Raw genomic sequence first — 217056 nt, forward strand, 5'->3', positions numbered from 1 at the left:
CTACCTTCCTTTATATGATTTTTGTGCGATCTAATAACTTTAATAATGAATTTTAATAATTATTTGAATATCCCATGATCTCGAGTAGTCAAAAAGCCCTTTACATAATAACTAACATTATAATGGAATTGAATTCAATTAATTTTAAGTGCTTAAAAGTCCACTTCAGCTGCAGAATTAAGGAATGCCAAATGTAAAACTGGTATAAGTTCCTAGCAGCAGTGATAATTTAGGTAAATTTCGCCTTATAGGGACATTATAAAATATTATAATAATTATTATCTTGTATTATAATAATTACAAGAGATTTAAGGGGCTCAAAGGCTAGGCAAAGCAAGCTATTTTGTAAGAAAGCTACCTTATATCTCCAGGGGAAATTCTCGTACCCCCTCGATACGCAATCAGTAGTAATAATTCTGACAAATTCCGAGTAACAGAGACCCTTTAAATCCCCCCCCCCCCAATCACCGCTGCAAAGCGGTGGCAACAATGCACATCACGCATCCGCAACGTTGGCCGGCTGGCATTGAAACTGCATCCTGCATTCGCATCCTGCATTCGCATTCGCATTCGCATATTCGCGGCACACGGTGCGCATGCCAGGGAAATTTTAACAGCGGGGAAATTCTTGTGCCGCAGCAGGCGCACTTAACAGCGGTCGAACAGCAGAGGCTGTGGGAAATGCTGGGCGAACGGGACTTTGGCTTCGATGGCAGGATGCAAGGATGGCCCCAAATAGTATGAAACAGGACTCAGCGCTGACGGCACGCGTTTCGCTTCGAGAAGGAAAGAGAGTTCCCAAATCACCAGGAAAACAGCACAAAAAACGCGCTAAAGTCGCAAGTTGTCGTTGTCGTCGTGGAAAGTCGAAAGTTGTTGTCGTCGTCGTCGTTGTCGTCGGTTGTTGTCGTTTGTTGTTGGTTTCTTATACCTTTCTTTTTTTTGTTGTTGTCGTTGTCGTTGTTGTTGCTGCCGCCGCCGCCGTCGTCCCGCCGCCGCCGCCGCCTCTGCCGCCCCGCCCCCTTTTCGTCTGTCTGTCTGCGTGAGCGTGTGTTGGTGTGTTGTGTCTGTGTCGCGCATGTGACCGCCTCAGCTGTAGGTTTTTATTTTGTTTTTAAACTTTATTTTTTCGTTATTTATTCAACAAACTAGCTTCGCTTATTTTTTATTAACCATTTGAGTGCCAAAAAAATGATCAGAAAATGCAGGGGGAAAGCGGAAAGTAAAATAGCCAGCAAACCACAACAAACAAAACAGCTGGGCAAACAAGTTGCAGACTTTTTTTCCATTTCCATCCTTTGGGGTTAACAAATTTTTAGTTGCAACTTTGTGGCGTGGGCGGAAAAAGCAGCGCCCGAAACGCGTGCAAAACGCGCACAAAACGCTTACATAAGTTGGCCATTTGTAAGCGCAGCTGTGTGTGTGTGTGTGTTGCTATTTTAAGGCTAGAAAATTACCTAACCAAGTGCTTAATGCAACTAACTGAAATTTGGCAAATTTCGGAAATATTATATTTCCCCATAAGCAAAAACCAAAAACGCGCGCTCTCTGAATTTTCGCCTGCTGCGCGCGTCTTCTTGGCAACCAAAAAAAAAGTAGTAAAAAAAATAGTTTGAAAATAAGAAAATGGGGTGGGGAAAATGCAACAACAAAAAAAAGGGGGGGGAGGGCAAAGAAAACCGAAATTGTTACACGGTCATTGCGGAGGTCGCGCCAAACTAAAAGAGAGATTTTATTTGCGAGCTGCCAAGGCAACAACAGCCAAGGGGAATTAGAAATCAATTGACATGCAATGTTTCGTAATAATAAATTGAAAAGGGGAATCCCCGTCAAATTTACAACTTGTTGATTGCCAGCTAAAAGTATTTATTACTTTTCAAATTGTAACCATACCAAATGGGGTCTTTCTTGTAATGAAAACTTATGCGAAAGCTTGGGAATTGGCAAGATAAACTTATAAGTAGAAAATACGTAGGGTTCTTGGACTGGACTATTCATGTTTATTATACCCGTTACTCGTAGAGTAAAAGGGTATACTAGATTCGTCGGAAAGTATGTAACAGGCAGAAGGAAGCGTTTCCGACCCCATAAAGTATATATATTCTTGATCAGGATCACTAGCCGAGTCGATCTAGCCATGTCCGTCTGTCCGTCTGTCCGTCTGTCCGTCTGTCCGTCTGTCCGTCTGTCCGTCTGTCCGTCTGTCCGTATGAACGCTGAGATCTTGGAAACTATAAGAGTTACAATACTGGGATTAGGCATGCAGATTCCTGAGATTCCTGCGCAGCGCAAGTTTGTTTCAAAAGAGTGCCACGCCCACTCTAACGCCCACAAACCGCCCAAAACTGTGGCTCCTACAGTTTTGATGCTAGAACAAAAATTTTAACTGAAATGTATTGTTCTCATCAATACCTACCGACTGACCTAAAAAAAGTTTGCCACGCCCACTTTAACGCCCACAAACCGCCCACAAACTTCAAAAAATCGTAAATATGAACGCGGATATCTCGGAAAATATCAAAGATAGAGAAACGAGATTTCAGATTTAGATTCCGTAGGCTTGAGCGCAGCGCAAGTTTATTACGCGAATATGCCACGCCCACTCCAACGCCCACAAACCGCCCAAGTCTGTGGCGCCCACAATTTTCATGGTAGATAAAAAATTTAAACTGAAATGTATTGGTCTCGTCAATACCTATCGATTGATTTAAAAAAAACTTTGCCACGCCCACTCTAACGCCCACAACGCTTAAATCTGTCTACCGCCGGTAGGTGGCGCATTTGCTGCTTGCATATCTCCATTTTCCTTTGGTCCCTTTAGCTGAGTAACGGGTATCTGATAGTCGAGGTACTCGACTATAGCGTTCTTCCTTGTTTTTAAATTGTTATTAATGGGTATTACTTTTTAAAAATTTGATAATATAAGATATTGAATAGGGCGAGTTTTTTCTCTGACAAAATAAACTTGAAACGAACTTAGGTTAAAACTTTCAAAAAAGATTCTGATGATTTTTTAATACAGTTTCGTTAATTTAAGCAAGACTTCAATGTGTCTTAACCCTTTTTGTGTTGGAATTATGTGGTTATTAGTACTTTAAAAATTTTAATTTCATAACATTTTTTATTTAAAATGACGTCTAGATATTTATGAATAATAATGACTATTGGAAAAATGTACTTTGAATTTGTATTTAAAAATCTTTCCCATTTTAAGTTCAGCTGAGCGAGACCAACCAAATTTTTTTTCTCTTTTTTTAATGTTCTAAACCAAACAACTTAACCCAAAAAAATATAAAAAAGAAACAAGGCTGAAACTTCAAAACAAATATTGGAAAATTCGTAATGAAAAAGGTGGGCTTGTAAGCCGAAGGAACCGAATGCAAATTGAAAACTAAAGTTCGAGGAAACCAGAAACCAAAACAAGGAAGCCAGCCCCTGTCCGTGTGAAGGACCACGTGGGCCTGTGTGCGTGTGTGTGGGTGCGGGGACACCACTACAGCGGCAGGCGAAATACTTTTTGTGCCAAGGTAAGATTAGCATTAGGACCAAAGTTAATGTTTTGTTTCTTGGGTAGGCAAATATGTGCCTTCGAATCGAGGCGCCCCAATGTGGGTTAAGCCGTGTTGGAAACGGGCAAATATGGGTTAGCTTTAAGGCAAAAAAAATCAAGAAATAATAATGAATTCCCTTTAAAGAGTTCAGATTATCTATTTGATGTCGCCTCAAAACTATGCAATTTGAAACCCCATTGAGTTATTTAACCATCAAGAGTGCCACAGAAATCGCAAAGTTGTGGCATCCCCGCATATATATTTCAGACATATGGCTAAGTTAAAAGTTTATGGGTCCAGAAAAGTTGTTATATTATTATTCCCATGATCATAGAGTAAAAGGGTATATTGGATTTATCGAAAAGTATGTAACAGGTAGAAGGAAGCGCTTCCGATCCTATAAAGTATATATATATTCTTGATCGGTTGCCATATATGTCATATATAAAAGCTGAGATCTCGGAAACTATAAAAGCTAGAAAGTTGGTATTAAGCATGCAGATTCTAGAGATTCCTGCGCCACACAAGTTTAAAATCCCGATGTGCCTCGCCCACCCTATCGTCTGTAAGATAAGATTTTTAAAAAGTCTAAATTGGATTTTGTTCAATTGTTTGTTTCAATATGCGGTAGGTGCATATTGGTGCATCCTTTAATTAAAAAGTTATAAACAATGAAAGTTAGGTGGTGCACACATTTTCAACAGTTAGATAGTTTTTATTATGTTAGATAGTTTACACTTTGCATGTAGATTCTATTAGTTCCTACGAAGCCCATGTTTGCCACGCCCACTTTTAATTAGAAACCCCCTTGATTTTAAATGGTTTCATTGGTTGAAATGGCTTAAAAAAATTGTATTTCTTAAATTTATTAATAATAACATTAAGTTTAAATAGCTAGGAATTTTTATAAGCAATACCTAGTATCTTTTAAAGCGAATGACCACGCCCAGACTTTGATATTAAATCGGCCAGAACAAGCGTTTCCTTATTTTCAGTTTTTTGGGCAACTTTTGAGAATTGCCCCTGTGCGTATGCAATAGAAAATGTTTAAAATGTTTGCCAAACAATTTTGAGCGATTACGAAACGTGTGTGAGTGTGCGTGTTTACGCGCTTGTGTGTGACTTGAATGGCTCCAGTGGGAGTGGAAATGCCATTGTTGCTGCCAACGCTTGTTGTTATTGCTACACGTAGAAAAATATATAAATATGAAAATGTAAAATATAGAAATTGGCAACTGTGCAATTTATGTTTTTCGATTGGATTTAGATTTTTACAAAATCCTGCCTTAACCAGGAATACAAGTCAAAGAAATACAGAGAAATAAAATAAATATATTTTAAATAGTATTAAAAAGGATCTGGCTATTCCTTATAAAAGGAAGATATTTCGATAAATAGGAAACTGTTTAAAAAATATGTTTTTTTTAGATTTAAAACACAAACTAACATATTTCTCAGTGTTTCCGCTGTTGCGGTTGTCAAAATAGCAAACGCGCCTCTATTTATTCATTTTAGCCAGCATGTAGCTATTGTTAGCCATTCTCCATTCTCCACTCGCCACTGTTCCCCCCGAAATCTCCAATCTCCACTTTGCCCTCTCCACTTTGGCCATCTTCAATCTGCATTCGGGGCTTTTAATTAAATGCAACAACAATAACGATGGCAATGCCAACAGAATCAAACAAAAGCGATTCGCACACTAAAACATGGCGTCGTGGGAAAATCGTGGGAAAGCGGGTAAAATCCGGGCAAATGGGAAAAGTCAAGGGCCAAATGGAAGCCCCCGAACTGTGACCGAACAACAACAAATAGCGATTTGTGCATGGAAATTAAACGAACTGATTAAATGTTGAATTAGAGCCCAAGCGCCAAAATCCTCCGCCACTTTTGGCACCCTTCATTTGACATGGAAACTAAATTGATGTTTATTATTCGTTTGGCAAGATGGAATAGCTTGGCGAAAAGTAATTAAGCCAAGTTTACTTAAGAGAGTGGAGTGGTTTTTTTTGGGCGGGGGGCTTTTTGGGTGACTATTTGCCAACTGGTGAATAAAGGCCCAACGATTTGGTCTATCTGATCACATGTAAATGTAATTACCACAATTTATCAACGAATGAAAAGGGGTTTAATTTTTATTGCCAGATGTTCTTTTCAATGTAATTGATTTGATTTTATTGAATTGTTAGAGATAGAAATACTTTGTGTTTATTGGCAGTGCCATTATGTGTTAATGCGATTAAAAATATTATCATAATTCACCTATTCGTACCTACTCCATTTTATTGAGTACACTGCTTGCGATTGTCTAATAAAATTTGCCACATAAATATATGTTTGGCATTGTTTCATTGAATGCATGCCGCATTCTAATCTACCGAGATGCATTTCGATGCATTTTCCATGCTGGCTTAACTGTATTAGCCAGTTGACTTTTGTGCCTCGGCCATTCCTTTTCGGCCATATCGGGGGCAATCGGGGCGATCCAGAAATTGGCTAATACAGTGTCGGCCAGCAGATGACCCACTTGGGGCTGTGCTCTTCTGGCGTTGACTGTTTTGCATTTAAATCGTTTTAATTGTTGCCGAAAAACAAGCAAATGTCTGTGTGCATCTGTGTGTTTCTCTGTTTCCCTGTGTTTTCTGTGCAGAATGAATGAATGAATGAACTTAGCATTTAGAATGTGGCTCTCGTTTCGCCATTGTTATGGCTTTGGGTCCGAATTTCTGCACAATGGGGCGTATGAGCAACGTGGCTGGGCGATGTGCTCGAGCCACGTTGCTCATACGCCCCATTGTGCAGGCAAATAAAATGTTAACATGGAAAAAATCATTGTGGCCCCGGCCAAATGAAGAGATTATTGAAATGGCCAGGAGCAAGACCCTTCCCTGACAGTCGCTGAAAATTCAGCTCGAAAACAAAGCCCAAGGGTGGCCTAGAAATGCCAAAAGGCCAGGCCATCAAACAGCCAGGGTGCACTGTAAAAAAAAGAGAATGCCAGGCAAATTAAATTAGCAGCAATTATGTGCATGCCCCGTGAATTGTTGCTCAATTTGCCAAAGCCACACAAAAATATTTAACCAGATGAGAGTAAAAATTGTGTAAAAAGATTTAATTAAAAGTTTCTTAATTAATTGCATAAAGTTGTTTAATTAATTGGTAGTAAATTCCTTTTTGTTAGCAGAAAAAGTTAACATCTGCAAATAAAACCAGAAATGTGAAATGTACGAATGTGAAATTTACAGAAATTATCTTTGTTCGACGGAATTCAGGGAAACAAATGCTGTAGTTTGTTGTAAACCACAAAAAAGGGCAAAATATGCAAATTAAGCATGCTTAATTTTATTAATTAGGTTTTGAAACCATGCTCAAATGTAATTTTCAGATGCCTAATAGTATGCAGTGGATGAAGAATATTCTCCCATCTATACTACCGAGTTTCAAAAATATTGCTGCATACTTTTAGACACCTAAAAATTACTTTTAAAGGTGATTTCGAGTCCCAAGTGATTTTTTTCGATGTACCACCCACATTCGCTCAGTGTGGCGACCTGGGCGAGTGGTCTAATGTCCTTCTTCTTCGGCCCGCTCCTTGTGCTATCTCCATCTCACCGTTATCCTTGTCGTCGTCGTTTGCCTCGTTGCTTTTTATGGCCCATGTCAAACATTGCAAATCAGTTTAAACTAACAAGCGCCACTTGGATCTGGATCTGGATCGGGGGTTCTGCCAGTGGGCGTGGCCCTGTTTTGTCTGCATTGCAGCTGACGCCTTTCAAACGCAAAAAAGGATTAAGCAACAAAAAAATATACACATATAAAAAATAGAACAAAAAAGAACGAATACAAAATCGAGAGAGATACAAAAAGCGACAACTTTAAAGTGTAGACAAATTTGCTTAAATGCCCATTGAGATGGCTCGGTATTTTTTTATTGTTCCCTTTTGTGCGGAGGTCAATTTAAGGACCTAAATTATTGAGCGGGAAACGGAAACTCACACACACACCCACGCACACACACGCACGAGCAGAGAGACACGGCACGAATACAGGTGCACCGGTTCTCCTCGCTCACACACACAATTAACCAATTAGCACTTTTTCGCTTGTTTCTTGTTTTCTGGCGCCGGCCATTTTATGATTTTTTATTACCGCTTTATTGTTGTTTGTTGTAAACAAAATTTTTTGTTTGCTCATAAAAAAAACAATTTTTAATTGCTGCCGCACAAAACAATGCAAAAAAATAGAAAAAATCAAAAAAAAAAAATAGAAATAAAACAAGGCAAACGTAAAAGGAGCGAAATGAAAAATGTGTGAAAACTGTGAAAAACTGTGAAAACTGTGCGAAGGCAAAACAAAGAGTGGCTGGCCGGTGCGCAGAGGAACGGCAGCTAATAAAAATAAATATAAAGGCCTAGAACCAGAGATACGGAGTGAAGGCAGGAGGCCTATTTGTTACCCCAATTAGCTTACAGAGAGGGTCACCCCAGCAGTTTCATGATTAGAATGCGATTAGAAATATGTTTTACATTTCTTCTTACAAAAAAAAACTTTCGTGTCTAGAAAAATATTTTAAAATAATTTAAGCAATTTTCTATATGTTTAATTGATTATTTAATTTTTGATGTTTAGAATGTGATTATAAATGTATTTTACATTTAAAAAAAAAAAAAAAAAACAAACACGTATTGGGAAACATTTTTTAAAATAAATTAAGGGATTCTTTTATATATCTTATAACTATTTTTTGATGGTTAGAATATGTTTTAAAATATACATTACATTTGTTCTTACAGAAATTTAACTTGCGTAACAGGAATATTATTTTAAAATAGATTAAAGGATTTCTCTCTATGTTTTACAATTATTTTTGTATGATTAGAATGTGATTGGAATATATTTTACATTTGTTCTTACAAATATACGCCTTTCGTAACAGGAAATATGGGTACTTTAAAATAAATTAAGTTACTTGTGCTATATTTGTTACCATTATTTTTAGAAACTTCAGATACTGTTCATTTTAGCTTTTTGTTTTACAATTTTTACTTTGTTACTTTAGAGATTGCTAATTCACTAATTAAAATGTTTAAAACTAAATTTAATCTGTTTGTAAGTACATTTGTTATGTTTGTTTTCTGAGTGCTTATGTTTTTAACAGCTTTTAAGTATGAATTTTATTATCTGCATTTTTCCCGCACCTTTATTTTAATCCCTTATATTTTCAGACTTTTTTTCATACCAATTTGCACCTTCACTTCTACTTAAAGTTTAAACTTTTCAATCGACCCCTGCCACTTCGTCCTTGTCTTGCTTCCGCTTTTCCTGCTTTACCCGCTCCGCTTCTTCCCCCTCATATTTCGCACTTTCCGTGCGGTTTTCAATGTGTTTTCCTCATTTTTTTCCTGCTCGCTGAGGGCGATATTTTCCCTTCTTTTTGGTGGGCCGCAGTCAACGCACAAAATGCGTAAAATAAAAAATTATAATAAATATATATAATTTCGTTTTTTCGTTACTTCCTGCCTGGCTGGCCCCGCCCCCTTTTCGCTGGCATTTTCACTTCCCTTTTGCTGCTTCGGTGGCCGTTTTTCCTGATTCGCGTAAACTTTTTAATAGCACTGGAAATTCCTCAAAAAAAAAAAAGCCGCAGGAAGCATTTTGAGATTTGCGATGATGAGGATGGTCTTCCCCTTAGTCTGTATGTGTGTGTGTGTGTTTTTGCGAGGAGTGTGCGTGTGTACTTCCTTTTTTTTGAGGGGGAAAATTTTAAATAATAAGCTCGGCGCATTTTCCACTTGCGTAAGTTGCTTCTTTACAAAAGCAAAAAATCGTGGAGAACCCGTTGAAAAAGCTAATTTAACTCAACGGATTAAGTATTTCCATGGGATAAGGACGGTGGAAATTAAACATTAAGTTTAAGCCTAAGTGGTGGGCTTCATTTTTTTTTAGAAAATCTGTTTAAAATTCATTATTTATTATTATTCTTTATATATAAATAAATATATTTTACTGCTGTATATTTTTGCCATGTGGAATGACTTCCACTTGTTTCATGCAAATTTAAAAAATAATATTTCAAAATATTTGCCCAATTTGCACAGTTCACAAAGCCGAAAATATCCACAAATATTTGTGCATTTGTTTGTCACCGGTGTTTAATCAGTTTCGGTTCGAACATTTTTCTTAATTTGCTTTTTGCTCTCGTCTTGATATTCCCTCGATATTTTATTTTATTTGTTCTGCCTTTCGGACATTCATTTGTGTGTAAATTTGTCATTTTATCTGCTTGTGCACACACATATATTTCCCATTTGTCACAAGTGTCTAACTGTGATTTTTCCGCTTTTTTGACTTTCATTTGTTTAATTTGCTCCCAAGAACTATTTAAGTTCGAGAAATATACGAATGAGTACATTTCTTTAATTTTCAAAGACTTTTTGTTCGTAGACAATTATACATAACAATCAAATACATTTGAAAATCATAGGCAAATTGAAAATATCTTTTTTATTCTTCTGTTTTAGTAAGTGCTTGTTTGATTGCATTTATTGCTTTTAAAGAATGTTTGTGAGAGGATTTTATAAAGTCACAGCTTTATATGTGCTTATTTCGGTCTCGGAAAATTCACCCCCCCCCATGCGATTTTTCCGTACTGCTCTTTCCCCATTCGATTCCCCGGGCTGCGGCAAAAGTTAACAATGTGCCACACAATAAGGCGACTTTGTCCTCACTCTTTTGCCAGCCCCGCCCACTTGGGTTGCCGCCCGCTTTCATTACCATTTCCTCTTCAATTACCAATGCAGTCAAATGCTCCCTCCCCTTTTTTTTTTGCATTTTTTTTATTATGGTCAACAGAGTTGCACTAAAAAGTGGTGCTACCCATTTCTTTTTTGGACTATTTTTTGTGTGCATATATGCTCGGGACCTTTGACTTTGTTGTCTCCTCAACAGCTTTATCCTCTCAACCGTTAATTGAGTTTTGTTTGGGCCCAAAAACTGGGCGTGGCAATTGTGATTTACCCGCCATCGATTCAATCTGCCAGCTGTCACGCTGCAAGGCAAAAAAAAAATGAAAGAAAATAAAGAAATAGCATAGCCGTAGCCACGGGGGGGCGCATTTTCACCCCAGGGGGGCATACGCTGCGTATACGCAATGAAAACTGAAGATGAGACGAGATGAGCTAATGCCTGCCACTGACAAGCGACGATTTATATAGGCATGTTTGCGGGTAGCATATGTAAGAAGCCGCCGAGCTCCTTTAATGTGATTAAGGTTCATTTTCCCCGCCACCTGGGGCAGGTGGAAAATTGGCTGAACGCATTTGCAACATCCTTGTTATTTATTTACTCATTTACCAGCCAATCCTGCATGTAAATCAAACTGACAATGCGAATATTTCTACTTTTATGTATTTACATTATCCAAAGATTGGCTTGATATAAGACCTTTTTTTTTGATGGAGATTTATTATTTATGCAGTTTTAAATTTATATTAATTGATATGTCGCTTTGGAGGGGTATTATATTGATTTTGTAGCCATAGCCATAAATAAGGCTTACTTTTAAAAACGCCTCTTATCACATAATAATAATTAATTCAGAATAGAATATAGACAATTATATTTGCAGTAATAAAAAACATTTTCGTTTTATTTGTTCTATGCATTTCTGCTCTTCATTTATCACTTCCTGTCCCCCATTTATTAATGGCGGCCTATTTTATTAATAATTCGTTAGTTTAACAATCATAAATTTGTAACGTATGTCCACACTCACGAATTAAAACAGCTCACCCATAAACTAAGAACAGTAGTTCGGGCAAATAAATTCTATGCACATTGAAGTCGAAATATAGTTTTATTCATTTGAAAATTATCTGCCAGCTGCATTTGAGTTGCAATAAATGGGTTTAAATCTGTCGGAAATAAGCTAAATGCAAGAACAAACTCATTTTTTCGGCTTACAAATGTTCACATTAGGACTGGGGAATGAATTGTGCACGAATTTGTCGATTAAACAAATTCTGGGTAGCCTCTTAAGACCCAGGAAAAGGACAAAGGAAAGTGAAAACAAACATTTGCACATCGACACAACAAAAGGAGCTAGGGAACTATGAAATATGCATAAGGATTGTGCCATTTACAGTCATTTGAATTTGAGTTTCTCCGAAAAGGATTTTCCTCGCCACACACACACACACATTCACAAAGTCCAATGTCCAAAGTCCAATGTCCGATGTCCAGAACAATTATTCAAAATGTATTTACCAAGGCTAAGGATGAGCGACTGGCGCTGAGACGGTGCCTAAGTCTAATACCCGGAATCTCAGCTCGGTTAGGGGTAAGAAGCATATGCAAAAATGAATCCTTAGCATAACAAATGCGCCCACTGGCCAAGGATTAAGCAGATACCAAATAAATGTATGTACATAAATGTATACGTACAGCAGTGCTCGAAATAATAGAGTTTGCATATGGTTTTAAAATGGCAAATGCAAAAATGGTATTAAAAAAGAATTGTTTTCTAAATTTTTTTAGATCTAACTACTTTTAAAACTTTAAAAACATTTTAATTGGATTTAAAATGTTCAAAAGCTTTGATTAAATGTTGAAAATAATACAGTTTGTGTACGGTTTTAAACGTGCAAAAGCAAAATGCTGTTAAAAAGGAATTATTTTTTTAAACCGTTTAAACTACTTTTAAAAAACAAAAACATTTCAATTATATTTACAATATTCCGATACAGCTGTGTTCAAAATAATAGAATCTCTGCATGCTTTTAAAACAAAAAATAATATTTTTTAAATTTATCTAACTACTTTTAAAAAATATTAATAATTTTTCAATTCGATTTAAAATATTTCACTTAAATACAGAAGTATTAAAAATAATAAAGTTTCTATATGGTTTTAAAAGTAAAAAACAAAATTTGTATTAAATGAAGAAATATTTTTAGATTTATTAAACTACTTTTAAAAAATAAAAACATTTTTTTACTTGATAGCGCTCTAATCATAGATCATAAATAAATAAATAAAAACATTTTGATTAGATTTACAATATTTCGATAAAATACAGCTATGTTCAATATAATAGTGCTTCTTCATGCCTTTTAAAAGTACAAGACAAGTGCTTCCAAAAAACATTAAAATTTTCCAATTAAATGTGTTGCCAAAAAAGAACATAAATGTACCATTCTATGTGACTGCTTATAGGTATCTTTTGGGGCTTTTAGATGCAAAATGAGTTCTGGGCATTTGGGGGAATGACTTTCGACTTTTCTGGTGACTATCCTTGAAAGCGGAGCCCGATGACTGGTAGACAAAAGTGCGGCGAACAATGGCAACTCTCTCTTTCCATTTGTTGTGCGCCATCTCTTTTCCCGTCCACCCAACTGCCCGATTTTTTGGCAACATTAATCGAAGTTGAAATGCTGAATGGCCTCCGCAAGACGGCGACTGAAGGAAGGAAGTCAGGGAAGGAAGCACTGTGTGAACCCTGGCCAGGGATATGGGGAAAATGAAAAACGAGGTCAGCGGATGACACGGAGAAAAGCACACCAATTTTGTATTAGTATTATAAAAAAGCAGGAAGAAAAATGTCACATTAAAAATATATTAAAAACCAATAGAGCTTAGGCTACAGATTTATTAAGGCCTCAAACTTGGTCAATTCAGTGAGGCATCAAATAGCTATCATAAGCAGTAAAAAAACATTTTAATAACAAACAAATTTATTGTATAGCTATATCTCGGTTAAGATCATATAACTAATAAAGTTACACACATAAAAATGGGTCAACAAATTGACCAACATTGAAATGGAAAAATGTTTAGATTATTAGATTACGTGTTTGTTTTTCTCTGTGCTGATAGCAAAGATGAAGGCCTCCAGGAAGTCTTATGATTTATTTGCCTAAACAATTGATATGACTATTTTCCTTTCGGCCCCGCCCCCTCTTCTTCTTCTTCCATTTTGGGTGGGGGCGTGGCCAAGACATATTCACGCAACTCTTTTTGAGCCGCAGCAGATGAAAATATGTAAATAGGATTTATGGCAAACTTTTAACAGGATTTTCCTGACATATCCCGGAACGGGCGCCAAAGGATGTTGAACCAAACACACACTCACACACACGCGTTCGAAAATAAAAACAAATAAACAAACACTCGCACACACACACACACACAAACATACAGCGAAAGCTATCTGCAGTTGTAGACACATTTATCCAAGTGAGTGAGTCCTGCCTGTGTGCGTGTGAGTGAATGTGCTCGAGTGAGAGTGTATTTGCCTAAATGCGGGCCGAGGGGCTATCGAAAAGTTATTGGTTTTCAGATTTCAGTTTTTAAAGCTTGGAACTTTAGAAAAATAGTTTTTTGAGATTTTAAATACTTGGTAAGATTTCCTAAGAATGTAGGAGCTCATATAAGTGTTATAAGGCAAAAAACCTTGGTAATTATGATATTATCTTAAATTTCAGTTAACTGTGAAATTCTTCAAGTATTTATATTGTGATACGTTTTTACACTTGCATAGTTATCTAAATTTAACTTGGAAATAATATTTTTGGAATGTATAAAATTTACTTAATGGCACAAAGTCCTTAAATTAAACTGTTCAAATGTTTTTTCTCTCATTAATTTGACTTTTAAATTATTAAAGTAGCTATATTTTGATAATATTTCTTTAAAATATTGGTAAGGATAACTAAAATATTTTCCTAGCCTCGGTGGGACCCTCGTTGACTCGATTCAATTGTGTTGTCTTAGGCGCTTTGCTTAACTGCTCGTCCAACATTCTACGCATCATCGCACCTCATCACTTACCCGCTTCTGTCACTGGGCTCTCGTTTTGGTCCACCCTACCGACCCATACTCCCCCCTTAGCCATTCAACCCACTTTAGAATCCGCACTCAACCTGTTTCTGTTTCTCATTTCTGTTGTTTTTGCTTTTTTTTTGAAATTTTTTCTCTTATTTAGCTTGTGTGCCATTCAAAATGTCTCCACTCGGCCTGTCTTTTTTTGTTTGTCATGTGAAAATTAAGCCGTCGTCTGGCTGAGTTTTCCCCCAACCTCGGCTATAACTTACTCTACACATCGTCATCATTATAATCATTATCAGCATCCCTAAAAAGCCACTCTCGAGGAACTTCTGTCGCATTGTTGTCCCCATCTCTTGTCAGTTTTGTTGGCTTGTTTGTGCCTTCTCCTTCGACTGTCGACTGTCGACTGTCGGCCGTGTTTTGGTATTTACGCTTTCAATAATTCATGCTTAAGGGATAATCAGGATATGGGTGTATGTAAATTTTGATATTGCCATTTTCGAATGCCAAAGGACATTCCATTCCACTATCTCTTTTGCACGCACGCACATAACCATCGAGAGATGTGTTTTCCCTGAATTTTCACACCTTTTTTTCCGATTCTCCCTTTGTTTTTGCACACCCCATTTGCTTGGGGTCCTTTTTCTTTTCTTTCACCCAGGGATATTAGTTTTATTCTGGGATCAGCTGAATTGCCGGATTAGACTGGTTAGTGTGGAAGAATCTCTGATTTATTAAGATGATATTCGATGGGGGGTTTTCGGGAGAGCTAGGGTTTTCAGTTTGTTGATTCGAACTCTCATTTGATGGGGCACTAAAATACTGCAGGCATTTAAATTGCCATTGGAAATGATTTGCAAAGCGGTTTTTCAAAGCTACTTGGAATACCCCATATAAACTAAATACTTCTGGGATGAACAGGAATATGTTTATTTATTACTTTGAATTTTTTATTTATTAGATATAATACTATATGATAGAGCCCTGTTTCTCTGGGTGTATCTACAACGCCAATCCACTAAAGTTTCAATCAATTTCGCACACAACTATAAAAATGCTTTTACATTCAGCCATAAATTGTTGGCCATCTCTCGGTTTAGACCCTTTCGCAGGGTAGCCAACTCTTCCAGAGCCCCAATTATTCCTCGTACATACATCTGGCTTTATCTTCATCTGGGCTGTTGGGCTGTCGACAGCATCGCATCGTCTTGGTAATTTAGCAAATCGAGAAAATGCCGCCCAACTCGTGGGATAACAATGATGGGGGAAAGTATGGTGAAAGTTAGGGGCTTGGGTGTTGAATGGGATGGGATGGAAAATGTCTTGAGCGAAAATGCCGCGCAGTTAGTCATTCGAGCTATTTACTCATTCATTTCATGCATTTATTCACACTGACTTTCCTCGCCGCTTTCCCCCATTTCCCAGGTGCGACTCATTTGCCGCTCACGCATTTCTCTTGTTGAATTTTTAAGCGCCCACCCACTTACTATCGCTTTCTCCAGGGAAACTGTCAGCGCGGACCGAAAAATGAAAAATGGCTAAGAAAAAAAATGGCTGCAAAAAAAAATGGCTAACAAAAAAATGAAGCGGAACTCTTCCCTTTCACTGGGCGCCATTTATCCAGAGCAAATTGCTTTTGCCATGGCCAAGTTGTGTGGCCATCCTTGGAAATGGTGTACTACTGACCGAGCCAAAGCAAGCCGAATTTGCATGGGAAATATGCAATCGAGGGGAGCCTTTCAAGCTGCTGCCTCGCTTTCAGTTGCAGTTGCAGATTTTCATATGCTGATAAATTAAAAGGAAAGAACAGCAACAACAATGGCCCGTTGTGGTATCATCTGGGCGTGGCATGTTGCAGTGGCAGAGGGCACTGGCAAAAACTTCTTTAAAATCATTGGAATATAAAAAAAAACTAGAACGAAGCCAAAAATAGTCGTATCATATTGAATACTAGAAAATATGGAACTACAAGTTTAAAATAGTCTAAATACTAGAAAACAATATTCAAAAATACTACTATACCAAAACACTAGAAAAAAATGGAACTAAGTTATAAAAGTCTTTCAAGCTTTAATCGCAGTTATTAAAAACAACATTTTATTAAATTACTAAAAAAACTGATCTTGCAAATAGAAAAAATATTCCTTTGAATACATATATTTCCGTAGAAAAAATATATTTCTCTCAGAATTTGGAGTCCCTAGAAATCACTTTTATAAATTGTACAAGGTATAGATTAATATATTTCGTGTTTTTGATCGTTTATAGGTAAAACAGATTGTAAAGAACCTTTTCTAAATTTTTTTTTAAGTCCAAACTTTTTCGAGTGCATGCAAAAAATTCAATTTAGTTTGGATTTTTATTTACTTTGGCATTGTGTCTTGCCTGCACCTCCGCGCAGGTGACACTAACAGGTGGACATATATCACTCACGGTGCAACTAGCCACGCCCCTCCGCCCCACCGCCCTTTGTGTTGTCACAGCTGCAGACACAAAAATGTATTGCATACTGCAGGGCGCACACCTGGACACGCTGGCATTCCTTTGAGCAGGACCAAATGATTGGGATCTTTTGCAGCTCTCTACTTGCAGCTTTCTACTCCCAGGTGCGTCCGTCCGCCTGGCAGGTTTCTACAATGCTCCGGAGCCACTGAATTGGATTTCCTTTGGTATTTCTGGTTTTTGCTTTATTGCATTTTGAACTTTTGTTAGTTGACTCAATCAGTTGCTATAGTTATATATATAGTTTGATATATCCTCGGCATTTGCTTGTTTTGATTATGACATTTTTCGCAGCTGTTCTGATATTCCTTTGTAGATATTGTAAGGGAAAAGGAGAATATTCAGTGTTTTGGCAGGCAAAATGCTTGTAAAGATAAGAATGGGGAATGCCATACCTCGATGAGCTCGTAGTTCACTTTTCAGTTTATTGGCATTCAAATCTAGAACCATTTACATTATGTAATATTTAAAAAAAAAAACCTGATTACCCCCTTATGAAAAAAGCGAATATTGGACAAAAAATTATTTTTCCTCAAGGCGATTGAACGTTAGCATTGGTTTTAAGCTGCTCAAAACAGTCGGTCTTTTAGCTGTACGCCTTGATTTGGCTAAACTACGATTGAAAACCCGGAAAAGAAAAGTCGTATTTTCGACTAAAACCTGAATATCGCATTTTTGAGAAAAACTCTGTATCCTATTATTTCGCCATAAGAATGCAGTTTTTTGGCTGCCAAAATAAAAATATAAGTCAGAATGAGGAATGTCATACCTCGTTGAGCTCGTTGTTTAATTTCCAATCGATTGGCATTCCAACCTGAAAAATGTCCATTTTTGCCAATTTTCGCAAAAAAAATGCGAAAACTGGTCAAAAAATAAATTTTCATTAAAATGATAGGAATCGTTAGCGTATTTAGCAAGCTGCTCAAAACAGTCGGTCTTTTAGCTGTACGCCTTGATTTGGCTAAACTACGATTGAAAAACCGGAAAGAAAAATCGCATTTTTGACTGAAATCTGAATATGGTATTTTTGAGAAAAAATCTGGACCCTATTTTTTCGCCATAAAAATGGAGTTTTTTGGCTGCCAAAATAAAAATAAAAAGCAGAATGAGGAATGTCATACCTCGTTGAGCTCGTTGTTTAATTTCCAATCGATTGCCATTCAAACCTGAAAAATTTCCATTTTTGCCAATTTTTGCAAAAAAAGTGATGTAACCCCTTACAAAAAATGCGAAAATTGGTCAAAAAATAAATTTTCCTTAAAGTGATAGGAATCGTTAGCATATTTAGCAAGCTGCTCAAAACAGTCGGTCTTTTAGCTGTACGCCTTGATTTGGCTAAACTACGATTGAAAAACCGGAAAGAAAAATCGAATTTTTGACTGAAATCCGAATATCGTATTTTTGACAAGAATTTGACCCCTATTGTTTCGCCATAAAAATTCAGTTTTTTGGCTGCGAAAAATAAAAATAAAAGTCAGAATGAGGAATGTCATACCTCATTGAGCTCGTTGTTTAATTTCCAATCGATTGGCATTCAAATCTGAAAAATTTCAATTTTTGCCAATTTTCGCAAAAAAAAAACCCCTTACAAAAAATGCAAAAACTGGTCAAAAAATAAATTTTCATTAAAATGATAGGAATCGTTAGCGTATTTAGCAAGCTGCTCAAAACAGTCGGTCTTTAAGCTGTACGCCTTGATTTGGCTAAGGTTCGATTGAAAAACAACAAAAAAAAGGAGGGATTTTTTGACTAAAATCTGAATCCCATTTTTCCGCCGGAAATCGGATGTTAAGGAAATAATTTTATGGACATACATATGTAATAATATAGTATTATAATATTGTTATTTGAATAAAATAAAAAATATAATATATAAATGCATATTGGGAACAATCCATTGCTGTTTAATCTGATTTTTTCCACATTTAGTCCTCTCCACTTTGCCCTCAATTCCAGTGCCAGTCCCCTTTTTTTTTATTCCGACCCCCCTTTGGCACCGCCTTTGTGCGCTGATGCACGAAATTCCGAGGCATGTTTAGTGCAGCTCCCCCTTTTCCCCTTTTTGCCTGCAGTTTACTGCTTAACTGAACATATTTCAGCGTTTTTGCTGTGTGTTCGTGTGCCTTTGCGCGACAATAATTAAAATAGTTGCTGCCTATCGTCGCATTACGCATACGCCGTGTTGCCCCCCTTCCCGCACCAGTTTTTCCAGCAATAGCAATATGTAATTCATAATGCGACAGCGACTTCCGCTTCTTGTCTCCCTCCCACCAGGCACTTATGAATATTTCTGCCCCCATATATTTCTACTTCCTGCTGCAGCCTTTGTCTCGTTGTTTTTGTTGTTGATGCCGGCTAAAAGCGCGCAATTTGCATAGTTGTAAGTTGCATGTTTGTTGTCATAAGTTTCTCGCTATTCTATGTTTTTACCCCATACCTCTTTTTTTCGGGGGTAGGGGTGGTATTATAATTTTCAACACAAGTTTGTCTCCCTAAAAAGTTTGTTAGTTTCTTTAAAAGGGGAAAAAATAAAGAGGCAGAAGACACATCTTATCTTTAACAGCATCCTAAGACTTTGAAATACATAGTTTGTTTGTCGGCTGCACAGTTTCAGGGAATTCATATATTAAAATGCTAGGTATAAAAAGTTTAAATTAACTTTATGGAGTATATAAACTGTTCTGAGTTCCCTTCTATTTATATTTACATATTTTTTATTTCTCATAAATTTATTTATTTTGTTTTGCTAGGTATTTCCAACTTCGAGCTCCCAATAGCTAGACATTCTTTCATGACTTTTTCGTCTCGTTTCTTTTTTTTTGCACCGGCCATGTTTTATGCATGCGTTGACATCATTCACAAATGATGTGGGGACCAGGTTTCTCTGGGCTGGTGGGGGATTTCAGGTGCTTCCCAGGGCTCGCTTTTAATGCAGTTCTTACCCCCGAAAAGCAGGAGACTGGCCAAGCGGCTGTCTGACTTGTCATAAATCAAAAATAATTACTTTTTCCGCACGGCGACAAGAACTTAGCATACTTGCGAGCACTCGTCCTCGTATTTGGCCCCAAATACCAGGCAAGGACTCGGTTCTGGCCAGGATTAGCCTTCAAAAAAAAAAAAAAAAAAAGAGGATGGCAGCTGCAGCTGTCGGCAACTCTGACCTCCCTTAGCTAAAAATCAATCAATTTGCACTGCGCACCTCCGCACATTTAATTGATAGAAATGAAATTCATTTTTGGACAGGTGAAAATAAATTGAAAAATCTAGCTGAGGGTCCTGTCAATTTTTCCTGGAGTTTTTTGGCCTTAAATATATTCAAAAATTTCCCTTTTACATGAATATGGATTTCATTCTTTTTCATTGACCTTAGTAACTCGTTACACTATTATTTACTTAATATTTTATGATCACCAATATTTACTGTTTGTTTTGCTAAATTCTAAACTAGCAAAAGCATTTAAAGTCACACGTATTTTATGCATTTTAAAACTTTATTCCCTGAACAAATACAATTGTCTGGCACTCTTGTGTTATCATTTTCCACCACTTCTTTATTATTTTTTTGATATTTTTGCATTGTTAGTCAGTGCGCTAGCTTTTAATTGATTTCAATTTTTTATTCTTGCCCCTCTTTTGTTGTTGTTTGCAATTCCAAATTCAATTTGTCGCAATCGTGCAGTGAAAGCAACACGGCTAGATGGAATAACGCGGACGAAGGCGATGCAGAGCTTAAAATAATGAAAATAAATACAATTATAAAGCGAGCGAAAAGCGAATTAAGCGCAGAGGGCCTTCAATTGCACTCGGGGATCGGCACGTACGGAAAAATCCCCAAAATACTTAACCTGACACCCCCTCTGCCGCAGCTCGTTGAAAACTTTAAGACACTTTTAAAATAATTTACACAAAAGGCGGGGGCCCAAGTGCCGGAAAGGGGGCAGATGGGCCAAACGTTGAGTGACTTTTGATGGCAGAATTGTCTCGCAGATAAGGAAGAATAAGGGGTGCACTGGGAGAAAAGGGGGGCTTGATTAAGATATTTCAAAAATAATTTAATAAGTTACTATATAACATATCTGAAACACCTATGTATTTGCTAAGAACATTTGGTATTCTATAGAAAAACGGGGCTTTTCAAAAAAGAGTTAATTTCTTAAAAACATTTTAATTCATTCAATACATTCTTTAAAATGGTATACCACCAAAAACTATTACAATATGGTATAATTTAAAATTAATTAAATTGAAACTTAGTAATATTAAGTATTTAAGTACTTGTATTAAAAATGAAAGTGCACTTTAGAAAAATAAAATGTTTTACATAAGTACTTACCCAAATGGAAAACACTTTCATTTCACATACATTTTAACATATTTCCCATATTTGCCATAAAAATCAAATGAATATACATATGTTGCTAAATTTAAAAATGGGAACTAAATTAATTGCCCTCCATTTCTCTCCGTGTGTCAGTTAAAAGTTTCGTTGTCTCTGCCTTATCAGCAAATTGCAACCAGAATGTCGACGCACTGAACACAAAACTGTATACCCTTCAGCCAGTCAAATCTCTTTGGCAGACACCACCCCCTGAGGACTTTTCCCTCGCCAACCCCCCTCCGCACCCAGTGGCCAGTTGCCAGTTGCCAGTGGCTAATGCTAATGCAGCCGGCAAGGACCAAGGACCAAGGACAACGCTGGGGAACGCCAACGGCTTAGAGGGCGATGAGCACTGCTTAAATGCTTTGTCCTCTCCCCAGGACTTTCCTACACCTTTCCCCAGCCACCCATCCTCCCGTCCACCCATCCATTCACCATTCACCATTCGCCATTCGCCCCATGTACTGCTCTCTGGCGTCTCCAACTTGTCTCTGGTTGCAACTTCTGACGTCTGGGACATGGGCAGCCACCCACTCAACCACCCAACCACCCAACCACCCAACCACCTGGGAAACCACCCACATACCAGCCGTAAGCGGCTCGGAAAACTTGTGCGTAAAGTTTTCCCAAAAATAGATGAATGAATGAAGGGTCGGTTTGATGAAAATGAATAAAAAATACCTGACTAAGTCCTTCCATACATCAAAACAAACCATTTTGAAATTAGAAAGATTGTAAATTATTTTATAGTTATCATATGATTTTTCTGATTTTTAAAATTACAAATACATATTTTATTACAATACCAAAAATTCTAAAAATATCATTTGTGATATTTGAGAAATTGTATTTTAAAGCCACACCAATTTTAATTGCTTCATATATTATAAATAAATAATACTAGATAGCAGAATACCATAAAAATAACAAAAAATTCTAAAGATATCTTTTGTGAAAATTGAGAAAAAGTATTTTAGTATAACCAACCAACAATTGTCAACCTAAAGATTTCCCCTATACAAATATTGAACTTGTAAAATGACTGTGCTAATTTTTGCCACCTTGCACCTTGCACCGCACTGGGCCAAAGTCGTGTACCCAATTTATAGCCTGTTGTTTTTCAAAATCCAGAGATTATCTTTAATGGAAACTAACTGGGAGACCAAACTGTGCGTTGTTTTGTATGCATATAGTATATGGGATATATAAAGTTTTGCGGGCTGAGGAACATTTCCCAGCCGTGTGTTTCAAACTTGTGTTCTGTTCGAAATTTATAACGCCCCCGGCTAGGGTAAAGTCTCCGCCGCTGTTGCACCTGTCAGGTGAGGAAACTTCAACTTCAACTTCCACCCACTGGAATACACCCACTGAACCACCCACTGCACCACCCACTGCACCACCCGCCAGCTGGCAAGTTGGTGTTGCATTGTTTTGTGGCTTTCTGTGAGCTTTTGTGAGCGTAAAGGCGAAACAATTTCGGAATTTGTTTACGGTATTTTGTTTTGCTATTTATTTATTTAAGTTTGTTTTCCTTGGTCGCCTTTCTTTTCTTTCTTTTCTTTCACCAGTGCGTATTCAAGCAGAAAGTTTGCAACTTGTTGTTGAATGAGTTAAGCTCTCTGCGGTTCCTTGCTGCGGCATTTAGCTTAATAATTAGTTTCGATATGCCACGTTGGGTTTTTCATAACTGCAGCTAAATGGTTAAATTTGTAGGTATACTCTATCAATCACTTGATATAATAAATTAGTCGGTTTCGAGGGCTTGGCAAAAATAATTTTGGTTTAATTATCTGGCCTAGCGCACTTGTATTATTTTCAGCATGGCTGTAAATGTGAGGTTTTTGGTTGTTTTTGGCAGTTTTACTGACTAATGGTTTATTTTTAGAGTGTGCCAGTCGGTTTTCAGGCCTTTTCCATGGCGGCGCGTGATTTTGACGGCGATTGCTTAATAGCCGGCAGGCATTGCTGGCACTTTGGGTCCATTGAAATGGCTCATTTTGCGGCATTTGCGTGGGGAAAGTGCTTTTCCGCGCTGAGAACTCGCCCGGGCAATTTGTGGCACTTTAAGCGTAACAGATGTAGATCCATTTCCCCGCTCTCTTTTTCTGCCTTTGTAAAAAGTGCAAACTTAAAATCGGGCGAAAGAAAGGGGGTTTTTGATAGCCCATGATTAAGCCATTTGAGGCAAATCGGAATTCCGAATGAAAAATCCATGTCTATGGCAGGCACCCCACTCATATTTCTTCGCTTCATTCTGTCCAATGCAGCTGACAGTCGAGGGGAAGTGCGATTAATATACACTCGTATGCATAGCCCTTTCTCTTTCATTCTCGACTACCCGTCTCTTTCTCTGTCTTTCATTTTTATCGCATTCGGCTAAACGAAACAAAAAGCGAAAGTTTTGCGCTTTGGCGTTTCATTAAAGTTTTTGGCTCACAAAAGTATGCTACAAAATATACGAGTATCAGGCCCACGTGCGTGTTTGGGTGTGTGTGTGCGCGCGTTTCTGTGTATGTGTGAGTAGCAAAAAGTTGTAACTGCTATCAGTTACTTTCTGCAATGAGAGACAGAGACAGCGACAGCGACGGCGACATTCACATTATGAAGATAAGCCATAGAAAACAAAAGCCAACCATCCTGGGGAAAAGCCTGCCTCACACACATACGGGTTGTGTGTATTTGTGTGTCTGTGTGTGTGTGTGTGTATATGTATTGCCTGTGTCCGTGCCAGCGCAAAACGTTTTGACTTGCCCTCGGTGTGCGTGCTTGTTGCTATTAGGATTAGAAATGCTAAATGAGATTTTTCTTCTCCAACTGACCCCAGAGAACTTGGCTTGGGCATGAGCTAGACGCGTGAAAATTGGTATGCGGGCATTTCTTACTATATGTAACTAAAAAGTAAAACAGTTGTTTGACTACCTTGTAGGGAAAGTAAATTTGTAACCATAAAATCAAAATAAACTGAAGCAAAAGCATTACTTATGTTGCCTCAAATCATATTTATGACTTAGCAACATTTCCAAATTATAATGCACTGCTTAATAAATCTTAAAACCATACCAGAGTAAAATGAATGGTTCTTTCCACTCGAAAATCAACTTGCGTCTCCCTTTCGCCATTCTCATTATAGTTTTGCCTTTTAGTGGGCAGCATAAACTGATTCGGCACCCAGTTTTGCCCCCTCCACCAATCCCCTAGAAACGAAACGAAATGAAAGTTGTAACTTTCACTGGGCCAGGCGCGTGTTTCTGTATCTATGTATATATCTCGATCCCAGTCTGTGTGCTCTACACACAAATCAAAAACTTTTACTGCCTGCCCGGCCCACTTCCATAACTATGGGCCACGCCCCCATGTAGGAACCCCCACCTAAAACATTGCCATTTCCGTTTCCATTCCCACTCGACCCAAAACTAAGTTCATTTGTCTGCCCGCTATTTTTCGTCTATTCCGCCATTGTCTTTGCGACTCATTTTCACTAGGGCTTTTGTGAGGGAATTTAAAACAATATTTACGCATTGCAAGTGGCAACGGCAATAGCAACAAAAGCCCAGCCACATGCCAAACAAAAAAAATAATGGAAAAATAAGAAAAAAATCAACAAACAGGCGCGACATTAAGCCCAACACCGAGAACACTGAGTTGGCCAATGAGGAAGCTGTCAACCAAGGCGATGTCAAGTGGCAATGATGCCTGTGCTGGAGAGCTGGCGACAAGTCGGTGGTTCAGTGGTTCCGAAAAGCGGTAGAGGTCCTGGCTTTTAAATACCCTCATTCGAGTATTATTTTGAAATGTGTAGATATAAATATATATTTTTATACAAATATTAGAAGACCCCATTGTTAGAACATCGTATGTTGACTAAATAAGGTTCAGATCATTAAGTTATTTTATATTGCATATATATCTTAATGGATCACTTTTTAGATCTTTTTTTTAATCATAAAAAATTGTATAATGTTTTCAACTAGAAATTAGACTATAAATACAAGAATTGAATGCAGTTTCTGGTTTGAAAAAAGGGTACCATCTAGAGAATCTAACACTCGAAAAATCTAACCAACTTTGAAATGATCCATTTGATTTAAAATCTTTATTGAAAATAAAACCAACAGCCTTTAGAGGTGCATATACCATAATTAAGAGAATTTTAATATTTCTTTATATATATGGTATTAAATAAAATATATACCTAAACTTTTTATAGTACTTACCTTGCTTTTGCTGCACTAACCTAGTCAACATTTTAAATACTCCCTCCTCTTAAGTTGTTAAATCCACAAAAACTAGTTCATTTTGTGGAATAATCTTTCAGCCCTGAGAGCATTTTTTCGTTCGCCATTTGAGCTTTGTGCTGTTTGCAATTTGCTCCCTGCTTTCTTTTCGCTTTCACTTATCGGGAGCAGACATTTTTGGCTGAGTGCCGAGGATGTGGGTGTGTGTGTGTACTGTGCTGTGTGTGAGTATGGGTGAGTGAGTGTTTGCTCGTCTTTATTGCTTTAAGTAAGCAATTTGAAATTTGAGCTGCTAAAACAGGCAGCGACAAAGACGTCCTCCGAAATTGTTGTGAGTTAATTTTCTTTCACATTGTTTGACGGGACAGACAGGACCTCCTCACACACTCACATGATTTAAGGGTTAATTTAACATCAAATTGAATTTTCTTAAAGCCGCCTGACGAATGGCCAGAAAGTAAAAGCATTTCTCTTTCCTTTACATATTTTTTTGTTTTGCGCCACGAGGCGCTTTGGAGAGCCTGAGAAATTTCTAATTACAATAATTAATGCGTCGCGTTGAGTGTTCTGTTGCTTGGAATTTTTTTCCAAGGCTGGCTGAGTGCCAGAACAATTTCGCAGGCCTCGTCCTGGCGGCTGGCATCTTTATCATGACAATGCCAACATGTCGTATACTCAATTTTCAGGCATCATGTCTCCTTCGAATGTCGACGTGAGCTCACGTACCAAACGGGATAAAGGAAAGGAAGTCGAACGAGTAGCAGCCACGCCCACTAAAAGAAAGGAAAAGCAAAAAAAAAAAAACCCGGAATAAAATAAAACAAATTCCAAATGAAATAAAAAAAGAATGAAGGAAATGGCGCTACCTTATGCGCATATTCCCAAATAAGACTCACGACTTCGAATTTCTGCAGGAGATGCATTAGCATATCATAATATACCAAAGGTACGGGGCTAAACAAGTAACTTGACTTGTGAATAAATTCGGAAATGGCAGTCTGCTCCTTAGCCAAGACAAAGAGTCCAATATTTGTTGGGGATTAAATAATAAAATGCAAATTTTAACCTTGCTCTGAATTTTATAATATACAAAGACGGTTTTTTGAGCCAAATAATATACAGTTATAAATATAATTAAGGTAAATTCTCAAATTTGAACTATAAATGAAAGCCAATTTCAAGGCATATTCTTATTTAAAGTGATTTATAATTTAAAATTTGACAAACTACTTAGACAAATAGCAATTTAGCTCAAGTTGGGCAATCTACTGGAAGTTCATAACCAATCCACTTCATCGCCAGTCGACTGGCACACACATGCCAGCGTTTATTCGACAACTCCTCGAATCCTGAGTCTCGAGTCTTGAGCCTTGAGCCTTTGGCCGAGTCCTTGGCCAGATTCTAGTGGTGGCTCAGTCGCAGGCTTAGACTTCGGGTCCAGAAATCTGTGCCACCGCCTCGTGGACGGCATGCAAATGGCTGCCGGAAGTGGGAGAGGACAGGAAACGGATGGAGGAAATGCCAGAGTGCTGCAAAGAGAATGCATGAGCAGGCGTAATAGAAAATGTATGTAAGAAAAACTACTCAGGAATTTGTTTTCGCCATTCACTGCTCGCAATTCACCATCCTCCATTCGGCACTTGGCATTTGGCATGTGCAAATGACACGTACATCTGCTAATCCAAACACTCGCTGGCACATACATATGTGAATTATTCTCCTGAACGGCGCACTGCCGCACATTGCGCATACGACGCGTTGCACATATCAAATTATCATGACTTATTATTATTAATATAAATTGGAATGGGTTGCGAAAACTTTCACGGCTCTGCCAGCCTTTTATTTTGGTCTACATGGGGGGGGCTTTTCCAGATGGGGGTTTCCATGTGGGCTTCCATGGGGTTTACGGGGGGCTTTCGGTTGATGCGGTCTGTGCGGCAATTAAGCCGAGTGCACACGCATGCAATACGTGTGTCTGCACGCCTGTGTGCGTGTCTCCCTGCCAGTGTGTGTGTGTGTGTGAGTGTGCCACTGCCAAATGCGACTTGCGGTTGGGTCAAGAGCAAGGCGTGGTAATGGTGGTATTTGCGAATTATCCTGTGAACGGGTTCCTTCGGCCACTCATTTTCTATCTCTTAATGCTTAACAGTTTTCGAAGGCTTTTAGTTAATCAAATATATTAACAAATTAATAACAACAAATTTTTTTAAAAATAAAAAATAACTATATCTTTGTATTTACTGTACTTACTTCTTTTAGAGATTTTCGATAAGCAAAATGTATAACAAAATAAATAACAATATCTTCGGAAATAAGAAACAATATATTCTTTCATTCTGCTTCTTAAAAAATTATTTTAGTAGTTAGATTGTCCTAAACTGTCTAAAAATAAAAATTTGTATTCAATGTATTTAATATCTATAGCTATAAATTCAATGATTTGCATAATATTCATTTTTATAAGATCATGTTTATTGGTACCTGTAATATTCGTTTAAACAAAAAAGGTATAACTGACTTTACAAATGATTGTGTTCAGTTGCCTTAAGAAATAAATGATGATTAATGTTAACTAACAATTAAACAGCTAGTCCACAGAAATTATATCTCTTATTGCTAATATTTATATTTGGCTAAGCTATATTTATATTCGAAATATTTATTCTCCTGCCAAGAAAAAACACCAGGCAATTATAGAGACAAACTTTCTTAATTATAAACTGCGGAATATTCGAATAATTTAAGTTAGGAACTAATTTGAAAGTTCTCAACACCAGCTCTTTGCATATCCTCGGCGCAGACTGGCAAAGCATTTTGGTAATTTAATTTAACCACTCGATCACACCGCATGCATTCACGAGTGCACTCACTCACTGTCATTATTCATCGCTCTGCCGCTCACTGCAAATACTCGGGGGCCATCTCCCATATGCCACATTCATTTTGCTGGCCCTGGCCCTAGAAATTTCTTAGGATTTTCGTAGCGTAAACTTTTTGGCCAAAAGTTTTCCTAAGGTAAAACCGAGCCAAAGCCAAGAAGGGAAAATGCGAGAATAGGGCCAAAATGGAAGGTTGGTCTGCTGGCTTTAGATCAACAGAAGTAGCCGGGATACTCCAAAACAATGAACTTTTAAAGCGCCTCCTGTGGCTAGGCAGCACATTCACTCACTCGCACACGTACACTGGGCGAAATTACGTGATTGTTCTACTGGAGATAATAAGATTGCTTTATGGAGGTTACCCCCTCTCAAAGAATACTAAAAACTATTATTTTAAATTCCTATATTAACTATTTTGGCTCAGAAAATAAATTCTAAGTATAAGAAATATCATTTATTCTATACACATATTTTCTCTGTGTGTACTAGTGTATTTTTGCTGCCAAGTGTTCTGTTATAAAAAGGCAATCGAGCGTCAGGACCACTGCGCCTTATGTCCTTAATGCGTAAATGTGTGTGTGTGTTTTTCGACTTGATGTTTTTGTGCTTCTCAGATCCATGGAGCATTTCACTGTTTTAATTTTCGTTTCGTTTCATTTGCTCTTTTATAACCAATAACCATAAACGGGCATATCGGTTTCTTGGCCAGAAAGCCCGCCAGCTATTTAACAACTATATTTTCTGCGATTTATTTCAGCTGATTTTATGTATTTAGCTTGGGGTGGAACATTTTTATGTTACTATTATGTTCAGAGATCAAAATAATAATAGATTTTGCTTTTATTTTAATAAATTTAATTACTTATCATTTTAATTTTCTAATTTCTTAAAGCAAATAAGGTACATATATCTACAAAGGGGCTAAATTTTAAAGGGCATGAAAAAAATGATTTTCTTATTAAATCAAATCTTATAATAAAATATTTATTTTTGTTGCTAAGATGTCCGCTTGAATCATGCTAAGCTTTTTCGTGACACACTTATGAGAGTATACATTGTTCCGTAATTAAAAATATATGTGCTAGAAAATGCCAGAGTCTCGATCCAAATGTTTGCCCACTAACCATTTTTTGGAGATTTGTTTTTTTTCTCGTTTAGACTTGTATTTTCTTTTTTTTTTGGTTTTTACTTGGGTAGAAGGCCGACTGCAAATTGCGTTCTCGGCCATATAGACAAATACATAATAACAATGCCCGAGCAGCAGCACGCACACACACGCTCTCTCACACACACACACACACAAATATTATGGCCAAAACAATCAAAAGTGGCAACCACAAGGCAAATAAAGAGGGGCGAAACACAAAGCCAGGCAAAACAAAACAAAACGAAACGAAACGTTGGCCGGCAGCTAAAAGGCAATACAAAATGCGGAAAACAAAGTGCAGAATGGGAACAGCTACTTGGCCATCTGGAACTGGAAGCTGAATGCTGAAAACTGAAAAACTGGACTGTCTGGGCCAAATAATTTGGCCATTTTCGAGCCCACAAATACAAACACAAGCACACACACACACACACACACACACACACACAATAAATAACTCAATTGCAAGCTATTTGCTGGAAAAGTTTCCTACGCCCTCAGGCTGCCTGCTGACTTATGAAAGTAGCCAACACCCCTTTCCCTTCAAAAACGTAACACTTTTCCCCCTTTTTTCCCCCATTTCCCAATTTCCCACCCCATTTTTCTTCGTTCTTGGGCAAGCAAAATAGTTGTAAAAATGTAAATAACCAAAGGAACGAGCTGGGCAAAATAATTCATTAAAAGAATATCAAGTGTTAAAATTCACACAATTTACAAAAACACAAAAGAAAATTGTGCCATTGGCAATTTTCCACCCGCCTTTGCGTGCGAGTGTGTGTGTGGGTGAATGTGCATGAGTATGAGTGGGTGAGGGGGAAGGGAGTGGGAATTTTAACCACAGGATAATGGGTTGCCCGGGGCTTGGGCACAACAATTTCGATAGTTATCGCAGCTTTCGAGGCGGCAAATTAAGTTCCAGGAAAATGTACGCAAGTGGCTAGGAGGTAAGCTACATAATTGCCAATTGTTTGGGCCAGCAAATTGATAGTAAACTCATTCTAAGAGCTCAGTTAGGATCTCAGGGTTTCCAATTTGGATTATTAAAAGGTATATTGAATCAATTTCCTACAGTTTTTGTGTTTTATGAATAGGAGAGGGCTCAAAAATGATGGCAACGATGACAGTCTGTTCCATCTATAAGCTATAAGCCTAAAAGCTCTATGACGCCTAAGTTTGACGTATTGATTGGACTTATTTACAGAAGTCAAGGCAACCTATAGAATTTGGGTATTTGAGTTAATTAGAGTTGTTGCTTAGCTGTCAGACCCTTAATTGAATAATTTATTTGAATAAGTTCACCAAGCTAGTCGAAAATCAAGCAAGTGTCATAAGGCCGCAGGCAAAACCTGAATGATACACATTGAAAAACCGGCCATATATTGGTTTATAAGTTCAATAAAGATGTTGTTTAGCTGTCAGCCCGTCCATTTAACAATTTATTAAAATAAACCCACCAAGTTTGTCGAAAATCAAGCAAGTGTTATAAGGCCGCAAGCAAAACCTAGATGGTAAACATTGAAGCACCTGCTCATTGCCAATTTAAGTCAAGTGAGATCCAAAAACAACTGTTTTGCCAGAAGCTTAAAACTCATTATTATGATTGCTGTTATTTTTGACAGCACTTTGGTTGGGCGTATCAAAGCCATTAATGCGAATAATCGATAAGTTATCGTTATTGCTCAGCACCGAGCGATGCTGTTTATGTTGGGGCTTAGTGAATCGAACAAAGCCGAAATGAATGCATAATGAATCGCCGGAATGGCTCAGCCTGAGTTCCCCCCCCCACCACCACTCTCCTGGCCCAAAACCCAAGTAAATGAATAAATACAGAGCAATGGCCATGGCAGCCATATGGCTTTGAGGACATTTCTTGAGCCGGTTTCGGCAAGTCAACGAAATGTTAAATAAGCAAAACGTGACTTTATTCGCAAAATTATCAGGCCGTGGTTTGGGTGGGATTTGGGGGTTGATTCTACGAAATCTGTGAGGGGCAACTACGGGAAAATCAACTAAACACCTTTGCTAGTCATTGAAGGCTTGCCCTATTAAATGGAAGTATATGGCATTTAAGGTTTTGAATATTTGAAAAAATATAAATTTATATATCAAGATACATTTTTATTACAATTTTTATAAAATACCACTTGAAGTTTAAATAGTAAAAGGCTTTTATTTTGAAAGACAATTAAAAAGAACATTATTTAAAAACCATAGATTATTATAAATATAACATTATACATATTTAAAAGGTCCTAAACAAAATACTCAATGTTCTTCATTGTTTAAAGATGAAACAATGTTAAATTATATATCCAGATAAATTCTAAGTAAAATTCTAGAAACTTCGACTCTTAGTTTGAATACTAGACAATATTATTTTGTATGACAAAAGTGGATAAGAATGTATGTATTTCCTAGTTTATAAGGTAGTAGTCCTTAACAAAATACCTATTTCGATGTTTATTTTTTTGTTTTGTTTCATATTAAAGAAATATCGCTGTGTTGAAGGATCGAAAACCTTCGTTCGGCACATAACTACGTATGTAATATATAGGGATATAAGGTATGTACATAGGGCTGTGTTTTCGTGTCCTGTTCGTCCTGTTGTTGTGGCTCCTGTTGGCTTTAAGTGCTGCTGGCAGCTGACGACGGCCGAACAAAACAAAGAGCAGCAGAAAAACAAAAAATAGTCGAAGCCAAAAATTGCTGACAGCATTTTTGGAAATTGGCGTCGAAGGCTGAGCAAGGATTCTGGATGGGAGGATGGGTGAAAGGAGAAAAGAGAAAGGAGAAAGCAGAGAGAGAGGGGCGACAAGTGCGTCTGACAGGCGTGGCATTAAAGCCGCCATAAAGCTCACATCGATGGTTTTTGCCTACCATGTTGTGCTTTTAATGTGGCCATTGCTGTTGTGCCGTGGCCAAAACCAAAGTTTGTCATAAAGTGTCAAAGTGAATTGAAAATTTCCATTAAGCGCTGCAAATCTGCAGGATTCGCGCTTACCGCAGAAACCGCGCTCACAAAACCGCACCCAAATACATTGTTGCACAAAAAATGGGTCGAGAAAAACTAGCTACAAAAAAATAATCACAATAATTGAAACATCCTCGCTGACAAAGGCGCTTGTAAACCGATTCGAATAATATCAATTATGGACCATCAGCGAGTTGTAAAGGCGGAATGCGTGATTTGGTTTTTAGTCGATTCAATTCGATTCGCCAGTGTTGTCATCTCGATTTAATGAGCTTAATAAATGATGGAATTTTCCCCGATTTCATGCTAATGGGTGGAAAATGTGTAATTTTATTAATAAGCAAATGTTGTGTGGCGAAAAAACATTTAAACTTTTTGCGGGCACCAGCTATTAAGTAAACAATTAATACATTTTTGATAGATTTTAATCATTTGATTGGTATTGATTTTATTCTATTAGGAAATCATTTTGATTATGAATTATGAAGTTTTCAACTATTAATTAAGCAATTAATAAATACTTTATACATTTTAATCATTTGATTGATAGTAATATTTATTTATTAGGACATAGTTATGATTATGAGTTATGCTACCCTTTCTCTAAGTATTTGTTCCCTTTTTCCTTGCATTTTCTAAATTTATAGCCTTAAGTGCTGAAGAAGGGTTTAGGTTGCTCTCACACATTTTTGACCCTCACATATTTCCCTTCCATTGAAATTCGCCTGAACGAACCTACACTTCAGCCAGTTCAAAGTGGCATTTTCCATATTCGTTTTGGGCGCTTTGTGCCTTTGACTTGGCCCGTCGGCCATTGTTAAGCTGCTCCTTCAGTGGCCAAAAAAAAAGGCCCTGCCAGGGTTGCCACTCCCACGTTTGCCAAGAAGGCGATGGATCCTTTGGCGAATCCTCTTTTGTATGCACTGTATGGTGTGGATCTGGATGGGAGTGCTGCTGGTACCGAATATTGGGACACTTGGCGAAATAATGCCATCGGAAATTCGTAGTAAAATCAATGAATTTATATCTAAGCTTATTCCAGAAAAAAAATATTTTTTTTTAATATTTAATCAACATGTATTGAGAATATCAAGAAATATTTAAAGAAATGCGCGTTTTATGAAAATTTTTTTGAACTTAAAACAAAGAACTTACCATATATTTTCTCCCAGTGTAACGTCGTGTGTTCCGCGTCATGATTGATGCCCAGTTTGCGCGAGATTTCGTTTTAATGCCTTTGACAAATCCGTTGGCACAAACGGGAGGAGCGTGAAGGGCCGCAGGACCTTATCCCACGTTATTTGGAAGGACAACTGGAGGATCTGGAGGCAGGGCAAACGAAACGAGGCAAAGTCTTAATGACAAAAACATTGGAGCGTCAATTTTTTTTTAAGCATTCTTCTCCTTGTCGTCAACGCTATGTCCTTGTGGCCCTAGACGTGTGAAGAAAAGGAAGGGAAATTAAAGAAAAGGACACTTTAAGCTTTCTGTCCAAAAACAAGAGTTTTAAATATTTGTACTTTTCTACAAAACTATTAATAAAATTAAGAATATGAAATTAAAAGAAATTAGTTTGTAAAAAACTAAGAATAACATAAATTAAATGCTTTTATAAGCAATTCTTTATCCTCTTTTGTCTTAGCTAATTTGCATTAAGGAGGTTAATAGTTCAAGCTCCTTATAGAACATAATGAAGAACTATGTGTGTGTGTGTGACTTAAACAGGACCTTTGCCCCAAAACCTCGAACCCACTTCCACTTCCACACCTCCCCCAAAAGGCAATCTGCTAAAAGAAGACAAAATATTTGCTGAAATTTTAAGCATTGAAAGGTTGAAAGGTTCGACACTTTGAGGGCGTGTCAAGGGGAGAGGGCAAACAAAGGCGAGGCTTAGAAGCCATGGACCAGATGAAGATGAATGGACGTTAAGCGCGGCGTTGAGGAATTAGGAGGAGACAGGCCGAAGGATCCCCCCGGATGACAAAAGACGATGACAACGAGGCGTGCGATGATGAGTCGGTTATAGAGCCAAATAGTTAGAACACTCGCGAAAAAGTACCCAAAGTTAAACAGAAATTGTATAACTAGTTCTTAGTTAGGTAACAACCGGAAAAAAAACAAGGAAGGTTGGTCTTAAAATGCTTTATAAAGTAGCGATCTTACAAAATGTATTTATGTTTTTCATGTAAAATCAATCATTCTGAAAACAGATTATATTCTTTTAAAATGCCTAATATATTTATTTTATTTATTTATTTTATTTTATATTTATATCACTTTGTGCAATAAGCGAGGCGTTATTCGCTTCAGTGCTAGACAAGACAGTAAGGCAATTAAAATCCAAATTAAATTAAATTGCGCCTTTTGACAACGTTTCACTGATTCGGAATTTTGTTTATTAATTTCGTGTGATTTCATTTTCGAAAATTGTTAAATGAAATTAACTTTAAATTTTGACTGAGGACAGGGGGTTTTAGGGGAATTCTGATGGGGTTTTTTGTGCCTGTTGTTGATGGTAATGTTTTGTGCCGCTTACAGTCACGCCCCCTTTTCCACTGCCCCCCTTTTGGATCATTCTCTCATGGCGTTTGACATAAAAAGCATAATTGATTACACACACACAGAGAACCACAGGCCGCGCCCCCCATTCCATAGCCGCCCCCTTTTTGCGACCGTGTTAGAGGCAGCTTATGACGTTATTCAATTATGGCTTACTTAATGCGGAAAATTTGCTTTCATTTTGAACCGAAAAAATTGCATTTGCCTGCGGGCCAAATGCCATTAGAGGCAGGGTCATAATCGCGCTGTGTGGGTGGCTTAGCCAAGTTTAAATGGCCAGAAACGAGCTCAAGAGCCAAAAGTGTGGGGCAAATGGGTGGTGGTTTGGTGGGTCACACGTTAATGTGTTCGAATGGGGACTGAGTGCAGAGTGAGTGGACTCACAGACTCGCCTTTGGATACCTTCGTAAATGAATGAACAAATACTTTATAGTTTTATTTTTCGCTGCACTTGATAAATAGTTCTTGGACTAGAGAGTTTTCTTTTAAAGCGAAAATGTTCCATTGATCAATTTGAATTGATCTTTAATCTTTGAATTTTTAAAAGGTTATTCCTATTTTATCTGCAATCGAATAATAGAAAAATACCATTTATAAAGATTTTTAAATGTGATTTAAAATAACATATTTTAATTTGTTGGATATACTTTATTACAGACATAATATCATAGGTTTGAAAACTAATTTTGAGTGAATATTTTAGTTTTTTGCAATGCTTGCCATTTTAAAGTTTTAATTCATTCAAACGTAGGAACTTTAGTACATTTAAATTTTAATAGCTTACGTTTACTTTAATTAAAACACAATCAAAAGCCTTTTTGCACTGCGCGTTCAAAGTTAATTTAAAATGGCCAAAACTTCGTGATGGTGGAATACCCAAGGTATTCACATGCTCCATTCAAATATATATTCCCCAGACCGGCTGAAAGCTCATGCATAGTTTAGGCGACGTCAAAGGATCCCGCAGAGCGTTGGGTGGATTTAGCAGGGGAGGGGTGGAGGAAAGGGTGCGGGGCTGGTAGGGCAGGCCGGACCGGAAGTCGAGCGCCAGGAACCGGAAGTGACCCGCCTGTGTGTGAGCGCGTTTTTGTTTTTTTTTTTGGCCCAGCCTTTTGGTGCTTAGTAAAATGTTTTAATTATAATAAAATTTCGCAAAGCAATTTGTTGTTTCAAGGTTGTGGGCGCGGCCCAAAAAAACCGGCAACATTAATGCGAAACAAAAAACTTTTTGCCTTCTAGTTGAAAAACTGCCTTCCAACGAGCGTGTGCCATTATATATTGTCATTTAGTGCACTCGGAAAAATTACACTGGTGATTCCCATTCAGTAGATAAGTCCACTGGATGTTTTACTATTTTATATCTCTCGGTGTGTGGGCTAGAGTGGGCGTGGCCCTTGTTAAACAACAGCAACCCACACAACTTCAGGGAAAGGACACACGCTCACACACACGCCCACATAGATGAGTTGACAATACGAGTGGCAATTATTTAACTTGATTTATTTGCTTCAGTCAACATGTGAAGAGGCGGTAGCCGGGGGGCGTGGCCCTCAGGGGCGGCATAATGAAGCGGCCGGGCAAATTTAATTAGAGCATCCTCCACAGCTCGCTGGCCACTTCACCTGGCCAGCTGAAACAGAAAGGGAAACTGAAACTGAAGCAGCATCAGAGCCATCAACATCAACGGAAAACCCAACTTTAATGACAAAGCAAACCATTCAGAGCAACTCTCCAGGGTCGGGCTAAAACATCAGCCAACAACTGCAGCCACCGCTTATTCAGCATGGAAGCTCTGAATATCCTGTACAATTTTGGGACTAAGATGGTCTCATCAAAAATTAAGCTTCAGAAGATGGCAAAAATTTAATATTTGATATTCATAAAGGCAACTACGCAGAGATTAAAAACGCGAGTTCTTGAGAACCTTAATTTTTAAATTGTGTCTACATATTATGTTCTCAATAAAATGATTTAGTGGTCAGGTGAACCTATGTATTTTCCTGTTACATTTAAGGGATATTTAAACGAGTTATATTTACTACCCACGATTAAAAAATATTTTGACGATAAAAAATATATCCTCTTTCAAATATTATTTTTGATATCATAATATGCCAAAATATTATAAAAGTATTATTTTAAATACTTATATTTCTGGACCAGCCCTTTCGAATACCGTCCTTATCGAGGGTATCAAGCCAACGAGTACGACAACGTGGCCATTGCCTTGACAACCATTTGGTCAAGTGTCTCATTTTGTGTATGAGGCAAACAAGCTGGGACAAGCTGCATCGTCTTCTTTTCAACTTTCTGTCAATAAAAAAAAAACACAGAACTTGAGCTGCAAAAAATGTGCAAGGATCCCCCGGTAACCCCATTTATTAAGGGGGTGGGGGCTCATAGCAGCGATAACAAGTTCCACGCGAACGGATCCTGTCCAAGCGGAAACGAGTAAAACTGCGCCTCATCATAACAAGCCTTTGCGGAAAAAAAGCAACGAAGAAATTGCAGTTCGCATTAAAATGAAAAAATATTGTAAGCAATCCTACTAGTGGTGGGGCCGTCGAGGGTTAAGGGGCTAGACGGGTTAAAGGGTTGCCTGAAGTGGATATCAAATGGCCCTGGCATTAAATCATTAATGTCAACATCAAGTTGTTCAAAGTCTGTTTAAGCAAGGCCTTCTGATGATTACTTGAAAACTAAAGAGTACAAGTTATTAATTTATTAATTTAATTTATAAATTTAAAATACATTTTACGATTAAAATAGCAACTTTGTTTTTAAAGAACTTAATAGTTGACAGGACTTGATGTATAAACATGACATGATTTTAACTGTCTAACTCCGGTCAACTGATTTCAGACTGCCGAAGCAGCTAGGTCATGAATTATAGCTAGAACTAATTGGGAATTATAAGTACCCAGTGCGGAAATATTTTTAAAATGAGCGTTATAAATGACGTGGCCAATTGTAAAAATTTTAGTTTATCCTAGTGTTGTATTTCTATTTTATCAAGAATATATATACCTTATAAAGTGAAAAATTTCTCCATCACTGCGTTGCAAGCCTCCCACTAAAATCATAATACCTATTGCAAGGGTATACAAATAAAAGATATTTTTTCCACTTTTCCTTGTACTTATTCCCACACCGAACCTATATATTTTTTTAGACATATATGATGCCATGTGGATGTGTCGCCATGAACTCGTATAATTCATGGCGGCTTAGTCGAACCGCATCGAATGGGGCAATAACCCGTCACATAGACACTTGGGATAATCTCGAACAAGATAATCAATTCTCCAGCTCGTAATTTGTCACTCGAACTCGAGCGGGCCGCAGCCTGCTGGCAGCGCTTTAAACAGCTTATAAATACAAAAGAAATGAAACATGGTCGGCGCACAGTGCGTATGAGCAATAAATCTTTTGGCGAATGCCAAAAGGAAAAATCCAAAGTAAGTAGGCAGTAAGCAAAGACAAAGGGGAAAATGGGCAATGGAAATGGTTATTGGGGAATGGAAAATGGGCGAGAGAGAGAGAGAGGTAAAAAGCACAAATCACAGACGGCAGCTGTGTGACAGAAATCAACTGCCAAGGCGAAGGCGAACTGGGGGGGATATTGGGGTCTGGGGAAAACTCGTTTGGCTGGCAGGCCGAGGCCCCTTTTAGAAAGACAAAAAGAAAAATCCAAAAAAAAACAAAAAATAAAGGAAAATAGAGGGGAGAACCTGCAAGGGCACTGTGCAGGTTGACGACTGTCACCTGCGAGTGTAAGTGTGCGAATTGCAGGCCACCGAAATGCAAAACCAGCGACAAGGACACCCAAGTGGGCGGGAAAACCCAAGGCAAGCCAAAGGACACCCGGCCATAAGTAGACAATGAGTTAAAAGGGAAAATCTAGCATCGGGTGGCGGGCAACCCCTCCAGTGATCCTAACCCGCAGATATATATGCGCACATATATCCTGGCCACAAGCACACACAAACCAAAAAAAAAAAAACAGAGCGCAAAAAAGTAGGCAACATTAAAGATGCCAACGCAAGGACAAAGCTCAGCTGGTGGGCGTTTTTGAGGGGGCGGCGGAAGGGGTGGAGGCGTGGTTTAAGGAAAGTGGCCATAAAAAAAGGGCCCCAGAAATGTGTGCGGCTGAGAGCGATTGAAATGGATGAAATGCGACTGCAAATCGCACATTTACACTTGTAAAAACATTAAGGGAATACATTCTATAAATATCCGAGTTCAAGGGGATTAGTTAAGAGGTTTTTAAAATTTTATGTTTACTTAAAACAAATCATTTTTAAGTTTTTAAATCCCATTTATATGTAGTTAAAGGTGTCTAAAATATGCAGTAAACTAAGAAAAGTCGCTTTTCTGTTTAAAATATTCTGTTGCATACTTTTAGCCACCTAAAAATTATTTAAAAGCCCTATTGATTTCTGTGGCACTTCTGCATGAAATTAACTGCTAAAAATATTAGTTATCTGTAAAATTAAAAAAGAAAATTTAAAATACCAATGAAATTTGTATAAATAAAGCCACATACTATGTATATTTGTATAGAAAGGTACATATAATGCACATACCCATTTTTTTGTTATTAGATTTTCAGTACGAACATAAAGAATTATGAATTGCCATACATTCCTGATGGCGCCTAGTGTAATTAACTCTCGAAATCAGCCATTGCTCGCAGTGTTGTGAATTCATAAATATGCTTGGCAATTGATCAAATGCAGTGACTGTTTATGGGTGGCATGTGTGGCTATATGTATACATGGATATCGGGGCGAACGAGTATATAGCTTTATGTGCCGTCGGGCCAATAATGCCGCTCAATTTGATATGTTGATGCCCGATGATTATGTTGATGACGCAGTATCATTTGGAGCATCGAGTGAGAGATTTCTGGCTGGGATCTTGGTGGCAACAGCCGTATTCGACTGTCAGTGGATGAAAGTCGGTGGAAAGCGGGAGAAAGTGCTGGAGAGTGGGCGAACCAACTAGAAATGCAAGGCACATTGCTAACCCCACTTCATTGAAAATGCTAATCGCACTCATTACACGAAATATGCATGTAATAATAGCAAAATCAGCAACAACCAGACAACGAGCGTTGCGACAGAGACGGGGATAGAGAAACGAAAGAGACGGCGATAGCCAATGGAAAGAGACAGCTGCTGCTGAGCATGCGAATGAGTAGCCTAGATGGTAATGATGATGTTGATGTAAATAAAATTGTTGCCTTAGCCTTTGTTATGCCACTTCAGGCTTTTGACGAATACCATATTATAAATGCCAGAAATATTACGAAATTATGGGGGGGAATCATTTTGAGGGCTTCATTTGAATGACAACAAATAGTCAAGAGTGCCATAAGTGTGTTAATTAAAATGGAAATCAATTCTTAACTTTAAATTTGATATATACCCTGGTTAAATATAAAAAATGTTACAGATATTCATACAAATGTCTTTAAAAATGTTGAATATAAGTAAATTTGTATATTTATATAAAAATTTATTTTATTTTACTGATTTCTACACTTGGCCAAAAAATGTAAAATCTTGGCACTGGTTTGGCTTAATTCCAGACTTTGCCACTGGTTGTGGTGGGGAAATAACTTAGTCAGACTGCATAATATAGTTATTACGCCCCTTATCCTCGTACGCTGCTCTGCATGATTAGGGGTTAAGGGTCAGGGGTCAGGGGCTCACCCCATTTTTTTCTCTTCATTTTTTTTTTGCCCCGCCCTTCTTCTTCTTCTTGCAGACTTGACATGCCGCTAGCGCCGCCTAATGAGCGCCCATAATGAGCGACAAATGTGGTGCGGGTGGTTTGACTTTTCGGGAGTGGGGGGGGGTGGGGTTCCTCAAGAGGGGGCGGGTCGGAGGCCAAAGGCCATGGCAGTGGCAACTATAGCGTGATGACGGGGCAAATTGGGCGGGCAGACAAACGGAAGTTGACGGCGAAAAATCGAATTTCTCTCGCGCTTTTTGACTTAAGTCCCTTCATTTACCCTCGCTAAGGGTATTACAATTTTAATCACTTGAGAAATTTTTACTTGCCAAGATGGTTAGTTATTATTATTATTTTAAATACTCTTACAAAAATATTTCCTTAAATAAAGTTCAAAGAAAAGGCATTTTAAAGCTGTGTATCCCAAAGAACAAGAAGTAGGTATAATTATTTTTTCAACAATTTCATAAAAGTTTCCTTTAGTATTCTCAGCAAACGCTGTTTGTAACAGAGAGAAAAATGCTAGAAGTAGAAAAAAGAATGGCAAGCAATTTTGATACTGGAATTAAGCCATTTTGCTGTAGATATAAAATGTAAATATAATTATTTTTAAGTCCAGTATGCACACAGTTTCGATGTACAGTAATGCACTCCCTTTCGCTCTTGTCGGGCTGTCGTTTCTCTGGTATTCTTTTTTTTTTTTTGTACATTTCGCCATGCATTTAATATGAAAAGACAACAGGCGAGGACAGGCAGGTCCTGGCAGGACGAAGAGGAGGCTGCCAGGAGGACGGCGTTGCCTTGCCCTGTCAAACCATCAAGGCGCTGGCAAGGACAATGGGGAAAGTCTTAAACGCTGTCAACGTTGGCTTTTTCAAGCTTCAAGTGGCAGGACGAAAAGAGTGCGAGTGCAAGTGCGAGTGCGATGGAACGATGCCCCTGGCACATTTTTTGGGAGACTGAGACAAGAGTCCCCTTGCCTCAACTCGTGCGGCTGTTTAAATTGACACTTGGCATCTTTTGTTGCATCAAAAACGTGTCGTCCTCGAGTCAGCCATCCTTCCATCCTGCCATCCCAGCCATCTAGCCACCCAGCCCAACCACCCATCGCTATATCCTGCCACATGCCGCATGCCACCTGGCACACCTGCAGGCAACCCTTAACCCTCTAATTAAGATTCACTCGATTCATTACCCCAATTTAAAATGGAAATTTCCACAAAGATTTCCTCAAGAGTGGAGGAAAACACATGAAGGAGTTTGTGGAAAGCTAGAAAGTTATTTGAAAGTGTTCGCAGTTCAATGAAAATTTCAAAGTGACAAGTTTTAGAAAATCACATACATATTTTTTAATTTTATAAAATAACACCAACATTAAGCATAAGTATCTTCACTTTCGTTAAAAAATGCATATATATTTCTATCTTTAAACTTATGACTTACATGTAATTTTCTAGAATATCACAGATATGTCACTGGGGTGTTAAGAGGGTTAAATATTTGACAGCGTCAGATGGGAAAATATGCTTTGTGGTGAGGGGGTGATGGGGGCAAGGTGGGAAGGTCATGCACACTCTTATGACATTTTCTTAAATTACTTCCGAAAACCTTTTCACGCCCTCGCTGAATTGCTCATTCATGCCACTCCCCCACCTGCCACCACCGCCCCCTTTCACATATTTCCCACGCCCCCCTCCCTTTCACCCCCTTTCACATTTTCCCACGGCCCCCCCCTTCACATTTTTCACACGTTCCTCACCTTTGCAACCCCTCATTTCGTTCAAGTGGCGACTTAAAGTCGCCCTAATTGAATTGCGCAATAATGTAGCAACTTTTCAGGAGCACTTTTTTTTTTTTAATTCGCCATAACTTTGGAGTACATTTTTCCATGAATTATATTAGGAAAATGGCTCTGGTAACGATTTAAAGGACAGATTTTCTTAAATGGTGGAAAATGTAACACAATTGCGTGTACTTTAAGAGGCATTGTACGCCATCAATGTCATGTCATGTTTATTTATTCCAAGCACCGCATGACAACTTTGCTCCTGGGAGATAAATCAAGTTCAAAGGTGACAGCAGGAAATTTCAAGGATAACCTATCGATTTTCATGGGCAATAATTTTGATTAAAACGTATATAATGAGGAAGCAATCGTTATGTCACTACATTGTATTTAAGTCTTAAATATTTAATTTTACTAAACAAAATGGGACCAATTAAAATGCATTTAAAGGACCTTACAAATTGAAGTTGGGCCATCACTCAGCCACTCAAAGGACTTTTTGAGATTATCCCAACTCATAAAAAAAAGGGACACTCGCTCGTCAAGTCCCTTGCACAGTTATTAATTAAATTAACAGACCCCAAGGAGGCTCCTTCGAAGTACAAAAACTTTGGGCGAAAATGCCACGGGTTACCTTTTGGATCCGGGGTAAATGAATTACGCAAAATTAGCAATTAAAATTCACAAAATGTTTGCGGCCCGCGACTCGAGAAATTCTCCATTCTAATGTATACAGATATAAGCATTTCAAACAATCCAATTTTGGTCAGCGGCAAGAGCAGAAAATTAGAATTAAAATCAATTTGCATAAACAGAAAAATAAGGAAAGTCCTGAGAGGGAACATTTATCAGGGACTCGCTGCTGGGATTGAAAACTTTATTGTACTTCGAACGCAAAGCGGATGAGCTGGGCTAAGAAAATGTCCAAGAAAAAATAAATGAAGGTCTAAGCCTAATAAATCACAAGCAAATTTTCTTATGTCACTTGGTTTTTTCTAAATACAAAATATTTTGAGAAATTACAATAGCTTGAAAAAGTTTTTAGCAGTATTTTCTCTGTTCTGGCTTACAGAACTCTCCATCTTTTATACCAAGAAAGTATGTACGTTCTTGAATTACTTTTAGGGTGTGAAAGTTTCCCCGTCCTTTGATAAATTCTCACACATACATTGCCCCAACGAAATGAAAAGAATTTTTTTGTTTTTTAATGAAAACACTAATTAAATGTGTCCTTTCTTCCAGGACTTTCTTCGCTCTACCTATCCCTCTTCCCTTCCACCCTTCGAGGAACAAAGAACAGATGGAGGAGGAGCGCAGGAATGAGGCGATGTGAAGCGAAAGGACAACGAGGACAACAAGGAGCAAAGCCAAGGCAAAACCGGGAGGAGGCCACCAAAAAGGGAGAACATACATTTGAAGAATTTTAATCGAAAACTGCCAAGAAACAAATATATTTACAAATATATTTATATACCTAGTAAACCAAAAACGAACATACATTAATAGATATATAGATATATATATATAGAGAAGAAATATGTTATATTTACTATGAAATCGAGGGGCATGGAAGCGATACCCAGAATAATAATCGATGTAAATAAATGCTGCCAATTCGAGGACACTGCGAATTAAAACCGCAACTGAGATGCATAAAACGCACAACAACAATAATAACAAACCGCAACACATGAAGAAAAAGTTCACTTTACCCGCGACAGCTGCGCCTGCGCCCTAAAAACCACAAAACCTATCGGTCCGGGATATATATATCAGCGAATAGGAGAGAGATTGGAGCCGCCAGAAGGGGATTATATATAGGGCAGATCCACCACCGCAGCACAGGCAGAAAAAGCGTGCAGAGGGAAATGAGATGAAGTGGTTTCAAGTGACCATAGATATGATTCTTGTGCTTTCATTTATATCAAGTAAGTGGCTCGTATTTATTAGCCTCGACCCAATCTTGTTTGGCCTACCCACTCATCTAGCATCCCCTAGCATCCCCCATCCCAAAACTCGATCCCGAATCCGAATCCGAAACCGAGTCCTGTGCCCCGCCACCGAATCCCCTCGATTCGAGTGCCATTCAAACAAAGCCCGTCGACGGCAAGGACTCGCAACACAGCGCAACACAACACAGCCCAGCACACAAAACAATCGCATGACATTCGCCCAACATCCTCTCAACACTCAAAACATTCTCCAAGTTCCGCCGGCTTTGGACCCCTCGAAGCGCCACCCATGAACCCCCCCTCGAAAACCCCCTCGATTCTGCGTATCCGTGTGTCCATTGAGGCGCTCGAGTGTTCTGAGTTAGTTATGGGGGCGGACTAACGTGCACTCGGAAAATAGTTGGCCTAATGTAAGCGTAAATTAAAAAAAGAAAGACAAGCAGCCACAGAGAAAAAAAATTATCAGATTTGAAGATCATTTTGATGAAATTCGGTTACAGTTATATCTATAAAGGGGGCATATCACTTTTATATGTTCGCTACCTTGTTTTTGGCTCTCTTTTTCTATTTCAGAGAGTATCGAATACTGCTGCCTTGCTCTCACCCAGAGTAATTTTAGGCACTATCTCTATCTTATCTCACTTTTTTCAAAGAGTAAAAAATGTATTCTTCTGGGTTTTTTACTGTGTAGCTTTGATTGATGTAGCCCATTAGCAAAATTCTTTCCTTACGATCATCTCTAGGTTTTCTTTTAATATATTTACTTTTTTGTATTACCAAAACGAAGTAGAATTTAAATTTAATAGACTAGTATTGAAATAAAAGGTAAGTATATTAAAAGAAAAAAGAGATATGATCCTAAATACATTTTTTATATATTGTATATAAATATCTATCTGTATCTGTATTAATAGATAGAGATATGATCCTAAATAAATGTTTTACATAATATATATTAATATCTATCTATAATAATCTAATCTATAATAATAAAACATTTATTTAGGATCATAAATCTATCTATTAATATAGATAGATATTAATATATATTATGTTATATTAATACATATTAATACCTATCTAATACGCATTTTTTTTCTGCCTGTTTTGGGCAAGTGGGGCAGCCAAACAATCGGTGGCCAGGAATGCTGGGATGATGAGGATCCTGCTGGGGATTTCCAGGACCGAGGTTAGCTGTTATTGTCCGTGCCAGGCTTTATTGCCAAAGCTTAATTTGGATTTTGGCAATTGCCACAGAAAGAACACAAAACAGTCACACTGACGGCTACAGGAAAAAAGAAGGAATAACAAATGAAACAAAAAAAAATTACTCGATATAAACGATTGGGAACTGGGATTAATGCAATCGCTTGAGAGCATAGTCGAAAATGTTGCTACCCTTCATATATAATTAATTTAGAATTTCAAAAAAGGCAAAAAAATGCAGAAAAAATAAAGAAATAAAAACAAATCAACCATTTCTATGTTTAAAAATATTAAATAAATATTACTTTATATATTTTGGCTTACCCAAACAAGTAACCCTAAATTGACCGTTTTTTGCGAAGGTCGATTGGTGAGTTTCGGAAAGTTGCTATTGTCGAAAGGTGGGCGGACATTTGGTTGGCTTGGAATGGAAAGTGGCTAGGACGTAACAGGATGAGTTGGCTAATGCAGCCGAAAAAGGACGAAGGACAATGGTCCGGCTGCCCCTTCGTTTTCAGCACTGGCTTCGGGTTTTTGGTCTCAGTTTCAGATTCAGTTTCAGTTTTAGTTCTATTTGGCGTCCGCAAAATGAGGCCGCAGCTTTGTATCTGTATCTGTGCCCCCGTATCTGTATCTGTCTGCGTATCCAGCCATGTACGTGTGTGTGTGTGGCTGCATAGCCGAAACTGGCACAAGGCAGTGCCACGCCCACAATCAAAGCAGCCGCCCCCCACTTCTTGGCCACCAACGCATTGATTGCGAACTGAGCCTGCCCTTTTTCCCACCATATCCTTCTTGGATTTTTTCTATATAGTTTTTCCCCAACCCACCACCCACTTTTGGGCCGGCCAACGCCTTTTGTGCGTGTTTTTCCGATTTGATTTTCCATTTTTTATGCGCATCGCGTCGCGACGCGTCACCAAGGCCAGCCTTTAAGCCAGCATTTAATGGGTCCACCCACCATTTATTCACTGAATTCACTTTCACCGCCTGCCTTTCCCCAATTCCGAATCGAAGGCTCGCAAAGAAAGCGTTCCGTTTTTTTTTTGCCACAGCAATTTGGTAGTTTTTTCAAGCACCACCGAGATCCTTGACAGCAACATATGTGCTGTGCGACAACTATTTGTAAAATAAAATAAATAGAACACGCATTAATCACCATTGAAACATTTTATACGAAATGGAAGCAAGTCTAGAGTAAATCAAGTTGGTAAATAACAAGTGCACAAAACCATTTCGTTAGTTACAAAAAAAAAATAATCAAATAGCATATAATATATTGTGAGGGGTTTTTTTTATCAATTTTTGATTTGCAGTCTTGTAGCTGAGGAATAAGTACGATATTTGCGTTGGACAATTAGGGCTACTTACCATGTTCCAAACATCCTTGGCTGAACTGTGAGAGAGAACAAACAAAAAAATAATAGATGGAACAAGGGCGAAGTACAAAATAAGCACTGCGAGGGTAAACATAAATCTCGAAATTTGTTTTGGGGCGCACTCTTCGTTCATTCTTCTTAAACAAGCATTGAATTTCTTTCGATTTAAAAAGCCATAAATTGCGCTCGAAAAGCTTCCTGGCTGTCTGCTGACTGGCCTTAGGGCCGCAACCGAGGAGTTTGGCAGTGTGGGGATCCCCGGAACCGCCAAAGACCTCCGACAGACCCCCGAAAACCCCCAAAAAAAACCCCAAGCGAAACCGAATCAGAGAGCAGCGCCCAAAAGCGGGCAACACAATTTTTCATGTCATCATTTTTCGGGGGGCCAAGGCATCGGGCAAACATAAATATAAATGGCAGTAAAGCACGCCCAAAGCGAGAAAGAGAGGGCCAGACAGAGACAGAGAGACAGAGAGAGAGAGAGAGAGACGGCAGAGCCACCAACACATATGCACTGCCATCAATGGCCGCTGCAAATGGCTGCTAATGCAGCTGCATCAGCCGAAGACGAAGAAGCAGCCACGCTCCAGTTTCCGCTTTGTGGCCATTAAACGGGCCACACACACACACTCACACTCACACACTTACACGCACTCACACTCACACAGCCGCACTCACACGTACACCGAGAAATATCAATTTCAAAATAAATAGTAGCAAGGCACGGGAATATATAAAGATTAAAATATAATACGATCACACTGGAAGAAATATAATAATATATATTATATTTGGAATAATATCAGTAAAATTGTTTTTCATATTATTAGCATTCACAATACACAACTTCCAAAACAGGTGATTAGATTAGTTTAACTTAATTTAATATTCGATGGCTCAAAAACTACTTAAATATTACAATGGATTAGTTTATACAAAAGTTCAACTTCTTTTTAAAAATAGATCAATTCAGTAGTATTTTTATTGGGTCGTTTAAATTTTAAATAAACATTTTTTTTAGCAGGTGATTTAAATCATTAAATTAAATTTAATTTAAATGATCGCTGGCTCAACAAATATTTAAATATCACACTGGAACAATTGATACAAAATATCAAGACACAATTAGAAATATATCACTAAAGTACCTTTTTTTATTGGATCATTTATATATTAAATAATTATTGATTTAAATCAATTAAAGTTAAAGGTTTAATATCTCAAAAAATATATAATAACGAAACATTCCCCCAGATTGCAATGGTTATATGTGTGCACTTTCCCTCTTTGTCCTATTAAAATGCCTAGGTAATTTTTCTCAGTGCAATAGAAGAAGCCTGGCCAGGAGAGTGCATCTAACGCCCTCTTTTTCTCTTAGCCTCAAACGACAGACGACATCAGGCCCATTTCCACAGCTTCGTCTTCGTTTTCCACTGCCCCCTCCTTGGGTCCACTACTTACTTATTCCATGACTTCTTATTTCAAACGGCGGGTCAAAGGGCAAACTATAACTTTGCGGCATATATTACACACAAAATGTGTCTTGGCCTCCAACGGTATACTTCATTGGGTTGATAAATTCATTGCATGTTTTTATAAAGAATTTCGCAAATGATGTACAATAAATTGCACTTTGAGTTTGTTTTGCGACCATGAGGATTTTATTTACTAGTTGTGGACCTCAAAGAAATGAGTTGAATCTATTGGAAAATGTAAACCATAAAAATTGTAACGTTATTTATTTGACATACTTATGAGAAAAGATGTAACGTAAGTGTAAATTTAAAGTTTGTTTTTATTAAACTAATTTAATTTGTAGACGATAACTAAACTCTATATAGAAAGCATTCTCAGGAAAATATACTCCGTAAAAAGGAAATATTAAAAAAAAAACAACTTGAAAATGTTGCAGACAAGTTAGTAATCGAAGTATTTATATTATTTTTTGATGACTCCGCAAAAAGGGTATTAAAATATCGCCATTGTTCGTCCGTTAACATTGTAGCTTCGTATAATTTTTCACTTCCAACCACTTTATCTACTGCGATACTAATGTCCTCCAACGCCCATTATCCCCTTGCCCCCCTCGCGTCCTTCGCTAATGCAATTGCCACGCCCCTGCGGCTGCACTTACGTGGCGCTAATATAGAAAAGTGAAGTGCCACCGACAACGTTGACGATGGGAACGATGACGACAACTACAACAACAGCGACAACTGCAACAACAACGACGATGGCACTTGCAAAAATGGGGCGTGTCGACGCCCTACTCGAGTCACTATGCACTGAGAGAAAAATTTAAGTCTTACTAAAAAGGGGTTTACATTTTACATTTACTTTTAATGGACTTTGAAGGCTCCTAGATACCTACATTAATACTTTCTAAATAATAATTTTGTAATCCTTTGAAACTTAAATCAATGTCTTGCTTTGGCAGTGATCGCTAACCAGCTTTAAATTCCTAAGGGTAAAAAAACTTTTTTCTATAAAAATCTGACAATTCTTTAAAATATCTATATATAATGTCTTGCACTTGCATTTTTATAGAGATCATTTTACAAGAATTTTTTAACACCGAAAGTTTTTTGAAAATACATTGACTTTTTAAGTGAGCAATATCTTTATTAATCCGCCAATCCATTTTTTCATATTCATATTACATTAATATGATAATGAATTATTTAAAAAAAATATACAATTAACGTAGAACTAAGTAGAAATAATTTAATTGAACACATGGCCTGGGGAAAAATCTGTTCATAATATTTTTCTGTCAATCTGAGATTTCTCTCAGTGCATCAGTAAGTGAGTGAGCTGCAGAACGCCCACTTTTTGCTGAGGCAGTGCGGCAAATTCACTGCAGCGGCGTCGGGAGAAGTGGCAGCTGTGGGAACAGGAGCGTTTGGTCTGTCGTCGTCTCCATGGCCACGGCGTCCATCGTTTGTCCTTCGTTCGACGTCTGGGTTGCTGGGCTGCTGGGCTGATGGGTTGCCTCAAGTGGAGCCACCACTGCCATCCAGTTACCCAGTATCTAGCCGCCACAATCCGAGAATCCGAGAATCGGAGAACCCAAGGGTCTGGCCGGCAAGGAGACAAGGAGTGGGAGCGGGAGCGGGAGCGGGAATTTGGGTCACCATCCTCGACGGTGACTGCAATTTTTTGGCATGATTCATGACCGCACCATGGCAATGTCGTCCTCGTCGTCTACGCGCGACTTAACACACACAAAAAGTGCCACAGACACATGCACCAAGCACTGAGAGAAATCTAGCAAGCTTAATAATAATATTATAATTATTATTTGATTTTATCATGAGTGGAATTTTTATCTTAAATATTTAAAAATGTATGAATAATGTTTTTTTTATGAACATGTTCCATCTGTATTATTTATTTTTCTAAAGCTTATAGATATACCATTTTTGATTTTATCAGCTGTGATATTTTCCATTAGGCTTTTTTTAGTGTGATGGACTACTTTTACAATTAATTAAAACATATTTGAGGGCTAAGAAATACAAAGCAGCTGTAGACTTTATCATGATTTTTCAAAATGATATAATAGATAATAGCAATTTTCCTCAGTGACAATCTGAAGTGGAGTCTGGGGAGAGACAGACGCTCGGAAGCCTGCGGCATCCTTCGGTCGGTCAATGTGTTTGGGTGCTCGCCACAATGGGCGTCCTCTCCACTTGCGAAGGAGTTAAGGAGCGGAGGATATATGTAGGCACCTACATATATACGGATGTAGAGAGTTGCTCAAACAGCGATAACTCCGTGTCGCACACGGCATTCAACGCACTCGGTACTCGGCAAAACCAACCCTCCCCACCCACCATCTTTCCAGTTTATTCCTTATCCCAGAATCCGGCGACATAAATCCTTTTCAGGCCAGATCAGCGGAATGATACTGATCGTTTGTAAGAGTCTCTCCATAAATAATGAAACTATTTCATTCACTTAAGGCCCTACGACACTTGCTTAAGATTCAACTAAATTGGGGGACCTATTTTAAAATTTATATAGGATTTTATAGTACTAATGATATCCGATTATTAGAGATCCTTATAGATATAGATACGTATTTTTTTACACAAAACCAAAATTAAAGTCTAATTATAATTTTATAAAAACACTTTTAACCAATACAAAGTGGCTAAAAATCGCATTTAAAGAAAACTATTCCACAATAAGTTTAGATGTCAAACAATTGTAACATACAAGTAAAAAGATATACTATAGGTTCCCAAGAATTTTTCAAATAAATCCTATAAGTAAGTCCAAGCAACCAGGATAGCAACAATGTTAATAATAATAAACATTTAAGGAATGACATGAAAGTGATTCAATTATGTAATACCCCTAGTCCCTTGGCCTTCATTAATATTAATTTCCCCGATTTAAAATTTAGCTTTCAATCAAGATCAAATCATATTTCAGAGGAGAAACAAATAAAGCGATGGAAGGCAAATAGCATCGATTGCTTATCAGTCGGCGATTATCAAACTCTATTCTTCGCTCGTTTATCCTTTGTTTATCGCTCTGGTTATTGACTGAAAGTATTGCATTACCCGTCCCCTTACCACATCGCCCATCGCCCATCTCCCATCGCTTTATATCATTTGCAATTTATTGAAATTGCTCGAAGCCAGCGGACTCGGGACTTTTCCCATTTTCTTTTTTTTCTTTCTTGCTTTCTTTATTTTTCTGTGCAGATTTTGCATCGTAAATTCGCCACGTGCTGCCATTGTCTGGAGCCCGATTTTCCACCACCCCATCCTTCCACATTCCCCTTGTGCATTTTCCTTTTGGCTCCCATTGTTATTGAAAATTGATGAACACCCCCGTACTTATATTGCAAGGATATCGGCAGAGATTAGCGGGTCGGGGGTGGCCGCTCTCTCTCGGAGTGAAAGTACTGGCAAAATTATTGCCGACTGCATCTTCGGGCTGTAAATCAAGCGAAAGTGAAAATCGCCAGCGAAAAAAAAACTTTTCCCCCCCCTCTGCCAAACGAAAATGCAAAGTGGGAAAAAGTGCAGAAACCAGCTGGATTTGCCTTCCATTTGCATTTCGCCAGAGAAATTTTCTTGCCTATTTGCCTCATTGAAATGCGATCACACTTTCACGGTCAAAATTTAAATAGACACTCGGCGCTGCTGGGAAATCGAGCTGGAAAAGTGGGCGTGACAAAGGTAAAAGCGAGAGAAAGGCTCGGAAAAGTTGCCAGAGATTATGGCCTGAGTTCATGATTAATTCATGGTAAGCGTTATTGGTGGACTTTCTGCTCTGCTCACTGCAAACTTTAAGTTCCCGAACATCGATAAATAATTTGCTAGCTAATATAGGGGCCGCAAAGTTTAAGTAAAGTCTGAGAATAATAACTACCAATCTGGGGTTGGTTCAATTAAGGCGATCAATTTACTACATTACTATTTCTTATTACTGTTTAAGTACTATATACCTAAAATGACGTCTCAAATTTGATCATATTTCTGGAAAATAATTTGATATATTTTTTTAATTTTTAATTTAGTTGTATTTCTATAACACAGACTGTACAGACAAAAATATGTAGTGGGTAAAATGTACCAATACGGATAGTTACGTAATTGTAAAAAAAGTTTAAAACCTATTAAAATTATTTTTTGCTTACTATTCAAAGTAAAATTACTATAAAATGGTAAGTTGGGAGAGGGTTGGGAACTATTTTATTGGTGAATTTTATATAAAAGTTTTTTTTTGTACAATGTGCATATGTCAAATATTTTTTAATCATTTTTCATAACTTTTAAAAAATCCTAAAATTAGTTTCCTAATTCTTAACATTAAACTAATGGATTAAAGACAATTTATATCCTTTTAAAAAGTGCAAAACTGTAAATATAACATTCTTCATTGCCTTCTAACCAAGATGATGAAAAAGCAAGCTATTGGTTACTTTTAATTGAACTGATTGATGCATGAAAATCAGTGGAGAGTAAAAACTTTGACAAGTTCGCAGGGCTTATCGATCGTATTGTCCATCAGCAAGTGCATATCTCTAGTGCAACTTTGGACCTTGGTTGATGGTGTCCCAAAGTCCCGATGTCCTGATGTCCCGATGTCCTGGTGTCCCAGTTCTTCGCCTGCTGCTCCTTTGCAAGCGCAAAAAGCCATTGAAAAGTTTCCAGCTCTTAAGTACACTTGCCCTTTGCCACCAGGCATCTCTCAACCAGGAACCCGTAACCCTTGGAACCCCCTGTATCCTCCTGAAACCTCCTGGAACCCCGCACACCCCATCTACAGCCCCTGTGTGTGGGCCTTAATAAACTTTTCAAATGCATGATTGATGATGTTGCCTCTTGCCGCGGCAACATGAAAGTTTTTGATGGCATTCTGTAAACGAGTCGCGTCCGCGAACGCGGCGCTAATTGTTGTTTTGCGAAATGCGCCAAATGTAATTACACAAATGAGAATGCAGATCGGGCAAATGGAAAATGGGGAAATGGGGAAATGGTTGCACTCCGAATGTGTTGACAAATTTTTGATTGGAGATTTTCGTTGGGTGTGTGGGGGGGGGGGGGGGGGGGGGGGAAATCGGGGGAAATGCTCATTTAATAGATAATGCCCGTGATTGATGTCGCAGGCCTTAACCCCATTTGGTTGCCAACAAAGTTGATGGCTTGTGGATGGGCCACAGAGATTGGATTAGGGATCATCGGTTGCGAATCCCATAGAGACTGATTACCGGCCGACAAACAATGACTATAATTTGGCCCACAATCGTTTGTTCCGACACAAAGTTAATTGGGACTGGCATGCACGAGATGTCAATCGATTTACTTGAATCGCTTTCGATTATGACGATAAATAAATGAAATGACGCTAAATGGAAATGGTAGGCCATGTTTCTGGGCCACAAGCTGCATATTTACACGAATTTTTCTGATAAAATGTAGATTTAATGGAATTTTTTTAAACATTTTTCTAAAAACCACTATTTCATTTTTTTATGCACAACAAAACTTTTGAAAAAAAATTCCTGAGATCAAAATATATCTATACAAATATAGTATATAATTTTCTAACTAACTTTTTTTTAGCTTACCGTTGAATTTGGATATAGCCCTGATTATACCCGTTACTCGTAGAGTAAAAGGGTATACTAGATTCGTCGGAAAGTATGTAACAGGCAGAAGGAAGCGTTTCCGACCCCATAAAGTATATATATTCTTGATCAGGATCACTAGCCGAGTCGATCTAGCCATGTCCGTCTGTCCGTCTGTCCGTCTGTCCGTCTGTCCGTCTGTCCGTCTGTCCGTCTGTCCGTCTGTCCGTCTGTCCGGATGAACGCTGAGATCTTGGAAACTATGAGAGCTAGGCTATTGAGATTTGGCGAGCAGATTCCTGAGCTTCTTACGCAGCGCAAGTTTGTTTCAGTAGAGTGCCACGCCCACTCTAACGCCCACAAACCGCCCAAAACTGTGGCTTCTACAGTTTTGATGCTAGAGTAAAAATTTAAACTGAAATGAATTGTTCTCATCAATACCTATCGATTGACCCAAAAAAAAGTTTGCCACGCCCACTTTACCGCCCACAAACCGCCTACAAACTTCAAAAAATCGTAAATATGAACGCGGATATCTCGGAAACTATCAAAGATAGAGTATTGGGATTTCAGATTTAGATTCCGTAGCCTTGTACGCAGCGCAAGTTTGTTATGCGAATATGCCACGCCCACTCTAACGCCCACAAACCGCCCAAGCCTGTGGCGCCCACAATTTTTATGCTAGATTAAAAATTTTAACTGAAATGTATTGGTCTCGTCAATGCCTATCGATTGATCCAAAAAAAAATTTGCCACGCCTACCCTAACGCCCACAATGCTTAAATCTGTCTTCCGCCGGTAGGTGGCGCATTTAAATCTCGCTTTGCTGCTTGCATATCTCCATTTCCCTTTGGTCCCTTTAGCTGAGTAACGGGTATCTGATAGTCGAGGTACTCGACTATAGCGTTCTTCCTTGTTTTCTTTTAAATTTTGATACAAAAGTCTTTAGATTATTTGTTTTCGATTATCGAAAAGTAAAATACACATATGTATCTTTTTTAAATCACCAGAGATTTTGTAGCCCTTTTTATAATCTCCCCCACATGTAAGTGACACTTTCTGCCCGATTAAGAAGTGGGCGTGGCACTGCCAAAATGCCATTTGGCCGAGAATTGGGTTAGTTGGCTCTTTGACTTCAATGGCCAGTGGGTGGTGGGTGCATATTTGTGGGAGGATGTGGGTGGAAGTGGCTGGACGACAGCGAGTGTTTTGATAAATGAAGTTGTTGTCGCTATTTCAGTTGCAGTTGCTGTTTCCATTTTCCCCGCTCTGCCCCGGCACTTTTCCACCAGTTTTCCTGGCCAACATTAATGTTGGCCAGTTTGCCAAATGAGCCTGGGGGGTGGTGAAAAATGGCCAGGATGAGGCGGAGGACACTTGAAAATTTTTAAGCTGCGACAAAAGAATTTTCGCAAGGCAACCCAAGGAAGTATGACAACAAACCGCAACAAACACCAACCCAAAAAAAGGGGGAAACCTGCAAAACGAGGCGAATAAGAAGGAGCACAACTGACTTTGGCGGAAATGGCAGAGCTTTCTTCCTCTTTTCCATCATTTGTACTCCATTTTGCTTCATTTTTTTTTGGCTGCCGTTGTCCTTCCTGCTGCAGCTGAAAATTGCATTTATCTTGAAGTTTGAGTTTCCTTCTTGGTTATTTATTTACTTACTTTTTTCGCTATTCGCAATTCCTTCTGTGGCACACACATACTCAGCCGCCCACAAGGGAAAATAAAAATTGCATGTTGCCTTCTCTTAGGCTGATTTTATGCAATTTGCAGCCAAGCGACATTTGAGAAAGCTTTACGAAAGACAATCCCAGCATGGAGTACAGTGCGTTGCAGGACGATAAGCCTAAAAAAAGCTGGTAAAATTACATTGGTATTATAGATTATACAGGGCAAAAAATAAAAAATTAGAAGTGAAAAATTTAAAAAAATATTTATTTAGAGAAAGGGGTTCAATTAAATTATTTAATTCCACTTTAATCAATATATTATTTTTATGACTCTCTATTTTCTTAGGTTGATTTTAATTATTTTTATTCAAATAATATTTTTATAGGTGCTTGGTTGATGAAGATTTTGATGATCCCCCAGATAGATTACACTTTCGAGTCGCACTGTACTTTCCCCTGACTTTGCCAACTTTCCGCCCCTTTTCCGCCGGCAGGTCATGCATTTTTCATATCTGTTGTGCATATGTGTGAATATATATTCGAGTAATCCTCTCGGGAATCGCTGGCGGTGCCTGGAATGCCCCACCTGAGCCACCTGCTGCCTTTTGTTGCATTAACCTTTGCATAATTTGATGGCTTCACTTCGGCTGCACTCGCATCTGCCATGAAAGAGCCAGCCAAAGGCAAGTGAATGAATTCAAACGCACTGAAGACGCACAAAGTTGTCCAAAGTTTTCGACCCCCGAGCAAGTGCCCGAATACAGGGATTACTCTATAGTCTGATAAGATCATGAGGATTTGTAGCTCATTCCAAGTTTATTTCGCTCTGGGTGAGAAACTTGCGTGCAAAGTGAATTTGCAGCTCTACGGTTCCCCAACTAACAGTTCGCTTAAATATTTCCCATAATTTCCCCAGGCCAAGTTTAGCACTTTAATTTAATTTCAACTCATTTCGTTTGCTGGACGGGCGACGATGAGAATGAAACTAAACATACACAGGGAGAAATGGTGCTCCAAGAATTTAAGTTAAAAAGAAAAACATTTTTTATGATTTTCACTAAACTCAAGAAATTTTAATAAACATATTTTCTAAATAATGTGGACACATAAACCTTAATATATGTGAAATATATGTATTTATTTTGCAAATTAATTTTAATATTAACCGATAAATCCCTCCTAAGATCCACTAATTTTTGCCAGTGCTTCTAACGAAGAGTGAAAAAAAGTGTTGCCTACATTCGCGGGCCGTGGCCAAAATCACCGCCAAAGCAGGCCAAATCCTGGCACAGGAGCCAAGGAGCGGAGGAGCTGGCGAGCTGCGAGATGCCGGAGGAGCAGCACTCAACGCTCCTTGGGGCCTCATGCATATTCAAAGAGCATTTCATGAACTCATAAGCACGCCACTCACACTTCCCAACCTCACACTAAAGCCAAACGCCCGGAGGTCCTGCAGCACGAGTCCTTCCACCCGTCACCACCATTCCACCAACTCACCAAGCCCCACACCGCATCAAGGTGTCCGTGTCAATGGTAGTGGGCCAGCCAGGATCTGAGGTTACAGTGATGCCTGGAAGGTGGACGCGTGGGTGGTACTTTCGGTGGGAGGGATTACCACTGCTCTGGGGGTCATTGGTCAGCTTCCAGTTTCAGTTAAGTGGTTCGTCCGCCCAGCAGCAACACCCCCGGGCTCCTGGGGATTTTTGACACTCTCTATATGTATGTGTATATCCTGCGAAACGAGCTGCAATGATCGGTGCAAGTTAATGGAATATTTCACTTAAGGGGTATTTCCCTGGCAAAACTTTATGTGAATACCATGCTATCAGCTTTAAAGGTATAGTATTCACTAGAATACTGTTTCGTCTCAAGATTGAATTATACCCATGGTCATTTACAGGTTGCATTCCCCACTTGTGTACTATTCTCTAGCTCACTATTTTAAAGGCTTCAAGCAACCCTGTTATAATATAGATATGATGGCTGCCATAAGCTCACTCACCACTCAGATATGATAATAGTGTGTCATAAATATGGCCATTCTATGTTTAACATTATTGGTCCGATTTGTGGCTACTCAAGGAAACGTAGAAGAAATGGTCGAGTGTATGTGGGGAATTTATTAGCCACTAACCGCTGCACTTAGGATCTGGCCACATCCAAGGACTTGTGCTCCCTCAGCTCCTTTGGCTCCTCGGTCCGGTGCAAATGAAATATGAATAACGCAATAAAAACGTCTTACCAATGTGACAGTGAGAGTGTGTGTGTGTGTGGCCCAAGAAGTTGTGACATCCGGATACAATTTGCATTCCAACTGCACTCCCCCTTCCACAACCCCTTCCACAACCGCTTCCAAACCCCTTCCCACTTCCACACATGAATGGCTGCGCATAAAGTGACAGTTACATTTGTCGTTCGCTGCGTGCCCAGTAAACCAAGCAACTGTGGCAGTAACCAGTTGCCAGTAACCATTTGCCATTTACCAGTTACCAGTAAGCCAGTCAGCACACAGAAAGAAAATTTGCAAAGTACCCAAGTCAAGATCTGAAAACTGTAAGCTGATATAACAAAAAAATCATAAGATCTTCAAGATCTTCAACTGGTTTTTCCAGGATTTTTCTAACTAAGGAAGTCAAGGTTTCTAAAGGCATATTTTTTCTTAAAAAATTCCAATAATGTTTTTAATACAAAATTAAAAAATAAAAAAAAATATTTAAAAATCCATTATATAAAACCTAAATTTAAACTCAAGTATCTAATAAAACATGAGCTTGACTCATTTCTTCGTGATACACCTTAATATAACATATTTTTTCTTGGTGTAAAAGTTTTAGCTGCAAATGCATCTGCCAGATACTCAGATACTTTGCTCCTGATACATCCACCATATAGTTTCTCTCCCTGCATTTCAGTTTCAGCCAGAGATAAGGATTGGGCCATGACGTTGATGGTTTTGCATACGCTTAATGCAAAGTGGTGGGGGGGAGGGGGTGACACAGGGGGGGCCAGGGGCGGCGCTAAGTAGTAAAAAGGGGGGCATGTTAGTGGATTGTCGGTTTCTGCGACGGGTTACGGACTTTACCTTCCACCATTTGTATTTGTTTATCAAAGCGCGAACTTTTTGCAGCGCCCCCCACTTCCGAATTCTGTACAAATTTGTTACCAGCTGCACTTGAGAGCTCGTATGCATCCGTATCTCTATCTGTATCTGTAGCTCTGTCTGCCTTTGTATCTGTGTAGCTTGCAGTTCAATCTTCAGCTCTGTGACGCATTGCATTTTACGGCTCTCAAACTCGTACACCCCCATCTCCCCAGAGTCTGTATGTTATTACTACATTTTCCGCATTTTCTTTTTTTTTTTTAACTTTTTTTGTGCTTTCCTTGTTGTATTTTTCCAATGTCAGCAGAAACTGTCAACCGTTGGAAAATTTCTAGAGTGCTGCAGCAGCCAGCCTTTGTTTGCGTTGGGGATTATGGGTGCCGTATGGGTTATAGCTTCCTGTTCGCTGGGGTGATCTTTAATTACACAGAAAACGGGTCTGCATATATGCTGATGAAGATGGAAAAAATGCAAGAAAAAATACCAGTTCACTTTTTGTCAACTTTATGCAGCGTATGTAAAACAATAAAAAAAAAAGGTTCTTTAAGGGAGGATTCTCATCCAGCAGCCAAAAAACGGATTTTTCTAGGTTTGAATGTCAGTGGATTCAAAACTAAGCTACGAGCTCAGCAAGGTATGACATTCCTCTTTCTGTAATAGTATTTTTTCAACCAAGACACTAATTTTTTAGGGCGGAAAAATGGGACTCCGATTTTTTTCAAAAATACTCTTTTTTTTTGCGGTTTTTCAATCGTAGTTTGGCCAAAAAAAGGCGTACAACGAAAAGACCGACTGTTTTGAGCAGCTTGCTACCTATGCAAATGATTCCTATCATTTTCAAGAAAATTTATTTTATGACCAATTTTTGCATTTTTTGTAAGGGGGTACATCACTTTTTTTGCAAAAATTGGCAAAAATGGAAATTATTCAGGTTTGAATGCCAATCGATTGGAAATTAAACAACGAGCTCAACGAGGTATGACATTCCCCATTCTGACATTTATTTTTATTTTGGCAGCCAAAAAACAAAATTTTTTGGCGAAAAAATAGGGTCCAGATTTTTCTCAAAAATACCATATTCAGATTTCACTCAAAAATGCGATTTTTCTTTCCGGTTTTTCAATCGTAGTTTAGACAAATCAAGAGCAAAAAGACCGACGGTTTTGAGCAGCTTGCTAAATATGCTAACGATTCCTGTCACTTTAAGAAGAATTTATTTTTTGACCAATTCTCGCATTTTTTGTAAAATGAAAAAAATGGAAAAAGTTAAAAATTTCCAAGCTTGAATGCCAATTTATTGGAAATCAAGCCACGAGCTCAACGAGGTATGAAATTCACCGTACTGACCCTTATTACCAATTTGCCAGCCAAAACACTGATTGAAGGAGAAAAAATGGGATTCAGATTTGAGTCTAAAATACTATTTTTCCTTGCGGTTTTTCAATTGCAGCTTAAAAACAATTAAAATTGTAACAAAAGTTCGCATTATTCATGACGCTTTCTTAATCGTTCGAACAACTAAGATATCGACTGTCCTGAACAGTTTAAGTCCCAAGATTACAATTTACATCCTTTTCCAGATTTTAAAATTGTTGACCAATTTTGGCATTTTCTCATGCACATTTTTATACATCTTACAATACACTTTACTACTATGTTGTTTATTATACAGCCATTAAAACGAGAGGTAAAGAAGAACTTAAGTTAAATGGAATCAAATACAATTTAACCCAGTCAGTTTTATGGCATTGCTGCCCTTGCATATTTATAGCTCCTTCCTGAGTCTCTGCCCATTCCAATCGCTTGCCGTTTTCCTGTCATCAATGGCAGTTGCCTTTTCATTGGGGCTTGAGCACTGACAGTTAACCAATCGCAATCTGAACTTGAGGATCCCCACGTCCTTTTGCCGCCGATTGTTAACCGCCAATTGCTCATTTGTCTTCCGGTTGTTCCTGCTCGCGAATGTGTGCGTGTGGCGTCATTTAAAAGCCACAAAGTGCGGGGCAAACAAATCAATTTGCCATAATCATCAAGTAACGGGAGAAGCGGATGGCAGTGAAAGTGAGAGCCGCCAGTAAATGACCCCCTGAACCCGCCAAAACCTTTGAACCCCTGTCCAACCGGCTGAAAAAGGCGCTGAGTGACAAGCTGGATGCGTTCGCCAATTTCAGTAGCTGCCTCAATGCAATTACACCCTTAAATGCACTGTGAAAAAATAGGTTGAATAAAAACCTTCCAAAGATCGAATAAAAAGGCCAAAAATTCTGAAGCAATGTTTTTTCAAAACTGAAATATGTAAATATGTAAACTTTTAGAATGTAAGACGTCCAAGCAAATGATGTTATTTTACAGAATTTATATATTCTAAGACTACAAAACATCACAAATTGATATTTTTGCACATTATAGATTTCGGGGAGCTGTCTTAAAAACTACAAATATTTTTTCAGTGTACCAGTGGCGCCTCAGATGTGGGCCACGTGAATTGGCCGCTTCCCTTTTGTAAAAGGGAGAGGGCAATGTAAAGGGAAAGGGATGGAGAGACACGAATTCGCAATTAAGTGATTTTATGGTCGCGTATTTCAATTTATTGCCAATCGAGCGTTGCCAATCTGCCACCCTCGAAAACTCCGCTCTTCGAGAGAGATTTTCCCCCGCTTTTTCCCCACATGGCTGTGTTGACACTGACATGGTTGTGTGTGTGTGTGGGGAGAGGGGAGAAAAACGAAAAGCTAGAGCAAGAGAAGGAAAACCGGAATGAGCCGAGGGAAAGCCAGAGGAAAGCGGACTCCAGCGCAAAGCTTTCTTTCAACATTAAGCGATATTAGATTTATAGCACACACACACACACGCACAGATATCGCGTCATCATCATCGCCATCTTTTTACTGCTGTCGCTGCCGCTGTCAATGGCTGCACTTCCGTTTCCGTTTCGGGACTGCCTCTGTGTGCGTGTGCCTCTGCCTGTGCCCGTGCGTTTGTGTATTTTATCTTGTCAGCGAAAGCGAGGCGACTTGATTACGCTGCCATTTGCTTGGAATACACTCGGAACACACGCACACCCACTTGCAGTTGGTGCAGATGGGATCACAGGGATATACTTGTATGTTATATCAATGTGCATTGCAGCTGCACAGAACTTTTGATTATTTTCACAAAGGAATTTCAGTAGGAGAAGGGGAAAATTAAAAACACATGCAAATTTTATAATACATTTACATTTAACTAACTTAAAGGATTATATAAAAATATTAAATATTTAATTTATAAATTCCAAAAACAATAGCACACTTTTCATATAGTTTGTATGCCACTGTATGGCATAATAGTGTATATGTATATATAAGTTCGCACTCTTGTATTCCCCAGTGAATCCAACTGAGCCCTGTAAAACTTTCGACATAACACATGCTCCCCCAAGCCCCTCTTTTTCCCCACCCTCAAGTTCCTTTCTGTATTGAAGTGGATGCAATCGGATTATTATATCACAAAGGATGGAGCAAGTATGCAGACCCCAGGGCCAAATGAGACCTCATTAAAAACTAACCTCAAGAATATTAGCACAGCTTAGTGCAGCTAATGCGAAAGTTTTGTCAATATTTTTACTAACCAATTATGTAGCTTCTGATAAATGAATAGAAATGTTTGTGATAAAAATAAAAAACTACTTTAAGACCTTAAACATGAGGAAATTTAGCTTATTGCTAGATAGCTTTTATAGGGCCTTTATATTGCTATCAAAAATTTGAAAGCTTTTATTTGCTGCTCGAACTCATTAAACCTTTATAAAGAATATCATTTCTTAAACATTAATTTGGGACCTCAATTCAGGTCCTTCGCATTGTTCTCCGCGGCTGCCTGCTATGGCATTCCTTTGTGCCAAAGTAATCAGCTTTCGTTTGCCTTCCAGCTAAGTGAGCTAGAAATGCGAAAACAAAAGTGGAGGTGGTGGGCCAAAGGTTAGGTTTTCACATAAATGCTGAAAATGTTTCATGCTTTTCGCGTGTCAATGATGCCAAACGCACACAGTCACATGGCGAGTCCTGCCGGAGGCGGAGTGGGAAGGGGCGTGGCCGACTCCCACAATTCCAATAAGGCCAAAGACTAGCGGATTTTGTTTGCGTATACCCTAGCTTACGGTCTGAATACTTTTATTCCACGGCAAACAAAGGAACATCATCAAAACATTAAATTGGAAAATATATTTCTAGAATAAAATATTTACTTAATCATCCCATTAAAACAAGACTTTAAACTGTTATTGGATAGTTGTTAAAAATAAAAACATATAATATTAAGTTTAAAGTGCCATAAGAACACACTTGCATTTTAAAGATCATACTTATAATACTATTTTCGTGATGATCTGAACTCTGATTGAACTTCAAAGCAAGCAAGCTAATTCCTATATCTAAACATAGATTTAATTAAATACCATTACTAAATTGTGACAAATGTAGTTAAGAAGTTATTTAATTTTTTTTATATATAGTACTTTGAAGTTTTTATATATGATTTTAGTTTTCCAAAGAGCATATGCCATCTGTGTTGTTGTGTACATATTTAAAGCACTTTTGCTGGCTTTGCTCGTTAGAAATGCGTTAGCTGTGCCCTCTGCCCCCCTTTTTCCGTTTTCCCGTCCCCATCCCCATCCCCATTCCCATTTTCCCGATCCCATTTTTCCGTTCACCATTTTCCGTTTCGAGTGTGCGTGTCGGCGACATTTCCTACTTCCGTTTTCCGTCGCTCTTCAAGTTCCTTACACTGAAATCCGATCTACCCCGCGGCTCCTCGAACTTTCGGCATTTTTTTTGGCCATCCTAGGGAACTCCCGATTCGTTTTGACACATTGACAGAGGAGCCAGATGGTATTTAAGGTTTGGGGGGCCCTGCCTTCTGGTAATTCCTGTTCGTTTTTTGACGCATGGCCATAAAAAATGATGATGGGGATCATGCACGTGCTCTACGCTCAATTCATCAGGTTGCAACACCTACAAAACGAATGAAATTTGGTATTTCAAATGGGATGAGTTGGTATGGGGTGGTATGGGTGGTATAGGGGGGTATTTGGTATTGGGTGTTGGATACTGGGTGTTTTTGGTATCCCAAGTGTGGGGGCTAGTTGATGGGCATCGTCTGACACTTGGCAAAAATATTGCCATTTAAGCTTCGGACGCAGCGTTTACGCCCCTGACAGGGGCAGCATGGATATGACGATGACGATGGCGGAGGAAAAGCTTGGAAAATGGTGTGGAAAGTGGGGGCGGGAGGGGCAGGTTGGGAAATTGGGGGGACCGAGGAAACTGGCACAGGGTGTCAGTTAGTGAATGATTGCATTCGTTTGCATTTGATGGCCATGTAATTGTTCATATCACCGGGAATATATCAAACTGGATGCCCCAATTTCCACACAGAATGCAAAGGGGCATTGGAAAAGTGGTTAAAGCTATTGGAAAAACGAGTGGCCCACTGAAAATTAATCACACATTTTAACCCATTCTAATAATTTATCAATACCACTATTTTGATAGGCACTATATTTTTTGATAGGTCTTTTTTATTTGATATTTAAAAAAATACTGCATACTTTTTTTTCAATTAGACTTATAAGATATTTGGATATTTTGTGGCATCCTAGAAAAAACTTGCAAAAATTCCAGCTATTACAGGCATTTTAATTTAACTTTCTGAAAGCCTTTAAATATAACCATTTTTTATTTTTCTCGCCTTTATCTGCCTGCCAAAACCGAGAAGCCTCCTGGAATACCAAAAGGCACACACATGTGGCTTGGTCAGCACTTTCTCTTGGGTATTCACCCAGTTTTCTGCTGTGGCATCTTCGTGGGTCACTTGCTCCGCCCCCAAAAAACCAAAAAAAAAATAGAAGAAAACCCCGAGAAACAACTAACAAAATTATTCATATTATATTTACACAGTAGCTGTCTACTTCGCGTTTCCCCGGTTTTCCTGCGTATTTTCATCTGCAATTTGTTCCTTTCTTTTGCTGTTTTTTCTCCCCCTTTTTTATTGTTACTGTTTTATTGGTGGAATGTGTGGAACGTGTTTGTGTTGCCCAATGTGCGTGCCACCTGCCTTTGCACCTGCAGACGCCTCTGGCCAAAAAAGGGGGGGCGACTGCTGCAGAGGTTCGAGGGTTAACAAAACGCGGCCAGTTTGTCACCCACATTCGAAATTCCCACATTGACCGTTCACATTGTTTGGCCGCAACCCCCTTAACCCTTGGCAGCCCCCCCGTTTGGCTGGCAGCATTTCATTATTCATACGCCCCGTTGGCCTGCCACTGCAGTTGCAGTTGCACCAAAAGCCGGGACTGCTCTCTTTTTTCCCATTTTGCTGCACTGCAAGTTCAGCCAGCCGAAAAACACGATCAGATCGGACCCGAATCAACCCAGTTTATCAGAAGCAATAGAATGCCAGACCTTAAATAATATCTGATATAATATTTGATTTTATGTGATATCTTTAAATGTTTAATATCCCTGAAGGCTTGTAGTAAATTCAGCCTGATGAAAGCTGCGGCATTACGTATACGCAGCGTGGGCTTAGGGCTCTAACTCTCTAATTACGCGACTTAGCCGCCGCCTTTAATTAGCCGCTGTCAGTGGGCGTGGCAGGGTATATACATATACACACATACAAAGAAGCCTCATAACGAGGGAAATTCGCAAGTGGCTGTGATGGAATGGGAAAAGTTTCCTAGCAACGGGCGAAAAGGGCGAAATTTCACTCAAAAATATTTATATATATATTCCAGAAAACTCCGCTGAAGCAGCTGCATCACTGCCACCCACCGGGATTCACCTGTTTTTCCGCTTTTCCCTCAATTCTTTTTCAACTTCGCCTTGCCCTTTTTTAACCCTCCCCTGCCTTTTTTTATTTTGCTTACTCAACTGCAAAAGGCGAATGCAATTTTTGTGTAAACAACGCCATAAATTCCAATGGAACTAAACAACAAAACGTTTGGCATTGGCAGACAAGGCCAAAGCCAAAGGCGCGGGGGGCGGGAGCGGGCGGTGTAGAAAGGAAAAGCGAGTGGAAAAGCGGAAAAGCAGGGCGGCTTCAATAGCCCAAGAAAGAGCTGAAATTATCATGAAAATGCTGCTTCGGTTATTCGCTTATTCTTTGTTGAAGTTGGTTTTGGTTGAGCGCTGCAAATTTACACGCAATTATTGTGAATGAATGCACAGCCAAAGGGAAATGCCCACTGGAAAATTTAAGGTGGAAAAAAAGTAGGAAAAGTCCTTTGTCATCTGAGAGTTAAGATGCCTTTTATGCGCTTAAAAGGTTGGAAAAAAATTGTATTTGCAAAATAAATATTAATAAAGAAGTCTTAAGTCTGTACAACCTCCCTTTCTTTTGGTGATTTCTCCTTGGTTACACACAACAAATTGACAACAATTCTCGAACTGTTGCCCAACTCATTTAGGGATTTTTCCACAGCCGACTTACAGCTGCGAAACGCACTGTCCACATGCTCTCTTATTCATTAATACTGTCGCCACAGGAATGAAAGGAACAAAAGGATCGGGAGTAAACTAATCAGAAGTTCATGGCACATTTGGAAAACCCCAAATGTGTGTGGATGGCCCAGTGTTATAACAACCGGATAGAACAGAACAGAGTAGAGCTAAAATAATTATTTAGGAGTCTGAAACAGGATCTGAAAATGTGGAAATGAAAGTGGGGAAAAACAAAGGGGGAAAATACAGGAGAGTACAGGAAAATTGCATTTGGTCGGCAGCCAAAAGCACTGTGCTTTAATTAGAAGTCGAGGTCAGTCCAGAGACACTGAATCCCCATCCCCATTAATGTTTTGAATTCCAAACCGAATGGCACATAGTATTCGAATTGAAGTCGATCCATTCGAATGCAAATTTAATTGCCATTGGTCTTGTCAATCGACAGGCAAGAGGCCAAAGAAATGTATTTGCTATCTTTAAGAGAACAAAACACAGCAGACTAAATACAAAACGGATTTATTGACATATGTTTTGATGGGGAAAATTATTATCAAAGATTAATTTTATTATTTCTTGAATATCATTCTAAAAAATGGCACAAAAGATATACAAAATGCTGCAGGCCAGTGTAGACATGGCCATGAACACTTGTTTATGCGTGTTCATTTTTGTGTGTGCTTTTGACAATAAACACATTTACAAGTGCGGGGCTTGGTGGGGGAAAAACACGCAAAGCAATCATAAAATGTGCTTTTTTGGCTACCTTAATGTGATTGTCATGCACACACATACACCGGCAGTCGATTAACACCAACACACAGGCAAACAGCCGGCACACACATGTTTTTTGGGCAATATAAAGCATACGCCGCGTATGACGGGCCCAAGTCGAGCCCAACAAAAGCGGTCGCCGCAAAGGTCCGTTTAACTTAACGTTTCCCACGCGAGCCACAATCTGTGTGTATGAGTGTGGCACACACACTGCCACACCCGCACACCCACACAGTGTCGCATAAAAGTTTTACACCTTGCCAAATGAATAAGCGGGTGCAAGTACACTCTGGAAAAAATTAAGTCTAAAACAAAAAAAATTTTGTTTATCTTAAGGTGTTTCTTAAATAGTTAAAATATTATTTAAGTGTTTAAGACATTTTTTACTTAGTTATTCTTTTAAGAAGATATATCTTATAAACATATTTATAATAATAATAATTAAACATAGCTTCATAGTTCTTGGAAAATGATTTTCAACAATATAAGAAATATTTTATTTACATTTTTATTAGTTATTATAATTATTATTTTTATAAATTATAACTATTTTTGTGAGTGTAGCCGGAATTCAGCTTCCACCATCCAGAATCCGCAGCCATGTGCTGCTCAAATTACTCGACGCCGTCTAACGGCCTCAAGGCTCGTTTAAGATGTTTAGGCCAGCCGCAAGATGTGGCCAAAAGTGAGTACACCAGATGGTAATGTCACTGGGTTTGGTTGGCCCAAAGAGGGGTAGGTCAATGCTAGTTAAGCAGGCCCAAGTACAAGGAATTTAGATAAGGGTTAGGCTTTCCCGGCCTTTGCTTACTGATTTCCCTAAAAAAGATTCCTTATTTTATTTGAAGGCAAGTATTACTTATAAAAAAATTAATAAGCAGTTCCATAAATCATTAAAAAATTACCTTATGAAAACATGTATTAATTACTCCTAAGGTTTTTAAATTGTTCACATTATTTCTCAAATTAGATATTAAATACCGCATTTCGTATCCATTATTTCCCCATTATGAATTTCATATTGGCTGTTGTGCAATTAAGGCATCACAGATTAAGTTGATAATTTATATTTATTTGTTTGTTGTCAACTGACCGAAATTAGCAGCACCTAAACCCTAAAATCGGCCGCAATGATGCCCGGCTGGCAGCATAACCATTCGGGATTAGCCATTGCCATTAACATGGTTCGATTCTCCGAATACCCGAATTCCCATTTCCCGTTTCCCAGTTTCCCAATTCCCCGACTCCCGGGAGACACACCATACAGCATTATATATGCTCGCATTATGGTCATTGTGCTGCCCATCGTCTCCCTCCGACAAAGTCAATTAATGTGCGGGACATTAAATTAATGATATACGCCGATAGCCACGCCCCCCACCGCCCCCCTCCCCCTTGTGGCGCTAATCTGGCTGGGTCGCTCTGCTAATTAGCTTTCCGCCCGGGACCTTGGCAAAAAGAATAAACAGAACCACCAACATACTATATCATTATATGGGTGAAAACATCATGCAGAGAGTAAGAGGATAATGGGGATGGGAAATCTTTTAATTGATTTATTTTCGCTTTGTCTGCGACTTTCGACAACATCTCCATTTCAATCCGGGCCCAGTAACTATTTTAATGCGCTTATATCCCAGCGACAGGCATTTTTATGCCCCATGTTATATAGTAATGATAAGCTGATTAGCGCAAGCCTCGCATAATGACATTGGCGACATTTTACAGCTGCCCCCTTTCTGCCCACCACCCACTAAGTATATCCATTTCCATCTACATCTTCGTCTCCAGCTCCGGCTCCCTTTCATTCCCATTCAAAATCAGATGCAGACTGGTGCCGATCCGAGCCGGGCTAAGCCAACCCCGCGGGCGGATGGCTGTCGCCCCCAGGCGAGGATGCCAATCAGGCTCTCGTTCTGATGCTCCTCGCTTTGCTTTGCATGTCAAACTACACGGCAAGAAATCATGGGGGGATAAAAAAAATTAAAAAATATTATTCATATTTAAATCTTTATGGAACTTAAAAAGGAGAAGTGTATATACAAAGTATTCAGTGTTTACCAACATCTATAGGGAAAGCAATTGATTCCCAGGAAGGTGTCATATTTATAAATATTATAGAATTTAAAAAAAAATGTATTTCAAATAAAACTATTTATAACATTTTTTCATGAGGTTCTTAACATAATTAGGATTATGTTACATTTTAAAAGAGATATCTTTTTAATTTGCATTATTTTAAATTGTGTTCTTTAACTTTGAAAGCATTGACAACACATAAACATTTATTTAAAGCTAAGTATTGAACAGAATAGAGAAGAACCGACAAGTTTAGAAAGTTACGAAAAATATTATTTGAGTTTAAATATGGGCTTAGTATTTTAATAATAATAAATATATAAAATGTACCTGATTTTCGGCTTCGATTTCTTCGAGTGCAGTGGCAGGACTTAGTGGAGCGGAGCGGAGGAGCAGGAACAATGGAGGCGAACGCTTGACTGAGCCATTGGCCTCCCGCCTGGCTGACTGCTGTCGCTCGGCGAGTCCTTCTGCCCCCCCCCCCGACCTCTGACCTCTGCCCACCGGCCACTGTCCGCTCCCCAAGGCCCACTGCCCCCTGGCCCAGTGGCTGTTGTCCTGGCAGCCCTTTGCCCATTTGCTCTTTGCTGGTTGTTGCTGGTGTTGCTGGTGTCGCTGGCATTGACGGCGCATTAACTCATTTCCTGCATCATTAAGGGGCACCTGCAATTTTCGCACATTTACGCCACAGACGTGTCCAGGACGTAGGCAGCTCCCCCCTCCCCCTTAATCAATTTAGCTTCAGGACTCCACTTAAATACGCTTTGAATGACAGAGGAGCTGGAATTGATCTCGGGGAATTTCTGAGGAGATTTATCAGCCAGGATGTGCACTAAAATATGGCATTAGGATAGGCAGGAATTATCGTTTTAAGTTATATGTGTCTACTTAATTTTATTTCCCATGTATAGCCACTTTCTAATACAAAGTACAAAACAAAAAACTGTTTAATGATTAAAATACTACGATGGATTTATGTGTATATTTAAAAAGGTATTCGCCAATTATTTTCGAATGGCATGAGTCAAAAGATTTTTATTATTTTTATGTAAGAAATAGTGCCTTTCAATTGAAAACATTTTCTTTTAAAGAATAGATAGATGTCATTGACTCCAAATTTTTACAATTCAGGGCTAACACTTTTTCGAGCGTATAGATACAATAAATACCAAGAGTAAAAACTATTCTCTGTAGAGTTTCCGGGGCCATTGTGCACACTACACACAAAAAGTGTAGTTATCAAAAGCGTTTAATAAACTTGGCCAAACCGAAAGCCCCCCGGGCGTTTTGAGCTTACATTGAGAAAGTTTTGAACCACTCCGATACAAACACATGTTCACATATAAATCATACCCCCCTTATTTGATGACCCACTTTAGCACCGCTTATCCATTGTGTGGCAATATCTAATGTCCGTGTATTATCCACTCCGCAGGCAGCACAGCGAATCCGGATGCCAAACGATTGTACGACGATTTGCTGAGCAACTACAACAAACTGGTCCGCCCGGTGGTCAATGTGACGGACGCCCTCACCGTTCGCATCAAGCTGAAGCTGTCCCAACTGATCGATGTCAACCTGAAGAACCAGATCATGACCACCAACCTGTGGGTGGAGCAGTCCTGGTACGACTACAAGCTCAAGTGGGAGCCCAAGGAGTACGGCGGCGTCGAGATGCTCCACGTGCCCTCCGATCACATTTGGCGTCCGGACATCGTCCTCTACAACAAGTGAGTTCAGATGGTGTACATGGGGTATACGAGTAGATATCGATCATTTGGTATATTTAAAAAATATGATGTGATATGGTTTCTATTAAATTCTTGAATATAAATTAATCAGGTCTATTCTTACTTTTAAAATGTTGCCTCCTATTGTTCTAAAGAATTCGCGGTCATATATATCAGGTGGTAAATATTAGTTGCTCTTGGTCTGAAGAATTCGCGGTATCACTTTTTTTAGAATTCATGTATGTTTTCTAATGGAATTAAATTGAATTGGATAAGAATATGTAACCAACAAAGTTTCCCTCGAAATCAAACTTCTTACCAAATGATATTGTGTGGTCTTAAATTCTTTAACATAAGTAATATTTTAAAATCCAAATGGACAGTGTGGTCTTGTTAGTTTGCTTTTTATTATCCATTAAATTGTTTTCATCTTGAAGTAGCTTATTATATAATATCCTGATGAACATTCCAGCGCCGACGGCAACTTTGAGGTGACCTTGGCCACCAAGGCCACGCTGAATTACACGGGACGCGTCGAGTGGCGACCGCCGGCCATTTACAAGAGCTCCTGCGAGATCGACGTGGAGTACTTTCCCTTCGACGAGCAGACCTGCGTGATGAAGTTCGGCAGCTGGACCTACGACGGCTTTCAGGTGGGTCAAAACTCTAAGGAAAGAAAGTGGCAAGATTTTATTCACAATTAAATGAGTCGAAATAAGGGTGAAACCAAGAGCACATTATTTCTGGATACTAAATTACCTAAAATAGACATAAAGTCCCATGTCCTTGGCAAATCCATTTCAATGGATCCATTCCAATGGAATTGCCGGCAAACAAGATTTCAATTTCCCATTTGGAAGCAAATCTTTGATGTCCCTTTTATGTGGACCGCAAATTTGGCTGGCGGCTGCTTGAGAGATCCCTTCGCATCCCCCAGCATACCCACACGTGATCCAATTTAAACCACACAAATGAAAGTTTCTCGGCCGTCTGGCCTGGCCTTTGGCTAATTGGTTTATAAATCTGTGGCAAGTGTTCGAGTCGGAGCAGCAAATATATCAGCTAGATGGGTCTGTGCATATGTATGTATAGTATGTTGCCATTAAAGGACCAAAAGCTCCTTATCTCATTCCCATTCCCCATTCCCCATACCCCATTCCCTGGTGACTATCTCATTTACACATTTACAAATTGCTCACCTGGCGCTCCTTTTTCGGGTGTCTCTGAGCCCGGTTTAGTGGTCATAAACCGAAATACGGTCATAATTCCTTTTTGGAATACTGGCCTGGAATTTCTCACGTTTTATGGCCACAAAACACAGGGCAACAAAGAAGGAGACGGCAGGCAAATGGGTTTGGAATAGACAGGCCGACAGACAGACAGTCAGACAGACAGTCGACCGCAGGGAGGCTTCATAAAAACGTCTCCAGTGGTTTTGGCCATCGGGTTGAGGTGGACCAGGCAGCAGGGTGGACCAGCAGGAACTGGGGAACTGGGGAACTGGGAAACCAGAATTCAGAGCACAGGACACTAAGCCAGCTTGACACCTGCCCGGCAAATGTCGGCGACTAGCGGTCGGAGGCCGCGTAACCTCGTAAAATTCCCTGCACCACACAAAAATGCAATCCAAGGCAGGGATACACTCGAAAAAATGCAAATCAAAGAGATTAAAAATCATTCTGAAAATTCAAACAAACATAAAATAGTACAAGTAACTTTCAACAATTATATTTGCTTTTTTAATATCAGTCAGTAATAACCGAATAAAGACTTTTATTTGTGATCTATATAATTCTGTAATAAAATACAACAAAAAAGTAAATCACATATAAAATAAAATCATTTCTGCTATATCAAATATAGCTTAAAGTTAAAATATTCAAATTTCAAATCTTTTTTTAGATAAACAATAACGATAAATCTCTATTCATATGATAGTTATTTTTATTTTAATGCTTAAGTGGTATATTTAATAAATATTTTAAACTAAAATTTACATGTTAGAGTTGGGATATAATCAAATAAATGCTCAACAAATATGAAAATATTTTTTAAGGCAAACAAATTAGTAATTAAATATATTTTTTGCAAGTGCAAAAGATAGGAACGGATGGAGAACCTCGATGGATGCTCTGTGGCTTCGTCCTGCGGTTGGGAGCTTGCCAGCTAATAATGAACCGGCATTAGGCGGGGATCTAAGTCAGCTTGCAGCATTCGGTGCCCCATCCGCTTAACCCTCCATTCAGGCGGAACAGGCAAAATAGGCACAGACGGGTTAACCACATGCATCTACTGAGCTGCATTAGCCAGGCCATAAAATCGCGCTCGAGTTGGAAAAGTGTTCGGTTTTCGATGGCGGTAGAAAGCCAAAAATGGTTTGAGGTTTTTCACAGGATTTCTTGCAGCATTTCAAGCTTTCTTGGCTTAACTAACAGTTGTTAAAGAACACAATACCTTACCAAACAGTAACAAAACGAAATTGGAAGATACATCTTACAATATTCAATTACAATTTACAAATTGTGTACAATTTTGATCTGCAACTTCTGCTTTAATAAAGATACAATATTGCATTACTAAGAAAGTTAAAATTAAATCTATAAATAAATCCCGAATATCGAGTTTACCAAACAGAAGCCAAATGATGATTAACTCAATTTCAGGCTTATTAAACACATTGACCATCTAATATCAAATTAAGCGCCTTATAACTTTGTGTGAATAATGTATTAACTTGGCCACCCACTCCGCCCACAGCCGATGGATATTATATTGCAAAATGCGGAGAATTTAATGGCAAGCATAAAGGCCTATTTAAAGGCGAAATTACCCCGGGGGTTATTGTGGGGGGAATTTGTGTATTTTGTTTCAATCACTCAATTAGCACAGCTGATAAAATATCTCCATCTGTCTTTATCTTGACTTGCTGCCTTAGTTTAATTGTCGAGACAATTAGCAAAATTTAGGCACTTTCTTCTGTGCGTTTGTGTGTGTAAGCCATCTCTTTCTGGCCCACACATATGCATTTACACCTGCTCACACAGACGGCTGACTAATTTGCTAAAAAGCTAAGTGCTCATTTACTATTAAAAAGGCAAGGCGCTAACAAGCATTTGACACGACACGAAATGAGGGGCGGGGAAAGGAAAGGTGATGGGGGATGGCATTGTCTCAAATGTTACCTACACTGAGCAAAATCAGTGCCTAAATGAAAATTATCATTGTTATTATGCTTGAAAAAATGTGATAAAATCGATAGTTAGCTAAGAAGAAATACTACTATGTATACCCTCGTAATATCGTTTATTTTTAAAATATATTTAGTATTTCTAATATAACTATTAATATTCCATTTTGAATATACCCTCTTAATTTTGTTTATTATAATTATGTTTTAATATTGTCATTATATATTATATTATGCTTCTAATATCATAACAGATACTTTTTAAAGATAAATGTAATCATCAGCATATTTTAAAATACTACAAAATTAAAAAACATTATTATTATTATTTTTAACATATTTTTTTTTACCAAGTAAAATGTAATATTCTAATATTTAAACACTTCCTATTTGCTGATAAATTTCATCCGCGTGTCAGCATATTTTGTGGCATAAATTGTAGCATGTTGTGTTCAACTTCACGCATAAATCAACCTCAAAATGAGCGATATCCTACATAGTAGCAGCAAATTATTTATGAAGTCTTCGAAGGGAATGGAATGGAATGGCACTTTCGTTCGCAGTTTCTGGTTCCTCGTGTCTCGTTTCTAGTTCTTCGTGGCATCAGTCCGCTCGACAGCGGAAGTATTTCATTAAATCATCACTTCCTTATAGTGAAATTTCCGCAACCACTTAAAATAACAATTTCCGCATCGGCAATTCCAGCAGCCAGGAATCCATTGCACCTGCCGAGGTCCTTGGGAAGCCGCATCCTGTCTGATTATTTTCCCTTTCGGCCAACTTGCGCCACAGCTGCATCTTCGCAGCCTGTTTTTCATTCATGTTCAGCCAGCGTCGATTTCCTAATTTCGTGTCAATGAGCCAAACTTGAGGGGAAAATCAGGGGGAAAAGGTCTAAAATGGGGAAAATTGTGAAGTCTGTATGGCGCCGAACAAAAGGCAAGGGCAAGTTCATAGGCTCAATTTTCACACTTGATTTTGCACAGGATACGCCCACACACAGTTTCCAACCTTCTGGATAAAAAAGCGGTTATAAAGTGGATGGGACACTTGTCAAATTTGGGAAAGGATTTCTTAATTTTCTTAAGTGGAATGAACCCATCTTTATTATTTTCCATAGTGTTCAAGTGTAAAAATATTTGTAAAAAAATTTTATTTTTTCCTTCATATTTTAAAATTTATTTATATTTTAGTAAATTGTTATTAAAAATTAATTTAAAGGAATAACTAAATACATACATATTCTGTGTTTTTTGTGCATTTCCTTACTTAAACAACACGTTTTTAAGGGATGTAGTTTTGAAAAGGTAAAATAAGGTAACTTAATATGGTTCTCATGTTGTCTATAATTTATAGAGCTTTTTTTGCTCAATGTGGGTTATTTTTTCAAGTGCATATTGCCAGAAGAACAGAGTTTAGCAAAAATAGAAAGTGAGCATGGAAACGAGAAATCGTATTAACGTCACTTTTCAAATTTCACGCTTTTCCACCACCCACCGCCCAACAATGTCAACTGGCACCTGCAGCAGCCTCCTTTTCAATCCCCACCCCCCTCACCTTAAGCCCCTCGCCCTGGGAAACCATGGAAAATCGTTGAGGCGTAAATTGGCAGACAAAATGCTTTAGGAAATTCAGTCGAAGAAAGGAAGGAATTAAAAATTGCTGATGGGATGAATGCACTTCCGGGTTAATATTCAAACAGCTAGTGCACACAGAAAAGCTGAGCCAGCTGGGCAAAAACTAGATAATGCAGTTGTGGAAAAGCTTTATTTGCGACATGGGCAAAAGAACAAGGGAAAATGGAAATTGAATTTGTGGAAAAGTAGCCTTAAGGGGATCATACGAATTTTCCAATTTTTCAAAGGATTTAAAATACAAAAGAATTAGGAAATGAAATATTTTTAGCCTAATCTAATCGACAACTAAAAAAACAAAGCATTTTTGAATTAATCACATCAATTAAGAATTTCCCATAAAATATCACCTTTGAAAATACAATTTTATAATTAATATCATCAACATATATCGGTTAAGTTGCCATAACTTGAGGCCCCAAATTCTTGCATTCCATCTTGAAAGCCAAGAGTCAGATTCTATAGAGTGTTGCCGTTGCATGTCAAATACTTTATCCGGAACTGTTCGACCCCGGACTTTCGAAGGGGAGGCGAGGCGAAGGAATGCTGCCAATACACCTTCCTGTGGGCCAGGTGGTGTCCTGTCGATGTCCATGTCCTGTCAGCTGCACTCGTGCCGAACTAAGCAAAACTGAGCACTGGAATTGAAGTGCGGCCTTCGCATGTTTGTCCATTTCGGTATCGATGCAGCCGGCATTCCATTCCATTCCTCCACCTGGCCATCTGAAAACCTGAAAGCCTGAAAACCCGACCTCCTGGCCACCCGCTCTGCTCCAGAGCACTCTTGGATTCGGATCCTTCGCCTCTGGATGGCAGCAAGGATCCCAGTTTCGAGGAAGCTGGCGGAGCTGCCACTGAGTTTGACAGTCAAATCGGAATGGCAGACGTGTCAGGATAGAATGGGATGGGATGGTATGGTATGGTATGGCATCTTATACCAGATGGGATGGGATGGGATGTTATAAGGTGTGGCCGGGATGAAATGCAGTCGAGGGCAGAAACATAGACATCTGGCAGGGAGTGCAGTCCAATTATGTTCGCTGTCAGCGCAACGCAGTATTTGTCTAATCACTGGGCAACTGGAAGAAAACTAAGGATGTGTATTATCTGCAACCAAATGTTGGTTACTTTTTTATACCGAATTTCGATTTTAGTGAGATATACTTCTATACATAACCCAATGTTCCATATTATTCTAAGATAATGTAATTTGCCTAATAACAAACAATTGATTTGATTCAATAACTCGATTTAATAATTCAAGGATTCGACTCTATGATTTGGCTCTATGATTCGACTCTAAGAATTAACTCTATGATTCGAATCTATGATGCGACTCTATAATTTGAATCTATGATTCGATCCTATGATTCGACTCTATGATTCGACTCTATGATTCGAATCTATGATCCACTCTTTGATTCGACTCTATGATTCGACTCTATGATTTGAATCTATGATTCCACTCTATGATTTGACTCTATGATTAGACTCTATGATTTGACTCTATGGTTCGATTCTATGATTCGATTAATCTTTTCATATCCCCCCACAACCAAATTCTGGATCCACCTCTGCTATAAGAGTTCCATGTATCTCAGTGTACGAATAACTGTAAACTAACCACTCTGCATCCACTTTCAGGTGGATCTGCGGCACATTGACGAGCTGAACGGCACCAATGTCGTGGAGGTGGGCGTGGATCTGTCCGAGTTCTACACATCCGTCGAATGGGATATCCTCGAAGTTCCTGCAGTGCGGTAAGTGCCAGCAAGCCACCCAATTGAAAACCACCCAGCCGGTGGAACCACCCACCGACAAAGGCGGCAACAACAATTATTTTTGGCAGAAACTCCTTTGGCAAGTTCCTTGGTAGCTTTGGACGCTGTCACAAAACACAAACACAAATCTTTCAGGATGTCAGAACGCACACACACACCACACGCAGGTCAAGGATGCAAGTGAGAGAGATGGATATATGCTGGTAGAAAGAGAGGGTCTGACCTGAGTTGTCGATGCTGATGATGATCTTCGGGCATGGGCGTGGGCGTGGTCCTTATTTACACTTTTCACCCTTTATTCCTCCGGCTCTCAATATTTTTCCCTTGAAGTTTTTAAATTAAAAAACTTTGCCAAAAGCAACTGCCAAAGGAACAAAAATAAAAAACAACACAAAATTATACATATAAATAAATAGGAAGGTCTTGCTTCTTATGTTTCTTCCTTCTGCCCATCTGGTCAGGCATATGTGTGCCTACAGCAGCGGTCAGAAAACTAGTTTTAGGAAAGATAGCTATTGAAAAATAACCCATTCGGTTAACCACATCTTTACAGAAGTAATTTTATTTTTAGTAGTTTTATTTTTATTTTAAAATGTTATGGTACACCCCTAGAAAAAACGAAAGCCTACAATACAGACAAATATTTTTAGCTCAATTTAATGATTTGGTTTGATTTGGTTATAAAATAAATTTAAAGTATTTAAAAAATACGATTGTTTCTCTATTTTAATCAAGTTTTTGTGTGATTTTTAAATGACTTATTGTTTTGCCCCCAATTGTCGACTGATGTGCGACTTTCGCTCTGCGAGAGAAAGTGAAAGCTGAATTTGTTTCCTTTTCTTGGGCGGAGGCGCTTGTTAATTGCCACGCCCCCTTGGTGGAACGAGTGGGATGGCACGCTTGTGTGCACACCAGTTTGAGCGAGCGAGAGGTGTTATATGGGGGGCTTTGGTGGGAAGTTCCTCTACCAGAACCCCGTCTTTAATGCATTAAGCCCCAGACAAAAGGCAACAAGAAATTTTTGTTTCACTTAGCGCAACTTTGTTTGGAATCTTGGGATTGTTGGAAGCCGGCAGGTGAGTTTGTGGGCGGTCATGGGTTAAAAGGGGTCTATAGGGGACTTGAGGGGCCTGAGATGGGGTTGCTGCGAAAAGGAGTGTTAAGAACGGGGTGGCAATACTGTTGAGTGCTATTAATTAGTTGATGACACGTGCTAGATGAACTGAGAAAATTCAGTTTGAAAATACTTTTCATTAGGCTAATTTGGTTGCTCAAATTGCTTGGTTTTTTACTTTGATCTTGCTTTCTTTTGTCTCGAAGTTGTATATACTTATTTGTACATTAATCTGCACCTTTCTTTTTTGATAAAAAGATTTTAATGCTTTCTACGAGGTACAATTTGATTAACAATCTTAGATATTTTTAGGGTGTTTTGTCTATAAACCCTACAATTTCCTTCCTTAATAAATCTTTGTTTCAACACTTTTTGTAGCAATTGTATTTCTACTTTATTGCCCAACACCCAAAGGTAGCCAAAGTTAAATAAGTTGATTTTCCTGTTAGTTTTAGTAGCAAGCTGTATGCTTTTATTTATATTTTTTCCTTGGCATTTACTGTAGCTATTTTTTTGTTGTCATTGCCACGCGTGGAAGCCACAAACAAGTCGCGACTCCCGTCTCCAAAAGTCATTTTATTTTTATATGAGTATTACGAGCCAGGGGATAAATGGGTGGATTTTTTTCGATGGGTTTTTTCGTAGGAAGGTGGTGAGGTGGAGATTTGTCCGTGAATTTCATAAAAGTGTTGTTTATGTATCCCCACCAAAATGGAGGACAAAAAGCAGTAAACTCTTCAGGTGTATGTGTGTTAGAATGGCGAAAAAGGGGGCGGCGGGGTCGGTGGAAATGAAAGGGAAAAGAGAAAGTAAAATGGCTGCAGGGCAATAATTTCCTTGAACTATTTTGAAGTTGCGTGTGGGGCAAGAAATTGTCAATAAATCAGTGGCAAGAGTTTGTTTTCTTTTTTTTTACTTTTCCCATTTCGCTAACTTATTTACCTGCTCTTTAAATTTTTTCCATACCCTAATCTCAATTAATATATTAATACGTAATATAAAATACAAAAATATTTGCCCACTTTGAAAACAATGCGCAAACAAAGAAATTATTTCAAGAACACTTCCATTTTGATGGCACCTATGAATGTTTCAAGTGGTTATAACTCGAACAGCTTAATTCGTTTGCCCTTTGACCTTCTGCCTCACCCACTGAATAAACCCCCACCACACCCACCATATTTCATAAGCGGCACGTGACAGACGGAAATGACAAGGCTCAACTACAGTGCGCAGTAAATAAATAAAACAAGGCAGGAAAAAATATATATATGAAGTCATTGAAGTCGAGAATACCCTAGAAAGTGAAGTTAACTCATTTTATTGAAACCGAAATTAGAGAAAGGTCAATATAAGATCAAAATATATTATACTTAAATAATGAAAACACTTTTAAATGTTATTTAAGGTGCCTAAAAGTATGCAACAATAAATTAAAAACTCAGTTATACAATGAATTCATTGAGATAGACGACAATCCTTTACTTATTGCATACTTTTAGACACATATGTACAATAAACAATCTATAAGACTTACCCATTTTCTAAGGAAAACACCCTTAAATGATAGAAAACTAAATAGCCTGGTATTTTTTTTGTGTGTGACAAAGTTTCTGGCTGAGTTATAATACCCTAAAGCCAGGGTATCAACGGCATGTTAAGACCTTTTGCCAACTGCGAGCTGAAACCACTGAAAACGGGGCTCAAGTCATTGACGGGAATTAAAAAGTTGACAGCGCCAGTTACGTGTGTGTGTGTGTTTGTTGGCCCCAACAAATATAAGAGTGTGTGTGCTGCCCATGTGTGTGTGTTGAAGTGCATGAGTGTGAGTGTGAGTGTTCGTTGGTTTATTTGGCGTGGCATTGGCAGTAAATTATGCCACAAGTGCGTGACACACTCACAAAAGAGGCCGCCGGCTGTGAATCTCTAAACCTTCCACCCACCACCCACCATTTTCGCCACCTAACCATCGTCCTTCCAAACCCCCAAAGTCCCCTAAAATCCCCGTACACCCCCGCCCCTGGAAAAGCCCCTTCTGACTTACTCCCTTGGCAGCTTTTATTGTCTGCAGGCTGCTGCTTCTGCTTTTGCTGCTGCTGCTGCTGCGCCTAAAATGCTGCAACACAATTCACAGCACGTAGAGCAATTTTCCCATGAAGCCGAGTCCTCTGGCCGCCGCGCTCCTTTTCCAAAAACTTGTGCAGAGCCTCCGACAGGATTCAGTTTTAATGCGCATCGACAGTTAAATTAACTGAGGGCGGGAGGGGCGCAGAAGGGGCGTGGCAAGCCGCAGCACGTACAGGTGGGAAAATAGGGTGTTGGGGGGGGGGGGGGGGGTTGGGCTTAGCCCTACATATAAGCGAAAGAGACAGCGGCAGACAATCAGGCATTGATTGACAGGCGGACAGGTGGGCAGTAGCAGCAGCAGCAGCAGCAGTTGGCCAGAACTGAGTTGGCCAGAACTGAGTTGCCCAGAACTGAGACAAAGGGGCCAAATCGAAAGTCGGGCCAATCACGAACCCATAAAATTAAGCCTGCTTATTCCCGTCCAAAACCCTTTTCTTCCGATCCGATTGGGAACATAATGCCAGTGCGCCGGCCTGGCAATTTGCAGTTTATAGTTTTCGCTTGGAAAAGTGCCGTGAAAAGCTGGATAATATAAATTGGAGGAAGCCTCCAGAAACAAAGACGAAAGCCTCTAATGGGTTTTTAGATTGCCTACAGGTGCTCGTTATTAAACCTCTTCTTTAATCATTCAATTTATCTTGCTTTTTGTATTGTTTCACTACTCCTTCTTTGAGTTCCTCGTTATTAAATCTCTTTTTTAATCATTCAATTTATCTTGAATTTTGTATTGTTTTACTAATTCTTCATTGAGTTTCTGTCATTTTCTCTTTATATTTGCTAGTATTTACTTGTCACCTTTTCGTGTTTTAAATCAATTAATCATTTAGATTCCTTTATTATAGCCATGCTTTTATATACTATCTAGTTGATATGAGAATATTTTGACAATTCATTTTCCTATATATCATTTTTATCTATATTTTTTACTTGCTATCATTTCTGTTTTTTCAGTCTGAAAACCATGTTTATTATTTTATTACCATACTTTAAGATGCTTTCCATCCGATAGCTTCCAATTAACTCTTTGCCATTAAAGCCTGAAAGCTCCTTTCTAATAAACTGTATGTTTGCACGATTTCTTTGACTTTGCCTTCATCTTTTTGTATCCGCTTATTGAGTTGTCTTTCCTTGTCGTGCTCGTACTGCCATTTCCTATTTCCATTCCCCCGGGGGCTGTATTTTGTTTAATTGCCGCAATGGGTCTTACAACATCAAATCAACACGCCGGGCACATACACCACGAAAGCCCAGCCACTCACCCACTTTCCACCCACCACCCCACCTCCCACTCTTTTCCACTTTCTTTGCCAACTTTCCCCCATTCCACCTAGCCACCTTGCCTCGACTGGAGCCTGATTACGAGGCACAAATTTGGGTTGTGTTTGAGGCTTTCTGCTCCCTAGACTCGTTCCGTTCCCGTTGCTTTATCACAGATCGATTAAAATCATAATTAGCAAACTTTCCAGAGAATCCTCTGGCTTCTTGCCTTTTCCGCTTGCGGTCACACCTCAATGGCCACGCCCATAAAGTCCTTCACCCAGCCAGTCCTTCGAGTCCTTCGAGTCCTTCTTTTTTCAAGTCATGCAACGAAGCGTGTTTATGTTAGTTATTAAAATTCTATTACTTACTTTGATTTCTGGTTGGCCCAAATTCGAGTGTCTTGAGGGAATGAGAGATAGTTGCACAGAGAAAAAAATATGTATATACATAACTGCCATAAATGCAAAACAGAAATGAAGCTTAACATTTCCACCTTTCTTCATAAGCCCCCCTTTTTTTTTGCTAGTTGCAGTTTATAAATATTCAAAAATATATATATTTTTGTTTGAATATTTTTGTATATTTTTCAAAGTGCATAGGAAATGCCAGAAATCGAGGCATAGAAAACACTCGAAAGCTCATAGAGAACTTTTGGCTAAAAGTTGTTGAAATCAATCAAGCGTTGAGACCTATCCTCCCCCGAATTTTCCTCGAATTTCCCCCGATTTCCCATCGACTTCTAGGTGGCAATGGTAGGGCTTTTCCTCTCCTCCGCTTTCTTTATGTCTTCGTTTCTTTTTTTATGTTGCCAATCATTTCGTATTTATGCGTTTGTTCTTTGACTCCAATCAGCAAGCTGTTTCCCCTTCAATCCTCCTCGGAATTCCCCGTTGTCAATCAGCGATTTGACCATTTTCGGTCACTTTAGTGCGGTAACCCCAGCCGCCCCCAAAAAAAAAAACCAGGAAAACCTCTCATTTCCCAAATACGTGCCGAGCTCTCCATTCAATTTCGCTGGAATTTCACTTTCCTTTTTTTTTTTGGCCACCCAAACGCAGTGGAGGATGAGCCGGTTGGAAATCTAAATAACATTTGATTTAAAATCTGTTTCACTTGAAAATCATTCACCAAACGCACACACAAAGGCTGGGAATGAGGGAAAGTGGAAAATTTGTTTGGCTACTGTCGACTTTCTTTGGCTTTGAGCATTTTCTATGTACTTTCACTTTGGTTGGCATCGAAACTTAAGATACATTGTACCATTTTCAAGCACAATATAAATTTCAATTTAATTTGAATTTCCTGATAGTCTGGCATTTTTTTTGTCCTCCCTAAGTTTTAAAAACATTTGGTATCCTATGCGTATACTTAATATTACGCATACGCCTCGTGGGCCAAATATGAAAAGGATTAATATTACGCATACGCCTAGTGGGTCAAGTTTTAAAGTGATTGAAACCCACATTTGCAATATAAAGATAGAAACAGGGTATCAAAGACTTCGCCTACTTTTTTTCTGGTTCTGTACACATTTCCATTTCGGTTTCCTTATCCTTTATTACGCATTCGCCGCGTGGCCCAGCGCATTGATGAATTGTTGCCAATTTCGGAATTTCTGGAAGAGGGATGTGTTTGTGTAGGGGGTTGGGGGGTTTCTTTGGTGGGGTGTGGAAATATGGGAGTGCCATGTGCCATCGAGTCAAATCAAACTGAAGTTTTGCTGGTCTTAGCTGGTGTTTGTTGTTGTTAGCGTTCCGGTCTTTTCTCTATTTGGATCTTTTTTCTTCTTTTTTTTTTGCCTATGTGGCGCCATCTTCCGGCGCCGTGCGTCTGTGTGAGTGTGTGTGGAGGCACGCGTGTTCTATTACGATGTATGTGTGTGTTTTCTTGCCTATTTTATGATTTATTGTGTGTTTTCCCATCGTGGTTGCTAACCAAGTAACCAACTAGCCAACCGAACCCACCAAGTCACCGAGCTTATTACACTGACCTTTACACGTACTAAACCACCCACTCAACGCCGCCCCCCATTTGCCAACTTAAGGGTCTTCTTTCGAAGTTTTCTGTTTTTTCTGTGCGCTTCTTTCTTTTTCGGGGGCAAGTGTCTCTGTCAGAACTCGTGTGTCTCTGTCTGCAGGGACTTATCTTTAAGAAGTGAAGTGGCGGTGGGGACGGAGCGGGAATTCCCCGTTTTCGGACACTCCATGGCCTGTTGACCAAAGCTCACTTCAGCAGACTTAATCTGTGGCCATATTACATTTTTCGCATTCGATCGGAGGACTTTTGGGAAGCCAAGTGAGCTGAAGGATATTGGGTATTAGGTTTTTCGCCCACTTGTGTTTTGTCCAATTTAAATGTCCTTTTAATGGACAAAGGCCATCGAATCGTTGGGTCTAGGTGTTTGCCTGATGTTTTTAAATATTTTATAAATGCAATTAAATTAAATAGAGTATTTCTAATAACCTAGTATATTACTTATTGTTTAGTATTTTTTCTGATTATATATACCCAAATAAAATTACATTTAGAGGAATTTTATAAGCTGCATGGTTTTGCTTTAACAATATATAGATATTGTATGATGTTAAGAAAATGTTACCAATTTGGTATCATTGGTGAGCACCTCTTCAAACAATAACTTAATTATATCATGGTATAGTATTTTATAGTATTTTTTGTATTTATCCCTTTTACCACAATAAAATCACATTTAAAGGAATTTTTAGGCTATATGGATTTGTTTAAGCAATATTTAGATGTACATAGTGTTATAAAGAAGTAACCAATTCGGTATCATTTATGAGCATCCCTTTACAAATTAATTTTATATCTTGCTGTAGTATTTGTAGTACTTTTTAGTTTATTTCCCATTTAACACAATAGATAGATAGATATTTGCTTAGATGTAGAATTCTGTTAGGAAGTAGTGACCAATATGGTATTATTTATGAGCACCCCTTTAAACAATAACTTTATTATAACTGCTATCTTATTTCCTCCCTTTGCACCCCCAACTTTCGATCCCTTTCGAGTGACTGACACTTGGAATTGCCTTGGCAAATTATATTTTATTGCTGCAGCCATCAAAACTAACCCACAAGATGTTGGCCTTCAATCCCGGAATCCCTGGCCCACACACACATCCTCGATCCTTCTGACATTCTGTGTGCCTATTGCCACATACTTCATTTCTATTTGGAGGGAAGTCAACTGCCACAAACAGTTAGTTGCCCGCCGGCCACATCCTTGTCGTTATTGTTGTCCTTGTCGATGTCGCTGTTGGTATTGGTGTCCTTCCCCCCGGCTCACCGCCATTTCCCACGCTTTATCCCTGCTCCTTGCCATGTTTATTATTTATTTACAATATTTTCTTATTCAAAATGAAGCCGCAAGCCTCTCGGAATTATTGATGGCCCGGCAATATACCACAGCGAAATGTTGAGAGGGGGGGGTTACCCTTTTTTTCCCGTCAGTAACATTTTATTTTTTTCGTGTCCTTCCACTGGCAGCTTCTGTTCCAAGAGTTTTTCAAGTGAGACGAGGGGGGAAAAACACAACCAAAAGTCCACTCGACTCAATTTACAAAAATTTTCTTTCTTTTTCTTTATTACTTTTTCATATTCTTCTGGTTTTTTTCGAGGGGCAGCCGTAGTCAGAGATTATTAACTTTTAAATTATGCATTGGTCCCAAAGAAGGAAAGAGGGCAAAAATATAAGAAAAGCTCAAAGACTGAGTTACTGTCGAACTGATTAACGCAAATGGATTAAAGTTTCAAAGGATTAGTTCAAGGGGGAACTTTTTCAGTGGATTTCTTTTTAAAAGAAACACACAATGTTTCACTCATATTTTTTGAAAATGTATTCACTAGCCACCTTTAAATTTAAATAATATTTGTTAATGCCGGTAATATTTTAGCACTGAAACTACACTTAACTTGTGTATCTAACAAATATTTCTCGCATATTTAAGAGTGTTCAAGTCACTCCCTGTCGATTCGCAGCTACGCAAAAATACACAGAACCATTTTGACACTCAGTTAGCAGTTAGGCCAATATTTTTTCAGCATTTTACAATATTTATCATGCGGCCGATGATTTATGTGATTGGAGAGCCATATATCTGCGGATATATGTGTGTTTATGTAAATAAATATAGGTTTTGGGTGCCACACACTGCGGATGCTGCAGCGGCAGCACCACAAAACAAAAAAGAAAGAATACCATCCAAATAAATATCCCCAGCCTGAATGAACCTTAATAAATATTTACGCGCTGCGTAACAATTTGCCTAGCTCATACTCCATTTGCCGCCGTTTTAATTTATTCGCAGGAATGAGAAGTTCTATACGTGCTGCGATGAGCCATATCTGGACATCACCTTCAACATCACGATGCGCCGCAAGACCCTTTTCTACACGGTCAACCTGATCATCCCCTGCATGGGCATCAGCTTCCTCACCATCCTCGTGTTCTACCTGCCATCGGATAGTGGCGAAAAGGTGAGTCCGGGGGTATCCAAAGGTCGGGAGAAATATCCGAGGTCGGAAATCGAACTACTGACTTTATTATCCCCAACTTTTTCCTTGGTGGGATTATGTTTTGGGAACATATGCAGCTTTTCTGGGATACCTATACTTAAGAACCCGTCTTTAATATACATTTAATATTTTATGCCTTATAATTCCCAACTCCTTTTTCTGGCCTAATCAAAAATTATATACTCTTGAGACTTAACTTATAAATAGACAGTCCAAAGTTTTAAGAAGTTAGATTATATTACTAAAACCAGCTCTTAATCCATTTAAATAAATGCTCTATTTTTTGGCCTTATAATTCCCAATTCTTTTTTCTGGCCAACAAAAATTATACTCTCTGGAGATTTATATGTTATTCCAAGCAAATCCCAACCTTTCCTTCGGATAATCTTGAGCTTATAATAATCTTAATAAAGAGACAATCCCAAAAATTTATGAATTTAAACCCTTTCATTCAAGTTATTTAAAGGCTGATTTTAAAAGCAACCATAAATCCTTATGCGTTGTAATATATGATATGTAAACACTTAATTAGTAATGTAGAAAAAATAGCTAATTGGTATTTGACAAAACAAATATAGAACTCTTTTCCATTTATTTGCTACAGTTTTTATTGAGCATTGCGATTGATAAACGGGTTCAATTAATGAGCTAAAGTTTAATTAAATCAGTCGCAATTGTTGCGGCCCGGCCGTCTAAAAGCTTTATCTTCTGCCAATGGATTTATGCTAATGATACACATGTTATTGCATTTATTCATAGTGAAATTAACCATTAGAATCAAGTTCATCCGCAGCTGAAATGCATTAGCTTGAATATAGCATTTACCACTTTTGTTCGCATCTGCAGCCATTTTCCCCGCGCTTTTCACCATGCTGACTTTTTTGCATTAAACCAATTGCCATAATTTATTATCAGCTCAGCCCCGCGACCATCCGCTCAAAATGTGCTTTTAATTAAAAAGCAAAGAAAAAAAAAGAATAATAATTTCACACTCAAATGAAAATGAAAATGCATTTTAACATTTTATTCGTTTTGATTTCAATTTTTTTTTTCATTTTCGGGTGTTCTGTTTGCTCTTTGTTTTGTGTATGTGTATGGATGATGTTTTGTGTGGGTCTTTTTTTCGCCCAGTTTGCCATCATTTAAGTTTGAGTAAATAAAATTACACGATGTATTCAATTTAATGCGAACAAAAGGCCGGCGCATTTTTTTGCGGTTCTTTGGCGATTCTTTGAGGGAAAAGGCCAAACGAAAATGAAAACACGAAATGGCATAATGCATAAATATAAACATTTACATGCTGCCTGGGACTTATGAATAAATTACGGCCAATTTTCAAAATAAATAAAATGCAAAAATAATTTGTGTGCGCAAGCGGTTTGTGGATTACTGATGCTGATGCTGATGTTGATGCCATCCGACATTTCCACATCGCTCACGGAGCATAATTTATGTTATAAATATTGACAGCGCCGGACATTTGATGGGCCATCCCAGCAGGCATTATGTAAATTCCCGATTCGCGTGTGCATTATCGAGTTAAGAGCGACCGATTCGACGAGTACTCATCGAATAATACACGCATTAAAACGAGCTGTCACGTGAAAACGACGTATTTCAACGATATATTTCAGTTGGTTGTTATCTAAACCGTTTTAATTGCTGTCGGTTTAGTTGAAAAGGTGTAGATTCGAAATAATTAAAAGAGAAAAATATCTTTAAATTATGGAACAGGTAATACAATTTTTAAAAGTTGGTAATGTCAGGCACCAAAAAATATTTATTATTTTTTATAGAATTAAAGGGAGGTTAATAAATATTTAAGCAAAGTTAGAATATTTCAAGAAAAATAACACTACCGAGAGTAGATACCCATAGCAGTACTACCAAAAAAATGGACGGATGTGAAGTAAAAGGAAAATTAAGAACAACTTATTCTCAAAAAAATAAGGTACAGATTGCTTAAAATTTAATTAAGATCTATATCTTAAAAAAATAGATCTGTCTAGAAAAAGGGCTAAATATATGGAAAAGTTTTTGGAAACTTATATTTACATTTTTATATTTAATAACATAAACTATTATATTTTGTAATCTTTGTCAGTTTGAATTTCTATCAATACTTAAGCAATTAAGTTTGCACCTGCATTTACCAATATTTATTTTCTAGAACCTAAACTTTCCTGGTTCAATAAAAATAATCAATTCAAGCGTTATTATTTTGCCAGGAGATTTCCCCCTCTTTGTTTTGGGTATTGCCGTGCTTTTTTTGTTTATTCTTGTTTGACTTTTACGATTTGTGCCGAGTGGGCACATTTCATTGCACTGTTGTCCCTTTTATGGCCATGCACGCACACTCACCCGGACACACACACACACTTAAACACTGACACACGGAACTGGCAAATATTTACGCCTAAAAGCAGGCAGCGAAATAAAACAGGACACAAACTGCGGAACTGCGGAACTGCGAACTGCGCCCGAAATTCCCGCCACTGGCCAGTCTGCAGTTAACTGTGGCAACTCTGGCACGTCCATCCCCATCCCTTGGTCCTGTTGGTCCTTTTGGAACCCCGTGGCCGAAGTTCCAGCCCCGCGATGGCATCGGAATTGGAATTGGAATTGCCAATTTACATGCATATGCGCCACAACGCACTTCATTCATGCAATTGCCGATTGCGGCAGTGTGGAAAGGAGGTGGTCAAAAACGGTTGACGCACACTCGCAAAAAATACACCCGCCCCTTCGATTATCAATCGGGATTGGTTTTATTTAACCAGATTTAATTTATAAGTCAAACGTAGCAAAAGTAGAGAGAAAAGGACCAAAATAAAGCGGAAATAGTACTCAGTGATATGAAACAGAACCGATAAAGCTTAATCTCTATATGGTATATAGATATTTTGTTACTGTTGGGTTACTATATATTCCGATAAATATCAACATTTTGACAGATTTATTTGTAAAAGTATAACTAAGAACTAAATACACCCTTCTATATTTTCAATATCTTTTAATGTTTGAAAAAATAATACTGATATTATTTCCTAACAAATAGTTTCAATAAAAATTTTATTTTATTAAAAAGCCATTACAGCATTTGTTTGCTAAAAGCCATTTTAGAGGTTTTGGTGGCATTTCTTTTTATGGCCAACACTTTCGTTTTTCTGTGCAGGAAACGAAGGGCTACTTTTCCAATACTAAGTAGCCGCACTATTCCCAATTTCCCTCCGTTTATTTGCATCGTATTTTTATGGACGAAACAATTACGTTTTACGAACAGAGTCCAGATTGAAACTGGCCCATCAGTTGGTATATCCGAACCATCCAGTTCGGATCGAACCCAACCCAGCAGAACCGAAATCGTAACCGAAATGCATTTGGCCACCTTAATTACACCGAGCATTTGCATAAATAATGAGCAGGTCGCCAGTGATGGCAGCGTGAGGCGATTGCCTATGGATTCCCCTATATTCGCCATTTGTAGCATCTCTAACACTTCCAGCCAATGGCAGTACCACACTGAAAAAAATAAAGCTTAAAAAAAATTATTTTTTATTTTAAGGTTTTAGTTGTATCCGTTTTTATAACTACCCATTATTAAAGAGAAATATTTTTTAAATACATTTTTTTAAACATTTTGTATTGATAATACATTAATGGGAATATATTTTTTGGTCTTATTATTTTGTGAGCTGGAATATAAATACTTTGATATTTTTTTGGCGTTCTTCCATCTTATTATCTCAGTGTATTTTTAGTGGAAAGGTCGTGGATGCTGGCAATGGATTTGCTTGGCAACTTGTAACCTTAATTAGGCAACGTCACTAATCGCTTTACAAGCGCTGGCCCCAAACTAAGGCTAATTATCATAAAATCATTAAGCATCGAAAATTTATGCCGCACACAGACGCACTCACACACACAATCGCATTAAGAGAGACACACACACACACACAGGCAGACAGAAGAGAGGCTCAAATCGAGCGTCTCATTTTCGACATTTAATTACTTTCTAGAGGCACACACACACACTCATGCACATCGAACCCATACAAACACACTTCATTACAAGCAGCTTAGGCATAAATAAGGTGAGCTGCCACGCCCACTTCCCCACCCACCGCCTCCTTCCACAAATCATTTTTCGCCTTATTGAGCGCCCTAAAAAGTATGCCGCGTTTTCGTTTTCATTTCCATTTCCACGGGGGGGTTTTCATTACCCCCACCCCCACCCCAAAACCCCCATTTTTTCTTTGGCATTTTCGGCATTTTCCATTGCCTTTGCATATGATTTGTTGGCCAGCTTTTGGCAAGGCCGCAATTGCCGGCTGACAAACCGCTTTTCATACGCCCATTGCCCCGGCTCATTATTTGCTTGCGATGCCCGCTTAGGCATTCTAAATCAATTTTGATTTGTGGCTCCAGTTGCCGGCCAAGCGAGCGGAATCTTGGCGATTGTCTGCCACTGGAATACAAATACGGGAATACAGTTCAAAACAAATTAATTAATACTACATAGTAACATACCTTTATTTAAATAATTTAAAGTAATTACATCAGTGCCAATTTGAATTTTAGGGCTTTGATTTTTTTAAAAACATGGGAAAATATATATAAGTTTGTAAAGCTAAAAAGTAATACATATGTTCCAACCGAAAATAGTTATTTATTATTCATAATTAACAAATGGTAGTTAATTGGCTAACCAACAAAGTCGATTAGCCACCCATCTAAACCAGAAAAGGTTTAGTCGATTTTGCCCATTAATTAACTATGTCAAACGTAACTTTTTTCTATTAATGAACTAAGCGATAAGCCAGCTTAACTTTTATATATTTATTAATTAATTCAACCGGCTTAAATGTGCTCCCTGTTACTACAAATTAATTGTAATAGCTTTTGTAACTAATTCATGTAAGTTAATAAGGCCAAACTGCTTATGATGTAGGTGTTTCTACGTTAATTACTTAATCCTAACTACTTATCGTTTTTATTATTTCATACTTCATTTATTCAATGTCCGTTGTAATTAATTTTGAGATAACTATTTAATAGGAAACTTAGCAAAAATATTTTGAACTTACCTTCATACATAATATTATATTTATTAAAAAATATATAATGACCAATGATAGGTATCACAAAAATAATTTAAGTTCAGTTTATCGAGAATAATAAAAACCAAATTGATACATGTTTTTAATAGGTGACAATGTATTCGATTTTGGAAGTTCCAATTATTTATTTCTTGATCTAATTCCATCTATAATCGATGTATATACCCCTAATTTTGATACTATTAAAGCCAAGCGGGGCAGCTAGAAAAGGATCCATCGGTGAAAAGAACTTAAGCTGCGTCTGAGCAATATTTATGCATTATAAATGAGAAACCTTATCGGGCCGGGAGTTTCCCGTTGTTGTTCGCAGTTCGCAATTGTCGCTTCTTTATGGCGCTTTAGATTTTCCGCTCGACGTGCAGCTCAATTTGCCACGCCCCTGGCCGCCCACCTACTTCCTGACCCACCCCGCCCTTTGTAATATATATATATATATTTATAAGTATCTACGTATACTTGCAGGTCTCATTAAGCATATCCATTCTGCTGTCGCTCACTGTGTTCTTCCTGCTCCTGGCGGAAATCATTCCGCCCACATCGCTGGTGGTGCCGCTGCTGGGAAAGTTCGTGCTCTTCACCATGATACTGGATACGTTCAGGTGAGTCCCCTCCGAATTTTCCACGATTTCCCCATCGATCCGCAGAGCCAAATATGCCACTAATGTGGTTAAAGTATGCTACGTTACTCAATGCAGTTCTAACAATTTAAAAAAAAATTGTAAACTAAAACAATAGTTTAATCTCCAGAAAGATTATATAAGCTTTTACTATATATACTAAATTTAATACAAAATAATTATTCAGGGAAGTACTTTTGAAAAAATACTTTAAGAAATTGGTATTTTATTTTTATCTTACATAATAAATTTAAAACATACTGGAAGTGTACCAAAAAAATTAAATAAATTATCACAAAGAAAAATGAAGTAAGATGTTAATAAATTACTGCAATTCAAAATCATATCTATTTTTAAGAATCTAAAATGCACATAAATACGTTTTGCGAATCTTTGAAAACTTCCAAATATGTAGTTAAAAAAGTTTTTCAAAACTTTGACCGGTGTTTTGGAAAGTTTTGCAAACGGTGGAGGAAAATAAAACTCGATTCGGCAGCCGTTCGACTTTGCTTGGCTCAGTGCCACGCCCACTTCCACCGCCACCGCCCCCCGCTGGGGCCCCATTAAATGGCTGCGGCAATTTACAGTCATTTGCCACGCCCACAAGGCGGCTGGCCGGCACACCAAATGATGGCCGCCTAATTGTTGGTAAACAAAAGTCGACTGAGACCGAGAGTCGGAGTCTGCCAACAATGGAATCGCCAGTGGCGCAACAGGACCTCGCCTCAAATGATGTAATTAAGCCAGGCAGGACACCCCCTCCCCTGGTCCTTATCCCCCCCCCCCCCCCCACACCCCCTCATATTCTTTTCCAACGCCTTGGCCAGCTGCTAATTAGACGTGGGCGTCGAAAGTTAATTACCCAGACTAAGAGAGCAACTCACTTAAGTCCTTTCTGCATGTTTTCTCACCACCACCACCCACGCATTTTATCCTTGGACAACTCTTCTGCAGAGGGTACATAATATAGTGACACTTTATCATACACTTTCACATAATAATGTTGGCTAAATGGATGATACAGTGGGAAAATCAATTCTTGTACTTCTATAATATAATATATTTTATAATATTTGCTTCTTTTAAAAAATCAATTAAATGTAAAGAAGTATTATACTTATAAGATTTTTTCTACATCTGATTTTTACACTAAACCCCTAATTTCTCTCCGTGCAGCATCTGTGTGACGGTATTGGTGCTGAACATCCACTTCCGGTCGCCACAGACCCACACGATGGCTCCTTGGGTGCGGACCGTGTTCATCAACCAACTGCCCCGCTTCCTGGTCATGCGGCGTCCGCTGTACCCGATCAGCGAGATGATGTGAGTGTCCCCGAATAGATATAGATATAGGGTAGCTAACCCCCAATGTCCCCTCCTCTCATCTGCAGAAAATCCTCGCGCCGCCTGATGGTGCGCACCTGCAACGGACTCGAACTGAGGGATCAAATACCACCGCTGCCACCGCCGGTGGCCTTGTCTCGGTAAGTTTAAAGGTGGCTTAAATTCGAACGACCTTGGGGAATCTGAATAATATAGTCTTTCCATACGGGCATTGAAGAACACGGTCACAAATTATACACAGCAGCACTAATCTATTAGGTTGGCCAAAAAAATGTTCTTCTAAGTTACAGGTATCGTTAGCATAGATAGCTGCTCAAAACAGTCGGTATTTTTGCTGTACGCTTTGATTTGGATAAACCACGATCGAAAAACCTCAAAGAAAAAGAGCATTTTTGACTAAAATCTGAATCCCATTTGTCCGCTCTAAAAAATCAGTGTTTTGACTGGCAAAATGCTAGTAAGGGTCAGAATGAGAAATGTTATACCTTCTTGAGCTCGTGGCTTCATTTCAAGGAAATTGGCATTCAAACCTGAAAATGTTTAATTTTTGCCACTTTTTGCAAAAAATTGTAATGTAAAAAACTTACAAAAAATGCGAAAATTGGATAAAAAAGAAATTTTCCTTAAAGTGATGGAGATCGTTAGCATAAATAGCAAGCTGCTCAAGACAGTCGGTCTTTTTGCTGTACGTCTTGATTTGGCTAAACTACGATTAAAAAACCACAAAAAAAAAAGTATTTTTGACTAAAATTTGAATCCCATTTTTCCGACATAAAAAGTCAGTGTTTTGGATGTCATAACAAAAATAAAGGTCCAAATGAGGAATGTCATACCTCGTTGGACTCGTAGTTTAATTTCCAATCCATTGGCGTTCAAGCCTGGAATTTTTTAATTTTTGCCATTTTTCGCAAAAAAAAGTGATGTAACGCCTTACAAAAAATGCAAAAATTGGTCAACAAATTAATTTTCCTTAAAGTGATAGGAATCGTTAGCATATTTAGCAAGATGCTCAAAACAGTCGGTCATTTCGCTGTACGCCTTGATTTGGCTAAACTACGATTGAAAAACCGGAAAGAAAAATCGCATTTTTGACTGAAATCTGAATGTGGTATTTTTGAGAAAAATCTGGACCCTATTTTTCGCCATAAAAATGTTGTTTTTTGGCTGCCAAAATAAAAATAAAATTCGGAATGCGGAACGTCATACCTCGATGAGCTCGTTGTTTAATTTCCAATCGATTGGCATTCAAACCTAAAAAATTTCCATTTCTGCCAATTTTCGAAAAAAAAAAGTGATGTAACAACCCCTTACAAAAAATGCGAAAAGTGATCAAAAAATTAATTTTTCTTAAAATGGTAGATATCGTTTGGAAATTTATCAAGCTGCTCAAAACAGTCGGTCTTTTTGCTGTACGTCTTGATTTGGCTAAATTACGATTAAAAAACCGGAAAGAAAAGCCGTATTTTTGACTAAAAATGTGAATATCGTATTTTTCACAAAAATCTGATCCCTATTTTTTCTCCATAAATATTCAGTTTTTTGTCTGCCATAATAAAAATAAAACTCAGAATGAGGAATGTTATACCTCGATGAACTCGTGGTTTAATTTCCAATATTTTGGCATTCAAACCAGAAAATTTTTCATTTTGGCAAATTTTTGCAAAAAAAGTGATGTAGCCCCTTAACAAATTGAAAAAATTGGTCAAAAAATAAATTTTCTTGAAAGTTACACGGATCGTTAGGATAGGTAGCAAGCTGCTCAAGACAGTTGGTCTTTTTGGTGTACGCCTTGATTTGGCCAAACTACGATTGATAAACCGCAATGAAAAAGAGTATTTTTGACTTTAATTTTTTTAATTAGTAAATATTAATTAGTATTATTATCAGCACTGTATAAGAATGCTTTTCAATGTTTCTTTATGTTTTCAGCATGCACCACAGCCCGAAGACGACATCGCGGAGCACCTCGCCCCACCTGCAGCACCGCGTGCAGACCTACAACCTGATGGACGAGTGCAGCATTGGCATGGGCGGCGGCATGGGGGGAGGAGGAGGTGCCTCGACCATCACCGGCCACCTGAGCTCCCTTTATCCGCCGACCATGTCGACGGCCAACCAGCAGACCTCGACCACATCCTCGCTGATCGATGCCCAGTACCACAATCAGTACCAGCAGACGGGTGGCTCGCTGCTGGACCACCCCCTAACGCCCACCAAATTCCGCCAGATGACCTCGACCTCCAGCCAGACGGGTCAGAATGGTAATGGCAGCGGGAATGGCGGCGGGTACGGGGGTCATAACCAGAGTGGGGGCGGGGCTGGGGGTCACCTGTACCGACAGCAGTCGAGCTGCTCGGCAAACTTCTCGCCACTGCCGCAGCACGCCCACCAGGCGCACGCCTCCACCACCACCAGCGATCTGGGCATGGCCAATCCGAATGTGATAAAGTCCACGACGACGGTTAACTCGGTGGCCACCGCCTCGACGCTGGCGGAGTCCTGCTGCAGCGGCACCATCCAGATCCACCAGGGCATGGGCGCCGGGGCCGCTTGCCAGTCGTCGGAGCTGCTGCACCACCAGCAGTTGCACCACCAGCAGATGCACCACCAGCAGCAGCAGCAGCCGCACCACCAGCGACCCACCACCTCGGCAGCGGCGGCAGCAGCAGCAGCGGCAGCCGCCGGCGGACCCAGCACCTCGGCAGCGGCAGCAGCTGCGGCGGCGGCAGCGGCGGCCGGAACGCCACCCCCACCGCCGCCGCCGGCCTGTGATATACTGCCCGCCTGCCAGCGCGAGGGCGGGCCGCACTGCTGCTCGGGGCGTGGCAATGTGCGCCAGCGGTGGCACACCTGCCCGGAACTCCACAAGGCCATGGACGGGGTCACCTACATCGCGGATCAGACGCGCAAGGAGGAGGAGAGCACAAGGGTGAGTAACGCCGATAAAAGATCACATAAGATAAAACCCACCCCGAAACCGACGAGCTTTTGCCGGCAAAAACCAGCGGTCCATAAAGTTAAGGCACCATTAACTAAATAAGAAAAAGGAACAATATTAAAGGAAGACTTGTTTTACAATTAATCTCAAAGAAATATATGTACAGTGTTCATTTTACAGACAAAAAAAAGTACTAAGATATGATAGTCTATTTGATAAAATGTAGTAAAGTTGCCATATTACTTTTTGTTCTCTTTTTTCTATTTGGGAGAGTTTCAACTATTGCTGTCTTGCTCTAACCGAGAGTAATTTTAATTTCTCTCTTTTTCGATTTGAGAGAATTTTAAAAGTAAAAATTAAACAAATTTACCATGCAAAAATTAAATTTTATTTTAAGATGGGCACTTAAAAGTAAATAATAATAATAGTCAATAATGTTACATATAAATTAATCTTACTACGTATTTTAAAAAGAATTTGTCTCAGCATCCACAGTTGTATTCCACTTTTTCGTATTTATGCCTTAGCCAATTTAATATGGTTTCTTGGAAACTCCTATAATACCACCAATAACTTAAGTACATTTGAACATTTCGATGATTTGGCCAATTTTCTGGGGAATTCGCTTTAAAGGAACATTTTTTATTTTTCGACTCCCAATGGAGAAATTATTTTTCTTGCTCTTCAGGAAGGCCGCAAGTGCAGCAAGCCAGTGAAAATAAAGAAAAGGAAACTGAAAAGCCGGAAGAAAAAAACAAATGGCCCCAAAGCCGCTTAACGTTTGGCTGCGACAGAGAGGAAAACACCTGAGAACGAGACGGAAACTGACACCGAGAAAGAGACAGAAACTGACACCGGGAAAGAGACAGACAGTGTGGGTTTTGATGTTAATAAGCCTGGCGCAATAAATTAGAGCGGCCTAAGGCGGGATTTATTGGCATGTCGATAATCGATGGCCAGAACTCAACCTCAAACTCGAACTGGAGGCTCTAGATAGTCGAGATACCTTGGCCAGGGCCCAGTTGTTGATGATGTCCGACTGTCACTGGCTCTGCCCTTTCGTTGACCTTTCCCGCCCGATGTCCTGGTGTCCTAGTGTCCCGATGTCCCGATGTCCCGGTGTCCTGGTGTCCATATATGTGTCCGTGGGGCATCCTCTCTATGGGCGGACTTATGCCGGCTGCGCCAAAAGTTTTAATGACTTTTCATGTGCCTTATTGAGCAGCGACTACGGCCATGTCCTGCCATCGTACACTCAAGAAAATTCCATGGTGCTTTCGGAATTTTAGACAATTTTCTTATATATTTTTATAATAGGGTTATAAAATTATTTTTTCTCTTTTTCAGTTTTGGTCACATATTTGACTGTTTACTTAATGTTTTATGTGACTTTCCTTCCGTAAGTTTGTTAAATAATCTAGAAATGTTTTTAAATGAGGAAAGCTTATTTTTTTTAAATTAAACACTGGTTAATATTATTTGAAAACAGCTGACTAAATTTGCTGGCGATGACCCTTAACACTTTCAAGAATTTAAATATTCATTAAACTAACATAATTTAGATCTGAGTAGTAGACAAACTTATTTCTTTAAGTGCAGCCTTGTAAGCCTGGTTGTTCGCGTAGTTGCGAGCATTGCTGTTGCTGCTGTCCTCTCATCATAATGAATGTTTTCTTGTGGCATCGAACAAAATGCCAATAAAAGTATTTTATTAAAATTACGCACACATTCAATCATTATTGGAATGTCCTGCCGGGCTTAGCGGTGGAGGCGTGGGACTGGGACTGCGACTGCGACTTGGACTGGGACACTTGGACAGAACTAGGGCACCTCCGGACGGGAATCGTAGGACGAAGGACACGGGACACAGGACTCAGAACCCAGTGGCAGTGTTGTCAATAGCAGACTTCCAAAAGTAGCTACAATAAGCAGTCACAAAGTATGGAGCTTACTTTATTTTCCAAAATATTTTTTTTAAAGAGGTGTAAGAAATCTTTTTTAGATTTGTATTTTTATCAACACTTTATAATGACTATATATAAAGTTATTACTAATAATATATTTAGTTCAAAAAAATGTTAGAAAATATTTTTTGAATGCCAGAATTTTTTACAAGTATTAAAAAATAGTTTAAAGTAATTAAAAATGGTCAACATTCATCATTTTCATAATTTCATTTGTTAAGTCCTCTACAATACTTGAAAATATTGTTGATTTTAAGATACAAGAAAATATTTGAGAGGAAATAGAAAATATTTTTAAGTAATTGAAAACATTTTAACATTTGAACTCTCTTATTTGGCTATAAAGTAGCTAAGTTGGCTGCACTGCGGGATCGAATGCTGAGAAATGCGAGACAGCTTTGGCGGCATTTACATTGAGTGCGTGTCATTTGCGCCACGCCCCCTGGGCGTTGGAAGGCGGCAGGATGGGAGGCGTGGCAGCGGACTGACGAGGGAATTAGTCGCAAGACGCGTGGACAAAGTTGAACATATTGCCTGGCTTATGAACTTCAGGCCCAGCGAATGAATATCGAATGAATGCCAATTGAAAGGGGGAAATCTTGTTGGCTTAAAAAGGGAATGGTGTTTAAGGACGCCACACTTGTAGCATAATGTCTCGAATATAAAAATACTAAGTAATAACAAACTAAAAGGGTATTTAAAACTTATAATAAATATAAAGGTTTTAATACGAAGTCTATATAATAAGATTATATAACACAACCCAAAATGATTTACAAATTATTTAAATGACCATTTTTAGTACTTTAGTATTTTTAAAGGTATTTAAGATCTACGGTCATACTTATAATGCTTAAACTAATTTCCTCAACAGGTGAAAGAGGACTGGAAGTACGTGGCCATGGTGCTCGACCGCCTGTTCCTGTGGATCTTCACAATAGCCGTGGTCGTCGGCACCGCCGGCATTATCCTGCAGGCTCCGACGCTCTACGACACCCGGATGCCCATCGACATAAAGCTATCGGAGATCGCCTCGACGACGGCCAAGCCCAATGTGGCCAGGCCCGTGTTGTAAGCGGATCGATAAGTATCGATCTATCGCTCGATCGATATCCAGTATTCCGGCGAACACACACCACACACAGTCTGAAGAAGCCAACAAAAGCAAAACACAAGTAATGAATGAAATTCGCATTTGTTTTTTCTTTAACCAGAGAGAGAGGGGATACAACAAAATAAAAAACAAACAAAAAAAAATAACCACAAAAACTTGTTCCAAAAATAACAGAAGCGACGAGGAGAATCCAAGTAACTATAACTATAATAAATTGTATTTGTTGTATACATAAATGGTATGACTAACTATAAATAATTTGTACACTAATGTTTAAACAGGCAAACGATGCTAAACAAAACGGTTTTTTTTCTAGGCAACGTAAATGAACAGAGACAAAAGTGACGAAACAAAAATAAAAACAAAATAATTAAGTAAACCAATTCAACTGAAATGAAGCGCAAAATAGTATGCAACAGATAAATAAATACAATTTATGGTAATAATTGAGAGCGAAATTAAATTAGTGAAATTAAACTAGCCTAGCCAAACATCAAGAATAACGAAAAAAATAAGAAAAAAAAGAAAGTGTATTTGTTGAACAAGAAAACCAAGAGAAGGAGAACAACATTAGTTAGCTAAGCGAACCAAAATAAAGGAACAGGAAAAAAGCCAACAAAAAAGGCATATGTATGTATTAGTATGTATGAGTGCACCGAGAGAAAAGCGGGTGAAAGAAAAGGAAAATTTGTGATTTAAGAAAGTTGTCTTCTGGAAGTTTTTAGACCAGGAAATGGTATTTCTTTTGCAGATTTAGTTCAACATTACTTACTTTTGGAAACATAAAATAATTTCTTAAAGGAAAGTCTTACAAAATATTAATTATGTTTTTAGTTTTCCTTGAAAATATCAAGCTATATTGAAGTTAACAAAAATCGTAACCTATTTTTAAATTTATAATAAATCATTTTTTGTTTGAACAACATATAATAGTAGGATTCTTGCCGAGAAGAAAGCCTTCCTAAATTATGAATTCTTCAACTGGATTCTTTTTCTCCGCGTGCATGAGTGTGTGTTGCCGTATGTGTGTGACTGCAAATGAGGCATGCAAATTAGTGCAAATAAACCGGGAGAATGTGGAAAGAGGAAAATGGGGGGACCCCCGTAAATGAAGCCCCCAGGCCCCGGAAAATCCGGATAACCCCCTGCCCCCCTCCACGATTTCGCCTTGGGGCAATTAGTTAGCACAAAGCTTTAGTTATTATGCCCAAGTGTACGCGTGTTGGTGCGAGCGCATGTGGTTGCATAGTAAATAATCGCCATTAGAAATTCAAATTCAATTTTGGCGCTTGCACTGCCTAATTGGCAAAAAACGCGCCCAAGTTGCTCACGTTTCTTTCAGCCGCCCAATTAACATCTTCCCCACACTCATAATTTATGCTAATTTCCAGTTGCATAATTCACTAAAAACAAAAGAATAACAACAGGGGGAAGCTACATACCTGCCAAATAAAAAAGGCAAAGACACCAAAAGTTTCCTTGGCCTTCGCATTTTTTTGCTGCTGTTATATGGCGATTGCTTTATTTGCAGCCCCGTTTATTTGCCTTACACTTTTTATTGCTCATAAAATCAAATGATGCCTGATTAGGGGGAGCCAACACAAAAAACAACAACAGAAAGGACATAGACAGCGGGGAATTCCCCTTTTTTCTACCAAACAAAAAAGCGGAAAGTTTAAAAATGTACGCAGCTTAACATATTTCTGTTAACTGGGGAAATTTTAACAGCCGACAGGTGACAGGCGTTTCTTTTTCGATATTGCGGCGAGGAAAAAGGGATATTTTCTTATTGATTTGTGCAAAAAATTAAATTAATAGATACATTTGCTGAAAACTTTAAAAAATAATAGTTGAATACTTGTAAATTTTTCTTAAAAAGAAATCAAAATTATATTATAATTGTTTTATTTGAATACAGCCTAAGTATATATTTGTTGTATAAATATTCCAACTTACAAGTACTAACCTTAAATTTTAAATTTGTTATATTCCATTTCTTAGTTTAAAAAAAACCCCAATTTGGAATGCTTATTGGTTGGGAAAACTGTTATATTTCACAAATGTTTAAAGATCATATTATTCAAAATGTATAAAAATACTTTAATTTATTTTAAAGATTTATTAAAAATAGTTTTTTTGATTGATTTCTATTTTTTGTTCGCCTGGCCCGGAATTATTGCCGATGCCAACAAAAACCACAATGCGTGTGTCGTCACAAGCAAGTGTCAATCACAGTCACCGCACTGTAATTGTTCCCGCCACGCCCCCTGGACCACCACTCCCCCCTCCCCTCCCCCTTGCCCTGCCTACAACCCCCGCCCATATCACACACACACAACACTTTTCCAGTTTTTAATTAAATGAAATGCAAGCGAAGAGTTATTGCAGACAGTGTGCCAGAGGGAGATGGGGCGATGAGTGAAATGCACACAAAATGAAAAGCCATTAACGAAATATTATATCTGAAGATGGAGGGAGTGGCGATGTCAGCTGAATCCTGTTTGGGATATAAAAACCGCACAAAATTCACAAGTATTTATGCACAGAAAGAAAATTGATCTAAAAAGTGATCTCTATAATAAGGCATACTGATAAATACAATACTTTTCAGATACAAAAAGAAAAGATCCTTTGCTTCGTTATTAGTGTTTTTATAATATTTTAAAAAAGAAATTTTTTAATTTGATCTTAAAAGTGAGCTTTATAAAAAGCATAGGCATAAATCCAATCCGTTTATAGAAAATTAATCTTAAAAGTAATCTCTTTCAAAAGCCATATGCATTAATGAAATCCATTTATAACCTCTCAATTAAAAAAGATTCTTTGCTCCGTTGTTAGTTTTTTTAAATTATTTTACCAAAATAATTGAATAATTTGATCATAAAAGTGATCTTTATACAAACCACAAATCATTTATAGCCCCTTGGATACAAGAAAAAGATACTAAGAAGTTTTTAAAAAACAAGTAACACCAATTCTGCGAAGAGCTATAAATTATTTTAAAAAGTTCCATATTTATTTATAACATATTATCAATTTAAGGAACCAAACAGATCTCTTGAGAACCTTTTATTTTACGAAACTGTAGAGCATCTTTACCTTTTTTTTCCCCTGTATCTTTGATGGTATTTAAGCACAAGCCATTTAATGGGTTACCCCCGAAATATAGCGCGTCCGAAGTGAAGGAGAAGTAAATCTGGCATGGGGGCAGTTGGAGACCGCAAATCATAATTGTTGCGGACACACAAGACACAAGAAAAGCAAATAATGGTGGGGGATGTGGGGTTTTGGGAATTCAGGGAGTTTTGTGGCGGAGTGGGTGTGGATGGGGGTGGTCAACTCCTCCCCAAAGCCGTAACAATGCAAACTGTGTGGCCACACACACACACAAAAAGGACATTAGCCCTGCTCCTTTCTGCTTCTGGCTGTTGCTTTTGCTTTGCTTATGCTTTTTCCTTGCTCACACTATTGCTTTGTTTCATTCATTTAGACTTGTTTTCCCTTTTTTGTACTTTTTGGCCGCCGATGAGCGATGCGTATCAGCAGCGAACGTGGCCAAGAATTCGGTCTATTTGTTTGTTTTCACTCCTGCGGCCTAAATGTATTTACAGTGGAATGTCCCTCGATGGCAAGCAAAAATTAAGTTTACCAGTTCATAACCGATTCGCAGAAAAAAACCGATCTCTAACCGTTAAATTGAAAAAATCCTGCTATAAGCTCTTTATTTTTTAGAAAACAACCGTAACCGGTGTGAACATGAATAATTCAAAGCTTGTTGAACTATTTAAATCAATGCAATCCTCTTGATTTTCCAAATCCTTTTTCCCCAAACCATTCCATTTAAATTCCAAATTAAAGCTTAGCCCTGTTACAAAAAATAAAAAAACCCCATAGCTAAAGCCTATTGATAGAGCCGAAATAAATAAATAAAAAACGAGGCAATGGCTTAGCCGGAAATATCCATCATTGAGCATTTCCCACTGTACCGGCATTTTATCTATGGGCCCGAGTTTCGCGTGGAAACTGCGCCCCCGAACGCAGCGGGCAATACAAAAGCAATCATAAAGTTATAGCCCGGCCGAAACAGTCGCTACTCCGCGGTACTTCCCCTCGGCCAGTTGGCCATTTCCACTGCCGTTCCCGGTTTTCGGTCCAGTTGCTGGCCAAAAACTCGGAGCAGAAACCAACTTTACACCCTTGGGCGACATTTTCCACCAGGCAGCCTTTTCCGCACCCACATTCGAAAATCCAACCAACACCATCGCTCTAAAACAGTGCTGATTGCTTGTCTATTTTTCAGCAGACTTGTTAGGAACCCCTAGAACAAGTATACGGAATTTCGTTCTATTTAATACTTTTTATTTTACTTTTAACCATTGAAGTATTATTAAAACGTATTTAATTTCAGTTTGATATTGTTAAAATTATATTATTATAATAATTCAGTTTGATATTGTAAGAAATGCATTATTATAATAATTTAGTTTGATATTGTATGATATGTATTATTATAATAATTCAGTTTGGAAATTTTTACAATATTATATTATTTTTAATATTTTTAAGCTAAATGGGCTTATTAATGGTCAAAAATATTTAGATAATAAATATTTAAAACATTTTATTAAGCGCATTTTATTTTTAATTTAAAAAAATATAAATATTATTTTATTTACTGTTCAATACTGTTCTTTTATTTAAATTCTTAAGAATTATTTGGGTAACACATGGATTTGCTTTTCCCATTTTTAGCAAAATTAAAAATAAATAAATTAATTAAAAATGTTTAGCCAATTGTTTTGGTGGCGAGCTTAGAGACCTTTATACTATTGTTTTTTCTTGAATTTTCCTATATATATGGCTGGCATCACTGGTCCCCGCCCACAACCTCCGAACACGCTTTTCCTTTCCCCATTTTCCCGTTCCTCATATCATTTAATGTCCTATCTATGTTTCTGGTTCTGTTTTCGCCCACCTTTTTGGCTCAATAAGAGCGGCGAATTTATTGCTTGCTAATAGGAAAACAGCCTCCCCCTGGACTTTTCCGCAGAACCTCCATTTTCCGCAGACCCTCTACCAAAAAAAAAAAAAAACACTGGTCAGGAGGACAAAGTTTGTCGACATTTTCTGTTTCTCCCCTAGAGCCAAGGAAAAATATGTTTTCAACATAATTTCATTCATTATATTTGGATTGTTATTGTTGTTGCTTGGCTGGCCGTTGCTGCTGCTCATTTTCAGCAGGCTCATTATCGGCCACGCCCCCAAAAGCACACACACACACACACACACACCTTGGGCGGGCATTTTGGCTAATTTGAATTTGATTTCATTCGGAAAGTTTGCCGTTTTTGGCATTTGTTCCATGGCGCTGTTTTGATTCGTGCGACAAGTGCAAATGATTGTATTCGTGAGTTGATTAATTGAAAATGAATGCGAGGCGGGGGGAAATTGATTTTCTTTTCTTTCCGAACTTGGCAAAAATACAACATTTCTGACCCTATTGAATTAAAAAAAAAAAAATTGAAAGAAAATTATCTCTAGCGAAAATATGAAATATAAAAGTCGTTTATCGACTTTATTTTCAATTTTTCCTTTTTTTCATAACCAAAATTCAACGAAAACAAGGATAGAACATTTTTGGCCCCGAAGAATTTTCCTAAAATTCGCCAAAAAACATCCTTAGCACAAATGAAACGAACCTCTAAGGTTTCACAGGAATAAAAAATATAGATGTTCCATATAGGGACTTACGGCCCAAAATCTTTCCGAGTGCATGAGTGTGCGTGTGTGTCATATATATCACTAGTCACTAAAAAAAAAAAAACAAGAAAAATATGGGAAAAAACAGGCGTTGAAGAAAACTTAAATAACACATATTTATATGGAAAATTGGAGCAAACAACGGAAAATCAACTCAAGAGACAGAGAAACAAAAGTGTAAAAATGTTGGGATATTTTTTACAAAACAAATTGGGCAGCACTAACGAAATGCCAAAGGGGTCAAAGGGGTTAGACTTCGGACACATTGATTAAACTCGACTTTTTGGGGTCGCTACCATTTGCCACAAGACATTGTGAGCTCCAAACAGTTTATACATAAACGCATAGATATATAAATATATATATATATAACGATATTTGGGATCGGGGGCATTGTGGGGCCGGCGAAACTAACACTAAAATTATAAACGGAAAATAAATCGCATAAAGGAGGACATTTTTTTTAGAACGTACCTTTAACAGAACGATTGAGAAGCGTTCACGCAGAACAACTAACACTAATTTTAAAGCATACATTTAATGGTAAAATTAACATTAACATTAAACTAAAACTAACAGAAGACATTGGATAAGCGATATACACAGCAAAGAAAAGAAAAAATTAGCAAAATTGTTTAAAAACGAGCGAAGCAAAACCAAACACGAATTGAATTAACTCTTAAGAACATAACAAAAATTAAAAAAAAAAACAAAAAAGGAACAAGACATTAAGAAAAGATATTTAAAGAAAGAAAGCAAAGAAAAAAAAACTATAAAATTATACGATTTACAACACTAAGAAAAACAAATAATTGTAAAAATAGAGAGAACTTTTTTTTGCTCAAAGCCAGGGGGCAAATCCCTCACCCTCATTCACTTTCCCCAAGAAATTTAAAAACACAAAAATAAAATATATTTCGCGGCACGTAAAAACTTGTTCGTCACGAAAGTAAGCCACAAAAATCCAACACAAAAACATTTTCTAAACAACAAATTTGCAAGAATTGGCCAACCCAAAACCAAATAATGTTTAAAATTAAACTAAAACCAAAACAACACGCAAGTAAAACCACAAAAAGATAAGAAAAACATAAGAAATTATAATGAAAACCAAAACTTAGCTTCTAGTGAAAGAATTTTTAAAACCAAGCAAAAATGAAACGATAGAAAAAAATGCCCCAGAATTCAAAATAAGGAACCATGTTAACAGGACGAGGAAAGCTAAATATATAAATGGAATTATGAGATCGGCTAGCCGACGCTGAAATACCCTTGCAATTGATTACAAAAGTTTGAAATGAACATAATGAAAATAGATATTAGATACTACCTTTAAATCAGAATAAAAATCACCCTGCAACTCTGAAGTTTTTTTAAAATACGTTTGATAATATTATTTATAAGATAAAAAAGTTGCATTTCCGGATGTATGAAGTTTTTTTTTTATAAATTTAAAACTTAGTTTGATAATTAAAACAAATACGTACAAATCATTTAAACTCTAAGCTTTTAAAATGCGAATTCCCGAATGGAAGAAAACGATTTCTACATTTTATTACGCACAACCTTGAATTATAATAAACAAAATGTATATCAATAAGAATTTTTTCCTGGGGCGATTTTTATTCCGATTGCAGAAAGTTTTGTAAGAGAATACGATTGCAAGGATATCGAGTAAAATGTTTCTAAGGAAGTGAAGCGAACACTGAAACCAAATGAGAAACCGAAATTTAACTAGAGAATTCTTTTCAAATATCAAATAAAGCAAGAACATAAATAATATAATATTTCAGCCACGAAGGGAAACCCTAATAAAATTAAGAAGTAAATAAAACGAACGAAGGCAACCAACCAGTAACAACAACACACACATTTCAATTGCGCTCGTTTAGCCCATATATAGTATATTTCAATTAAAAAGAACGAAAAAAAACACATTACAATATTTCAATATGTCATTAAGTCACAGCGAATAAACAACAACAATAAGTTGAAGGCGACTTACAAATCTAAAGGAGAGAGAAACTGCGTTCGTGTGTGCGAGGGAGAGAGAGAGTTGGAGAGATATAGTAACTATATAAATATATATCTGTATCATCCGATACGATCTCCGTTGGCGCCAAAAGTCGGGCGATACTAAATTATTTCACTAAGGTTTTACAGCCGCTAGGTTTATGCGCGTTGCGAAATCGTGATTAAGGCTTAAAATTGATCTAGGGGTTAATAAATAATTTGTTAACTAGTAAAAACAGTGTACTCAAATTTAGCTAACACACTGTACCGCAGTTTATCACGAATAAGTACATTTTGTAGAGTGCGTTTGGTAAACTATTACGTGTATAAATTTATTTTAAGTATTTCTAGATTATTTTAATAAGCCTCACTTTTTCGATTTCTAAATAGCCCTTGAGATTATCTTGACTTCTTCTTTTCTAATCTTCATTTATAATTATCTACGACTTGGTATATATATATTATAATTTATAGCAAAAACCAAAGTTTTCGATGTGTTTAAATTTAAATACATAATTTTGCAACCTTTTTAATCTTGAGTATAGCGTATAATTTTGAATTTAATTTATATTTTATCAATCAAAGCTTACCAACCATTTGAATTTCTTTTTTTTTTCAATTTTCTTCCTACATTCCTAGTATACTAGTAACTTATTTATGCGAGTAATCATCGGAGATGTTTGTTAAAATATTGCCCACTTTTTGATTTTGTTCTTGAGATTTGCTACTACCTTAAAGTTTGCCATAACGCACTGTACGATTATCACGACTTAGCAACGCGCATAAACCTCCAAGAGACTGCGTGTGAGAGAGAGAGCGCTATTTCAGCTTTGTGAATTTCTAGCCTAAGCAGAACTTGTGTCTTTTTTGGTTTAAGGAAATGTGTTTCTACTTGTGTGAGAGTGTGCGACGTCCTGGCTCCTGGACGTGATTAGGTATCGATGGCCTGGTCATCGTTGTCATCCTCCGGCTCATGACCACGTCCCTCGCGGATCCTCTTCAATTTGCGCTTCAGCATCATCACGCCTTTAAAGAAAATTAGTTGTAAATGAGATCAAGTTGATAACATCCTTTTTGCAAAGCTCACATTTGATGGCCTGGAAGGTTTTGGCCGAGGCCGAACTTGTCTCCGAGGGCAGCGAGTTGGACGTGGTTCTTATGTGGGCCAACTTCACCTCCAAATAGGCCTTCTTCAGCGTCTTGTAGTGACGGAACTCACTGGTGTCCTTGACCAGGATGCACTTGGCCGCCGAACCCTCGCCCGAACAATCCGAGGGCGCCGTATGATATATCTGATGGTAGAAGTACTGCAGCACCGGTGAGTTCCAGATCGAGAGGCCGTACCACAACCAAATGGTCACATTCAGGGGCAGCTTGAAGTTCTTGGCGAACAGCGTGGGTATGAAGTACTTAAAGGGCAGCAGGTTGACAAACACATAGGCCCACACCATGATGCGCAGGCCCAGGAAGATCTGGTAGATGATCCGGTGCGAGTTGGTGCTGGGCAGGACCAGCAGGGCCAGCACCTCGGTGAGTATGCTGTACAAACCCACTGTCAGATTCAGGCCCACAAAGTAGTTCTCGTACCTGCAAGCAAGAACAGATTGTTATATAAATTACATTTAACTTTTATAAGGATAATGTGTGGTCAGTTCTTTTGTTGCGATAAAGAATTTAGGTTTTGTCATAATAATAATAATGCCACGACCACTCTTCAGTGATAAGGAAATATAACTCCAATTATCAAATTAAGTAAACCTTTCTATAGCTTGAATAGAGGATCTATTTTTGAGCTTACAGTTTCTAGGGCTATTTTTATTACTCAACCCCCCTTTCAGGGATCAGGTCGAAAACAAACACGTCGCGACTTGCCTGTAAACATCGATGGCGATAAGGGACAGCAGGTAGAGTCCCTTGGAGCCCACCTCCAGGAAATCGGCGTCCTTAAAGTCCAGCCACGCCCCATGCAGGTAGAACGTGATGATGAAGATCGAATAGAACTGGAACTTTTCCGCATGGTGCGAGCGATAGAAGATCAAGTTTTCCGAGGAGTAGAAGAGCGAGTAGCGCCCCTGGTTCTTCATCAGCTGGGGCAGGATCATGAACTCATTGTAGAAGTGCAGGAACAGGCAGCTGGCCGCATAGAAGGCGATGTTCCAGATCACGCGGGCAAACAGCCTCCGCTGGAAGTGCTTCATGTTCGACGTCTTGAGGAAGAACTGCAAGGGAAAGGGGGCATAGCCAGTGGGCAATTAGTCGAGCATTGGTCTTGGGTCGTTACAGATAATGGATTTTGGATTATGGTCAGCGCCGCTCGGTCAGCGGTCAACGTTCTATGCTATCGCTTAAGTTAGGAGCGGTTTGCCAACAGAAGGAATGCTTTGAAAACTAGTAATATACCATAAAGAACCTATTTTCCAAATACAATTTCAGCTTTTTTGCCCAAGTCTATGTAATTTATAACCAAAAACTTAAAGAATCAATTAAATTTCGACTTTAGAACTTTAGAAAAGCTGTCTACTAATACAATATTTATTAACTGATCTTTGAAAATTAACAATATATTATTAAGAACCTTTTTCCCAAACACAATCTTAGTTTATCCATGCAATTAAAACCCTAAACCAAGATAAATAGTAAGCTAATCAATGAAGATTTGCTTAGAACTTAGTTTTTAAATATAATATTCAATCATTGGACTTTAAAAACTTGTAAAATGTTTGCTTTTTACATACCAAAGGGGGTTTGCCTTTCATAATATTTACTTTTATGCTGCCAATAACTCCCAAAAAGCACCCTTCATTAGGGGTCACACGGGGGTGGATATAATATTTTTTCAGGCGCCCCACTCGGGCGGCACCCCCTTGACCCCCGGAATCCGAATCCGGCCCCGTCTTCGCTCTGTTTATTTATAAACGGCAAATTGGCCGAGCAACCCCTCAAAAGAAAAGTGCAATTGGAGGTGCCGCATCGAGGGCGATTGGATTGGGATTGGATTTCGGCAAGCAGGACCCACCTGGAAGAGCCGCTGGAAGGCGTAGTAGCCGCAGGACAACGCCACGAATATCCAGAAGACCCCGTTTATCAGGTAATAGAGGTCTATGTCCCGGACCATCGCATCGAAGCGGTCGTTGGTGATCAGGTATTTCAGCGGCAGGAAGAAGTTGCTGATCTCCGCCCAGTAGTCGGGCGGGCCGGCCTTCATGTCCAGGATGGAGGTCATGCTGCTGCTGCTCCTCGGCGGGATTTCCCTTTCTGCCGCCCCAGAATCGCGTTTTCTTTTTGGCTTTGGTTTTCCTTTTCCCCTTCCCCGTTTCGTTTTTAGAGGTGGCAAGACGTCGATGTCGAATAATCGATAGCAATGTATTCCGAAAGTTGTCACGCTTTGTCTGTGGGTGGGTGTCTTCGATAACCTAGCAGAGACACACACCTATTTTCTATAGGATTTATAAGAAACGTGCTTTAACAACTTTTTATCCCCAGCAACATGTCATCCGCTTTGGCCAAAATCGAGGACTTTCCTCCCGATCCCGTGGAGTTCTTCAAGGAGATACTCCAGGCAGCTGCCAAGGGACATCCTGAAGGATTTGTGCAGGAAATGAACCTGGCCACCGTGGACGGGGAATACGGAGTCCTCAATCGCACCGTTCTTTATCGAGGACTCACCCAGGATAACTTTGTGTTCTACATAACGCATCGGTATACCCGCAACTTTAAGAACCTTCAAGCCAATCCCAAGGCCTGCATTACCTTTTATATGCCGGATGTCAAGGATAATGCCGGAAATCAGAGTTCCTGGCAGGTGCGACTGATTGGGGCCACAGCCGTAGAGCTTCCCGAGAGCGAAATGGATGCCCTGTGGGCCAAGGAGAATTTGGCGGCCCAAATCAGGGGTCACATATGTCCCTGTGGAGAACCCATTAACTATGATGAGCTGAAGGCCAAGCACGATCAGTTCCTCGAAGAACACAAAGGAAAACCCATCGAGAGGCCCGCCAGCTAGTTAGTACAGCTCCAAATATCAAAACATAATTTATTATAATCTTTATAAAACTTTTATTTTCCATATTACATCTTATTTTTATCCTTTTTTAGTACCGCTTGGAAATTCCAACCCCAGCGATGGGACTTCCTAAAGGTGGGTCTTGACCAGATTGCCGATCGGGTGCAATATCGCCTCCAGAACAGTGGAAAATGGGAGTCCATGCACGTCTCCACCTGAAAAGGGGAACTTCCCACCCTTATATGGCATTCCAACTTTAGGCGATTTCATTTTATTCAACAATATCTTTCTACAAACAGCTAAACGTAAATACTAACAACTAAATTTGCTTCCTTTTCGACATGTTTAACATACAATTACAACATAGTTAATAAATATTACACAAAACAGCAAAAAAATAAGGACGTTTAAAAAATAGTTAGCATAGAGTTAGGTTCGAGTAACATTAGAGCAGGTTAGTTACATATGCTTAATTGGTTGCTTTGCTACACACATAATACCCAGTGAGTTCGGTTCCGTTTTCTACACAAATGCTTGTGGGGGCGTGTCGCCGCCCCCAGGGGACTATGCCGACTATATCGCGTTGATCGTCTCGCGGATCCAGGCGGCATTCGAGGCGATCTTGTCGTACATCCTGGGCCGCTCCACGCCCGTGGGTCCGCAGGCGATCCGCCATGAGGAGACCCCAATCAGGGCCCATTGATTCGTGCCGGGGATCAGGCACTGGACGGGGGCTCCCGAGTACTCCTCTTGCTGGATGGGCGAGATATTACGAAAACAGATGGTAAAAATTAGTAGGAGATCGAATAAAATACATTCCGATGTTTAAAATGAAATCATGATTTAAAATCACTTTCTGTATGGCTTTAAAAATTGGATTAAATAATCCTTTGGACCAAATTCCTTAAAAATAAAATTTAAAAAAAATATTAAAAGTTTTTATTGTCTAAAATAAGTTATAAATTAAACCTTATTGGGTCCACCCTTATAGTACATAGTTAATTTTCCAATAATTGCTTTTATAATTAAAGAAATATTTATTTTTAAATAAAAAATAAAATTAAAATAATTAATACCTTCACAATTGGGGGCCACCCTAAATTTAAATATTTTTGTACCCAACATTGCCTTGAGTCACAATTAAGTAAATAAATTATAGATTTTAAATATTCTACATTTTTAAAATTCTTTTTTTGTAAAAACTAAATTTACATTAATTGGGGTCCACTTCATTCTTGCATTTCACCATTGAATTTAACTCGTGTCACCCCAATTGGCGATCGTGACGTCACACACGCACGCGACATGCAGCGACGCGTTCTTCGTAGAGCAACAACAACAACAAGCAGGCGAAACAATAACAAAATTGAATGAGTAATTTCCATCTCTCTCTTTTTTACTCTCTCAAATTTGAGCACGAGCGAGCTCACACATTAGCAGCACAACCCCCGTTACCTGTGAGCCCTTACCTAGGATAGCAAAAACAACAACTGTGAGTGCAGCTGCAGGCAGATGAAAAGGAAAAAGGAAAAAGGAAAAGGGAGGGGAAAAAGGAGACAGCGACAGCGACAGTGAGAAGAAGAAGAGGCAACGGTCGAAGGGACACTAACAAAACACACATAAAACGGAGCGCCAACAGTTGTTTGCATTCATTCAATCGGCAACTTTCCAAGCGATCGCATCTAAGCAAAAAGTGATAAAGAAAGAAAAGAAAAGAAGGATTTCCAGTGGCGAGATCAATCTACAAAATATCAAAGCGAATCAATTTACTCTGCGTTTAAGCAACGAAAAGAAAGCCAAGGATGACGGACACCAGCAGCCGCTTGAAGATCCTTTTCCAGGGCGAGACGAACCTCATCACTTGCGGATCTTCCAACACCTACGAAGAGGTCATCTCCCAAGGTGAGTCACAGAACTGGAACGCCAGAATTGGAATATAGTGGCGTCGTCTTCCAAAGTAATTTCATTGAGTCTTACATATTTTCGCCCTTCCATTGAGTACACAGAAAAAAACATAAAGTAACCACTCAAAAATGCCGATATAAAAATATTTACCATTTCTGGATAAATAATATTAAAAGAAAAATTATATAATGTTTTATAGATCTTTATGTTTTGATCTTAACACAATTAATTTTTCTTTCTGTTGCTTGAGTATAATTTTTATACCCATCTTATGTGATTATATACCAATTTTGGAGACAACTATTTAAAACCTTAAATATATCCAACAAGCTATAATTATTTTGTATAATACCTATTAAATAACGTTGTAAATTAAATGTTGGATATTTTTAAAAGATTTTATTCTGAAAAATATAAAAAAATTCCCATTTTAATTGAACTCATTTTTTCTAGCCATGTCCCAATTCGACATTCCGGAGGCTCAACGGAGTGCCCTGATCCTGACCAACGGCAAGGACTACGTGTTCGAGGAGCACTTGCTGGAGTACTTCCTGCTCCTGTTTCCCTGCCCCGAGATCACCTTCCACCTGAGGTTCGACTGGTCGAAGATGCGCAGAAGTCTCAGCAAGACCGTGTGCCTCAAGCGAAGGCGTCCAGTGGAACAGGATCAAGCAGATAGCCAGATAGTTGAGGAGCAGGAGAAGGAAGAGCCGGTGCCGGACTACAAACCGGTGCCCGTCTACCGGATGAACTGCTTCCTGGGTTCGCTGCCCAGCGGAGGAGGTGCCACCGTGCATCGCCAGAATTGCTTCCTCAGGGAACAGTCGCAGCAGCTCGATGAGATACCCCTACCACGACCGATCGAGGAGGATTCCCAGCAGCAGGAGCCGCAAAAGAAGCGCCTCCGCTTGGACGTCTGCTCCAAGCCAAGACGCACTGCGGTTGCATCGGTGGTTCCCTCCCCACTTCCTGTCAAGCGCTCGATTCGCATTTAAATCGCTGTTACCATTTGTACATAGCTATAGTACGTATACGATATTCCATATAAACTTAGTCATTAGCTAAAAGGTTGAACCACTGTCACTAAGACTAACACTACTCCTATCTCACCAAAAAAAAACGTCCAAACCAAATGTTATATTATGTAAAATAAATCTTTTTGTTGATATTTTAAGCTCTATGAAAGCTACTTTAGTTCCTAAGCTATCAGCTTCTACCCGATTGTAATTTACTTTTTATTTTCAAATTTAAAACACATTTATTTTTCACATATTCCCTAAAAATATTTCGCAATTTTGAAGTTTTATACGCATTACTTTCCGAACTCAAGTCATACAAAATGTAACTCAAAAAATTGTTTATTAAGTTGTAAGACTTTTAGTCAGTTCAATAAAGCTAAGTTATTTTTCAGAACTAATCCATTTTGTTTATTTGGATGATATAGTATATTGTGAAATTTGTACTCACCGTGCAGTCGTACTTTTGGTAAGTGGCCTCCATGCACATGGAGTTCACGGTGGCGATGGACACATTCTCGCAGGGCGCCATGTCGCCCATCTTCAGCTGGACGCGCTGCAGGTGATCCCGCTGTCGGGACCATCCGAGTGTATTGCAATTCGTCCAGATCTGCTCCTGGGCAGCCGGCACAGCAGCCAAAACGGGAGCCTTGGTGGCGGCCTTGGTGCGGGCGGCGGCGGCGGAGGAGGATGAGGACGACGATGTGACCGTGGCTCCCGAGGAGGAGGAGCCGCCGCCATAGTAATTCACCTGCGGCGCATGATCCGGCAGGGGATAGGCATCCAGTTCCTGGTGCAGAGCCTCGGCCTTGGGCATAAAGGAGGCGGCTGCCTGGGCTCCAAAGTGATCCTCCTGCTCCTCATCCTGATCCTCCGCCTCCTGGTTCTCCGTGGAGCTGTCCAGCTGCTCCTGCGAGGGAATCAAGAAGAACTGCTGGTTCTCCTGGGCCAATCGACTGCGCTGCTGGCTGACCAGCTGGCCTTCTAATCTCTCGGCCACCGGGACATGGGATCTCCTCTGGGCCGGCGGCTGCTGAAGCAGGCGTCTCTGCAGGGCATCCGGCAGGCAAATGGGTCGCACATGATCCGAGTAACTGACGGAGGTTTCCAGGCGCACCAGGGCCGCCGTCGAGCCCTCCACCGGACTCTTGATCATGCCAATAATGCGACGTCGCTGCGTCCATGGCGCCTTGGCCGACAGACGAACTGCACCCACAATGGCCATCCAGGTGGCACGCGGCTGGCCCTGGAAACAGCCCTCGGTGGTGAGGACCCAGTCCTGCGAGATCAGGGTGCCGTCGCACACGTGGATGTCCTCGCGGAAGAGGGCCACCAGCCAGGGCCAATCCCCGGGTGCCGACATCTTGGGCAGCGAAAGGTGCTGCTTGGCGTTGAAGAGCGCCGACTGGACGCCGCACCGCAGCTCACCGCATCCCACGTAGAGGACCTGTCGCCGGGGGCAGTGCGTCCGTATGAAGCTGATCTCGGGCGCATGGGGATCCAGGACACGGACGTAGTCGCTTAACTGCTCGGTGTCGTTCTGCACATCGAAGATCTCCACGGATCTGCAGAGGGATAAAGAGGTACAGTATTAACACGGGGTTTTCAAGGGGTATAGAGATATACTTACTCGTATCCCAGGGACTTGCAGAGCGACTCGGAGACCGTCTGGCGCACCACCAACTTGGCATCGCCCTCCAGACCCTCGGCGCACAGCTTGCCCACCACCCCCTTTTCAGAGAATACGGCGTAGCCGGCGGCATGAAAGCGGGAGAGGTACGGAACCAAGGGCTCCGGCTGCAGCAGATCGGCCGCCAGCGGGGCTATGGATACTGAGAAAGATAAAAGATCGATGTATCATTAAAAATAATTGCTTAAAGAAATATATTAACTCATGGTATATTTTTTGAGACCTTATTATAAGCGATTCAAAATACTGCTAGATTGTTTTAAGGTTATATTGATATCATATTGTATAAAGGCCTGTTCCGGTTTTCATTTTCGAGTGTTCTATTGGAACTCAAACTTTGTTATCAATATTCAGTCGGTTTAAAAATATGGTTCCTAGTTTCGAATATTTAGATTAACTATCTTATTACAGAACGTTTAAGATTGCCTACTAAAATCATTGACTGCTTAAAATCAAAACTGGCCTGTATAATTTAAGTCTCCGAATATTTGAAGTCTTTTAACATAAGTCTAAAGTGACATGGTATCATTTCAAGCAATATCATTTCTAGCACGATTACCACATTTATGTTTTCATTAAATCATAGTTATGTATATTAAACCCTAATCTAATTTTGGCTTAACAAAATTCGTTACCAATAAGGAACTGTTGAAAATGGGACTTAAAAAATCACATAAAATCAGACTTCTAGTAAAAGTATGATTACTAGAAGTCTGAAACATTTATAGGTAAATAAAAATCTTAAGAGATTTCTTAAGACCCCTCTCTCCCTAGATACCTTACTACAATTATATTTTATTTTTCAGATTTTTTCAAGGACACCCCATTACTCACGGCAGTCCTTTTCATCGGCGCCATCCGGGCAGTCCGCCTTCCCATCGCATCGCGCCTTGCGCGGCACACAGGCCCGGCCACGCCCACAATAGAGGGCGTTGGGGGAGCAGAAGGCGCAGCTGCGCTCGTCGGACAAATCCGGACAATCGGCATAGCCATCGCAGAGCCGGGGACTCTGGACATTGGACTGCATGTCGCTGACGCAGTGGGGCTTCTGGTGGCACGACTGGGTGCCCGTGGACTCCGGGAAGCGTTCGCAGTCGAAGAACTGCCGGAAACGCTGCGGCAGCCGACTGCCGCATCCGGTCATAAAGGATTCACAGTACTCGCGGCAAATCTGCCCGGGAGTGGGTTGCAAATCGGAGCCGTGGGTGTCGCAGGGCGGTTGGAGTAGGCGGCACACAAAGTCGTAGGCCTCCCGATGGCACTCGCCATCGACCAGTTCCCGGAACACGATCACATCCTCGGCCAGCTGCTCGTAGCTGGCGTGTCCAAGGAGATTCGGATAGGTGGTTATGTTGTAGCCCACCTGGCGGCAGTAGCTCAGCTCCAGGGGCGAGCAGCGACGCGGCGGAGCCGGAGTGGTGGTCACCACCGGCTCGGTGGTCTCATCATGACCGCCCAGCGGCGAGCTGGACATCACTGGCTCCTCGATCAGCCCAGTCGTCTCCTTGATGCTCAAACTGGACACGTCCACCGTCATGTTGGCGAAGTGCCGGCGCTGCTGCGGCGGCTGGGTCATCTCCTCGTGGAACAGGGCCAGCAGGTCACCGCTGCTCACCAGACCCGCGTACGGATCGAAGATCATGTTGAAGTGCACGACTATGTTGTTGTTGTCCTCGCTGCTGCGGATTTAAGTGCCGAAAAAATTAAAATTAAGTTAAAAATGCAATTAATATAAATCAATACCCAATCAATCGAACACCCAACAAAAATTATGCCCATAGAAATGCAGATCGTTAGCAGAGGAAGCATGCTGTTCAAAACGGTCGGTCCTATAGCTGTATTACTTGATTTGGCTGAGCTACGATTGAAAAACTCAAAAAAAACTGAAATCCAAAAAATCAACCTTAAAAAAAAACCGAAAAGGCTTGCATCCCTTAAAAAAAAAGCGAAAATTGGTCAAAAAATAAATATCCCCAGAAGTGATGTAAATCGTTAGCAGAGAAAGCAAGCTGTCTAAAACAGTCGGTCCAATAGCTGTACTACTTGATTCGACTGAGCTACGATTGAATAACGCCAAAAAAAGAGTTTATTGGACTAAAATCTGAAATCAAAAAAATCATAATGCAAGCCCTTAAAAAAATGATAAAATGGGTCAAAAAATGAATTTCCCCAAAATATATGCAGATCGTTAGCAGAGGAAGCAAGCTGTCCAAAACAGTGGGTCCTATAGCTGTACTACTTGAATCGACTGAGCTACGATTGAAAACCCACAAAAAAAGAGTTTTTTTTGACTAAAATCTGAGATCCTAAAAAATCAACCTTAAAAAAACAGAAAACAGGGGTAGCAAGCTATGCAAAACAGTCGGTCCTATAGATGTAAATGTTTATAGATAAATGTTTTTAGAACATTTTGTTTTCAATTTTTCTAACATATTTTAGGTTACTTTTTTTAATTTTATAACAGTTAAAAAACTTTTCTAAGAGAAAGGGATTTTTAATATTTTTTTGGCACACTTTCCAACTTGTAGTATAATATAATATCTTTAAAATCTTGTAGACCATCACCAGTTTTCCGGCTAAACTCACCCGTCCAGTGCCAAAATCTCGCTGCCCTCGTAGGCCTCCCGCAGGTCGGATCGCCGCAGGGTGAGATTGATCCGCTCCCGGTAGTCGCGGGCCTTGTGCTGGAACCTCAACGAGTTCTGGTTGGCCAGCTCCATGTTCCACTTGTCGTTGAGCACCATGAAACGGCCGCGGAAAACGCGATCCGGCAACGGTTCCGGCCGGAAATAGGTATCTACGGATATGGATGTTTAATTATAATATATTACTGGTTATTACAAAAATCATATGGTTTTGAAACCACTTTTAAATTTAATTTTAGGTGTCTAAAAGTAGGCAACAATATATTTTGGGCCGGGAGTACTATGAGTTCACTTAGAAAGATGACTATCCTTTATTTACTACATACTTTTAGACACCTTAAATTTCATTAAAAAGTGGGTTTAAGATCCTAGTGATCTATGTGGCGTTTCCCATACACAGAGAAAACTATCTAAGAACATTGTTCTTGAATTGAGAACATTGTTCTTATATTGAGAACATTTTGGTATCAATATAAGAACAAAATGGTGAGAAGAGAAAAGTTAAATTGAGTTTATTTAACAACTTTTTGATAAGTATACACTAAGGACTGAACTAATATATTATTTGTACATACAATGTACTTAAATACCGCCAGTTCAACTTGATTCGAGCAAAATAAAAACATTTTCAACTTAAAAATGTCGTTCTATTTTTAAGAACATTTTCAACTCAGATAAGAACGTCAGAACTTTCTCTGTGTAGGTTTATAAGAACCTATAGCTTGTGAATTTTATGATTTTATATATTTTGTATATTATATAGAAGTACTCACATCCCACATAGACGAAAACTCCGGCGACGAGGAGGGCGATGAGGAAACCGGCGATGACGGCGCAGCCACACTTTTGGCCATCGCCCAGTTTCCGGCGGGTGAAGCGGATATCCGAGTCGGTGGACAGGACGGACTCGGACTTTCTCCGCAGGCCGTGGTTGTGCTGGTGCTGGTGCATGTGAAGGTGGTGTTCCCGCTCCCGTTCTCTGTCCCGCTCCCTCTCCCTTTCTCGATCCCTGTCCCTGTCCCGATCCCGCTCCCTTTCCCGCTGCTGTGTGGCCTCCAGTGGTGGTCCATTGGAGCTGGCTCCTCCTCCTGCGCCACTGCCTCCTCCTAATCCTCCCAATCCTCCCAATGCCGCGGAAGCCGCCGTTCCATTGCCGTGACTGTGGTGCGGTTTGTGGTGCCTTGTGCATCGGGTGTTGTGGAAAACCTTCGGTGGCTGGGCAGTGGTGCCCACGCCCACTCCCACTCCCACTCCACCTGCCCCACTCGGATTGGGATTGCTCTGGACAATGCCCTGTAAATAACCGAAAAATAAATAAATAAAGAGAGAGAGAAAAAAGCACCCATCAGTATTAAGCACTTTTCGGCGGACTCAATAATTAAGCAAGGTCGCTGACCAGCTAAGCGCCTTAAATGCTGTTGATTTTTCAGCCAAATCATGCCGTTAAATCAAATCACGGAACGAACCGGCTGAGAAAACTCTAAGCAACAAATTTGAGAGGAAAAACTTCAAATCTCGCACTTGAAAATGGTTTTTTTAATGCCACTGCAGCATGCAAATGCAGCATGCAATTTGGTGGTTTTGTGCGAGGAAGCAGCTGCATTAATTAAGGAAATTTATATTTTTTTGCGTACTTATATTTGGCAATTAATTCAAATTGCGCGCCAGCGTTGCCAACTTAATGAAGCATGGCAGGGCGGCGTTGCCAACTCAAATGAATTTAAATTTGAATTTCAAAAATGTTCATTTCAATATGTTATGCTTACATATCTATGTAAATTAACTTAAATATCGCCATATATTGAAGTCTGATTGTAATTATTATTAAGGTAGCTTAATATATATAAATGTTTGTAATTTGAAAAATAAATATTGAATCATTGCTGTATAATATCAAACTTTTTAACAGTTTGATTTCAATTTATAACCAGGCTTAAGTAGCAACTCAACTGAATTTTAATTTTAATTTTAAAAATAATTATTCAATATCCCAGGCTTATTTACGGTTTTATATTGCCATATATTTTAGTTCGATTTTTAATTAATTCGACTAGTTATAAAATAAATCGTTGTAGTTAAAGTTGTATAAATAGTGGATCATTGCTGGATAATCGCAACCTTTTATACAGTTGGCTTTTAATTTTAGCCGGGCTTAAATAGCACGTAACATAGCGGCGAAAGACGGGGGAATTGGCTTTTATGTTTTATGTTGCAGTTGCGAAAGCGGCTAAAACAGAAAACAGAACGCAGACACGGGCACAATTTAGAAAAACAATTAAAGCGCAACTAAGGTAAGAGGAAAAAACCACCGATGTTGCTGTTGCTGTTGCTTTGGCTGTTGCCACCACTTTTCTTGGGGCCAAGACGAAAACGGGTCAGCACTCGGCCCAGTTTCAGTTTTCCTCGTCGGCTGCGTGATTCCATGTGATGTGATTTTATGTGATGTGATGCTGCCAACAGCAGCAATGCCAAATGGAGTCCAGTGAACAACGAGTAATTAAACCCGAATGGCTTCCTCGTTTCATAATCTGGCATCGGTCAACACTTTTCGCCGGCCAATTCCACATTAACACTTTTACGCACTTTAACACTCGGCCGCCCAGTTTCCCCATCGAATTTCGCTAATTATTTTTAGCTTTCTGCAGTAATGCAACACGAGTTTCTTAACAATTAAAGCTGATTCAAATGCCTACAAAATATAAATTCCTGTTCTTGTTTACTTTAATCCTTTAAGATTTAAAAAGGCTGATATTTATTACTTTATTATAACAACTCAATGTATTTTTAATATTTAAAAAGAAAACATATAACTCAATTGTTTTACTTTACAAAAAAAAAATGTTTAATTCATTTTTTCTTTTTTTATACTTGTTTTATGAATATGTTTTATTTTACCCCTATTTTCCTGACCATAAGTGTGTGTCACTTGGGCCGTCGGGGGGTTAAAGTTGGAGCATCTGCGTTTGCAGTTGTGTGAGTCAAAAGTCAGTCGGCCGCATAACGGTTAACGTACTTAACGCACGTGCAGCAAGATTTTCGCAGTTACCTCATTTCATTTCGCATCTCTCGCATTTTCCGCATTTCCCGCCCACCACTTTCGCTTGCATTGGCTTTTCCTTAATTTCCTTAATTACCGCATTTCTAATTACGCTTACCTTCCAATTTTTACCGTTCGTCTGCATGCTCTTCTCTTTGTTGTTGCGATTGCTGCAGTTGTTGTTGTTGTTCTTCTTATCAGCGGCCGCCATGTTGGCGGCATTTGCATTGGTATTGGTGACCGACAACGGGGCGGATGATTTATCCGCGTCGCGCGACTTTTTCATCTGCAAAGTAAATAAGATATATTAATTAAGAATCTAACTAAATTATATACCTAGTATTAATATTACATTTTTAGTAGCCAAAACTATATTACTTTATATAAAATCTATCTATAGGTCATTTTATTTTTATCTTAAAAAATAGGTGGGTATATAAGAGAATTAAATAAAAAATTTAATACAATTATATACCTAGTAATAATGTTGCATTCCTTATAGCCAAAACGATCTACTTTTATATCAAATCTATCAATAATTTTTATTATTGCTAGCCAATCCAAATAACATTAATATGAAGCATTATGTGTAAAAATTTAGTGTTCTCGTCTAATAAAAATAGTTTTTTTTATAGTAATTGAAAATCAAGTCAATAGAAAAAAATAAATCAGAAAGGTGGTTATTACAAAAAACCAAAAGCTAGTTTCAGGAAATGTTCTGTTAGTTTCGATAAACAGGTTTGTTTTTTTTATAAGCTTTTAAGAACTGGCATACAAAGGATTAGATTAACAGACAAATTGCATATAAATCAATAATGAGAAAATATAGCTTACTTAGTTAGGAACAGCTAATTTATCAAGCTTTTTGTATTGCATTTTAAGCAGTTATATATCGCCTTCAAAAAAAGTATACTTTAGATCATTTTTAATACAATCACCCACGGCAAGAATATGTTTCAAAGTTAGGAACGTAATAAAACCAAAAAAAAAAAAATCACACAGCTTACAGTAGTTATTCAAATATGATTTCTCTACAAAACATTTTAGACTCTCTTCTTTCTATTTAAATCCAATCATAAACTACTTGGCTTTCTGGTAGGGGAAATCAATTTACAAACAAAAACATAATTTAATAACGTACTTATTATAATTTATTTTTAGATTGCCTCCCCGATTGGCAATCTAAAAACTAATTAATTCCACCACATAACTATAAAAACAAAACACTTTCCCATATTACAACATGTCAAGCGGTGTAATTACAAATATGTCACAATCGTAATGGCCCATCTTGGCTATGTAATTCGAATAGAAAGGTCTTCCCCCCTCGGTGGGTGTTCACTGTACCGCGCAGCGATCAGCCGGCCAGCGAGTGGCGAAAAATAATATAATCCATTGTTGGAGACCTGGTAATGGAGACGACATGCGCCGGACGCCCGAAACTAACCGACTAACCAACCGGACAGGTGCTAATTGTGCGACTACGAATTTAGCACGGTCTACCTGTACCACGGTACCCCCTCCTCTTGCCATACCCCGCCCAAAAATCTCCGTTCACCGCCCTCTGGGCCATTTAAACTTGACTCGAAAAATGAGCGAAGTGAAGCTCGCTCCAGTTTTTAGCCAACGAAAGACCCGCCATCATAATGCAAGGGGCCCAATGTCAAGAAAAGAAAGTTTCTTTGTTGGTTTTTCGCTGCTTATTGTTTATTTATTTCAATTCGTTTAGCATATTTACATATTTTTGATTATACGCCTGGCAATGCCACAAGTTTGCTCCCATTATTTGCCGCCTATTTCGGTCATTGTTCTTTGGTAACCGAGTGTTGCGGGGGGTTCCGGGATTGGTTTTTGGTATGTGGGCTTCTAAAAGCCTACTGATTGCACACGTGATGGAATGAAAGTGGTTACGTCAACGGGGATTTGGAATATAATGGATGTGCCATTATAAAGAGTAAATTTTAAAAGGGGGAAAACTAATCTAATTGAAAAGGGAAACCTAGTATTGTCTGAACCGGTAGCTCCCCCCCTGTTGTCAATGGCTGACCTTTTGTATTTTTAGATATCCACCAATCAATAACAATCGCTTGGCAAGGGCGCCTGTTGAATTCGGTCATCAGTGCGGTCGCTTTCCTTTTCAAACACAGACAGCAACAAAAAACTGAATACAAAATTCCAAAAATCTCGCTGCAACTTTCTTCGCTTCGCTGCGAAGACCATAAGGTCAACCAGTCTAAAGTTGGGGACTCTTGGGAGGCTTGGGCTTTCGATATGTGGCAGAGTTCAAAAGACTGGGGCCACGAACTCGTTTTCCCATTTCCATTTCCATTTTCATTTCCACATTGACAAGTGTCATTCGAGGAAAAAGCGAAGAAGCTTCGCATTTTTGAATCGTTCGGTTTTGGTTTTGGCCTGCACAAAGCGAAAGCGAATTTTTTCGTGCCAATTGCAGTCGAAAATACACTGTTTTTTTTTGCAGTTTTTGTAAATTTTCAAAGCCAAGGCAATGCAGCTGGAAATGAAAGTGTTTTTGTTGCTGCTTCTGCCACTGCAAACACGTTTCGGCAAACATGTTTGAGCGAACTCCAGTCGACATCGACTCATGGCTCCCAGGTATACCCCCTTATGAACCCCTCTCCCCCCCCCCCCACGAATTTTCCTAATTAGTCGCCCGTGTGAAAGAAAAGCGAAAACGAGACGTGGCTCCCAAACATCTGGCATCTAGGCAATATGATTATTCGCATTATTATGCGCCCATGTTGCGAGTAAGAGTTTCCACAGAACAATTAAAAGGCTACAAGGGGGAAATAGCCATGTGCAACATCTCGAATTCGTATACTATATATGCAGAAACAATGGTGTATATCGGAGCCATGGAACCAACCGATCCTACAAATTGGGCTAATAAAATGCGGTTACAATGGCAGCCTATATACCAAATTGTGGAACAAAATTACTTATTTGTCCCTGGTTCCCACTATATCTTGGTTTTATCATAGGAAATCTTAACAATAATCGACTGGGGAAGTTAAATAACTCAATGGTTTACCTTGAAGAGTCCTTTAACTTGAATATAAGTAATATTTTTCCTTAATTTGAGTTCTATTATAAACTTACAAATCCAGTTTCAGAGTTATTCAAAGTTTATTTAGCAATTGATATAAGTGCAACATAATCACAGCTACTATGGGTCAAGTTACTGCAAGAGTAAAACTAGTTTAAAAACCCACCCTCCATTTATGCAATAATCAGGAAACCTAAGCCTAGATAGATCAGTAGTGGGTAATACGCCTGAGGGTCGGATTTCACAACGTAAGACCATCGGGCAGCCAAGTTACCAGAGTTAGGAACCCCATGCCAATATATTTATGCGTAAGCGGCATGAGACACCCTCTGGTCAAGTTTCAGACCGATCACTGGGCCACAAGTCCAGTTCGCTGAGTTAGGAACACTGAAACTCGCGTTCAAATATCACATTTCACCGAGTGTCGAGTGCATTGTTTGCATTTAGAAGTGGAGACACGTGCGGCCCACAAAGTGGGAATGGGTCGGAATGGAGGGGAAATGGGACAGCATCGGAAGGGGGAACGGGGCGGGATTGGAGCGGAAATGCAGGAGGGAATGGAAGGGAACGGTACAAACGGCAGCTGTGACAGCTTTTCACTAATTTCCCTTCAAGCAGCCGCCGCAGACTCTGTTTTTCTTCAAGTTTTCTCGGTTTTCTCAGTCGCAGCTGCCACTCAATCGTGACGAATTAATAACGGAACGTTTGCCGAACGAACGGGGGAAAGCTGCAGCTGAACAATAAACCCTCCTCCTCCCAAGTGGCTAACAACAAAATAACAACCCAAAAAAAAAAAAACAAATCCGACGACAAGGCGACTTCAGCCGTAAGATAAAAGCGAACAGCTTTGACCCCTTCAAGGAGCATTTGCCACTGCAACTGTCGCGCTCCCACTCTCTCCGGCATGCACTGAGAAAAAAAAACAGCAAAGAAAGCTCTAGTCGAAATACCTATGGATAATACATATAGATACGTACATATATTACAAATAAATAATGTATGCATATTAAAAAAAAATAAAATAAATCGTTATAAAACCTTAAGAAAAGAAATCATAAAAAAAAATTTCTTAGTTAAAATTATTTTTAAGGATTTTTTATAGAGAGTAAATCGATAGAAATTGTGAATAAAAAATATGTACCTATATCTTTTTCTGTTAAAAATCTAAAAACTGTCTTAAGCTTGTCAGAAGCTAAAATAGATCACTGCTTTATATTGCCCATTGAAAAAGCAACCTACAAAATGATAATACAAATTTTTTTTTATAAACTTCCAACATATTTTCTCAAATTTGACCACATGGGTACATGGGTACGTCTCCTTAAGTGCATAACTACGTGCGTGGTGGATAATCTTTCGGATCGGATCGGATCGTTTCGTATCGTATGGGGAAAGAGTGCGCGTAGAGCGTGGATAGCGTTGCCTGATAGATGGCTTCGGTTTTAGCTGGGTTTTAGCCGGCAATCGGTGACGACTACGTGACTGAGACCGATTCTCCGATCTTCTGGCCACTTGGAAACTGGGTTGCCTTTGCCTTCTTTTTCTGGGTGTGTGCCTCTTCGCAGTTAAAGTGGGTGAAGTCGAGGTGACTCACTCGCAAGCCCGACGGCCTACGATCACAACTAGCAAGCCACACCAATTATTGCAAATCAAAATGCAATACAGCAAGGGGATACACAGGGAAAAGCGGTTGAACAACTTTTGGATTTACCTGCTGGCTTTTCGTGAATGCCAAAGGCATTTGTGCGTAATTAACATTGATTTTATTGAGGAAAGACATGTCTATTATTTTTAATCTAACATATGTATAAACAATTTATGCTCTTAGACTTTATAATTTCGAAACTAAAGCGAGAGGAACCCTCTAAAATGGTTCATAATATAGGGATAATCAGTAAGACAATACAATTAATGATGGTAATATTTGATATGATAGCTTATAAAAGCTGTTTATTTATAAGAATAATATTTTTTTGTAGTGTACCATGTCAGCTTTTTAAGTTGGATCCACGGCTTTGTTGTGAATTCCAAATGAAGTAGAAAGTTCTCAGCTTAAACAACAAAAAATCGATCATTGGAATGCCGCCGGGCGCTTTCTTGGCCATTTGTTCATTTATTTGCCTTTTGCCCACCGCACCTATCGCCCTCTCTTTCTGCGCACACATCTCCCTCCCACTCTTCGCATTTACACTCTTCTGGGTTGAAGAATTGTCTATTCAGAATGCGATTCTTCGGTCCGAAATGGGAATGGGACTGCTTTGCCATGGCAGCGATTATGTGGGAACCAAGGTGGATTTTAAAGATTAGCTTAGAAATTAGCATAAACAAATAATAAATAAGTACGACTGACAGAAGAAAGATAAAAATCGGGTTGATGAACCAGGTTCTACCATATAAATATATAAATATAAATATATGTAATATAGTCACATTACCACGTTTACTTACTACATGTAATACATCAAAATAAATGCCTTCCATTATCAATAAAAAGATTTGGAAATAATAATGACATCTGTCCAAAAATCACGACACATTTATTTTCCCAAGGCAACTTCGAAATGTTTATTTTTGCGTAATTTAAAATTTAAAGCTTTGACATTCCCACAATTTCCCAAAAAACAAGAATTAATTTCCGCTGAGATTTGCATATTTAATTGAAATTTTGCAACTATTTTGGACAGCCAACTGCAGCAGGAAAATGCCACAAAAGGTAAGCAGCTAAAAAGAAAACAAAGCGAATAAAAATCGAAAAAACACGCCTTGAAAAAAACGAAAAAATTAAAAAACGTTTTGCCCACGCTGCTGACGTCACTGGTTCAAGGCTGCAAGCAGTGCGTTTTTTTTGAGAATTGAAAATGAAATTGTTGTACTTTTTTAATGGTTTAAACATCATTAAAAAGTAAATAAACTGAACTACAGAACCAATGGGTAGAAATTCACATCAATCGCAGCTAATAAGAGTCCATTGCGAAAGAGCGAAGAAATGTAGAGAGCAGAGGCTGAAGATTTGTGCTACTTTCTTCTAAGAGCGCAGACTCTTCTTTTGTGGCTTTTGTCATTGTTTGTTTTCTTTCTTTCTTTCCCCCTCCTTGCCTTTTCAAATCCCCCCTTTCTCCACACCTTTCGCTTCTAATTTATTTCAATGACATGTGACCAAAAATGCAAGCAGTGGGAGAAAGTTCTTTTCTCTCTCTTGCACTTACAGCGGAAGCAGTAAATGTGCACAGAAAAAAATACCTACATTAAATAAGGAATCATTAATTAATTAAGTGCTATCAAAGCACAAAGCTTTTTTATTGGGCTCAATAAAACATTTCTTGAGCCTACTTTTTTTTAGTTTACTTAAACTTTAATAACCATTAATTTTGATTTGAAAATATAAACATAAACAAGTGCGTAAAGAAAGAATAAATTGACTTTTATTATTTTTGTATTTGTTAAATTGCTTAAAAATGTTTTTTCAGTGCATTTTTTTCCGCTGCTTAGTCGCTTAACTGCTTTAATGATTTGCTACTTTGCTCTGTCAAAAGGTCGATTCAAAAAATATTTGATTGCGACCAAGACAGCAGAAAAATCAAGCTCAGCTTAACCCACTGCAACCATGACAAAATCATTTAAGCAAAAATAAGTTAAATGGTTAAATATATGCTTCAAATTATTTTTATAAATATATATACAAGTTTTAATAGTCTTGTAATTAAAATAAAAAAATATAACATTTTAAAAATATCAGAAAATCCAAAGGTCTTAATTACAATCAATAGTTGATATGAATTTGAATAGACATTTTTAAAATTAACCATCAACCAATATTTTATATATTATTATATGAGGCTTATAGCACTTTGAATGTATAGAGGGTTAACTCTTTTTCTTTAGCAATCCAAAGTTGTTGCTGTGCTGTGGCATTTGGCCAAATGGCAACAACATTTTATTTCATATTGTTGCTGCTGGCTTTTTGTTGCTGCTGGATTTTCTTTGGTAAGGTGAACCTGTTGCACATGACTGGAAAATGTGACAGCCAGTGAAAAACGCAACTTAAAGACAGATAAAAATGGCTAATAGGCAAAGGTTTAGTTTGCGATAAAATGTTGTTTTGTCACACTTTTTAAATCCTTTTGAATACCTAATTCAGAAAAGTACAACTACTATTTTTGTTTTATAAAAACAATGCATCTTTGTTTTTATGAAATAATTTAAACTGTTAAAAAAGACTTTTCAAAGTTGTTAAGTATTTTGGATCAGTGACTTTGGGATCAATGATTTTTGAAACAAGTCCCCGAAGGTTTGCAACCAATTAGGCAGATTTTAAGCCAAAAGTTCCTTGTTTTCATTTTGCTCTTATGGTCTCGGCGATTTCTGGTGTCGCTGGTGATTGTGCAAAAAGGGGAAAAAATAAAGAAATGAGTGAGGGAAAAAATCGCTAACGAAAACCGAAAATAGCTAAGACAATAATGGACCCACAAGTCAGATAAGCGTAGAAACATAGAAAAAAAATAGCCGCAAAGCAAACTTAGCAGACAACTGAAAGTTGTTGCGTTTGTTTCTAAGCCAAACGAGTTTGTTGTTGTCGCTGCAATCACTTTTTGGCGCATAAGCTCAAATCCAAACCCCAACCCAACTCTAGACCCAGACTAGACCCATGGACTTATTGGAATGCCAGGCCACACACACATGGCGACGCACAGTCGGGGCCAGTGTTGTAGTGGCTTTGGAAAAAATCTATTTAGAAAATTAAATGTGTTTTTAAGGTCTGTTTTTACTTTGCCCGATTAGACTGACTAACTGACTATTTCGAGCAGCTACCTAATCTAACGATCCTCATCACTTCTAGGAAAACAGATTTTTTGAGCAATTTTTCCTTTTTTCGTCACTTTTTTTGCGTAAAATGACAAAAATTAAAAAATTCCAGATTTGAATCCCAAAATATTGGAAATTACACTACGAGCTCAACAAGATATGACATTCATCATTCTGACTTTTATTTTTATTATGGCAGCCAAAAACTGAATTCTTATGGCGAACAACTAGGGTTCCGATTTTTGTCAAAAATACGATATTCAGATTTCAGTCAAAAATGCTTTTCTTTTCGGTTTTTCAATCGTCGTTTAGACAAATCAAGGCGTACAGCAAAAAGACCGACTGTTTTAATCAGCTTGATAAATATGCTAACGATCCCCATCACTTTAAGGAAAATGTATATTTTGACCAATTTTCTCATTTTTTGTGGGGTTACATCACTTTTTTGCGAAAATTAGCAAAAATGGAACATTTTCAGGTTTGAATGCCAATTGATTGAAAATTAAACAACGAGCCTAACGAGGTATGACATTCCTCATTCTGACTTTTAATTTTATTTTGGCAGCCAAAAAACTGAATTTTTATGGCAAAAAAATAGGGTCCAGATATTTCTCAACAATACCATTTTCTGATTTCAGTCAAAAATGCGATTTTTCTTAGCGGTTTTTCAATCGTAGTTTAGCCAAATCAAGGCGTACAGCAAAAAGACCGACGGTTTTGAGCAGCTTGCTACCTATGCTAACGATCCCTGTAACTTTTAAGAACATTTATTTTTTGACCATTTTTCGCATTTTTTGTAAGGGGTTAGATCACTTTTTTTTTCAGAAAATTGGCAAAAATGGAACATTTTCAGGTTTTAATTCCAATCGATTGGAAATTAAACTACGAGCTCAACAAGATATGACATTCACCATTCTGACTTTTATTTTTATTATGGCAGCCAAAAAACTGAATTTTTATGGCGAAAAATTGGGTTCCGATTTTTGTCAAAAATACGATATTCAGATTTTAGTCAAAAATGCGACTTTTCTTTTCGGGTTTTCAATCGTCGTTGGTTAAACAAATCAATTATATCGTGATGACGCAGATGCTTTGAAAGGAATTTCCCTTGCAACGTCAGATCCCCTTCCAATTACATGTACTTTTTGACACTGCACTTAACCTATTTGTTTGGGCACAGCTGTTTTTATGCATACGTATATGTATTCCTAGAGATCGGAGCTTAAATTACAGCGGGCGGACTTAAGAAAAGAAAACGAAACGAACCCACAACAATCACAGCATAAACTTTAAATTGCTCAATAGTCGTTGTTTGCCTTTGGCGGCCAGCAGCAACAATTTGGGGGCCCTATTTAAAACACACACTCCCTGCAACAACCAACAACTAACAACCAACAATAAACAATAAACAACTAACAAGCGAGGAAAACTTTGGTCAAGCCGAAAACCTTGGTGCAAAAATTCATATGGTGAATAATACCCTTAACAAATGTTTTTGAAATGCCTTTTTTTCCGTACTCCACGGCCTTGGGTCACTTAGCGAGCCCATTAGAACCCAACTTTTAGTGGAGACAATTTGCTAAAATTTTCATCAAATGCATCTAAAATTATTTATCAAAAGTAGGGTATTTGTTTACACACTTGTTTTGAATTTGCAAAATGTTTTTTTTTTCACTTTCACAATAATATGGGTCAACATTTTCAAATCGTAAGAACTCCAAGTTAGGTAAACTTCATGAAAGACTTTTTAAATATTTTTCAGATGTCAAGGAACTGGTTTTAGTACATACAAATTTTTTCATAATTTAAAAATACATCCTGTTATTAACCCATATTTTTTTTATTTCATACAAAGAGCATAAGGTGTTCGTTTTTTTTGTTTTCACTATTATTGTTCAAAGCGACATATTTTGTTTTTGGAAAATTCTCATCAGCCAAGACAACAAAAGAAGGAGAAACAGCGACAAAAAGTATTCAGCGACTCATTTCACAAACAAATTTATACACGCCACTAAAAACAGTTGTTGACGGCTGGGAGAAATACTCGTACGAAATACAAAATACAAAATACAAAATACAAGAGGGAAATCATAATGAAGAAAAGCAACAGAGACCGAAATTTTTGCATGAAAACAGCTGCAAATTAAAATCACCGAAGACAGAAGACTGAAGACTGAAGATTTGCAAAGACGAAGAAGACGACAACGCACCCTGCACAGAAACAAAATTTTTATTTTTGTTTTAGCTAGAAATTTAAATCAAAAATCAATTTTCTTTTATAGTACTTTTAAAATTTTTTGGATTTTTAAATATTCCAAAAAATTTCAATATAAAAAGGAAATGATGAAATGAAATTTCGAGTTTTATGGTATAACTTGAACAATTTTTTGATAATCCTTTTAGGAAATATAATCAAAATTATTTTTAAAATTCTTCATGATTGATTTCATATTTTTCTTTTAAACATTGATTTTATAATCCATTATCCAAGATGAATATCTTTATTTTTTGTGTGTGGCAAAACTTTTGATTTCTTTTGGAGAGGCGGGCCAGATTTTTATGGCCAAGCGCCCGAGGCAAAAGCAGCAACTTTAATAACAACAAAAGTAAGTTACTAAGTCAAAATTGGCTTATAACGGGACGCACTTTCACTTAAACGCAGCTGAAGTCGCTGCTCTCTTCGTTTGGCTGTATGCGTGTGTTAATCTGCGAGTGTGTGTGTGTGTGTGTGTGGGGATGCTGCCGCCCCATGTACCGAAAAGGGGGCGTGGCCTTGTAATTTCCATAAATTTTATGGTAGCCAAGGCACACACAGTGGGTCAAATTCCAGGTACAGTGGAATAACACTTAAAATTATTGAGATAGATTTAAGATCAATATGATATCATAGAAGAAAAAGTCACTTAATATCATATCAAAAATATTACTTTAGGGAAAATATAGACCTTTACAGTAAAAATATTGTAGCCAAAATCGTTTAAAAATATTGATTATCAATAAAAATCTTGAATCTTGGAACATAAAAAATATTTAAAAATAAAAATAAATCTGGTAATTATTTAATATGTATGAAATCATAAAAATATTAGATATATTGGCATAAAAATGATAAGATTTTGAATTCATTGTATTTATTTATTTTAGCTCTGTATGCAAGTTTCTTGATTGAATTTCTTCATTGAAATCCCTTTTACCTTTTGCTTCAAAGATTAATGATCATAAAAAAGCCCAAATTCATTAGTATTTCATTTCATTTGAAGGGAATAAAACTGACTATCCTTCACTTAATTACTGACGATCACCAGCACTCTAATTAAAATACAGGCCGTATCAATGGCCTGGTTAATTAATGGTTGCACATAGGAGGGCGTTCACATCCAGTGACCACTGTGCCCATATCGAGCTGCATATAGAGTACTATTGGCATTATTGCTGCGATGCCGTTGCTAATTGAAGATTGGAAATCGTTAGCAGGTTACCGATATCACCGACTAGTGCAGCATTATGCAATAATTCCGCAGCACGACAAAATCCACACAGTTACTGTTTTTCAACGACGCTTTTACTTTTGTTTCATTAATTATGGCTGCTCAGCGATTTCCAATTATGACAGCGATTGGAAAGCCGTTTAAGTCGAGTGACCAAAAATAAGCCAAAGAAAACTAAGCCAAACAAAAAAATGAGCAAAGATTGTTGCCCTTTTAAGAATCGTCATAATCGCAGACCCATTGGATTTTTTTTTTGTGGAATTTTGAAAGCCATTTTGAAGGCATGGCGAAGTATGGTAAATGGCCCCCAGGAATCCACGGATATTTCACTATTGTCTGGGAAATGTCGAAACAATGCACTTGATTTTTGGCCCCCGGGCTCTGGGAGAGGTTTAAATTGTTTTACTGGCCTGCACTATTCGAGATTTTTAGCCACCATATGTATGTATCTCAACGGTGTTGAAAGTATCTGAATTGCATTTTTAATCAATGAATTTTATGATTTCATAAGATATTTACTCTTTTGAGATCAATTCACGTTTGTTAAGAGAATATATTTCTAATAAAGTGTTTTGTATTCTTAATTCTTAGAAGAAATACATTTTTAACAGCATCTTAACTGTTTCTGTTTATTATTAAATAAATAAACTTAAGCAAATTAATTTTGATATTAATCAAGTTCGCAAATTAGGATTTCTTTTTAATTATTCGACTGTTAAAAAATGTCACCTTCTTTTATAAAAACAAATTTCCATTAAGAATTTTTCAATTATTGAAATACATTTCTAATTTCCAATTTTGTTCTTAAAGAAATTGAACAATATATTTTAAACAAAAATAAATAATTTCGTAAGCTTTTTAAGTACTCAGCATTTTTTGCTGATATTATTAAACATGAAGAAATCAAGGTGAAGCAATAATTCAAATTAAAAACCAGATTAATGTATTAAAAAAAAACAGTAATTCAGTTCAACAACTAGTCTGATTTTTAATTAAGCGATAAATACATTTAGAGATATAATTCGGGATAAATAAGCCATGCAGAACTGTTGCTCTGGGCATAGAAAAAAAAAGAAAAGTTCCAAGTTCGGTTAATAAGCCAATTAAAAACCGGAGAAATGTGTACTTTCAGACCTCTGATTAAGTTTAACTACTGCCCGCTGGAATTAGCCGCATTTCCTGGCGGCCGTGGGGTAATTGATTTGAACTAGAACTCACCTGGCTGTTGCTGCAGTAGTAGATGTCCGACATCCTGGATCTGCAACTGGGCTTCGAACTCGACCTGGACCTTGGATCGAATCGAATCGGATCGGATGGGATGGGTTTAGAGCCCCCCTAGCTCCTTTCGAAGACCTTTCAGCTTTTCCCCTGGCTTTCTTTATTTAAAAAAAACACTTAGGCAGCATGACCAACACCAGGTGATCCGGGGATCCAGGTGAACTGGCCAACAGGTGAACCAGGCGGCAAGGTGCCCTAGGTGCTGGCTGCAATGGCAACCTGTTTTTTGCGCCGCGGAAAAGTGTCACATATGTATGGGAGCCACTCGATGCAATCGATATGGCCAGCCAGTTGACGTCGCTTATTATTGTTACGTTTATGTTGTTTTTATTTTTTTGGACAGATTAGGTTTTCCGCATATTTATCCGCATATTTGGGCAAACACAATACAAAAACAAAACAAAATGCAAACTGACAAAATAAAATGCAAACAATGCCGCACTTCACGCTCCGTCTTGCAGAACACACCACTCGCTTTTGCCGCTTTTCCCGCTTTAGCCGTTTTAGCCGTTTCAGCCGTTTTAGCCGCTTTCCATGCGCATGCGCGCACCTTTCTTTCGGCTATTTCCAGATGTATACTATATGGTATATGGTATTTGCGACTTGTGGGTCTTTTCCGATCCACGACCGTCTCGAGCGGAGCTAAAATGCCAACTAACTTGGCCGAAACGGGGCGACTTCTTCGGCGGCCGCAACGAAAGTTGTCGCAACCAGTTTTGAGTCTTCTGAGGCCTCATAATTTTTTCTCTTACACGGCAAAGAAATGAAAGAATTGGATATAAAATTCAAGTGCATCACATTTTTTGTATGATTGTTAAAGCTGGATGATATTCAAACAATCATACAGGCTTAAAATGCAACTTTACCCATTTTTTTTTTAAGTTTATTAAAATTTATTTGTGTTTTTATATATTTAAATAAAACCAAACTTTATCCTACTTTTTTTTTTAATTTATAAACATTTATTTGTGTTTTTATATAAAAATATTTATTTTTTCTTAGCTTACAAAATATATGTTTTTTGTTTATATAAAATTTAAATTTTTAAAAATATTGCTGATTAAATATAAGGCAAATATAAAATCTTATAAAAAGTCTTCATACAAAATCGCTTTAATTTTTCCCTGTGTAGTGCAAGAGCGCGGGAGAGCTGCCTTCGACTTTTAAGCCGGTAATTTATGCGATGATTAATTCGAATTAAGCGCTGAAGATCCTGAAAAGATATGCATTTGTGTGCGTGCGTGATGACTGATAAGGCAGTTGCGGATGGCAAAGAACGCTTCTGTATTATTTAACAAAAGCAATTAAACATTTTAAGAAATTTGTTAAAACATCTACGTCTCCTTTAGCAGTTAAAAAAAAAAAACATTTAAAACTGGAGATCTTCTTGAAGTTAATATAATTGTTGGGTGTCTGATATAATTACGAATTTCTGAACTTAAGAACAAGTTATTAAGCATTTATTTCAGAACAAATTGCTAACATTGGTAAAATACATTTTATAAGGCTTAAAAAATATTAAAAATAAAAATGATTTATTGCTAATTTATTGGGGTTTTATACTTAACAAAAATGAACAAAAAAATTCAGAGGAGGAGGACCTCTTACTAAAAAAAAATAATTATTAAAAAAATTCAATATTAGGAAAAATATTAAGATTTACAAGATGTTATACTCAATAAAATCTGTAAAAACAATGTAAGAAATATATTTTTTTCATAAATTGAATAAAATTAGGGAACTGTTAAGTGGCGCCATCTTTGAGTAGTGATTTGAATTTGAAAACAAGCGCGCTTACATGTGAATGGCCAAACAAATTCTGAACAGCTGGCAGCAGGTGCGTTGCCAACTACTCTCAAAAAATAATAAAGGTGATAAAATCATTTGAAAAAATATATAGAATTTGGAAATAGAAAAGCTAAAAATAATAAATTTCGTACTGTTCCCCCAGAGCCTGAGTAACTAGTTAATTAGTTATTTAAAAACCGATAACTTAGCGCGGTTGGTCAGCTGTCAACGCGGCAGTTGGCAACGCGGTGCGACTGTCAAAGCAAACCGATAAAAAAAAGTTGTCTCCGCATTAAGAGCTCCACAGGAATATTTTCCAGCATTTCGGTAGGTTTTCGTACACTTTTGGGGCCTTAAAAGAGCCCTTACCGAGTGGATAACAAGTGGTCAAGTGGCGGAGCAACCACACACCAGCCACAAACAATCGATATCCGGGCAGTGTTGACCGAACCAGTGTACCAAAACACTTATGTAATTTCCCTTTGGCTCCATCGATTGCAACTGAATTTTGGGTTACCACTGCTGATTCCACTGCTAATTCGTTGCAGAAAATATGATACGGGCACCGCTAGTCAAGGCGCTGGGCGCTCTGGGCTCGCCCACACATCAGATGGCCAGCCGGGCGGTGCGCACCAGCGCCATGGTGGCCCAGACGCCGGCGAAGGCGCCCGAGAAGATCGAGGTCTTTGTGGACGACATTCCCGTGCAGGTGGCACCCGGCACCACCGTGCTGCAGGTAAGGATCGCTGGCTGGCAGCCTGGTAAAGTTTCCTCCCCATCTAATCCCATCCCATCTGTGTGTGTGCGTTACCCACAGGCCGCTGCCCAGATCGGCGTGGAGATACCCAGATTCTGCTACCACGAACGACTCGCCGTGGCCGGCAACTGCAGGATGTGCCTGGTGGAGGTAGAGAAGAGCCCCAAGCCAGTGGCCGCCTGCGCCATGCCCGTGATGAAGGGCTGGCGCATCAAGACCAACTCCGATCTGACCCGCAAGGCACGCGAGGGCGTCATGGAGTTCCTGCTGATGAACCATCCCCTCGATTGCCCCATCTGCGACCAGGGCGGCGAGTGCGATCTGCAGGATCAGGCCATGGCCTTCGGCTCCGATCGATCCCGCTTCACGGACATCAACTACACGGGCAAGCGGTAGGTGAAAGTGGTTGAAGATGATGCAAACCCTTATAACATAACCCCTTTTAACCCCTCAGCGCTGTGGAGGACAAGGACATTGGACCCCTGGTCAAGACCATCATGACCCGCTGCATCCACTGCACCAGGTGTGTGCGCTTCGCTTCCGAGATCGCCGGCGTTGATGATTTGGGCACCACTGGCCGTGGCAACGACATGCAGATCGGCACATACGTGGAGAAGCTCTTCCTCACCGAACTCTCCGGCAACGTGATCGACCTGTGCCCCGTGGGAGCGCTGACCAACAAGCCATACAGCTTTGTGGCTCGTCCCTGGGAGATTCGCAAGGTGAGCAGCATCGATATCCTGGATGCCGTTGGCAGCAACATTGTGATCAGCACTAGGACCAACGAGGTGCTGCGCATCCTGCCCCGCGAGAACGAGGACGTCAACGAGGAGTGGCTGGCCGACAAGTCGCGCTTTGCCTGCGATGGCCTGAAGCGTCAGCGCCTGGTGACTCCCATGGTGCGCATGCCCAATGGCGAACTGCAGGCCGTGGAGTGGGAGGGTGCCCTCATTGCTGTGGCCAAGGCCGTCAAGGCTGCCGGTGGACAGATTGCCGGTATTTCCGGCCAGCTGGCAGATCTGGAGGCTCAGGTGGCTCTCAAGGATCTGCTGAACCGTCTGGGCAGCGAGGTGGTCACCACTGAGCAGGGCTTCGTCCAGGGCGGAACCGATTCCCGGGCCAATTATCTGTTGAACAGCACCATCGCCGGTTTGGAGGAGGCTGACGCCGTCCTTCTGGTGGGCACCAATCCCCGTTACGAGGCTCCCTTGGTCAACACCCGTCTGCGCAAGGCTTATGTCCACAACGAACTGCAGATTGCCTCGATTGGACCCAAGATCGATTTGTCCTACGACCACGAGAACCTCGGTGCCGATGCCGCTTTGGTCAAGGACGTGTGCTCCGGCTCACATGCCTTCTCCAAGGTTCTGGAGGGTGCCAAGAAGCCGGCCATCATCATTGGCGCCGATCTGTTGGAGCGTGCCGATGGCGCCGCCATCCACGCCACCGTTGCCGAGTACTGCAAGAAGCTGAAGAAGCCGGTAAGTTCGCTGTCCTTTTGTTTAGCTAGTTACCAATTGAATTTATCTTCTTGGACAGAACTGGAACCCCTTCAACGTGCTGCAGAACAACGCCGCCCAGGTGGGCGCCCTCGATGTGGGCTACAAGGCTGGCGTACAGGTTGCCCTGAAGGCGCAGCCCAAGGTGCTGTTCCTGCTGAACGCCGACGCCGGCAAGGTGACCCGCGAGCAGCTGCCCAAGGACTGCTTTGTGGTCTACATTGGATCGCACGGTGACAATGGCGCCTCCATTGCCGATGCCGTGCTGCCAGGTGCCGCCTACACAGAGAAGCAGGCCATCTACGTGAACACGGAGGGCAGGCCACAACAGACGCTGCCTGGTGTCTCGCCACCGGGCATGGCCCGCGAGGACTGGAAGATCCTGCGCGCCCTGTCCGAGGTGGTGGCCCAGCCGCTGCCGTACGACAACCTGGATGAGCTGCGCAACCGCCTGGAGGATGTGGCGCCGCATCTAACGCGCCTGGGACATTTGGAGCCAGCCGGCGATGCCGTAGCAGCGGGCACTGTTGTAAGTGGAGGGGGTTCGGTTGGGGAAAAGGTCCGAAAAAAAAACTAATGATTCCCCTTTTCCGCAGAGCAAGTCCATCGGCGGCGGCCCCATCGATGTTCAGCTAAAGGAGCTGCGCGACTACTTCATGACCGACGCCGTCTCGCGCGCCTCACCCACCATGGCCAAGTGCATATCGGCGGTCAACAAGCAGCAGCGGGAGAACGAGTCCAAGCAGAGCGTGGCTATCTAGGCTTCCACCCTCGCTTCCGGTCTGATCTAAACTAATAACTAATTAATGTTTTTTTTAAACTCTGCTCTTCGACCTTTTGCCCCGCACTCCCACTTAAATATCTACCAACGGACACAAAGACAGCAGGACGAGCCGCAGGATGGGCCAGCGCAGGAGCGGTACGAGGAGCGGGATCACAGCAGATGCAGCTGCAGAGGAGCCAGCGCTGGGGCAGTTGTAAATGAAAAAGTCTTTGAAGTTGTTCAAAACAAAGGAGTTATTCAATACGAGAAATAGGAAAACCAAAATAAAAATGTAATAGAAAATATCAAGAGATTTCTCACTGGGTTTCGGAAAAAGGTATATTAAGTAATTCCCAGTCGATTAGTTTATTGTATTGCCATCTCACTTTGTTCCATGTTAGAGATAATAATGATGTTGTACTGGCTATAGAACATACCATATGCAAGAACCTTATAATTTATATTCGATTACTGTTTGAATAGTATTGATTTTCATATTTAATTGAATCCTCCCTTCTAATGTTCTGCTATCAGAAATTACTTATATCAAATTAGGTTTAGGGATCCTGTTAACTTAAGTTCATTAAGTTATTCTATATGCGTTAGATTTTATCTAGCCTCTGTGTACTTTTTATTACAATTTAACACGCAATTTCCCTTTGAAAATAACCTTGAAGTTCTCCCTATTTTATTTGTTCATGGCCCACAGGAAATTCTCCGCGGTGCCATTATTCCCAGGTCATTAGCAAAACCTCATGGGTCAATACTCCACCCCAAATTGCATTTACAATTAGTCTATATTTAGCTCGTAGCTCACAAGTTTTCAGTTCACAAGACAAATCGGTTATAGGGGGCAAAAGCGATTCATTTAACCCACCTCAAACAGCCATTAGACAATTTGCATGGCTAATGAAAGTACAGCCAGTTAACTGATTGACGTTTACGTAATATGTCAAAGGTTGGATGTTTCTAGCGAGTAACCACTGAGGGTTGACCCTAATATACATTTTACTATCATCAGAAATTGGTTTAAGATTAGATTAAAGCCTTATCAATGTTAAAACTCAGTTTTGTGGGTGAAAAATTATATTTTTCAACCATACATTTAGGGGATTTCATGGTTAATTTCATAGGTTCAAACAAATTCAAAATTTTGAGTGCATGTCGGCGGCGCAGCAGTCGTGGGATGGGCTGGTCGCGCGTGGAGTTCCACTGGAGTTCCGCCCGCCATCGCCGCCCAGTGCCCCTCCCTTGCGCAGAGCTGTTTTGTGTGGGTGTTAATTGTGGAAACTGAAACGGAACTGTTGAACTCTTCGATCGCTGGGCCGCGGCAAGAACCATTCATGCTGGAGGTTGGATTCGGGTGGAGGAGCGGAGCGAAGCGGGCTTCGACGGCGTCCCAGGCGGCGGCTGAGCTGCAATCCCGCTTTAGCTGCAGCAGCTGGCCGGTGTGGGGTCCAATCCCGAGCGCTTGGTGATGGTCAGCCGGGTGAACTCCTCGGCGGTCGTGGGATGGATGCCCACGGTGTTGATCAGCGTGTTGATGGTCAGGCCGGACTTGAGGGCGGCCGCGAATCCCTGGATCACCTCACCGGCCACTGGGCCGAGGTAGTGCAGTCCATAGACACGCTGGTCGCCATGGCGCTCAGCCACCGCCTTCAGGTAGCAGTAGCGCACGCTCTTCTGGGGAATGAAGAACTCCGTGGGCTTGTAGTAGCCGTGGAATACCTCCACCTCATCGGCTCCGTACTGCTTGACGGCATCCTCCTCGCTCAGACCGACGCAGGCGTACTCCAGGGGCGTGAACACGGTGGTGGCCACATCCTTGTAGTCCATACGCTGGGTGGATCCGCCATACAGGCGGCGGGCCAGCAGACGACCAGCCAGAATGGCCACGGGCGTCAGTTCTGGCTTGCCGTAGATAATGTCACCGACGGCATAGATGTTTGCCACATTGGTGGCCTCCTGCGAGTCCACTGGAATCTTGTCCTTCTGCACAGTCACACCGGCATTGGGCAGGTTCAGGTCCTCCACCAGGCCCTTGCGGCCGATGGCCCACAGCACGGTGTCGAAGACATCCTCGGCCTCCTCGCCGGTCTCCGTGTTCTTGTACTTGACCAGCAGCTTGCCGTCATCTTGCTTCTCAACGGACAAAGGCACCGATTTGCGCAGGAAGGGAATACCGCGCTCCTCCATCGAGGCGGCCACCAGCTCGGCCATCTGCTGGTCGAAGCCACGCAGCACAATGGAGCGCACCATCACGGTGGGCTCGTAGCCGAGTCCCTTCAGGAATCCAGCGCACTCAAGGCCAATGTCTGCACAAAGTATAAAATACAAATGGGTTATCACCAAGCTAATGGTTAAAACGTAAGGCACCACTTACATCCAGCTCCCACAACCAAGGTCTTGCCGGGTTCGCGATCCAAACTGAACAGATCATCGCTGGTGATGCCATGCTCCACGGCTCCGGGAATCTCCGGGTAGCGGGGTCGGCCGCCCACGGCGATGACGAAGGTCTGGGCGGTGATTGTGCGATCGCCACTCTTCAGCTTGGCCACCAGGGTGTGCGAGTCCACAAAGGAGCCCAGGCCATTGATGTACTCCACTTTCCTGGTAGACGAAATCCAGTACAATTAAAGGGGAATTTCTTGAGCCGAGCCATAGCCAACACTTACTTGTCGCGCAGATCCACACGGGTCACCCAGTTGACGGACTTGATGTGGTTCTGAACGGACTGCACCAGTTTGTTCCAGTCCGGCTTGATCTTGTCGTCCACGTTCCAGCCGTAGGCGGCTGCCTCATGGACAGCCTCGCCCAGGAGCGAGGCCTGGTGCATCAGCTTCTTGGGAATGCAGCCCACGTTCACGCAGGTGCCGCCAACGCCCCACTTGGTGCCCAGGGTGGGTGTGGGCTTGACGTAGTCCAGGCAGGCCACACGGGCTCCATTGAGGACCGCCTCCTTGGCGCAGGCCAGGCCAGCTGATCCGCCACCAATCACAATCAGGTCGTAGTCGTAAGATCCTGGAGGAGAAGAGGGTCGTTGGGTTGTCATTAGTATGGTTTGAGGGGTCACATTTTATTTTGAAGTTCTTAAGTATTTGCTAATCTCAGATATCCCATCTTTTACCAGGCTATACACATATGTTCTTGAGTTTTAATGTTAAATCTTAAACTTATTCTTATCACCAGCTCAATAATGTTAGATCAGAGAACATATATAAAGGTAAAATTGCATTTTTAAGGGAACTTTCACTTACTAATCTCAAATATTCGTTTAATTTACCAGAATATAGAGAGATGTTCTTGTATTTTTACCTATTCCTCTGATAATATACCCATTATCAGCTAAATAAAGCTGGATTTAGAATTAACATGCCTCTCCAATATCATTGTATTGATTAATAATACCAAAGTAACCTTGTTAAACATTCTAATTATCTATTTCCAACCCTTATCAATGATATGTCACAACATAAGTTCTCTGGTTCTTGACCCACTATCACGACTAGTTTCAACCAATGATAAGAGTAATCCCCTCCTGCCTTTGGTCGACTCCTCGCGCAGTCGAATGTCCAGATAGGCGGATCGGTAGATGCTCCTCCGGTGGCGTGGTTCGCCCTCGACCAACTGGGAAACGGGCACAAACTCGAACAGATGCATCCAGACCGAGGGGGAGACCAAGACTGTTGGGCCTCCTGCAATCCGAAGTCCTTAATCTGCGCCCTGCAATCTCCGAGCTCCTTCGCCCCAGATGCCAGGCGGCGATAGCATGCCACTGGGTCAGGGTGTTCGAATCAAACTGGAGCAATCATCCGGCGACATGGCCACCTGCCACGCCCCCCTGTCCGCCCACCCACACACGCCCAGGGGTTTGCTTTGACCCACTGGATTTCACCATGGTTACGCCCCAAAACTACAAACACCAGTTCTAATCGGCTGGCATATCAATCTTGCACAGAAACGGGGGACCGAACATAAACGATTGTTGTCGTCGTCACACACTGCAATTAAAATTGCGGAACTGAATGACGATGACGGGGCAATGATGATGCAAGTATCGAAGATGTTTGCCTGCCGAGCAGAGATACAGATACAGATTCAGATACGGATAATATAGATACGGAATGCACAACACTACCGACATGGTGAAATCATCGTAAAGCGATTCTCGAACATTCCGCAAAGGGTTGTTCAAGAGCATCCAACGAAATTCAAATATCGGGGGCTATAAACAAATCTATCATACCGCTAAACTGCGATTTAAACACTGTATATGATGTTTAAATTACTTTTCCCCTGTTGTTTTTAGAAATAAAAGCCGCGACACGAAGATCGATTGGCTAATTATTTTTTTTTTTAACATGAGAACTTGATTTTGTGGATACGATTATAAACACATAAATATTTTCGATGATATTTAAGTTTTCTTATCAAAGGTGTTTTTTTTTATAATCTTTAAGAGCCACTTTAAGAGTGGTATTTGTCTAAAAATAAGTAGAGAATTAAAGGTGGCAGTCCATTAGAAATTTCTACAATAGTTTATTGATTAAAAAAATGTTAAACGTAGAGGAATTGATTTTTAAATGAGCATTTTATGAGTAGATTTTATTAGAATAAAAACATGTGACGTCATTAAAGAAAATGCTTAAAACCAAATGACTAAGGGGCTGAATAGATTACTACTATTTATTTGAAATATTAAAAATCATGAAATAGGAAATGCATGAATCAGAACCTTGTTGATTAGTATATTTTGATGAAACGCCATTTTTGGCGCCCACAACGATGGCACAGACCAAGTACTTCAACATTATACCCTGGGTGTGTGTGCTATTTTTGCGACCCGGACTGTAAATCCAGTTGGACGGGGTGCGATGACGATTGGCGATGACGGTGCAAATGTGATGGAGCGGCCTAAACCTTTGCGAATACGTGCCGCAGGTACGAAACCCGATAAGCCAGGTAATAAGAGCAAAGTAATGGTCTGCGGCAACTAACGGCTATTGCATAATGGCGTCGGTTAAACACAAGAAGCCCACAAAAAAAGAAACAACAAATGGAGAGGGAAACCCGACTATCGGGCCGCGTTGCCAACCCCCAACCCGAGAAGTGATCGATATCGACGCTCACCTCCTTTGGTCCTCATCTTTCGCACCGGTTGCTGGTACATGGCCGCCCGGTCGCAATGGGGATGCTGGAAGGGGGGCGCACTGGTGCCGGCCCCCATGCCCGTGCCAGCAGCCCCCGCCACTGGACTTCCAGCACTGTCGCGCGATCCTCGCTGTCCTGAGCTCATCGTTCGCTGGAACGTCTGTTGTGCACCCGAACAACTGGAAAGCCAACAACACTTGTTTCTCTCTCGAATGCTCGACGTTAAAATCGTCGAGCACTGCCGCACGAACAACGTAACGGAGAATCTCGACGAGTTGCACAAGTTGTTCATCTTGGAGCCGCCCCCCCCGCTTTCCAATTAACAACAGCAGCTGGAAGTGGAGACGAAACTATTCGCGAAAAGGGCGAAAAACTAACGGAGACGGAGGAGCACAACACAAACACGTCGATGGTCTGGCCGGGAATGCTGCGAATGCGGTGGGAGGGCAAGCGGGCCGATAAACGGCTACGTAACAGAAGCAGAGAGAAAAGAAGAGAGAGGGAGAGCGCAAATGCAAATGCGCTGGGTAATGGAAATAAGGGAATCAAAAGGAAATCCATTGGAATGTGGAATGTGCAAACTAGTTGGGAATCAAGATGCCAATTGGTCAAGCGGATTTGCAACAGTTGTGTGTTCCGCCCAAATGCCAATTAGAATTTTTCGAAACGCACGTTTGGCAATGCGCCGTATCGATAACTCTTGCGGATGGTTGGCAACACTGCCCGGGGGAACACACACAGCCGGTTGTCAGAATTTACGTTTTTATTTTTACGCTTGTGTTACGGCAATAAAGTCGGCTGATATCTGCATCTGGAACTCTGGGTCTGGTGAAATCCCCCTCAGCAGACGGCCATAGTAATAGTGCCGCCCTTTATTGGACTTTTATCTCAAGTGCGCGATTAGATTTGAGCAAGAAACTTGGATCGCAGATCGTCGCAGGCGAAAGGAGCATTACATAGGGTAAACGCCATGAATTCCATCCTGATAACCGGCTGCAATCGAGGTCTGGGCCTGGGTTTGGTCAAGGCCCTGGTCAGTCTTCCCCAGCCGCCGCAGCATCTCTTCACCACTTGCCGCAATCGCGAACAGGCCAAGGTAAGTTTGGATTTGACCAGTAAACCGCCGGGTGACTCACGGCCCCTTTGGAAACTACGCGAACAATCCACAAGAACTTAAACCTTTATAGCTATACTATATGGTATGGCCAGCAAGTTAACCCGGTTATTCCCGCCTTCCAGTCGGAAATAACCGTAAACTCACCTTGCACGGGCGCCATTATCTCGGTTTTTGGCAGCTTCTCGAGGTAAATAAGTGCGAAAACAAGGATCAACGTTGGATAGTAAATGTTGTAGTGGCGGAAATAGAAAACTACCGAAACGGCGGTCGAAAACTACTGAGCGTGTTTTAGGCGGTCGGCACTCGCGAAACGAAAGCTCGAAACGAATAAGCGGCCAACTTTTGCAATAGCTTTTGTACTTACTTTCGTACGAACGTGGGGAGTAGAGGTGGCGAAAGGCGGTATCGATTCATCGATCGTTTTCAAAATTCTTTGCTATTTGGGAGTCGATAGCATTGAAAATATCGATATCAGAGGAGGTATCGGTTGTGGAAGGTGGGTGTCTACGCTATGCTAGGAGGGTGTACTAGCTAATTGTTGGCGCGCTTTTTGAAATGCTAGTTAGAATGCTAAAGGGTTTTCTATTGTCGTGTAAACTTTATAAAAGGTGACTGGAGAAACTGGAGAAACTATTAACTAAATAAAAACTGAATTTAAATTAGTTACATTTTTAAAAATAGTTTTTTTTGTTTGTGAAAGAAAAGTGAGAATAATTTAATTTTGATATATTATTATGTGCATTGGTCATTTTGGAGAATTAACACTTCCTAAACATTCCCCTTGTTTTCTTTTTATTCGCACCACAGGAGCTGGAGGACCTGGCCAAGAAGCACTCAAACATCCACATCCTGGAGATTGGTAAGTAATGTGTACTTATCAATCACAACTACAGAGTTAATAACTGAAAATCCCCCGCAGATCTGAGGAACTTTGAGGCCTACGACAAGCTAATCGCCGACATCGATGGCGTGACCAAGGAGCAGGGCCTCAATGTGCTCTTCAACAACGCCGGCATAGCGCCCAAATCGGCGAGGATAACGGCCGTGCGTTCGCAGGAGCTGATGGACTCCTTGCAGACCAACACGGTGGTGCCCATTATGCTGGCCAAGGCCTGCCTGCCGCTGCTGAAGAAGGCGGCCAAGGCGAACGAGTCGCAGCCGATGGGCGTGGCCCGTGCCGCCATCATCAACATGTCCTCGATCCTGGGCTCCATTCAGGCCAACACCGATGGCGGTATGTATGCCTATCGCACTTCGAAGTCAGCGCTGAATGCGGCCACCAAGTCGCTGAGCGTCGATCTGTATCCGCAGCGCATCATGTGCGTTAGCCTGCATCCGGGCTGGGTGAAGACCGACATGGGTGGCGCCAATGCGCCCCTGGATGTGCCCACCAGCACGGGTCAGATTGTGCAGACCATCGGCCAGCTGGGCGAGAAGCAGAACGGCGGCTTTGTCAACTACGATGGCACTCCGTTGGCCTGGTAAGCAGCGACAATGCCTGTTTTAGCTGCATTTCGCTTCTGTTTGTTATTTGTTGTTGAATAAATTTGGCTCTTATGCCAAGGGTGCTACAAACTTTAAGCTTGTTCCTATACTTAGGTAGTTTATAATCAACTTGGTTGGTAAATTCTAATTTATAACCTTTATTTCTGAGTTCGTGTTGCCCCAACAGCCCAGCCATTTGCGTTTTGTATTGTTCGTGAGGTGTCTTAATTGGATTATGTAGAAAAATAATGAATTTGGCAGCCAGCCCGAGAACACAGTGTTTTGGAGTTCCTTAATCTAGGCCCTTAACTAGGCGACATCTACGTGTTATTTCTGTCTTGGTGGCACCTTGGCCACTGGCACCCTGGCCACTGGCACCTTGGAGGAATCGATGCCGATCGCCTGGGGCAATGGTGGAAGGCGCATGGGATTGGCATTGGCGTTGGCATTGGGGGCAGCGCCTCCAACGAATACATCCGGTGATCCGCCCAGTGTATGGTTAAGCTCGGGCTGGGAGCTCTGGCGATGTGGCGGCACCATGGCCACGGGACGGGGTGAGGCGGCGTCCATTGGAGGTGGACCCATGCTCACCAGGCCGGTGGACTTGCCGTCCAGCGGATGGGCCACGCGCTTGCGAAGATCGAGGCGTGGACGGCGGTTGTTGGCATTGGGGGTCAGGGCATCGCCCGCAAGTGGTGGCGGATCATTCCAGCCGGGTGTCAGTGAGCCTGTCAGAGGGATTTAATAAGATTTAAGCTTATCCGTAAACCAGGACAAACTCACCCGGAAACGCTCCCGAGGGCGCTATGTTTTGCCCCGTTGGCGGTGGCGGTGGAGCGGAGGCCAGCGGCGGCTGGGGGATATTGGCCGCGAGAGGAGGCAGCGGCGGTGGTGCCATGGTGGCTTCTCTGTCCAGATCCTGTCGCTTCGACTGCTCGGCTCCACAAATAATAATAATAATAAAAGCAGGTAAAAAGTTTTTGTCAAAACTGCAGAGCGGCCAAGTCGTTAATGTGAGAACATACTTGATTGACAAACGTCCTAAAAAATCCAGCCTACTTTATGCATTCAAAAAGTGAGCGCGAAAAAAAAGGAAAAAAGCTTAAAATGCAATTTTAAATTAGTAATGTTTTGATACATTATTTAAAAAGATAGAATATATTTTCTTCATTGAAATTCCTTTTACTTTGCTATTATTCAAACTTAAGTATGACCAATCTTTTACTTTTCAAAACACAAAAATGTTTTTTTCTTCTAATAATTTCAATTACACAAAAAATTGTTTCCAAAAAAACATATCTACACACAAAAATATTTTATTATATTATATATTTTGGCATCAGACTTACTATATTATTGTCAATTTTATGGGCTAAGTCCCTTTATCTATTATAATGTTAGTTTTGACCAAAGAGTTTTTAGTAAATAAATATTATCTCCATTCGAACAAGTATTTACGTTTCCAGTATTCAAACCATAGAACCCAATTAACCAACCTTCCACCCAGAAAAACACTGTCTAAATTTTATATTTCTTGGCTTGTCGATTTTTTTATTATTATTATTAATATTGTTATTTCATCTGACTTTGTCCGCATTCTTGCGTTAGGGTTACTCATAAATGTCGTTAATTTCGTACAATGGCTATTAAACCGTGCCTATTTTGTAATCCATTTTGTTTTTCATTAGGTATTTGTTTCGTATTTAGTTTAGTTTTGCTACACCACATACATACATAAATAAAAACTTAAACAGATTTACTGCACACACATTTTTTATACCTTGTTGACTACAAAAAAAAAATATTTTCGAATTTTATTATTACTAGTCCCGTTTCCCTTTCCGATTTCGATTTATCAATCTCAAAGCCCAAAAATGTACTAGTGATCCCAGATAAGATAAGATCTGGGGGAAACTCTGCAGCAAATCCGATTTATCCAATTTGGAATCGAAACGGAACCGGAAACCGAACCGTATATGTATATTTAGGTATATTTAGATATCATCCGCTTTTAGAATCTTTCAAGTGTTCAACATCGCGTAACATAGTTTGCTATTTTACTTGACCCATACATCTCATCTTTTAATATAAAATTCTGGTTTTAGCTGCTGTTCAATGGAATTTGTATAGACCTCTCTATATGCATGGTAGATTTCGTATCGCAACTATGTCGGCTCGTTAGTTAGTTAGTTGTGGTTGGAGATGAAACCAACTTTGCATCCCGCCCTCCCTGTTCTCTAGACGAATTGGTTTAGATAATTAATTACAACAACATTTACTTGGGAAATCCTTTGTTTTTTGCATTTTGTTTTGCTCTTTTGATGCCTTAGTCTAATGCATTTTCTTGCCGGCTTACTATTTGCATTCGTTTATTGGGTTTTCCATTATCTTACAGTGCTTAGAGTTGGCTAAATATTTTGTTTTTCCGTTTCCGTATCCGTTTTTGTTTTTAACAATTTCGCTCGTGGAGTGGTTTCTCTAAGTTGATTCTCCTAACTCTCCTCCTCATCATCATCATCATCATTATCATCGTCTAACTCCCATTTATTTATTTAATTTTTTTTTTTGGCAATGACTTACTGATTTTGTTGTTTCTCTTTCAAACGTTTTTTATTTTTTCGCTTTGCTCTTGCATTCGTTTTGTTAAAAATTAATTGTATTAAGTACGCTTCGATTTATAATTTATGTGTATGTATATCCGTATAGTATATATTTTATAAAGTAAATAGATTACGTAATTGCAACACTTGCATTTGAATCTGCTTCTGTTTATGTCTCTGTTTCGGTTTCGGTATCTGAATTTGAATCTGTATCTGAATCCATCGGATCTCCCATTGGACAGCTGCCTACGGATTGTTCTGGCTCTGTTAATATTCGGAGTCGCTTATGGGTATTATTACACATTTTATTGGGTTCTAGGTTACTATCATATCGATTCTGGCCTTCCATCGCTGATTCGTTATTTTACAATTTCAATTTGCCCCTTGAAATTAAGGAAGTGCTCTCGCTTAGTTTAAGCAAAAAAAAAAATACGTTTACAATATAAGTTAGTGGTAGTCGTAATAAAAAAAATAATAATAATAACCGGCAATGCCACAGAAATCACTAAAGTGAGCTATAAGACACTCCTTAGCTAGATTACTAGATTTCTCTGTGGCATCCCCGCAAAATGGTTCATCGAACAACAAAATTTTGTGAACATACATAAAGGGGTTTTGTATTGGAATGCTTTCAAAACAGGGGTACACACGATTAAAAACAATTCGCACTAAGACTAAAATGCACATATGCAACAAATAGTATATAAATATATATATATATATAATATTGGAGGGGTAGGGGGTTCATCGCATCGGCAGGCAAGCCGAACTACTGGACTGGAATCGATCCTGCTCTCCGCTTCATGGCTCAATTGAAAATTGTATTTACAAAGAGTTGGGTTGGTTTCTGGTTTGTATTTTGTATTTTGTTGGGTGTAGGCGGGTGGATCCTAGGGGAAGTGGGCGGTGTAGTGGGGGCGGGGTTGGTGACCCCATTATGACTCGTCGCGATTGTTGTGCACCCACTGGGCGGGCACCCACTGCGGCTCCCGTTCCAACGAGTTGATCTCGGCCAGCAGCTGGTGGTAGGCGCGCTCCGTGTCGTTGTTGATGATGATCATATCGAACAGGTGGCCCCAACGGGCCTCCATATCCCTGGCCGTGGCAATGATGTCTTTGAGCTCTTCCTCCTGGTAAAGAGAAAACACAAGGTTAGAATTTGATTTGAGTACAAAACAAAAAAGGAAGCTAACTTCGGCAAGCCTAAGTTGATATACATACCCTTGCAGTTAAATAACAGAAACCTTATATTATTTTTCTGATCTTTTTTTTGTTTTGCGATCCGGCTTGCTCCGACTTATATACTACGTGCAAAAGAAAGAAGATTTTTGGGAAAGTTTCATCCCGATAGCTTTAAAATTGAAAGACTAGTTTGGTTAGAAACATACGGACAGACAAACGGACAAACTGGCGGACAAACGGACAAGACTCGTCTAGTGATGGTTATCGATAATATATATACTTTTTAGGGTCGTAAATCATAATACCCTCTGCAGGGGATGCAAATTTATAAGCCCACCTTGAAGGGTTCGCCGTTGCGCAGCTTCTTTTGGCGCAGCTTGTCCAGACTGGGCGGGGCCACCAGGACCACATACGGCTTGAGGTCGGAGGCGCGCAGCAGCTTCAGGCTCTGCGGATGCAGGTTGAGCACACAGATCTTGCCGCTGGCCACCACCGTGCGAATGGCCTCCAGTGATGTGCCTGTGGAAGACACAAAAACATGTTATATCTTAAAACCCAAACTTTGATCCAACCAAACTGAACTCACCGTAGTAGGCCTTCTCGTATTCACCGTGTTCCACAAAGCGACGCGCCAATATATCCGCCTCGAAGGCCTGGCGGGTGATAAAGTGGTAATCCACTCCGGGCACTTCGCCCTCCCTGCGGGCTCGTGACGTGTCTACGGGAAATAGGCGAAAATCCAAGGATTAAAATGAGTATTTAAAATATTTATTTTCATTTATTAGGGTTGGGCTTGTGGGGGGACCTATCTATAAGTCTAGCAATTTCTCTGGGACTCAGTGGCTCTGAAGCGCAGCCGTTTACCCTTGACCTGAGCCTTGGCCTTGGCCGGCCTGAGCCGCTCCTCCAGCAAATAGAAGACTGCCCGGCGGAAGAGAGACAGACATGGTAGACGTTAAAGGCGGGTCACATGAAGGTGGTTGTAAACGATGCAGCAGGCCATGTTTGAAAAAAACAATGAGCCGCTGCATCGTTTACAGCCATCCCAATCTAATAGCAACCAGCTCCAAAGGTTTTTGTAAACGTTGAAGCAGGTCATGTTAATCCTAAGAAACATTAAGCTAGCTTCACCGTTTGCAACAATCTTACGGTGTTAGGAACTTGATCTTTGATTAATGGGAAAGTGTTTGTAAACGATGCAGCAGGTCAAAGGCAAAGCAACTGCAACGTTTACAGCCATCTTAACTGGATAGCAACTTGCTCCTTGGTTAATGGGAATAGATACTCAGGATGAAAGAGGCGGGAGTCTTCACTCACGTGGCACTGCGGCGGAGAATCGCTCCGAGTCAGCCATCAGGCGTTGGCGCAGCTCGTGTCTGCCAATGTTGGGCGGGCCTATGAGGACGATGGGCCGCTTGTGGGTGGCGCGGGGATAGTACAGGGCCACCTCCTCATAGGTGAGTATCTCCTCGGGATCCGTCTCATCCGGCGCCGTGGTGGCGTACAAGGGATACCTACAAGGGAAAAGTATATGTTTATAAGGGATATCCATTTGTTAGGACTAAGTGGAGCACTTACCCCGCCTCGGAGCTGGCCTTCTTCTTCTTTTTGCGACCCTTGCGCGCACAGAGGAGCGTGGCCCCTTTGCTGCCCGATCCGTCCTTGCCACGGGATCGCGCCAATCCCGCCTCCTCCGCAATGGCCAGCTTCATCGTCTCGCGCTGATGCTGGAACGACTGACTAGGAATGAGACCGGCCAGCGTCTGGTCCTCCTCGCCCTCGCGATACGCCTGCCACCAGTTGGGATCCTCGCGGCTGATCACGTGCAGCACATCGCCCTTCTGGAAGCTGATGCCCAGCTCCCGGCAGGGTATATACAGATCATCCTCGGGGTCGTAGTCGAAGTGCGCCCGCACATGCAGCACGGCGGTGTCGCGATGGGCACCGCCCAATCCGGCCAGGGTGTTGCCCGTCGGCCCACCGCCCATCACTCCACCATGGACGGGTGGACTGCCGGCGGGGACAATGAGGAAGGTCAAGGTGCCCTGCATGGCGCCCAGCAGGGCGCACACCTCGTTCACCGTCTTGCCCCGCAACTCTTGACCATTCACCTCCAGGATCTCGTCACCCTCGTGCAGTAGTCCCGACTTCTCTGCCGCTCCGCCACGGACAATCCTTCCGATCACCACCGCCTCGCCTTCGTTGCGCACCGTGGCGCCCAGCGGCTCGGTGGACTTCTCGATCTGTATGATCCGGATGTTGTCGTTCTGATCGTTCAGTGTGCCAAAGCACGCACTCATCGGCAGATTCATGGGCATGGTGGCCAGTGGTGGCATGGGCACCGGCGGTGGGGATTCCCCGCGTGGCAGTGGCATCGCTCCTCGCTGCGCCAGTGGCGGTGGGACCACCGGTGGTGGCACCACCATACCCAGATTCCGTTTGGGTCCTGCCACCGGACTGCTGTGACCACTGACCACCACTCCTCCCAAAATTGCCGGCGTGGGCGTGGGCGTGGGTGAGGGCGTGCCATCCGTGTGATTGGCAATCCGGTCGTGGGCCAGAAGCAGACCCTCCATTTCGTGGCTGGTCAGCAGGTTGCCCAGCTCGATGGCCGCCGCCGTATTCGATTGGGTGAGCAGCTCCACAATGTCCTTTTGCAGACCGAGGGCATTGTGATGCAGTGGGCCAGAGTGGCGGGAACGCCGTCGCTGGAGGACAGCGGTGCGGGCGGCCAGGACATGGGCCACACTGGCGCTGGCCAGGACACTGTGGGCGGCCGACACCCTTCCCGCCAGGGTGCTCAGCCCACTCTTGCTCAGCTGGTTTTGGAGGCGGGTGAGGGCGGTTATCAGCTCGCCATAGCCTGGAAGGGATTAGGGGGGAAAGGGTTTAATCATCACTCAATAGTAGTAGTTAGTAAACCAAGTGCTCACCATCGATCTGCTCCGCCTGTGGCTGATCCTCGTCGGGCAGATAGGCCTCATTCTCCACGCCCACCACCTGGGTGACCTGCGTGGCCTGCTGCTGCTGCTGGGCCACCGCCTTGCCGGGGGGCGTGGCCGTGTCCTGGAGCGCCTTCAGCTTCCGGGAGCCACGCAGGCTGTTCCGCAGGAACTCATTCTGCTGCGCTATGCGCTCCTCCTCCTCGCGTCGCCGGCGCAGTTGCTCCTGTTGAATGGATCAAATTGGATTGGTTAGTTCGATTTATCATTGTGTGTACGAGTGGGGGTGGGGGGGGGGGGGGATTCGGTTTGGGGTTTACGGTTCTGAGTTCTGGAATTCCAAGTCAATGTGCAACTGGGGACAGCGGGACTGGGCGTTGACTCTTAAGTGGCGCACTTAATCCGCATTCGCCACAATCGCTAATTTAATTAGTGGCGCCCGAGCAGGGGCCACAGATTCCCTGACAAAGAAGACAAACAAGAGCGGCGATTCGATTTAACTGGTACTCTGTACTCAAATGGTCAGATATTTAAGTTTACTTAGGGAAATATTATATATTTACTATATATAGTTCATATCTATCATGTATATATGTATAGTCTTCATAGTTTCGTAGTTTTTCTTTTTAGTCTTTTTAAGTTCATATAATTCTTGCTTATAAGTCATAAGAACCTCTGAATAAAATGTTTTGATTTTATTTTTGATTTAAAATATAATTTTATTTACCTTTTCTTTCTGGGCTGCCATGACTTCTTAAAATAAATCCAATAAGTTGATCAAAATTTAAGTAAGTGACAAAGGCCATAGGTATTTATATTCTTTTCAACCCAATCTTCAATCTTAGCCTAATGACCTATTTTTAAAACCTTTTAGGTCTTAGATCACAATAGATTGATAAGCTTATTTTTGTAAAAAAAATTTATAGTAAATTAAGATTATATATAAATGTACGTGGTCTTATATATTGCTATAATATATATCATATCATAATTTCAAATCTCCAATTAACATACATAGAGCATATAATAGAGCAACCCTGACAATTTGTAGGGTATCATTGCGACTGCAGTGACCCAAAACGCACTGGTTGAGGTGGGTGTTTTGGCGGGTGTTCTGATGGGTGTTCTGCTGCTCTGGCCCCCCCTTTGAAACCCCTGTTCAAACCCCTGTTCAAACCCCAGCAAATCCCGTCGAGGGCCCCGGCGATGAGTTAATGAGCGTAAAGGGTTGACAAAGGGAACTGGGGATAAAAACGGAGCAGAGGTGGTTCGAGCGGTAACTGTTGCAATTGTTGCGGAAGCCCCTTAAGTGTTCGCCATTCAACGGAGGAGGGGGCGTGACTTTTGTGGGCGGGGCATTGCAGTCCAGTGCCCGCAAAACTGCCGGGGCCAACAATTAAGATAATGTTATTCGGGCAAATGGCACAAAACGTGATAAATTCCCGATTTCGTGACCAAAAAAAAAGGAAAAGAATAAAATCAAATCGATGACAACAATGAAGAGCCAAAGTTCCCACTACAAAAAAAAAGTAATAATAATACAAAAAAAAACCAGAACGGCCACATGACAGAAAGAAAAAACTTAATTGAATAACAACAGAAAAGGCGCTCGACATTCCAAAAGGCGGAAGAAGCAAGGCAAAAAAAAAAATAAAAAACAAAAACAGACGAGGAAAATAACAATGCAAAGCCACTAAAAAATGAATTCTGCTGAACTTGCATAATCCGAGCAGCAGAGAATCAGCAAAAATTTCACGAGTTCTTCGAGGGGCTGTGGACTTGGACGAGGCTGAAGTGGTTGGAATGGCTGAGAAATACCACTCAGCAGCCAAGAAAACGCCATGTGAACCAAAACTGAATTTAACATTGAAACCTGAATGAAAAACGATGACAGCGGCTCGGAAAAAGAGGCGAATAAAAGAAGGCAAACCAAAACAAGAATCGTTCAAAGTCACAGCATCGTAAAAACTCAGAGTAAAAGAAGAAAACATCAGATAGTACGGTTTGACAGCCACTAGTTGTAGTGCTTCTAAAACTGCACGCTACATTGAAATATTTCATTTAACTTTGGCTTCTGGTTTGCTTTAATCCTAATTTAAGCTAACAAAAATATTTATAGAAAAATAATTGCGGAAATTTCCAGCTGAAATCGTATTTATGCTGAAACTCGAGAGCTTACGAAGCTTGTAATTATTAATTCGGCGAAAATGGTGCACAAACACACAATGTGTTATCAATACATGGCATTTTCCCCGTAAATTAAACAAGTTTTCAGGTGCAGCCAAAGGGATTTAAGTTTCATGCATTGCAATTAAAACTTCAGAGCTCAGAACTCCCACACAAATTGCACGAAAAACAAAAACCTATAAATAGACATATATACGTGCGTTAATCAAATGAAGCCTACAAAAGGCCATCAATCATCTTGCACACCAGCAGCACCTTGAGCAATTGTAAAAAAACGTAATAATAATAAAAAAAATAAGAGGAGGTATTCTTCAAAGACAATAACAATTGGCGACGGCAACGCCATGACATCATCATCGCCATTGCCAACAAAAATGCCGGCATAAATAAATAACAAATATTGAAAATACGCGTACCGGTGGAAATTAAAAATATATTACTGCCGCTACCCTGCATCTTATGGGGTATTCCCGACACGCTCTTCACTTTGCATTTATTATAAGACTTAGGGTATTTGGCTTTTCTTAACCTTAACCGCTATAGGTGAGGTAAATTGTTTTTGCCTTTTTCGTTTTATTTCTAATTTTTATGGCTCGGCAGCCAGTTAGCCAAGTTGTCAACTGGCTGTTGTTGTTGGCCTGGCCAGCTAACTGACTGCGGCTGTGTTGTCGTTAGCATTTATGCAGATAAAGCCAGTTGTCGCTGGCAACAGCAGTGTATATATGCGGTATACAGTAAGATCTGATTTGATCCAGTTGTATATGCAGAGTTCGAAGTTTACGTAAAAGTATAAGCCAGTAAACACGTTCCTACTTTCTCGCAACTGTTAAATTTTATCATTTTTATTGCTAAAGAAGAAATTTGCCTAACTTTACATGTTGGTCACACTACCACCAAACCTCTGTCCACACTATAATCTGTAGTTTTGTAACCAGCTTAGAAAGGATTTACTACAATTCTATTAATTGCCCATTCTTTTTTCCAAAAGGCTTTTACATTTTGAAAACACGTTTCCATTTTTTTCGCTACTCTTCAAATTTTATTTATTTCGTAAGTAAATATTAAATATGCTTTAATTTGTTTGTTGGTCACACTGCTTCTGAGCCTTTGGTCACACTTTAATTTATTTTTTACTAACCAGTTTTGAAAGAATGTACTATAATTTGAATATGTTTCAATTTGTATAACCAAAAGGCATGTCAAAAATGCAAATAAAAAGAACAGGGTTCAAAATCAATTGCAATAGGCCAAAGTCACTTTCTGTGACGCAGACATCCCACAAACTTGCCTGTTGTTGTCGCAAACGCGTCGAGGATCGCTGGATTTGAATTCCGCGACGCAGGGCGGAGGCGGTGCGCTGGGGCGTGGCAGTGGATGAGACAGGTGAGCCGGCATATTGCTCCGGCGAATGGGGCGATAGAGATCCCGATCCCGGAACACCACTAGCAATTCCATTGCCATTCATATCACAATAGTCGCTGTTGTTGTTATTGTTCATGTGGTTCTCCTTCTCGTTCTGCTGTTGGTGTTGCAATTGCAATTGCTGCACCGACAGCTGGGCAAACTTGGTGGGCGATGTTGCTGCTCCGACGGCAGCAGCAACTGCTGGCTGTCCGCCAGCAACATTGCCGTTGTTCTCCAGCGTTATGTGCAAAGTGGACACGACCATTTTCGAATTGCACTTTCATCGATCTTGGTCTCTCCCCTAACAAACCGAAAACGAAAACGAAACTGTCACCACAGCTGCAGCAGCAGCAGCAACATTTACAGCAGCAACATTAGCAGCCAGTATGCAAATGGCCACGCCCACACCTGGGCAGTGCATAAATTTGAATAGGGAATTGTGTGTTCCAAATGAAATGCAGCTTAATGCGCATTTTAACTCAAATTGCTGCTGCTGCTCTTGCTGCTTCTGCTGCAGTGGATAAAAAGCCATAAAAAGCGAAAGTTGAGCTGGCCGAAATAGTTCTGGCCCAGACACGCACCGCCAGCACAGCAGCAACATCTACAGCAGCAACAGCAACAGCAACAGCTTTCCTTTCAGCTCGTGCAATTTACAACTATTTACTTTTACACATTTGTTTATTTGTTTATTTATGGGCCTTTTTGTTATTGTTATTTTGCCCAGTATTGTTGCTGCCGTCGCTCAACATTCAACGTGCCTGAACTGGCGAATGAGCCGTATTGCTGCTGTTGACGCTGCATTTACGCTTGGCACATCAATAACAATAAGAAGCACACTCACACACGTTCACACTGATGGCAAGTAAAAAAAAAAATAACAAAAAAATGTACAAAAAACAACAAACAAATTCAGTCCACCTCAACTGTTTATCATTTATATTAAAATTTTTCAGCTGCCTTTTGTAGGTATTTTCTGTTGTCTGCAGGCAAATTAACGTCGTGACTCAGAGCAAAGTCCAAAACAGGCGATCACTTCAATGGAGTATGATAAAGGTATATAATATTCATGATTGCAATATGCATATATTATATGCAGAGAAACTCATTTTAATATCCTTTTTTCGTGTTTATAATCACTTTTTATTGATGTACTTTCTTGTTTGAATTTCCTTATGTTACTCACATTATTTCCGACAAATTTGCATTGTGAGTCAGAGTAATGACCAAAAAACAAGACAATCACTTCGATGGAGCATGCTTAAACTTTGTAAGCAACATGCATACACTATGTAGTTGGCTACACTTTTTTTCGAGGCTCTGGGCACACCATAAATCAAAGTCCTTGGTAGGATATAAATAAATCTCTGATTTACCATTTAATTGGTAGTCTTATATTATTGATCCAGGACTTTAATGGCTTGCCGTAACATATGCATATTTCCCTGACCTGGTTACACTTTTGTTTAAAGTGCTGGGCACACTAAAGCATTGAATCCTTTGCCTTGTTGGCCTGCCAATTTGCAAGCTTCTTTGTGCTCTTAACCAATGCCTGTTTGCGTTATTCAGCCAGCTTTTTTCAATAAGGTCTGCCACTTTTTTCGGGATATTTCATTTATTTCACATATTTTCAGAGTTTTTTCCACATTTTTCCATTTTTTTTTTAGCTTTCTGCGGTTACGCGAGCAACTTTCCGTTATGGCTGCAACTGCCACGCCTGTTTTGCTGTTTTTTCCGTTGCTGCCCATAAAATGTTGTCGAATGTTGCGTTGTTGCCGTTTGGGGTACTTGAAAATGGTTGTTCGTGTGGCGGTTGGTACGTGCTTTTCGGTCCCAGAATTTCTGCCAGTTATGGGCGGTTTTTGTGAGCCGCGCCTTATTTGCATGGCTCGAATTGCACTCGAAAATACACACACACACATGCCAAAAAAAAAACTCAAAAAACCTCTGCATTTCTAAACAAAAGAATTTCATTTTCACGGGGAAATTGCATCCATATCCATTTAAAGGTGCTTAATTCTCGTAGTAGATATACATACATATGCATATGGCCTTATCTAATCGGTTATCGGATCTTTGTCACGCACTTGGCAAGAACAAAAATTCCAAAAAAAAAAAATTAAATAGGTGGAAAAAAATCAACGAAAATTGCGGCCGATCGCAGAACGCGTAGAAAAACAACTAAAAACGCCAGCTGAAAATCATAACAAACCAGCGCCGCCCGACGACGTCGACGTCGACGTGGGCAGAGGCAGAAGCAGAGGCAGAGGCGTCGGCAGAGCCAGTGGAAGACACAGAAGGGGGGCCCCAGAAGAAAAGAGAGATAGAGGGAGCGGAGAACAGGTGAGCACAGGTGAGCAAAAGCAAAGAGCCCAGGTAAAAATACGTACATATATGTGTTAAGACGGCTTGGAGAGACAAATGCGCAAAAATGGAATGTTTAACTAATTTGCGAACATGCCCGTCCAGAGACAGGGCTTACAAGGGGGGCGACTGCAAAGGGGGTGCTAACAAACGCCAGTGGCAACCAGCAGTAGCAACCCCCTTCGGACAGCAAACAAACAGAGCAGCAGTGCAAACAATCAGGTTAAATTTAAACAATGTTGGGCACTCTATTTATACAAGATTTACGATAGCCGTAGCGATAACGAGGGCGATAACAATGTCAAACATGATAAATTGAATAAGAATGGCTATTAATTATGGCCATGATAAGGGCCAGCATTAATGAGATGCAATTACAAAGCTGTGATAATACTAAGCCATAATTATAACACTGATTCAGAGAGATTACGCTGAAATACCTGAGTGGGCCAGAGTGGAAATAATCATTATCGAACTAGTTTATCGAAGCAGTTGACCGTTTAAGATGGTGTATCGAAAGAATCGGTGGGAAAAGTCATTGCACAAGTTGATCGATTTTTAAAAACAATTATTTTAAGCACCTTTAATCATAAATGCTGCAAATATCTACTATACACGGACATTGTGCAGGCTTAATCTTTAAATAGGTAAATATCATTTTAAATCTTTACTAAGCTCTGGATTTCTTATTTCTCGGTACGCACAGATGCATGAAGGTATACTTTATGTGCGTTCCCATTATCCATGGCCCCCCTTTTTTCCCCCACCCCTTTTCGTCTTCGTTCTCTTAATGAGCTTACATCCATATAATCGCCACCCTTTCACGCTTTTCGCACTTAATAGTGTGCTTTTTTCCAGTCCAATGGCTGTCAAACTGTGTGGCACTAGACGCATTCAGTTTTCAATTAATTACATTTAGCAAATGTGTTTTAGCCACCACTCAGTCTCTGTCTGTCCCTGTCTCTGTCTCTTTCCCTTTCTCTAACCCCCCCTCTGTTGCTCTATTTATTTTTGTATCACTCTGTCCTTGTCTGTGGGCGTGGCTAAGGGCGAACGAAACAATTCGATTAAAAGTTGCATAATTAATCATTGCATTAAACAACTTTTTGCCACCCCCCTTGTCTCGTGTATGCATCCTGTGAAACAACGCCTATGGCAAATTTACCCATCAACCCCCCCACCCCCACCCCTTTCTGGTGAAACACCATATAAAACCCCCTTTGCCATCTCCCGCTGCCCCTGGAAATCCCCACCCACATATGCCCTGCAGTCTTTTGAATGAATGCGAAATGTTTTACTTTTAAACGGCATTATAATTTCACTTCCCTCCACATATTACCCCCTTTTTAACCAGCTTTTGAACCCTTCCTCCGCCATTCTGCCACCTTCTTTTTTTTCGCCCCCATCTCTTTGCACTTTCGAGTGCACAGACAGAAAAAGTTGTTGGACAACTTTGTTCACGCCCCCACACACACAATACCGTACTTTAAACGAAGCGACGCCCCCTTTGGCCTCCGACGCCCCTGGCCTCAGGTTGATTGTCTTTCGGCGCGGTAAACGTTTTAATAGTTTTACTAGTTAAATGCAATGGTCAGGCAGGCCGGGGCAATCAAAATTGGGAAAAAATTTCACTCTGCTCGTTTATGTTTTGTAATTTTCTCCCTAGCCGGAGTGATGATTACAGTTTGGCAGCCACTGGGCGGCGGTCAAAGAACCGAACTGAAAATCCAAACGATTATTAGGCGGAACAAAGGAACGTGGCTGCAAACCGGAAGCGTTGCCCCCAGACATTCATCAAAAAAGCATTTATTATGACAATCAGAGGGGCGGAGGGCGGAGGGCAGAGGAAATGGTTGAAGTACCTGTTATGAAAGCTAACGAGCTGCATTCGAATAGACAGAAAATTCTAAACAAACGCACCATTATTGTAAATCACCAATGGCTTCATCAAAGAGTTGGCATAGCACCGACAGAAAAAATCTTTAAGCTTTCCTAGAAATTGGGTTGCATTGTTGTTCTAGTCTTAACAATCATAAAAGGAATTTTACAGGTTATTCAATATATATAACTAATTAGAACTAAAGAGTACTAGCTAATAAGAGATTTTATTAATAAATATTGACAAAAATTGAAATACAAATTGTTTTACAAGTTTTAAAAACAAAGAGGTAAAGTACTCAAAATTATTTTTAGAAACTAAATTGCCATCCCGTTTTCCGCCAAAAATTGCATTTTTGTTTACTTTATAAAGATGATAAGCATTTAAAACTAATGTTTCTATCGTTTCCTAAAACAACTAAGTGCTATTCTTTTATAATTTCAGTATATAGTTCATAGGAGTTGAGAAATGACCCAGAAAATCTAGAACAAAAGATGTCTTTGTGGGATGAAACTGAATAGTAATTTGCAAGTACTTTTATTTGCTAGTCTGTTTTTCCCACAGCTAAATCAGTAAAACTTTAGGCAGAGCTATTCCCAAATCCAAGTCCGCAGTGCACATACTCATTAAATCGAAAATTTTCGTAGTCTAACCCGTAGGAGGGGCATTTAAATCACAGTTTGAGAGCCGGCACTCACCTGGTATTTTTTGATGCTGTCCAGCTGCTCCAAAGTGGGCTCCACGATCTGGGCGATCTGCTGCTGCTGCAGCGGATGCGGCGGACCGCTGCTGCTGCCGCTGCTCGCATTTCCGGGCGCCCTTCGATCCGGAAGTTGGGGGGCGGGGGAGCAGTTGACCAGCCGCCCGTCCTTCTCCACCCGCAAATGATCACGTGGCGGCGGCACGGGCTTCGCATTCCCATTGAGCTGCACGGGGAAAAGGCAAGAAAAATGAAATAATAAGAAAACGAGGGAAACCCCATTAGTTGGGCGCCATATTGCGTATCCTTGTAAATGTATTTGTGTTGTGTGTGTGTGAGCGAGTTTATGAGAGTGTGTGTGTGTGTGTGTGTGTTGTATGGCTGATGGCTGTTGGTCATTAAAGTTGAATGAGTTTATTTGTTGCCAGTGTTTTCTGTGCATTTCCCTGCGAGATGAGTGAAAAAGGCACCCTACATTAAGTGAAAAGTGTACATGAAAATGAAACCTTCACCTCCTGCCAGTGGCGTATGGACTGTAATTTACCAAGGGGTGGCATTATTTTGTATCATTAAAAATGTTAGATACATATTTTAAAGCGCCTAAAACTAGGCAAGTCTATTTAAACTTATATTACTACATAGAAATTGTAACAAAATAAATTATACTAAGCTTTAATTTAGTATATTTCATGGATTTTCCTCTTTGATATTTTAAAAATATTTACTATCTGCATAGAAAGGATCAAAAAGTATGCAACACTAAGCTTTAATTTAGTATATTTAAAGGATTTCCTGTTTTATATTTTAAAAATATTTAATTTCTACATAAAAATAATAAAAAAATATATTATACCAAGCTTTAATAAGGTATGTTTAATGGATTTTCCTCTTTTAAATTTTAAAATATTTACTTTATTATATTTCTTATACAAAACTGGACAAAAGCCTACGCCCCTGTGTGTGTGTATCCTCTTGAAACCCCTTTACTTTTCTCGAAAACCCTCCTCTTTTGGTGTCATTTACTGGCGAGAATTGTATACAATCCATATTTAAATGCAATTACTCTTTGATTCCTTTTATTCAGCGCATTGTCAGTTGGAATATAAAGAGTATGGAAGAAAAGGCGGCGCTCATTTCGCTATTTGTTCTGCAGCCATTGGAAAATTAATCGAGAGCAATTTCATACAAAATGGCATTTATTTTTCATCGCCTGAAAAGAGACCAAAGTGTGGCGGGGGAAAGGAGAAATGGGGGCGCGTAGAAAGGGGGGGGCGGAGAAAGAGCTGGCTAGCTGCAAATGATGAAATAAGCGGAACAGCGGGCGGCAGCACCACCACCCACTGAGTGGGTGGCTTTGGGTGCTCTTGGGTGGTTTTAGGTGGCTCAATGCTGTTAGGATTATGCCCCCGCTAACGAGGCCAACGCAGCGGTTCTGATGCCGTGAATTAGGCCAACCGGCTGAACAAGGTGACAAACGAGTGGTTTGGTTGCTTGGTTGGGGTTCCCAGGGACCAGGGGATATACAAATGGGGGCTACGGGTCAACTGGTGTGTGAGGGGGGATGGGGGGGACCTGCACCCCTGGATAAAGAAAGGGAATCAATGCGTATGCGTCCGTACAAAAGGGGTTAAGTGGGCGCCGCATTAATTAGCCGAGTTGAGCGAAAAACGACGTTGGGGTGACTAAAATTATCGATCCATATTTTATAATACCTTATATGTAGGTATTCTCTTTCCTATATACGCGCACATACAATTTCCGGTTCTCTGGCCATTTAATGCAATATTCATGGAATGCATTCAACTGTCATGTTGTTTCTATTCCGAATAGCCATTACCAGGGATTTATATGTTATTCCTATCAAGGTCTAATGCTTATGCTGTCTTTTCGGTTTTCAAACCCTATTATTTTGGTGGCTAAAAGTGAGGTTTATTGTACATAATCCATCACAATCACGCTGCTTAGGCCCATTTTGCTAATTAACTGTGGCATTTTACTGGTATGGAGATAATGTAATTAACTGGTTGAATAAATACAACTCAAAATGAAAAAAAAAATGTATTTATAGAACAAAATATATATTTTAAGGTAAACCACACAAATAACTCGAATTATTCAAATCATTTGTAAATGCTATAAAAAGTTTGTATAAAAGTATGCTAAATGTTATTTTAGGTGTCTAAAAGTATGCAGTGAATGAATTCATTGTACATTTCATTTTAAATATATTGTTGCATACTCTTCGACACCTAAAATGGAATTTAAAAGCGATTTCATACGTTTAAAAATGTAAATCGTTATATCTTCCAAAGGAAGTGGTTTTTCAGGGGCAAGGGATTATCTTACTTTCACTTAAGACTAATAGAGGGATTGCCAAGACACATCACTAGAAACACACTTAATAGTAAAAGATTCAGACAGATTGGAGAATCAGAGGAGAGAACAGAGGAGACAGAGAAGAGAAGTGAAGAGTGTCTCCAGTGAAAAGCTGAGACAGATAACGAGTACAAAATTCAATGTGGTATACCTCATCGGCCACCCGCCTCGCGTCGCCGTCAGCAACACCAGAAACCGCAGCAGCAACACTTGCGGTTGCACATGCCGATGTTGCCGCTGTTGCTGCTGCTGCTGCAGTTGCTGTTGTCGCTGCTGCTGCTGCTGCTGCTGTTGCAGTTACAGGCGAAGGCGACACGCCCATCGAGGAGAGCGTGGTGTGGGCGGTGGAGGCGCTGCCGTTCGACAAAAGCGATCCGCGAGAAGAGAGGTGAGCAGGTGGCGGATATCTTGGCGGGGTCTTCACCATCTCGATAAAGCTGTCTGGTACATCCACGGGCAACTCGCGATGCTTTGCCATCGGCGGCAGCAACACCGACACGGGAGCAACATGATGTTGCTGCTGGCTCACCTCGTAGCCAGGTGGCGCCAGGCTCAAATCATCGGGCACCGTTGAGCTGCTGGTGGATGTGGCACTTGCAATGTTGCTGCTGTGACCGCTGCTGCTGCTGCTGGTGTGCATCGAGCTGTTGCTGCTGTTCAGCGAGTTGCTGTTGCTGCTGTTGCTCGTCACACCGGCTACTGTATTGGTTTTACTCGAATCAGCTGTATTGCTGCTGGTATTGCCATTGCAATTACTATTGCTGTTGCTGTTGCTGTTGCTGTTGCTGCTGTTGCCGTTGCTCGTCGCCTGATGTTGCTGGTGCAGGTGACGATAGGCGATGCTGCCGAAGGAGTCCAGGGTATGTTTGCTCATCACCTCATCGAAGGCACTCGATGAGGGCGAGGCCGAGTCCTTGCGCTGATAAAGACCATCCACGACGCACAGAAAGTCGTCCGTGATGCTGCTGTTGTTGCTGCTGCTGCTGCCGACGGTGTTGGTGTTGCTGTTGCCATTGCCGTTGCCATTGCTGTTGCTGTTGCCATTTGGATCGCTGCTCAGTGTTGCCTGCAACTTGTGGCTGGGCGTCTGTTGTTGGGCGACTTGTGTTGTTGCTGTTGCCCCTGTGGTTGCTACTTGCAATTGTTGTTGCTGCTGCTGCTGCTGCAGTTGTTGCTTCTGCTCGAGTTGTTCGTGTTGTTCCGATTGTAGGCAATTTTCATAGTTTTCGATTTGTTCCAATTTAATTTGTTGTTTTTGATTGTACAGATTTTGTGTGGCCACATCGAGTGCAATTGTTGTTTTTGATGGGTGTTGTTGTTCATGATGTGGTGGTGGTTGTTGTTGTTGTTGTAGTTGTTCATGTTGATGTGAAGAATGATATGCAACAATTAACATTTTGTTAGCATGATCATTGTTAGTCATAGCTGTGATTGTAGTGGTGGTGGTGTTGTTGGTGGTGCTTTTCTTGTGTTTCTGTGTGCGTGTGGGTTAAGTGGTGTTGGTGGTGGTGCATGTGGTTTGGTGAAAAAAGAATGGATGTATGTGTGAATGATTTGAATGTGAATTGGAGTGGTTGGGTGTTTTTTTTTTTTTTGGTTAGTTACTCTTTTTTTAGGTGGTTGTTGTTTTGGATTTATTTAATATTTTCGGTGGTTGTTGCTAGCGGTTGTCGGTTAAAATCTACTTTGGTTCAAACAACGTTGGTTGGATTTGCCCAGTGCTCTTAAGGGCTTCTAAGATTTTTGGCAGTGGTTTTTGTTAGTTATTTAATTTTTGGGTGGTTGTTGTTTTGATGTTTGCTGAAGACTGAAGGATTAGTTGGGACTAAGTTTGAATTTTAATTTTTGGTAGATACTTAGTACTTGTTAGTTAAACAGAAAGGGCAGACTGGTTTATACTTGCTGGATTATTGGGTGGTTGGCATTCAAGTTGTTATATACTTATTACATAAAAGTGGTTGTTGTTTTTTGGTTTAAATATTTGCTGGTACATTCAAGAGAATTTCTTAGGTGTAAAAGCTACATACATAGGTTGGGGTTTTATCTTTGGCCTTTTGGTTTTATTGTCAAATGATTAGTAAGGTTATTTTTTTTGGTGGTTGTTGTTGCAAGGGGCATGGGTTTTTCAAAATCGAAACATTCTAGCTAAAGTGGAAGCTGTGTTAGTGATTCTGGGTTATAGCAATTTCACAAATACTGTTGGGATTTATGCAAAGTTATTGTTGACTTATGGTTTCTTCTGGCTTGTGGAATTCGTGTGGTTGGTGTTGTGGGTGGGTGTACGGATTCTGTACGGATTACGGATTGCGGATTACGGATGGCTGGCGTGCTTACCTGCGGTGGACGGGGTGGCGGATATCTGGGTGGCGTCTTGTTGCGTGCGATGAACGTGTCCGGACAATCGACGGCCATCTCACGGTGTGGACCTGAACGGGACGAGACCACTTTGGTCAGTTGCAATGGATTGCAAAAGGTCGATGGTGTATCCTTCACTTCCTGACACTCACCGTTATCTTGGTTCACCGACAGCATGGTCAGCATTTCCTGGTCAATCTCCCTGATGTCGCCCGAGTGCGTGCGATAGTGTTGCTGCTGGAGCGGATGTTGCTGCTGTAGCTGCTGCTGCAGTTGCAGCTGCTGCTGGTGGTTCAGGTGGTGCTGGCCGCTTATGTAGTCATCCGGCAGACATGGCTTCAAGTCGTCGCCGTCCAGCACAACAATGCTCGAGCCGGAGCGCCGGCGATTCCTGTCAATGGGGAAAAAAAAAGAAAATTCGATCAGTTGAGGTACGGATATAAACCGGAAGCATCGGGGCAATGGGCTCTCCAGGTGATATCCCGGACAGCCAAATGCCCTTACTCAACCACAGTGAACTAAAAAAAAGTATAGGTATGTCTAGAATTTCTTTAAACCATTAAATGTATCAGTATTTATGTAATATTCACTTGAGTTATCTAAAAAAATGCAAGTAAAGACAAATCAACTATGGTTTCTTGCAGTGCTGCTTATTGGATGCACTATTTGAATGCAAATTGGCAGCTTCTGTCGATGGCAGCCATCAGGCACCTTTTTTTTTCGTCTTTGCCCAGCTGGAGGACACAGTTTGACAGCCACTGGGCGGACAGCGTCTTTTATTATTTCAAAAAGTTATCCCCGACACAACGGGGGGGCTATGGGTATGCTATGGGTATAGGCTATACCTATGGCCATAAGTATAGGTATGGCATAGGAGGCAACTTGAAACTGGAACGCTACCCAAAAACTTTGTTATAACTTTGCACTTTTGCGTTGGCTCTTTCATTATGCAAGGTGGCAGGGGAAATGACTGGTTTGAAGGCAATTTGCGCCTTAATTTGTTCGGCTTTTGGATTATGGACTTAGGCGGAGATGTGGCGATGTGGCGCTTTCGAGGAGGAGGTGGAGGTGGTGGTGGTGGGGTCGGGCCAAGTCGGCTGGCTAATTGCAAAAAGCTCAAAGTGGATTTTATGCCGGACCAGCCTAGAAGTATGCACCCCCAATCGCTTTATCGCCCTTCGCCAGGCGCTGATGCGACAAAAGCAATTTCAGCCGCAGCCTGGCAACGACACCGGAGTGCAGTCGTAACCCCATCTCCATCTCCTTCTCCATTTGGGTCCCCCTCCATCACTTTCCCACCAGGGATCCGGATGCCTGGTCCCTTTTGGGTAATGATGAACGTCAGCAGCAGCTCCAATACGTGACCCACCCACAGATTTCTACAGAGAAAAACTCAACTTGGTGGAGTTTCAGATCAGAGGGTATACAAGTTAGTCTCCTTAAATTACCCATTTAATGTCATAGGACCCTAAAAAAATACTTTTCCTAATTAAAAGTATTTGATCTGCAAAATATTCAATTTCAAAACAAGTTTAGCTGGGTAATTATTCTTACAAATTAACTTTGATTATCATTTTTTACAAACTAAAATTTATGAAAACTCTTTAGGAAAAAATAAAATAATTTGAAAAGAGGTAACCCTTAAAAAAACATCTTCTTTAGATTTAAGTAACCATCATTTTAATGGACTTAAAATATGTATTTATAACCATTTATGATAAATATTTTTAAAAGGGTTATCAAAATAAAGTTTTTGATTTTAATTTATCATAATTCATATTAATTTACAATCTTTTGATGAGAAATAAATAGGTGTATGTAAAATTAGAACCATTTCAATAATAAAAAATCAATTAGATAGTTAGATAATTTTCAAGAACCAGCGTTTGATTTAAATGTACTATAATTTTAATGCAGATTAGTTCACAATCTTTTGAACAGAGATAAATATGTGTTAAGTTATATCCATTCCGATACCAAAACTTATAATTTCGATAAGAAGGGTATGCAGTTTTTCAATGTGCATCTCCATAGATATCCACTTCCTTCTTCTCCAGCACTTCCTACCCATTTAACTATCGGAATTCAGCGCTTTTCTCATTGAGAGGGCCTGCCATACAATGGCTGTGCGAGGCATTAAAAACCGATTTCTGGAGAATGCAGCGACGACAAGATGGCCAAGATGGCTCCCTTACGGCCAAGAACAGGGAGATGAGATGAGATGAGATGGAAATGGGAGATGGCGGTGGCGATGGCGATGGCGATGGAGAATGTGAATCCAACACGAGGCAACGGGCGAGACAATTCAATTTGCGTAAGAGCAGGCGGCCAGAGATGGTTTGAAACCCAAAGAACCAGATGGAGGGGCTCCAAAATGGGGGTCTTGAAGGAGAGGAGGAGAATTGGAGTCAAGTTAACGGGCAGTGCAAATGAGTCGAACGGACGGAGATGAAAAGACGGGAAAAAGCGCACCATAAACGAATTAAAATGCCTTTGGCTCTGACATCAAGAACAGACCAAGGCCAGTTGTCTAGCAACTGCAGCAGCAACATCAGCAGCGCTATCAGCAACAACCATTGCAACTACGGCAGCAACATTGCGGCAACAGCTGGCGAGCTCGCGAGCTGGTCAGCCGGCCAACCCATTCCTATTTTTATCTCCCCCATCGAGCTGTCGACCTTTTGAGGAGCTTTTATCTCGGATTCCCTGCCCTGCGCAGATGTTCGATTAGCGACGCACCAATTAGGGTTAGAGGAGTTTTCAATTTCAAGATTTAAAAATAAATAAGAAGATACAATTCGCCTTGTATAACTTTAACAAACTGAATCTCAACTTTAAGTGCTTATTTCAAAGGGCAAATCAATTAATTGATGACCCTTTTCAAAGCCGTAGGCTAACGAAATTAGTGAGATGGAGGTGTGGACATAGTTCGAGTGGCATAGCAATCGGCTCGCTGGCTGTCATATCCCTATTTTGCCAGCAATTAGCAGCACCCATAGCCGGCAGCTATCTGTCATGCATCTGATTGTCACTTGGACATGCCTCGTCTAATGACCGCATCGGTATTCGCATTCCCTTATGCCCCAATACCCAATCTTCAAACCATTCCGACACCCATCGATATCTATATATCTGTATCTGTATCTGTATCTGTATCTGTGTCATAACAAGCAGAACAATGCGAGATACCCGCAAATATCCCCCATTGTCCACCATTTGAGCCATCCCCCTTGATGGGATCATCAATAACCCGGAGGGGGAGTGACCAGTGACCAGTGACCGGTGACAGGTGACCGGTGACCAATGACCAGTGACCAGTGACCAGTGACCAGTGGAGAGTGAAAGGAACCGACGGGGCTGTCAAAGTGGGCAATGCAAGCCCACAACGATTCATACATCGATGACAAGGCAATGGCACTTTGCGGCACATCCATGTCCTTTTGTCCATCGCAAAAATATTTTAAACGTTTCCCAGACATCCACTCAATCCTGGGCGGTAATATATATCTTATAGATTAAATTGCCCGTCAATAAATGGGTTTTCTATGTTTACCACTAAGTTATTTATTATTTATATTTAAAATACTATCTAATAGTTCACAGTTTCCAAGAATACACAGAAATTAAATCACATATATGCAGAAGTATTATTTAATAATAACAGCTTTGGTTATATACTTTAATAAGATTGTTTATATAGTTTGTAAAATGTATTCCTTAATTTAGAGAAGAAACTAAAGGAAATACATTTTCTTTTCCTAAATTTATGTTTTTTTTTCAATTACTGTGATTTTTTTTACATTAAATGCCAATTTCCTGTCTCTAAATACAGAAAGACACTTTAATTTGGCTCAGTGCACATTGCCGCAGGTTAAGGATGGCAATTAGCCAGGATGGGGGGCGGTCGGAAAAGGGGGCGGGGCAGCGGGACAGCGATGAAAGGAGACAGATAAACGCAAACAACACATGGGGGAAACCATTAAATGTATTTTGCATTTCCAGCTGGCCATCGTTGTAAATGTATATGTACATTGTACACATATCTGTATCTGTGTGAGCATGAGCAACTGACCAGAAGAGCGACACACATTGCTGTTGTTGCTGCTGCTGCTGCACGACAGCAACATGCGACATGTTAATTGTTTATGGCCAACAAGCGAGCACGAGACAAAAGTGTGGGGGTCAGGGGTTAATAAACAACAGCGGACAATACAATAGCATACGTTGCAAGTTTAATTTTAATATTTTAATCTTCAACTTTTACTAAATGTTGTGAAATCATCTCTTAGCAAATTATAGTTTCTTTAAGTTGGTTAAGATCAATGATATTGAAAAGGTTTTATTTTCAATGGTTCTATTTTGTTTATGTCTTGTTCTAATATAAATACAATTCGCAAAGGTCTTTAAATATTAATTTCCTTTTGAAATTAGGGTCAACACAATTATAAATATTTTATGATATGATCATAATACTATCTTTAATTGTACTTGGAGCTATCACTCCAACCGCAATTGCACTCCGAGCGATACGAAAAGAATGGCAACAGGTGGACTCGAGATATTCCCTGCCCTCCGATATAGCCAACGATTTTTGGGAGGGTTCATGCTTGAGGGCATGCAACAAGTGGCTGGAACAGGTGCAGTCCGAGAATCGGACATCGGGGATCATGAATCGGAGTATGGAAAATGGAAATAGGGAATCGAGAATCCGGAGCTGGGAATCGCAGGCGGGCGGGACCGGAAGAGGCTTATTTGCAGCGGAAGTGGCAGCCGTGAGTCACCGTCGCCCGATTGCCTCGAATTCCAGACCACAATCCCCCAATCTCCATTTACCATTTCCCATTTACCATTCACCATTTCCCCAGGTAGAACCTCCTCGATTCCGACCAGAATTTGTGGGTGTGACCCTGGTCAGACACAGCACTCATTTTGATTCACAATTCAGAACCCAGAGCTCGAAACTTGAAATGCAACTCAAGCTGAGAGATCGTAATGGATTGTGGTTGTGCCGCCAGGAAAAGTGTTGGATAAGCAGAGGCAGCGAAGAAAACTGGGGGTGGGGATTACAAGCGCAGAAGGGGGGATCCATAGCTATGGCCATAGCCATTCATCTGAAGCTGAAGCTGGCATTCCATTTGCATTATTCATTGCCAAGGCAGCCACATGGGAATGGAAGTGGTAATAGCAATTGGGGCTGGTTTAATTGCCGAGCAAACTAAAAGCCAAAGTAATGCCATAACCAATAGTTTTGGCACAGAGAGAAAAATGTCACTCATTGTATAATATTTTTTAGTCAGCCTTGTTTTTTATAAATAAAGATACTAAAAAGATAATCACGACCTAACATAAATAGCCATCAAAATGTGCTAATTTCAAATTAAAATGCTAATGTCAAAATGAAAGTGAAAAACGCAACACTTTTGCTCACGGTGCTAGCTCAGCTCTTGGGAAATTTTGCAATCGAATTCGCAATCGCATCATCGATGCCGCTCAATTGCACACTCGATTCGCCACTCCAATTTTGCACCCCTCCCTGCCGCCCCTGAAAGAAAGAAAAAAGTTTTTCCTGGAAATGCCCGAGTGAAATTCATAAGCAAATAGTGGTCAGGTTGGGAAATTTCTTAAGAATTAATTAAAACCTAAACACAAAGGCAGTCAAGGTGAAAAGCTCTTTTCGCCCGAAAAGGGGTGAATGTGAATGCAATGTATATATTATAAGGTACATATACCCTTTTTTCCACCCACCCGGCAGAAATTTCATTTCGAATTTTCCGAGAGGCGGCGGGAGGGAGGCGAGAGGCGTGGCTAATGTGGGCGTTCAATTAAAGTTCAGTCGAACTCATTTCGCCATTTGGCAAATTGAAATGAAACTTAATTGATTGTGGGCTGCACTTGTGCATTGAAATCCCTACTATCCATTCAGTGCCCTCGTCCTCATTTCCCAGGGGCTTCCCCTCGAGAAGCCAGAGAAATTCCAAGGTGGAAAAGAGGTGAGAGTCCTGATTGCGTGTAGTTAGAGGATGGGGATGAGAAGGGGTTAGGAAGGGGTTTGGAAGGGGTTAGAGAAGGGCTTGGGAAGGGGTTAGAGAAGGGGTTGGAGAAGAGGTCCTGATTGCACACAGGTGAAATTGTGCAAGGGGGCGGGGGGGCTTGCACTTTAGCTCGCCGTGGGTGGGCTTAAAATTCAGCATGGATTTTAGCTTGACGTCATTCGGTATTGTTTTGTTCCCCGGCCAAACTGAAGGCACTTTAGATTGATCCGAACGATTTCCAAAAATTTCATTTGCTTCGCAAAGCACAATGGAAATCGGTAATTAAATCTTAAGTCTCTGTGGGTATATACGGCACCTAATTAGTGTATTGTCCTTTACAAATTGTTAAATCCTGGTATTGTGCAAAGTAGTAAAGCCTTTTACATACAGAATGGGTATATATTAGTTAGGGATTTGCCATATAAGCCTATTTACATACATAGCTCCTTTATTCCGAATTGAATTTCCACATTTTCTTTCTAATCCGCTCGAATCAATTTATTTCCTTTACATTGGTCTCATCCAAACCCATTTTTATACCCAATTTCCAGCTCATCTCATCAGCCTTCAGTTGCAATTTACCTGGTAAATTATTGCTCAAATTATTGTTCTTCCAATTTTGCGCATTTTCGTTGTGGTTTCTGGTCAACATTCTGTTCTCGCCCATTCCAATCCGAAAACCACCTTGGCATGCCAAGATATTCTGCGTTCTTTTCGTCTAGACTCCAGAGTTCCCCGGAAAAAGGCGAGGAGGAAATGGGAAAATTGGGGGAAATGGGGGGGATTGCGGGATGCCTCAATTACTGAATCCCTTCACCGTTTTGTGCCCGCAGACAAGGTGAGAAACTATTTGCCGCGGAGATTCGTCCAGAAAATTGCTTTTTCCCCGCACAAACGAAAGCGATTACATAATTATGGCATTATAATATCGGAACTATCGGAATGCGGTCTTTAGGCGGGGTGAATTATGTATGACTGCACTTCAGTTGCGGCGGCGTAGATCACGAAATATTTGGTTTCGCCCCTCGTGTTTTGCATACGAAATGTATCTATATCTATGAGATACAGCTCAACGAGTCGTGCATACAGATAAAAGCATCTAGATAATATTAGTTATCTATAAAGACATAAAAACGGACCATTTGGGATATGTTTTAAAATGGTCTAATGGTCATACAAATCTAAAAAATATTTAGTTAAATTGGATTTGCTATGATCAATGAATTACTTAAAATGTATGATATACATATGTATATCAATGAACTACATATATCATATTATAAGCAAATAAAATATGATTGTTAAGAATTGAATGAATAATTTAATTTGTTTTATATGCTATAGATATTGTAGGTTGTTAATTTTCCGTGTATGCCTATTTTTGTAATTCCATCCTATAACAATGGAGTGTTATAATGGATGTGTTGATTGTCGAGAATAACAAAAACGACGGATTAAATACCTAAGTGTGTGGGAGGAAAAGGGTTCTTGGGTTTTCGGGGGCGGGGCGGTTTGAGGGGTTTTCCCGTTCTAACAATGGGGAAAACAAAGAAAACACTCACCATTGCTTTAGGATGCGCATATCTGTAATCCGATTGATCTCTGTCCGTCTTTTTCTCTTGCTGTATCTTTCCCTCTCTTTCTCCCACTTTCTATTATAATTTTTTTTGTTTTCTAATTTTGAATTTTCGTGGTTTATCCTTTTGGATCAAACATTTCTGCTGCCTTCACACGCACGAAACACAAGAAAAAAATTGAATAAGTTAAAGAAACTTGAAATAAAACATGAAAAGGTGGTGCGCCTGCGCCATGGCAACAGTAATAGCGAAAAACGATTTACAGCAGATATTGGTTATTTGGATTGTATACTAACAAAGCAAAAAAAAAATTGTATTTCAAAATATACAAATATTTTTAAGAATATTTGCATACTATTAATGTACATTCTTATATTTGTAGTATTTTAAGGAATCGCTTGAAAATTATTAAGATAAGATCTAGTTCGAAAAAGCTTACGATTTGCAAGACTCAAGTGTAAGATATCATTTTTCAACAAAAAGTATTTTTAGTGAATACAATTTTATTCAGTTCACACTAGTTTTTCGAAAATATTTTAAAGTTTAACCGATATCCACTGTATCCCGCTCACTACTGGACTTTGTCTGCTTCTTTCATTTCGTTTAACACTTTCGAAAGGTGTCTGCAACTAGCAACAACAACAACAATAACGACAATAAAACTGACCAAGTTGCATGTTGCATGTCCAAAACTCACACACGCAAACACAAATAGTTTTTGCCACTTTTCTTTCACTATGCAGGGAGACTAAGAAAAAGTGCAAACGATCTGGCAACATTGGCTAACCGTTTGTTTTGCTGCTTCCTCTTATTCTTTTCGCCTTTAATTGCAATTTAATGAGTTAGAACCACTGTACTTATTTGTTTGTTGTTGCAAATCGATCGTGCAGCCAAGCTAACGGCAAATCGCAGTTGCATGTTCTCGTGTTTAAAACATTGTCGCCGCACTCGGAGAATTTGTTGTTGTTTTTATGTTATGGTTGTTGTTGTTTTTAGTTGCACTTCGGTAGTGGCACACACCACACGCGTTTTTACCTCGCGATACGAACAAAGTCAGGCATAGAATGAAAATGAAAAAACCTGAAAGCCGAGCTGAAAATAAAGAAGAAAATAGCTGGCAGCGCTGCTTGAAAAAAATCGGGAGCGGGATAGAGAGAGAGAGCGAGGCAAAGAGCGTGACTCTGTTTGCATTGGCAAGGGGAAGAGGGAGGGCAAGGAGAACAGGTGAGAGAGAGGAGAGAGAGTATACCTGTCCGTATTTTTTTTTTCATATTCAAGCAGCGCAAGTGCAGCGCGCTCAATCGCCCCAGGATATGTGTGTGTAAGTGCACACATGTATGTGCATATATGCATGTGTGCTCAACTGTGTTTGCCAGTGTGTGTGTGTGTGTGCTTAGCTGAGAGGGGAGCAAACAATAGCAAAATATTCAAGTGTGCAAACAGGCGAAAGAGGCGCACAGGAATAGAAATAGCAAATCCGAAGAGAGCCGCAAATTGGGGCTATTGCGAACACGGATACCCTACACCGCGAAAATTAAGGATCACCCCCTGGAAAACAAAAATCTAACAAAAAATAGTCGTCCTTTCAATATTTCTCATCCTTACTATACTATTAATTTAAAAAAAATTTTTAAATATTTTTTACCATCACAATTTTTGAAGCAATCGAAGGATTGGTTTATTATTTTTTGTTTGATCTGATGGATCAAGGATTACTTTAAAGAAAAGTTAAATCTTTTAATAATTGTGATATTTTACACTACATTCCCATACAGATTGATCTCGAACTGCTAATAAATCCGAGAACTGAAATCAAAAACCCTGGCATTCCGCACATCAACCTTCATCTTATAAAGGGATCGTTGGGAAAAGATCATTTAGTCGGCACTCCCTCGCAAAGTTCGTTATGCTCGTTGCTTCCCCTTTTCGCTCCTTGTAAGTGAATAATCCTGAAGAAGAGGATGAAGAGCTATAGGACAGGTACCCAAAGGTACAAAAATGTCCCGTACTTGTACTCGTACTCTTATTCCTACTCTTCTGCACACACATGCCGACATATTGTTAAGCCCATTGTGCCACATGAAAGAACAAAAGGTGTGTGCAAGGTGTGTGTTGGTGTGAGTGCTGTGGGTACGTGACTCAATCGAGAGGTATGTACATATATGTATGCCGATTCTCTCGTTTTCTCAGAAGAATCGAGAGCCTTGCCCCAAGATTGAGATGGAAATCGAAGCTGGGGCCTCAGGTGAGAATGTATCACTCCCAAGAATGAATCAGGGATCTCCAGAGAAATAGAGAGAGAGCGGTGCGAAAGAGAGCGGAAGAGGAAAACCCATTTCGGGGGAGTATACAGGTAGAAAACTATCCACTATTTACCAAAATAATAAAACCGTCAAATTCTTATAATTCATCAACCCTCTTTCTGATTCTTTTCCTGTTTTTTTGTTGTTTAATTTACAGAGATTTGGAGTTAATAAAGTCTAACTGATTGTTTTGTCATTGTCGAATCATAATATTATATTGACATTAATATACATAGTTTTCTGTGGAACCCAAAACTATTTTTTTTAAATTCATAAATTCTCCAAGTTCAACTGATTGTTTTGATATTGTCTATTCATAATATTATATTGACTTTAATATACATATTTTTTTGTGGATCCCAAAACTATATTTCTAAAACTTATCAATTCTCCAAGTTTTATTTGATTATATTTGTCCCATGTTCATAGGTTCTTTCGAACTAGAGCAGTATTGCAAACCAATTTTGTGTCAATCTTTTGCAGTCCGACTGCTGACCACATTGACTACCACAACCAGAGTCCGCTTAATTTCCTTTTGCCGTTAAGCGATAATTATTTAATTTCCGTTTGAGAGGCACTTGCCATTTGCTTCTGGGTCAGCAATTAAATGTTACTGCTCCAATTAATACTAGACAGGGAAAATGGCAAGATAAGTGTCACCTAAATTGATCTTGGATATCAGATCAGGCATTTTTAAGTGGGTTCAATAAATGTTAAATAAAAGATTATGTATTTTTACAGCATACTTTTAGATGCAATTTAAAGTGATTTTGAACTCCTCTATGTTAATAGATAAAGCACTACAAAGTAGTGTAATTTGTTAATATTAAAAGTAAAATAATCTTTTAGTAGTATATTAAATTAATACAACATTTGTTTTTATAGGAATATTTGAGTCACTTTTAAGAACTTGGAAATAATCGTATACTTGTTAAAAGTCCCAACTGATAATACTATTTTTGGATGAATTCTAGAATGGGTGTAGCCCACCTCTTGGATATTATCTTAGTTCCCCCTTTTGGCTCAAGTTTCGTTTGTTTTCGTTGCTCTTTCGCTGCCTGGCGATCCCACGAAAAGGCACAGGCTAATGACGAATGAAGAGAGGGAGGAGGAGGAGGTGGAGGAGGAGGAGGATGATGAGCGAATGAGGTGGACAGAGAAGGGCCGACAGGTAACAGGTAAGATAGAGAAGAGATTCACAAGCACACAATCACACACACACGCACACCTACGTACACTCGGCGAACAAAAGCAAAACAAAAACAAGAGGCAAACAAAACGTTGATTGCTTGGCTTACCTGCGAAAGAGAGGGCTAAAGAGGGGGGACAAAAAGAGAGTGAGAGAGAAAGGGGGGGGGGGTGAGGCATACGAGAAGCTCAAAAGATACAAATACAAAGATACAGCGGCAAGCATCCTCCAAAGATACAAAGATACAATCGACACACTTGAGCTTGAGTGTATGTTTGTGTGTGTCTGTGCATCCACATTTATACATCTATATATACATATGTATATCACATATATATGTAGGTATGTACATCCAGCCCAGATGCTCCGAGTTATTATAACGGATTTATCTCAAGTTACAAGCTTGTGTGTTTGTGTGCCACACATGGCAACACAAATATGATTTTGTTTTATAGTATATTCTTCCAACTTTTTTATGCGCTTTACTTTTTAGTTTGTTGGTCTGCAAATAACTCGCAAGTCCTTCGGGCTCTCGAATCCTCTTCTTCTCAACGCCACACCCCACTTGCACTACAGTTGAACCCCGGTACATGATACCCAAGCTCAAGGACTTTGTTTGATTGACATCTTAACAAGGGGCTTAGATTAAATAGAACACTAGTTAGGTTATAAAAATAGATTTTAAGTGAAGAGAACAATTCTACGAATGATGGTATATTTTTAGTAATTGTAATATAATATATTTTTTTTGATATATAAATTAGAATTATAAATAATAGAACCACTAAATATGTATCTAGGCCTGGGACATGTAATTTAGGGTAACTCGTCTGTATTTCGAGGGCACTTTGCTGTTGTTGTGGGCCTTGTAGGCCATTATTTTTGTTGTTGCCCAGGCTGCCTCATAACGACAGGAAATTAATGATTTAATTACATTTTCGGATAGCCGGCTGAGCAAGGGAGAACCCCATAGATAGAGACAGAAATAGAGACAGAAGGAGAGATTAGTTAATGGCGGCACCTTTAATTGATTTTCCTTGGGTCCCATGGGAAAGTGACCAGCTCGGTAGCTCAAATCCCCTTTTTCTCCCCCCCAAAACAAAAATAGAGCCCCTCTTTCTCCCCCTAATCCCCAAAGTCAAGTCCTACCTCAACGAAGCCACTGGAAAGACACCACAGCAAACTCGAATAGAACAACATGCGGACAAACAGCAGAAAAAATGCTGCGCATGCGCGTGCCCAGAATTTTTAAAGCCAGCCCCGATTCCGCGATCCCAAGTCTGAAGTCTGAGGTCCCCAAGTCCAAACGTGAAACTGCAGATCCAAAACATGGATCGCATGCCAAAGAAGAATCGGGCGGAATTCTCCAGGCGTTTCGTCAGTACGTACAGTTTTAGCAGTACTGCTTGCTAGTCATTAGGGGAGCTCCTATATTTATCTATTATTATGGTTATAACTAAGTGGAATTCCTAAATTTTTTAATATCTTTACGATTTTTTTAATCTTTCTATTGTCTGTGTAACTTTCACCTTAAAAACATTTTATCAATTTTCTTAAGATATCTAAAATTTAAATATATCTGTACTGGCCAAATTTTCAAGGCTTAAAAACCGAAAGCGAGTCCCAACCAATTGTGGAAAATCCCACCTCTACTTGACTTTCTCATTTGACCAAACAAAAAGTCGAGAAAGAGAAATGTCATCGAGCATTGATTGTTGTCAACCGATGTCCATGTCGATGTCGAGATGAGTGCATATAGGAAGAGGGATTGTACGGATCAGATTTGAGGGGATCTGGGGAAGGGGAGTACGTACATCGGAGTGACAGTTTGGCAGGCAGCACAAATGCACAGCACACAACTACAACTCGTAGATAATGCACATCAAGTGCAATGCATCGCCGTATCAAGTGTCGTCAGCAGGGGCGCAAAAAAGAGGGGGCTTTAAATGAGGAAATATGAGTCTAAACACACTGTTCTTAAAATTTTAAGAACGAAAGTACTTGCACTAGCAACAAATCGTAATTTATTTTGAGTTCTTGAAAGGTGATCAAAAGTACTTTTTTAAAATAGGCCATGCGTTATAAGGACCTCAGATCTTACACAGCTATCAAACAAAAAGGTGCTAGGAAAGTACTTTATTTTGAGTTCCTGAAATCCCCAGAAGTACTTTTTTTATGAAATAAATCATAAGACCTCAGATCCAAAAACATATGTTAAAAAATTGCTTTATTTTGAGTTCTCGGAAGAAGATCAAAAGTATTCCTTTTATACAATGAGATACAAGAACCTCAGTTCCTAAAAATATCTCTATTTTTTTACAATGTTTCCAGATTTATGACAGACCCCTTTTGGGCACGCCCCTGGCCATCATCATCATGGTCATCGGCAACGCTTGCGGGCTGTCACTGTCTGCAACTGATTAGTCAGCAGGTTTTCAATTGTGGACGTTGGAAGAGGACATCGAGGCCATAGAGCGAGACAGCTGGAGGGGTCATCGTGGAGTGACCACAAGCTGACCCGCAAAACGGCGAACCCATCGGTCTAATTGCTATATGCCACTTCAATGGCCCCCAAACTGTGCAATTGCCGCCAAACTGCGGATGCTTTCAGTCCGTCAAGAACGGAAAAATCGATTAAAAATGTATAAATATTCATCGCCGGGCGAGGAAAATAACTCGTTAATTAATAATGAGTATAAAATGGAAGCGCACGTGCTTAAATGGGTCGTTGAGGGGGGCTTTATGAGGAGGTGGGTGGGCGGAAATAAAAGGATGCTGGGTTGACTTACGCGGATACGTACAGTGCGGTCCAAAAATATAGGGATCATTGAATAAATTGAATATGTAAATAACATTTGTTTGAAAATTATGTGTCTCACTTTTAATATTTATTATTATTCTTGAAAATACATGAAGGTGTTCCAAATCTTCTGTATGAATTAAAGTGTATCTTCTCCGAAAGAAACTCATATGAGAAAACAAAAATAGTATAATTAGCTATATTATATTCAATAATATTCAGTCTTTTCATTTTATTAAGTACATATATACTGACGTGTGCTAATAATTTGCCCCCTGCTGTTTGCGAATAGTTTGTCGCTGAAGGCGAAATCACAACAGGTTCGTTTGGCAAGGACGAACGAGAGGGGTGGTGGTGCCAAAACGAGGGGGCCAGAGTGCGAGCACTGGGAAAAATGTGTGAAAAATGTCAGCGATGGCTAAAGGCGGAGCTCGGGCAAGGATGCGGATGCGGATTCGGATTCTGGCGCGAATAAGGAAGCTGATGCGAATGAGAGGATTCTGATGCTGATGCGGATGCGGATGCGGATGCAGGGCGGAGCTGTGCGATCCAGCCAGGTGGAAAACCCAGCGAGCAGAGCGAGTAAATAAATAAGCAGTCATAAAAAGTCAGCTCGCGCAGTGTGTCAGTGCATTTGTGTGTGGGCCACATGTTGGGTATTTCCGCAGCGCGAGAAATTCCATTCAAGCCGGAGGGCCATCGCCGTGGACCAGTAGCTGCTGCAACACTAGTATAATAAATGCTTCATAAAATGCAAACACAGATACACAAACACTAGCGCAGTGTTGGTCAAATAAATCAGCGGGCAAGCAAATGAAAAATCGCAGTTTGAGAGCCACTGTGCTCGCGGAAGCGCCTGCAGCGTAGGCTACACTATTTTCATTTGCATTTTAGAGATCATTTAGCAAGGACGCAATGTCTTTGCATTTTCAAGATCATTAACGTCCTCATAATGACTAAACAAATAAGTTCCTGTTTCTGATTAAGTATATATGTATACTAATTCTAAATTTTAATCTTAATAGTTGTACGTATTTTGCTTGAAACTCACCCTCTGGGATCCTGCCGCAAACTCTGATCGCCCAGTAAAATTTCAGTTCTTCCTATTGATATGCTACTTGTGGGACTGTTCTGTTGCTGCTGCTGCTGTTGCAGTTGCAATTGCTGCTGCTGCAACTCGTAGGCGGCACTCAGCAACTGATGTTGCTGCTGTGATCGGCTGCTACTGCTGGCGATTGCTGCTGTTGCACCTGGGCCATATAAATGGACATCACTGGCTTGATGGACTAAGACGTCTTCTAGTAACTGTGGAGTACAGAATAATAAATAATCAATAATCAACAATAAATAAGCAACATTTAATGTATAAGAATCAATCGAATCAATCCATGCACAACCAAATAAACTGAACACACAAATATAATTATATCAATTAAATGAATTCCATTAAATCAATCTGCAAATAAATTCCTCAAGAAATGCATAAAATTGAATCAAAATCAATCAGGAAACTGCATTTTTTTTCTCAATCAAATAAATCAAAAGGAATAAAAACCGAATGGTTCACCTCTCTTCTCGGTGGATACAGATTGTTCGATATCAGTAGATCACAATTCTTCATCAGGGATGCCGTTGTCTGTGCCGCTGCCATTGAATTATTGCTATTATTGTTGTTGCTTAAAAGTAAGTGTTGCTGCTGCTGCTGCTGTTGCTGATGGTATTGCTGCTGCTGTGTGGCATTATTGTTGCTGGAGTGAAGTTGCAATTCGGCAAAAGCCTGCTGCAGTTGGCCACTGGAAATGGCCGTGGAGTACTCGGTTTTGGGCGTGGTGGTGCCATGTACATGTCGCTCCATCAACACTGACGATGATGAGGCAAGTGCCACATCCTGCTGCTGATGCTGCTGTTGCAACATCAGCGGCGACGTTGATGTCTGGGCATCCACGAAACAGGGATTGATGGGTCCTCCGAGTTGCAGTGGTGCCGGTGCCGTGGGTCGATTGAGTTGGCTGGATATTGCTGCTGTTGCTGCTGGTGGGTAGTTGCTGCTGTGGTGGTGCAACTGCTGCTGCTGCTGTTGCACCCTTTGCTGGTGTATTGCTGCTGTGGTGGCCAATGTTGCAGCTGCCGCTGGCAGGGCAGTGGTCGCCGGCAGCGTTGTCGTCGGCAACTGGGCATGCTTGTTGTTATAGCTGATATAGGTTATGCCACAATAGTTGGCCCCATCCACATCGTCATCATCGTCCAGATCCTCGTTGTCCACCTCCTCGGCGAGATGTTGCAGGCTGCTGGCCAGCAGGGATTTGGCCTGTAGGGGTTTCCCCGCTGCCGCTGCGGCGGCAAGTTGCTGCTGCAACTGTTGCAACTGCTGCTGTTGCGCCTGGCTGGTCTGGTAAATGTGACCCGTGGCACTGCTGGTGGAGCTACTCCCAGTGGTTGCACCTGCACTTGCACTTGCACTTGCACCACTCCCCATGCAGTTAACCGTTTGCTTCAGTGCCGCCGATGTGGTGCTATTCGCATTCCGATCGGCGGCCGTTGCCGCTGCCACAGCGGCACTGACCAGCGCCGATGCCCCATGCTCGATTTGGGCCACCACCGTGGTGGTGTGCATCGCGGATGAGGAGGAGGATGCCGTCGGCACCGTCGTGGTGGCCGTCGCCAGGGATGGGGCACTGATTGGGCCGCCGGCGGTGGCCGTCGTCATCGTGGAACTGCTGCAGGTGATCTGGTTGCTCGTGAAGGACGTCACATAGATCGGCGTCGACTCGTTCAGGAAGCTGAGGTCCTGCCGCTGACTCGTTGTCGTGCCGCTCTTCGTTTGTTGCAGCTATCCAACAAACAGCAAACGGGCAACAGGAAACAAGAAACATCAGGGATAAGCAACACGTTAGGAAGGAAGTAAAAAAGAAAACAATTAAAACCCATGGTCATCAGGTATCCTTAATAAAAAATGCTAAAATTGGTCAAAAAATAAATATTCCTGGATGTGATAGGGATCGTTAGCACAGGTTTTTAGCTCCTCAAAACAGTCGGCCTTTTTGTTGCACGCCTACTCTACGATGGAAAAACCGCAAAGAAAAAGAGTATTTATTTTGACTAAAATCGGAATCCCATTTTTTCGCCATAAAAAATCAATGTTTTGGCTGGTAAAATGATAATAAAGGTCAGAATAAGGAATGTCATACCTCGTTGGACTCGTAGTTTAATTTCCAATCCATTAGCATTCAAGCCTGGAAATTTTTGATTTTAGCCATTTTTAGCAAAAGAAACATGATGTACCCCTTACAAAAAATGCGAAAATTGGTCAAGAAATAAATTTTCCTAAAAGTGATGGGGATCGTTAGCATTGGTAGCAAGCTGCTCAAAACAGTCGGTCTTTTTGCTCTACGCCTAGATTTGTCTTAACTATGATTGAAAAACCGCAGACAAAATGAGTATTTTTGACTAAAATCCGAATCCCATTTTTCCGCACTAAAAAATCAGTGTTTTGGATGCCATAACAAAAATAAAGGTCCAAATAAGAAATATCATACCTTGTTGGACTGTTAGCTTAATTTTCAATCTTTTTGCATTCAAACCTGGAAATGTTTAATTTTTGACGTTTTTTCAAAAAAAAAGCCCTTACAAAAAATGCGAAAATTGGTAAAAAGATAAATGTTCCTTAAAGTGATGGGGATCGTTAGCATTGGTAACAAGCTGCTCAAAACAGCTGGCCGTTTTGCTGTACGTCTTGATTTGGCCAAATTACAATTGAAAACCCGCAAAAAAAACAGCATTTCTCCGCCCTAAAAATTCCATGTTGGCTGGCATATTTCTCATAACTCATATTTCTCTTGAATCATGCAATTAAATATGGTTTTATATATCCAAAACAACAATTAAAATCATGTCAAAGGCTATCATATCCCTAATGATTTTATCAAATACCCTAAGCGGTTGGCAAACTATCGACCAACACCACTTTTTTGCACTTTTCAATGTGGCAGCACAGCCGAAAAATAAATAAAAACTGAAAACTGTCATCATTTAACGCCGCTGACAGGCTCCGTTTCGCGTATATGCAAATCAATCAAATTCCATTAAAATAAAGCTAACCAAGTAACGCCCCCAGACCACCGCCCCCGGCCACGCCCCCTCCCTGGGAGTCATGGTATTATATTGATGCTGTTCCCCTAATGAAATATGAATTATTAATGCGACGAACACATAATGGATGTGGCTGGCTGAGCGGCATGTGTATGTGGGTGTGTCTGCGTCTGGGGCCAGGTTAATATTATTTTTTTTTTTATGTGGGTGGCCCCAAAAACCCACTAAACTGCACCCACAAGCCACATCCAGAACACCATTACTCCATCATTCCCTCAAAATCAGCCAATTAAGACGCCTTTGGGCCATCACATTCTAGCCAATCCAATTGGCCTTAACCTTCATCGGCAGGTTAAATCGCGCCCTAATGCCAATAGCTAAGTGTCAGCATAAAAAAAAAGGTGAAAATAAATGGACAAGTTGAATTATGGGGCTCTTTTCATGCAATAACCTGAGGATGAGATGACTAAGTTGGGGGGTAAAAAAAAAATAATAAGAAAAAAACAAACTAAGTAGGGGGATCTCCATACTTAACGCTTAAGGCAACTTCTTTTCATTTTACTCTATATATATTTATATATATATATATGTCGTTTTTTTATTCGCCAGGAACCACCCAGAACACAGAATCACCCATCCGCCGTAAGCGTATTTTTTGTTCGCATTTTATCGGATTATTGACAGCCAAGTCGGTTTGTCAGTCTACCGCATCGGCTTGTGGATTCTCTCGATGGCGGAGTGAAGTGAAGTGAAGTGGCGTGGCTTCAGTCGCAGCCCCAGCTTCCAGTTTCCACACACCCACCGAATACTATACTCCCATCTACCATTTCCACTCCCATTACCACCCCACACTCCACCTACACACTTCAACACTTATCGGATAAATCGATGCATATATACACGGGGAATATCGGGTATTCGCAATTTTAAACTGAATCGAATAATATTTGGTTTCCAGATATTATTGGATTTGGTATATTTAATATTTAAATTTAAATGATCACTTATATTGGTTTGATCTGTACTTATATCATGGTAATCCCATAGCTTTTTTTCATTTATTGGATACGTAAATACACAGTTTTAATGGTAATATTGAATTTGGTATTTTTAAGAGGAACCTTTCTATTTTTAATATCATATTTTCACGATAATCAATGGTTTGGTACAGGAAAACCAATGATGTTGGTACTTAAACATTTTTTTTATATGTGTTGTTTAATATTTAATCAAAAAATTGTAAATGAAAAATTCTCAATTTCAATGGTGGGTGTAATATCAACCTACAAAAAAATATACGAAAGATATGGTTCACCTCAAATCGTAAGATTATATGTAAGCTACCGCATCGAACAAATTACAAAATTTCAATGCTTTAAGCTTTTTATTAAGAAAATTCATTTATTTTTTATCGCTTCAAATGAATAAAAATATTTACTGATCTTTAAAATCCTAGTACATAATAAAAAAAATTCGTCACATATTTTTAAACTTAAACTAAACATTTTTTTTCATTTAAAATAATTTGTTTTATTGAAAAAATATTCATAAATTTTATTTCAAATCAAAATCTGTCTTTTTATTATCGTTTCGCATGCAATAAAATCGTAATATTTTGATTATAGCGCTCAGTGTAGTCATATGCATATTCACGTTTGTTTGTGTATGCAAAATCATTTGTTCGGTTGGCCTGGCAACAAACGATTGACTCACAGCTCTCGATAAGGCCCCGCAGCCGCACTCTAGCGCATCCTAGACAAAAAAGAGCCCCCCACTCCGGCGGAGTAACCCAATCCAATCCGAACCGAACCAGCCCAACCCAAACCATCCCAGATACCCAGATCCATACCAAAACCTAACCTAACCTAACCGAACCGAACCGAACCGCACCTGACCCCCATCCATTGGACTTTCGCAGGGCTGAAAGCAATTGTTGGAGCGTTCAACTGTGATGACGATGATGACAAAAGCACTTGATGCGCTTAAAAGTGCTGAAGAGAACCAGGGGATCGGTATCGGGGAATCGAGAAATCCGGCGGATTGGGATTGGTGGTTAACGCGTGGAATACCATCCAAGCCAACCGAAAGAGCCTCTCGAAACTCCGCGATTTCCCATTTTTACCCATTTTCCCCACCCCAAAACGACTGACCAAATTATTGGGCACAACAAATGCACTCAATTCAATCACTTTGCAACCCGAACCCTTCACAACAGAATGCCCTTGTTGTACTGTAACAATATGACTTTTTAAATTAAATAAACGTAAGAACTTTTATACGAAATAGAGAAGGTAGATGTATTCATTTTTATCATGATGAATAAATGTAAATATTACGTATGAATGCATTTTTATTTATTGCTTTAAAATGAGTATTCAATGTTATAGAAGTGGATATGCAAAACAAATTTATTGTTAAAATAGTTAGAGAGCGATTTAAATGCTCCCAATAGACAAAACAAATGAAAAACTACTAGAGCGTATATCCAATAAATACAAGTATGTAAACGCTGTAATTTGCATTCAAATGATTCGCCATAAGTCATTTCATTCAGCGCGATCTTTTGTGCTTTAAAACTGTAAACGCAACGAAACTGTTAATACGCACAGTGAATAGCTAATTTATTTATTCACCGACATTTAAAAATACAAGCAGACCTACACGGGAAAAAATAAGGGCGTTTTATGAAACTGATTTAACTAGAAAGTTTACCTTTGACTGTGTGTGAACATGAGTGACTATCATTTTATATCCCAGTCTGACTAAATGAATAAATAATACCCGTAAAGATTTTATATGGAATTCATTTCATGAAGATATGAAGATATGCTTGATTTTTTAAAATATTTTACATATCTATCTTAGAAATGGTCTTATGTAATCTTTATATAAAATAAGGGGGTATACTTGATTTTTCAATATTCTACATATTTTTCCCAGAAATGATCTTATGTAATCTTTTCCCCTTCAAAAGATAATATAAATATTTTGAGTTTGAAATTTGTCTAGCTTTCTGTACATGTATCTTACAGTGCAGCTTATCTCACGGATCGGTGTTATGTAAGTTTGGGCTTGAGGAGCGAACCGCTTTATTAGTCCCATCTGAATGTACTCACTCTTTGGCTCGCACATGCAAATGGGATTGCAGCGTTCACTTTCAATTACCCACATATTTGATTTGCATTTACGTTTCCTTTTTTTTTTTACCCCTCTGCGCTACTGTTTTTTATTATTTTTATCTTTTTTTTTCACTCTGTTTTGCGTAACTTTTGATGGCAATTTTATTTTTGTTTTTGTTTTCAAGTTTATACAACCGCTGTTTTGAGCTCTTTCTTTGTTTTATTCACTTTTTACTTTAGTTGTGTCTGCTGTTGTTTCCACTTTTAGTTTCAGTCCAGTGTCTACTGGCTCGTGTTTGGTTTGTTGAATTTTTAATTGAATTTGTGAGAGAGCGTACTTCCTCATTTTTTTGCATTTTGCATTCTGCATTTCGTATTTTTATTTGTATTTCGTATTTGGTATTTGGTATTTGTTATTGGTATTGCTATTGGTATTGGGGAGGGGCCTCCAGTCACTCAGTTATGCCAATAAAAGTAGTGGGGGGGGGGGGGGGTCTGTGCCGTGTGCGATAGAAAGCTGTTTTGATAAAACGTTTTCCATTTCAATTTCAGTTTTGCCATTCGGATTGGGCCAGCAAAAAATTAACACACAGCCTGCAAAGAAATATCTCGCATTCATGTTTGCCTCAGTGCCACATGCCGCACAAACCAAGGAGAAAAAAAACAATAAAGTGTTGCACTTTACGGAATTTACCATCCCTATTTGCCTTTTTCGTATCCATCGAATATGCACTTCCAGCAAAAGCTAGAGCAAATCCCCCGAAAGCCCCTGCTTAATAAAGCCAAGTGGGAACCTAAAAATAGCAGTGCGTTTTTTGCGTTTTTGGAAGAACCAATCAGTTAATTCTGTACTGGAAACACAACAGCTAACCATGTTCTAACATTGCTTAAAATGGTTTTTTTCAGCAAGTTTCTGATTAAACCACTCTGGCTTACAGTTTCAGGCTTAAATATTAACTAAAAAGTGTTGTACTAAAGTTCCTACGAAAGCAAATTAACTGAAGAATTTTAGACTCCTTTGTAAGTTAGTGAACCATAGTTGAACAATAGAGCTCTTTAATAAAATAGCGAAATAAATTCGGTAGAAATTCATTTACAAAGAATCGCAAATTAAGAATTCGGGGTATATAGAAAGCACCCTAAATACTTTTTGAAGTACACCAATAACATTTAACAAATCCAGAATCCTGGAAACCCATTTGAAAATACTGGCTAAAAGCGTAATTACACTCCTGAGCGAGGGGCAAGTACAGCGAATCTGAAATCCCATTCGGGGGTTAGTGGGGGTCACTCACCTTTTTGGACAACTGGGTAATGTCGACGGGCGTGACCCGGTTCAAGGCCGCCAATCTCTGCAGACGTTCGCGGGCGTGCTCCTCGACGGCGATGACGAAGGCGTCCTGCACCGAGTTGCCAATATCCCAGGCTGCAAAAACAGAGTGGCAAGTGGACAGAATAAATAATTAATTCAGGCACATTAAACATTTAGCATTGAGCTGAGCTGAGTTGAGGGTGTGGTCAGACTCGCCTAATTGCTGTGATCAGCCAAGCAGAAAGACCCCCGAAAATCGATAGTTGATTCGGGCTGATGGAAGATGATGAAAGACCGCACACAAAAGTGCCACATAAATCATAGTTATAAAATAGTCGTGACAAGCACTCAAACTTTGCTGGCCTAATATATCATTATAAGTAGTATTTATATAGTCCTAAAGTTTGCCAAGTTATTCTTACTTTGGCTTCCAGATATATGTATAGTTCTTTTTTCTTAAACCATATATTTATATTCCCCCTTCACCTTTACTCCAAAAATAAAGCAGATAGCAATAGTATGGAACTTTAATCGTTCTGAATATTTTCCAGTCTGTTGACAAAAGACGCCTGTCGTCGTTTTGCAAATTTACGGCACTGACCTAAGCAATGATTTTCGCCGTGATGACAGGCATCATTCCGGCTTATTCCTTTCGGAATTCCCCGAACGCTCATTCGCTGCATTCACGGCGCTCTAAACGAATCGTTCGATACATATTCATGAGTGCATTCACGGGCCACAAAATGTTGCCGCCGGGGAATCGTTTTTATGCCTGGCAACTCCATACCAAAACCCCCCCACTTCACCTTTTTTTTCTCTTTTTTTAGTGTGTGTGTGGGTTTTTTTTTTTCGTTTGGCAAGGGTATGGGTGGCTAAAAGTTTTGCTAAAAATTTTCTGGTTGCTGACAGCAACGACAACACGAACTCCACAGCCCCCAGCCCAACTTTTGCCGCCCAAATCCACTTTCTCCAGCAGCTAGCTCCTTGTCCTTATCCTTCTTCGTCGCCCACTCAGCGCTTCAACTTTTCTTGTCACTTTTATTGCTTTTCGGCTGCACTCCCTTCAGGCACCCAAACCCATCCCCATCTACATCTCCATCTCCATCCATCCCAAGCCACCCAATCCACCCACTAAGCAACCCCCGCGTGACCTCGGCTTTAATTTCATTTCGCTGCCCTTGCGTTTTCGGCTGTTGATTGCGTCGAAAAGCGGTGGGCCTTAGTGGGGGTACGTATGGGGCTAAAGACGCCCTCGATCCGAGGTCACATCCCCCATCCGCCAGACCCATCATGAGCCCCCCTTTATAACCCACCCCCCCTTCCCCCTCCCAGGCGTGCCCGGGCAAAAGTGGAGCGCTCGGGCCAGATCCAATTAGGCGCCGCGTTGTCAGCCTCGATGTCGCTACATGTCGTTGAACCTACCGCCCCCTCAGCCCCTTCTACACTCGGAAAAATCATTATATCAACCGACCAACTGAAAGTAGACGATTAAAGGGTGGTGCCCTTCTGATAATACGCCTTTATTTGCGTTGGTATAAAGTCAAAACATAGATTTATTTCTTAAAACTAAGCCAGTTCCTAATCTCTAGAAACAAGTTTAAAAAAAGCTCTGACTTGGGATGGCATAGAATATATCGATCTTTGTTATGAATTTCCTTGTTTTAATAATATTACACATTTCATCCCAAACTGCACTCTTTCGTATTTTCTATATAGTACCTTTTATATTTATTTAGGTATAGGAACAAGATGTGTGATCTTCCATAACTCTTCTTCCAATATAATAAGGTAGTTTCAATTAAATCAAGAAGTTTTTTAAGGGCAAATACTGTTTTCCTGCAAACGGTAGTAAAAAATGCGGGTCTTAGTCAAATAGCTGTGTGCATTTTTTTTTTCAAGTGTATGGGGTTTTTACTGCATGTAGGGTTTTCTGAGTTGGAGCAACTACCGTGCGTTTTTCCGAGCTCCAAGTTTCTGACTTTTAATCTCATTTGTGCGCGCGAGTGTGTGTGTGTTTTTCAGCGATTGTGTTTGTGTGACCCTGTCCGTGTGTGTGTGTGTGTAAGTGTGTGTTAGTGTGCTTGTGGGGGTGTCCATGTGTATGCCTTTCGTTTGTGTCATTCATTTCCGCGAGCCCGCCCCTTATGGGCATTCCTCTCATAAGTCTTGACATGCCGTGTCAGTTGAGCGCCTCTTCAAGTCCGGGCAATTGCGATTCCGATTGAGTTCATGAAAGGGTTGGGGAAGAGGGGGCGATGTTAAAGGGCGGACATCGAACGCCGCCCCTTTGACACATGCAAATGCTCGTAATCGAGTGCCAAGCTGTTGACGGAGCCATCACAGGTGTCCGCTTTGTCCGTCCGTAGAACGTTGTCCGTTGTCCGTTGTCCGTTGTCCGTTGTCCGTTGTCCGCCATTTGTTGCTCTTCTTCCTCGTTCTGTGTCTCCGTTGTGTCGAGTGTTTGTGCAATATTATTAACCTTAATTAGCTATTAATGGGCCCACAAGACGATAGGTGAGGTTTAAGCGAAAGAGTAAAACAAGGGCATACTCAATCTGACAGTTAGCTATCCGAGTTTTCAATCACCGAAAGTAGGTTAAACTATTTCACATTTGCGCATAACTTTTCAATTATTGTTCTATAAATAATTTATTCTGCGGTTACCTCTCTCTGCAAATACTATTCACTATTTGTATCTCATTTGTGGACACATCTGGTCATTTTAGAAAGAGTTCGTGTCTAGTTTATGTGCAAATAAAAAATAAATTTTGCGTTTACTGTCATTTTGCACACGTTGTGTTTGTCGGTGTAAAGGGTGCATAAACTATTTCAACAAAGTGCTGTTTGTTGCTCAGCAGTTAACTTTAAGGTACTCCTGCAACGAGCATGGTATATGGGTGTAAACTTTTATTGGGTGATCTATTAGGTAAATAAACTTTTATCACCGCCTTAATTATATGAAATGTGTGTGTTAGCCGTGTGCTATGTTGTGTGGTCATAAAATGTCACACGGAAAAAATCGTAGGTAATTTAATATAACTCTCTCTATAAGAAAAGGTGTTACTATTTTTAGAAAGATTATACTAAAGCTTGGGTCTTATTTAAAGGTTTATAGTTGTTATATTTTGTGTTTACTGGTGGCGATGACAACTTGTTATTATTTATTTATTTTCAAACTCTCGAAAATAAATAAACTATAGAAATGTATCTTTGTTTATACAGGGCATCGTACCGTTGAGTTAGATTTTTTTTGCAACCGAGATTCTTGTTACCGCTGCTCGTGTGGCACTTCACACATTTGAAGAGGAGTCGAGCGGAGTGGTGGGATGATGGGGGGAAACTTCTCCGTTTAATGGGTTCTGCCCTGGAATCTTGAATCGCACTGGCGGAATGAAAAGTTGAGGGTGGATCGAAAGGTGGAGGTGGAGATGGGGGCTTTAATTGCCCGCAAGCAAATCGATAAACAATAAACCAAAGTGCACTCAAATTGCAGAAACCACGTGAGAAGTGCCTGCAACATACGGCAACCGGCAATTTCCACCAGGAGAGCAACAGCAACAACATCAACATCGGTACAACAAGTACAATATGGACAATATCGAGGGTGAAAAGTACCATCCAACTTCCTGGGCTTCCAAACAGCAGGTGGATTCGCCGGAATCAGCGCAATCGATGGATTTCCAATTGGCAGCGGTAGCTCCAACCGCAAACCGGGTTCTACGGAACTTTCTGGGGGATTGGATGTGCAGTTTACACAGCAGTCATCAATGAAATATCAATGCTGGGCAATTTTTTTTGAGACTTTCAGACATTTTAAAAAAATGAATTTTAAATTATATTTCAAAATAAAAATAAGAAGAGCCATTTAATATATAAACAATAAAATATATACGTATACGTAATATTTGAGGACTTTCAAGAGTTCAAGCTGATAGGGTCCCTTGATTTATTGCATTAGATTTATCAAAAAATACCAAAGCTATTAAATGTTAAATGTTTGGGCAGCCCAATTTTATGTTTCCTATACGAGTTTTTCCTTTTCTTTTCAATCTTCAATGAAGGCCAGGTAAAGCTTGCAAAATGTTTGCCATTTGTTGTGATTTTTAATTCAGCTTTTGTTGCTTACTTTTGGCCCTGGCCTTTAGCCAGACAAAGTGAACAGTGAAATAATAACAAGGAAAATAAGCAAAACAATAAAAAAAACAATGGACCCGTCGCTCGAACGAATTTATTTGTGAGTTTTGCAATTAAAATTTAATTGCCAGTGAATCGTAATGTATCGTGACAAAAAAAGGGTATCCAACGCTTCGAATGGCCGTTGCAAAAAGTCACACCTTGCGGGAGACACACTAATTGGCCATTAAATGATTAACATTATAATGCAAATATGTTGATTTTAAATATTTCAATGAGAGAACTTGCCAACTTAATTGCAGCGAATACTTGCGAAGCCTACATATATGTGTATATTCCTATGTATATATAATTATAATGATTATATTTTGGCCTTCTTCGTTGGCTGTTTTGCGGCTTTAAACGCTTCTTTTTTTTGATGTGAGCGAAACCCGTTTGGTTTGAGCAGAAGATTTCGCTTTATATCGCATTATCTCCGAGAGAAACACACAAAGATGCTGAGATACAAAGATACAGAGACACGAAGATACGAAGATACAGGTGTGCACAGATATCGATGTGTGTGAATTGTTATTATTTGTCTCCGTCTTTTATCTACGAATCATGTGCACATGGGTTATGTAACCGCACAATCGAGTGTCGCATTACCACATCGCCGGCATTGGGAGACTTCTATTTGCACTTGGACTTGGATTATGATGGGCTATGGGATCTGGGAAGTCTGGGGAAACTAGGGAAACTAGGGAAACTAGGGAAACTAAGGAAACTGGGTAACCCATGACCATGACTACCTGAACTTTGGCAACTCAATCAAAGGGTTAAGGTAAACAGAACGCCAGTTCACCAAGAAAAGTTAAGCAATTAAAGCCTAAGATGCTTACATAGCCGAAACTTTTTAAAAGTAATCAATATAAAGTTAAATAAGTTGCAATTATGGAAACGAGTTGGTTAAGAAAAACCTTGACCTATTTTTTGTGTATTGCAATATTGTAAATATATTTAAGTATAATTAAGGTATACTCCATAACCAAAAAAAATATAAACTTTATACCACTAAGTTATTCAAAAGCTGTATAGAACATTACCCAAAATTCGTTCTGTGTACCCAATTATAAATCCGTCAAAGGGGAAGTCCTAAAAAGCGGGTTTCCACTCAAGTGTTTAGTAAATAAAAAGGCATGCATATCAATTTGTGTCAAAGCAGATTTGATATAGCCAATCGGGGGTTGAACGAGTGTGAGCACCTTACTTAGCCACACATCCAAAGTTCCCCATCCCCACCCAAAGTAAAAAACCCCGCCAGACACATTCGGTTATTACTCATACGCCGCACGGGCCGCACAGTTGCTTTATCGCTTATCACACACTTTTTATTTTCTTTTTGTCCCACATTTCTTTCCCACTCATTGGGATTTCTGGGTAAACATGAAAATTGTTTAATTGCGATTGCCTGGTGTGGGGCCAAAAGGGTTAAGAGGGGCTGATTATGGGGCTGATGGACGGTCGCATTGTTTACTTTTTTAGCCAGGTACTCTCACCCTGATTACAAATTGAATTAAGACTAACAATAGAGTTGAAATGAAAATTAAATGGCTCATTGTTTATTTACCTTATGGGTATGTTTTAATTTTCAGCTTAAAATTTAAACTAATATTTTGAATGGTGAAAGAGGATAAGTATCCAGTTCTATTGAATACAAGGCATTTGTAATGTTTTTTAAGAAATTTAAAATATATTATATGTATATTTTCCATTCAGATTTGCATCTGTAAAAAAAATCTTTGCATACTTTCTGGCGATTAACAGTGGATATAATAAAGGTTAAGTAAAATCACTCTGCTGATTGCAATAATAACCCGATCGTTATGAAATTTGGTATATTAACAGAAATTGAGAAAAGAAAAGGAATTCGAGTAATACATCTTTTAAATTGTGCCTGCCCCAAGAAGTGAAACTCTCTTAAAAATATATAAATTGAATATAACAAACCGGAACTGAAAATCATTTTTGTTAACAGAATTCAATTGAGCTCCACTTGACATGCGATGAGCTGACGACAATCATCATCTCAGGGTCATGTTCTTGTTGAATTCGTTTAAGTTTTATATTTTTTTTGTAGTGTCTCAGGTGTGCATTGTCTCACGTTTGTTTGCTTATTTGCGCGCTTGATTTCCGCCCCCCACACATACACTGCTATTTCTTTGTGACGACTTCAAATTGCAATTAGCTACAGAATCCCAATCCCACCTGCCACGCTTCCTAAGAAATCATTTAAAAAATCACTTTATTTTATGTTGTTTAGGTGTTGCGTGCAGGGTTTCGCTTGGCCTAACAACAAGTACGATCTTTTCGAGATTAGCAACAGATCCAAACGAATGGAGGAAATGGAAACACTCTATATGCTCGAAATGGAACAAAATGGAAAACTAAAATGTTGCATTTGACTAATTAATTCTGTTAGATTTTAATCATATATTCTGGGTTTATGGAACAAAACCACAAAAGTGTGGATCTTTAAGTTTGGGCAATTCTTCAAGCCACAGAGAATGCGTGTGTTTTGCGGATCCTGCATATGTACATAATTTATATCGAATGATTTGGCATTAGGAACTATCTGCGCATATCCAATTAGAAGAGTCTAGCGGTAAATCGCTGGAGAATCTGAAGAATCGACAACGGCACCCAAGAAATCAAGCATTCCGATGCCGAAGAACGGCACAAACCGATTCTTCACTCTATCTTTCTTCTCTTCGCTTCTTTTTTTTTGTTATTAGATAATGCCCTTTGAGATGGGGAAAAACTGGAGAAAATTCTACAAGTGCAACGGTGAAAGGCAGTGCGAGAAAAAAATAGTATGTTCAGGTGAACAAAAAGCAGAAGAACACGGAACAGCAAACAAAAACAGAAATATGAAGAGGAAAACAAAACAAAACAAGAGAACAAATGCAGCTGCAACTGCAACCGATAAAGAACGAACAAAAGCGGAAAACGGTGATGATGAATAAGTGGGCGTGGCACTTGTCATGCTAAAAAATAATCATTGCGAAATTAGCAACATGAGTATATGGGTATACGAATTTTAGAGGTCTTTGGAATGGTAAGCCTCAGATCACAGGTAAATTGCCCAAATAATTGGAAGTACATAAACAGGGAAATCAAAAAGCTTATGATATGTCAAATTTATATATTTAAAGCTGTAGGTAAAACTACTTTATAAATAGATGCCCCTTTTAGGTACTGAATGTCCGACCTTAGTTCAATTGTTTATTGAACAACAACCCCCTTCGATAACCAAATCAAAGCCATTTGCTTTGAAATTACTGTGCACTTTGTTTGCGAGAATGCCTGAATCAATTATTCCGATTAAACTCGTTAGGCTAAATGAATACAGGTCGAATTAAAATACACCTACGGATGCCAGTTGAAAACATGGGTATGTCAGTGCCCGGCGTTCGAGCCGAATAATGGAATAATCGGAATTCACTGCCACCGCATTAGATGGACGACTGAGCCTCCGCATTCCTGTGGCCACTGAGGTCGACCCACCTCATCCCATGCCATCTCATCTCATCCCATACCCGTCCACCCAAAGCCATATAGCCATGTCCGTATCCGTGTGCATCCCGATCCGCGTCCCCATTGTGGTCACATCCTTGGCGATGGTACACCTGGCAAAATTTTCTTATTTCATATTTATTAGAACATGAAGTTGTTATTATTTATCCAAGTTCTGAACTGAAAAACCAATCACTTCTAATGTAAAGACCTACTATAATAAATGTTTCATTTAGAAAACTATATTTAACTTAAATTTTTTTTATATTTGAATATATTTTTTAATTAGAAAAGGTTGGTATTTATTTACTACTGAGAACTGTAGATTGAATATTCGTTTAACAAGTTTTTATTTTCAGACGTAAAATGCGCAAAATGTTTTATTTGTTTTAAGACAGTATTGGTACTTTCAGTTAGGATTTGTGTGTTATACATTTTCTATTTATACAACTGATTCGTTCTTAAGGAAATAGTAATGTATTTTCCTCAGTGTACTATCATCTCAATGCAATTCCATGGCCAAGTTGGAAAACAATTTCGGCTCTCCCCTCGTTATTGCCATCTCCCTTCTGTTGGCTCTCCCTCTCGCTCGCTCGCCAGAGGCAATGACTTTTACACATCGCAGCACATGGCCATCTCGTACCTTTGAAGCCCCCATCCCCCCTCCCCCTTCCTACCCATCTCCACCTCCTTCCGAACGCCCCCTCACCCCCCTCATCGCCGCCCAGCGCATCTGAGCGCGCTCAATTGTATCGCTTCAGCTTCACATTCAGTCGACGATGGCCGCGTGTAAAACTTAAAGACTTACTCACACAATTGAGTCAGCAGGTACACTGGTATATATGTAAGTGCTCATCAAAATTAAAAAAAATATTTGTTTAAAGACTGATTATGTTGATTATATAAGTTTGTTACCAGGCTATTATGCACAGTGTGAAAATATTGTATAAATCAATACTAATTTAAAATACTTAAGCTCAATTTTGCAGTATCAAGAGGACGTTGAAACGTGCAGTTTTTAAATTGAACTCACAAAAGACTATAAAGGTACTTAAAAGACTTTAATTAAAAACATGAGCTGTACAGTTAAAGTAAATTTTATTAAAATATTAAATATTTTGTTGACAAAAAAGTGAGACCAGGCTTGCGGTATTTTCAGAGTGACTATGCTCCTAATGCATTCAGTTCTTAGTCATTTTAATTGATTTCTAATTTTTTTCCAGTGTTCTTTTGGAGCCAAGAAACTTGCCTTACCGGATTTCGGATGCTGCTCTCCCTCTCTCTCTTTCTCTTTCCCAATCGCAGGCCATCCCGCTTGCACCTGCAGGCGATCCCATAGACGAACATTGAAAACTTTGGCTTTAGTTTTTAGTTTTAGGTTTTTTTCAGCTTCGCACCTCTCTTCCTCTGCCGGCAAACTCCTATTGATTTCGCTTTGAACAACAAATTCATTGCTTTGGAATGTATTTGGTGTTTTCAGAGCTTTTTTTTTTCCTTTTCCTTTACATTTTTTTTTTGTTTTTTTTCTGATTTTGTGTTTTGTATTTGGTTTGTGTGTTAGCCGCCGTTGCAAACTGGAAATTCTTCGAGGTCCGTTGGAGTTGACCCAAAAATAAAAGCGGTTTCGGGGAGACTGCAACTGATTGCCGCCTTATCAGTGGTGTAAAGGGGGAGGGGGGTGGAATGGGGAAGGGGGTTGCGTATACGCCCCTTGGAATGCGGCACAGTGCAGCCAAAACTGTAACTCAATTGGCTGCGGATTCTGCAATGTGTGTGCGCTCGAAATGGGTCAGCATCTGATTGATTTAGTATCCGCACAATAATGTTGCTTTTGTGCAGTAATTTCAGTTTACTTTCAACCAGTAATTGGATTTTCCTGAGTGCCACTTATGTAGGATACATTGGACCTCGGCCATGGTTTAGAAAATTATGTATTTATTTCTTCAATTTTTATAATTTATACTTATTGATTTTGCTTTCTAGATCATGTTCAAAAATAAAATTTTATAAAAATCACATGGCTTGGGATTTAAATAGGTCAGCAGTTGATTTATGCAGCACACGAATAGCAATTAAATTGTATTGCATAAATTAAGCAGAGACTTAACTCGTTTTCAAACAGAAATTGAAATTTTTAATTAAGTAGTTGGGTTAATGATAGAGCTGTTTTATAGGCAATACTGTTTTTTCTAAAATAAAATAAATAAATAGAATAAAGATTCCAAGTTTGTTCTGTTTGAGTTGGGAACTCTTTTAGTTCTCGTTGAGAACTTTCCCGGCAACCCGTTTATTTGCATCTTAAGATCGGTTTAAGTGCTGCCGTCTTAATGAGTGCATAATGAATGTAACTTTTGGTATGTGGGTCCCATAAAATGTGTATTTTTTCGCCACTTTATGTATATTTTTATTATTTTTTTTTTGACAGTTGATTTCCACTTTCGACAAAACTTGTTTCGTTTTGAGGTTAGTTTTCTTTGCTGTCTGTTTGGCTGTGTTGTTTGTGTGTTGTGTTGTGTGTTGTGTCGTGTTGTGTGTGTTGTTGTTTCTTGTTTAGCCGCTTTTTATGGCAACAACAACACGTGGCCCACAACGCAGGCCAAACTGTAAGCAGCTTTTATTTCTATAGCCCATCTCCCTTGCTCTGGCAGCCTTTAGAATCGCCGTGTCTCGCTCTCTCATTGTCTATTTTGCAGTAATTTCCAGTTGGCTGAATTCGGTGGGAGGTAAAAAAAAAAAAACAGAAAAAAGTTGAGGAGGCTGCAAAAAGAGAGAGCAAGACACATGGGGGGGGGGGGGGGGAGGTGGAAAGAGACAGCGAGAGCGGGTCTTATAACTCCCACCATTTCCATTTCCAAATGCTTTTTGTTGCCCACTTTGATGGTCCATGGGGGATTTCGTATCTGTATCTACATGTGTCGGCCCTCCAACTATATTTGCCCTCACTTTTTGCACTCTCACGCCCACAAAACGCAAAAAAACGAGCAGAAAATAGTGGAAAAATCGCAAAAAGGCGAGTATAACAAGAGCAAACACCGCACTCATCGCCGTGTTAATGGGTTAAACTGAAGTTTTGCCCATAATAATGAGGCGACAAAAAACTTTCCGTGATTCGAAACGGAATTATTTAGCCGGTGCTTTGCGGATACAGTCGAACATCCAGAGCCTAAACTTCCTCTGCATTGGTTTTGCTGCCTAGAATTTACACCCAGCAAGTGGTATTACGTGCTAATGTCATTCATGGAACTGATTTCGATTTGAATTACATTTCTTCTACAGATGCTTGCGACTAGCTTTAATTTTCCATAAATTGGCTTAAAGTTTCATATAAATTTGCTTAAGAATCGCTTAAGAATTGCTTTTTATTTGTATTAGATTTGTCTATCCTATAATAAATATATTTTTGATATAATCAAATCAACTCATTTCTCTAAGCTTTGTGGCATATCGTAAACAAATATTTATTAAATTCAACACAAGGCAATACACATATTTAGTTTCTGTGATAAAATTGATTTATTTAAATAAAGTTAAATAAAATCAATTGCAAAAGGCTGGCAATTGCCCAGTTAGAATCGGTTTCTGTTACAAATAAACCAGACAAATTGTTCACATGTCGAGAAAAATCTTTAAAAAACTATTTGCAAACATTCCCTGTTTACACAGACAGAAAACACACTTGAAAACATTTTAAGCACAAAAAAAAATGTGATATTTATCATAACTAAGCATAAGTAATTGAGTTTATAAATGAATTCCTGTTAAAAATATATTTCAACTAATAACAGACATACATAAAGAAATTGTAGCAACATTTTCAATATTTATAATTGAAATAGATATTAAATCATCAAAAAAATATTAGTAATATATATAAGAATTGATGTATATATTTCAAAGTCACAAAAATCTTGTTAAGCAAAATTGGTCCATAGCTATCTAACTTTTTTTTCAGTGTAGACCGAGTCATGCAGGTTCGACTGTAGTAACCGTGGGTACATACTCTCAGATATTTCTGTGGCTGTATCTGTATCTGTGTTTGAGTATCTGTGGCCAGGTACGCCAAACTAAACACTAACAATGTTGATTCATGACTCTGCCATAGATAGTTTGCCCAGTTTAAGAGCCACTGGCCACTCACCCTGCTGCGCTGCTGCTCTTTCTGCTGCCGCTCTGCTTTTTCTGCAGCGGCTGCTGCTGCTGCTTTTGCTGCTTTTGCTGCTGCTGCTGCTGCACCACAATAAAACAACAACAAATCAAATTTGTTACACCGAAAAAAAAGACGATACAAAACGAAACGAAGCGATGGCGAACCACGTACCAAAAACGAGACGCCAACGCGTGCGCGCACTTCCAAAACAAAAGGCGGAAAACCGAAATCCGAAAATCGAAAAAAGTAACAACGAACGCAAACCGCCGGAGAGAACGAGACGGAGAATGGCTGGGCGGTACGGTCAAAGCGGCGACACTGCGGCGCTGACGCTACGGAAACGTCGACGGTCGCCTCGCAACTGACGCGGCTCCATTGCCAAGCGGCCGGAGAGGCCCCAAAAACCCAGCCAGAGAGAGAGAGGGAGAGTGTGCGACATCGAAAGAGCGGGAGAATGGGGGACTGGAAGACTGGGGCTGACACTGAGAAGACTGAAGAACTGTAGACTCGGAGAGAGAAGACTCGAGAGCGCCAGAAGCTCCACTGACCGCAAAGTCAATTGCAAAACACAAATGCCAAACAAGTAAGGCTATCTGGAAGAATTACGACCCCAAGTTACCTGGTACTAACTTATCAAAGGTTCTGATACAAAAGGTGGTATAGAACTCAAATCTTCTGGTCCCCTTAAAAAGTTTCAAATATAGTGGTTTTTCAAATTCCGGAAAGTAATCCATTAAGTATTACATATATATGGGAATAAATAATATATATTAGCCAGTTACCTGATCATTATACCAATTAATTATACAATGAACCCTAAAAAAGCTGTGCTAATGAAATAGGATAGACCGAAAATCTTAGCTTAAAAAATAAAATATCAACGTTGGATTAAAAATATATAACAAATTATATACAGTTAAGTGTTACAAAAACAAATGCAAAACAAGTAATACAACCCGAAGCTTCTCTATGTTATTGTCAGATAGAATCAAAAATTCTAATATACCCCAAACTCCAACGACTCTAGGGTATACAAATACAAATGCCAAAAAAGCAAGAGAGAGGTAAAGAGAGCGCGATCGAGTTAGACAGTTATTAAATGAAATGCGAGAGCAGAGCTCCCAATCAGACAGTTAACTTCAACTTGTTGTTTTAACTGGGCTGCAGTGACTCTAAAACCGCGCAGGTGATCGTGTGATTAGAGGCTTTGGAGCCACTATGATTAGGTTTATTACCGGCTATTAGTAGATTAGCAGTGAGTGTCAAACTTTCGAGCCCATGGCAACTTATGCATTTCCTTTGGCAACATCAATACTTTACAATATATCGTAAGGAAATGTTGGAAATTCAATTAATAAGTTTGATGAAATCTTAATTATAGTTTCCCAATGATTTGATTTAAAACCCTTAAGGACCCTATATATTATAAGAAAAGTCTCAAACTTACCCAGTCGTGAATCATTCTTCTTTCGCACACGCAGACAAATGGTGCAGGATTTGATGCACTGCAGGAAAAATGTGCAGATCGAAAAGAAGAAATATATGGAAATTAGTTCGAGATGGTTAGGATGGACCGCATTTATCTAAAGGACTTAGCATCCGTACGTCGTGTATGTGGCGAATGACCTCCGTGCGCGATATATTCTCCAGGGTCAGGCCATTGACCTCGAGTATCTCATCGCCCACTTCCAGATTATCGCGATCGGGCGGTGAGCCGTATAGTTTAATTTTACCCTCCACATTCTCGACGAGTATGATGACATAGCCCGATAGTTCGACAACTTGTTGCTGCAATGACAAAGGATAAAAGGATAATTTAATACTAGTACCACACGTCGTAGATTAATACAAAATAATGGCATACAATAATAATTTTCCCATTAAATATTAAAAAAGACATATTATTGCTTATGTTTATGAAAGTACCATGTCACTATGTCACAAAAATTATAAAATTGTAATAATTACTTCTTCTACGCCACAGGGCGTATGCTTAACAATATAAAATAAAACTGTTTTGGTTGGTATACTGCAAGTACTGGTCAGAATGAGGAGTGTCATACCTCGTTGAGCTCGTAATTTAATATTCAATTTAATGGCATTTAAAACAGTGAATTATTTAATTATTTAAATTGGACAAAATATAAATTTTCCTAAAAGTGATGAGGATCGTTTGTATTGGTAGCAAGCTGTTCAAAACAGTCGGTCTTTTTGCTGTACGCCTTGATTTGGCTAAACAACGAAACCGCAGATAAAATGAGTACTTTTGACAAAAATTGTAATCCCACTTTTCCGCCATAAAAAATCAGTGTTTTGGATGTTATAACAAAAATATGGGTCCGAATGAGGAGTGTCATACCTCGTTGGACTCGTAGTTTAATTTCCAATCCATTGGCATTCAAACCTGGAAATGTTTGATTTTGGCCATTTTTCGCAAAAAAACATGAAGTAACCCTTTACAAAAAATGCAAGAATTGGTCAAAAAATAAATGTTCCTTAAAGTGATGCGGATCGTTAGCATTGGTAGCAAGCTGCTCAAAACAGTCGGTCTTTTTGCTGTACGCCTTGATTTGTCAAAACTACGATTGAAAACCCGCAGGTAAAAGGAGTATTTTTGACTAAAACCTCAATCCCATTTTTCCGCCATAAAAAATCAGTGTTTTGGATGCCATAACAAAAATAAAGGTCCAAATGGAAAATGTCATACCTCGTTGTACTCGTAGTTTAATTTCCTATCCATTGGCATTCAAACCTGGAAATGTTTGATTTTAGCCATTTTTCGCAAAAAAACATGATGTAACCCCTTACAAATAATGCGAAAATTGGAAAAAAAATAAATTTTCCTAAAAGTGATGGGGATCGTTAGCATTGGTAGCAAGCTGTCCAAAACAGTCGGTCTTTGTGTAGTACGTTTTGATTTGGCTAAACTACGATTGAAAAACCGCAGAGAAAACGAGTATTTTTCAATAATTTCCCGCTCTTAAACATGTTCAAAATTTTTAATGCCAAACTATTTAATTTGTAATTAGTTTAATGATTATTTTCACTTAACCGAGGCATAACGATACTTGCTTTTATGGCAATATGTAGCCCCTTGTAAAATTTTAAATTATCACATCCTCTTTGCACCACACGGCGTATGCTTAATGCCAAACGATTCCCTTCGCTCACAAAATATTTACATAGTCTTTCGCAAATGTCTCGCATAAATTCATTTTCATAAATGCTGCCTAAATAGCAAGAACAACTTATTTATGCTGCGGGCTGTGGGTGGCTGTACTACTAAATAAAATTAAAAAAAATAAAACAAAAAAATCAAATTAATTACACAAAAGGATGAAGGACAAAGGGAAAACACAGCAGCAGCCAGCCTGGAAGAGCAAACAATCCAACTTCAGTTCAAATACTCACACTTCTGCGAGTGTGGGAAGTTTTGGCCATTATTGCTTGGGCTGGCTCGTTATGTTAATTACAACAAATTATGCTCATGCGGCAATGGCGGGGGTTCTGCTTTCCCCTTTCTCCTTTCTCCGTTCGCCAAGCTTCCAGCTCCAAGCTTCTAGCTCCTAGCTCCTAACAACCCAAGCAAGCCCACATATCCTTGAAAATGCCACCACCCCATCGAGAACCGCCCACGCCCTCAAGCGTGTAATCAGTAGGCAGCAGGCCATTCGGTGGGTGGTTATACATAGGTGGTGCTGCCAACAGTTTGAGAGTCACCCTGGCTATAAGGTCCATTCGAATGCCATTAATGCGTTCAGAGAAAGTTCGGCAAGCCCTGTAATTTTATCTAAAAAATAAATAACACTTTTAAAAATAGTAATCAAAAACTGTAAGTAATTCATAAAAGGGTGAGTGGTTCTAGATAAGTGGTATTGCCAGCAGTTTGGCAGTCACCCTCGATATAAGGTCCATTCAAAAGCCATTATTGCTTTCAGAGAAAGCTTGGCCAGCGCTGAACTACCAACTGAATAATGAAAACAATTTTGAAATTAAAAACAAAAAATTGTAAGAGATTCATAAAATGATTTGCCTAGTTATTTTCCTAAGCCTAAAGAAATTTGTTCAATTTGTGCCAAGAAGATAATCTTTGTGTGTTGTGGTAGAAAATACGAAAATAAAATTGTAGTTCCTAGAATCAAGTCAATTTAAGTGTCATTTAGAGACGACAGGCAACATTCCCAAGCTAATAAATTTTATAACAGTCAGCCTGAAAATAAGGTCCATTCAAAAGCCATTAGTCCGTTCAGAGAAAGTTTGGCAACCATTGAACTACCATCTCTAAATAACGAATGCATTTACAAATTATTTAACAAAACCTAAGGACTGCAAAATTCTGGAAATATATGCAGAGTGTTCTATGAAAATTAAAATTGTTTGCTCAGGCATTTTCTTAAGCCAAGTAAAAATAGTTCAATTTTTTTTCCCAGAAAAATATCCTTTTGTTTTGTGGTCAAAAGTACAAGAATACGGTTGTAAAAATAGCAGTTTAAGTGGCACTTAGTGACGACAGGCCACATTCCTAAGCTTATAAATTTTTAAAAATTCCCTCAGTGGCGCCTCTCACCTTCCACAAAATTCTCGGAATAATTCATTTGCTGTCCCATTTAATTCGGGCAGCTTGGGCAGAATGCATCCACAGCTATTTAAATATGCTCTAAGTTCATTTCACACAAAAATCCGAAATGGAAGCGACACAAAGAGAGCAGCAACAATACCAATAGCAATAACAATGGCAACAACGATGCAAGCCACAAAATACAAACCGAAAATTGGCAAAAAGCACTTGAGAAACATTTAAACCTGTGCCCCCGAACCAGAGAAATACAAAAACAAAAACAAAAATACCCGACACGACAAACTGACTGTTGAGATAAATATAAATATACAGAAAAAAAAGATATTTGTATAGAGAAAAGAACGTTGAGCTCTGCAAAAGAGTGCCTAATTACAAAACAAAAGTAAAAAGTAAATGAAAAAAGAAATAATTCGACTTTATTGGGTCACAAAAGTGAATAAGCAGGCGTTGGTGTGGGCGTGGCAATGTGGCAGAAACAACCATTGTTGCAAGCGCAGGTCGACAATAGAAATGGCAACCGCAGCAGCAGACAGAGAAATAAAATAGTAGGTAGGTTTTAATGAATTAAATGTTTTCGTAATTATCATTTTCTGTTATAAGAGGGTTAATAGCATATCATCATAAGTAGTTTTCCAACACTTATTGTGAAAATCACTTAGTAAACTAGTGTTATACCATTTTTATAAGCTAAACACATGAAGTACACTCTAATTGTATTTCTTTAAAAAAAATGCTTGTTAAATAGAGACGGTTTTCCAACACTTTTTACTAATGAATCTTTGAATGTTTACCAACACTTGTTTAATATTTTAAAGCAGTGTTTGGCAATGACATTTTGTTTTACATTTGTGTGAGTATTTCCACGGGCAGCTTATTGATGTGAGTGTGCGGACCGCTGTTGTACACTGTTTGTGTGGCGGCATAGAACCAGCAGAGGTATTCAATATGCCCTCTTAATGAAAAACTGCCGACCGCTGCCTTAAAGAAAAGTAGTAAGAAAACCTTTAATATAACATCCTTTAGTCTTCTGAAATCTTTAAGTAACCACCCCTCGATTTCTCGCAGTGCAACAGGAACAGCAAACGGGCAACGGGCAAAACACTCGACTGGAAGTGAACTCGAGTTGAGCTGGCAAACGGCCAAAAAGGACACACAAAGGCGGAATGTCCTAGGCCAGGTGCTAAAAGGGCCAAAAGCATCCGCACACAAAGCGGCGAATAAACAGGAAGACAACTCGTCGCTGCAGCTGGTGGGCCAAACGGGCCAAAATGCCAGGAGTGGGCGCGAATGGCAATGGCAAATGACAGGAATATCCACTGCTCCAGCCTCATATTTCACGCCTCTTTCGTGTTCGCGTCACTCCTCTGGCTTTTAAATAAACACATATATTTTCTGCGGATTAACGTGGCAAAAAGTCGGGGGCCAATTGATGAACCGCCACCGTTTGCCAGGACGCGATGGCAAAAAAGAGCAGAAAAGCAGAAAAAAGCTGGAAAAACAGTGTTACGAGGCAAATGGGGAAAAGCAGGAGGAAAAGAACGAAAACCAAACCTAAGCTGCATAATTATTGGCGCTTCAACGCCGGATGCAGCAGACATTACACATAAAGGCAGCCCGTCTAAGTACACCAGCGGTCGGAAATATAGTAACGATATTTAGGTTAAAAAAAAGAACAATGTTTGACAAAGTTTTTTTTCTTTAGAGGAAGCACCTAAAATCTCAAGTATTTTAATTGTATCCAAAAGTATGATGTAAAATATGATACCATGTACTTATTACCTACTTTTTGATTTTCCAACCTGCTTTATGAAGTTTTAAAGAGATTAAAACATTTGTTTAATATTAAAAGCTATTAAAACATTCCTAAAAGATGCAAATAAATGAAAAAACATTTAGAATTCTTAGTAAAATAGAGAATATATGTTGTTTTTTTGGGAAATGATTTTCCTTTACCATTAATACTACCATCTAGCTTTTGTTTACTATATGTTTAGGGCTGCATGAAGTTGAAAGCTGGTTGAAGGAAACTGACGAGGGCAACTGGCGACATAGACAAACTGGGGCACTTGAGCGGCAGCAACAGCAGCTGTGGCAGTACCCCTGGAACCACCCCCCCCCTTTCTTGCACCCCCAACAAGGCCCCCGCACCCCCTCTCACCAACACTTTGTCGCACTCGAATGAAAAATGACAGCAATTACGCTTAAATTATGCGTTTGTTTTCATATGAGCGTCCTTGTCAGTTGTTCTTGTTGTTGTACTTGAAGCTCATTTCACACATAGACACATGGCAAGTACAACACACACACATATACACATATATACATACATATACAAAGTCTAGGCGACAAGTTTTTCCCAGCCCCTTTCCTTTTCATCTCCTTGCGTCCCATCTTTCATTCTGTCGTTCATTGTCTCTGCTTTTCACTTTTTTTTTTTTTTTTTTGCCTGGGAAATGCCCTGAAAACTGCACCGAAATTCACTGAAGCGTGATTCGATGGCAAAATATATATGAATTGAATGAGTTACAAACTTTGGGAAAAAGAAAAACTGATTTCCCGATAGCATACCTTTCTGGGTTGATTGAACTAAAGGAATGTAGGAGTCAAGACAAGGCAAAGCAAGGACAACATAAACAACTTCTTGAGATGTTTTTCAACACTAATTGAAATTATAAGTTTATAGCAATACAGTTCCTATAGAACTAGATTAAATATTCAAAGCCGAGTTAACAATTTCAGTAAATTGTTTGCTTTGGCATATGAATATTTAGAGTAGACATATATTAATTGACATCCCTAGTTAGTTTACCAACACTGCTTGTTGTAAATACCAAAGTTGGTGGGGGCTTACAAATACTTAAGCATTTTTTTAATGTAAAAAAGTAGTATACAACATATATACAACATTTATTTAAATTAAATTCGGTCGTTTACCAACACTAACACTAAGAATTACATTTGATAAGTTTATCAACACTGCTAATTTGGCAATACTGGTTATCTTTAGCTTACATAACAATGTTTTCTATACCATGTTGAGCAAAACTACCAAGAAACCAGCGCATAAATTAAATCGTTTACCAACACTTATCCCTCTAAGAAGAGCATTCCGAATTCCATGTGATCTTGCTTAATTCTTCATTCGCTCCGCTTCTTTGCGCTTGACTGCTAATGACAAAGCCAAGTACAAAACCAGAAACGAAAAAGCAAAAAAAGCTGGAAAAACGTGGAAAGAAAACAGAGACCAGAGAAGGATGCGCCACCGAAAAGGGAAGAAAGCCGGAGCTTAGGGGGTGGAGAAAGGCAGAAAGGCGAGAACAAGAACAAAGCACTTGACTTGTCATTTTTGACATATAAATGGCGAAACAAATCTTTGGATATTGTTTTAAATGATGCACACACACACATATATATCTATGTGTGTGTGTTTTTACATACCTACACAAACAGCTAATAAGTGTTGGAAAAGGGGGTGGCATATTTTTCGTGAAGGATGTGAAGACGGCTTGAATGAATATTCCGTTTTCTTGGGTTGGGGATTTCTCCCAATGGGGTTATGGTTATGCAACAAAGTAACACAAATGATACGCACAATTGTGGCTATTGTTAATGTTAATATTGTTGTTCTTGTTGCCTGGTTAAAGCTGTATATTTTCAAGCATATGTCTTAGGATGGAGGAGTCCTTTTGGGGATTCGTGGATTGGGAAGGGAGGGTTTGAGGTTGGTTTATTTGCAGGGTATAGAGTGGTCCAGCACATGCGCAATTGCAGGCACCGCAATCAGACACTCACCAACACACACGCATGTGCGTTTCTTTATGGACCACCCTCAACCACCCCACCCCCCCCCCCCCTCCACCCACTCACGCTTTTTTCCTCCTTTTTTTTGCGGCTCTGAATTAAAGGCAATACAAGAACATCAACAAAAAAGGACACACACACGCCACTTAATGAAGCAAAATGTTTCATACTTTTCATTCTTCAGCATCATTTCACAACCACACCCCCCACTAATAGGAGAATCCCATTGCCATTGGCCATCATATGATGAAAGTTATTTGAAAATTTCATGGCAATTCATGTAAAAAACTTTCTTTGACAGCCGCAGAAAGTAGCTGGCAGCAAGAATATGGGCGAAAGTAGCATACATTTTACGACCGCAGAGGCAAACTGAATGATGGACCACGCGGCGTATGCGTTATGCAGGGATTTTAATACCAATGTCATCATTCAAACGTTCCCCTTACTTGGCCAACTTTAAAACTTAACGCAATATTCAGATTTCATTCCATTTAATTTAAGACAATACCAGTGGAATAAAGGGTTAAAGAACAAAAATCAGAATTTAATTAAATCAAGTGCCCAGCCTTAGGAAGGAAAAACGCCTTTGAACTGGGTTGTACCTAGAATAGAAATTCTGGGAAAAACAATTCAATGGGAGTGTAAATTAAAAGCTGAAAAAATGAGTTCTCTGCAGGGGAGAGAAACTAATCAAATGAGAAAAACAAGATAAAACACATTCAAAGGGGAGAACAAACTGCATTATTAAAGAAAGGGGAATTAATTTCCTTTGAAAACGAACGCAAGCTTAAAGTCAACATTTTAAATCCTACGCACAGATTCGGTTGTTGTTTTCCACTTTTTCCACAGAAAACATGACGTAAGTAAACACCTATTAAAAGCTGTATTTTTCAGGAAATTCTCAGAAAGGCAGCTTAACGGGAAATGCATTAACCAAGAATCAACTTCACGGAAAAGCAAACATCATATGAAAATCTATTTTTAAATATTAAATGGTGGGAAATGGCTTTTAAAATATTTTATTTATAGAAGTTCATGAAAAAAGGGAGGTGTTATATACGAAATGTAAAAATAATTACTGCGAATATATATGAGTTCCATAAAAATAGGATTTCCATTAAAAGTGAAGCCGAAAAAGGGACACAATTTAAACAGGATCTGAATCTTCTGGGACTGAAACAAGTGAGGCCTGTAACCAAGGACCCACACAGGTGTGCTGGCCATTTCACTCCTTCCATTTACCATTATCTTTGCACTTAGCAAACGGCCAGCAATGAAATTCCTTTCTGAAAAAAAGCTTTGCCTACTTTTTTGGGCCTCCCAAAGTGCCAACTGAACACGGCGGAAATATGTGAAAAACAAGGACGCAGGGGGAAAGGACTCTCGACCAATGGACGATGACGATGACAGTAATGAAACACGGAGATTTTCAACTGCATTTTTTCCCCGAAAACAACGGCACCCACACAGTCGAGCAAGAAAAGGACCTCTTTTCCAGGAGCAAATATCAACTTGAAAATGCGTCAGGCAATTCTGAAAATCGAGACCTACAATTGCCCACTGCACCAGCTACACAGAGACTTTAATCTACTAGTTTCTATTCCTAAACATATGAAAATATTATTGTAAATTCAAATAAGAATAATTTTCATTTAAATTAGTTGAAGGTTAAACAAATTTATATATATTGCAAAAGCATTGAATACAATTGTATAATGTATAGTATGTAAATACGAAAAAGAACTATTATATATACTTATATAAATTACAGATTAGATTTCATTTAGGAAATTTTTAGGGACCCTTTTTAAATTTGAACTTGGATAATACAGTATGTGTTTTCATTAAGTTCAAAACTTAAGCTCTTCATATAAGTATAATGTATAATACTACGTCAAGGTAATATTTAAGTTTAAGTTTAGATAAAAAATAAATAAAATGATATAGTAACAACGAGGAATACCTTCTTATAATAAAGGTTTGTTCAATTTTATATTTAGAAATATTAGATAGGATTTCTTTTAGGGCGTTTTCATGGATCCCTCCTAAAAGGGGAACTTGGATAATACAACTAAATATAATAAATAATTATACTATTTATAGTACAAATAAATTAAATGTTATGGTAAAAACATGGAACACTTTCTTATAACACATGTACAATAATCTATTTAGAAATAACAGGTAGGATCTCTTTTGGGACCTTTTTAAGGATCCCTATTAAATTAGTACCTGAACAAAGCATGTCTTTTTTAAGCTTATAATATCAGCTGTTTAAATAAATATTTAAATATAAACAGCATTTAATTTTTTGTTCTTTACTCTCCAACTGCACCTGTGTGCGTGCTTGTGTACACATGTGCGTTTGCATGCCCGCAAGTGTCTGTGTGTAATAGCCCAAAACGGCAATGTTTAATTAAAAACGATAAAGGACACAACGCCAGCAATGGGCAATGCAAATAAGAGAGTGAATGAAAAGGGCGCGAGGGGGGGGGGTGGCTCATGGGTGGTGCTGTCAAGGGGGGGGGGGGTCTCAAAGGGGGCTCTCTGCATTCATCAGATGTCGCTCGATTGACAAGCAGCGGATGCAGCAGTGTACCCCAGTTACATTTATGGTCCCCAGGACCCCCTCTACAACCCCCTCTACAACCCCCCCCCCCCCCCCTTCCACACGTTTTCTTAGCCACCCACGCACACGCCAAACAAATTGAAAGCGGAAATGTGCACCCCCCGCCGTGTTGCCCCGCCGCCGCCCATGTGGCCAGCATGAGGAAGCGAACTGACAAATAAAATTTCACTCCAACTGAAAGCCATTTTTGCCATTTTTGCCATTGGGAATTCGAAATTCGAAATGCACGAATACGAATACGAATCTTGGCTCAGATCGTACTGCGTGGCTACGTTTGAGGGTTATGATGACAGGCGGATGGGGCCAATATTTATAATTGCAGTCAATAAACATTGCATAATTGTAATGGCCATCGGTTCGGGGCCGAGGTAGAGGCCAATTCAATTTGATCCTGGGCCTGGGACAAATAAGGATACAAAGGAAAGCCATGTAAATTTGCCGGGCACACAGGCAATATGGCATATTTAATGCCAGAAAACATGTTACGCAACATAATTTACTCGAATTGACATTTACCAATGAAACCTTTTAACAAATTAAATATTAAGTATTTTACTGTGTTCATTGTCAAGGGCCCCACATTTAAGATTATTATAATTATCGTTATTGTATGCTGTCTGTCTGGTAAGGTAGATTTAAAACATTGGCTTGTTTCGCAATTGAATTGATAAAGTTATGGATTTGGATAAGCAGTTTCTAAAAGACAATGACGACTTAAAAACCTATTAAAACATTTTAAAAATGTACACGAGAATTTAAACAATACAATAGAATATAATAATATTTTCATTGGGAATACCATTTTAAGGACGACCTTAGCCTTTAGACTTAAAATGGTAAACCCAATTAGTAATTAAGTTAATATTATGGTCTTTCGAAATGCTTTTTGGCTTTCTTATCTGATAAAGAACTATAGGTACTCTAAAGATAATATAATGTGTCTTATAATGATAAAATAAACATAAATGCATTTTAATGTAGTACCCATATAAGAAATAACATAAATACATTTTAATGTAGCAACCTATATAAGGAAGGGAACACAACTTATAGAGAAATCATCAAAATTCATATTTATACTTTTAAATGAAGCTGGAACTCAACCCAGAAATGTAATAAATGCCTGGAATTTTCCTTAATAATTTCTTCCAGTTTTTATTTTATTTTCGTATATAATATATATTTTATATATATTTTATATATATTTTCGAGTGCACTCACCTTGCCCTGGGACGAGGAGATCGTTGAGGCCGACGGCGTGCCCGAGGATTGTGCGCTTAAGTTGGAGCGGCTGCTGTTCGCTTGCATCGCGCAAGGCAGGGGCGCCACTTCAACGGGGGCTCCAGTTCCCCCTTATCCGGATCCTGTTCCTGTTTTTCTACCTCAGCACCAAGTCCAATTCCAACTGGCATCAAAGTCTCGGCCGTTGCACCTGTTGGCTGCTTCTGGCAATGGGAGGTGGATAAGGACTCGGATTCGGATTTGGATTCAGATTTGGATTCGGTATCGGATGTGGAGACGGAGTTGCAGACGGAACACAAGCCCAGAACTCACTGATGCTCATTGCTACTGCAGTCGAAGAGCCTCAGAGCGAAAGCATATCGTCTTGGGATTACACCTAAATATAACAGATTATCGTTGATTTTTGTTTAGCGCTCTAAGTCGAATAGTTTCGCGGTAAGACTTGATGTTCTGAAAGGAAAAAATATAAAAGTTGTTAATTTGGTTAATACAAATAAAATATCAAAGGGTTTCTTTGAAAAATATAATGTGGTATTAAGAGATTCTCTAGTGATTTTGAATCTTTATAATTTTAAAAACCTTATTTCCGTTAGTAATATAAATAATTCGATTTATTTCTGGCTTGTTGTTTGTCTTAAAAATATTTTTTGTTTGTCAACTAAATTAAAAATCTGTAGTATTTACATAGATTACTAATGGCTTTTCTTTTTCAGGGTATTTGTACTTCAATTATTCATTTTTTCTGCTAGACTTTGTCTACAATAAAATTCTTCCTCTTCCTCTTACTGAAGACCGGCAGCGCAGTCGCCGCGCAGTCGCCGCGCAGCAGCAGCGCTAACAGTAATGCCCAAAAATAGGGCTAGGTCATCCACATCGTGCAACCACCCACTCCCAAAAATAAAAAGAATAAATAAATACACAGAGATAAATTTCATAATATGTAACAAAAGCTTAAGAAGGCTGTTTATTTAAGCCGGCTTAAAATGGTTATGATGAAGAAACTGTTTTTTTACCATTCGAAAACTATAGAAGGTATGAAGAGAACCTCATATATCTTTGCTTTTTAGAAAAAGTCTTAAAAGTTTCTTTAAAATAATACTATCTTATTCTTAAGATTATAAAAATCAAATATTAAATCTCCTAAGTTTTGATACCTTTTAGAAATTTATCTAAAACTATGCTGTGAAAAATGCCACAATTTCGTTTGGAATTTATTCTTAAGATCATGGTTCCATTGTGGCCTACAATTAAAAGAGTTTTCAAACCTCTAAAGATATAAGCAGCAATTCCTATAATAAAACTAATTGCATACTTTTATTTCAATATGCTAGGGATTGAAAATGATTTGAATTAAATGCGACCGTTCTCCCTGTGTAAACTACAATGAATGTTTTGCATGGACAAGGACAAAGGCGATGCAGAACAGAAGCATACTTTGGATGGCCAAAAAGGATGCTGCAGTCACGCCCATCGAGAAAGGGGCGACAGCATTTCCATGCCAAGGGCAGCTTGGAGCACCCCATTACCAGCAGCCAAAATCCCCCCTTAAACCGCCCACAACCCCCGGGTTTTTGCCACTTTCGCAGCGTTTTTTGGATCCCAAGCCCAAGCACATTTTGCGGCGCAGACATAACCTCAACTTCTTGCGCGCTGCTTACCACGCTGCCGGCGTCGCAGTAGGCGTCGCGGTTACCAGCGGCAGCGGCAGTGGCAGAGGCAGCCATTTTAGAGGCCAGGCAACAGCTTTACATGGATTTATGTCTATATATATGTATATATGTGTGTGTATATATGTGTATGTGTATGTGTTTGTCTTTGTATGCGAGTGTGTGTGTGTGTGTGTGTGTGTGGAGGCAGCCATCCGATTTCCCCCGATTTTTCTTTTGGCAAAGGCGAAAATAGTGTCAAGGAAACTATTGAGAGACGGTAAAGAAATTAAATAATAGATTAAATAAGCCGTCAGTCAGCGAGATTTAAGTCTTTCTAATTTTAGACTTGAATATTATAGTTATCCAGCGGATAACTGCAGGTATTTCATATCAGTTGGTTCAAAATCCAACAATTTCTGAAGTTAGGAACCCTGTTTAATATTTAAATCAAATAAGTTCTTTTTAAAGAACTATTTAGGTATATTAAGCAGGTTCTAAGATTTTCTTTCTCTTTTACTAAAAAATAACAAATATTCTCATTTATATTAAATGTAAATATTAGAAATCATATTAGTACCTTGACTTACCTCAGATTTATTCAGTTTTAAGCTGTAGTTTGATAATTTCTCTTTGCTTGATTAGTGATTATTTATTTATATTAATAAATTTGATTACTCGATCTATTTTGGCTTTTTGTTGTGCGTTTCGTTTGCCTTAAAACTAACTATTTAATTTCTATATTTCGTGTTTAATTTTTGTATTTCTTGTGCGCTTGGGACGCTTTTTGCATCATCGGCTGTTTTACATTTTTGCCTTGGCTTTTTTTTATTTTTACTCTTTTTTTTTTTTGATTTAGCCAGGGATTAAAGAACGGCAAAAAAAAGTTACCAAAAAAACAACAAGAAAATAGCGACACACACACGCGCGCAAAATCTCACCCACACGCGTACACACACACACGCACACACACTGACAAACGCGCACGCGGTGGAGAAAAAAAAATATTGAGAATTTTTTTTGGGACAGCGGCAAAAATATTTTTGTGCGTAAGATATTGTATATTTTTTTTCGTATTGAGGTTCTTCTACATTATATTTGGGGTATTGAGAAGGGCGTTTTATTTAAAAAATTTTCAATACGGTTTTCGAGTTAAGAGTTATATTTTTTGACAGTTCCTATTGTGTGTGATTAGTAGCGTTTGCCGTATTTTTAGCCCGTTCCGGAGGATTTATTACGTGCAGTCCGCCCGTGCGCTGCGCACGCCCGCGTCTGCCGCCGATTTGGAATTGCCACGACGTTGCGTTGAAATGTTGCGCGTAACTGAGTGGCCCAGCCTCTGCTGGGGCTTCTGCTTCTGCCACTGCCACTGCCACAGCCTCAGCCGCCTCGGATGCGGATGCTCTCCTCTCCGCTCCTCTCCTCTCCTCTCCGGACGAAGCGAAGCCCAGCGGTACACAGGTCCTGGCCCGTAGTGTCCTGCGCCGCTCTGTTCCAGGCTCCGGATCCGGCTCCGGCAAAGGCTGCGACTACGACTACGGCTGCAGATATAGCGCTATATCAGGCATCAGCCCGGTTTGGTTCGGCTCAGATGCCAACAAAAACGAATGCCGAGGCACAGTGGGCCATTTCATTGCTTTTTTATCAATAAACTCGAGTTAGCCCCAAATTTCTAATTAGTTTTTATCTCTTCCTAACTCTTTAAATATTTTGTATAATTATATTAATCCCTATTTTACTGTTTAATCAATAAAAAAATATCTTTAGGAACAACAAACCATTTCAATATTAAGGTTTTAAAAATGTTTCTAGACGCTGCTAAATACCAAAAAAAAATCAACTTATTGAAAAAACTTTTCAATACATTTGAAATATTGTATA

The 217056-nt window shown here is 39.7% G+C and overlaps 10 protein-coding genes across 26 annotated transcripts; 5 read left to right on the forward strand and 5 right to left on the reverse strand.

The window, feature by feature from the left end:
- The first annotated feature begins 782 nt into the window (after nt 1-782).
- LOC119556727 (acetylcholine receptor subunit alpha-like) lies at nt 783-107412 on the forward strand. Of its 4 annotated transcripts, none has more exons than XM_037869125.1 (12): nt 783-1095; nt 3301-3527; nt 43814-44499; nt 70741-71035; nt 71508-71688; nt 77501-77616; nt 86469-86637; nt 92259-92395; nt 93590-93736; nt 93805-93897; nt 95687-96686; nt 99534-107412. In XM_037869125.1, the coding sequence occupies exons 3-12, from the start codon at nt 44445-44447 to the stop codon at nt 99732-99734; spliced, it is 2394 nt and encodes a 797-aa protein (XP_037725053.1). In that variant the 5' UTR covers nt 783-1095; nt 3301-3527; nt 43814-44444; the 3' UTR covers nt 99735-107412. The 4 variants fall into 4 exon arrangements, with proteins under 4 accessions (XP_037725053.1, XP_037725054.1, XP_037725056.1 ...); XM_037869126.1 differs by having other exon boundaries at nt 783-1032; XM_037869127.1 differs by having other exon boundaries at nt 893-916.
- Nucleotides 107406-110870, reverse strand: LOC119556728. Its single transcript, XM_037869130.1, has 4 exons — nt 110563-110870; nt 109419-109765; nt 108634-109133; nt 107406-108572 (listed from the first exon to the last, which is right to left on the reverse strand). The coding sequence occupies exons 1-4, from the start codon at nt 110767-110769 to the stop codon at nt 108478-108480; spliced, it is 1149 nt and encodes a 382-aa protein (XP_037725058.1). The 5' UTR covers nt 110770-110870; the 3' UTR covers nt 107406-108477.
- LOC119556729 (pyridoxine/pyridoxamine 5'-phosphate oxidase) lies at nt 110480-111947 on the forward strand. Its single transcript, XM_037869131.1, has 3 exons — nt 110480-110634; nt 111030-111548; nt 111642-111947. The coding sequence occupies exons 2-3, from the start codon at nt 111034-111036 to the stop codon at nt 111766-111768; spliced, it is 642 nt and encodes a 213-aa protein (XP_037725059.1). The 5' UTR covers nt 110480-110634; nt 111030-111033; the 3' UTR covers nt 111769-111947.
- On the reverse strand, nt 111805-135118 carry LOC119556725. 2 transcript variants are annotated; one of them, XM_037869124.1, is made up of 8 exons: nt 134416-135118; nt 121961-122128; nt 119579-120098; nt 118747-118957; nt 116995-117836; nt 116101-116302; nt 114922-116035; nt 111805-112302 (listed from the first exon to the last, which is right to left on the reverse strand). In XM_037869124.1, the coding sequence occupies exons 1-8, from the start codon at nt 134446-134448 to the stop codon at nt 112123-112125; spliced, it is 3270 nt and encodes a 1089-aa protein (XP_037725052.1). In that variant the 5' UTR covers nt 134449-135118; the 3' UTR covers nt 111805-112122. The 2 variants fall into 2 exon arrangements, with proteins under 2 accessions (XP_037725052.1, XP_037725051.1); XM_037869123.1 differs by having other exon boundaries at nt 116995-117839.
- On the forward strand, nt 113128-114564 carry LOC119556730. The gene is made up of 2 exons (XM_037869132.1): nt 113128-113451; nt 113908-114564. The coding sequence occupies exons 1-2, from the start codon at nt 113352-113354 to the stop codon at nt 114447-114449; spliced, it is 642 nt and encodes a 213-aa protein (XP_037725060.1). The 5' UTR covers nt 113128-113351; the 3' UTR covers nt 114450-114564.
- A 1333-nt stretch (nt 135119-136451) lies between the features above and the next one.
- LOC119558189 (NADH-ubiquinone oxidoreductase 75 kDa subunit, mitochondrial) lies at nt 136452-139587 on the forward strand. The gene is made up of 6 exons (XM_037871468.1): nt 136452-136590; nt 136812-136999; nt 137081-137412; nt 137475-138501; nt 138560-139048; nt 139116-139587. Exons 2-6 carry the CDS (start codon nt 136817-136819, stop codon nt 139278-139280), a joined length of 2196 nt encoding a protein of 731 aa, XP_037727396.1. The 5' UTR covers nt 136452-136590; nt 136812-136816; the 3' UTR covers nt 139281-139587.
- Nucleotides 139588-139884: 297 nt separating this feature from the next.
- On the reverse strand, nt 139885-145895 carry LOC119558190 (thioredoxin reductase 1, mitochondrial). 4 transcript variants are annotated; one of them, XM_037871469.1, is made up of 4 exons: nt 144413-144858; nt 141958-142303; nt 141666-141892; nt 139885-141597 (listed from the first exon to the last, which is right to left on the reverse strand). In XM_037871469.1, exons 1-4 carry the CDS (start codon nt 144723-144725, stop codon nt 140711-140713), a joined length of 1773 nt encoding a protein of 590 aa, XP_037727397.1. In that variant the 5' UTR covers nt 144726-144858; the 3' UTR covers nt 139885-140710. The 4 variants fall into 4 exon arrangements, with proteins under 4 accessions (XP_037727397.1, XP_037727399.1, XP_037727398.1 ...); XM_037871471.1 differs by lacking the exon at nt 144413-144858 and adding an exon at nt 144018-144108; XM_037871470.1 differs by lacking the exon at nt 144413-144858 and adding an exon at nt 142825-142957.
- LOC119558192 (C-factor) lies at nt 144943-147144 on the forward strand. The gene is made up of 3 exons (XM_037871473.1): nt 144943-145529; nt 146358-146409; nt 146470-147144. The coding sequence occupies exons 1-3, from the start codon at nt 145404-145406 to the stop codon at nt 147033-147035; spliced, it is 744 nt and encodes a 247-aa protein (XP_037727401.1). The 5' UTR covers nt 144943-145403; the 3' UTR covers nt 147036-147144.
- Nucleotides 147145-147173: 29 nt separating this feature from the next.
- Nucleotides 147174-148040, reverse strand: LOC119556717 (protein transport protein sec31). Its single transcript, XM_037869114.1, has 2 exons — nt 147819-148040; nt 147174-147763 (listed from the first exon to the last, which is right to left on the reverse strand). Exons 1-2 carry the CDS (start codon nt 147931-147933, stop codon nt 147363-147365), a joined length of 516 nt encoding a protein of 171 aa, XP_037725042.1. The 5' UTR covers nt 147934-148040; the 3' UTR covers nt 147174-147362.
- A 1245-nt stretch (nt 148041-149285) lies between these two features.
- On the reverse strand, nt 149286-216672 carry LOC119558285 (MAGUK p55 subfamily member 5). 10 transcript variants are annotated; one of them, XM_037871661.1, is made up of 18 exons: nt 215766-216672; nt 213509-213979; nt 202884-203066; nt 202726-202783; nt 189426-189556; nt 182490-183752; nt 181974-182227; nt 167174-167412; nt 167001-167092; nt 164818-166140; nt 162289-162516; nt 153751-153985; nt 152396-153680; nt 152135-152331; nt 151682-151738; nt 151404-151535; nt 151155-151336; nt 149286-150765 (listed from the first exon to the last, which is right to left on the reverse strand). In XM_037871661.1, the coding sequence occupies exons 2-18, from the start codon at nt 213593-213595 to the stop codon at nt 150571-150573; spliced, it is 6141 nt and encodes a 2046-aa protein (XP_037727589.1). In that variant the 5' UTR covers nt 213596-213979; nt 215766-216672; the 3' UTR covers nt 149286-150570. The 10 variants fall into 10 exon arrangements, with proteins under 10 accessions (XP_037727589.1, XP_037727590.1, XP_037727592.1 ...); XM_037871662.1 differs by lacking the exon at nt 151682-151738 and having other exon boundaries at nt 215766-216670; XM_037871664.1 differs by lacking the exon at nt 164818-166140 and having other exon boundaries at nt 215766-216664.
- Nucleotides 216673-217056: the final 384 nt, after the last annotated feature.

This window comes from Drosophila subpulchrella, chromosome X (genome assembly GCF_014743375.2).
Source record: "Drosophila subpulchrella strain 33 F10 #4 breed RU33 chromosome X, RU_Dsub_v1.1 Primary Assembly, whole genome shotgun sequence".
Lineage (NCBI taxonomy): Eukaryota > Metazoa > Arthropoda > Insecta > Diptera > Drosophilidae > Drosophila > Drosophila subpulchrella.

What these genes read in the sequence shown, in the direction of transcription:
- LOC119556727 (XM_037869125.1), top strand. Translation starts at nt 44,445, where the DNA reads ATGAAGTGGTTTCAAGTGACCATAGATATGATTCTTGTGCTTTCATTT. An exon ending in CATCGGATAGTGGCGAAAAG is followed by an intron (nt 86,638 to 92,258) that starts GTGAGTCCGGGG and finishes GTATACTTGCAG; the next exon opens with GTCTCATTAAGCATATCCAT. An exon ending in AGGAGGAGGAGAGCACAAGG is followed by an intron (nt 96,687 to 99,533) that starts GTGAGTAACGCC and finishes TTTCCTCAACAG; the next exon opens with GTGAAAGAGGACTGGAAGTA.
- LOC119556728 (XM_037869130.1), bottom strand. Translation starts at nt 110,769, where the DNA reads ATGACCTCCATCCTGGACATGAAGGCCGGCCCGCCCGACTACTGGGCG. An exon ending in CCTTCCAGCGGCTCTTCCAG is followed by an intron (nt 109,766 to 110,562) that starts GTGGGTCCTGCT and finishes TTTCCCTTGCAG; the next exon opens with TTCTTCCTCAAGACGTCGAA. An exon ending in AACCTTCCAGGCCATCAAAT is followed by an intron (nt 108,573 to 108,633) that starts GTGAGCTTTGCA and finishes TTTTCTTTAAAG; the next exon opens with GCGTGATGATGCTGAAGCGC.
- LOC119556729 (XM_037869131.1), top strand. Translation starts at nt 111,034, where the DNA reads ATGTCATCCGCTTTGGCCAAAATCGAGGACTTTCCTCCCGATCCCGTG. An exon ending in ATCGAGAGGCCCGCCAGCTA is followed by an intron (nt 111,549 to 111,641) that starts GTTAGTACAGCT and finishes ATCCTTTTTTAG; the next exon opens with TACCGCTTGGAAATTCCAAC.
- LOC119556730 (XM_037869132.1), top strand. Translation starts at nt 113,352, where the DNA reads ATGACGGACACCAGCAGCCGCTTGAAGATCCTTTTCCAGGGCGAGACG. An exon ending in CGAAGAGGTCATCTCCCAAG is followed by an intron (nt 113,452 to 113,907) that starts GTGAGTCACAGA and finishes CATTTTTTCTAG; the next exon opens with CCATGTCCCAATTCGACATT.
- LOC119556725 (XM_037869123.1), bottom strand. Translation starts at nt 134,448, where the DNA reads ATGTCGGACATCTACTACTGCAGCAACAGCCAG. An exon ending in ACTACTGCAGCAACAGCCAG is followed by an intron (nt 122,129 to 134,415) that starts GTGAGTTCTAGT and finishes TTTACTTTGCAG; the next exon opens with ATGAAAAAGTCGCGCGACGC. An exon ending in GAGATTTTGGCACTGGACGG is followed by an intron (nt 117,840 to 118,746) that starts GTGAGTTTAGCC and finishes TTAAATCCGCAG; the next exon opens with CAGCGAGGACAACAACAACA.
- LOC119558189 (XM_037871468.1), top strand. Translation starts at nt 136,817, where the DNA reads ATGATACGGGCACCGCTAGTCAAGGCGCTGGGCGCTCTGGGCTCGCCC. An exon ending in CCGGCACCACCGTGCTGCAG is followed by an intron (nt 137,000 to 137,080) that starts GTAAGGATCGCT and finishes CGTTACCCACAG; the next exon opens with GCCGCTGCCCAGATCGGCGT. An exon ending in ATCAACTACACGGGCAAGCG is followed by an intron (nt 137,413 to 137,474) that starts GTAGGTGAAAGT and finishes TTAACCCCTCAG; the next exon opens with CGCTGTGGAGGACAAGGACA.
- LOC119558190 (XM_037871469.1), bottom strand. Translation starts at nt 144,725, where the DNA reads ATGAACAACTTGTGCAACTCGTCGAGATTCTCCGTTACGTTGTTCGTG. An exon ending in AAAGATGAGGACCAAAGGAG is followed by an intron (nt 142,304 to 144,412) that starts GTGAGCGTCGAT and finishes CTTCTCCTCCAG; the next exon opens with GATCTTACGACTACGACCTG. An exon ending in CTTGGTTGTGGGAGCTGGAT is followed by an intron (nt 141,598 to 141,665) that starts GTAAGTGGTGCC and finishes TACTTTGTGCAG; the next exon opens with ACATTGGCCTTGAGTGCGCT.
- LOC119558192 (XM_037871473.1), top strand. Translation starts at nt 145,404, where the DNA reads ATGAATTCCATCCTGATAACCGGCTGCAATCGAGGTCTGGGCCTGGGT. An exon ending in GCAATCGCGAACAGGCCAAG is followed by an intron (nt 145,530 to 146,357) that starts GTAAGTTTGGAT and finishes TTCGCACCACAG; the next exon opens with GAGCTGGAGGACCTGGCCAA. An exon ending in CATCCACATCCTGGAGATTG is followed by an intron (nt 146,410 to 146,469) that starts GTAAGTAATGTG and finishes AATCCCCCGCAG; the next exon opens with ATCTGAGGAACTTTGAGGCC.
- LOC119556717 (XM_037869114.1), bottom strand. Translation starts at nt 147,933, where the DNA reads ATGGCACCACCGCCGCTGCCTCCTCTCGCGGCCAATATCCCCCAGCCG. An exon ending in GCCCTCGGGAGCGTTTCCGG is followed by an intron (nt 147,764 to 147,818) that starts GTGAGTTTGTCC and finishes TCCCTCTGACAG; the next exon opens with GCTCACTGACACCCGGCTGG.
- LOC119558285 (XM_037871661.1), bottom strand. Translation starts at nt 213,595, where the DNA reads ATGCAAGCGAACAGCAGCCGCTCCAACTTAAGCGCACAATCCTCGGGC. An exon ending in ACAGCATCAAAAAATACCAG is followed by an intron (nt 153,986 to 162,288) that starts GTGAGTGCCGGC and finishes TCCATTCAACAG; the next exon opens with GAGCAACTGCGCCGGCGACG. An exon ending in GCAACGGCGAACCCTTCAAG is followed by an intron (nt 150,766 to 151,154) that starts GTGGGCTTATAA and finishes TCTCTTTACCAG; the next exon opens with GAGGAAGAGCTCAAAGACAT.